The sequence below is a fragment of the Conger conger genome, chromosome 3 (assembly GCF_963514075.1).
Source record: "Conger conger chromosome 3, fConCon1.1, whole genome shotgun sequence".
Lineage (NCBI taxonomy): Eukaryota > Metazoa > Chordata > Actinopteri > Anguilliformes > Congridae > Conger > Conger conger.
Window position 1 is genome coordinate 19,019,837 of NC_083762.1, and position 241,213 is coordinate 19,261,049.

At 42.5% G+C, this 241,213-nt stretch overlaps 15 protein-coding genes and 1 long non-coding RNA gene across 31 annotated transcripts; 10 read left to right on the forward strand and 6 right to left on the reverse strand.

The window, feature by feature from the left end:
- Positions 1 to 3,484: 3,484 nt before the first annotated feature.
- Positions 3,485 to 14,043, forward strand: slc16a13 (solute carrier family 16 member 13). Of its 4 annotated transcripts, XM_061235668.1 has the most exons (7): positions 3,745 to 3,981; positions 4,583 to 4,629; positions 8,746 to 8,970; positions 9,724 to 9,867; positions 10,926 to 11,182; positions 11,413 to 11,950; positions 12,405 to 14,043. In XM_061235668.1, the coding sequence occupies exons 3-7, from the start codon at positions 8,751 to 8,753 to the stop codon at positions 12,734 to 12,736; spliced, it is 1,491 nt and encodes a 496-aa protein (XP_061091652.1). In that variant the 5' UTR covers positions 3,745 to 3,981; positions 4,583 to 4,629; positions 8,746 to 8,750; the 3' UTR covers positions 12,737 to 14,043. The 4 variants fall into 4 exon arrangements, with proteins under 4 accessions (XP_061091653.1, XP_061091652.1, XP_061091651.1 ...); XM_061235669.1 differs by lacking the exons at positions 3,745 to 3,981; positions 4,583 to 4,629 and adding an exon at positions 3,485 to 3,544; XM_061235667.1 differs by lacking the exon at positions 4,583 to 4,629.
- A 3,439-nt stretch (positions 14,044 to 17,482) lies between these two features.
- On the reverse strand, positions 17,483 to 46,297 carry acap1 (ArfGAP with coiled-coil, ankyrin repeat and PH domains 1). 2 transcript variants are annotated; one of them, XM_061234307.1, is made up of 24 exons: positions 46,066 to 46,297; positions 45,576 to 45,629; positions 42,587 to 42,644; positions 39,208 to 39,327; positions 37,168 to 37,221; positions 36,230 to 36,288; positions 35,491 to 35,674; positions 34,448 to 34,492; positions 33,929 to 34,024; positions 31,697 to 31,771; positions 31,442 to 31,554; positions 30,816 to 30,867; positions 30,603 to 30,703; positions 29,791 to 29,902; positions 27,743 to 27,945; positions 26,803 to 26,872; positions 26,186 to 26,280; positions 25,191 to 25,384; positions 23,534 to 23,584; positions 22,917 to 23,089; positions 22,586 to 22,695; positions 22,033 to 22,143; positions 21,338 to 21,399; positions 17,483 to 18,486 (listed from the first exon to the last, which is right to left on the reverse strand). In XM_061234307.1, the coding sequence occupies exons 2-24, from the start codon at positions 45,626 to 45,628 to the stop codon at positions 18,386 to 18,388; spliced, it is 2,292 nt and encodes a 763-aa protein (XP_061090291.1). In that variant the 5' UTR covers position 45,629; positions 46,066 to 46,297; the 3' UTR covers positions 17,483 to 18,385. The 2 variants fall into 2 exon arrangements, with proteins under 2 accessions (XP_061090291.1, XP_061090290.1); XM_061234306.1 differs by having other exon boundaries at positions 45,576 to 46,297.
- Positions 46,298 to 48,179: 1,882 nt separating this feature from the next.
- On the forward strand, positions 48,180 to 59,458 carry agfg2 (ArfGAP with FG repeats 2). Of its 4 annotated transcripts, none has more exons than XM_061236736.1 (14): positions 48,180 to 49,188; positions 50,154 to 50,247; positions 51,782 to 51,897; positions 52,054 to 52,237; positions 52,428 to 52,548; positions 52,625 to 52,729; positions 52,920 to 52,952; positions 55,064 to 55,249; positions 55,523 to 55,595; positions 55,726 to 55,772; positions 56,139 to 56,219; positions 56,309 to 56,425; positions 57,003 to 57,073; positions 57,193 to 59,458. In XM_061236736.1, exons 1-14 carry the CDS (start codon positions 49,022 to 49,024, stop codon positions 57,238 to 57,240), a joined length of 1,443 nt encoding a protein of 480 aa, XP_061092720.1. In that variant the 5' UTR covers positions 48,180 to 49,021; the 3' UTR covers positions 57,241 to 59,458. The 4 variants fall into 4 exon arrangements, with proteins under 4 accessions (XP_061092720.1, XP_061092723.1, XP_061092722.1 ...); XM_061236739.1 differs by having other exon boundaries at positions 48,180 to 49,019; XM_061236738.1 differs by having other exon boundaries at positions 48,182 to 49,188; positions 52,054 to 52,192.
- Positions 59,459 to 60,300: 842 nt separating this feature from the next.
- On the forward strand, positions 60,301 to 94,529 carry si:ch73-335l21.1 (insulin receptor substrate 1-B). The gene is made up of 3 exons (XM_061237116.1): positions 60,301 to 61,034; positions 75,041 to 78,325; positions 91,938 to 94,529. Exons 1-3 carry the CDS (start codon positions 60,686 to 60,688, stop codon positions 91,943 to 91,945), a joined length of 3,642 nt encoding a protein of 1,213 aa, XP_061093100.1. The 5' UTR covers positions 60,301 to 60,685; the 3' UTR covers positions 91,946 to 94,529.
- A 2,470-nt stretch (positions 94,530 to 96,999) lies between these two features.
- si:ch73-335l21.2 (RING finger domain-containing protein) lies at positions 97,000 to 109,221 on the forward strand. Its single transcript, XM_061235716.1, has 2 exons — positions 97,000 to 97,074; positions 108,353 to 109,221. The coding sequence occupies exon 2, from the start codon at positions 108,440 to 108,442 to the stop codon at positions 109,058 to 109,060; it is 621 nt and encodes a 206-aa protein (XP_061091700.1). The 5' UTR covers positions 97,000 to 97,074; positions 108,353 to 108,439; the 3' UTR covers positions 109,061 to 109,221.
- Positions 102,679 to 104,206, reverse strand: LOC133124476 (uncharacterized). The gene is made up of 2 exons (XR_009708322.1): positions 103,648 to 104,206; positions 102,679 to 103,291 (listed from the first exon to the last, which is right to left on the reverse strand). It is a non-coding gene; the product is annotated as an uncharacterized LOC133124476 (long non-coding RNA).
- Positions 109,222 to 111,551: 2,330 nt separating the features above from the next.
- On the forward strand, positions 111,552 to 127,186 carry dvl2 (dishevelled segment polarity protein 2). The gene is made up of 15 exons (XM_061235714.1): positions 111,552 to 112,028; positions 115,645 to 115,714; positions 117,660 to 117,805; positions 118,364 to 118,473; positions 119,323 to 119,452; positions 119,702 to 119,792; positions 120,774 to 120,843; positions 121,210 to 121,349; positions 122,115 to 122,191; positions 122,543 to 122,610; positions 122,926 to 123,060; positions 123,360 to 123,491; positions 123,786 to 123,962; positions 124,285 to 124,503; positions 125,171 to 127,186. Exons 1-15 carry the CDS (start codon positions 111,868 to 111,870, stop codon positions 125,698 to 125,700), a joined length of 2,256 nt encoding a protein of 751 aa, XP_061091698.1. The 5' UTR covers positions 111,552 to 111,867; the 3' UTR covers positions 125,701 to 127,186.
- An 849-nt stretch (positions 127,187 to 128,035) lies between these two features.
- Positions 128,036 to 147,742, forward strand: acadvl (acyl-CoA dehydrogenase very long chain). Its single transcript, XM_061233593.1, has 20 exons — positions 128,036 to 128,454; positions 128,644 to 128,713; positions 130,089 to 130,163; positions 130,645 to 130,717; positions 130,793 to 130,857; positions 131,177 to 131,311; positions 131,754 to 131,898; positions 132,107 to 132,236; positions 132,398 to 132,523; positions 133,075 to 133,273; positions 134,881 to 134,985; positions 135,524 to 135,610; positions 138,245 to 138,307; positions 140,768 to 140,869; positions 141,673 to 141,770; positions 144,237 to 144,309; positions 144,474 to 144,546; positions 144,962 to 145,034; positions 145,598 to 145,673; positions 146,200 to 147,742. Exons 1-20 carry the CDS (start codon positions 128,381 to 128,383, stop codon positions 146,335 to 146,337), a joined length of 1,980 nt encoding a protein of 659 aa, XP_061089577.1. The 5' UTR covers positions 128,036 to 128,380; the 3' UTR covers positions 146,338 to 147,742.
- Positions 147,743 to 151,669: 3,927 nt separating this feature from the next.
- On the reverse strand, positions 151,670 to 154,070 carry zgc:194312 (uncharacterized protein LOC794943 homolog). Its single transcript, XM_061233595.1, has 2 exons — positions 152,765 to 154,070; positions 151,670 to 152,370 (listed from the first exon to the last, which is right to left on the reverse strand). The coding sequence occupies exons 1-2, from the start codon at positions 153,691 to 153,693 to the stop codon at positions 152,310 to 152,312; spliced, it is 990 nt and encodes a 329-aa protein (XP_061089579.1). The 5' UTR covers positions 153,694 to 154,070; the 3' UTR covers positions 151,670 to 152,309.
- Positions 154,071 to 155,763: 1,693 nt separating this feature from the next.
- si:dkey-33c9.6 (active breakpoint cluster region-related protein) lies at positions 155,764 to 172,049 on the forward strand. 5 transcript variants are annotated; one of them, XM_061236786.1, is made up of 24 exons: positions 155,764 to 156,274; positions 156,397 to 156,490; positions 156,909 to 157,048; positions 157,459 to 157,571; positions 158,919 to 159,023; positions 160,045 to 160,254; positions 162,949 to 163,056; positions 163,248 to 163,302; positions 163,391 to 163,443; positions 164,167 to 164,304; positions 164,698 to 164,819; positions 165,003 to 165,159; positions 165,323 to 165,448; positions 165,730 to 165,805; positions 166,377 to 166,472; positions 167,284 to 167,358; positions 168,243 to 168,340; positions 168,589 to 168,699; positions 169,290 to 169,456; positions 169,822 to 169,961; positions 170,192 to 170,326; positions 170,873 to 170,978; positions 171,207 to 171,348; positions 171,618 to 172,049. In XM_061236786.1, the coding sequence occupies exons 3-24, from the start codon at positions 156,997 to 156,999 to the stop codon at positions 171,729 to 171,731; spliced, it is 2,499 nt and encodes an 832-aa protein (XP_061092770.1). In that variant the 5' UTR covers positions 155,764 to 156,274; positions 156,397 to 156,490; positions 156,909 to 156,996; the 3' UTR covers positions 171,732 to 172,049. The 5 variants fall into 5 exon arrangements, with proteins under 5 accessions (XP_061092770.1, XP_061092771.1, XP_061092768.1 ...); XM_061236787.1 differs by having other exon boundaries at positions 156,933 to 157,048; XM_061236784.1 differs by having other exon boundaries at positions 155,764 to 156,490.
- A 3,532-nt stretch (positions 172,050 to 175,581) lies between these two features.
- Positions 175,582 to 191,764, reverse strand: ntn5 (netrin 5). Its single transcript, XM_061235757.1, has 8 exons — positions 191,661 to 191,764; positions 184,364 to 184,700; positions 182,046 to 183,586; positions 180,189 to 180,377; positions 179,479 to 179,628; positions 177,862 to 177,915; positions 177,422 to 177,502; positions 175,582 to 177,101 (listed from the first exon to the last, which is right to left on the reverse strand). The coding sequence occupies exons 3-8, from the start codon at positions 183,574 to 183,576 to the stop codon at positions 176,395 to 176,397; spliced, it is 2,712 nt and encodes a 903-aa protein (XP_061091741.1). The 5' UTR covers positions 183,577 to 183,586; positions 184,364 to 184,700; positions 191,661 to 191,764; the 3' UTR covers positions 175,582 to 176,394.
- A 1,473-nt stretch (positions 191,765 to 193,237) lies between these two features.
- On the reverse strand, positions 193,238 to 197,186 carry LOC133123428 (zona pellucida sperm-binding protein 4-like). The gene is made up of 10 exons (XM_061233891.1): positions 196,916 to 197,186; positions 196,487 to 196,674; positions 196,308 to 196,405; positions 194,751 to 194,878; positions 194,273 to 194,462; positions 194,057 to 194,204; positions 193,890 to 193,965; positions 193,671 to 193,799; positions 193,426 to 193,542; positions 193,238 to 193,359 (listed from the first exon to the last, which is right to left on the reverse strand). Exons 1-10 carry the CDS (start codon positions 197,124 to 197,126, stop codon positions 193,238 to 193,240), a joined length of 1,407 nt encoding a protein of 468 aa, XP_061089875.1. The 5' UTR covers positions 197,127 to 197,186.
- A 6,135-nt stretch (positions 197,187 to 203,321) lies between these two features.
- On the reverse strand, positions 203,322 to 206,879 carry cnpy4 (canopy FGF signaling regulator 4). Its single transcript, XM_061236116.1, has 6 exons — positions 206,699 to 206,879; positions 206,396 to 206,522; positions 206,168 to 206,264; positions 205,887 to 206,009; positions 204,974 to 205,091; positions 203,322 to 204,639 (listed from the first exon to the last, which is right to left on the reverse strand). Exons 1-6 carry the CDS (start codon positions 206,781 to 206,783, stop codon positions 204,530 to 204,532), a joined length of 660 nt encoding a protein of 219 aa, XP_061092100.1. The 5' UTR covers positions 206,784 to 206,879; the 3' UTR covers positions 203,322 to 204,529.
- Positions 206,880 to 207,110: 231 nt separating this feature from the next.
- Positions 207,111 to 214,906, forward strand: taf6 (TAF6 RNA polymerase II, TATA box binding protein (TBP)-associated factor). 3 transcript variants are annotated; one of them, XM_061235347.1, is made up of 15 exons: positions 207,125 to 207,342; positions 208,065 to 208,222; positions 208,396 to 208,482; positions 208,710 to 208,863; positions 209,127 to 209,183; positions 209,355 to 209,474; positions 210,666 to 210,787; positions 211,045 to 211,122; positions 211,488 to 211,589; positions 211,755 to 211,937; positions 212,177 to 212,251; positions 212,337 to 212,462; positions 213,308 to 213,481; positions 213,762 to 213,965; positions 214,236 to 214,906. In XM_061235347.1, the coding sequence occupies exons 2-15, from the start codon at positions 208,067 to 208,069 to the stop codon at positions 214,557 to 214,559; spliced, it is 1,962 nt and encodes a 653-aa protein (XP_061091331.1). In that variant the 5' UTR covers positions 207,125 to 207,342; positions 208,065 to 208,066; the 3' UTR covers positions 214,560 to 214,906. The 3 variants fall into 3 exon arrangements, with proteins under 3 accessions (XP_061091330.1, XP_061091329.1, XP_061091331.1); XM_061235346.1 differs by having other exon boundaries at positions 207,111 to 207,342; positions 213,789 to 214,906; XM_061235345.1 differs by having other exon boundaries at positions 207,122 to 207,342; positions 213,762 to 214,906.
- A 901-nt stretch (positions 214,907 to 215,807) lies between these two features.
- On the forward strand, positions 215,808 to 231,554 carry LOC133123823 (calpain-5-like). 2 transcript variants are annotated; one of them, XM_061234434.1, is made up of 13 exons: positions 215,808 to 216,814; positions 218,899 to 219,064; positions 221,709 to 221,840; positions 221,963 to 222,174; positions 222,399 to 222,591; positions 222,856 to 223,049; positions 223,793 to 223,870; positions 224,989 to 225,442; positions 226,327 to 226,449; positions 226,812 to 227,008; positions 227,511 to 227,629; positions 227,786 to 227,922; positions 228,070 to 231,554. In XM_061234434.1, exons 2-13 carry the CDS (start codon positions 218,900 to 218,902, stop codon positions 228,244 to 228,246), a joined length of 2,181 nt encoding a protein of 726 aa, XP_061090418.1. In that variant the 5' UTR covers positions 215,808 to 216,814; position 218,899; the 3' UTR covers positions 228,247 to 231,554. The 2 variants fall into 2 exon arrangements, 1 of the variants encoding a protein (XP_061090418.1); XR_009708252.1 differs by lacking the exon at positions 227,511 to 227,629 and having other exon boundaries at positions 228,070 to 228,169.
- On the forward strand, positions 228,302 to 234,296 carry LOC133123824 (transmembrane protein 272-like). Of its 2 annotated transcripts, none has more exons than XM_061234436.1 (5): positions 228,302 to 228,436; positions 231,562 to 231,648; positions 231,934 to 231,984; positions 232,074 to 232,280; positions 232,640 to 234,296. In XM_061234436.1, exons 2-5 carry the CDS (start codon positions 231,582 to 231,584, stop codon positions 232,843 to 232,845), a joined length of 531 nt encoding a protein of 176 aa, XP_061090420.1. In that variant the 5' UTR covers positions 228,302 to 228,436; positions 231,562 to 231,581; the 3' UTR covers positions 232,846 to 234,296. The 2 variants fall into 2 exon arrangements, with proteins under 2 accessions (XP_061090420.1, XP_061090419.1); XM_061234435.1 differs by lacking the exon at positions 228,302 to 228,436 and adding an exon at positions 229,184 to 229,279.
- The last annotated feature ends 6,917 nt before the right edge of the window (positions 234,297 to 241,213 follow it).

Consider the following 241,213-nt stretch of genomic DNA (forward strand, 5'->3'; position numbering starts at 1 on the left):
AGATGTGATGAGGTATCGCTGGACAATGATATGAAAGAGGGGAAGCTCTCATTGGCTGTCAGCCTGATGACCTAACACCTGTTTCCTGTGTGATGGGGATGGAGGCAGGGTGGATAGGTTTGACTTAATCTCCTGTTTTTTATCGTTCATTGCCTTCTGGCTAATTTACTTCCCAGGTTTAAAATAAAACATTATCAATGGTGTCTACTGAAATAGCAGTGACAAATATGGAGTGTAGTATTCGTTCAGGCAGGCCATGAGAGTCGAACCGGTTCCAGCTGAATCAGCTGGTGGCTCAGCTGATCAGTGATGTTGGCCTATCGCAGTGCATTAACATATCCCTTACTCATTGGCACTTTTTCCTGCATGCAAGCTACTGCACAGTAGACAGTACTGTCGCTTCACAGCAAGAAGGTCCTGGGTTTGAATCCGACCAGTGCCTTTCTGTATGGAGTTTGCATACTCATGTTCTCACTGTGTCTTACTCTGGTTTCCTCCCACATCCAAAAATATGCAGTTAAATTATTCCATGCAAATAAATCTGTCCTGTGCTGCTGGATCTGTGTGTACCCCACTATTGTTTGCTGCTGCCCCCAACTGTTCTTGTAGGGATGACCAAGACAGAGCCGTATTGCCTTTTAAATTTGTTCATAACGATTATAACTTTAACAACAGTGGTCCTGACTGAAATATGAATGTTTTCCATAATACAGAATGACAGTGACTTCAAAAAAAAAAGAAATTCAAATGATTGGACTAAACTGACTTTTTGGACACATGTCTCTCTTTCATGTGAGAGTGTACATTTTCCTATTTTGAAAGAGTGGATTTAGAAATGAAATACAATGGTATTTCATAAGCACCTTTGTTGTTATTTTGCAAAGGCTTAGGCTCAACCACAGGTAAAAGAAGGTCTTAACAATTAATATTAAAATTGGGGAGTTAAACCATAAATCTGTGATGTATGAGAACTTGATGTACTTTGTCTATTTATTCTTTCTGGTGCATATGGTTAATCAATTATGAATCTAAAGCCCCCTGATTTAACTTGTTCAAGGATGAATATGGTTATACCAGCTGACTTGATCCACACAGTGATAGTGAATAGGCCCAACCAACATACTGAGTACACATTGTATACACATACTGAGAGTTGTGTTGAAGTATAGATTGCATCCAAAAAGAAAACATGAAATAACAGTAATTAATACTAATTAAAACTTATTTTTTAATACACTCCATTCCCTTTTCAGATTATTGTGTAGAAAAACTGTAAAGAACTACCCACAGCTGCTGCAATTCTGATGACAAAGACAACCACAGAAAGGGTTGAGGCAGCACTGTGGAACTGTCGCTCCGTCCAATTATAATACGGTTTCTAATCTAATAATTAAAAGAGTAAATAATTAAGTATAATTAAAAGTAAAGAGCAATTAAAGAATATAATTAGAACAAAAAGAGACAGCAAATTAGCTTGAATTGAATGCTCAACCTCTGTGTTTGCATGTACACCTCTTAACAAGTGATGGCCATTTTGACATTCTGTTCAGTTTTCTTGGATTCCGCTAAAACCACTGAATTTGCAGAGGTTCAATCACTTCATCATCGATTTTCATATTAATGTTGTATTCACATGTAATACCCTAAATATTGGCCTACAATACAGGAATCACAACTACACCCCTGCCAGACCTCTTCGTTCAGCCTCCACAGGCTGCTTGGCACCTCCCCCTCTCCGAACTTCCACCTCACACTCACGACTACTGTCTGTTCTGGCTCCACGGTGGTGGAACGAACTCCCTGTTGAGGTCAGAACTGTAGAATCTCTTCCCACCTTCAAGCGCAAACTGAAGACGCACCTCTTCAAACTGCACCTCTCCCCGTCCCTCCCCACCTCCCTGTAAACCTTAATTGTTGTCTTTCTGTGATTGACTTTTTTGTGTATCAGTATTTTTAGTTGGCTAGGTAAGCAGTGTTTGGCTAGTTAAGGGGTTTGGTCATACTTTTGCGTTTTGTTTGTTTGTTTTTCTGTAAAAAAACTTTAAAAAAAAATCTAATTGTCCCTGGTCCTTATCTTTGTTGTACTGGTAGCAGTTGAAATTGTACTTCCCGCTAGGGTCTTTCAGCGCACTTATCCCTGGTTATGGGTATGCACTTTGTTGTACGTTGCTCTGGATAAGAGCGTCTGCCAAATTTCATTAATGTAATGTAATGTAATGTAATAATAATATTTGCCATACCTTTCTATAGCGTTTCTTAAAACTCAAAGCGCTTTATCAAGTGATGATGGGGAACTCACCTTCAATGTGGAGCACCCATCTGGGCAGCTATTTTTGCACCAGAACACCTGCACTCTGAGGAAATTATTTTTTTGCCAATTAAACTGGAGAATAATTAGGCACATTGTGAAAGCCAGGTTAGGAATTTGGCCAGGACACCAGGGAACCCCCTACTCTATGTGATAAGAGAACTTAAGTCAGAAACTTGGTTTAACATATCATACAAGAAAGCATAGTATCTCCATCACTGCACTGGGGCATTAGGGCTTTTCCACCAGAGGGAAGATCGCCCCCTACTGGCCTACAAACACCATTTCCAGCAGCAACGTATTTTTCCCAGGAGGTCTCCCATCCAAGGACTAACTAAACCTAAACCTAGTTCTGTACTGTGTAGCCTTTTTGAGCTTCTCTCCTTATTCAGTATAGAAATTAGACTTGCCACTAGGTCAAAGCTGCATATAGATCTGATACGGAAGTTGGAACATAACCCCATTTGACCAGTGTAGTACATTTAGAAAATGAAAGCTAAATGAAGAACTTACTGCGATGGGAAATCACATTAGCCTATATTTCAGTCAACCAAACCACTATCAACATTGGCTGAACTATTTGGACTTAACTTTCCATTTAGTTCAGTGGCTAAAGAAAAATGTAAGGAAGCCATTTGCAGTGATGTTCTTGAGTAGCTAATTTCTACCTTTGGTGTTAAGTTTTCATGAACATGTATTGGAGAAATACTCAATACATCCTTGATATCTGTTGTAGTGTGTCATGAACCTACAAAGTCGACCAATTTAAAACCAAAAATGTAACATAATCAAAATGACAGTTTCTTGATTTCTTGGAAAACTTTAAGTCTAATTTACAAAAATCTTGAAACAACAATTTGCTGAAGATTTGAGTAGAGTTTATTTTTAAATACATGTGGAATCTCAGCGTAATATCTCAATGAACATGAACATGGATATTTAGGTAGATTCATAATTCATAATTGAGTTTATAACATTGAGGAAAACCACAGTGATGTACTTAAACTAGCTGTGTGAAAATACCACTAGAAATTACTCAAACACTGAATGGAAATTGTTGCCTTATTCATTTATTTTCTTAAGAGAAGCTGTGAATTATTTTTAGAGTGCACTTCTTGCCAATGTCATTTCTTCTTAAGCTGTTACTTTCACTTCTGCTTCAGAGTAGCCTATTTTGTTTAAGTGGATGTTCGTTCCAAAGAAGCCATTTGGTTCCTTAACAATTACACTACACAGGTAAGATAAATGACAACATCAATAATCAGCTGGGGTGTGACTGCTTCTCCTGAGGCTTGCGTGGGTAATTTGGCTCTTATCCTGAATTCAAAAAAATATGTAAATTAATAAACATAGTCTATGACACCAAGATTGGTATAGTACAAGTATAGGCTGGAACAGTAGGCTAATCATTTCGCTTTGTAGCTTCATTTGAGAAGCGCGTGCCAGCGTCGCAGATGGGGGAACGCGCATTTTAAACGGCCTGGTTGCTTCTTTTTCAGACCCGCCTATAATAATAAAACAGTCTCAAGTGTTATATTTGCGTTTTTTTTTTTTACATTTTCGAGCAACTGTCGGTGTAAAAGCCTTGTCATCCCCCAGCAAGCTAAGAAGCCAGGACATAAATGCATGAAGCATGATATAGCCGGACACGAGGTAGAAAGCCTTTCTGAAAGGTGAGCATGCAAGCAGGCGGAAGGAAATCAACGGACCAAAAATGTACTATCTATGATGCTTTGTCTTACATTGCAATTACACATATAGCTATGGGTAATTAAAATGCATGTTTATGTAACGGACGGATACTACGAGGCAGAGCAGGCATGTACATGTAGCTACTAGCCTAGCTTGACTCAGTAGCCTACGTTTGTGGCTTGTCTGCAGGTGTCATTTGTCAAGCGGCATTCCTTCGGGTAGCCTACGCGTTATTTGTCTTCATGCTGGTAGTGTGTGGAGTATATTCGAAAATAGAAGGATTCCGTTGCTTCGACTGTCGCAGCCTAGATAATCCTGCTCGGGGAGCATCAGTAATGTGCTATTTTGCTAGTAACGTTAGCAAATGAGTCCGGGCAACCGCCTGTGTGTAGCCCACGGTAGCCACACTTCGTTTGTCTCACCATTAGGAATAACATTCTATCCAAATGTAGTCTATGTCGTATTATATTGCTGTATCTAAGAGTTCAAAATATGATTTATGTTGAGGTGTTTGCATTTCCAAATTAATATGTTTAGCCTAATTAACTTGACGCTAATGACTGCATTCTTTTTGTAACCTAGGTCAACTGTGGTGCCTCACTGGTAGAGCCATCTGTTGTAAACATTATGTGAGTTCAGCAGGTCTGACAACTTTAACCCTAACTTTGTTGTCTTCATATTATAATGCACACGGTTCCACAGGGTCAGAAAATACCCATCCTCACCCGCTGTGATAATTACTTCCATATTAAAACAGTCTAAACTGGTTGAACTGTTTTAAGATGTGTCTACACTTCTAGTCGGTCAACCAGCTGTTCATCAGCTGACCAGCCTACCAATTTGACCACCACCTTACTCTGCAGCCAGCTACAAATACATATAAACCACCTTAACCCAGTTTAAAATCCCAGCTGGTTTTAGCTGGTGTCCAGTTTAAAAAAAATAAAAAATGTATTTTTTATGATAAATTTAGAGGGTTTTCACATCCAAACATTTGCTGAAAATTCCATTTTAAACCAGCCTAAATTGGTCAAACTGGTTTAAGCTGTGTTCTGTGGTGTTAAGACAAGCCTGCATAGTCAGCTAGTCCACCAGTTTGACCACCAGTTTGACCATTTTAACCAGCTTCAACCTGCTTACAATCCATCTTTTTCTGTGGAGTGGTCTATCCAAAGAAGGTTCACACCAATTTGACTCCCAATATTTACTTTAATTGTCATTTAAGAGTTAGAAACCAGACTATATTGCATAACAGTTTATTAAGCCTAATTATTAATCTGATTGATTTGGGCTGACCATGCCATACCTTCAAGGGGCATGGCATTATTTCCATGTTCTTTAAAGGGATCGTTCAATCTCTTTTCATATTAGTTCAGTTTTAGTGTGTTTGGCCTTACTGTTTCTGTTTACCATGAAGGATATTTTCTATTTTTGTATTTCAATGAATTTAGGAACCACAGCCAAAGCTGTCACATCTTGCAACATCCATATGCAAAGATTTATTCTCTAAGGCCTGCACCACTGTTCTTGTTTCTGCTTATTATATTTGTACGAAAACAGGACCTTAGTAGGACCTTGTGCATCTTCTTCCTGTGTTCTGCCACAGGCTCTTTCCGTAGCCTATTTGTATGCAGATAAGTAATTCTAGCTGATCTCACTGCAGTCTGTTCTGGCGGACTGGTTATTCTGGTCAAATAGATCTAGCACACTGTTGAATTCTTGGAATGCAACTGCCCTTTTACAGGAAAAGTCACAATGTACCATGGTATTACAGTGCAAGGCACACAGGGAACATGATGGATCATAGAGAAAATCACCAGTGAGAATTTGACAGTCAAACTGGGAGCCAGAAATGCAAATTGGACAAAAAAAGAATAAGACAACAAATGTAGTTTTTGGACCTGAAACCATTTAGTGGTGGTCATTGCATCATATCAGTTACACCATCAAAAAAAGGGGCGTAAGCAGTGATTTGGCTTTTTTTATTCCTGTTTTTCTCGCCTTCATCTTCATATCCAAGTATAAACTGAAATAGGAGGTAAGGTAGTGCTATTTCCTGTTTGTCAGTGTGCTATGGCTAGGTGAAATTAGGAAGAATGCAGCCTTTTGTAAATCTGCCCTCTTCTGAGGTGTCAGATCTGAGGTATGTGTAACCAGGCCCTTATTATAAAACATCTCAGGTAGGAATAATTATCTTGGATCGGTTTGGTATATGGACAGGAGAATTCTGATACACTCAAAGACATATGAGCCCACAACTACTCATTGGTAAAGGCAGTTCCAACAAAGGAGGTAATGCTATAATGCGCTTCGTCAATGGGTTTTTAATATTTCATTATTTTCTCATATTGTTACTTGTCTCCCAATTAGTAATGCAAGCTTCATTAGGAGACCCATCACTGATTTTCCGGCCGTTAGTTAATGCGAGTGCGGACAAGCTTGCATCCAAGGAGTTTTGCTGCCTTTGCTTTTTTGAAGCTCATGTTGGAGGAGTTTCCTTCATTTGCTGCAGATGCAGACAGACCAGAAGAGTGGACAGCTGCTGGTCAGAGTTCAATACCAGACTTTGGGATGAATCGAAACACTGAGAAATAGTACCTTAGCTGCATCAGCTACCTGTGATGATGATAGTTTTGAATGAAAGATGCCATATTACTTGACCTTTGCTTTCAGTAATGTTTGTAAAGGTGTTTCATCATAACTTGTGCAACCTTTGGCAGTTATAATGAAAGGTGAACTTTGGTACATATCAAAATTTGATGAACATATCATATAGGTATGGTATGTTAACTTTCCTCTATTCGCTTTGACAAGAGAATAGAGACTGAATATATCTAAGAATCTGTGAGATAAATGCACACAACTGGGAATGTGCTATAATATGGATTCTGCATGCCAAGACTGATAGCATAGCCTATAATCCACTTAAGCCAATATCCTGTCAGAGTCAGTCTAACCCTAAGACATGCACTAAAAATTGTAATTGAGATTGAACTGGCCGCAGAGTAAGTTGTGTCCGTATATCCGACCATATTCCCTGTCTGGCCATTGTGCATCTGGCCTTGTATTATCCCCCAGCTGAAATAACAGCTTTGAGAAAAATATGTGATTTGTCATGTTTGTGTCCAAAGGTTAAAAACAACCAATAATGTATTATATTTTGCAACTAGTCTTGCTCCTCTTTTAAAAAATCTCTACCTGTTTTAGATGATTTTTTATTAACTATGATGAATTCAGTGAGTATATTAAAGGCTAAAACATGTCATTTGAATCCACTTCCCCAGATATGGATTTAATTCTCTGTAGCCAACATTAAGAAACCAAATATTGTGAGTCAATGTGTGGGCATGACTGATATAAGCCTACCTGCTCCAAATGAGTAAGCACGAATTGATTATAATATTTAGTTCTTATTTTGTTGAATATCCGCAGTGCTATCCAATGTCTTCTTCATTAATGGTTGGAAAACCTTTTGACCATTTTCAATGAAATCATTATTATCTATCACACTGTGAAAGACCATCTTGCTGTATTTATATTCTATATAGTACCAAAATGTATTTAATGCAAAATAGTGCACTATTTATGCATCTTATCATGATACTGTAACCATCTTTGGATCCATGAATATGCTATAACTGTCAGTAGTATTTGAAATGTTATTGACTGGTATGTTCTATTGAATGACAATGCATAGTATCTTACCCAAAAAGTATAACATATTTTGCCTTTAAAATATTAGTTTGAGCATATGAGTTTTGAATAAATCTTAAATATGCATGTTTACTAACCACAATATCTATATAAATATATGTAGAATTAAAGGAAGAAACCAAGAGAAACTTGTTTGAAAAATGTTTCGGTCTCCCCTTCAAATAGCCAGTCAAAGCTGTAATGTTACTCCTGCTGAGCTGTATTGTTTCCCCCTCTGCCTTCATTTTTGTCAGGATTATGTAAATCCTTAACACAGCAGTAGTTCAAATCCCTTTAGAAAGAAACACTGTGCTCAGTACATTTCAGTTCATAATTAACATGCACCAAAACGTACAAAACAAAGTGAGCATGCTGTATTCAGGCTTCCGGATGGCGATATCCAGTTGAAGCAGTCGTCTGCCCCACAGACGAGTAACATAACTGTGCCTCTGCTGGCAATATCAGCACATAACTGGATATCAGCCAGCTGGGTGGATGCCAACCAACAGGGTATTGCCCACCTCATGATGCAGTAGGTAGACCTCTGGTCTAAATGAACAGCACCATCAGTGGACTGCTGTGTTGTCGTAGTTTGAGTGAAGAGATCTAATCCATAACTGGGCTTTCCCAATTATGACAGGTTATTATGAATTTGTTTAAAACAAACACAACAAGCACAGCCCATGCATTGCAAATATATCTGACCAAAAATCTCAATCTTGAAATGTTTGAGGGTATGCAGTAGAAAGAGCTGTTGAGAAGTTGACACAGAATGGAATTTGTTGATATGTCAGCATGATGATGAAACTGCTTTGGTTATATTGTTGTTGGAAGTGTCACAGTGACCTCGAGTTAATGATTACACCGGGGACACTACAGGTGATTCTCTGGCAATTTGCACTTTGCTCAGGGCTGTAACCAATGCTTTAGTGTTCTATTTTATCTGCTCTGATCTCTGTCTCTTAGCATCAGACTCTGATCTCTCTCAGCATCAAGACTGATCTCTCTCTCTCTCCCTCTCTTTCTCTCCATATCTCTGTCTCTCTCTGCAGCGTACATGGCGAAGCCCCAGCCACAGGCCGGAGACCGCCTGGCCTCCCCAGACGGAGGATGGGGTTGGGTGGTGGTGGGGGCTCTGTTCATGGCCTCGGCCCTGGTGTTCGGCCTGCTCAGGAGTCTGGGTGTCTTCTTTGTGGAGTTTGTGCAGTACTTTGATAAGAGCGCCCAGGCCGTGTCCTGGATAACCTCCATCGCAGTGGCCATCCAGCAACTAATCAGTGAGCATGAGGGAGGGAGGGGCCGATGTGGGGTTGGGGGGGGAGGGGCCTAAATATCATCTCTAAAAAGAGATGATATTTTGGTGGCAAGAATGGGGTGACCTGTGTAAGGTTGTAGAGGAGTGAGGGAGTGAGGGGAAAGTTACTTTGCGCCTCCTGGATGGCACATAGACCAGAAAACATATTCCTTGCTGCAGTAGCTGATTATTCCGGTGCTGACTGCATTCCGTGGGGACAAAATTGGCCGCAGGGAGAGTTGCAGTCAGCAGTATTATCCTATTAAAAGAGCAGGGAATATACAGTGCAGTGCCTAAGTATTTGGACAGAAATTTTCGATTTCTGTTGTTTCGGCTCTGTAGCACATTGGATTTTAAACGAAACAGTGAATTTGTGGTTAAAGTTCAGACTTAATTTTAATTTGAGGCTATTTACATCCATATTGGGTGATCCATGTAGAAATGATAGCCCTTGCCTTTATTGTGTTATTCAAATACAGTGTACTGTAGTATGGCGCCAGACAACAAGAATTGTGTCACTGTTCAAATACTTGCACACTTTTTAATTGATTAAAAAAAGTCTTCTTGAGAAAATGATTAAAAATGATTCCTCTTGAGTAAATGTAATACACCTGAAGTAGCAGTAAATGTGTGAACTAGAGAGGCAGGATGAGGATAATGGATGAAAGTGGGGTGACTGAGGTGGATGTGGTGACGTGATTAATGATTGATCTGACTGGGCTGTTTGCATTTCCAGGTCCAGTGGGCACAGCGCTGTGTCATGCGTACGGGGCACGGCCAGTGGTGATGACGGGTGGCTTTCTGTCTGCCTTGGGCCTCATTCTGGCCTCTCAGGCAACCTCCCTCACACATCTTTACCTCACAATGGGCCTCATCACAGGTAACAGGTACACACACACACTCACAAATATTTTTAGATAGCAGACCACCTCGTTGCAGATACTGTAACTCTCTCAGTAGCACTCTAATGTGGTATATACTGCAACTCTTAAACCTGATTGGTCGCACAACCGTTAGGACAAGTGTCATATCACGAAAATGAACATCACACAATGTTTTGCGTTTATACTTCAGCTAAGGTCTGCGATGATGGTTCTGTTGTCTCTATGGTAACAAGAATAGCCTAACCATGACCATGAATTTGGCTGTCCAGTCAACACTGCAACATTACAAAATTCTACAGGTGCATGACACTTTGTGTCGTATGTTAAGGGAAAATGCCCTTTTTAACATTTCACTGGTGAGCATCGTCTGATGAAACGGATCCAGTAAAAAACAACAATAGCTATTCTTCAGTTTAACTTTCATATTTATTTGCAAAGAAATGACAGAAAGTGAGAAAGCTTACCGGCTTTCTGATTTACATCAGACACAGTAAGACTCTTATTCACACTTTTCCAGAAGGGGGGGCTTTACCAAAACAAAAAGACATGAAGCTGGCCACGAACATTTATCAGTATTTTGTCTTCTGAATACCCCTTGTTGACCTTGCTGTAAGACCAGAAAGTGCTAGCTGAGAAGCAGAGACATTAAGGTCAAAAGCTGTCTGTCTGCTGGAGAGAGACAGAGAAAGACTCATAGTAAGCACTTAATTCAGAAAGTGGTCTAATAGTAATAAGGATAAATCACTAAAAGGTTATTTGTAATCATGTGATTGTCTTTATGTTAACACACATTGTCAATTAAGAGTCAATTCAGAAAATGACTCTTACACGTACTACACTTTTTTCCATTAAAAATGTGTAATTTTCATCATACGACATTTGTCGCAAGGGTTGTGCGACAAGTATACAGTAAATCGGGCTTAAGTGTGACTCTAATATGGTATATAACCCCCCCGCTTTCTCAGTACTGATATACGTGATATACAGTATCCTGCATCCCTCCCCCCCTCTCTGTCTGAAGGAAGGGATAGCACAGTTGTTCTCTCTCCCTCAGGTTCGGGCTGGGCTCTGGTCTTCGCCCCCACTGTGGCGTCGGTCATGCAGTACTTCACCCGCCGACGCTCCCTGGCTATGGCGCTGGGCTTCACGGGAGTGGGCCTGTCCTCGTTCGCCTTCTCTCCCTTCTTCCAGCTGCTGGTGAAGCTGTACGCCTGGAGGGGGGCGCTGCTGATCCTGGGGGGCCTCAGCCTCAACCTGATGATCTGTGGGGCCCTCATCCGGCCCCTGCCTGCCCCTAAAGCCTTGGAGCAGGTACCCTTCCTCTTAAGAGGTACTCCACAGGAAAACACCTAAATGTAATGGACTAAATGTTTTCGTACCAAGATGGTAGTTAAATGTTGCTGCTTTTTGTTAATTTTATTAATATTAATAAAGTTCATTTAAAATGTCCACTGAATAAAATAGGCTTTATAGCCAAGGATTTTTAATATTTAAGGCTTTTCTCTCTCTTCCGGTCTCTATTTCACCGTCACACACTCAAGAAGATTGACAAAGAAAAGAAGAAAGCCTCATGTAGCTCCTTCCTCAAGCGACTGTTCATCTACCTCGAGCTCTCGCTGCTGGGCGAGAAGGCCTTCCTGACCTACGGCTTGGCCGTCACCCTGTTCAACTCCGGCTACTTCGTGCCTTACGTCCACCTGGTGGCCCACAGCCGGCACGTGGGCTTCTCCGAGTACCAGGCGGCCTTCATCATTTCGGCCACGGGCGTGACGGACCTGGTGGGGCGTGTGGTGTCGGGCTGGCTGTCGGACCTGCGCCGGCTGCGGCTGCTCCACGTGCTGTGCTTGTGGACCGGGCTGACCGGGGTCTTCATGGTGCTGCTGCCCATGGGCTCTATCCAGGGCTCCTACACGGGTCTGCTGGTGATCAGCCTGGCCTACGGCTTTTGCGCTGGGGCCATGACGCCGCTGGTCTTCTCCGCGGTGCCCGACATCGTCGGGATGCAGCGGATGCTGGGCGCCCTGGGTCTGCTGCAGCTCATTGAGAGCCTTGGGGGGCTGCTGGGACCGCCGCTGTCAGGTGAGACCGCAACGCTTCCTGTCTCTCGTCCCTCTCTTCTCTAAACTCTAAAGCAGCGGTGTCCAACCCTGGTCCCTGAGAGCGACTGGGTCTGCTGGTTTTTGTTTTCACCTTAAAATCAGCTGCCTGTTGAGACCCAGGTTACCAGGTGAGGTGAGTTAAGTGTGTAATCAAGTGATTGATTAATTAAGTACAGAGTAACACTGAACATCAGCAGACCCTGTAGCTCTCCAGGACCAGGGTTGGAGACCACCGCTCTAAAGTCGGTTTATCTTTTTACTCTTCCTCAGCTTGCTTTGACATCCTTCCTTTTCCCCGTGCTGTCTAATCTGCCTCCTTCCCTCTAGCCCTCATTCTCTCTTTGGTCCCACTCACGGTGTTCCCACACATGCTGTCTCTCCCTCCTAGCCCTCTCTCAGCAGGCTTTCATACCCAGTCTCCTCTCTACCTGCAGGGTGGCTGAAGGACCAGACGGGCAGCTACACTGCCTCCTTCCTGGTGGCGGGGGGGTTCATCCTGGCAGGGACCCTGGTGTTGGCAACCTTGCCGAACTTCTGCTCCTGCAGCCCTCCCCCGTCCCCGAAGAACCAGAACCACGGCCAGAACAAAAGCCCCGAGTGTGGGCTGCAGTACAATGCCATCCTCTCTCCATCCCCATCTGAGACACAACCCAGAACAGAACTGTTGACCCCCTCCCAGCCCAGTCTGCAGGACCTTCAGAACTGCCAACCGGATCCACAGCTTTCATCTCTGAGCACGCCCACAGCTGACCCGACGGTGCTGTGAAACTCTTGGCATGGAGAGGCCAATGGCTGTAGTGGTGAGGTTCAGAACCTGTTTCCTTTCTTAGAAACAAATGAGCAAATAAATGTCAACGGGCAGCAGCAAGCCAGCTACCAACAGCAGCCACCCAAATATCTCAGAATCACTATGTGGGTGGTGTTACATGCTGTGATCTTGTTTTTTAAAAATCGCACAGTTTTGAAGACTTTGTAGAGAGACCAGCATTACAACTTTATGAAAAAAAGAGAATGAATTTGAAAGATGAGTTTGTTTGAAAGCTCAGAGAAGTAGAGATAAGGAAAATATTTCACTCTCACCACAGCAATCCAGTAGCCCCCTCCAGTACCCCTTACTGAGAGAAGGCTTGTTTCCTGTAGCCTGATATACATTTGCTTTTAAATATTGATTTGATTGATGGATTATTAGTCCTGAGGAATAATAACGTATAATCAGTGTCATAAAAGGGATGTTATGATATAGCACAAGATCAATTCATTGCTGTAATGCACAACTTTATTTGCACCATATTAGAATATCTTTCTACCATACCATCTCAGGTTCATCAACGCAATGTGTTAAGATATCACATTATTTGTTCCATAATAATATATAAGCTGAATTCTCAAGTATGTGCTTAATATCTGTGTCATCCTGAAATTTGTGTTAAAATTGATCAGCTCCTGATAAAACATCTCAGCATATCACAGGTGAGTGTGATTTATGATTTAGATTTCTAATCAGTGGACCAACAAAAGTTACATTACTATTGTTTATGTTTTTAGTATTCTTGAACAAAATCACATTATTCTTACTGAACAAAGTGCATTCAGGTCTTGCATGTCCATGGCAACTTTGTTAGCATATTTCTTATCAAAATGTTATTGCACTAAATGTTAAGATCATTCACCTCAAATATAAATTATTGTATATTGATAATTGAAGCAACATAGCGCAACAAATGAAAAATAGGATGCAAAGCTGCTTCTACATCCAGTCAAGTAATCAATGTGCAATAATCACATGGTCAGCAGTGGAGGGCAGCCATCACTAACACAGAGGAAGATGTAGAACAGGGGATTACTGTTGTCTCAGAGCTGAGTGCCTTACTTTTAATATCACAGAAATATATGCCAAACATGGTTCTGCCATGCCAAGATACAGTATTAAGTAGCGGAGAGCGTCTTCACGTTATTTTTATGTGTGCTTATGTACATTGATGTACTTTTTTGGTTTTCACTGTTCCTAAGTATGTTTTACCTTGCTAGTTGTTCTCTATTAGCTAAATATTAAAAGTACTTGTATCAAACTGCTAGCGTTGACGTATTTCCAAAGCCCTCTATATTCAGTGCATATATCTAAATGGATTCCTATTGCACAGCAACTGTATAGCCTCACTACACCCTTCCCCCCTACACAGTGTTCAATGCCGGCTATTCATTCAGAGTGCACAGCATAACTAGGAAATGTTCTCAATTTGCAGTTCCAGGATATGTGAGGACTTGTACTTGTGTGAGTGCCTACTTCCCTCCCAACAGGCACCACCCAGTAATGAAATTAATGCATCAACTCTCGTTATCATTGTTACTGGCATATGACCAAGATAAGGTCCCTGGGAAACATTATAACAGTGTTACCTTTGGTTCACACGTTCTACATGTGTAACTTGCTGGCTACTGAAGTTCATGACTTCAGTTGTTTAAATGCCAAAGGCTTTTAATGCATTTGTTTAAATGCCAAAGGTTCAGTTGTTAGATGAAACTTGTTAAAACAATGAAAACAAGTAATTAAATATATTTTGCTTAATGCTTACTCATTGATAAAACATTTTCTGTTATTATTTTTACTTTATAGGTAATGAAAAATCTTTATAGGGATTTCATGGAATTTATGCTATTAACTCAAATTTGAAATGTTTTGAGTATAATGGAATGATAGTAACTCATCACTGATTTGAACTGCTATTTCATAATTACTCCCATAGAGGGTTACTATACTTACTTGATTATCAGCCTGATGGTTGCACACTAATGGGGATTAGTGGGTTGTTCAATGTGCTCAATGAATTCATGGAAATGCTGTTTGTTACTCCCTGACTTTAACGTTTATCATACAACATTTTCCCGTGTGCTCCCATTGACTCCCATTTACTCACAACTTCTCTTCAGCTTTTCTCCATGGATAGTGAAATGAAGAGAACAGCTCAATAGCTTCACAATGTGTTACAGCCTGTTTCTTTCTTGAGTCTAATTAGCTCAAATATGTTCTTAGACTTCATCAATTCATAAGTTCTGGAAATTTTTTATTTTGCTTACTGCCAATGGATGTGAGAGACAACCAAACAGAATAGATCCATTAGAGCACTGCCAGGGAGTAGAAATATATTATGTGCAATACCTATATATGGAAACATAGCTGGTGCCCTAAAGAAGAGGTCATGAGAGGTCAAATGACAGGCTGAAATAGAGATGCACTTCCCCTACACTGTAATGCATATCTTCACATTTTCCAAGCCTTCAAATATCACTTCCACATTTTTGCACAAATTTCCAAATTCTATTTGTATGTAGCAGCTCGCCATAACCAGAAAGACAATGTGATTACCCAGACTGATGTATAGTGTGTCTTTATTTTAATTGTGTCAGGGAACTAATTTCTAGTTCACCATTTGGCCATAGGAAACCTCAAAGGAACCACCCAAAGTGGTCAGCAGATAAGAAACCAAGCTGGAACTAGCGGGTCAGCCATTTGAGGTGTAAATGGGTGTGTATATGTGGGTGAGTGAATAAGTGTGTGTTTGTGGGGGTATGTGGGTATCTTGGGGGTGGCCAAGCAAACCTCATACAGCCATACCTTGTACTATTCAGATTGCAGATACTAAAAGTCACCTACAGGCACTATTTTGGGTCAGCCCATACCATAATAAAGCAGAAGCCAGAGTGTCACTGTCGTGTTCATAACTTGGTTTAATTATTGCCTACTCTAGTGTCTCCACACTCACATATATTTCAGTAATAGCCAAAGCTGCCAGAAATATTTAAATGCCTCAATATGCTCACTGTGAGAGGGGTAATTTCCATGTAACATTAAAAGATGTATTGTAGATTGACCAATATATAAAAAGAAAGCTATCAATACTCCTATGATCTCCCCCTGTCCTGTCCTGTTTCAATTAGATACAAATTGAGCTTTGGCAGTTGGCATCAAAGCCCTGCCGCTAGGTCTGTCGTTCTATATCGTCATATCATTTATTGTGAGATGGACATTTCTTGTTTTGTTTCAGAAAATGTATATTGTTGCCTACCATATTCTTTTCAGTATATATACAGTAATGTCACTGCACTTAAATCTGTGAAAGTGAAACTACACAAAATGTGCCTCTAAGCACAGGAACACGGTTTGGTGTCTTGTGTATTGGTTAAGAATGACGTAAGAGGTAAGGGATCAGTGGGTGCATAACTGAGTAAGCCAAGGTGGAGATTGAGTACACCTTGCATGGTGAGGCCTTGACTGGTGTCCTACAGATTATACACAAGGGGCTTAAGTAAACAATTTGGCTATCAGTAACAGAGACCTGGTTGACCCTGGCCCTTCCTATAGTATGTGAGTGAGCAGGAAATGGGTTTGTTGGTCAGACAGGCAGCCAGGTGCACCACAGCGAGTGGGGAGAACGGAAGGAGTTTGGTTATTACATTATGTCCCTGGAGTTCTGGGGGAAAAAAGGGCACCTTTCTCTTGGTATTTTGGACAAGAGAACCTAATGAGACAGGTCCTTTATTTTTGTGTAAGTGTAAATTGAGACTCACTCTCACTCACTGAGACAGGATGACCTGAAGCTGACCTTTCTTCAAATACTTCCCAGAACAGGGAGCCACCACCCCTCTCTCAAATACTGCACAGTGTTGGTTATTCTTAGTGACATTACATCATTAGTCATTCATAGTGGTGAACTGAACATATACAACAATACAATAGCTTAGCATCATTTAATTTAAAAAAAACTTCTTTCATGTTATCATTATGGGGTGTTGTGTGTAGAATTTTGAGGAAAAAAATGAATTTATTCCATTTTGGAATAAGGCTGTAACATAAAATGTGGGAAAAGTGAAGCGCTGTGAATACTTTCCGGATGCACTGTATATAAAATATATTTTAAAAATTTTAAATATATTTCATACGGTTAATGAAATATATTTTCATAGCTACTTTGAGAAGATCCACTAAGCATTTCCACTTCAAAGCACACAAGAATAATTTCCTTAAACTCTTTCAAAAACATTCAACCTAGCAGCGCATAGCAGGAGAATGTCTGACTGCAAGGCTTGAGGATGTTTACCGCAGGCAACTTTCCAATCCAATATTCATTAATTCATTCATTCATTATCCTAACCCACTTATCCTGAACAGGGTCGCGAGGGGGCTGGAGCCTATCCCAGCATACATTGGGCGAAAGGCAGGAATACACCCTGGACAGGTCGCCAGTCCATCACAGGGCACACACACCATTCACTCACACACTCATAGCTATGGGCAATTTAGACTCTCCAATCAGCCTAACCTGCATGTCTTTGGACTGTGGGAGGAAACCGGAGTACCCGGAGGAAACCCACGCAGACACAGGGAGAACATGCAAACTCTGCACAGAGAGGCCCCGGCCGACGGGGATTCGAACCCAGGACCTCCTTGCTGTGAGGTGGCAGTGCTACCCACTGCACCATCCGTGCCGCCACAATCCAATATTATCTAGCCATATTGTTTTTGCTTAAAAATAACTTTTATTTCTGCAAACATGCAGTGACAACAAAGACAAAAAACAGAAAACCAAAATGAGAAATACCCAGGATGCTGGGTCACATCAGTACATAATACCAGAAATATGCCCCTGAATATTAACATATTCTTCCACATGTTGAACTTGGTACAGCAGACACGTATTGGTGTGGGAAACAGGATTACTGTACGCTCTTATCATCATACTCTATCATCAGACACAAATTTAGCTCAGTAATCACTGAGGCCCAGGTTCATAAATGCTCACCTGTTTCTGCTGACCCTGCTTTCTAAAATGAATGTCCCAAGTCTTTTCTCACCTTCAGCCCAGTTCTCTAATCAGTAGCTTACTGTATAATATTGCTTAAGCGCCTGGTGAACCTAGTGACTGTGGAGGATGGAGCTACATGCATTATCAAATCATTTCCGGAAGAATTACATTAAATTAAATTAAGAAACAAAGCTCACACTGTATAATGTGTAGAAACTGCAGAATTGTTGGAGTCTTAAAAAAGGGCTGGGCCATGTCATTTCAAGGCAAACTGGGTAATTCTCTCCTCACAGTCCTGTCTACAATATAATTGTGTGATGTGAATGGTTTATTTAAATGGGAAATTACACCACTGCGGTTATGAAATTCCTGAGAGGCACATAAAGGAATAATTAACTATTGCACCCAGGTCTTGGAAGTGGTATTTCCAAAGCATCTGAAAAACAAATTCCAGCAGAAACTTGTTCGGTGTTCCCATAATGTTGCAAAGAACATCCTAATTTTCCTGCACCATCGGTCAATCCAGCAAGGAATGTGTGCATGTGTGTGAGCATGTGTGTGTGCGTGTGTGTGTGCATAAGTTAACAACATAGTGTGACAGTGACACCCAGTGGTCATGGGATCTTCATGTCGGTGCTGCGCCGTTTCAGTTTCTCTGGATTGTTGGAGGCCATTTGGGAGAAATCTCGGAAGATATCCTGATATGTTTCATCACCTGAGGAAGACACAACATCCATATTATTATACATCTACAGATGCCGAGTATATTAAGTAATATGAATAGTATGAAATGATATAAAATATTGTAGCAGTACATACTTTTTCCCACATTCCTTTAATTGAATTGAACTCATCTAACTAACCCAGAACATTTCTGTAAGGATTAAGATATTAAAATATGACTGGAGGGGATAACCCATTTTTACCCTTCTATGTTACACCCGTTCCACTGCCCATAACTCCGTTATGTATGTAAATAGTAATGCTGCAAGTATGGTTTCAATTTAAATTACCCTTACAAGACAAAATTTGCTGAGTTGAACCAGAAATGTAGATATATAATCTCCCTGAAATTAAAGCACTCGTTTAAGGAGCAATATAAGGAGCTGTATATAAATGGCTGGTCTAATGCATGCAGATAGATATGCGCATGACATGCACAAACACATACACAAGCTGCATTTGCAAGCTGTTTTTTTATTTCTAGAGGCGTCATTTAAGAACATATAAGAAAACAAATGCAAGTGTTATTTTTTTTTTCGTTATTTTTTTTTGGTGAGTTCGGCAATCACAAAATGTAACTTGCCAAACTTTGTTTGCATACATAAACACTAACACAAACACTTCAGTTCTGTCAGTTGATGCTAAGGTCTGAAGTTCACATAATCCAGGCCAGTGGGTGAAACTATAGGTCGGGCACGGCATTAAACACTGGGACAGTCGGGACACGGTTTCTCGGAGCCAGCAGCTGATTACCTGTTAGGCCAGCGCAGGGAACGGCAGGACACAACAGAGCAAACAGCGGAGACCAGCCCGCCGTCTCATTGGACACAGACACACACAGACAGAGCGATAAAAAGCATTTGCACATTAAGACTGAAGCACCATAAGGTCCTTTTGGATGCAGAGGTAGCAGCCAGAAGCACTCTTTTGGAGGTCACGCATGATCTCAGAGGCCTCACTGGCCTGTGTGACTTTGTGATGCCCAAAGCAGCCCAGGTATAGTGCAAGGTTATTCAGTACTTGAGGACCATGCTTCTTCTTTTTTCAGATTTTTCCCTTTTTTCTCCCAATTTGGGAGCCAATTGTACCAATTCAATTAGAGCTAGTATTAGCTCTAATACCCAAACCCCAAACCCCATCCCTCGGCGGCCCGAAGGAGAACGACATGCCTTCTTCAAGCCATCTCGTCTCATGCCCGTTGCCGTGATTCCGAGGCCCCCGAGGTGCTTTAATGTGCAGTGATCTACTAACCCTGCCAAGTCCCTCCCTCTGGAGCAGCGAGCCAATTATGCTGCTCCACATGAGCCGGCCAAACTTGGCTTTTGGCAGGACCGAGAATCGACCCCGGTCCCCGGTGTGCAACTGCAGCAAACTGCAACCGCAAGTCTTAGCCTGTTGCACCACCGCGGCTCCTCAACCATGCTTCTTTAAGTGTTTTACACACCGCTGAGACATGAGTTAGGAGGGAGTCTGCCAGCAGACACTGTGGCCCTCAGAGGCTGAATAATATTGAGCCCAGGCTGCTAGCATGACATTTCACATTTGCAATTGTGGAAGCACAACTCTCTCCCTGCTTGCCACGATTAATTAATTCCTTATAATGACCAAATCCATTGTTGTGAATAGCATAAAGTCAATATTTGAAGTAAAATACATACATTTGTTAATAATGGAAAGACGGATGCTGTGGCTATACCAGGCCAGTGGGTTTCTGGCTCCAGAGGGACAGAGTTGTGCACCAACGGTCTGCATTTTATGCTAGCAGGTTAAAATGCTTACATTTAGCTCACAGTGCTGAGTAGGCTGAGAGAGCTTCAGACGCTAGCTGAATCATTCCATCAAACAACAACTTTTAACTGCTATGGAATGGCTGGTAAAGCACAGTATGGGTCCCTGTGGCATTAAACATCCTCATCAAACCATGCAATGGAAAGCACTCAAGCCGAAACATTCATTGGTAGCTCTGGTTTAGCTTGCATAAATACACTAGGCCAAACCCACAAGGATTCCACCTTAGAATTTAATTTGTCCATTGTATGTGAAAAATATTACGTAGGACGCACTAAGATGTACCCGTAAATATAGTGTCATCTATTATTTTTGTAAAAACTGCTTATTCAGGAAAATCCACATAAAATTGAGGACACTTTGCACACCAGGTTTTGCAGCCCTGGAGATTTTCACCCTGTCATTGGAATGTAGCCCCTAAGAATAACATCAGGAATGAGAGCTGTGAGCTCTCCTGGTAGGCAGTAGGAAAGGAGCATTCCTTGCTATAGCTATGTTATGATAACAATGATTACAGTATGTCCAAAGTATGTACATGTTTATACATATATCTATATATATATATATACACACACATATATAAGCTGTACAATATCCACAAAGATACAATCTGAACCATGAACATTTTTGATGGACTAAGTTGCTTCTCTGTACTAACACACACTTTCAGTGTTGTATCTGAGCTCTTTACAGTTAAATTTAGAGATCTCATAGGCATTAAAGTGCAGGCTAGCTGTGCGTTCATTACTCATCAAAGTGCAAAGTGGACTCCACTGTGGGAGTGATTACATAAATACTCTCTCCTCACCTGCTTTCTTCTCTTCCATCTTATTCTGTTATTTTCGTATCAAGTCATTTTGTCCTTTCATTTCCACCCCATCCTTCCTTCTTTTCCCCTGCTGTCTACACAGAGTATTTATCCCCTGCCCTCTACTCACTGTTTCCCCCTAGAGCCCATCCGCTCAGATGGTTCTTGAGTGCCTGAAAGCTCTTTTTGGCATGCCCCATCCCACTTCCTCCCCCACCTGTCCCAGAACCCATTTCCCCAGATTGACCTGATTGGCCAAAGGCTCCGTCCATCTCCCGCATTTCCTTGTTCATCTTGGCGATCCGTAGTCTGTGGAGAAAACCGTGAGGCAGGTGTCACGCTCGCATAAGTACTGTGTATTACATCTTTTGTAATCCATAGTTGCCTCCTGCCAGTACAAAGAGGTCTCAAAAGTCTCAAGCTTAAGGTATCACCTCTTTGTGGCACATTAATCGTCATAATGAATCATAAAATAACCATAGGTGAAGCTTAAACATAGGCCATGATGTCGAAGTAAAGTTGTACAGACTGCTCAACTCATTAAGGACAGGCAATTCAAGAAACTGGAAAAAAATATTGTACATTTTTTAAAATATTACGTTTTTCTAATATTGTGTATTTGAAGACAACTGCCTTTTGGTGTCATATTAGATTTTACAATATCTACTAATTGCATTTTTTTTAAACATGCATTCCAGCCTGTTTTGATTGCACCTATGCTGCCGCTTATGAGCTAAATGCCTATTCATTGAGGGGAGATCTCTCAAGTCATGTGTTCAGGAATTTCTACAGTCTCTAATTATGACTGACACAATTTAAGGGTGCCATTTCCTCATTTGTAAACATGCTACATTTCAAATGTAAGTAAGTTCTGGTGCTGACAGGTGCTTGCATTAATCCCATCCTTGATTCTGAGCCTCCTCCCCCCTCCCTAGTTCTCACAATGTGACGATGTCTGCATTGGCGTTCTCCACGGCGATGGTGATGGGGTCTTTCTGTTTGTTATCTTTGGCATTATAGTCCGCACCCCGCTTCAGAAAGAGGCAGACCAGCCTGAGGGACACAGGATCCATGAGACAGAGTGTGTGTATACATGCTAGAATATGCTGTAAACATGTATGTACAGTGCAGTTCATAAGTATTTGGACAGTGGCAGTTTCTGTTCTTTTGGCTCTGCACTCCAGCACATTGGATTTGAAATGAAATAACAAATGTGAGGTGAAAGTGCAGACTTCACCTTTAATTTGAGGGTATTTACATCCATATTGGGTGATCCATGTAGGAATTACCTCCCTTTTTATACACAGAGCCCCCATTTTAGGGGACCAAAAGTAATTCATATTCATATTCTCAGTTTGTATGTATGGGATTGAATGTGTTTGTGTGTGTGTGTGTGTGTGTGTGTGTGTGTGTGTGTATATGTGTGTATATGTGTGTGTGTGTGTGTGTGTGTGTGCACACAGGCGTGTATCCACTGTATGTCATTGTGTCATACCCAGTGTGTCCTAATATCGTAGCATGATGGAGAGGTCCTCTCCCATTACTGTCTGCCTGGTTCACATTGGCACCATTCTGCAGAAGAAACTCACACGCTGCCAAGGAATTCTGGGAAAAGGAAGGACGGCAGAGGGCACAGGTTGGTATTCCTTATCGCATAAGAAAGAGAAGACACGCACACACACACACACACACACACACACACACACCGACACACAGACATACACACACACACACACACACACACACATAGACACCGACACACACACGCACACACTCACAGACACACGCACACATACACACACACACACACACACACACATACTCACAGCAGACACAGCTTGTATGAGAGGGGTGGAGCTCTCCTCGGTGGTGTTGACCCAGTTGACATCAGCGCCGTGGGCCAGGGCATCGGCCATCACAGGGAACTGCTGGAGCGCAGCAGAGCGGTACAGTAGAGCCCCGGGATGAAGACCACTCAGATCCTCCTCTTCCTCTTCATCTGGGAAAGGAGTCACACATTACACACCCGGCATTCTATATGTGTCTCACCAATACTGTAAAACTGCCAATTTCCACTCATGGGCATGTGCCTCTGGACTGGGCTTACAGCTAATACACCAAATCAAATTTATGTGTGTGTCTGTAATACGTGTAAGTAAAGTAAGGAAATAATACCAGCACACTGCTGTAAATGCTCCCTGGTGATATTTATTGAGTGAGCTAGACAGACGTTATTAAAGTGAGCTAGACAGTCTGTGTAGCTCACTTTAATAAATATCTGCAGGGAGCATTTACAACAGTGCGCGGGTATTATTTCCTTACTTTGCGGCCTTTACCTAGCACCTGCGCTAAATACTTTGGATGTGTGCTTGCTTCTATTATACTAGCCAACACGTATGTGTGAGTACTCATGTGTATTTGTATGAAAGCTGTAAACTCTCACCTTGGAGGGCACCTGCATGGTTCTTCTGGCCAATGTCACTCAAGCTCAGCCCTGTGGTAGAGAAGGAAATGACAGTCCTTGTGTAAGTCACATGTTCATGGGTTCACACTCATACACACTGAAAAAACTATAAATGGGGATGAACTAGCTTGGTGTCTTTTCATCATGTTGGTGGACGCAGTCGGAGTGGGACTTCATGTGTGGACCAGAGTCTCTGGTTTTCAACGGTGGCCGTCTCTGTACCTGTTGTGAAATTACTCCCTGTTGTTAATGTAAATGTTTGTAGCCACTTCTTATGTGGAGGACATATCATAATCTCACCATCTCAGGCATTATTTTCTGTCTGATCATATATGTACAGTATAATAGTAACCCTGGATTCTTGCTCTGGCCAGTAGAGGTACACTTATACAGCTGTGAATTTCAACACCTGTATACATGCACAACACTGTAAATGTGTGCATATCTCCTCTGCGTCTACATACATATCCGTCCCAGATCAATGTGTATATGAAGCTGCGGAAAGCTATATTCTGCTCAGGCAGCCTATATGTTATATGAATGGACAGATATTTGATACCATCATTGGCCTGGGTCAAATATGCAATTATTTAAATATAAAATACTTTTCTACACTTTACTGGGCTTGCCTGGTGTATTGTAACCTATGATATGGGGCAGCCTGTAGCCTAGCCTGTAGCCTAGGGGGTATATGAATGGGACTCGAAGGTTGGTGGTTCAATCCCCGGTGTAGCCACGATAAGATCCGCACAGTTTTTTTGGGGCCTTGAGCAAGGCCCTTAATCCCACATTGCTCCAGGGGGGATTGTCCCCTGCTTACTCCCTGTAAGTCACTTTGGATAAAAGCATCAGCTAAATAACATCTAATGTTATGAAATGGAAAACTTTCCATTTCATTTTCCAAACCCTGCCTTCTGGTCCTCCTGATTGGCTCAATTGCACCAGGCGAGATCAAACTAAGTACAGAAATGTATTTGAATCCAAAACAATGACGTATTTGACCCAGCAACAACATTGCTTTGTGCTAACAGTTTCACAGCAGAATGGAAATCCTATTTTAGCATATCTCAATGTGTGATCAACTGCAACTCAACAGCCAATTTCAACACAGCTGCGACACATTCATTGTGTCAGAAGAATAAATAAATGATTCTGAAATATGAATGAGTCACATCTCAAGAAGTTTTAATGTTGAGACAAAAACTGAATAAAAGTATAATTTCAGAAAATATAAATATAAAACAAATTTAGTGTTACAGCCTACATTTTTCATTTAAAGATTTAAAGTTGATTGTGATATTGGCTATGAACCTCAGGATCACTTTCAGAGGTCTGAACTGTTCCCAAGGGAGGAACATTACCTGCTGTACTAAAATCACATTTGTACTGATGGTATGGTTGTGATGCAAATCAGCCTGTTGTCTTATTAGTACCTGTTTGAGGCATGTCTTTGGAAGTGTTTTTCCTCCACAACGTGAAACTTTCCTTTGCCAAGTAACTTGCCAGCATGACAGTGAATCATCCACACCTCGCACTAGACAAATGCAGTCTACTTGGCAGGTTTTGCAAAGGCCTCAGAAATCTGGACTTGCTGCTGACAGCAGAAAATTGGTACGGAGTGGTAACACTGCGTCACCTGTGAGGCGTGGGAGGGTGGCTCGGTTGGGCTTGGGTTTGAGGGCGGGGCGGGAACCCGTTCGCTCCTGGGTGTTGGCCCGGTTCCGTCGGGCACTGGAGCGGCGAAGGGGAGCAGCCCGGCCTGTTTCTGGAAGCTTCTGAATAAACTTTTTCTCCACATACTTTGAGCGAATCCACGACTCTTTATCCTGCCTGAGAGGTGGAGAGGGAGGAAGGGAAAGAGAGAGTGAAATAGCAGGAGAGAGAGAGAGAGAGAATTTACTTTTTAACAATTACTTTCAACTAGAATGAGTAAAGCAAATAACTGCATGAATACATACACATGCAAATATCAATACACTGTGAAAAGCAGCAACTCCAGATGACAAGCCAGTAACACACGGATCATAAACACTGAAGATAACAAACCCTATCTCAAGGCATTAGGCCTACAAGAAAAACCCCAGAACCATGAACCAGAATTTGGATGTCATGTTTCTAGAGGATGGGGCTGCTTACAACACAAACCGTGACATTGTACCTGTGCAACTTCCTCCCTGGGGTGCAGTGGAGAGGGAGAAATAGAGGAAGGTCAAAACAGGAGATAAAGAGATCAGTTCTATGAAATAACTATATCCTGTTGCGTACATATAAAATGAGTACTGTTTGACAGAACAGTAACTGGTCCTGAAGGAGAGATACACACACACACACACACACACACACAGTATGTAGTGGTAGTTGCAAAAGCTGATAGACATTGAAATAGGCAGCAATTTCTACAGAAAAACAGGAGGAGGTGCTAGTGAGTTTTCCCCTCGATATAACTAATCCAGCAGCCTTGGCAGCTGACTGACAGAGTTACCCACATTGTTTCTGTGATGGCAAAGATCCCACAATCCCATTTCTTGCCAACCAGTCATACAGTGTAATTTTACTGAAAGGTTCCGGGAGTTTTGCTGGTAAAGCTCATCTCTGTTGAAGGCAGAAAAGGCAGGCCAGAGAAGGACTCACCTAGGACTGGTTGAGTGTGGCTTCTTGATTGTGATTTCCTCAATGCGTGCCTCATAGATCCTGTTGATTGCAGTGTTCCCCAGCTCACACATTAACTAGAGAGAGAGAAACAGGAGCATATTACACAAATATATGAAATCTATATTTGGTGTATGTGTGCAGAATGATATACAGTGGGTTCATTCTGCATACATACAATACAAGGCTGCCAGTGGTCCAGGAGCACTATTTAAGATCAATAGCATAATGAATTCAACACAGGAAATTTACCAGGAAATTTCGGCTGAAAATCTGGTTGTCTAAGAAGCTGACACTTGGTCATAGACAGATTGTCCAGCAGGACAATGATTCCAAGCATACATCAAAATCCAAACCGAAATCAATATCCATGTTCTGCAACTTTTTAAATTTATTTATTCCATTGCTTTATTATCACTCATCATTAAGAAAGCACACTACTTCACATACGTTGGGCAAAAAAAGCTTACGTATTTACGTCTGAATTATTGAATTTTTTTGCTAAAGTATTTTGTGCATTTTTATCAAGGGGGCCAATAATTCTGGAGCCCATGGTACGTGTGTGTGTGTGTGTGTGTGTGAATGAACACAGGACATACCCTGACCAGCTCAGGCTCCCAGGAGTCAAGAGTGAGAGAGCGCACTTTGGAAAAATGGACACCAAGACTCCTATAAGACAGAGAGAAGGATGGTATAGACAAGGAAGGTACACAGCACAATTCTAAGGTACAATCACACGTTTTAATGTTACTATCCACAGTTTCTGGTGTATACCTCTATGATTGCGCACTTAACTGCATTAAAGCACAGAATATAAGAAATAGTTGTTATTTATACAAAACAAATAACACATTTCACTTTATATACACTCACTGAGCACTTTATTAGGAACACTTGTACACCTACTTATTCATGTGATTATCTAATCGCAATCGTGTGGCAGCAGTGCAAAGCATAAAATCATGCAGATTGGTCAGCAGCTTCAGTTAATGTTCACAACTACCATCAGAATGAAAGATTGTTGGTGCCAGACAGGGTGGTTCGAGTATCTAAGAAACTGTTGATCTCCTGGGATTTTCACACACAACAGTCTCTAGAGAATGATGCAAAAAACAAAAAACATCCAGTGAGCAGCAGCTCTGCAGGCATAAAATAAAATAAGCCGGTCCGCAGAGAATGGCCAGACTGGTCAATGCTGACAGGAAGGTGACAGTAACACAAATAACCACACATTACAACAGTGGTGTGAAAAAGAGCATCTCTGAACACACAACACATCATAACTCTTAGTGGTTAGGCTACAGCAGCAGAATACCTAATAAAGTGCTCACTGAGTGTGTATTATGTGCAAACCTACAGCCCTAATTCAACAGGTAATTGAAGTAATGTAATTATATAAACATGATCTGCGTCTGGAATAAACACCAGCATACACACGCCCTCCTCGGCACTGAGTTTGAGACCACTGCCCAACATGCTGCATACGGTGAGCGGTACATGGCTTAGCGCAGTGTTCAGGTGTGAATATGTGCACTTTACCTGTGGATGCCAGAGCAGACGATGCACAGCGTGATTCCCAGGTTGATGGAGGCCCAGTCAGGCCCGGGCTCCCCACAGTCGCAGCACTGAGAGTTCCCCTGGATCTTCTGCACCTCCTCCAGGGCCTGTCGTCCCGTACTCTCCTGCTCTCCTGACTGCCCCCCACTGCTGTTAGAAACCGAGCTACACCGGTCTCTCCCTCTCTGAAAGACACAATGGAGAGTGAGTAGAGAGAGACCCTATGATCTTTACTAAGCTACTAAGCGCACCTCTTTGATGGTAAAAAATATTTAGTTTCATCAGGGTGTATATTTTAAACCGACAAAAGCTCTGTATCCTGTTGAAAAGCACAGGCAACTATGTAGTACGTACAGCATTGTTTCATGTGACAGCAGTTCTGCCTATGGATAAAAACTGTGATTTTTCTCTCCTAAAGCACGTCTGACTGTACAAAAAAAGGTTTTGAAGTATTGCACCACTTCAGATTCTCAGTTGCAGGAACAGGGACAAAAGCCCAACAGAAACCATGTTTGTGCTATTCATACCCAAATGTAAAAAATTAGCTTTGTTCTCCTATTTAATATTAAACAAAAAATCCTACACAGACACACAACCCCAGGTAAATATCCACAGCTTTGGGGGTTTACAGAACCAAACCACGAAGAAAGCAATTCCAAAGAAAAAATGCAAAACTGAAAAGGCACTAAAATATTCAGAAATGAAATACAGTGGAAAGGAAATGCTTGAGTACCACCTGATCATATTAAGAAACACCATATTTCCTGAACTGCATAACAATCCCGGTAAAGAATAGATCCTGAATAGACAGTATAGGTTCTGTGAACCACTGCTCAGAGAACCCAGAGAAGAGCATACATAAAACATATTGTGCAGGCACTGTGAAACGCAGGCTATGGAAACAGATGTGCTTCCATTTATCCCGCTCAAAATCTACAAAGAAGTACCAAATGACATTCCCCAGTTTGAGAGAGAAGAGCGGGGCTTCAGCCCTGCAGAGAGAGGTTAAGCAGGCCCCAGAACTGCCACCTCCGGGGGGGCAGTAGACCTCCATCACAGACCTGCCTTACTACTGCTCTGGACTGAGAGAAAACAGGAAATAATATAATATTTATTTATGTTGTCATTTACATTCTCTCAGTGGGTAAGAATAAGCGGTTGTACGACTACCCAAGGTGGGTAGAGTGATATTTACACTTCAACTTTACCTCGGAAAATACTTGTGAAATATTCTGCCAACACTTTTTGTCAAACCCATAATGCTCAAATTGTTTACTTTAAAGAGAGGGAGGGAATATGAAACAAATGACCTTGAACAAAAGATTGTGCGTGTGTGTATGTGTGTGCGCATGCGTGTGTGTGTCTGTATGCACGGGTGAATACGAACATGTGCGTGAGAGTGTGTGCGCATGTGTGTGCATGTGTGTGCGTGTGTGTGCGTGTTTATGTGCATGTACAGTGCAGTTTATAAGTATTTGTACAGTTCTATTTCAGTTCCTTTGGCCCTGTACTGAAGCTGAATGTATTTCTATCCATATTGGATGGTCCGTATAGGAATTACACCCATTTCTATACTTCCTTGTTGCGGTCATTCTTCGGAAAAAGCCTATTGTTTGGCCAATATCGCAGACTCCTTGTTCTTATTTCTCAGTGTCATAATGGCTTCCTTGACTGTCATTGGCACAACTCTGGTCCAAATTTCAATAACATACTGCAAAACACAATCAAAAGCCTAGAATCAAGACTAGAGAGCTTTCTTATCCCTGCACTAAGGATGCAATTACAATACACTACACCTGACTAATCATAAACAGCTGAGAAGCCAACTGTCCAATTACTTTAGGTGCATGTAAATACCCTCAAACTAAAGGTCTGCACTTTAACCACATGTTCATTGTTCCTTTTCAAATCCAATGTGCTGGAGTACAGAGTCAAAAGAACAAATTGTACCACTGACAAAGACTTACAGGCTGCACTGTACTGTATGTGCATGTGTGCAGCGCAGATGGTGTGTACGTTAAGGCTCTCACCGGGCTGTGCTGGACCTCTCTGCAGTCCTGGAAAGCAGAGGCGATGCTGTTCTGCACTGCACTGATCCAGCCTTGCTGCTGCCGCTCCGAATCTGCCTGCAGCAGACAGCTCCTGGACACAAACACACAGGGCTGTTACCACACTACAGACAGACAGCACAGTCCAGCACAAACACACAGGGCTGTTACCACACTACAGACAGACAGCACAGTCCAGCACAAACACACAGGGCTGTTACTACACTACAGACAGACATGCAGGCATGTTGGTGCTGCACAGTCCAGCACAAACACACAGGGCTGTCACTACACTACAGACAGACAGACAGCACAGTCCAGCACAAACACACAGGGCTGTTACTACACTACAGACAGACAGGCTGGCATGTTGGTGCTGCACAGTCCAGCACAAACACACAGGGCTGTCACTACACTACAGACAGACAGACAGCACAGTCCAGCACAAACACACAGGGCTGTCACTACACTACAGACAGACAGCACAGTCCAGCACAAACACACAGGGCTGTTAGTACACTACAGACAGACAGGCTGGCATGTTGGTGCTGCACAGTCCAGCACAAACACACAGGGCTGTCACTACACTACAGACAGACAGCACAGTCCAGCACAAACACACAGGGCTGTTAGTACACTACAGACAGACAGGCTGGCATGTTGGTGCTGCACAGTCCAGCACAAACACACAGGGCTGTTACTACACTACAGACAGACAGGCTGGCATGTTGGTGCTGCACAGTCCAGCACAAACACACAGGGCTGTAGCTGCTGCTGGGTGGACAGGGACTCACTTGGACGGAGACACCACCTCAAAGCAGAACCTCCTCTCATTATCTGCGCTGGTCTTCACTGTGCACAGTCGCAGGTCCTCCATCACCACTGTCGGCTGGTCCTGGCAAACAGAAGAAGGGATCAGTGTATGTGTGCATATGTGCATGCATTTGTCCCTGCATACAACAATGTGTGTGTGTGTGTGTGCGCGCGTGTGTGTTATTTATACTCACCTTAAATTTCTTCTGGTACACCAGCTGATTTTTCTGGATACTGAACCAGCGCCTACAACATTGTGAGAGAAAATGTTCATGTTATTAATATGATTCATTCATTCAGAATATTCCCTGTTTCCTTCATTGCACAAATTAATTAAATCCACACAGCTAGGTCCGCAGAGATGCAGAGAGAGAAGGGCAGCAGGGTGTGATGGCAGAGGAGAGGGTTATGGCTGCCAACTATCCATACATTTACACAGTCAGCAAAAAACAGCAATACTTCACCACTGTCCCCATGGTCCCATAAACAGGGAATGTACATCAATTTAACTATGAAGTATGGCATACATTTTCCATTGCATGAATTATTTTGTTGGTCACTTTTTGAGAGCAAGAGAGAAGGAAGAAGGAAGGGAGGGAGGGGGGAGAGGGAGAGAGCGAGAGAGAGAGAGAGAGAGATACAGATTTTCCATGCACACACAATATTAATTTCAGTACACTGTGAAAAGTAGTGACTCAAAATGACCAGCCAATGTTAAACACTCTCCGGCGGGAAGAAAATTGACGCAAACCACTGTTCCTTTAAACGGTGCTGTCATTTCTGTGCTGAGGGGGAGACTGGGAGTGACAGGGTGCAGTACCTGCTCCAGGTTTTGAAGGCATTGCTGGCTCTTTTGTACAGGTATCCCTCCATGGCGATGCCACTGGGAGCATCAGGGCTGAAGTCCATTATGGAGTCATCATAGGATATGTCCTGCAGCCACACATACCACTCAGGTTACAGGGTGTGCCTATCCCTTACACCAAACCAACAGCTTTTCAACAAACTGCAATTTAAAACCACTGTTTCAAATCCCCTTTTCACCAAGCCTTTCTGTGGAGCTGCCATTTTGTACCTTTGTTTTGATGGCAGCATGCCTCTGCTCCATGTCCCTTTTTTCCCGAGCAGAGTTCAGGACCAGTTGAGTATGCTGGAGGAGGGGGTGAGAGGGAGGGGGAGAGGGAGAGGTTAGCAGCCATGACAGTCAAGGACCAGGACAGGACTGAGGCATGTGGGACAGAAAAGGCATGCACAACAATAAGGGGAAAAAATTGTATATTGAGGAAATCCAATTTATTCTCATTGTTGTGCATGCCTGTTTATTATTGTTGTGCATGCCAAAAATCATGGAATTTCCACTATTACCACAAATATTTACTCACTACAAATGAAATATTCCATATAAATTGACTGCATGTACTTTCAGGAGACTTTTACTTTTTTGCTAAATTAGACAAAAAATATTGCCAAAGAGATACGACAGTTTGACTCAAGATTTGCCGATGGGAAAATTTCACTTGCCAAGCAAATATTTTCTACTTGAGAGAAGAAAAATGAAATGGTATTTAAGAAAGTAAACTTGGTAAGAAACAGCAAGAAAACATGACCAGAAGGACAGGACTAGGGTAAGACAGGGTAATAGGTTCAAATGAATAGAGAAGAGAGGTGAGTGGGCACACAAGCAGGACTGTTCAAAAGGGGGTCAAAGGGCATTCTGGCCCAGATCTCTGAAAGGGAAAAGGAAGCAGGAAGTACTGGACTCTCCAAGTTTCCTGTGGTGGACTTAGGACAGAATGCTGTGTTTAACTCTCTCCTCAACTCCCTACACCAGTACACAAATGTGACTTTCTCTCTTCAGGCCATTTCCTGTGAAGGCAGGTGCTGAAGTTGGTATTGCGGTTTGAGACAAAATAAAAGGTGAGACTACTTCCTGTACCAAACTACACTTGCACATTACATGAGTACCATGGCACTGAGTTAGGGGTGAAAGGCCTTCAATAATTACATTTAATCTTTTTGTACTAAAAGATTTCAAAGAGCTGCTGCTACTGATTTCTAGCCAATTAATAAATATATATTTAAATTCATAAATCATTTTAATATATGGCCAGTGCAAGGCAATTTAAAGCTGGTTCACATGTGCTGCTTTACTGCTTTGAACTGTGTTAAAAATGGCTAATGTTAGCTGCCAACTTTGTTATTGTATCATATAATAAATATAAGCTTACTGTACAGTTCATTAAGAGAGCTAATAAAACTGGACTTGGGTCTGGTTGCAATAAACATTTGTTTTGTGTTCACTCATGAAATTGATATTATGATATTATATTGTATTTCATTTATGGGTCAATACTGAATACTTTGAATACAATACAGATGACACATCTTAGACAGGCTGCAATAAGCTTATTCGGCTGGATTCTTACTGCATTTGAAGTAAACTAACTTCCTCAGTCATAACAGAAGCACCAACCCCAAAACTTAAGCGTCAAGCATTAGAATTATATATATTTTTTCAAAACAGCAGCCTCTCAGTGTTGTCCCTCAGAAACCCATTCAACTTCACTCATAGATTATAAGTGCTGCAAAGGGAGTATGATACTGCCCTCCCATTTTCTGCCCGCGCACACACACACAGCTATTACAGACACTTCCGCGATGCTGTCATGTGAAATGTTTCCTGTTATTGCTGCTGTCTTCAGTTTCCTGTCATGTTGCTGATGGGGGGGGGGGGGGGGGGGGGGGGGAGGATGGGCAGTCACCCTGTCCCATTGAGGGGACTTAAACCCCCTCTGCTTAACACTTATTCAAGCTAATAAACAAACTGTCTCTCCATCATTCTGCGTGCTCCTTGCTCCTCCTCAGTCCTTTTCAGAGAACATGAGTTAACTTTGTTTGCTTGATCTCTCCCTTGCCTTCTTCCCTTTCCTTTCAGTCTGTGCAACTCCCTTCTCCTGGCTGCTTCACTTCTTATGCCTTTCCCAAAACCTATGCATGGAGATTGCACCTGGCCGAGGGCACTTAAACAGATCCATTGATGTCACAAGGCTGCACAAAACGAGGAGTTTCTGGAAGTTATCCGACCAGTTCATATTTTTCTGTGAAATGTGGGGTGTGTCGGTCGTGAGAGGTAGTTCTGACACATGTATTTCCAGAAACTTCTGCACACACCCGGTGATTACACGGTGTGTCCTGAGAGGTGGGCGTTTATGCCTGCTCACTTATCCCAAGTGTCTGGACAAGAAGAGCTCTGTGCATGAGATTACGTCCGCTTCCGACATTTTTTCCGACGCACATCCTCGCTCACCTGCTCACTGAGGTTCTTGCGGTAGTCCTCCACCTCTGTGAGAGACTGATGGCCGAGCTGGAAGAACTGAGCCTGGGCTTCGATTAGGGACAGCACCTAATACACAGGCCACATTAATCAAAAGTACAAATACACACAGCTAAACACAAAATTACACACACACAGGCCCAGAAATAAACACCACGGACACATATTCACAGACGCTCTTGGGCACAACAGAAACAGGCATGAACATGCATACAGTTGCACACCCTGAGAAAAACGCCACACGCATATTCTCACAGATGCCGTTAGTCACTGAAGAAACACACACATATACATGGCCAGAGATAAGCACCACAAACACATAATCATTCACAGATGCTCTTAGTCACTACAGAAACACACACACACACACACACACACACACACACACACACACACACATACATCATAATAATATTTATATCCTGAAGCGCTCAGTGCTCCGTCTTCAGCACTTCCCACAGACAGCAACACGGTTATAGAGATATGGCTCACCGCTGCTAGAATGTCCGTCTTCTTCTTCGACTCGGTGACATTGATCTGGGAGAGAGCAGAGGCATGATGAAGGACGGCAAACACAATGTTGACCAATAGCTGTGCACTTTACTGTTTACTGACACCTACAATCATTCACTGTTCCGTTCATTTGCACACAGGCATGTGTATGCGTACATGTGTGTCTGTGTGTGTCTGTGTGTGTACATGTACAGCACTGTGCAAAAGTTTTAGGCAGGTGTGAAAAAATGCTGTAAAATAAGAATGCTTTCAAAAATAGTAATGTTAATTTTTATCAATGAACAAAATGCAATGCGAGTGAACAGAAGAAAAATCTGAAATTTGAAAGCATTCTTACTTAACAGCATTTTCTCACACCTGCCTAAAACTTTTGCACAGTACTGTATGTGTGGGTGTGTGTGTATGTATATATGTGTGTGTGTGTGTGTGTCTGTGTATGTACATCCATGTGTATGTACATGTGTGTGTGTGTGTGGGTAGAGGTACTGTATGTGTGGGTGTGTGTGTATGTATATGTGTGTGTGTGTGTGTGTACATCCGTGTGTATGTACATGTGTGAGTGTGTGAGGGTGTGTGGGTGGAGGTACAGTAAGTGTAGGTGTGTGTGTATGTATATGTGTGTGTGTGTGTGTGTATGTCTGTGTACATCCATGTGTATATACATGTGTGAGTGTGTGTGGGTGGAGGTACTGTATGTGTGGGTGTGTGTGTATGTATACGTGTGTGTGTGTGTCTGTGTTTACACCCGTGTGTATGAACATGTGTGAGTGTGTTTGGGTGGAGGTACTGTATGTATGGGTGTGTGTATGTATACGTGCGTGTGTGTGTGTGTATGTGTGTGTCTGTGTGTACATCCGTGTGTATGTACATGTGTGAATGTGTGTGGGTGTGTGTGTATGTATACGTGCATGTGTGTGTGTGTGGGTGTGTGTGTGTGTGTGTCTGTGTGTACATCCGTGCATATGTGCATATGTGCATGCGTGAATGTGTGTGGGTGGAGGTACTATATGTGTGGTTCACACCTGCAGCACGTAGTCCAGAGCCTCGGACCGGAAGGCTTTGCGAGCAGCCAGCAGGGTGTTGCTGGCCTCCTCCACCTCGTGCAGCTTGGCCCGAGGGGCCTGAGCGTTCCTCCCCAGGGCTGCCTCCAGATTCTCACTGCTGCGCTCAAACTCCTTCCGCACATCCTTAAACCGCCGCACATCTCTGTGTGTGAGAGAGAGGGGGGGCAGAGAGAGAGAGAGGGGGCAGAGAGAGAGAATACACATTCCACTTACAAAAAATCTACACACACCTACATTTAAAATATATATATATATCCCACCGCCCACCCTCCTAACCAACACATACCTACCACCCACCACAGAGAGAGAGAGAGAGAGAGAGAGAGAGAGAGAGAGAGGCAGAGAGAGAGGCAGATGAGAAAGACTGAAATCACCCCTGCTGAAAAAAACTGCTCACGCTAGGTTTTGAAACACACAACAGATTCTACTAATGTGGAAGTTCACTAAATCTTAGCAGATTACCAGCTTAATCAACTCTCTCTTTCTCTTGGAATACACACATAATACCCCCAGACACACTGCTCTGAAACCACCAGTGTGGCAACACGCTCACACAAGAGACAGTTGGAGAACAAGGCCACCCTGCTGTGTTTGTTAGTAGGACCCAACCCTTGGCTCAAGTTTTAGTTTCAGCAGCTGGAAGAAGGATCATTGGTGAACTTGAGAGTAAACAGTTTTCAGAGAGTCGAACACTCACTCTTTAACAAAGCTATGCAGTTTCAACTTCACTGACTTCTGCGTGGTCTCCATCAACTCCTGGGTGAAACAGAAATACAGCAATAAGTGTGTTAGTGTGTTTTCATGCATGTGCAAAAGAGAAAGGGGGAGAGTGAGAATGAGTTTGTATGTTTGTGTTTCTGTGTGTGTGTGAGAGAGAGAAAAATAGAGAAAAAAGAAAGAAAGAGAGAGAGAGAAAGAGATGGGAGGAATGATGTGTTCAGTTTGGTTTGTTTCAGTGAATCTGAAGGTCTGCGTCCACTGGAGGTGACTTGGCAGATGACTCATAGCAGCTCAGGGAGCAGAGTCACTCAGGCAGTCAGGGCTGTGATAAGGCATTTAGCACACATATGGTTATAACTGCCATGCTGGAGGAACAGAGATCTGCCTTGTGTTCAAGAGCGCCACTGGGGCCAACTGCACTTTCATTCTCTCCGTACTACACCAAATATCCAGCTAATACATACTTATAATGAATACTGCAATCAGAAAATCATACTGGAGACACTGAGAGGACATGAAACGTTCGCCTGGAATACACGAGGTACACCATTGTCAAAATACTCTTTTGCATTTATGACATTTTTGGCATTCTATCCAGTATTCACACCTTTGACACGTGTAAAATAGGAAAATATTGAATCAATGGAAGTTATTTTGTATTATGTACTTTCAGCATACATTATTTTACTAACTGCTTGCTCTCTACCTCCATGCAATGCCATTATTTCTGATGAAAGATGAACTTGGCCATGCTGCAGGGCACACCATGCAGAGTTTGGACAGTTTTACTTAAGCTGGAAAAAATCTGATGTGATTGCTGAAGTAAGATTTGTGTATGTTTAGTTTGTGTATGGGAGAAAGAGAGAAGGCTGACAAGTCTGAGAGACAGCGAGGATCAGAGCACTCTCCACTCACCCCCTGAGCATCCACAATAACAGACAGCTTGCTGGAAAATTTCTGTAGACTTTCCTGAGAAGGAAGCACAGCAGGGCAATGGTCACTACCCAACACTTCACTCAAACTATAACAATATCAATAATAACAATAACAATAATAATAATAATAATAATAGTAATATAAATAATAATAATAAAATAATAATTATACAGTGGGCTCAAGAATTATTGGCACCCCTCACCAGCAATGCACAAACAAGGCTTAAAATAATAATATAATTATAGAGAAAGGTAATACACCAGCATGTGCCAAATACTGTACTTTATTAATGTTTCAATGGAAACAACCAAAATCATAACAATCATTTAATAAAAAATAAATTTCAACAAAATCAAGGTTTCAGAATTATTGGCACCCTTCACCTAGTACTTAGTACAACAACCTCTGGCAAGGATAACAGCATGGAGTCTCTTCCTGTAATTTTTGACAAGATTAAGGGATTTTGGACCATTCCTCTTTGCATATCCTTTCAAGATTCACGTTCTTGGGTTTGTGCTTATCAACTGACCTCTTCAACTCAGCCCACAGGTTTTCAATTGGATTGAGGTCTGGTGACTGAGATGGCCATTGCAGAACGTTGATTTTGTTGTCACGGAACCATTTCTGTGTGGATCTTGAGGTGTGTTTTGGGTCATTGTCATGTTGGAAAGTCCACCTACGACCAAGTCCCAGACTTCTGGCAGAGGGAACCATTTTCAGCCAAAATTGCCTGTTACATGCTGGAATTCATTATGCTATCAATCTTAACCAGTGCCCCTGGACCTCTGGAATTAAAACAGCCCCAAACCACTATATTTCATTGTGGGTATGAGGTGCTTCTCCTTGTATGCATCTCTGTTCCTACGCCAAACATACCGATGCTGTATCTGACCAAAACGTTCAATTTTGATCTCATCTGACCAGAGAACCTTGTTCGTCATAATGTAAATGACGTTTGGCAAACTCCAAGCGCTTTCTTCCGTGTCTTGTGGTCAGAAAAGGCTTTCTTCTGTGAACCCTTCCAATGAGGCTGTGGTTTTGGAGGAGGCGTCTGATGGTGCTTTTTGAAACCTGGTGACCCCAAGATGCCACCAAGGCCTGCAATTCTTTCACTGTGATCCTTGGGGATTTTGTTACTTCTCTCACCATTCTCCTCAGTATCCTGGGGGGCAAGATGCAGTTGCGTCCTCTACCCATGAGATTTTCAACAGTTCCACATCTTTTGAACTTTTTTATAATTGCTCTGACAGTGCTCAGTGGTATATTCAATCGTTTGTGAATTTTCTTGTAGCCATTACCACGTTTATGAAGGTCTACGACCATCTGCCTCTTTTGAACTGCCAATTCTTTGTTTTCTTCATGGTGTTGGATGACAAAGGGATATTGCATTTGTGTTACCTCATTTTTATACCCTAGTGAAACAGGAAGTGATGTAATCACTCAATACAGTTCCTTAACACATAGATAAACTTAAATAAGTGGAATTTAATAGCGGGTTTAATTTTGGTAGGTGTTATTTACAATAATCTTTAAGGGTGCCAATAATTGTGAAACATTGATTTGGAGGAAATTGATTTTTAATTAAATCAGTAAATGATTTTTGTTGGTTCCATTGAAACATTAATATAGCACAGTATTTATCACATGTTGGTATTTCGAGTTTGTCTATAAATATATTGTTTAGAATTTTTTTGAGTATTGTTTGTTAATTTTCTGTCAGGGGTGCCAATCATTTTTGAGCCCACTGTATATACATATATATGTATATATATATATATATACACTGTATGTATGTATATATATATATATATATATATATATATATATATAAATAATTATAAATAATTATAATAATTTGTTATTTAGCTGACACTTTTATCCAAAGTGACTTACAGTTGATTAGACTAAGCAGGGGACAATCCCCCTGGAGCAATGCGGGGGTTCCCTGTACAGTGATATTGGCCCAGTACGGTTATACTCCTTATGGTACTGTTCCCAGCACAGGGTAGGTAGCCTTACCGTCAGCATGCTGTCTGCAACACAGTGCTGCCCCAGTTCCTTCAGTCCCGTGATAAAGTTCTTGCTGTTCTGACAATACACTTTCCCAGCCTCCAGCATGGAGTTACACTGCTTCACCAGCTGAATGAAGGTGAAACAAAAATAAATATAAAAACACACACGCTTGCGCGCACACACACACCCACTAAAAGAATGCAAACATGCAAGCACAAACACAAACATGCACACACACAAAAGGGAATACACACATGCGGGCACATACAGTACACACACACAAAATAACCCACATCAGAGCATATGCACACAGTCTACACAAGCAAATAAGACAATAACAAAAGAGCATAATGTGTAAAGTATTAACACTGGACTAGCTACTGAGTAAATGGCAGCACACAAATTCAGATGGGGGGAGCGGGGTAGCAGGCGGTGACGGAGTACAGGAACATGTGTGCATATACTATATACATACAGAGAAATATAAAAGTGATTGAACAGGGAACGTAAATAAGAGGGCCTGCAGATATAATCACTGTCTCCCTGTCCTTGGGACTGGGCAGAGCAGGAGTGCAGAAGAATCGGTGTCAACAGGTGCACAACACATTCTTACAGCAGCAGGAACTAAGCAACTACATGGAACTGGCACTGCTCCAAGCACAGATACTTAATGTCACAAAAAAATAGGTTATCGCCTAGCAGTATATCCATTGCCATTTACTACCATTTTAAAGGCCCATATTGTTATTTTATGAGAAAATAAACCCCAGGGGAACTGACTGGTTTACATACTGTTCTAAACATTTTAACAGCCTGTTCACCCTATGAAAACAATAAGCAGTATTTACTGAGTTTTCCATAAAGCTGCAAATTCATTTCAAGCCACACGTATCCATGAATAAATATGAAGCACAAGTGAAACTGCTGATTATTTTAAGTTTGTGTGCCCTTTTCATGTTCCTCTCACATCTGGTATGAAAAGTGAAATGGTGATTGAGGTCGGGTGCGAACACCAATAGGAAATCAGAATGAAACCCTGCCTGTGTGACTGATAAATATTCAGATTCCTCTTTTTCAGGTAACAATGGGGTCCAGATGCTGCTCCAGTTCCCCTGCATGTGTGACCGTCAAACACCACAACCACCTCTCATTAAAGGCTGGCTTTAGTGGAAGAGGATGTGCAAAGATTCAATAATGTCACTGGCTTTTCCCACAAAATACATAGGGGGAAGCGGAATGAAGAAAATGATACGGTTAACTAAAAGGAACAGTCAAATTTCCATGCAGATTCACCTGGAGGTGTATTATTCATCCACAGTGTTTAGTTACTGAACTCATCAAGCCAATATGCACTCACTGAGCACTTTATTAGGTATTTATTAGACTTATTTTTTAGACTTATTGGTCTTCTACTGCTGTAGCCTATCCACTTAGAGGTTTGACACGTTGTGTGTTCAGAGATGCTCTTCTGCATACCACTGTTGTAATGCATAGTTATATGCGTTACTGTCACCTTCCTTTCAGCTTTGACTAGTCTGGTCCTTTTCCTCTGACACATTTTTGGCCACAGAACTTCTGCTCACTAGATGTTTTTTTGGTTAGGTATGAAGATTACAGATCAGCAGTAATAGATAGAGATACTTAATCTGCCCTGTCTGGCACCAAAATTTATTTCACGGTCAAAGTCACTTTCTTCCCCATTCTAAAATTTGGTCTGAAAAACAGCTCTTGATCACGTCTGCATGCTTTTATGTATTTAATTGCTGCCCCATGATTGACTGATTAAATATTTGAATTGTACAAGCTGGTGTACAGGTCTACCTTGTATATTTCTCACTGAGGGTACATAAAGTACTGGCACAAATTATGGAAATACTGCATTTATAAACAGTTTAATTATTAAAGCAATAATTTGTTCTTAACACAATAATATCTCTTTTTGGCATAATAATAATAATAATAATAATAAATGAAATATGTAATAAATGTACCTTGAGCATAAAACAAAAGTGAATAAATATATAATTGAGCACTCTAATGCATAGAGCAAGCATTTCTTTGTCCAGTGTTTTTTTATTTCATTTCCAATTACACATAGCGAACACATGTCATTACCACTCATGGTCAAACAGATAACTCTTCAGATAACATTTTACAGATAAAAATGGCAAATTGGAAGCATGAATGCACTGGTAAACACAGCAATAGCAAACAACCTGGTAGTAACTGTAATGGATGACCGAAAGGTCAAAAATAGGGCAGCCTGTAGCGTAGTGGTTAAGGTAAATGACAGGGACACACAAGGTTGGTGGTTCTAATCCCAGTGTAGCCACAATAAGATCCAGGGGAGGATTGTCTCCTGTTTAGTCTAATCAACTGTACGTCGCTCTGGATAAGAGCGTCTGCCAAATGCCAATAATGTAATGTAATAATTAAAAGATCAAACAGATCAAGAACACTCCCCAGGACGTAGGCATAGATATAGACTACCATAGAAAGAAGACTGTACCAGCATAACCTCAGAGGGTTCACCGCAAGATGCAAACCACTATGGACATAAATACCCTCAAAGTAAAACTGACCATCTGCACATGAACCTCATATTCATTTTATTTCAAATCCAATGTGCAACACACAGACACCCACTCACACACACGCAAGCATTTAAGAGACATACTGGGAGTAAAATAAACGCAACTCAAAAGTGCTCCAACTATGGAGACTCTGAAACGGGATGGGGCACATTTTCTTCCACGGTTTGGATGCATTAATACACCAAGTTGGAGTGAATCATTATTTAATGATGATCCTCTTCACCTCATGTGAACAAAAAGAATATCCTGCAGAGAGGAGTGTTTGAAAATACCCCCATCCACAGCCCACAAATAATCGCCCAAAGGCAAGAGAAGCAACAACGTTAGCCAACAGAGTCACCGGATATCAACTGTTTACAGGAAATTCTGAAATGACAGACTGCATTTCCCACTGTCATCAACCTCAGGCATATTCTGACTGATTTCTCCTGCAAGGCTAGCATCATTTTCCTCCTGCAGAATCCCAGATTTACAGAACCTCGTGCACACAGACCTGACATACTGGCCACTTTGCGGTGGCCCAACCTTGCATGTCATTTTTTTGGTTCATCACCTGTATATTGTGGTGACATCGCAGCCACTTCTGAACCAGCTAATGAACAAAATTCAGTTCCCTGGACACTTCTCAAGCACTTAATGCTTAACCAAAATTGTTGTTGAAATATTGCATAAGTTGGTGTGAATTTGGTGTGTTTGGTGTGTAAATGAATTCTCATTTCCTTTCATTTTTATTGACATTTAGTGACTCAGCAATTTAATATTGAAGACCGTTGTAAAGCCCCCTCTCTCACCTTCTCTAATCTTGTCTCCAGTTCACCAACATCTCCCTCAACCCCCTCAATGGCAGCCCTAGAAGGAAAAAAACATTAAATACACAACAGAAATACAAAAGTATTACAAATAGCTTCTTCTAAATAACATTGACAATACTGAAACTAAAACAAGTATCGGGTGGTTTTGTATCTTTTGTTTGCTGAAATTAATTCACCCTTTAAAGACCATTGATGCTTTATGAACAGAATGCCGGGGCATCCATTCATTTGTGAAAGACGTATAACAGGACCTTTGGCCACTGATTTTTCATTGAACGAAGTCAGCAGTGTCTGGCTTACCAAAATGCTTCAGAACTACTGGTGAGTTTAACACACAGACCTAATCCCAAGGAGAAAATACTAACTTTGCAGATACTCAGCCTGGTATAGTACAACACTGTGGTGGCCATCTGAGAACAGTGCCTTTCTCTATTATGAGGATTGCCATTATGGTAAAGGTTCAATTAAATGAATAACAGTCGGTGTGTGCACACAAAGATGTCTGTGTGAGTGTGTGGCTTTATGAGTATGTGTGTGTGTGTGTGTGTGTGTGTGTGTGTCTGTGGCCTCTGCCAGTCAGATGGTCTGACGATGGGGTGTCTGAGTCCCCGTCAGTGAGTCAGTCTCTCCTCTCATATCGCATCTGTCTCCCTGTCACATTAACAGTACAGCACATGGCCCTGTGGTTTTCTAGTACCTTCCATAGAGATAGAGAGAGAGAGAAAAAGAGAGAGAGAGAGCAGACAGTAAAGTAAAAATGAATGCAAAAAACATGTACATCAATGGAAAGAAAGAGGGGCCTGTATGAAAGAAAACAGATTTGTGTCTGATTGGTTGGGTTCAATTTAGAGGTGCTTAAATCCTTGTGAAAGGATTGCCCCAGGCTGCAGACAATAATGTTTTCAGAAGAGAAAGCCTATCCTTGGCACAAAAGGGACACACTGTGACTCTTCATGGCCGTCTCACAGTGGAGACCCTGCTCCGCAGACACATATCCTGCATCATCTATCAATTTCAATGCGCCGCTGAGACAGTTAATGCAAGCGAGCAAGAGAAAGAGACCTTGGGTTTCCGCAGTGATCCACCCCCAAACACACTTCCTGTCTCCTGTTTATCACCTCAGTATCTCACGCCTCACTTCCTGTTGCACTCCACCACCTCCCCCTCGCTGCCGGTAACCTGGCAACGGGAAGCCGCAGTCTGAGCAGTGCCCCGCTCTCACTGGCCCCGGCACTCTCCGTCCGCAGCCTCGTCTCCCTTCTCCCTTCTCTCCGTCCTCCCCTCATCTTTTTTCATGTCTCTTGCGGTATTTCTATGTCTTGGAGACTTTGCAATGCCCTCCCACGGCCTACTTCTGCAACCCCTCCCGCTGGTCCCCGTCACACACTAAACCTCACCGCTGCAGCATGCAGCTCTGCCACAACACTCAAACTTTCCAGCGCTGAACATTCCACATATATCCCAGCCAGGAGCAGAGCGCTTCTGAATATTGTCAGACCCTTAGAAACACCATCCCAAAAACACAGCCACACCCAAAACAACTGGTTGCTTTTATTTCAGACTTTCAGGAACCAGTCCATCACCCGTTTCATTTTTGGACAAATGCAACTTTCAAGGATTTCTGTGTATACCCTGCAGCTCTGTACAGTATAAAGGAAAAACCTTTCTGAACACACAGAATAAGGCCAGTCTCACTTTTCCTCCCAAGGCCCACTAAGGCTATATTCAAGGTGACAATGCACCACATTCATGATGTCTAACATCGGTTTTCAAGCCTTCATGTACTACAGTTAGCATGTAATCTCCTTGTATATGAGAAGCATGCACGCCTTCCTGTCACCATGTCCTCTACTGTCGTATGTCACGCAATCTGCACTCTCGCCATTTTGGTATTCCCCTTGTTCTCTGATGCTGACTGAGCCCAGACAGCCATTCTACACACATCTGATTCATGTTAGCGTTTTCCTCAAAGCACAATACATTGCTGATGGGTTGAATCATCTGTGTCTTTTATTTAATTGTGTTGTCTGTAATGAATTACCAGGCCTGCCCTGCCTTGCAACCACATTGAAACTGGAATAACCCCTCACCATGCATGTCGTCTCTCAGCTCAAACTGAATTGCTGCAAGACCTTTATTCTCTCTCTATGAGACAAACACAATTTTGTCTCCCAAAGACAATGGCAAGCATGTAACACACACACACTTTAATACTGGAGAAGCACTGAAATGTTGTGCAACACTTCAATGTGTTGTAAGAACACTGCAGTTGAGCCATGTCTACCACCAAACATCCCAAATGACAGAAAAGGCTTGAAGAGAAGGCTATGTGAGCCTTCTATTTGAGAAAGAAACAAATAGCTCATATACTTTTTGAACACATCAATTGTACCATTAAAAAAAATACAATACTGTCCACAATCTGTGTAGTCAGATGGTATGAGAAATGCATTTGATCTTGAAAATTCGATTTTTGCCAGAATATTTTTCTTCAATGCTCAAACCATTACAGCCTGGGTTAATAATCTGTAGTTTCTGTTCAAGTTAGTGTCTTTGAACATGAAACTTGGAACAGTACGTGCCTCGGAACACAGACTACGTCGCTCAAATAACTATATCTGTGCTATATAGGCCTACACTGCATATTAAGGCTGTGGAATTCTTTGAAGGGTTTGAATTTTTTTATCTAATTACAGCGTTTATGTCGATGACGTTTCAGTTATCTGGAATCGTGAATATCGAAATCTCTAATTTTTGAAGGCCTCCTGCAACTTGTATGCTCGTGGCATTATAATTGGACGGTGACCAAACTTTATCTTGTCCTTTGTAACACAAAAAAAAAAAAAAAAAAAAAGATCTTCTTTTATATTGCCTTGGTTTTGCGTGGAAAGACAAACTATGTGGAGCTGAAAATAGCAGCAGGCAACATATGCAGCAGGCACAATTAGGCTTAGGCTAAATAACTTACCTGAAACGGGGGGAGTCTTTAAGGCATTCCTCAAAATCCAGTTTGACGGTCATTCTTCGGTTGTAAACAAAATAATGATAATGATGGCAATAACATGAAAACACTTGTACGCGCGAGAGCGGTCGTAGCTGCAGGTGTTTTTTTTTAGTTCGATGATAGAAAACGTCTTTCAGCAACAACAAAAAATCACACTAGATATAGGCGAGCCAGCTTCTCATAATCTACTGAACAAATGAACAAAGTGAAAATACTGTATTAATAATTACATAGGTACATCAGGACAGTACTGTAAAATTGCATGTGACAGTATTGTGAAACTGGTTTTATTCTAACTTATTTCGAAGTGAATACATATTCCGATAGCCTACTGTACAGGCGAGGAGAGTGAATTGGTACCTCTACCTTTAATGGCAGAGAACCCCGCATTAATAAGTCTGAGAGTCGTTTACGGCGATTTTAAACACTAAAAGATGGCTTAAGACACTCGTACCAGAAACTTAGCTATAAGTCGATTTTCTTTCCCTCTTTTTGTGCCGCGCGATTCTTCTGCCAAAAATCGAAAAAGCGATGCGCCTCAGAAGTTCAAGTCAAGGAACATAAAAGAAAAGGAAATATGTGTATATCCATGGAAAGTAACTTAATTAAAATAAATCAACGGAAGGCATGGTAGGTGCCACGGAGGAGCGAGGCTGTCATAGAAACGGTTCTCTTCCTTTCTTCCTTCTCGCTTACCCCGTTTTGCCCTCCCTCCCTGCACTATTTCCGGGTGTGCATATATCCTGAAGTATTACAGTGCATTCAGTTTAGTTTAAGGCAGCACATAGTTAGGCTGATATGATATGATGACGGTTGGATGCATTGCGGTGGGGGTGGTGTGTGTGTGTGTTTTTTAAATATACCAATAATGGTATATTTAAAATACATCTGAAACCAGATAGATTCTCAAGTACAGACTTAATTATGCCCATTGTTAGATTTTTTAAGACTTTTTAAGAATTTCAAAATAAAAAATGTACATTTGTTATTTATTCTTTTTTGATAACCAGGGTTTTTCGGGTTTTCTCGTGCAATCAACAATAATGGGCCAATCTTAAATAAGTGATTTGGAAAACTTGATCATGTGGTTTGACAGGTTTAACTCCTTGGCTGCATGTATGCGTGTACTATGATCACAACAGGACCAGACACATCATATTCAGTCAGGAGGCATAACACCATGATCCTAAAACACAAATCAGGTTCTTGATTTCAAAAGGGCAGAGCCGGAAAATTACTGCATAGCACACCCAAGCAGAGCTGTGCGCTCATGACCTAATTAGATCCTTGATAAAAAGCAAGTAGGCCTACTCAGCTAACACTTGTGACATTGATGTAATGGTGTACCAGCAAATACAATGTCGCAATTATTCTACGTGAGAAAGTTTGGCAGATAATAGCAGGGTTATTCATTTTCAGGGTGTGACCTCCTCGGTTGTAGGCTACTGATCTTACACATCAAGTTGCTTACATCGGGATAAACTCCAGTCCCCAAGAAGCACACTGAACAACCATATGAGCTTAATGTACTACATTAACATCCAACATTTAAACGGTTGAATCTTAACCACTTAACCACTGCATAATCACACAGAGACGAAAGATTCGGTTCCAACGCAAATTGCCCTACTGTGGGGATACTAACATCAACTGTAATCAAGAATTTTTTTTGCCAACCTATAACATGCAACAATTAGCCTACAGTTAATTTACCGGCATGAGAGTTTGAGGGCCAAGGAAAGCGGGGCGCAGAAGGAAATGTGAAAGGCGCAGAACAGTCTTGCAGAATAATGCTGTGGTAGCACTTGGGAAGAAATCGCAAATAGCAATTTAGAAATCTGTGCAACGGGAATAGATCCGCCCTGGGATTTATCACCAGGCTACTCTAACCACGGGCGCGCTTACAGCAGTAGACCCAGCCTGCGGTTGTCTGCCTGAGACTATTATTATAGCAGCTGGGCGTTTTTCTCAGTGTCTCGTCACACTCACCCAGACACGCATTTTCCACGGACGCTACTAGCATGTTGTGGGCTAAGGTGCGTACAGCGGACACGTAACCTTTATATTGTCATTCATGTTGTAAAACCCTTGGATTTAAATGTATATCATATGGAGACAGATTCGTAAAAAATTAACGGAATCGGATGATATATGGGACTGCAGTAGGCTACAAATAGGGGGCGGTCAGCTTTCGGCCAATCTGGAAGGCGAGTAGCTCTCCCTTGTGACCAAAATACGCTAATACCATTCTCTGATTCTAGTTATCAGCAGGCCACGTATGGCTGACTGATAACAGCAGTTTCTCTTAGATAACGGGAACTGAACATAACCCGTATAAATCTTTACCAACGGAAAGAGTGTTTTGTCTATTCAAAAATACTTTGACCTTGGTGTAGACTTTTCTGTATCAACATTTATAGGATCCAGCGTGCTGCTCATGCTGTGGTAGCCACTGGTTGGAACGAGCCTGGAATGCAACATGTAGGCTAGCCGAGGCTGCCGATGATGATTTAATTAAATTCCTTAGTCAGACACACGCTGATAACGTTGATTGGCATGATAGCATATAGTCCTAACCATCAAACTGACATGGACGGATTAAATACTATCATTCATAACAACCTACTGCATACGTTAAACAAGATAGATGATAGATAATTTCTCTATAGGCTATACAAGAGTTAATAAACAAAAGGACAACATTTTTCAGCCTGCACGTCATAGCCTAGCCTACTACAATGGGCGTGGGATTCCGCGACAGCTTTCAAAACTTAGCCTACATTAAAAATAAAGCAACATAGTCTACCTGATATGGGCCTATGCGAAATACAATGTTGGTTAGCCTAGGCTGTTTTAACAATGGAACATTTTGCTATTGTAAAAGCAATATTTTCTGTTTAATTTATATTCTACTGCTGTTGCTTTTCATTTGTTTGTGTTGATTTCACTGGGCTGAGTGTTCGTCTTAGCTGATGATCCCGATATTTTGTCACCAATCCAAATCGCCGCGTCTTCCTGGAACAACAGACCAAGACCAACCTAAAGAATACGCAAAAAGGGGGTGTGCGTGTGTCAGTGTGGTGCACGGAAAACAGCAGTGGAAACGGAGTGAGAAGCAGAGATTTTTTACTCGAATACTGCAGCGATGAATACATAAATTATGACATAGTAAAACTGGCATAGGTCGATTGAGCTTCGCTTCAGACCCGAAGTAGCTTACGAACGTGAAATATCGGTTTCAAACCGTAAGAACGCGAGCCGCATAATCGTTTTCATTATGCGGGCGTGAATTACATACACTTGTACGAGGAGAAGGAAGAGAAGGGGAGCGGAGGGTCTGTACGATTGCACTCCACCACCACTACTCGTCTCCACCCGAGTAAAAGGAGGGGGTCGAGAAACAGGCAGGTATGTCGAACCGAAAACACCGGGATAATCAAGAGATATGCGCCCGCAAGGTCCGGGAGCTCGCCCAGTCTGGAGTCAACAAGCACTGCTTCGAGTGCAGTCAGCCCGGGGTGACTTACATCGATATCACCGTGGGCTGCTTCGTCTGCACGTCGTGTTCTGGAATGCTGTGAGTATGGGATGCATACAAGAGAAAAGCCCAGACGTGTGGTATATTCTAGAACACTTAACACTTTAATTATTATTAGGCTATTATTATTATGATTAAGGCTTGTATGCAATTCAATGAGAACATCTGCTAAGGTACTAATATTGCGTAATTCTGGTTATATATACATGTACACATACACCACCAGAATTACGGATAGCCTCTGCTGGACTCTTCTCCTGAAGCATTGAAATCTTGATGTCCTTGTTTGCTTTTTTCATGGCATATAATTACTACTTTATTATTTTCAGGCGTCCTGTTTATCACGTATGTGTTACGTTTCATTTCGTCAAGAGGCCAGGTTTGACATCATTTAGCCCTCTTGTACTTATGCATGTTCCAGCGCGTGGCCCTGGATTAGGCTATTTAAATTTCGCAAGATCTTACTGAATTGCTGGAGTGGGGTCTCTGAACAAGATTAATGTGGTTTCGCAATATTCATGTTTTACTAACTTGAAGTGAAAATGGAAAGGAAAGAGTAGCCTAGTTCACACGAGGCCTATACACGCTATGGTCTGATTCTCTGATTACTTTTATTTTGCTTGATGATATGACCGTTGTTTCACTTGAGTGGTTGCCTGCATTTCTGAATAACCCTATTCCACTTCCCTATCTCTCCCTCACTATATATCAAATTAATCAGTCACTATTGTTTAACATGCTCCACAGTTCTTCTTGGATGTTTTCACAGTTTATTGTTTGATATTAATATGCATTTATTTCTCCTGCATTCATTTGTACTTGTTCTCTCTCTCGCAACCCAACCAATCAGACACTTCATCTATACAAATCTGTTTTCCCTTCATACAGGCCCCTCTCTCTTTCTATTGATGTGCATGTTTCTGTCTGCATTAATTTTGTCTCTCTCTCTCTCTCTCTCTCTCTCTCTCTTTCTGCCTTTCTGTCTTTCTGTCTCTGTCTCTCAGGAGAGGACTCAACCCTCCACACAGAGTCAAGTCAATCTCCATGACAACATTCTCCCAACAGGAAGTGGAGTTTCTGCAAAACCATGGCAATGAGGTGAGTGGCAGTTTGACTCTATGACTTCTTGATGCCCTTTCTCCCAGATTATCTTCTCTTGGGCCCAATATCAGGGCCCACATTTCATCTATTCTAAAATGAAAGATCCATACCATGTGTGTTACATTTTGCTGACACACTAGATAAATAATATTCCCAGACATCTAAAGTACTTTCAGATCCAGGAATGAGAAGCAATGTGGAAAATTCAAGAAAGGGCAGGCATTTACATCATCCATTCTTGGGACATTTACATTTACATTTTAGTCATTTGGCAGACGCTTTTAATCCAAAGCGACTTACAAGTGCATAGGTTCTACCACAAGTCAAAGCATCACATCCAGAACTAGAAAGCCAGCGTGGGATTGGCTGTTGGTTTGAAGGGTGAAATACTGCATCCTATGCATTAGCAGGACTGCTTTTCCTGTGTCTGACAGCAGTCATATATCCTAGACTCTGTCCACCTTAAAAAGAATGTATTTCCCACTCCCTGATCACCAGTCAGACCAGTTGGACAGCAGCCTGGAGCAAGGAATGCAGTTCTATTGCCCGACCTGTCTGAGGAGTGGAGAGCTGCCTCCGGGACCTGTCCGCTTCAGTTTCCTGGGAACATGCAAATGCTATCTGCCTCTGTAGTGACCGTTCTGTCCATTAGTTAATGAACTGTTCATTCACTATACATCTACTTTGTCTTTTGTGAGTACGTCTTTTGCCTTTAACAATAGTGTCCAGTCTTAAGTTTGACTTGTTATCCAATTCATATGCATCTTCAATGAGTCCTGTTAACTAAAAAATCCTGTGCTTGAGTGGTTCAGTTAGATAAAGGCACTTGTCACTAGTTCAGGCTGGGACCTATTGTCATCATTTCATGTCAAGGCTAATTGTTGGCTAATTGTTGACTGTAACTGGGAGTCTGCAGTTGTTGGGCACTATCTGTATCATCCCAGCAGGTATGAATGCTACATTATATCCTTCCATCCATGTGGCAGGCACCCAAACACTAACAGCTTTCATTAGTGGGCAGTGGCATGTAGTACTCTGTGGCCTGTAGGGTATAGAATGACCTGTGGCCAGTGGGCAGGTGTATCTGAGGAGAGCAGAGATGCTTGGGTTTGTGCCAGTGATATAGTGGTAACGGGGGGCACAGTTGAGGATTCTACATTTGGGTGAAACTAATTCAATAGAATACTGATTGCATTGTTATTTTTACGAGACTGTGGATTTTAATATATTGCTTGTATTATATCTGTGTGCTTACAAATGACAATGATGTTGGGTGAAAATCTAATAGTCTGGTAATCAATTTCTGTTTCAAACTATAATATAGTGCATATACCTAAGCATTTTTGATGAGTTATGATGGGGCTATGATGCTGAGAACTTCAGATTATGGTATGATATTCAGGTAGGCAGCTATGGCTGGATTTAGGGGCAAATTGATTAATGAAGCAGGAAAGATTAGACATTTGTGTGTTCGATCTGTGCATGTGTCCGGCCAAATGACAGTGACTCTGTTTGTTTTGTTCATTTTCAGGTAGGGAAGAGGACATGGTTGTGTGCCTTTGATCCTAAGACAGATGGATGTTTTGACGCCAGAGATGCTCAGCGACTAAAGGAATTCCTTCAGGATAAATATGAAAAGAAGAAATGGTAAATTAGAGGGATTCAAATTACCGTATAGCCCTCAACTGATTCTGTGTCTGCTTCCCCACTAACTGCAGCGATGCTTACTGTAGAAAGTATTGCATACATTATGGTTTCGATTTCAATCTACGTACACAAGTTAATGAGATTCTCTCTTTTCAGGCACATTTCTAAGAATAAGAATCGAAGGGAGGTTGAAGGGCCCTGGAGTCCAGGGGCACAGGTTCTGCCATCCGCCCATCCTGCCAATCAAGCAGCGTCCCACCCCCTGCCCCCCTCTGTGCGGCCCACACGGACACTGGTGAGAGGACGACACGGCATCACTGACACTGGGAATGGGACCGAGGTATTCAGGGGATAGGGCGCGGCATCTGGTGAATAGTGAGATTGAATGAAAACATGGACCAGTGGGATGAATAGTGAATAAAAGAAAGACTGGGAATGTAGAATACAATTTGCTCTATATGCATAAAAACATTCAAGCAAATGTTGTAGGACAAAATAGGTTTCATTATCTTTTTTTATGCTTTCCACAGTCTCAGTCTCAACTTTCTTCTTGGGATAGAGCGCCCTCTGTCTCTCCGGCAGACCTTCGTACGGATGTCTTCACTGCCCGTCCATCTCGCTCCCAGAGCTTCAGAGACCCGCCAATCAAAGGTATACATTTTCTTTACCACTTCCTAGGCATCACAAAACTGAACTGTACAGTGAGTAATGCCTTTTACTACTTCAGACTCCATGCTAAGTGGTCTGGAGAGACAGCGGCCAAGCACGGTTTCCCCTGGCATGGGTCCCCAAAGCCATGCCCCCTCTTTCCCTGCTCTGCCCCGCCCCTCAGGTAACCCCCTCCAAATGCACCCCCACTCAACATGTCAATCAAACAGTGGTATGAATACATTGCCCTCACTTATGTATGTAACGTTTCTCTCCTCTTGTCTCCCTTCCTTGCCACCTTGAATCCTCTCGCTCTGCTCTTTCCTCATACCTTTCTCTTCTTTCCCCATTTCTTCTCTTTCTCTCCCCATCAGCCAGTAGCACTTTTAAAAACAGCTTCACCTTAGGTAAGGCACTGACCAAACGAGTGCGTGTGAGCAATAGAGAAATGACTCATTGTATTACGCTATATTAATGAATCAATTGCGTTCAGTGTGCTGCAGCTTTGCAAGGGCTGAGTGAAAGCTGAAGGAAATGAAAGGCAGCACTGGGAATTAGATCATATTCTTTATTTATTTAGTAGTATTGTTTAAAATGTAAGACAAAGTTCCAAGTGCTAAAGTCCTTAGCACATATTTTCTTTAAGAGAGACTTTACAAACAGGATGGGAAACCTGCACACACTGCATGCCCAACAGCTAATGGATGCATGAGATCTGAGCCATATCCTGATACTCAGTCTCATAGCCACTGAGCATAGGGAGACACTTTTATACAGGTATTACTGCATACTGATACACACTTCAAGGACCTTCAAGGACCTCTTTCCACAAGTGTGTTACAGTGTATAATGATACCTGCCAGAAAGTGTCTGCCTACACTCAGTGGTTATGAGACTGAGCATTCAAATAGTCTGGCTTCTTGACATGTGGAGATGTTATCTATTGACTCATCTAATAATATGTCTTCTATGGTACTCTGCATGCCTGACACATAGACTATGTTTAGGCTATGTTACCCTGTGGGTTCGGTAAAGAGCAGGTAGAAGACCACAACTATAAGTGCAAATATAGTCAAACTGTGGGTTGAGTGTGTTTTTGCCCCTTGCTGCGGTGCTGTGCATGCTGTGTGTGTTCTCCTGCTAGCCCTGGCCTCCACTGGGGGATTAAATAGGTTGTTCTGCTCTAGGGGCAATGGGTTGAAAGCCTGAGATGAGAGGGGTCCCTGCTCACGGGGGGCCTGTGGGTAGAACCGTTTTAAAGAGCTACTGCTGCCATTTGGAGTGAATATCAGACAGTGATCAAATACATTTTTATAGATTTCCAGTTCTGATCAAAATACTTTAACATGTTTCTAATAAATAATGCATGGAGAATTAGATTTTTCTATATAAAAAATTGAAATGCGTAGTTTTGGGAATGCATCATTCCATGTGAAATCAGACTCATTTTGCAAGTTATTTCCTTGCATATAGATATTGCCGTATATAGGTCATGAGTAAAAATGGAAAAGGCCATGTAAACTGCAGTGTTGCCTGTATGCACCACAGTGTAGAGTCTACCAGCATCTGGAATTCAGTGAGATAAATGAAAAACACTGCTCCACAGGAAAGGCAGTCAACTTGCACTTAGTTGATAGAATTGAAAGATTTAGGCATCGTTCTAGAATATCCTGCAAATGGTTCATTGGGTTCAGATCAGGTGAATGAAGAGGCCATGCTATATCTTATATTGTTAGTGTCAGATTCCTCAAAATACTGGCCAAAAAACACTTAAGGTGAATCATGTTGTCGTACGGAGCCATACGAGGTAGCACCCGAACCTTTCACTCTTGGAATACTTGTGTTTCCATTTTTCTATTCACTACTTCTATATCGAGGTTGTGCTGGTAACTACATTTTAATGCAGCGCTACATTATTCCACATCCTGCAGGGCGCTGTGTCTGCAGGCATTTGCTTCAACCATGAGCTATACCACCTGATTTCACAACTTACCTTATCTGAACCAGGCAGGTCAGATAATGAGTGAAATCAGGTGGTGTAGTGCACGGTAGGAACAGATACCTGCAGACACTGCGGCCCGCAGGACGTGGAGTTGAGTAGCACTGTTTTAATGCATATGATTGTAAATCACTAAATGTGTTTCTATAAAATCAATATTCATTTGTTTTGTAAAACTGAAATGCTGGTAATATGACGGGACATATAGAAAGCTGTAGTACAGCTGTGGGATTGTGTCAATATCATATATTGACAGCTGTGGGATTGTGTCAATATCATATATTGGCTAATTAAAATATTTTACAGCCATAAAAGAGTTCTGACCTCAGTTATAGAATTCTAAGCCAAAATAGAGATTTGAAAATAGGTCTGATTTCACAGATAATTATTCAAACAACACTATTGCAGTGCTCATGTCTTGTAAATAAATGTCTATATTGCCCTTTGGGAAAAGCACACATTTTGTAAACTGAATTTGTATTATTCAGCCACTGCACTCATTGTTTTTGATTGGCTCAGGTCGATCTGTCTCCTCTGTCGGAGGCCCTGCCCCCTTCAGGGCGTTCCCCAAATCCATGAGTGTAGATTTTGGGGGCCTTGGCCAGCACCCTGAATCCGGTCCTGCCCCACCTGCCCCCCCCTCCCAGGATAGATATGCAGCCCTGTCACAGCTGGACAGCGTTTTCTCAGACTCTTCAGCAGCAGGTAAAGTGCCAGCTGTCTTTTCTCTGTCCGGCATATGAGAGGAATATTGTGCATGTGTTTACTGGACCTACAAGCCAACGAGAAGTCCACACAGTAGTCATGAATTTTGAAAGATGAACACCATAATGGGTCAAGTTACGGTCAGCTGTCACTGAGTTCAACTCATCAAAGTACCTTGTTTTCCTTTTTTTTTGCAAATATGAATTATCAGTCACCTTAAAGCTTTACACACACACATTTGTTTAAAACATATATGCTCTTCTATTCCAACAGCACCCCCTGGTGGTCCACCACAGTATAGTACAGTCTTTGGTAACAGAGTGTCATCAAGCTCCACTCCTACCAGGTAAAGTAGAGCATATGAAAGTTGTTGCCACTTGTAATGGAAAATGCCATGTAAATATAAATTGTTCTTCCATTGCATTTGAAAACAAAGGGCCCCATTCCTTATGTCTTCCTCCTTTTGCTGCTGACAGTTCCCCTGGACTCACAGAACCAGTCTCCAGCCCCCAAAGCTTTCCAAGTAGGACATGTTGTATTATTAATAATTCTATTTATTTTGTCTGTCTGTTTTACAGTATTTTATTCTGTAATTCTTATTGAAATATGTTTTTTCAGTGATAAAACAAATCCAGTGCACATTGTTCCTTGAAAAAGTGACCGCTGTGAAAGTTTGAATTTAAGGTCAAACAATATGGTTTATTAATGACATAAATTGGGTGTTTTAAAATGATTTCTCCTGTAAAATAGTTAAAGCAAGGCTAAGGGATCTAAACATCAAGTACTGCACACAACAGTAGTTGTCTGTTAATCTTCCTGCTTCACCAATAAACAAACAGAAATATGGAGTCAGAAAGAGAAAAACCTGAAATTGTCTCTCTCTCTCCAGAATTCTCCAATCCATTTACCAGCACTGCCAGCCCACAACCATCCCTTTCCCCCAGCAATCCCTTTAACAGCACGACCACAGGCAAGTGCCGTTGTTGTGCTCCGTGTCTGTCTGTGTTTTCATTTCTTGCCAGCTTTGAGAAACCTTGATCCATGTCTCTACATCTCCAGGTGACTCCAATAAGTTTGTCCCTACGTCTGCTGTCTTCCCACAATCAGCTAGCTTTCCAGCTCCCAGCACCCAAAGTGTTTTCCCCGCCCCACCAAACGGCAACCAAGAGGCAAATGGTATGGACCAAACTACTTCGAAAAGCATGATGATGTTCATAAGGTTAAGCCAAAACATCACTCTCATCCACTATCGCTCTTAAGGGATTTGCAAAAACCTCTAGATGTGTATTTCTAAGAAAGTTAATATTTCATATGAAGTGTGAACTTTCCTACAAATACCACCTCAGGTTTGCTGTGGTAATACTGGCATGATGTAATGAAATGTGTCCCACTGTTCTTATATGTCTCTTTAGTTGAAAGGTGAGCAATGGGTATACGTTTTTAAATCTGTTGGCTGGTTGTGCATTTTTTCTCACAGTTGTCTTCTGTATAGACAAGCAGCCTGTCCACAAGGCAACTGAAGTGTTTGCATAGTTTATAATTACCTATGATTACCATGTACCAACATGTGCAGTGCCCTTAATTTACATAGAATGGTCGTACTTCTATGGGGCCTTTCAGATTTGAAACTTACTTCACAGATCAGTGGTTGCAAATTGATGTTCCTGGTGTTTCGAAAGCAATGCCACAATGCGGTATGAACAGTATAAACAGCCTTCACTGTCTTCAGCCAGTATTTTTCTGTTTTTTTCAGGTTTTGCATCCTTCTCTAAAGCAGAATCCAAGCCCAGAGCTGCTGGCCCTGTGTCTGTCAATCCCTTTACTGTGAGTTATGCCCCCAAGCACCCAAAACACAACTCCTGCACAGACAAATATGAATATTCCTAATGCATTAGCTTTGTGAATGTTCCGGAACTGACAGATGTTCTCTCCTGGTCTCTTAGGGGACTGTATATTCCAGCAGAGGGACTTCACGAAACCCTTTCATCTGATACCAAGGCCCACCCACTCACTCCTCGTCCTTCCCAGCCGTGTCATACTGGAGGGGGTGTTCAGCTGTCATTTCAACACTTGTTGAGTGTTTTTACCATCAGGCAGAGGGAAGTCCACATGAGCCTTCTCCCCTGCTCTGTGTATGCAAGTGCACAGGACACTGCACGCCCCTGCTCTATTTTGATAATAGGGCCAATCCAGGGCTGAGTAATTTGTTGTAAGTGCACACGGCTTCTGCAAGGGTCATTCCTAGTACCTGTCACTCAGTGCCTGTGGATGGATACCCAAGATCATGCAGAGTTTGCATTGGCTTTTCATTCACAGTATTAAAGGGGCAATTCACCCAAAAATGAAATTGTTATTTTTATATCTATCCATCCAGATAAGTTTTCTAGTTTTCTAGATACCTGCTACAGCTCACCCTGATAAAACCAACCTCAAGGGAGCCATATTTTTGTGGTGCTCAGTGTGTGCTGAAAATCTACATTTGGAAAGACTCAACAGCAACGCCTCATTATAATGCCAGTTACTCATGGACATCCTCAGAGCTTAATTTCTACACAGTTTCATCAAGAAGGTCTTGTTTTACCGAAGTACACCAACTGTGTATACCCGAGCAAAGTCTCATGCATGCAGACTAGTCTGAAACTAGAATGAAAACGCATAACCGCTTTGAAATACACAAATTGTACACTGAAGAGTAGGCCACTGCACTGATTCGGACACAGCCCAAGGCTCAAAAATGTTCACTTCCAGGTTTTAGCACGACTGTAACGACTGGCCTGCTTTTGTTGAGATCGTGTGGATATACACTGTTGGCTTACTTCAATAGAAGTAGTAAGTTCTAGGTGGAAGCATGCACAAATTAAGTCCTATGGAAGTCTTTGAGTAACCGTGGCATTATATTTGGAAAGAGACGTTGCCGTGGAGTTTGAATGTAAATTATCAACGCGTTGTGCAGCACAAAAATATGGGGCCGCGGAGGTCCGTTGTGTCAGGATGTGCTGCAGTAAATATCTAGAAGATTCATCAAACTTCAGCAAAAATATCTGGATGGATAGATAGTACTCTGGGTAAGTAGAAACATGCCTTCATTTAATTGTTGGGTGTACTGCCCCTTTAAGACTTTAGCTCATGGGGGAAATGGAGTCCCTGGAGGCCCAAATGGGTATGATCCTCCCCAGCTGTTTCACGCATCAACAACAGCACCTTCTCAATGGGACCTCACCTCTGCTTCAGAAAAATACCTGTCAGTAATATATTCAGCTTGCTTTCGAGCCATTTGAGACATTGTATATAAGCAAAGAAATGTGGGACATTGTGCGTGAAGTTAAAGGCAGACAATAGCAACCAAGGAGTATCCCACCAGAGCTAAGCATTTTATATGGAAGCCCCACAACACCTAATGCATGTAGACAGGAGGCTATAAATGATTGGCTTTCCACAAGTACAATAAATACCATATATAAAGAGTATATTTTGTATTTTACTTAAAATGTCATTATTTTTTCCATGCGTGATTACAGTCCCAGGCTGCATGTGCTTGGAGGGCTCTGAGATGTCACTGAATGTAAAGCAAATGAAACAAGTAAAATATACATTTGTATGTTATCTCATATTATGGACCAAATGTTTTCTTGTGGCAGAGTTAAATTAGATTTTTGCAGCAAAAAGAGCCATTGAGAAATTCTTGGTTAAGAACCTTGCCAATATGTGTTATGCATAATTAATGTTCCCATGTGTCTGTGTGCTCGTTAAGTCTTTATATAGCTTTTCTTTATACGTTTACCTGATGTTTGGACATCCAGTGTGTGCATGCTTGTGTGTGTACTCTGTATGTTGACACACATACGTAGGTGATTCTGAAACCAACAGCAATTGATACCATGTTGTGAACTTGGTATACTGAATGCTTGATACAGATTAATCAGACAGCGTCCAATTATGACTGATTTCAGCGATCACCTCTGCTCCTAGTATTCAGAAACTCATTTCCACTTGGAATTAAATATTTCTAAATGGAATTTGCTATGTTATTTCAGTGTCTCCGAAATTTAATTTGGGTACATGTCTTTTACCCAGGTAACAGATTTTTTAAGTTTGTTTCCGGTGAAAAAAAAGCAGTGTTAAAGACATTTACAATTTCACCTTTTATGGTTTTCCAGAATGTTAAGAGGTTATTTAAAGTTTACTGCCATAAATAAAAGAGAACAAGTATGTAATTGTCTTTTGTGGCTCTGTGCTCCATTTTAATCATTTTATTAAGTGTATTCCTTCTCTTTTGGTTCAAAAAATTAAACTGGGTAATACTAAAAGTGCAATGACACAGAATTACCAGCAGATGTCATAAACGGACAATGAACAAAAATGTTTGTGGGGTTGCCACATGAGATTCCACATGTAGGCTAATCGCAGTGCTAAAACGTGTGAAGCCATTCGGGTTTTTAGTGTAGGCAAAATATATATATATATATATATATATATATACATAACAGATGGAATACAATTAAGTTTACATTTGTTCAGAAGCAATTCCTCATAAACATGAGTCTAAAATAAAAGTTAAGTAAAAAGGCATTGTGATGGTTCTTTTTCCCTTTGCCAAACAAATGTAAACTTAATTTTATTCCATCAAAATTCAGACTATGTATGATATATATATATATATATATCATACATAGTCTGCATTTTGTGATGAAGTCGCACACGTTTATAAAAAGGTTTAGATTCAGATATTGAAATTAGATATATGCATTAACAATACTATCATAACTATTTAAATGAATATGTCAACACTAATTGTGTGGGAGATATTTCGAGGTTTTCAGTTTACACAATAGACTATTACACGTGTCAGCATTTTCTCCTCCCTAACAGAGCAACGCAGTAGGTTGGTCCTATTTACTTCGCATGTGATAATTTATGTGGTTTTGAGATGGATTCATCTGGACCCAGTTGCAGCTGAAATACAGAGCATGCATGCACAGTTGAGATAGACATTCGCCGCTCTTCGTTGCTCCCAGACATTCACAAGCGTGACTGACAGGTCTTCTCTTCACAGTAGCGCGAGCACGGGGAAAGGGTGGGGGCAGTAGTGTAGTCTGTACAGTGCCCTACAGTAAAGGGGATTAAAGTACTCAAGCTTCTAAATAGTAGTAGTGGGCAGTTTCGTGCAGACATCGCTTCTTACGCACGTTTGAGTGCGGTAGCGAAGAGACGGAACCGGCTGGATTTAGCAAGACAGCTAGGAAAAACAACATTAAAATACATATTTTTTTCAGGCGCACGCATGCAACCTCTCTCCCTCGAGTGCATCTGTTAAGGAGGGAGGGAGAGGGAATGAGGATGAATAAATAAGACAAATCTGAACACATCGCAACACCAACACCGACTTTAAAACTATCATTAGCTTTAATTAAGAAACCCACAGGAAAGTATCTAGCAATGGAGAACCACGCAGGAGAACAGCAAAGCTACGAAGACGTTCGCAAGAGCGGCTATCTCCGCAAACAAAAATCTATGCACCGGCGATACTTCGTGCTTCGGACGGCCTCGGAACGGGGCCCGGCTCGGCTCGAATACTATGAGAGTGAGAAAAAATTCCGAGGTAAAGCGCCTGTCCCGAAGAAATCAGTGAATCTGGAAACATGTTTTAACATCAACAAACGGGCAGATTCAAAGAACAAGTACATGATAGTACTGTACACTCGAGCGGAGAGCTTTTCCATTGCGGCTGAGAGTGAAGAGGACCAGGACGAATGGTTTCAGGCCATGTTGGACCTTCAATGTAAAAGTAAGTCCGCAAAGCGAGAAAGACTGCTGCTAGAACACCACAGTATCCACTGCTTGGTGTGTCTCTACAGTTAGCTTTAGCTAGCTGATTTCTTAATACTGCAAATTAAATTAGTCAACCTGTCACCATATAAATGTTGCCAAGTTAATCACGTTTATATCACTGGGATGAAACCCAGATTAAACTTCTCTATCTTTTTTCCGTTTTCTAGTTTTGTAGTTAAAGTATGCATAGTTCACTGAAATGACGTGTGAATATTGCTAGCTTGCTTTAGCTACAGTGTTCAGTGCACGCGCTGTTCTGCAGAGCCATTTACTTAGCTAGACAGCCACAGTGTTTTAGTTGCATGATTGTTGCTAAATAATTATGTTGCTATATGATTTCAGTTAACTATAGATGTTGTTCGCTATGTATTTTGTGCCCGTTTAAATAAATCATTGCTGAGTTGGTGGTCCACGTCGTTAAAGGGTTTATTGTTGACTGCAAATTTCTTCTGGTAGTTGAGTATGCTTGCGTGCAGTGTATATTGTGCATAGCGCTATTGACTCACTGGAAAGGGGGAAGAAAATGACTCCGTCTCTTCTCTTCATGTTCAAGTTGCCATATATCCTTGTCCTGACCACCACCCTGAAAATATGATATCTTGTCATATATGCTAAGGACTGTACTCGCAAAAACACTTGGGATATGAATGAGGATCGAACAAGGCGCCAAGAGAGCGAGAACAAATCAATTAAAAAAAGAAAACAAGCATCGTGTCACTGTATCGCATGCATGCTATAATTAAAGTCCTGAGAACACTGCCCTTGTAGAATGAGACCACAATTTATAATACGCCAAAAACCGCGTGGCCTAAGTATGATAATAGTTTATTTGCTTTGCTTGATTCTTTTTTTGCCGAGTTTGCACTATTGGACTAACACGAGCGAACGAGAGCAAAAAAAGCACGAGTCGTTTTCTCAGTGCGAGTGAAATGCTTTGACACCTTGAGTATCTAGTTGACGTTAACCGAATATGCACCGTTAAACAAGCGAGCAAACCTATAGACTAACAAAACGGAACCAGAGTTTTCCCCCTCCATTAGCGAGCGGTTGAGTCAAAGTGGCTATAGTGCTTGGTCAGTTGAATGCTGCTCGAGTCGTCCGCATTTTTACTGTATATTAGCGCATTACATGCATGTGCTGAAAATGACACACGCCAGGAGAAATTCACACTGTCATTGTCTGCTACATCCCCCTATTTAACAAAATGAATATGTCCGTTCAACAAAGTTTCACATGAATCATATTGTCAGTGGTTAATTAGGGGCTTCAGCTATCTTGGAGGGCAGGCTTGTGATGAAACGACATGTGACGCAATCTTGGCAAACAGATCTGAGTTCAAGGTACTTATACCTGACCTGTTGTTACATAAAGAGCTGATTAAAAACTGAACACTAAAATTAGACTCACTGGTGGATATCATACTCTCCGAGTTTATGTAAAGTTGCTTCCTACTTCCATGCCCACTCAACAATGGTAAGAGGAGTCACCAGAAAGAGGATGCACCAGGCTGAACAGGAGTATTTGGCTAAAACATGACTCTTTGGTTTTCTGACTTATTGTTGGTGAGGGTGGCTAAAGGTAAAGGAACAAATGATGGAGTAGTGCTTGAGCGAGGAGGTGGGGGATCATCCAGTTGGTGACCATAAAGCAATCTGCATAGTAAACTAAATAAGCAACTGCCAAGTAATTTGCTGTTTTTACACCTGTCGTTAGCAGTCTGACTGCTATTTAAGTCCAATGTTTATGTTTATTTCTTTTGTTTTTACTGTTATGGTGCTGTGGTGTAGTCCATTACATGGTTAGTGTATGTTTGGCTGCCCTCAGACTGTCTAAGGTCTGCCACCCACTGTCATGACTTGAACATTGTGTTCTGGGTTGGAGACAACTTGATGAGTCAAATCCTTGCAAACTTGCATTTAACTCCAGTGCAATAAACAGAATGGTCAGCTTGCACTCCTGGAAGTAATTTGCTTCAGTTCAGACAGACCCTACTCTTGTGGTGTACACTTTTTTAAAAGACATACATAATATTTATGCTTTTAGCTTATATAAAGCTTAAAGCATAACATAAGTTAGATATTAATCTTTTCTTATGTTTTCCGTGGGGAAAAGTACATTTTATGCCTACTTACCCACTTTAGTTTGTTAACCTCAATCAGAATGGTGCAGGTGTAGATTGCTCACGAAACACAAATAAGCCAACTAAAGAAAAAGGAGTTAAACAACTTCTCTTGGAGAAACAATACCATCTCTGTATTACTGTACTGCATGACATGGAACACATGGGTACTCTGCTTTTCACCATGCCAGATGCTCGTTGCTGCCTATAGTAGACCAGATTGGACTGAGCACATTGCTGCATTCTAGATGAAAATGGCTGCATTCTTCCATCATTTGTCCATTGTCTGTGTTTGAGCAAAATATAGTAGGCTATATCATGCTATATTCTAATATGCAGTCGTGTTGTTCTAAATAGAGATTCCTGTTATGTATATAAAATCCATCCATGTGTGTGCATCCCTTATTTTATGTTGAGCTACTATCAGATATTGGTTACTGTTCTGTGCCTGAGGAGCCCCAAAACAGTGTGGCATGTGCGCTGTTACAGAAAGCCTGACAGTTGGAGTGAGGCAGAGTAGATTATCCAAGGTGGGAGGAGCTGTGGAGGCCAGCTTTAGGAGTTTTCTCCAGTAACCAAAGTTTATGGTGTAATCTGAAGCTCACATGTACAGTTGCAGTTGAAAGTATTCACACTCGTCACACGAGGAGGTGGAGAGTGGGGTAGGGGGAGATGATGCAATGGGAGTGTATATTTTCCCTTTTAATGGTCCTAGTTGATGATACATCTTTGTCCGTTGTGGACCATTGCAGTGCCACTGCAGTGATATTCTGATCATTCTTGGGTCTGAAGAAACTGTTGTGCAACATCAGACAAAAATAGGACTGATATTAACTGATCGATAGGTTTTATTGCGCACATTTGATTTTTTAAAGAGCATGTCAAGGTTGAAGTCTGTGCAAAAGGTCCAGGACTTGGGCACAAACATCAGAATTTAGCACACTATAAAGACCTCACAGCTGAATGGCAGTTTCTTATGAACTTAGGTCCATGTTAGGCATTGTTTACAGATGGAGAAACTGATCTGCATTTAAATTTATTATATTTTGTGACATAACTGTCATTACCTGCTCCTAATCAGCTTGGTTTCTTGCTGGCAATAAATGCAGAGTCTAGTACTTTGCAAATATAGTGCTCAAGATGCAATTCCCACCATATTCCTTTTTGTGAATAATGGTTGTATGTTAACATAATGGGTTATATTGCACCCGAAATGATAGAAGTGAGGAAGAGAACATGGAATTAGCATTGGGGTTAAGGCTATACTTTCTTCATTTGAAGAAAGTTGAACATTCCTATTGACCTGGATGCCACCGTTCCTCTATAGACCTAACAAATGAGAAGTTTGGTTACCAGGAGGTACATCTTACATTTGATGAGCATGTCTAGACTATCTTGGATTCTCCCGTCTACCATTACTAAATTTACTGTCTAACTCAGGGACTCAACTGACTGGCTGGTGTGTATGCAAGATATTGCTGCCACCAGTTACCCTGGCTGAATCAGGTAATTAGCCATATGCACCATGACCAATTCACTTGTAAATTAGACCACAATAAAATGCTACGAGACAAGAGCATTCATCAGCTGCTGTTTATATCATGGAATGTGGCTAAAAATGACAGATCATGAAAATGATTGGGCTAATGAAATAATTAAGAGCAGAAGATGGTCTAAAATCCAGAAACTGAAACGGCCAGCCTTTCCAATCCCTGGTCTAACTGATGGTCTGAAATAACTTCCAAGTGGCATCACAAGCCAGATCAGAAAAATTACAATTTGACACAGAATAGTGAAATATTGTCTCTCAAAATGGAGTGGAGTGAAATCCACTGACTGGCACAGGTATGTGATTCCTCACAGAGCCGTGCTCAAATTTTTGCTTCAAGCTAGCTCATAGCAACTAATATGGATGTTAGCTTGTGAAACTTGGAAACTAAATACATATTCGTTATTAGTAAAAACAAGTTATTCATTCTTCATTATGCTCTGCCAGTTTGACAACCATGTATGACTAGCTGGGCACCCAGACACTTCTTCACACTTCTTATTGGCTTATGCTATTAAAGTAAAGTATAAAGTGTAGCTTGGTTCAATGTAAATTACTACATGTTAACAACACCATATGTTAACAACACCATATGGTAGCACCCCGCTTTAATGCAAGCTGCAGGCTTCAGTGGCGAACACCACGGTTTGTTTCTCTTTGGTAGGGCAGAACTCCACAGTGCATTTTTGTGTTATCTTGCAGTGTGGAACGGCACACTGCATTTTAGTGTTCTGCTGTGGTGTTTGCGTAAAGCTGGCAGTGCACTCCTGATCTTTCTGGTAGCTGGTGTTAAAAGGTTAAACCCCTAAAGTGGTGCTCATCTCCCTAATTAGACAGTAATTATTGTTGCAATGACAGCGACGTATCCCTCGGGAGCACAATGCTATTTTAACACCTAAATCCAATGCAGATCACTAGTCTGGCCAGAGTAGGAGGTCCGGACACAAAATTCTGCCTGTCCCTTTGAACGACTATCTCGGCACTATACGGGAGTACCTGTAACTCCTTAAAGTATAGCTTTGTCGCCTAAAAATATCAGATCATTGTATAACTCAAATGGGCCTCTGTTGAATGCATGTAATTTTGGAGGTTCATTTGGCTGAAAATTGCATTGTTGAAAACCTCCAGCCTGATCCATCTTCCTAAACACAACCTTCTTGCTCTAACCCAATCTAAACCACTATTTTTTTTTTCTTCTAATTAATAAAATTATTTTTCGTATCATTTCCACATTTCAACAGACGCCAAGCAAGGTGTCTGACTACAGCTTGGCATGGGAGCATCAGATTCCCTCCCACTGTTTGTTGACCCATCATTTGTTGTGATGGTAATTCTGGACAAAGAGCTCCACAGGATATATTCAGAATATGGACAGACTGTCACCTCCTATTGAGTCATTAGGAGAGGAAATGTGGCACTGTCACCAGTAGAAGTAAAGCCTAACTTTTTGTGGATGCCTCACCATTGCTCTGTGCATCCCACCTATGGTCTGTCAGTAGATCCATGGTGCTTTACACTACAGTAATCCCAGCTGGCCACCCGTACTGATGATGTTCTGTAATGTAAACTTAACTTCAAGTGTGTCCTTAAAGTGCTCCCACAAAATTAGAGCGCTTTAGGAAAAAAAAGCTGTTTTATCAAGTAAATCACAGGATATTTATCTTCTGACATAGACATGACCCTCTGTCTTGCATTTCCGATACTGTAGTTCTGCCTGTATACCAATGCTTGGGGAAAAATGGACCCAAGATGCAATCTGAAGATGTGGGTCCTGCAGCTGTCTTCTGTGTTGGCTACGGGGATTTAGTGGCACAAGCAGCGAGACTCAATATGTTACTGCATACCATATATATGCATAGTGAACTAATATGCAAAAGAAATGCTGTCAGTTAATTGATGTACCCGGTCCATATGTGGTTATACAGCAGGGCTAGAGGGTATGTGGAGATAGGAAACCTGGACAGACACAACAGGATGACATAACAGACATAAGGCTCGGGAAAGGGAAGATGTGAGCTGGTAGCTATTTCTTATCTTCAGAGCTGGGCTTGTTATTGAATTATTAACGACAATAATCTTTCCGTTTCACCCTCTTCAGGTGTTTTTGTTCTTTACACTGGCTGCATAGAGTAGTATTATAAAATAGAATTGTAGTCTGTCTTTGTTTATAGGATGATGTGCACTACATTACATCACGTGGTGAATTTGAGACTTAAACCATTTCTTAAGATGAGTTGCCGTGATTGTAGTCACTGATGTGGTATGGATCTAAATGCACTGAGCGCAGTTCAGAAGACAAGAATTGATACCTGCATCACAACCTTGAAGTGGTTACAGAAACAACATGGCCCAGCCGTTCAACCAATAACCCTCCATCAAACCCATCCCCCCCACTCCACCCCAACAAAGTAAACAGCTTTGAGGCTGATGTGTGTGCCATGATAACAAAAAGCACATGTGTGAAACGAACCACACCGGAGGTGCTGGTGAACTGTCTCCACAGCAGGGACTGAGGGGCAGAAGGGGTTGGAAGATGGACAGGGACACTTGGTTGTGAAGCTGCCTTTTTTTCCTCCTTAGAATGACGCACACTCATGCACACGCACACATACACACACACACACACACACACACAGCTGTCCTGCATCTCTGTCTGCAGCCCTGTCTCTCCACCACTTTTCATGGGAGAAAGAAAATGGTCAGGAAGTGGGCTTAAATTCAAGTTTAGCCTAATTTCCATTCCTTGTGTCTCAGTGAGCTATCGTTGGTGATCTATGCCTAGTAGGTGCCCAGCAAACTTCGAGTCATTACAGTCTGCTTTTTCTTCCCGATTGTATCGAATTCTCTCCTTGAGCATTTATTCTGTTGATGTGATTCTGCTGCTTGTTCCTATTCATCCCAAACAGAAACAGAAACTCGGCACGCAATCGGATCACTTGGATCAATAGTGCCGTGCCAGTATTTTCTGCGGCGGGCTTCACGAGGCTGCATCTGACAATCTACTGGGTGAACTGTTTTCCTTTACTCTGTAATAATACTGCATCTGAAAGAACACCACAACACTCAAGCAGGGTATACCGTGCCTAGACTGTGTGGCGCGCGAAAGGGCTCTACCAAGGCCATTTTTCACCCTACTGTGCTTTACCCTCTCACACTGCTGTTTGTGACCTACTTTCACGCTGAGACTGAATCATAGTAATCAGTGCGTCACTGTGGGTAATGGTCAGGGTGGCCAATATCCCAGCGGTGAGCACAGTTTCATGTGAGAATTGCAAACAGCCCTTATGGCCCCAATAAAACCCAATTGATAATGGCCACTGGGAAATACTGCCTTGCCAGGGGACAAATGAGGCTCACTCCACGTCTCTACTTCGGAAGGAAGGGCCGCGGGACTTGTTACAGTGGATCTCAGGACAGAAGCACAAGTGAAGGATGAGTGGTTTGGTTTATATTAAGATAAAGTATTAATAAAAGCCTTTTTTAGACAGAAGGGCATATGAAGGGCATATAACAATTATAATTACAATGATACCAGCATGTGCCAATGTTTCAGTCTTGGCATGCTGCAGTGTTTAAATTTGTCCCTTGATGCCAACTCCAGACTTATGTGGACTTTCTTTCATTCAAAACAAGGATGAGTCTGTCCAGAGTAATCTTCAACATTGCCATCATCCTCATCAGCGCCACTCTTATCATTATGTTGTTGTTGAGAAAGGTGGAGTTTAATCAGGTAATGATGTGATTCACGTCATAAAGGCCAGTATGATCTCATGCTGGTGTTTCTGGGTTATCATTGGTCTCCATAACATCCAGTAATTTCCTGCTCAAAAAAAATCCTCCTCTCATGTTGTTAACCTAGGTCCTATTAGGAAATGGATATGATGTGAAGAATCCTTCCACATGTGGAAGTTTTTAGCATATTGTCTTCTGATGTATTGTTTTGGTGCAGACAAATATGTTTGTCATATGTTGCTCATTTGCTCTCCTCAAAGTGTGCTGTAGTTTCCCTATTGACGACAGTTCATAACATGCCATTACCCCTGACAGAATTGCATAATTCCTGTGAGTGGTGAACTCACTTAAAGGCTGGTTGCTTATTATGTTGAAAATTCAGTTGGAGAAAACCGCGAAGTAAAGGAATGGGTGGCTGGTTAAGCCTTAAGTGATTCTCATTGCAGTGACGTCCCCATGGTGTTAGAAATGGATCCTGATTGTGTCTGTGTCTACTGTGCCCTGCAGTCATGAAGGTTGAGCAGAAGTGGATAGTCCAGGGTTTGGAAAGTAAAAGTCCTGCCATGTGTTTCTTCTACCCATGAACTCAGTCAGCTGATTTTGCTAATTAGTTCTACCTCCTGGCTGAAGAATTCATGATAATTAACAAATCCAAGCCATTGGAACAAAGGACAAAGTACTTTCTGAATCTGAATTTTTTGCAAAAGAACCTGAATGATACATAATATAGGGAGGGTTTCATTCATTACGGATTTCCACACCTCATTGAAAAGTGGCTTATTCTGGCTGAATGGTTGTGCACAGTCTGCCAGCACCAGCTGCACATGTGGCTCGTCCTCTGCCAAAATGGCTGCAAGCCTCAGCTGGTAGCCTGCAGAGTGAGAAGAAGGAGTGGCTATCTACAGTACATGTGCCAAGACTAGTGTCTTTGTGCCCCATTCATTTATTTTGATATAATGTAAAACATCAATATAATCATAGTAAGATGGTCAGATAATTCAATGCCTTGGGGATCTGTATTTTACGACACAACCCATCATTTTATTTCAACAGTATCACGGAAAGGTGGTCTGTGTATTTGACTTATTTCCATGTATGCAAGTGCTCTGAATTGAGCTGTTTTCTATATTCTGTTAGTCTGTTTACTCACTTCATTGTGTACACATACAATGGTGTGTGTTCCTTGTAAATGAATGAATCATGTTTTCTTTTCTCCTACCTGCGTTGCTGTGCTCTCTCTTGGAAAAGGTGACAGGGTTTACTCATTCTAATGATCAAAGGGAGGGTTGAAGGGCACTCCATCTCCTCAAAGCTTTAGTAAAGCGTATGACTAATGTATGCTTTCCCCTCCAAATGTATTGGAACAGCAAGGTCAATTCCTTTGTTTTTGCTATACCCTGAAGACAAGTTTCAGAGTTTGAGGTCAAAAGATGTACATTCATTAATTCATTCATTATCCTAACCCGCTTATCCTGAACAGGGTCGCAGGGGGGCTGGAGCCTATCCCAGCATACATCGGGCGAAAGGCAGGAATACACCCTGGACAGGTCGCCAGTCCATCGCAGGGCACACACACCATTCACTCACACACTCATACCTACGGGCAATTTAGACTCTCCAATCAGCGTAACCTGCATGTCTTTGGACTGTGGGAGGAAACCGGAGTAGCCGGAGGAAACCCACGCAAACAAGGGGAGAACATGCAAACTCCACACAGACAACTGTCAACTTATCTTCTCCAGAACAATCTTCATGATCCCAACCAAGAGTGGCCACTCCACTGAGACCGCTCTTATCGCGGTCACCGAGGCACTCCACTCTGCTAAAGCCAAATCCCTCTCCTCTGTCCTTATCTTCTTCGACCTGTCAGCCGCCTTCGATACAGTCAACCATGAGAGTCTGCTCTCAACGCTGACTGGGATGACCTGTCACAGGATCTGCACTCACATGGTTTTCTTCCTACCCCTCTGGTCATTCCAACCAGGTGACTTGGAGTGGCTCAGTCTCTGACCCTCACCCCCTACAAACTGGAGTCCCGCAGGGCTCAGTTCTTGGTTCTCTCTGTATACCATGTCTCTTGGTTCTGTTATCTCTTCCCATAGCTTTTCTTATCATGCTTATTCCGATGACACTCAACCCTTTCTTTTATTCCCCCCCAATACCCAGGTCACCACACAGATCTCTGCGTGGATGACTTCCCACCACCTGAAGCTTAACCTTGGCAAGACTGAGCTTCTCTACATCCCTGCTAAGTCCTCTCCGACAATCGACCTCTCACTGATTGTTGAGGACTTTGTAGTATCCTCCTCCCATATGACCAAGAATCTTGGGTTTACTCTTCATAACCACCTCACCCTCGCTCCACATGTATCCTCCACTGCCAGAACCTGCAGGTTTTTCCTCTACAATATATGCTGTATCTGTCATCTCTTGACAGAGAAAGTCACCCAGCTCCTAGTCCAGGTGCTTGTCATTTCCCGCCTGGATTACTGCAATTCCCTCCTGGCCGGTCTCCAAGCTTGTGCCATCAAGCTACTCCAGCTGGTCCAGAATGCTGCAGCCCGCCTGAGCATCAGTCAGCCCAGGTCGGCTCATGTCACCCTACTCCTCATTGGCCTCCATTGGCTTCCTATTGCTGCATGCATCCACTTCAAGGCCCTAGTGCTGGCATTTCAGACTGCTAAGGGGACTTTGCATACAATCGCTCCCTACTCCCCAGCAAGACCAGCTCCAGCTCTGGTCGCCTTGTGGTTCCCTCACTACAAGCGCCTGCAGTTTGAGCTGCACGTTCATGCTTGTTTTCTGTTCTGGTTCCTCAGTGGTGGAATGACTTGCCTACCATTGTCAGGACAGCAGAATCCCTCCCCATATTTCGACACAGACTAAAAACACACCTTTTCAAACTATACCTTAGTCATCCCTGACCCCCCCCTTTTCTGATATCCCTCTTGTCTAACCCCCAAAAAATAATTGCACTTACAATGACTGTTGTCTTTTTGTTTAGAACATCCCTGTATTTGATTAGTTATAGATTTGATGCTTTAACCTGCTGAGGAACCTGTGCACCTGTAAATCGCTTTGGATTAAAAGCATCTGCCAAATGACTAAAATGGGATTGGCCTTTCTGTCCCAATACTTTTAGAGGGGACTGTCAGTGGAACTCTCCTTTCAGGATTGTCAAAGCTATTATCTTGAAACTGTGTTGTTTTGAGGTTGGGCTGTATCTTAACTGGGAGAGAGGCAGAGGGAGGAATAGAAGATGGAAGGAGAGGGAAAGCCTGAGGTGAACTAGCAAGGTGGTCACTCTTTCAAACTCACTCTTTTCCTTTTGCAAAATTCAAAAGGTGCCAGTGACAATTGAGACTGGCAGCCCCACAGGGCAATGCACCGTTAGTTCTAGCATCGGCCAGGATCAGGCAGGTTTCAGTCAGCTGGTAACCCATGGTGCACTGGCAACCCCCCCCCGGTCGTTTGGCTGCCTGCCAGTCCACCTGTTAAGGTGTACATGAAGCGTCTTCCTTGAGCAAGGCCAACATGCAAACTGCTTTGTGATGACTAGCAGCACTTGGCATCACATGCTTCAGAGAAGAGTGCTTGTGCTCTCCCAGATGTATAACAACACTCCACTTGTGTGTGTGTGTGTGTGTGGGGGGGTATATTTTCGTTGTGGGGTAGAAAATTACAAGCTCGCCTATAGCTGTGATTCCACTGTTCATGACCTTCAGGCAGTGTCTTTTAAAAACCCAATGTGTCTAAGCCATACAGTTCAAGAGATACACTTTAGGAACAGCAGCCTGTGCAACCCTTCAACTTGCAGTTATTCTGGGCCCCCAAAATAATAGCTCACCACTGGATTGGGGGGAAAAAAGAAAAAGGAACACATGCAGGTTTCCTCTATCCTCCCCACAAGTAGATGTTTTGGAAGCTGGAGTGGAAATGTGAGTCAGGCCTGAAACAAGCAGTTTTTTTGTGCGTTCTCCAAGTCATTCATACATATGTTTGTGATTGGCCAGCACAGTGGAGGTGCCGGGAGATGGTGTTAAGACTGGTGGGGAGGTTCTATCACTTCAGTAAAATTCAGAAAGCTGTTGTTCAGTCGGGTCCTTTACTCACAGGAGTATCATTGAAGAGTTAATAGTTGGGTCAGCTGAAACAATTAGGGGCCTTCCAGTGGTTGTACTGGGCGAGTAAAACTAGCTTTACCAGTCTTTAGCCCTTTCACAAGAGGCGTGAGTCACACAAGAATTAGGCCAGAGAACCCAAAGAGTCAATTGTTTTTTTATGATCTGATTGGGATGGGAGGTAATCCAACCAGCTGATTTCATGGTTTGTGGCATAATGCTACCAGCAATGTACTACTGAGGGTGAAACACTTTTCACAGTTTCATGCATTAATTAGCAGCATTAATCAGAGATCTAACTACAATTATTTTGTATTAGTTCAACAATAGGTACAAGTTTATACGAACGCACAATAAATGCCAGTTTCTTTTTTTAAATCTGAGATTGTTATAGCTAAGCTCTCAGTATTGGCAGATCTAGCTTGTTTGCAGAACCAGTTTTGTTTGCTAATAATTTATCACTCCAGAAGTTGGCTAACAGGTAAGCGTAACGGCTACCCCAAGAGTGCGGCTGTTTCACTGAAGCAGATCAATGCCTGTCCACACAGTTGGTCTCCGCTCACAATGTTGCTCCTTGTAAAGTACTCCCTGACCACATTTACAGTTACAGAGGCATACATCTATTTTACAGGCTGAATAAACCATGTGTAAAAAAGTTAAAATTCATGTACAGCCTCAACATGACTGCTCCATTTGACTCTTGACCAACGATGATTAAACTGTGCACAATTCATAAATCACATAAAATGATATTTGCAGTTAAGGAACTTGTGCGGGTGAAGGACTACTGTGCAAGCTTTCACCAGAATAGTATAAAATCAAAAAGAGTGGCAGGCTACTGTACTCTCATACATTATCAATGCATTTTTGTTGTCTGCAGCAAAATACTTTTATGCATATCTCATTCGGTGCATGCAGGTGATAGTTAAGTGAGCAGGCACAGAAATCTATAAAGATAACTAGGGGGTTGATCTGTCCATGTTCTTAATTAACCAGCTGACCTCTAAACTAAAGCAAATCGAATCAAATAAACCACAAGTAGCATATGTGATATAATGTGCTTTAAGCACAGAGATAAAGCACATTAACAGGCCTGACTGAAATACCCATTGGTAGAGTGAATGTTTAGTTGACTAATCAACTTTTTATTCATTTAACACATAATGTACTGTTTTCTGTGTACAGAAATGACAATTACATAAAGTGTATGTTCATGGCAAACGAACTCTTTGGTATGTAGGCCAAGTTCTTGAATTTTGCATTATTTTAACACCAGTTATTTTAACAGCAGACCTATTCTGCAGATGTTTAAAAAAACAAAACTGTTTGTGTTTTTATGCTGAATTGCTTTCCTTAATAAATATACACTCAGTGAGCACTTTGGGTATTTAGACCTATTTTTTAGACTTATTATTCTTCTGTGGCTGTTGCCTATCCACTTAACGTGTGTGTTCAGAGATGGCCTTCTGCATAGCACTGTTGTAATATGTTGTCATATGCGTTACTGTCACCAGTTTTGATCTGGCTCTTCTCCTCTGACCTCTCTCATTAACAACATTGTTTTTCAAACCATTCTCTGCAAACTCTAGAGACTGTTGTATGTGAAAATCCCAGGAGATCAGCAGTTGAGTATCTGTGATACTCAAACCACACTGTCTGACACCAACAATCATTCCACGGTTGAAGTCACTTCACTCACAGATCACATTTCTTCCCAAATTTGGTCTGAAAAACGACTGAACCTCTTGACCACGTTTGCATGCATTTATGCATTTAGTTACTGCCAGATGATTGGCTGATTAAATATTTCCATTAAAAAGCTGAGTTACAGGTCTACCTACTAAAGTGGTCACTGGGTGTATAAATCACTAATGGAGTGATAACATTGATTGATAACTAACTTGTCTGGTAGTTCTCCGACTAGATGGTATGATCTTTGAGAATTGGCCGCCACGGCGAGGGCCGGATACCCAAAGACTCATCACCCACACTGCACTATTCATTGCTGTTCAGTAACTGTCCTCTTGTGCCTGATTTTCCAAGTGCATAAGGGGTTGCGGTGAGTGCTTGAAACAGCTGACTATGACAGTTTATGTAAACTGGTGTCACCATCTTTTGATGTGTCTGGACCCTGAACTGATTTCCATGCTGGTGTGGAAAGGCAATGAGCAGGGTAACGCAAGGGTGTTGAAGCATTTTCACAAGATTACACTTGCTCATGTGGAAAAAAAGAAGAAAAAAAAAGTGCTGATGGTGCTGCTTGCATAACACAAGAGTTCTTTTTTTGACCTTGGTAAATTGTGGTGCTCTAACATTTCTGTATCCATTCAGTACTCAGAGATAGTGTCTTATTGATGATCCCAGCTTAATATTTAGCTATTTGGCTTTGTATTAGTCATGTGTTTTTTTATTAATCACCCCTTTGATCTTCCCTCCCACAGGCAAAACACCCAGTGACAGTGGCAGTGGTGGAGACTATGGGGTGCCCTCTCCTGGCCCTGCTTTCAAAGAGGTGTGGCAGGTCAAAGTGTGGCCCAAGGGTTTGGGCCAAGCAAAAAACCTGGTGGGCATCTACCGGCTGTGCCTGACAGAGAAGACAGTCAACTTTGTCAAGCTCAACTCAGATGCAGCAGCTGTCGTGCTGCAACTCATGAACGTTCGTCGCTGTGGGCACTCTGAGAACTTCTTCTTTGTGGAGGTTGGTCGCTCTGCAGTGACTGGGCCCGGGGAGTTCTGGATGCAGGTGGAGGACTCTGTAGTGGCCCAGAACATGCACGAAACCCTGCTGGAGGCCATGAAGGCCTTGAGTGAGGAGTTCCGCCAGCGTAGCAAGTCCCAGTCCAACGCCACGGCTGGTGGAGGTGCCACAGCCTCCAACCCCATCAGTGTGCCATCACGACGCCACCACCCAAACCCACCACCTAGCCAGGTGGGCTTTACACGTCGACCCCGCACGGAGACCCCTGGGAGTAGCAGCGCAAACAACACCTCCCCTTCCCCCCGCCATAGCTTCCCCAGGGCACGCACAGCCAGTGATGGTGGAAGAGTAGAGGAGGGTGGGGCAACAGCAGGCGGAACTCTGCCAGGCTCCAGTCCTAATGGATCCTGTTCCACTACCCCTATTCTCAGGTCCAATAGTGCTCGTGCACCCACACCTGCCAAGACTCCACTCTCATTGATGCGTTCCACCTCCACCCCTGCCCCCTCTCCTGCCCCCAGCCTGTCCTCTAGTTCTGGCCATGGATCGGAGTTTGGAGGCGTAGCAGGTGGAGGGGGAGGAGCGGCTGGTGCCTATGGGCGTGTGCCTCACCACACCTCAGTTTCGGGCTCACCCAGTGATTATGGATCCTCGGACGAGTACGGCTCTAGCCCTGGGGAGCATTCCCTTCTGACTCCTGATCTGCCAGGGGCTTCTGCTGGCAGCCTGAATTACCACCCACTGGGTGAGGAGGCCTCAAACTACATCATGATGGGCCAACGGGGGACATCTGGAGCCCTGCAGTCACCGACCTCCCATCCGCCCACCCGCAGGGTGCTGCGCCGTTCCTCTAGCCGCGAGTCTGAGGCCGAGCGTAGGCTGCTCAGCAAGCGGGCCTCCCTGCCCCCCATGGCCCTGGATCGGCTCACCCCACACAAGAGAGGGGAGGAGGGTGAAGAGGATGACTATGCCGTCATGTCTCGGAGCGCAAGCCGCGAGTCCTTCACCTCCCGCCGAGATTCTGGCATGGGGCCAGGGGCCAGCGTGTACCTGGATGTGGCTGGGGAGTTTCGAGAGAAAGGGGAAGGTGAAGGAGTAGGGCCAGGGGTTGATACTGGGTACATGTCCATGCTGCCTGGAGTAACTGCTCCCCCTGTCTCGCTCTCCCTGTCCCTCTCCGTGGCAGTCTCCAATTCTGGCTCTAAACCAGCTGACGACTACATGGCTATGACCCCAAACAACAGTGTGTCCCCACCACAGCAAATCCATCCTCCCCCCACTGGCTCCGACGGGTACATGATGATGTCACCCAACAGCAGCTGCTCCCCAGACCAGAGAGGGGTCGGGGGGGCCTGGGTGGGCAGCAGCAGTGCAGACAGCAGGGCCGGCAGCGACTACATGAACATGTCCCCCATAAGCACCCGGTCTGCCAACAGCACTCCCCCGCCCTCTGAGGGCCTCCCCCACTCTGAACAACAGCAACAGCAGCAGCTTCCCCCAAAGATGGTTTACTCCTACTATTCCTTGCCCCGATCTTACAAACACATGTCTCCTGCTTACTTTGAGGATGACGCTGGTCGGGGCAAGAGGCCCACCGGCAGCAGGGGTGGAGATGTGACCAGAGGAGCGGTTGCCCAAGGGGGCCAAGAGCCCCCTGTGGGGCAAGCAGTGGGACGCCACCAGTCCCTGTCCTCATCCTCATACTCCTCCAGCTCAGCCAGCAGCGAGAGCCTTGGGGAGTCTGAGGAGAAGTTGGCCCAGTCTACTGGGCTGTTTGGGCGCTCAAAAAATGGGAGTCTCCAACAGAGACGGGTGTCTGGGGCCCAGCAACAGGGCCAGCAGCAGCCGGGTCGGAGGCCGGTCAGCCTGTTTGTTGATGTATCAAAAGCCAACACCCTTCCCAGAGTTCGAGAGGCTCCTCTACCCCCTGAGCCCAAGAGCCCTGGGGAGTATGTCAGCATTGAGTTCAGGGGAGACCGAGGGGGAAGGGGAGGAGGGATGGGGAAAGGACAGAGTCCTGGGGTGTCACTACCACCTGGACCCCCTAGGTCTCTGCACCGACCGACCTCCTGCCTGGCCGGATTCCTGCCCCTCCCTCGCAGCCCATCTACTCCAGTGACCCCTCCATCTGCGTCTGAGTATGTAAATATGGACTTAGGCCCCTCCCCTTCTCCTTCTCCCCTCTCTTTAACTCCTCTGGGGTTCCCCTCCTTCTCAACCCCAACAACTCCAGTAGGCGCTGCCCCTAAGGCCAGAGATGAGAACAGGACACCGCCACAAAGGGAGGAGGTTGTAGGTGATGGCCACAGGAAGGTCAGTGCAACCGAATCCCCAACCTCATGTGGTGATTACACGGAGATGGCCTTCAGTTTGAGTGGTGCTACCACAGCCAGCTCTGCTACCACTGCTAAGCCCCCTTCTCCCAGCAAACAGGACCAGCCAGGGCCTAAACTGGTCCTGGGACTGGGTTTGGATTTCCCTTTGGCCAAGGCTAGCTCCAACCCCGACCAAGGAGCCAAGGTGATCAGAGCTGACCCTCAGGGCAGACGACGACATTGCTCTGAAACCTTCTTGGCTCCTCCACCACTGCCCCCTTCCTCATCTTCATCCTCCTCTTCTTCCTCGTCCCTCTTCCCAGAGCACACCCAGGCAGTGGCACGCAGGTTTGGATTTGACAGTATGCTCTGGGGTAATGGAACTGCTCCTGATGTCCCCTCACCATGTCTGAACTCTGGGCCGCCCATCACACCCACTGCTCATCTTTCATCCACGGAGCAAGGCCTCAACTACATTGACTTGGACCTTGTTAATAAGGAGAGCCAACATGCAGCTCCAGAAGGATCTGGAGCTGTCCAATCCCTGCCCCCTCGCCTTTACTCCACCGTGTTGAGTGGAGGGGCAGTGGGAGGGGGGTCAGGGAGTGGAGGGGCAAATGGTACCACCTCAAATCTGAATACCTACGCCAGCATTGATTTCTACAAGTCAGAGGAGCTAAGGACACATCAGAATGGTAGCAAGGATGGAACAGGTAAGGGTTTTGTTGGAAAGTTGCTGATATGTTGTCCAGCTTGACTATAATTAACTTAACTATTTGTTGTTATAGTTGTCATAATAATGATCAGAAGTGTAAAGTCCACGGGTCAGACAATAGCCTGCCATGTGTTTCTTCCACCCATGAACTCAGCCAGCTGATTTCTCTAATTTGTTCTACCTGGCTGCAGAATTATGATGATTGGAAAATCCAGGTTATTGGAAAAAAGTACTAGGGGAGGCCTTTTACTTTCTGAACCTAGATTCTCCACCTCTGATAATGATCCATGTATATAGGAAACAAATTATGTTTGTTTTTTCTCTTCCTGTTCCGTCTGCTTGATCTTCTCCACCTCTTTCCCCTTCTCTTTCTGTTTATTCTGATCTGCCACCTGCTTCTGCATGTCATTCATGTAGTGCCCAGCTATTCAATAATGCAACTTATTCACTGCAACTGAACCATGCAAACAGGGTCAATACATGTTTATCTTCATTACCACCTGGCGCCAGATTGTGCAGTAGTTACCGATCTGGTTTATGGCGTTTAAAAAATGTCTATGGAAAGCAGGCACTCTGTAACAGATCTTATCAGTTGCTGCTTTGGCGTGGCCTGAGTCATGGCTAGGACTTACTGTTAACATTATTTACATAAATCATTACCTTCAAATATTTTTTTAAAGATGTAGGGCCTGACTAGCCTTGACATATTTATTTTTCTGCAAGTACATGGAAACCATTTAAGGTGAAAGTGACCAAAAGTTTGCCTTGAGTGTCTTTATTATATTATTTTCAATATCATGAAAAAGGTTGTAGCTGATATGTAGTTACTTTTTAAGTGATACCTCTGTTTAGTTTGCTAGATATTTCCACCTGGATCTTCCCTCGGCTTTCTGCGTTCACTGTGTGCGCAGTGTCATTCTAAGCACGTTGAGAGAAGGCTGATAAAAATAGACTTGGAGTAAATGTGAAGTTGCCGTCAGTGTAATGATGAAAACGGCAGTGAGCGTGACGTGACTCAAATTGATCCTCAGATTTTAGCTGCGTTTGGAAGTAATTAAGTGCTTCATTTATGCTTTTTTTTTTTTCTTTAGCGAATTATGATGGGCAGTAATTGTGGGTATTTTCCCTGGCGCTGCTCCAGCGCTGTCTCTGGGCTGCTGGCTCTGTCTGAACAGAGAAAGCACTGTGAGGCTATGGCTGTAACCGTGCCTGGGCTGGCTGTACACAGCGCCTCTGGTGAAGGAGGGGAGTGTCTGTGGGTGTCTGTTTACTGTGTGTGTGTATGTGCGTGTGCCTTTTAGGAAAGTGTGTGTTTACTTTGCATCAGTTTTAGAGGCTGCTGGTGTATGTGTGCATTTTTGGACATTTATTTATCTGTGCCTCTGTGTTTATATTTTGTGAGGTAGTGTGTGTAGATGGCTGCCTCCTGGGTGAGGCAGCATTTGCATGTTTACCTTTCACAGGCTGCTAATGTATGTGTACGTTTGTGGACATTTATTATTCATTTTCTGTGACTGTTTAAATGTTGCAAAGTAATTATGTGTGTGTGTTTTCTCCTTGTGTTTGTGTTGTGTGCATGGTTTATGGGAAGTCATGGTTTTCTGATGTATGTGGAAGACTAGAGGATTTCCTCTGTCTCCAGATGCAGTGACCCCTCCAGTCAGGCCCCAAATTGCACATCAGTCAAGACACCACTGCCCCGTGTTGACCTGAGAGTGACCCATACACCTCTCAAAGCCAAACACAAAGGCCTGGTTCATTTATACTTACCCTTCCCCCTAAGTGTTCCTGGAAGGGGTGCAACATCACCGATAGTGTAATGCAGGGTGGGGTGCCTCCCCAAGGGGTTTTAATCACTTAGCATTAAATTATTTAAATGACGAGGGCTTAAAAAGTTCATTGGTTCAGGGCCAGCAAACCATTTTTAGTTTTTTGGACATTTGGCATTTCAATGGCCCACCCGAACTTGGAGTGTCCAATTGGCTATTTTGCAACCACATTCATGCCAGCTTAGGAGACTGAAGTTATCCGTGGTTGCAGCAGTGCAGCGCTGCCCGGTGAGCAATGTGGGGTTAAGGGCCTTGCTCAAGGCCCCAACAGCTGTGCAGATCTTATCACCGGGGCTTGTACCACCAACCTTCCTGGTTCCTGTCATGTACCTTAGCAACTGCACTACTACACTACAGGCTGCCTCCTGAGTGCTGTGCGTATTTGTGCTCTTCACCATAACCTCCTCTGTCAGTTTGGGAGTGTGGAGGCGAGCACACACTTCCTTTCACAGACATTAAGTCAGGGGCGGACGCTTCATGTGTCACTCGTGCAAGCAGACTGAGCGTGCCCCATACGCCAGAGGTGTTGTTGGTACACCGTGAGAAATGGACATCCTGCTTACTGCAATCCTTCTCTTTCCCGGGTGACACGACAGCCGATTATACACCACCCAGCAGACGTCCGGATTCCATACTAGATCGTGGGGCCCATGCACACGCTAGAACTGTGCCTTAAAAGGTTGAATCAGAAAGCAGCAACATTTCTGAGCATGTTTTTTTTATTTTTTTTATTACCATGGCTATGCTCCACCCTCCTGCCCTGCTGCTGCCTGCAGTTAGGGAGTGAGTGAGGAATGTGGGGTTCTTCTGATTTCACATCCCCTCCCACCACACACTGCACAGCTAGGAGAAAAATCACTGTAGAAGCACTGCATTGTAGATCCTGCAACCTTAACTAGTTCCCCCCCTTCCCACGTACACACACACACACAGACCACCATCACACTGCCTGATCCATAAGCAGACAGGGCAGTTTATGTAACTGTAACCTGACATTTCCAACACCGGGATTAGAATACAAAGTAGCTACAGACTAAATAAATCAGCCATAATTCTACTTCTCTTAATCACAAGCAAGCCAGACAAAGCTAATTGAGTTCACTACCCCTATCCTCTCTTGGGTTTTGTGTCTAGACAGAGTCAACAGAGTGCACGATATCACATTATTATTATGGTGGCACCCTCTTCTTGTCCCTCTTTGTAAACCAGTAGTGTTGATGTTGGGGGTTCTTCGTGGGCTCATTCCCTGTGTCAATAGCATCGGGCAAATGGGCAGAGGAGAGAAGGTCTGAAGTCTAGATCGTAGTTTCTGCTAGAGTTGGTGTTACCAGTTATTCAATTTTAAGGGGGCAATTACTTTTTCACATAGGTGATATGGGTGTATGATAAGCTTTTTCATGATATACAGTTGTATGCAAAGATTTGGGCACCCCTGATCAACAAGCATTTTAAAATGAATATCTTTCAAAATTATTTAAAAAAAAGAAGGAAAAAGGCCCTGTGCGGAAGTTTTGGAACCCGGTCAGTACTTTGTAACTCCTCTTACGGTATATTGCTCTGCCTCATGAGTCTGTAGCACCCAGTTCCTGTAGCGGAGGTTTCGTTTCCAACCCCCGCCTTCCACTGACCTAAATTAACTGCTCCTCATAATTCTGTAGGTATCGCTGCGTTGAGGAGGGCTGGAAGCCAAGCCGGGCCAGCAGTGGCCATCCCTGCGAGGTGGTCTACGGCTGGGCTATTTGCATTCAACATGTCACACTCCACCGTCACTTTGAAGTTCGGTGCAGGGTAATTTTACACTTCTGCTGTGACACGCTGTGATCTAGCAGCACTACTAGAGTGTGACACTAGGAACAAGGCTAAGGTTTTAACATTTGCTTTTACTGTGACTTGTTTTTACTGAAATACCCAAAGTACTATGTATTTGGAAGGCATTTATCGAACCCTGGCCTGCAACGTGTGCATGACTTCCAGGTTACAAATGGCGGTCCTTGGCTCTATATCATGCCAGGCTATCGACTGCAGTTGGTGTCAGTTTCAAAGGTTGCCATGGGTGTAGATAAGGGTGGAGTGAATGGTGTAATGGGACTGAAGCTTTTTTTGGAGCGTAGATATGGTAGTATGCCTTACATTGACAGGGGTTTTGATGCATTCCTTTGACAGCAGTTTCACTGATGCGGGCAGCGTTTGATTCCGAGCTGGGGCTGAAATGAACAGGCAGGTGGAAAATTCAACAGCGGCTTGATCCCTGCGTGGCTTCGGACAGGGCTCTGAGCCGCGAGAGGGACAGTGCAGTTCTGTTCAGCATGGCGCCCGACTCGACTCGCACCGCTTGGCCGAAGCGCGTTAAAAGTCAGCGCAGACCTACAGATTCCTCTTGGACGTAATTTATGCTGCTGTACTGACATTTCACTCGCATCGCTAAGGATTGTGTGTCTGCGATTCATATCTTCACACATTCTGAAGCCCATCTCTACAGTTGGGTTTATCTTTGGGCTGCAGAGTTGTGCTCTCCGGGTGCAAGAGCAGAGCCCTGAAGAGATCATAAACCTTTGTACCTCCAAAGATGCCAGACCCCGGGTCTATGTAGCACTCAGCATAGTGTGATGTTGTGCTGCAGTATTCTGCGGCAGGCTGCAGCACCACGCACAGTCTAGAGCGGAGTCAGGTTTCGGTTTAGCAAAACAACAGCTCTGGAGCACAAGGGAGCAAATATAGTATGATTCCGGTGACAAAGAAGCACAGAGGTCAGCAGCACATGACAGGAAAACAATATACAGACAGTACTCAGCCTCCAGTCCCAATGTTCTCCACTGGCCTACATGGTCAGGCACCATTGCCTGCTCACCTTGGGTTGAGCCGAGTTCATCTGGTGTCGACTGAGAGTGCCCCTCAGCCCTCTCCAGTGACAATGTGACGCCTGTGTCAGGCGAACACGCCAGCGGTTTGGAGTTCAGTGCTGCTAAGTAAGAGTGCATGCGTGGGCTCTTGCCAAATTTATGTGCTCACGCTTGGTTGTGCTGTCACTTTTGTCATCTAATCTCCCTCCCATTGACTCCGGTGGGAGAGAAAAGGAAATGGGAGGATTTCATAGTGTAAGAGATGAATAGGGGACTTAATCCCTGATTGTAGAAAGAGAGGCAGAAACTGAATGTAGGCACAGGCAGATGTATCGCCCCCGGTCATGTGATTAATATCGCTATTCAGTTTTAACCCAGTTTCGCAAGAATGGATGCTACAGATCCATCTACACGTGTGACCGGTGCTGTATTACTACTGGAGCTAGCTAAGATCGATTACACTTTAATGAGGCGCAATAAGCTGCAATCATTGCTTAATAAGCACTGTCAAGTGACATCATTCAGAACGCACAGTTCTCTGAATGGAGAGGGCTGAGACATGCACGGTTTGCACACACATCCCAGTGCTCGAGCGGGTACAAGGAAACTAATATCGACTTAGAGGGTGAGGTTATTTTGGACTTTGATTTTTCATTTGTTAAAGGAAGTCTGGTTTGCCCTGTTTCCTTAGTGACGCTAATGAACATGTTGTTTTCTCTCTCTGTGCATATGTGTGTTTTTTAGGGATATAGTCCTCACCCACACACTCACTCCCCCTCCCTGCCTCCCTTGTCTCTCCTCCATCTTTCTATCTCGTGCTTTAATCTTGCCCTCTCTCCTCCATTTCCTATTTTACTGGGGTCTTTCCGTCCATCTTAACCACATCGTTCTGATCCATCTTCTCTTTTGTCTTTTGATCAGTTAGTCCTTTCGCAGTCCCTCATACGCACATTTTCCCATTCCGCTCCGCTTTGAGTCACAGCCCCAAAAAGCAGTTTGAAGTGGTGTTTGTGTGGGTGACCTGAGTTAACACACGGGTCGGGTGAGGGAGAAAGACTTGAATGTCCTCATTCCTCCGGAGTATGCAGGCTGCAGATTGTCAGATGAAAAGAGCAGGGCACAGATGGGGGTGTAAATGTGAGTCAGTCAGGGTTCTGCGGTTTTCGCTGTGTGTGGCAAAGGGCCTCTCACACAGCTTCCGTTTCGGGAAACAATACCGAGTCATTCTCGCCAGTCGCAGGCAAATTATAATTTTTTTTTATTTAACATACAGATGCCCCTGTTCCGGCAGCTGGGTTTTGCTGAAGCCTTTGACACAAAGGTCTTTCCTTAAGGTGAAACTGAAATTACTGTGTCACGTCTTAGAGCCGAGCTCATGCCCTCAGGTGTTGACTTGGTTGTACTAACATTTAACTTAATGCAGTGACCACTGTAGTATACATATTTACATTTTGCTCAGACGACTGCTTAATTTTCCAAGTGACCTCAAACAGTTATTTTTTTAGGCTTGCACATTCTGAATCTTTCTACAGCAACCCAGCAGCTGTGCCTCTGCTCACGATATGAACCCTCAATGCCAAAGCTCTCTCTGTTACTGATTTCACACTGCTGTCCACTGGTGATGATGTGGCCGTGTGTGTGAGTGTTTGTGTGTGATGATGTATTGTAAAGTAAAAGCTCAGTGCTGGTTGGGCCAGGGATCTTTTAAAGTTTTAAAAGCCCTTTTCATTTTTCAGCAGTTACAGGTATAGTCTTTACATTCCCAGTGTTGCATGTGGGCTATCATTGGACATGTGACATTTTTTAAATTTTTATTGTATATATATTTTTTATTTATTTATTTGTTTATTTTTTGTGCACTGATATGATCTGGTCTCATATAGTTGGCCTTGGGGAGTTCTTGGTTTTTAAATCTGAGAAATGTCAGGGTGAGGTCTGTCCTATTATCCCCCACAAGGGTTTGCAGCACTGTTTTTCCCCTGGCCTTGCACATTCATTCTGTGAATGCCCCAGCCTCCCCTCGAGCCCCAGCCCCATGCTAGCCCTGAGAAGAGTAATGACTCCTCCACGGAAATAATTCTCTGTGTGTTTTTCCGCCTGAACACTGTGCTGTTCTCTAACTGGGTTTGTCTATAAAGAGCTTATCGCCAGCGGGTGTTCAGAGAGTAAAGCTGATTAAAGTCCAGTAATGATCCATTTCTCACACAGGGTGGTGTGTGTGTGTGTGTGTGTGTTTGTTGGGGGGAGGGGTTGGGGTCAGAGCGGCATGTAGAAGTCAGAGTTCAGCCAAGTTTTAAATTAAGGTGGTGGATGGAGGTGACATGGCTAATCATACAATCATTCAATCATACATAATACACAGGTACTTTTGATGGTACTTCTGAGCCGGTTTCACAGAGACAATTCAGCAAAACTTCCCCCCTCTCGGAAGATAAGTTGTCAATCACCTAATATGAATTGCCTACTGGCTGCTGGGAGAATTGCAGTGCAATTCAGCAAGGTGTGTTATAGTTTTTGTGGATTTCCCATGGTGAAAATATGGAACGGAAAAAATGGGTATGGCACATTTAAATAATTGCTGCGAATGATTAGTGTCACATTCAAAAAGACAAGCAAGCCATTGAACATTAAATCTGTCTCCCTGTAGCTTACACGGCCGTTGCAGACCAGACACCTTATGGACTGGTGGAGCTGCTCTTGGCCAATGAGTCAGGCAATAGCTTAGCAACAGAAAGTCACCCACCCAGGATTTCATTCCTGTAGGTCCCTGCATGGTACTGCGCTGAGAGCGAGGGTTTTGGCTGGATGCGCCACCTGGGAGCCCACACAGCGGTTTCTCTTATTATTTATTGTGTTCTGACTACCTCTTCCTGGCACTTAGGGCCCTTCTGCGCAATGAGCTCTGAAGGAAAGTGATTATATTGAGTGTCCATGTGCTTTAATCGCAAACTCGTTTAATGAATGCCTGGCTCGGTCACAGTCTAAACACCTCGGTTCCCCTCATTATAAAACACCTGAATATTATAAGAGGTTTGTGCAGGAGGAATGTTGTTGACTATTAGCTGTTTATTTCTCAGAAAAGCTATGAAGAACAGGATCAATTGTGTAACACTGGATGAGAGTGGAGTGGTCTGCAATTAACGTCAGTCACACAATGTTCTCTTTGGCGGTGGTAGACGGACAGAGAGGCTAATCTTTGATGCATTAGCGGTTATAAAAGCCTTGACTCATGCTGGGGGGGAGAGGTAGAGCTCCATACTCACTCATTAACAGTTCCAAGTGGAAATTAGGCTTGAAGGAGTTAAGGATGACCTTTATGTCCAGTGGGTTTTGGAACAAGTGTGGCCTTCGGCTATGTTTTACTGTCTCCGAAGATCCTCCGAGATGCAGCCAGGGTTGAGCCTCCATGCTGATGAGAGATCGATAGGGTACTGGGAAGCAAAAAACGCAGCTGCACTGCAGTTCAGTTGGTAAAGATCTCCACGCTGCGATGAACATTTTACAGAGATATTGAGATTATGTTTATATGGTGTTCATTTGCATATGTTTTGCAAATATGAGTTTGGGATTAAAATAGTCTTTTCTAATGCTGCAGCTTTGTATCAAATTAATTGATATGAGAATTTATTTCTATAATTGGTTCACAAAAAAGAAAACGGTTGATCCCGAAGTGATTTGAAAGTGCGAACATGGGAAGTTAAATATATTCAATGAAAATACAGAGCAAGTTAGCTTCTAATTTTGTGTGTCCGGTTGATTTCTTAGATTTTATCGGCAAAATGGGATTAATCGGTGTGTTGAAAAAATAAGAGAGCGATTCTATGAAGTGATTTATCCTTATCCGGTGTGTGTGGTTTTCTTGTCACTGCTGGTGCCACTCGGCTGTAGAGGCAGAGAGATGGGAACATAATCGCTTCCCCAGTTTAAAAACGGCAGCGGCACCCTGACATGCTTTACGACCCGCCTTCAGCTACTTTTATTACCCCTCTGACCAGAAGGTCCGGAGGGTTCCTCCTCCGCTCCTGCCACAGCAACACGAGAGACAGAGCTCTCTCCCCTGCTCACGCTCCGCGTACAGACCCACAGCGCCAGCCGCTGTCACCCCCCCCCCCCCAGGTCTCTGCAGAGACAAAACCCTTTTTAATTACGGGAGAGGGGCGAGAAACGTCAAACTGCGAAACTGCTTGGGAGCCATTAACAGCAGGAGGAGGAAGAGGAGGAGAGCTGGAGGAGAGGAGGACTCTGCGTGCGGAGACAAGAAGAAGGAAGGCCCTGTTCTGCCTCGCAGCCCCAGCTCATAAATAAATATTTGCGGTGTCATGTACGGCGAGCCTGGCTGCCGGCCGTGGCCCCTGCGTAGATTCACAGAAGCGCCCTCCTGTGAATTAAGGGACTAAGGTTACTGACAGTAATGTAAAACTGCTGGAGGTAGTCCTTGCCCATGTTGCGCTCTATTAATAATTGGCTATTTTATCAGCAGATGTGAATGCACACGAGCCGTGTGACGAGGCAGACTGACAGGTGGACACGGGAAGGAGGGCGTACGCACTGGGATTTTTTTTTTTTTTTTTCTGTGCTGTGCTGTATATTTCCAAATGTTTGGTCTGCTTTCAGTTGATTTTTTCAAAATTGCTCAAGTTTGTCTCCCTTTGGCAGTGGCCCACATGAATGATATTTGCCAGTTAAAGTCCCAAAAGTTGCAAAACAGTAGCTGCAAGAGTGGAAATATCTATATATATTTTCTTTGATGTTACAGTGTGGAGAATATAATACTAAATATTGGCAGTTAATGTCATGCGGTTATGCAATATCAGTGTTGTATTAGCACGGGTGCACTTGGGTTCTGTGCTTTCTCCATAGCCAGTCCTGTGCGCTGGAACTGCATGTGGAACATTCTGGAAGTTTGTGTGACTGTTTTGGCAGTGAGTGGCAGAGCGATGCAGGCAGCTGAGTCAGCAGAGGAAAACGAGTTGCGGAGGAGCTGCCGCGAGCCCCTGTGTTTGATTTGGGATCCTTCTTTTAACATTTATCCCCTCACCCTTTGGTCCCCTTGGCTTGGCTGCTTCAGTCTGTGTTGTGGTGCAGAATGTCCTGGGATCCCCGGCCACAAGAGTACGGTCACGTCCAGAATTATTGCCGCCCATTATAAAACCATAGACTGTAGAAAACAAATAACACCGTTATTGTGTTGTCATTTTCACATGTGGAAGATATCACATTTTTCACGTCATCAATTTATTTTCAGAGCTAGGTTTCAAATTATTGATATCCGTGTGATCAGTACTTGGTGTAGCATCCCCTGGAAAGGATAATATGACGCAGTCTTCTCCTGTAATGTTTGATAAGGTTGGAGAACACATTTGGAGGGATTTTGAACGACAAATTCTTACTTTAGGTTTATGCTTATGGACTGCCATCTTTAATTCAGACCACAGATTTTGATGGGATGTAAGTTCAGAGACTGCAATGGCCACTTGCAATACATTCATTTTGTTTTCACAGAACCATTACTGTGTCAATTGTGAGGTATGTTTGGTGTTGTTGTCTTGTTGGTAGGTGCACAGATGGTCGAGTCCCAACCTCCTGCCAGAGGCAGCCAGAAATATGGCAAAAATTTCCTGCTGCTTGGAATTAATTCCAGCATTGATCTTAAAAAAAACCTCTAGACCACTGGCAGCAAAACATAATTGATCCACCACAACATATTTGACTGTAGATGTTAATATTCCAACGGTGTAGATTGACAAAAAAATGCTTTGCCTATATCACCCGTCCCTAGTTATGATTCCAGTGATGTATTGCATCAAGTCCTGATTATTGTATAAGTTGCTTTCGGTAATGGCTTTCTTCACACAACCTTTCCAAAGACCCTGCTGGTGTAGATGTGGTGTTTTATGCTTGGTTTTGAGACTTTTTGGCCCTAAGATGCAACTGAACTATGCGTTTCTGGAACAGGGTTTCTGCTTGTCCTCCACTGTTTGTGGGGATAACATGTACTTGTGAACTTGCCAGGAAGAAGATGCAACTGTTTCAGTTGTTTGAAACTTTTTGATCATTGCTCTGTTTCTGTATGTTTTGTTCCCATTACCTGGTTTGTGTAGGTCAACCATCTCTCTGTTCATTTGACTATCCTTTGGCTTTCCCTGTGGTGATGGATGAGAGGGATTTTTTCCAAATATTAAATATTACCTACAATTGTAAAATACAAGTAGGTAAAATTGCACCCCAAGCCATGCATTTAATAATTAATTTAGTAAAATGTGCTTGCAAGTACCCAAATACTATTTTTGTATGGTTCAAGATACATCTTGGAAATTAAAGAACAAAATGTACATCCACTCTACCTGTATTTCTGAGTGAGGTATTACTATAATTGTGGAGAAGTTTTACTCAATGAAGTGCATATGATTAAAGAATCATTTTGATCTCTCTCACACACCCACATACAGGCAGACAGATGTGCCTTCCCTACCAATTTCACAAACCTGTAGTACTAGCTCCCTCATTCTCTCTCTGTTCCCTGCCCTGCTTTCCCAATTCCCCATTTCTCTGCTGCAGGCAGGCCTATTGCGAAAGCCTCTTGGATCACCGTGTGTGTGTGTGTGTGTGTGTGTGTGTTCGGCACCATGGTGTGAGTGTGTGTCAAGCAGGACTGTGCCAAGACTGCAGTTGCCTCACTCTGGTGTAAATTTTGTACATCTTTTTGCCCCACAGCACATGCTCTTGCACACACTCACATATACCCTCTATGTCACACATACACACACACTTTAAAAAAAAAAAGGAAGAGCATTACATAATTTGCCATATGCCTTCAGACAGCAGAATAAGTTACAGAGAAAAGGCTGAAGGGCTGGATGACTGGCAGACAGTGTTGCACTGCTTGGTGCAACACCAATGGTAAAAATGCACAGTTACACATCGACACAAGCACAGTGGCCATTTTGGCTCTGCTGTGCACACGGAGGTGTTAGAACTGGCTGCCAGATGGAGAAGAAAAAGTCATATTGTGGTGCCAATCCTGCCATTGTGCGCCTAGATGAAGGCATGAAACCAAAATGTTGCATGTCTTTTTGCATATTTCCTTTTTTAAATTTTTCTTACAAAATGGTTTGGTTTTTTTTTGGGTTTTTTTACTCTTAAGATTGTTTCATCCTAACAAACAAAAAATGACAGATTTAATGTAGTGACAGCCAATCACACCCAGATCTTTGCCACGTCTGGGTGTGTGTTCCGAGTGTATCATTCTGTCACTCAGCCTCTGCTCTTTCTCTCCTTCACACTGAATTGTGAATGTCTCTATATCCCATCACACTCTGTGAGTCTGTTAGTGTGTCTATCTGTATGTCTCTCTCTGTGTCTGTGTCTGTGTCTGTCTGTATTTATCTGTATGTGTCTGTGTGGGTCTGTGTGCACTGTGTGTGGAAATGCGTACAGCTTTTTGAGGCTAGATGCAGCCCTGGGTACAGGCTGTGCCAGGGAAGCTAAATATAGCAGTTTGAAAGGGAGGGCAGAAAAGAGAAAATGGAGAGACACTTTTTGACAAGTAGAGGGAGGGTGAGTGAATGGTTTTTTGCCACCTACTTCCTTTTCTGTTTTAGTTATTAAAGGTTAATTTGTGTGCCTATCACACAAAGACTATTGCTGTCCAAGCAGTGGGACAGAAGTGAATTTCCAAAATGTTTCTCCTGTGAAATCCTTTGCACAACCTCAGTAAATCTAAGCCTTTCAGGTGATGTAAGGCTCTGGTGGTCTGTTGCATATTCTACTCTTTCCTGTCGCCTAAATAAGTCTATTTCTTGTTTTGGCGTCTGCACAGGAGGTAGCAAAACAGTGCTGTGTTTGTCTGTAAGTTTGGAAACGTGACAACATGACACTTTTTAATTGCGCTTTTTTGAATTTCACTTATGTCCACTTATCCTGTGTTGCATCGCATCACAATCGGCCAGGAAACAAAGCCTGTTCCAAAACCAAAACACTCTTTGAAAAGGGAACAAAGGAAAAGCTTAATATGGTGGGAGTAATGTTAGAGTCCGCAATATCTCCACCCTTGCATTAAGAAGACTCGTGTGGCTGGCATGAACTCACCCGCTGCATATGGCCTCACATGCCCTCTCTCTTCCCCTCTCTCTCTCTTCTCTCTCTTCCCCTCTCTCTCACTCTTCTCTCTCTTCCCCTCTCTCTCTCTTCTCTCTCTTTCCCTCTCTCTTCCCCTCTCACTCTTCTCTCTTCCCCTCTCTTTCCCTCTCTCACTCTTCTCTCTCTTCCCCTCTCTCTTGTTCTTCTCTCTCTCCCCCTCTCTCTCACTCTCTTTCCCTCTCTCTTTCCCTCTCTCACTCTTCTCTCTCTTCCCTTCTCTCTCTTCTCTCTTCCCCTCTCTCTCACACTCTCTTTCTCTCTCTCTTTCCCTCTCTCTCACTCTTCTTTCCCTCGCTCTTGTTCTTCTCTCGCTTTCTCACTCACTCTTTTCTTTCTCACTGTGTCACTGTCTATCTTCCTCTCTATTGCTCTCTGTCCCTCTTGCCCTCTTTCTCTTGGTCTCTCACTTTCATCCTCTCTGTTGCTTTCTACCTCTTATCTCTTTCTTCTGTCTTTCTCTCTCTCTCTCTCTCTCTCTCTCTCTCTCTCTCAGTGGTCTCGAAGTGTAGCTAACTGTTTTGGGCTTTGTTGTGTATGCACCCATCTTGCACACTTTGTACCCTCATTGCCTTGGCGAGGCGCTCGTGATGAGAGAACAATCCCATACAGCAGCCCTAAATAACAAATACACTGATAAGGGTGAGAACATGGATTTATATATCCTTTGGTAAGGTTGACCCGTTCCCTTCAGGGCCAGAGGCTGACGTCTTTCTCCCGAAATCTCTCTCCATTTTCCCACATTCACGCCATTTTCATTATTGTTTCATGCGTTCCGCTCAGAGCTCTTTTCCCGTCTTTGCAGAATGCTGACGTCTCTCCCCCTGCTTTGGAATGGCGAGGAGGAGAACTTCGAGGAATCTCCGCGTCTTCGTCCAGCCAGCGGTGGAGCTGGAAGACGACGGGCTGGCATCTCGGACCCGGAGGAGCTGGACGGGCCCCAGAAGCACTTTCAGAATGCTGACTTGACTTTTTTTTTCTTTTTTTTTTTGCTTTCAGTCATTTGGTTCCCACAGCCAATGGGAGTGCATGCCAAAAGACTTGATTTAGATTGCACAGCAAGTGGGGGCCCTTTAGCCAATCAGAATAGGCTATCAAGACTGCCAACCAAGAGCCAATAATATCATCAAACAACTAAGACAAACAAAATAAAGAGGAAAGAAGTGTGAATTAATCTGGAATAAAGGATAAATGGATAAATAATAGTGGATAAAGAAAATATATACTGTAATTATGGCATCTAAATATAAATTAATTAACTTTTTTAAAAAGTGCCTCATTTTTGATTGTAGCCATTTTTTAAAAGAAAAATATGTATCACAAGTTGGTATGATAAAAAAGCATATTTGTGTTTTTGTGCTCGTTTTATAGTAAAACTATGGTGAAGACATTAAAAACACAAAAAGTAATGTAAGTAATGACAATGATAATCCAATGGCCTTATTGTGTTATAAGCGTTTAAAGAGTAGCCTCTTTTCACTTTACACTGTGCCTGCTGCTGGCTGACTGCTGTCACTCACTCTGCCCTACACCGTGTAGCTCTCCGCCTTAGACGCTATACAGCATCATACACACCCTTTCAGGTACAGGCTCCGGCTCACACACCAAGGAGTGGTGTATGCCTCTGTAAGGTAATCATAAAAACTGACACACTAGTACGCATTCAAGTATATTGTATGTAGTGCTCTGCATGCAATGACACCTTTATTCTTATACAAATACTCTTTCACAAACACTTGGTCTGGTCCCCACTAGTCTACATTGACCAGAACAATTAGACCTCGGTGATGATGAACCTTTTCATGGTCGGTCATCACAAAGACGCTGACATGGATCACTGAAATAGACCTGATTGGATGGGATTGGCGCGATCGATCTCGTTAAAAGATTAGGACAGGTATAGCTCTCTCAATCCCTGTGTGTGCAAAACCTGTAAGTGTCACCATGGAAGGTCAGCCTGGATCGCCGCTAGGGCCCCTGTCTGTGTATATGATCCTCAGGTGAAATGAACGTACCTCCCCCTACATCCAGGGTAGAACCAAAGTGGTAGCAGTGTCAGGTCTCTTCTTCTCTCTCTTTCACACTGTAGAGAAAGCTCGCTTTACACGCTGTAGCTATGCATCAGCAAAAACACTCAAGTGCCTGTCTGTCAATCCCTTTTTATTCCCTGTTCAGCAGTCTGCAGTATTCGTGCAGAGGAGTTCCTCCTGCTTATATATAGTATTTTTTTGTCTCTCTTTAGCGGATGTACAATTGTGTAGCAGTACTCTTGCCCCCGTGCTGTTGCTTGATAAAGCAGACCCATTCTAGGTCTGGACTTCACTGACTTGCTCACTGTGGGGGGGGAAGCACTTTTTCCCTTTTGAAAAGACATTGTGTTAATGGCAATCGTGCCAAAATACTATGTTGCTTGCACACAGACCTTTACTTGTAAGTTTACACTGCAGATGTGAATTACAGAGTCTCTTTTTCTATAATAAAGTAGTCTGCTATAATGCAGGAAATGTATAGTGTTTTTTTGGGGGGGTTTTCATAAACAGTTAAGGAGACACTCTTTCCCCGTAATCCTCCCTCTGGTTTTCACATGGGACGGGTGTGTTTTAGGACTGCCTCTGAGAAGATTCAACCCTGACTAACTTGAAGGTTAATATTTAGATTTCTAATCGATCAGTATTCCAGTTCTTTTGGTTTGATCTGAACAATGAAAGAATATAGCAGTGGGGAAATACCGATAAGGACGTTGTATGTATATCTGTTTGTTTTTTTTTGTTTCGTTTTTTTGTAAATATTTTGTGTCTATCAATCTGTATTGCCAGAGTCAATTAAGTGAACAGATTGTAATGTGATTGGTTGGTGAGTGCTATTATAAGGTGGCTTTTAACTGCTTATCGTGTACAGTTGGTGATTGGTGGCCCAAATCTCACTTTGTATTTTTTGGTGTAGATGGTTGTAATTGTAACAAGGATGTACTGTACTGCCAACATAACATTTTAAGCAATTATTAGAAGAATTAAATGATCATATTCAGTTGAGAAAAGGGTAGCAAGGAGGGATTCTGTTCATACAAGATGCGCAATAAACCTGCACTATCGCTGATACGCCGTCTGCAATTATGAGGTTGGAGTGTCAACGTTACAGTCGTAAAATCAACCATTTCCATGCTGAAGGAGAAAGAGCAGTGTAATAATATAGCTATTAATAATGATAATGAAGAGAATGATGTTTTGGTAATGGGTATATATGCTCTAAGTTGCTGTATTTTCTTGTATAGAATAGAAGTTATTGGATGGGGAGGCTTTTTTCCTGCTTACGTGGATTGTTGAAAATGCAAGGTTATGATACTTGCCTGTGATGTAGAAAATGTCACTGTTGCTTGAAAAACGAAATGAAGCAAAGAAAAAATGGACAGTTAAATGGTGTGTTTGTGTTTTTATTTCATACGTATCACCTGTGGACGTTACAAGAGTGAAATGGGCCGACAAAGAGGCCAGTCTTATTGCACATTGCGCTCATTACACATTACACATGTGCTCCGGATCACTTTTCTGAAAAGCAAATCTATCAGGAGTTTAGAAAATGCTTAAACTGTAGTTTATAGCAATGTTGAGATTGTGAGCGCAGGCACAAGCACTAAGCTGCTGTGTGGAAAATGGCCCGTCTCGGGAGAGCGAGGTAACTCTGTTTTCGCGGCACACTGCAGGTAGGCACAGATGGCTCGGTAACTGAATCCAGTTCTTGTTTGTATAAATGGGAATGAGGTACATTAACACCTGTGAATCGAGGCCTACACCAGCCCCTATCTGCATGGGAATGAAAGCAACACTAAGCTCTGCACCGTGTCACATTCTGCTGTTGCCCTGAGGGGTGGGAGGATCCTGCAGCTGCTCTCCAGGTTGTAGTGAATGTGAATACCTGGAACACACACACACGTGCACACATAACAATTTGTGACAGGTTCTAGGAAATTGGGTATTTGGGTAGGGGCAGGTTGACTGGGGCGGAGTAAAGAGTCCTTCTTTGCTTGTGCTTTGCATACTGCCATGTAGACATATTGCATTCCTGCTGTCTTGCAATGGCATAGCTGCAATGCTGTTCTGAAAGCTTTGTGCAAAACCATCACAGTTCTGAAGCTCCATGGGATGGTGTAATAGTGCCTGAGCCTCTGTCACACGTGCACTGGTGCCTTGAGCTCAGATAAGCGCAAACATGCAGTCGCCTCCAGCCAAAGGGGACTGGGGCCCTGCTTTTTAAATGGTCACCATGGAGACACACAGCATTTCTACCACGCTCTAAAGCTGGGAGTACAGAACTGTGTTTTTGGGACAGAGCCAAGGTAAAGGACACAAAGAAGAGATGATGATGTCACAGACCTGCAGGCTGGGAGGTCTCTTGCCAACAGAGGTGGGAAAGGAGGAAGAGGAAACATTGACTTTGGAAATAAATTAATAATAAAAAAACTGGCAGTTTAACTTCTATGCCTCAGATCTATAGCTAGAGTGGTCATAGCATCAAGGGCTGCATAGTGAATGTCTATGAACTCGCCACCAAGATCCAATGCACTGGGGTTAGTGCAAACAATTACATAATAACAAACAAATGATGGACAGACACAGATAGTATTCCATGCTGAATAAATGAAAATGGGAATTAAATAAATTGAAGTCCAAGAGAAAAAGACACATGAAGGGGAAGGGAAATAATAATACATTATTATTCAATGCAAGCATGGGAAAATACATGGAGCTGAAAGGCGTGTTTATATTCACAAGTGTATCCATAATACTTTCCCTACCTCCAAATGTTTATTGTGTCTCCAAATCTGACACATACATGCACTATAAGGCATTGGCCATTCACACTTCAGCTTGCTGGCAATCATACAGGAAGTCTTCCATCTTTATTGCTTCCTTTTTAGCACAAGCTGGCAGGAAGCCCATTCTGTGTGTGACACGGAAATAACTCCCCTCTTGTCCCAAAAGCACACAAAGACAGATACACATACACACACACACACACACATACAGTGTGCATCACTTTTTTCTGTATTCTCATCTCACATTTAAAATATGAATTGAAAAAAAGCTAATGAGTTCAAGTGTGTATACTACTCAAACTAAGCTATTTTCTCTTTTTCTTGGCTTTGTATGGATCGAAAGTTGTTGGAATATGAAATAGAAATCCTACAAAGACGTTAGTATTTTTTTGCATAGTTTTAGCCCTGCTGTACCCCCTCCTTCCCCTCCCCTTCTCCAGAGTCGACTGAGAAAAACAAAAAGGCTTTCTCCCTCCCCCTCTCCCCCCTTCAGTGACGTGTTCAGTCTTGTGGCTGGGCCTGGGAGACACAAGTGAAATGTAACATGTTTACTCATTTGTGCATTTATTTTGCTCTGTGCAGTGTATGCCTTGCTGTAATAGAATCAGAGCTTGAGTTAGAAGACAGAAAATGAAGCACTGAAAGACATTTTTGCAGGGTGTAGGGGTATGCTGGGAGGGGGGGCAGGGGCGTGGAGAGGGAGAGCGTGAGGGAGGGACTAGATGACTTAAGGGCCTCTGTAGTTTATTTTTCTTGAGAACTCCTTGAAAGCCACAGACACATGGTACACAATCTCCCTCTTCAGACACTTTGAGGGAAAGAAGTAGGCAATGTGTGAAAAAACGAGAGAGCAAAAGTGGGCTTATAAACAGAGGTAAAAGAGGGCTAGTAATTAGTCTTCAGAGAATAAATAACAGAACACTTGTTACAAAAATAGACTGTTTTTATGTGGAGACATTCAAGAAATTGGGCTGTCCCATTTTCTGTGGGGGGGGGGGAGCTCTACGTGGATACAGTTTACACATGATTGGCATATCCTTGAGCTTTTTCATGTGTTTGGCCTCCTGCAACCCTGGCGTGACAGTTGAGGACAAGTAGAAGACTGGTGTGGCTCCCGAGATGGGAAAAGGTTAGGAGTCATCTTGTATGAATGAGGCATTTTCTGTGTTCTCAATGGGGCAGGGGCTCTAGACACAAGCTTGAATCCTTGTGAAAGACATGCTTGAACTATTTCAGCTGTGAATTAGAACCATTAGATTTGTATTAATGTGCATATTTATAGTTATTTACAATATTTTGACTGAAGCAAGTAATTGCTACAAATACATTGTAAAGTATGGTTACAATGGTTGAAAATGTTCGTTTCTTGTTTTTTTGGAAACTATGTAAATCCGACACACATCTATAAACTTTGGTAAAATAGTGTAACAATATTGTAATTCAAAAATTATTAATTGAATTCAGCTTTTTTTAATTCTTGGAAATATTTCCTTTTCCACGTTTTTTTCCAAATGGTGCTCGATGCAGCTGCATCGAGCAGCTACTCCTGCATCGAGCAGCTACTCTTTTTCCCCCAAACGTTTACCTAACCTGACGCCTCGTGGCGAACAGTTTTATGTGGATTTTGAGCGACATCTAGTGGTAGAACTAACGATATAAAGTTTACTCCGATTCCGATTTCAACATTCGAAATCAGAACACTCCACTATATGTAGCCCTTGTTTTTCGAATGTTGAAATGCATTGTTTTAAATTGTTTTAAACATAATTTTATGACTGTTAGCAGTGGCAGCAAATGAGAATTGTAATAGGTGGGGCTGCTCATATTCAGTGCTGTGAGAACCATTATCTCCAACACTTGGAACAGTGCTGAATCTTCCCAGGAGTGGCTGTCCTGCCAAAATCTCTCCAAGGCCACAGCAACAGCTCATCCAGGAAGTCACAAAGATCCCAGAAGGACATGCAAAGAACTGCAGGCCCCTCTAGCCTCAGTTTAGGTCAGTGCCCATGACTCTATAATAAGACAAAATGTGAGCTTGTCTCACATTTGCAAAAAAAATAAAAATACAACACTTCACAGGATATCATACCAACAGTAAAACACAGTGGTTGTAGTATGATGGGGTGGGGATTATTTGTTATCTCAGGACCTGGACAACATTCCAAAAACACTGGGATACATTCACTCTCACAATTCAGAAATGTAATAAATAGACAATATAAAATAATATCTCTGTTGTTGCATTTGTTACATTGCAATCTTACTGTAAACTAGGTATAATTAATATTTCTGAATAAACAAGTTGACTCAGACATGATGAAGTCAGGATATGGACATTCTCATGGAGACAGCACTTGCTTATTACTGTGGGGTGTACATTCAATAAGAGTACTTTTAGCCACATTCTGTTTGAATCCTGTGAATACTCTTAGCTCAAGAAAATGCTAGAGAAAGTAAAGGTTGCAGATAACCCCAAGACTTTCAACCTGAATGACTGGTCACTGTGAACTATGAACAACATCACCTTAGGCTTCCTGAGACCTGGAATTAACTTTTAAATCCGGTTATTAAGCAATGTTTTCATAGCTGCTTTTGCTATCATAGCAATAACACATCGTATCATAACTTATGCATGGAGTTGATTTTCAACATTTTTGTTTGGTCTCATGTGTCGCATTTGCTCTCCTGAATATTGTTTTACATATTACATTATGTACATACAGGTATAAACACTAGAGACAACAGTAGTTTATCATGTTGATTTTAACTGGTTAACACAAAGCAGACCTTTGTGTAATCTTAGTATTAGTATAAGTTATAATGAACATGATAAACTATTGTTTTCTAATTTGTTTTATTTGTTCTAATGGATCTTGTTTTCCTGATTAAATGATGTGCATCTAAAAACAGCCATAGTTTATCATGTTGATTATAACTGGATGATGCTATGATAAGCAGTTTATCAATTTATGTACAGTACAGACACAGCCCATCCCTGATATTCTTCCATATTTCATTACATTGCAGGCACTTGGCAGATGGTCTTAGTTAAAGTGATAGTGGAGAACATTGGTGTTATTTTCAGGAATACAAAAATGTGATATCATCAAGAAGGGCAGAGGCTCATTTATAATGATCTACTATGAATTGCTTGTATCCTATTCAAATTGCAAAACGGTATACAGAATGGGACATGGGTATGATTGTTTTGTGTTGTGATTTTCTGCCCATTGTTGTGAAGGAATACACATGCTTATTCAAATGGATGTCAAGCTCTGCACATAATTATATAAGACATAATTGCACATATGGTTGGACTGAGGCAATGTGGCAATAATTATATATTTGAGAGGTGGGGGAGACCTATGATGAAGTAACAGTAACTAAGCTGCCATTTTTAGGCTCTCTCATAGTTATATGGATGTGTGTGTGTGTGTGTGTGTGTGTGCATGCGTGCACGTGTATGCACATGTATATTTTTGGACATGGATATTTAGACATTTTTTCCGCTTAGCATCTGCCACTGCTGAATACACAAATAAGTGACTATTGTAAGTCATGACAATAATATAAGCACTGACTCTCGGATGAGGCTATATCAGGTAGTACACTTTTGTGCACCATTCAACCAGTGCCATCAATCAGGATGTCACTGCCAAATGATTTAGTGTAACTGACATGGCTGACACGCCCTTGGGTTTTCCAGTTGCTTAGATACGCACATAATGGCAGCCGAACAACAGTTTACTGAATCACTCAATGTCAGCTTTTCAGCTCCCCAGTGCTCTTCCCTTCTAAAGAAAGGCAATATCCAAAATTCAGTTTATTCAGAGACACATAACATTTTGCATTCTGAGGGCCATTGCCACTTACCTCATAGAAAGTTGTACTTGTAATTGTTTATTTTCCTCTAATTAAGCTCTGTTCATATTCCAATGCATTAATATTGATAGATACATGTCATCAGCCCACATAACGGAATAACATTTGGAAAAAATGTTTAAATTTTACTTAAATACTGCATGTAGGCCTCAAACAAAAATAATCCAAGTAAGACCAAAGTAGACTTAGGAAAGAGAGTTGGAGCACACTTAAAAACAACAGGCAGAGAATATTGTTATTATGATCAGACTTTAATCTATTGAACAGGATAGTGTATTTTAAATACCACATGTAGGCCTATTTTTAACCCAAGAATAGATATGAACCAACAGGGGAGATTACATGCAGGAAGTGTCACAGAACAAAAATTGTCTGTTTCTTCAGTGAACGCCTCACCTTTTTATTGAGTCTTTCACACATTAATTGAAAATATTGAGGATGATGGATAAAATAATGCAATGTCAATGAAAAACTTTTTGTCAGGGAAATTGCACTCGACTACCCTTGCTGCAGTACAGTGATGCATTGCTGCATATAGCATTAGCATAGGTGCCAAAACTTACTTATTAAGTCCCAATATGTTTTATGGCCCCACCCAGAATGAATTAGACAGCTAACAATACAGAACATTTTAGGTCAGATCAATGTGACATGCACACAGGCCAGTGCACAGTTTGGCGTCATTACTGTCTATGTGTGGGGGGGGGATTACACGTGCACATGTGTGACCAATTTCATGCCACTGCTGAATATTACAGACATAAATGGTTTCAACACTTAAGTAGAAACTAAATTTTAAATATGGTTGGCAATTATAATTGTTCAAATCAGTTGTTAAAATGAAATAAGTTAACAACATGCTGTAAACCTGCAACCATTTATCTAACAGATGTGGATACCAGTTTGATTTATGTCATTTTAATGTAATTGAGCACATCCCATAATGAAATTGTACCGCATGAAAATACGTGACTCCCATCAGCACTTTAAAATGTGCATTCGAGACTGGACAGATAGACCCATAACCTTCAGTGATGGGTCTACTGCAGACAAAGGATGAGACCTCTGTTTCTGGCAGGCAGCTCATTCTAAGTGTGATTCTGGCAAACGTCTTGCAGCATACCAGAAATGAGCTCAGAGTGTGCAGACAAGATTACAGTAATACTTGTTTCATTGATTAATACTATAATAACAACAATAATAGAATAATAACCAGGAGAATCACAAAAGTACAGGTGTCAGTCCTGGACATCCACAGAGTTGCTGGTTTCTTGGTCTGTTTCAGCTCCAGTGATTCATTTCAGTTGTTTCATTTATTCGTTTATTTGACATGGTCAATGTACTTAAATGTGCCAGTGTTTGCAAGGGAGGCTCATTTCCATCTGTAGACCTTGAGTTACATGTCTTTGAACTGTAGGAGGAAACCGGAGTGCCCAGAGGAAACCCAGGCGAACACGGCTGGAATATGCAAACTCCACACAGGGAGGATGCCTCTTGACTCTTGCGAGGCATCAGTGCTGACCCACACATCATACACCTCGTTCTCTAGGCCCTAACTGGTTGGTGGTGGAAAGGAAATCACAAATTCTTGCCAACACTGCTGCCCTCACATTTGACACAACTGCAGTCAAGGTTGGGTGGTTCAGAGGGCCTCTGCAGAATCCAGAATGTATTAATCCCATCACATCTGCTACTGCCGTTATTCTAATAAGCTCCTTTTTCTTTAAACAGACAACCAAGGTAATTTTTCTGAAAGTGTTGAGTCTGTTGTTTTCCCTTAGAGCTGCCATTTTGAGCACTAGGAGGCAGAAACATCAAACGTCTCTCTCCAGAAGTGCTGACAAATGGTACTTTTGCAAAAAAAAGGTATTTCATTTAAAAATATTTGTTTGCTAAAAAAACTGCATCACAAATGTGCCGATATTATTGTGTTGGTGAATTAGGATAATATTTCAATGCATTAATACTTGTGAAAAAAATGTGAAAAAGCTAATACTTTCTGAGGTCATGCAAACCGAGTACCATTTCAACTGTTTGGTTAAAGATGGAAGCTCTATCCACTAGAGCTTTCAACTGCCAATTGTGGTAGAATGCAACTCAACATAATTTCTCTGTAAATTATCAATGTGTAATTTTTACACTGACCAGCATTCAGCAGTCACAAGGAATGTATGACCTTTTGTGCTTCATAATTACTTATGACTGCTGTCCTCAACTCAAGACACTTATCTACAGTCTAATCAAATGTACGTCGCTCTGCATAATAGCATCTGCCAAATGCCATTAATGTAATGCATGTGCTAAACTGATGTTAAAAATGGATGCCTTCACAATCAAAGGCACACTTTCATATGTTCTTTGAAAACAAAATCAGAAATATAATGGTCCTCTGTGACCGACCAGGTCTGAGTCACATTGCTTCACCATGTTAGACACATGAAGATAATTACAGTGGCAGTTAAAGCCAAAACTTGACCAAGTAAATTGATCATTGGTCTGTTCTAATCATTGTTTTCATTCCACTTTATTAATAGAATGTTATTTTAAATTTTTTTTCCATTAATTCAGCTTTTATCTGCCAAGGAAGAGGATAATTGCCTGAAAACCCTATTTATAGTTTTATTCCTAATTAGTGGTTCACTGCTATTCCAACACTGCTATTCCCCAGGGACAGCAGACAGTTAATGAACCTTGCCCTGAATAGTTAATATATTATTAAACCGGTGCCTAAATAAAAGTAATTTATCATGGCTGTATTGGAATGGTTTGAGGTTTTAAGACTGGGCATGTGAGGAAGGTTCTAGGGGTTCAGGCCCCTTTTTTTGGCTTGGCTCACAAAAAATTAACACAATTATTAAGAAACAACACTGAGAATTTTTATTACAAAAATCACTTCAAAAAAGAATGCATATCTTTGAAAATAAATAATAATAATAATAATAATAATAATAATAATAATAATAATAACTCAAAACATATAAGATCAAACAGAATTCAAACAACAGTCTAGGCTACTGACACATTTCAATGACAAAAAGAAATGATTTAAAAAGACTTCTTCAAGTTCACATTTTATAAAACATGAAATAATTAACTTAATGTTGTTCTTAGGAGAGCTAGTCTTCTGCTTCAATAATAAGACATTTTTAATTCTCCAAAGAACCGAAGAAGACTAGGCTACCTTCTCATGACTGAGACCAGAAATAGCTACGTCGCTGCTCGCCGAATTCACCGAGCAAATATTAATACTGTCCAAAAGCAAGAATCGGCTGTAGGCTACTCAGTCACCAGCAAGTGCGTTTTTTCAGTCCATTCTTTCCAGCCAGTGACGCCATGTATCCCGCGATTCAACATGTTAAGATCACTTCTCTTGCAAAGCGCAACGTGCGCGCACATTGTTGGGGTTTACATCATGTAGCAGGACATCAAAGCGAGGTCTCTGATATCTCCATCTGTCATGTATTCTGAATGACAAAGAAAGTTACTTAAATGGGTATAAGTTAATTTATAAGCCTTGCATTCAAAGAGAATATCTGACAATGGCAATATCGCTATAAAACTAATAAACTGTAAAGTTATTTGAGAACACGTTGAATTGGAAACACACATTTTACTCAAATAAAACTCTGTAGAGTAGCCTATTATTATGGGCCTAAGCATAGCCGAATGTATAACGACATGTTCAGTTCGCCGCATAATAATTATAGCCTAATTATTATTATGTTATTTCACGTTGGCAGTTTAATCATAAAACATGATTAAATATAGTAACGCTCATTGGTTATCAGAATAACATTTGGATAGGTGGTAGGCTGCTTACCACTTCCGCCACGCCGCGAATCTTGGTTGCTATTCCCGGTAAGTCTTCCACAGAACCGCTTCATAGATCGCCAGAGCTTGCCTTTTCTTGTTCGAGGAGGCGCAGTACTCCCCTGCACTCCCCTGTTTTTTTCAACATCCTCGTTGTCCTCGTCCTCACTCTCGGTATCCTCAGCTGAACCACTATCAAGTACTCGAGCCGCTAAGATGCGCCCTAATACACCTTCGTTTAACCGAAGCGCCAGCCGTACCCCCTCGGAACCGAGGACAGAAGAGGAGCAACGACACAGCGGACAGACAATCGCAACGTCTCCTGGACGAGCGATATTTTGGGGCGTCGAAGGCCGGGACAAAGTTACCAGACACCTTTCGCAAAACGTATGCCCACAGCTGAGTTCCCTGGGAGAACGACGACCTGTATTGTACATTCTATAGCAAATACCGCACTCGAGTTCTGAACACATTTTGCCAGCTTCTGTTCCGAAAACCGACTTCTGTGCTGCTACAGATTCCTGTAGTCGAAATTCTTGTACGCTGATTTATATACTGTAACTACTACGTTCTAGTAGGGGTGGGGCTGGGGAGGGAATTCAGTTCAGGATATGCCCAAAACCCTTGCCTACACACTCACAAACTCGATGTCGTCACCGATATTACTGCTCACAAGCACGTCTCAAACGTTGCTCAATCCTGTTACGCCCAGTCCCGCATTCTGCTATTTTAAGCTATTTTAAACAAGTACATTTGTAACATGGGCCTATTTTGAAAATACGAGTGCCATTTACTTCCACTGTAATGAAAAGGTAATTACTTACATTTCGTTTCTCAAGAAATAATTTGAAAAAAGCATTTGGAATACAAATAGGCATATATTTATACACTACTTTACCTTGATAAATATATTGAGCTAAATTAGGAAATCTTGTTTTTTGAGAACCACTGCCTAGTTATTCTTACTGAAAGGTAATTATACCCTCTTCAACTGATCATAATTTAGTTACAATGCCCAATTAAAATTATTCCCAGGAATTAGATAGGATACCAAAAAGGTAATTGCCTTCATTCAATGATGTTTCATACACTGATCAATTGACCCTCTTCTAGTAAACTTATTATTAATAATTTACCACAAATCCAAAGGTCTCTGGATGTCAACTGAACTTCTTCACTGAAGAACAGTGACAGTCTGACAGCTTAATTTGTTAGGATATCATGCAGTATGGTCAACTCTGTTTATCTTGATTGTTTTCTCACATTTGCCAAAAATAAACTCAGTGGAAATGCTTGTGTCTGACATCAAGCTTCATTCTGTACAACAACTTTAAAAAGCACATTTAACTATCCAATACCAAGATGCCTTTTAAAAAGTTTCTAATTTGCTCCAAATAATGTTGCTTAATCCTCTAATTCTTTAAAAAAAAAATAAGGCTCAAACATTGTCAATTCATTTTTTTATCGCACAACAATAACTGTTTCTTTAAGTAAATACAGTACATTTATATGAAGCTAAATTCTAAATCTTTAAGGTGTTCAAATAAAAAAAACCTTTTTTTAAAACTGTTATTACTAACTCTCCAGCATAGCACACAATGAATCTATTATTATTGATTATATAATGTTGCTAAATATTTATGTTTCAATAACAGAAGCAGATTAATCAGAAATAGTGGGCCTTGCCATGAACATTACATATATTCAGTAGCTAATATGGATTTGTATATTTGGATATAATGAACATTCTCTAAGAAAGAAGGTATAGAAAATGTCAGGATCATGTGTTATGGTTAGAAAACATCATGAGTCTTTGCATGTCTATACCATTACACTACCACCACTATTTCTGACTGTTGGTATTACATTCTAACCCTGTGTTGTCCAAAAAGTTCCAGTTTTGATGAATCTCTCAATAGAACATTATCAGAATTGGGGATCATCCAGGCGTTTTTTGGAAATGTCACAAAATGTGGCCAGAAATTATTGCAGTTTATGTTAGCTCGCCAGAGGAAGCAAGAGATAAAAAGACAGGATCAAATTGACTCTGTTTACGTCACATTGTGAACACTACAGTGACTCACTGCACTGTTGACCCCAGGAATCAATTCATTCTGAACATAGAAAATTCCATGAGATATTGAAGATTTATTCTGACCACATTGACCTTTTCTCATAATACAGCTGCTTTGAGTAGCTTTACAAGGTGTCAATCTACCAACTCTAGCAGAAGGGTATTATGATTCAGCGGAAGTTATTGTAGGATCTTTTAAGTGAGAATTACATGTTTGCCTCACTATTATTAAACATATTCAGTCATGTGTGGATGTGTCAGAGAAGTCCAGGAACAATGGAGATCTATGCAATACATTACATTTTACAGAATGTTGGTGAAGATCGAGCTATGTGAAACATATTAAACCCCGACTCAAACTGATAGACAAGACATTACACCACAAACACTATACTTTAGTTCAGTTAGGAGAATAATGCTAGGAGAATAATTTTGCCTCTATATTTATACTCATTATACTCACAATCCCAGAGGTCAGATAGTTGGTGATCATCATCTTTAACACTGGGGGGAAAGAACAGCATAGGTACATGCATTATGCATTATGCATGACTGAAAGCAAGGTGAGAATGTATGGCTGGGCGGATCCGTGAAACTGGGAATAGCCTCTGTCAGTCTTACTGGTCCTAGCGGGCTTTTTGTTTTGGGGGAGGGGGCTTCTTCATGCTATTCCCCATCCTGGTAACCCACACACAGCCAGAGAAAAAACGTCTGGGTAACCCAGCTCAACTCCCTGGGCATTGGAAGAAGCAGAGAATGGATAGGGGAGAGAGAGTGTAAAAGAGAGAGGGTGAGAGAGAGATTGCCACTTGCAGTAAAAGACTGATGAACGGAGGGTGATACTGATTTAAATTGAGTCAAACATGCAGAGAGAGGAGTCAGTGTCAGTACTGCTTTATACTGATATCTAATGTAAAACAGAAGAAGGATTGTGGGTTAGCATCTAACCAATCCAGCGGAACACTGACATTCAATTTGGCTACAGAGGCTTCTAAAGAGGTAAATACAACTTATTTGATTCCCATTATTTTGGTTATATTAATTGAATCATATCTTGAATACCATTTCAATATAATTAATTCACGAGTGTATGTGCATGTGCATGTGAGTGCGTGCGTCCTGTCTTGTACACCTCCGTGTACACACACACATGCGCGCACACACACACACACACACACACCTGAAGTTAAAACTTAGGTCATAACATTCAAATATTTGAATCCAATAATCAAGGAATTTGCATTTGGCTCACAGGTATTCGTTTTTATTCTATTTTGACGTTTATATTGGTCAGCACATTATGCGTTGTGTATGTGTGTGTGTTAGATATATGTGTATATGCCATTTGTCTCCAATCTGCTCACTGTCCTCAGAGAGTGGAGTCATATTGCCAAGCAACTACCCCAAGTAAGTGTTGCTGTTTCTGTGTCAGTAGTGGCCTGGGACTGGCAGTTCACACAAATAAACACCAGGGTATACTTTACATACACTATATTTGCAGTTGAGTTGACAGAAGTGTGCTCACACATACAATTATTACCTATCAATCTGATCAATATTATTACAGAGTCATTATATTCTACCCTCTACACTACTGTAACTCAACTTAAGTTTCATACCAATTGGTTCATTCCGCAGTTTCAAAAACTGCGTACAAAAAATAATATTATTGCATCCCATTGAATTGTGTTGTTCACTATGTACACAGTGGTGATATATCCCATTTTTGACCTACTTGATTGGTTGTCTTGGGTGGGCTTGAGGTGGAACACATAGAATTTCTGGATCTGGCTGGATCATTACAGGTAGGGACACAAGTTGATCAATACTTGAGAACATATTAAAGGTCCCATATTGTACACCTTTCTAGTGCTTCATTTCGGGTCTTTAAGGCTCAGTGATATCAATTAACCTCTGTTCTGATTGGCTGAGTAGCTCCCACAAACTGAAGTACTTGAATTTGTTCTGGCTCCAAGGTGGGCCATGCAGAAGCAAATAAGCAAATCGTTGTGATGTCATAACTTTACATTAAATGCACATTGTGTGGGTTTTGATACTTTCACAGTGTTTTTCAAATCACCTTCAACTGCTTCATAATCCATATAGCAAGGGAAGGGTCATTTTCCACAACATGGGACCTTAAGCTGAAGCTATTTGTTGTTCAAGACAAACTTTTTGTAAGTTAGTCTTCATAAGAATGTCTGAAAAATGAGTAAAAGTAAATATACATTCTTATAAATAAACGCTGACAGGCAAAGAGGGAGAACAAGGAAATACAAGTACAAACCCAGGGCAATGCAGAGAACCAGAAAAACCATGGGACACTGAAGGACAGGAAACGAGGTTACATCCTCATTGATGGTAGTGCAAACAGTTCAAAGTTCAACAAATGACCGGGAAAGTACCCAGAAATCGGAGCACGTCACATGGTTTCGGAATGCCTATTACTGTTACTGTGTCATATACTGCATTTATGACTTACTTTCAGATTGCAGAGCAACATCCTGTGAAAGAAATGTTTGTGCTGGGGAACATACTATATTGTGAATCTATGTGTTTTAAAATTCAGAGCGGTTACCTGGTCCAGATGCATAATGTAAGAGAGAGGGAAAAGGTTATGACTGTGGTCTCTTTTGCATAGCTCCAGGTCTCTACAACAGAACCACTCTAGTAATACCAGCAGTGCTCGGAGCCCCTCAGTACACCCTGCCCAGCTCTGAGTGTCTCCATGGCAGAGGTTCCAGGCGCAGTGCAGCCACCGCAGCAGGAGCAGCAGACCAGCTCTACGGAGGCAGCTGAAGTGGAATGTCCCATCTGCTACCAGGAATACAACCAGGGAGGGAAGTGCCCCCGTATGCTGGAGTGCCTGCACGTATTCTGCACCGAGTGCCTACAGAGGATCCAACTGTCGCCCATCCAGCCTCCGGATCCCCACAGCCCCCCATCAATCTCCTGCCCACTGTGTCGCCACCCCACCCCCCTGGAGACTGGGGACGCTCAAGCCCTCCCCTGCAACTCTCGCATTTTGGCCCAGCTGCCTCCCCTGGCGTTCCGCATGCCGGTCTCCGTCTCCAGCCGTCTGACCACCATCACCCAGCGCGTGGTGCTGTCCCTGGACTCCCGGGACGCTCGCTTCATCATCCTGCCCACGGTGAGCCTGCGTGTGGAGCAGATGGGGACAGGGGAGGAGCAGCACCCCACCGCTCCCTCTGCTGGTGCTTTGGAGGGGCAGCAGGAGCCGGGCCGGGCCCTAGTGTGTGTTCAGCTGCTGGCCCTCATCTTCTGGATCCTCTTTGTCATGGCCTGTGTGGTGGGAGTCGTCTTTGGGCCAAACTTCTTTCGCAACTAGACCAAGGATCACAAAATGGAAAAGGCATAGTTATACTCAAATATTTCCTCCGGTGAAATTATTATTAGTTTCCTTTTGGACTCAAATCACATAGGAGAGGGTATAGCCACCTGTCTGTATTCCACATTGACCTCAATTACTGTCTGCACTGTTTACAAAAATGACCTGGAAACCCAATACCCAATAAACAGGACTGGTCATTTAATCCAAGTTCAACTTTTCCTTTTTTATTTATAAATAAGTGGAACCTGGACCAGAACACTGTTTATTGGCTGTTACAGGCATTTAAACAAGACTTTATGTGACTTCTCCGGAAGTAATTAAATCTGTCATTATTTATCTTATGTTTGCTTCTGTCTTTTTTCTCATGGTGGATGGTGATCATAACACTGATGACTGAGTTAATAAAAACAGTATGAAAGGAAAATTCAGCCACTCTTAAACCCACATGGAAAGACTGAAACATGGAAACATAAGGCAAGAACTGAGGGTGAACTGAGACTGACGAACCTGTGAAAAGTCAATAGTTTCACAGATTTTTATTGATTTTTTTACAACCTTTTTTTACAATTTCAAAGAAATGGTCTGTGTAGCAATAGGTCATACCAGCTAATTGCTTTCATTTTTGCATATATATTGATATTATGTGTGTTTCATATAGGAATTATAGTCACGCTATGTTTAAGTCACCCCATTTAATCTGTACATTTTTTTAAATCACTGCAACATTAAATATATTTGTAATGAGATTTTAAAATATCTTCTTTTTTCAAAGCAATCATAGGTGGAAGGTATCTCTCTGGAGCAAAACATGTAGGGCTGGCTCTAGTAATATAATTGTGTACTGAGATTGATGTTATTTCATTTCATCTTTCATTTTTATCAACTATGTTTTTCACATACGTGAATTTTAATTCCATGTACTTACCATGTATACCATCTAGTCAGAGCCAAACGGCCACTGCCTATTTGAAGGCACTCACTCTGAACATGTTCTCAGAAGATGAAAGGTCACAGAATAAACTTGCTAAACTTAGGTGTAGGTTACATATATGAACATGAACCATTCAGCTTACACAAACATATATATTAAACTGATGAACATCAGTCTCTGATCCATTTCACATTAATTAAATGATTCACATTCCATGTTTAATGCATGATTTATGTGCATCCTGTGTTTTAAAGAAGAATTTTAACAAGCATGCCTGGCATGTCATGCTTCCTGCATTGCAAAGGCATGCATTTCACAGCTAAACCTAAGGCTTCAGGGTGTACCAGGGAAGGTTACTGTCTATTGGATCAGTAAAGAGGCAAAGGGGTTTGATCTGGGTCCTGTATTGAAACCTCCTTCACCACAGCAGTATCACCAGCTTACAGACCCTGGCCTGAGACATTGCACATATAAGATGGGGTAAGGAATCAATACTGTACATGATTTATGTTCAGGAAAAACTGACAATGTGTTCCCCCATGAGGGTAGTTAGACTAATGAAGTTCATCTTTATGCTGGCCTTGACTCTCCCTCCCTCAACTCAGTGCAAATGGCTGTGTCGTCAATGCTTCTTGTTTCAGCACTACTGTCGGTAACTGTAATGAAGTAAAACCACCAAGTGAAATGAGCTGAAATTGTAACAGAGAATTTGAATTAAAAATCATGGACTGCATTTAGATAGTGCTTTACAATTAATGCCTCTCATTCACCCATTCACACACACACACACACCAATGGAGATGCAGACCAGCTTGTGGGGGTTAGGTGTCATACTCAGGGACACTTCGACACCGGGGGATCGACCCAGCAACCTTCCGGCTGCCAGACGACCACTCTTACCTCCTGAGCTAATGTCGCCCCCTAATAATAATACAAATGTGCTTTATGTTAACTCTGGTAGAATTGTGTTGTGTTAAACATAAGTATTTGTTGAATAACACGAGAAAGAAATATAACACCTGCATACTGTCTTGTGTCTTTTTATTTAAAGTGCAATCAATATCTCACAAAATAAAAGAACACGACACCTTAAACAAAAGAATGCTATGGGGATTATATTTCTTCCTGATATTGTATTAATTCTACCTGACTTTTGTTCCATACAAGGATGAGCATATTTGATATTTGAAGACATATCCTGCATTGCACCATTATAGAAATTAGGCTGAGATTTGGTTTCAAAACTGGCCACAATTCACTTGAATTCCCAGTAACAAGACCATTGTCAAAATACAAGCAGAACTGTACATCGAGCTACATACAGCTGTTTACATCATGGTAAGTACGTGCCAATATATACGATTAAACTGTGCCACAACATCACAGATCCAGACATTGTATTTTTCAAGTAGGCAGTCAGTATCCCGAAGATTTTTTTTCCCCACATATCTTTCGTGAAAATTTCACATCGGTAAGGGGGGGAAGGGGGTACGCTGTCGGAGGACGCAAGGGGCGCCTTCCTGACGTCATACGCCGCGTTGGCTTGCTGTAGAGAAAGTTTTGTTACCCCCTCCTCTTTTCTTAACTTTGTTGTTGTAGGGGGAAAAGTTGTACTTAATTGTGCGAATGTATGCGTGCGAGTAGTTTCTCCCCTCCAAACAGGGAGAAGAAGCAAAACATTTTAGTTGTGACAGTGAGAAGATCAACGGACTCTTAAGTGTAGAATCGTTTTTTAAAACGAACATTGTCTGATTTGAACATACCACAGCTAGCAACACGGCTCGATCGCGTCCACCCCCACCTCCACTCCAGGGTAGCCAGCCACCCCTCTTCTATAGTTTGTTTGGTGGGACAGAAAAAAGGAGCTGGCGAAATGGCGGAAACCAAAATAATATACCACATCGACGAGGAGGAGACGCCGTACTTGGTCAAGATTCCTATTCCCGCTGAAAAAATTACACTACTGGACTTCAAACAGGTTTTGAACAAGCCAAATTATAAATTCTTCTTCAAATCCATGGATCAGGATTTCGGGTGAGTGAGTGACGGCGATTGTGCGAGTCTATGATTCCGTGCGGCTGGCTTCTCTTGCAAATGATGGTGATGAAAACCCAGCAAGCCAGCTAGCTGTGCGACTCAACTTTAATTGTCAGGGTAGCCTGTAAACAGTTAATTTAAGAACGGCAAACAACAATGCAATAGCATAATTTTCCGAATAATTAGCCTATCGATCATTGTTTATCTAGTTACATGCACGTTTTATTACACCCTTTTGATGATAATACCATTCGGTTCTCAAATCATTATTGAATCCAAGAACATCCACGTTCCTGTTATTTGCGGTGTACTTCAGTTGGACTATGTTACTAACTAAAACTACTTGTGTTACTTATGTTACTAAAGCTAGTAACGATGAGAAGGGCCGGAGTGTGATCAGTTTGTTGTAAATATTCTGCATTCACCATGATGTAAATGATAATAAATTGTCTGAATGACACATACGGTTAATTCTATAACTCAGTTTGACCAAAGTTTTTGGGAGCTATTGGGAGTATTTTAATTCAACATATGCTGCACAATTTAACGAAGGGTAGGGCCTAGTCACTTGTAATCGTTTGAGTTTTATTTGTTGGTCATCGAACCGGCTTTCGTATAAAAGCGTCTTTCATATAAAAAATAAAAAATAAATGCTGAAATGACGAACTATAGACTTTACCCCTCTTCTCAGCAACTCATCCTCTCCAACACCTATTCCATCCTTCCCCTTTTGTGAGATCCTCTCTCTTTTTTTTTCTTTTCTTCCTTGGCTTTGGGATGGGTGCCAGAATTTCTTCTCGGCACTTCGTAATCAGCTACCCATACATCGCCTCTTTCTTTTTCCCAATTCCAAAGTCCTTTCTTCAGAGAATACCTTGTTGTACTGTAATTAAGCTTTCTTTGGTAAACTAGTTGCCAGATTAGCAATTTACAAGTTTGACAGCCACTGAATGACTGTAAAGTCCGCATACAGAACGCAAACCCTTACATAAATGAGTGCATTTCAACTGTGGATGTAAGGATTGTAATTATTGCAGTAATACTGCACTATTATCCAATATTTTGGACACGCCTCTTTTTTTGCTGCTCTACAAAGTTAGTCCCATACATGCCACTACAGAATGTTATGGTATATTTTCATCCTCTGGGTTTTGCCCAATGGAGTTTAGTTTGCCTGCTTGTATCCATGTAGCTCAAGTAGTATATCCTAACAATATTTGTTACTGCCAGATTTTGAAGTACCCCCTGCAAAACACTGTCATACTTCTGCTATGTAGTTTTTTTCCATATTGTCCCCAGATTTCTTAGAGATCACTCTGACTGGAGCCCATGCATTTTATCTCTCTCAATTCTGGAATTTGCTAACAGAAAACTGATGGACTATGAAGAAAACTATGATCATACTCAAAGGTGTTTTATTAACCAGAATTATTACTATTTGGCCCAAACAGTTTGGTGCAAACAAAACAACATGTCATTAGAAACTAAAATGTTTTTATAATCAGCCGATATCCATCACTAAAGTATGCAAACGGCAGGGAGGGGGTGTAATTGAAACTGCATAAAACTGTGAAAGTGCTGAATAAGAGTGCTGAATAAAATGCCCTTTTCTACTTTTGAGACCATTTTCTCTGGTTCTGCTAGAGGGTGAGTGTTTTGATTTCCTCTACTTGGAGCCAGCTGTCAGACTGACTGTGTGTGGTGGGGTGGGAGGTGGGGGGTTGAGGTTGGAGAGAGGCCATTTGCTGTCTGGGGCAGAGTCAACAGGAAGGCGATGGGGGTGGGGGTAGGTGGAGGGGGGTTCACTGAAGAAGTGCATGTGAGATAGGTAGAGATATGATGTAGAGATATATCGGCATTGTGTTACTGGGTCTGGGTGCGTGTGTTTGAGATTGTGGGTGTAGCAGCAGTCATCCGTTATCCATGTAGCTGTGTTTGGGCTATAGGGGGTAGAATGTGCTTTCAGGATGGGGAATTTGGGAGTGAGTTAAGGCTAGGTGGCAGAGAGTTTGTGTGGGGGCTGGTCAGAGGTATTTAAGAGGATGTGTGAAATGGTTTGTGAGTATGGCGTGTTTGTTTGAAAGCAGAAATTAAGTGTAGTGCTGTAGAATTGCTCAGCCAGGGGTATAATGGTGTGTTACTCTGGATTGGCACATCATGCATTTGAAGGATGGAGCTCTTTCTCTCTCACACACACACACACGCACACACACACAACCCACAATTGGCTTTGTACATGCTAAACATAACACCATAAAAATACCGTAACCCAAATTCACAAGTTGGGAATCAATGCTGCTGAATGCCAGTTTAGAGTTTTTGAATGTAATCCTGAATTTCAGCAACTCTATTGTCGACTATTTTCAGTGCAGGCTTTATTGAAAAGTTTCAGTCTTACACCATATTACGATTGAGTCATATCAGCTGATAATGCAAAGCATTGAAGAGTGTAGTGTCTGTAAACAGTGGTCTCGGAGTGTCAAAACCTGATTGAAAATATGGCATTACCTTGGAAAACATTATTTTCTCTGCAATGGAAATGTGCATGTTCTTCCCGCGTCTACAAGTTATAATGAGTATGGAAGTCAAGGCGTGTGTTGTCTACAGCATTTAATTGAGGCCAGAGTTTGTCCTGATTTCCAACGCTTGTAGCAGCTGGATATACAAATAAACTCCCCAGACTATCACAGGACCCTCAACAGGACTCTCAGGGATTTGAACACGACAGACAATCAAGAAGAATAATGGCTTGCATTTACAGTATATAGCACTTTTCTCAAACTTGAAGTACTTTACAGTGATGAGGGGGTTACTCTCCTCCCCCACCACCAGTGTTGCACGCGGCAGCCATTTTGCAGCAGAACACTCGCCACACATCGCGGCAGTGGAGTGGGTGACAATTACTTTAGCCAATTACACTGTTGGATTATTAGGTGGCAGGTTGAGAGAGCCAGGTTAGGAATTTTGCCAGGACACTGAGGAATCCCCTAGTTTATATACTGGGTTTCAAGATGCCTCCTATCAAATGAGACTCTCAAAATGTTGCACAGCATTTTTAAAATATGTTCTCTTGAAGGCAACATGATTTCTTTCCTGCAACAGCTGCTTCTCTGCAGTCCTTTGTAAGTGCTCTGTTGGCACATGCATACTGTACCTTTATAATCTTATGTACCTTCATGTATCAAAATAATGTTGAGCATCAAAGGGCACACATTGTATCGTGCTACGTGAAGGTGCATTGGGAAACAATGGGTCATCAAATTGATGTTGCATGAGTTTATGAAGCATTTATAATGGCATACATTTCTTGTGTGCACATCCGTCCTTCTCACATAATCTGCCCCCAAGGCACCATGACTGTTAACAAGAGTAGGCCACTTATGAGCTTTAGCTGTGTTTACACACTTCAATCAATGCAGGTTCCCGAAACCACTGGGATATTTATACTGCCTACTCCATAGCCCTGTATGGAATGTTGCTTTGTTTAGACAGAAGTTAATTTCCTGTTTATATTGTTTGAGGTTGAAAAGGTGTGTGAAGGAGTCCGGCCCTGCAGGATGGCAGGTGAGTTCCAGTGTGTTTCATGATCAATTGTGAATGTGTTTCCCCACAGTGTGGTGAAGGAGGAGATTTCAGATGACAGTGCCAAGCTGCCCTGCTTCAATGGAAGAGTGGTATCATGGGTAAGAATTTTGGAACCGCATTTTGGAATTTGGAGGAACATTACAACATTAAACAAATACTTTCCAGGAACCAAACTTGTAACTAATGTTACTCAGATTTAAATGACCAGTTGAGAAATAAACCAATTTAGTAGTGTTAAAGATGGATAAAGAAGGGGTTTCTGATGTTGCTTTGAATTATGTTTAAGAATGGGAAGAACTGGGACAATCTACTCAACCTCAAATCTGTAAGATGAATGTCACATGAGTACTTACCATTTGCAAAGAGTACAGTGCCATTTCCCATAATTCTATACAGATTCTATAAAGATTCTAACCCATAGCACTATACACCACAATGTTTTTCATAAACTACTTTTGAAGTGTTTTGATTGCTCATTGCCACAGTGTCCATCTTGTTGTTGCAGGGGCCATGCTTATATTAGAACATTTGAGTTTAGTCCAGCTTAGGAACAGTGACTGTAGAGCTACAGAAATTGGAATAGAAGTGCCTGTGTTTGGAGGCATACTGTTTTGGAAATAATTTGATTGTTTTTTTGTGGAATGCAATAGAATCGCCAATCCTTTGAGCGGCATGTGCTTGGATAACGCCTCCATTGACCTTACTGCTCTGAGAAAGTGCAGAGTAATTAGTTGAGAGAACAAATTAGATAATTGCAAGGGAACAGGAGATAAAGCAGAATACTGAATAGTGCTTTTTGATACTCTACACTGAGAATTGTGGATTTGTATCCTCGATTGCCCTCAGCATGAGATTTTGTGGACTTGTGTGGAAGCAGAGCCAACCTCACCAGAGGCTTTTGAATTCTAACTCACTCTTCTCAGCTAGGTAGCACTTTACATTTGATCTTCTGCACATATCCCTAATTAAAAACACGCAAAATGTGTGCAGTTAAAACTTGTGGTTGTTGATGCCATTGATAATCTATCCATTGAATATATACTATTTAGTTTACATTGTTCTGTGGATAATAAATCATGTGATATGATTGTACTGCATGCAAATGAGACTTGTCTACTAGATTCGAATTTGAAAAGCTGGATGTGCTGTATTGCATGCATAAAGCGTGATGTGATGACATTCTTTTTGTTTTCTGGTTTTTGGTGATCAATATTTTTTAGACAAGTTAGAAATATGTAAATCAATGAAACTGCACTCAATGAAGTAATCCTTTATTCTGTACCTAAACGGCACATCAGACTGCAATCACAAAATTGTAATACTGTATGTTAACATGCTCCAAATTAGTTGCAGAATGTGTAAGATGGAAAATAGTTTCTCTGTGAGCGCATATGAAGAAGTGGGTGAAAGACAGGGAAGGGAAAAAAGAGGCTGGGCTAAGGGAAAGTAAAGGGAATGACATTGGATATTACTGCAGAGAGGCGCCCAGGGAAGATACACAATCGCTGCTCGGGCAATTGAGTAAAAAAAAAAAAAAAAAAAAGAAAAGAAAAAAAGAGGAAGGTGCAGTGTTTGTTTTGTTTCCTTAATCCTCGTCTCCTGGCTTTTCACTCAAGTTTGACTGGGAGGTTTTCTTGAGCTGAATTGATTGGTTGTGAACTTGGGACTCCTTTTTTTCAAATTCTTGCAGAAGCCTCTGGTGTATTTAAGATCTTCTACTCATTCAAGGCAACCATTCCAGCGACCAGGTGTCTGGACCTAAAAGCAAATGGACCCTGAGACTCATTAAGAGAGTCTAATTGTTACAGAAAAACGATCATGTTTCCTTTCACTGGGAGCGGTTATTTGTCATGAGCAGGCCTCCTCCTGCAGCACAATGCTGAGACAGTCGAGACGTCTCTGCTTCAGTCTTGTCCCACTCTGGGGATTCACTCGAAGCCAAGTGCCTCTGTGTCTCGTAAACGTTAGACACCATGCAGTGAGTGACCGCCTCCGCTCTTTCCTTCTCCCTGCCATTTTCTTTCTTCCCCTCTCTCTGCCCAGCTGGTATCATCAGACAGCCCCACCACGGAGCCCACGGCCCCTCCAGTGGAGGTGCCGCCTCAGCCTTCGCCCCCTCCTCCACCCCTGCCCCCTCCCCCTGCCGAGAGGACCGGAGGCATCGGGGACTCCAGGCCCCCTTCCTTTCAGTAAGCACCGCCCCTCCTCATGTCCTTCACACGAGTCTGGATTTCTGAAGCTGCGTGGTGTAGCTTGCTCTCGTTATTCTTTTAGACCGAATTTACAGCGTATAACTGTGCCCCTGCTCGCATATCGTCTATCACACTCAAGTGTCACGTTTCCATTGGGGACCTGTGCTTATGTGACGTTCGCCCTGTCAGAAGTACAGTAGCTCGGGTGTCAGTGAATTGTGCTGTGTGACACTGTACTTTTTGGCTGAGGTCGAGGACCTAACATATTCAAGCTTTCTGCTCAGTTGTGTGTTCTTCATTTTGGCATCGAATGGTTAAAGATCATGGGTACCTCAGATGAATGTGAAATAACAGAGAAACTGAACTCAACCGGAATGCATCCCCCAGATGACTGAGGCCGGTTTAAGGTTTGTTTCTTTATGGGCTCCTGAGGGCTTGAGGAATTGTAACTGGCGGAGAAAGCCCTGGCTTGTGTATGGGATCCATAGGCAGTGTAATGGACATTTTAAAGCCCCCCTATTTCTCCCTGTCCCTGTACCCCCCTTCCTCAATCAGCCCAAACGCGGCTGGCAGCGTGGAGACCCTGGATGACCGTACGGAGACAGAGTCGGTGGTTTCCTTTAGGAGGGAGAGGCCACGCCACAGGGACACCCTGGAGCAGCACGGTGAGGAGAACAGGAGTGCTAACGGCTAATGATGACCCACACTGCAGTTAGGCTAGGAGTGTCTGATCTTAACCGTAAAGGGCCGATATGGGTGCAGGTTTAAATAATTTAATTCAAATTATTTTTGGCGTGACACGTAGACACCCTATTCTACTTCTCAAGGTCAATGATTGAAGACCATGATTAGCTGAATGAAAGGTGCATCCCATTACTTTTCACTCCCTACCCCTCCTTTACTTCTCTACTACCCAAGAGGTATGTGGAGCAAACGAGGGGATGGGAACGTACTGAAATAATGGTATCTGCCTTGCTTATTTAGTCATGTTGGTTTAATGTACAAACAAACAAACAAACAAACCTGCTTTCCCATCTTAATTTTCCATATCGGTCTGTAGTTATAGCCACAAAAATAAAACATTTTGTTATTTGGTGTAATCAATCTAGCCATTGGGTAGGACGCTATGCCTGATGTAACACAGTTATGACTAAATATCTTGCATAATTGGCAGAATTCAAGTTCTCTCCCATCTCTGCTGTCTTAAGTTTTGATAGTGCCAGATTTTGTGGGATGGGCTTTTAAACTATGTGGGCATGAGCATGATGAAGTCACCCAGTAATGTGAACGGACTTCCACTGTAGCATACATCAGTGTGCACTTTGACAGGGAATGGAGGAGGACTGAGCTTGAAGCCGTTTCGCGCAATAGTCAGAAGGTATTTTCAAAGTAACAGGACCTTTGATTTCCAGTGATATTGACAGGTCAGGGCATCAGTTGCATTCAAAATATTTAGCTTTTCCCATTGCTTCTCCAACACTCTTCCCTCTCTCTCCACCTTCTCTTCCACCCAGGGCCCAGGATGAACGGACAGAGCCGATTGGAGCGTCACCTGGCAGGATATGAGAGTGCCACCACGGTCATGAGCAGTGAGTTGGACACCACCAGCTTCTGTGACTCGGATGAGGATGACACCATGAGCCAGTGAGTGGCAGAGAGCTGGTTTTTTATTTTTATATTTATTTTATTTTATTTTTTTCTCCATTCACCATAGTGGATACATTTAAAATGGCAATACTGGAATGGACTTTGGGCATTTGAATGTTGGGCACATACGACCATGATTCTCTCTGCAGATCTCGTAACGATATCAGAGCCACAGATGTTCCTCACTGTCCATAAGATTAGCATAGATATTACAATGAATATTAATGTGTGATTTTGTCTCCTTAGTTTTAGCAGTTCCACAGAGCAGAGCACGGCCTCCCGCCTGCTGAAACGCCACCGCAGACGCAGGAAACAGCGCCCTCCCAGGCTCGAGCGGGTACTGCACTCATTCAGGGGCCAGGGTAGCAGTCTGAAGTCTAGAATGCAGTGAAAGTTTGACAATAGTTATAGAGTTTATTCGGTATACCCGTGACACAATGGGAGTTATCTTATGTGGAATTATTGTTGTCTGTTTTGAAATACTGTCGCCCCATCAGGATCAAGACATAATTAGGCTTTTCCCAAATACTCACACGTCACCCCCCTGCTTACTTCCCTCCACTGGCTGCCTGTCATGGCTCGCATCAAATTCAAAACATTGGTGCTAGCCTTCCAAGCAGTTAAGGGGTCTTCCCCAGCTTACCTACAAAAAATCATCAGACCCTACACCCCTGCCAGACCTCTTCGTTCAGCCTCCACAGGCCGTTTGGCACCTCCCCCTCTCCGAACCTCCACCTCACGCTCACGACTACTGTCTGTTCTGGCTCCACGGTGTTTTGGTATTTTTAGTTGGCTAGGTAAGCAGTATTTGGATAGTTAAGTTTAGTCACTTTTGCGTTGTTGTTTGTTTGTTTATTTGTTGATTAAAAAATAAATAAATAATAATAAATAAAAAAAAGGCCCTGGTCCTTATCTTTGTTGTATGGGTAGCAATTGAAATTGTACTTCCCTCTAGGGTCCCCTGGTTATGGGTATGCACTTTGTTGCACGTCGCTCTGGATAAGAGCGTCTGCCAAATGCCAATAATGTAATGTAATGTAATATGTCTAATTAAGCTTAAATCACTTGTGTTTTGGGCTGTTGCTTGTGTATATGCTAGGGACTTTCTTTTGGGTTGTGATTGTCATTGCACATTGCAAATGTTTTGTGTCTGAGAGTAGAACATTTGGGAAGGTACACGGAAGGTTAATGTCATAGTATCATAAGTGTGTTGGGTTTTGTAGGTTTAAGTGACTGCTATGGGTATAGACAAGGTAATGGGGTGCATGTTGAGTTGGTTATGGTGTTTGTGACTGAATTGCTGTTCCGTGCGTTACAGGCATCGTCCTTCAGCAGTGTGACGGACTCCACCATGTCCCTCAACATCATCACTGTCACACTGAACATGGGTGGGTGTACTCCACTCCTGTCTCCGTGTCCCTCAACCACTCTCACCAGCCCACACTAGAACCCTTCTCCTTTACTTTCCCCTCCTGGCCCTCTACTCGGAACTGTACTGTCCTCTCAGGTCTACTTTTGCACTTGTTCTTGTGATTGATTTGCACTTTGTTGTACGTCGCTCTGGATAAGAGCGTCTGCTAAATGCCATGTAATGTAATGTAATGTAATACTGTCATTTAGGTACCCCCTCCCTCTCTCCTGCGGCTTTTTATCCCACTCAATATCTGTTCCTTCCTCTTTCTCTCTCTGTCCACACACCCCTCTGTCCTCAATCTCTCTCTAAACTGTCTTCTTCTGTCTCCTTGTCCTGGCAGAGAAGTACAACTTCCTGGGCATCAGCATCGTGGGTCAGAGCAACGAGAGAGGGGACGGGGGTATCTACATTGGCTCCATAATGAAGGGCGGAGCCGTGGCTGCTGACGGGCGGATTGAACCTGGGGACATGCTGCTGCAGGTGAGTGAGTGAGTGAGTGAGTGAGTGAGTGAGTGAGTGAGTGAGTGAGTGAGTGAGTGAGTGAGTGAGTGAGTGAGTGAGTGAGTGAGTGAGTGAGTGAGTGAGTGAGTGAGTGAGTGAGTGAGTGAGTGAGTGAGTGAGTGAGTGAGTGAGTGAGTGAGTGAGTGAGTGAGTGAGTGAGTGAGTGAGTGAGTGAGTGAGTGAGTGAGTGAGTGAGTGAGTGAGTGAGTGAGTGAGTGAGTGAGTGAAACCAGTTTGTGGACTCATTAATTCATTATTTATGTCTGCCTTTATCAAAGTGAAGGTACATGCACAACTGTTCAGTATTTTTCGAGTGCCTGGAGAGAGACTAGAGTATATTGAACAGTTATGGTTCCAAATTTCCTATTCACACTTGATTGACTGTACTCATTTCCAAGACAGACCACGCTTTAATAACTGGACTCTGTGGGCCCAGATCCATGTGAACTTGCCAAAATGAAATATCAAATAAAGAACAACCTAACTCATAAAATGTTCCACCCTCATTGCCAGCTAAACTTACATGGTAATGGAAAAAACAACCAAGTCATATAAAAAAAGACTGTTCAAGAGTACTAGCTTTGCCTGTTTTGTATCACCTTCCAAATTAGCAAGTAGATATTTGCAAGAAGCACAGGTTATGTATTCACTTCAGAACTGACTTGATCTTCGTTGTACGTTGCTCCGGATAAGAGCGTCTGCTAAATGCTTTATAATGTAATGTAATCTTTATGTCTCTGCAAGGTCAACGATATCAACTTTGAGAACATGAGCAATGATGATGCAGTCAGGGTGCTGAGGGAGATTGTACATAAACCAGGGTAAGTGAGCGACTGTCCGTCTGAAAGGCATGTCTGTCATACTGCAAATTACTTATTGCTGCTTGCATAATCTACTTCATCTGCTGAATTTCAAGTAAATCAATTCTTCTTTTTTTTTTAAGTTAAGTTTGTGCATCTCACTCTCTCTCCCCCTCTCTACTCTTTCTCTCTCCCTCCCTCTCTACTCTTTCTCTCTCTCTCCCTCCCTCTCTACTCTTTCTCTCTCTCTCCCTCCCTCTCTACTCTTTCTCTCTCTATCCCTCCCTCTCTACTCTTTCTCTCTCTCTCCCTCCCTCTCTACTCTTTCTCTCTCTCTCTCTCTCTCTCTCTCTCTCTCTCTCATACACACAGACCCATCATTCTCACAGTGGCTAAGTGCTGGGACCCTTCACCCCAGGGCTACTTCACCCTTCCACGCAGTGAGTCTCTCGCTCGTCCTGTTAGTTTTTTTTTTTCCCCGTGCATCTTTAACACAGCTCCTAATGGGTGGCATTACACACAAAACCTGTAATTGACGTGAGCGAAAATCAGACCATGTAGCCATGTTTAATTGGTTAACTAATGTGTTTAGCTGCAAACTGGGATCAGGGATCATGCCACAGTAATGTAACACTTGTCAGTATTCAAATTAAAATTGGTGTATTTTGATGGTAATCTTTTTCTTTGCACTGTCGACATTCTGTATTACTTTATTTAATGACGTGTCCTTGTCCCTCACTTTATTCTCCTCTCAGATGAGCCCATCCGGCCCATTGACCCAGCGGCCTGGGTCAGCCACTCAGTGGCGCTCACCGGGGCTTACCCCCCTTACCCTGGCAGCTCCTCCCTCAGCACCGTGACCTCCAGCTCCTCCGTCACCGAAACAGAGCGTGGGTGCCCACCGCCCCTCAGCCCCTCTCTTCCTCTCTCTCTCTCTCAATAACCTATTTCACTTCACGTCTCCCTGCGCTCTCTCTCTCTCTCTCTCTCTCTCTCTCCCCCTCTGTCTGCATCTTTACTGCTTTCGTGTCTCCCCCAGGAACATCGGTGTGAGCCTTTGTGTCCTTTTCCTGTATTGGTCTGCCTGTGTTTCTAAATGCATCTGCCATTCACACAGCCTCCAGCCTCTTACGTGTAATATAATGATCTAATATCCTATAATAACCTGACTGTTTCTCACTCTCTCTAGGCTTCGATGACTTCAACCTCTCGCTGCACTCCGACATGGCCTCTGTGGCCAAAGCCATGGCCTCCCCAGAGTCCGGCCTGGAGGTCAGAGACAGGATGTGGCTGAAGATCACCATCCCCAACGCATTCCTGGGTGAGAGAGCAGGGGACAGGGGAGGACCTTCTTACCTGAGAGACCGGTCAGGGGGATGGGAAGGGATTCGTGGATCAGGGGGGAGGGAGGGAGTGAGGGCGATGTGTAGTGTGTGAGGCAGGTGGGAAGGACTGTCAGAACAGGAGTGGGAGAAGAGTGTGACTGACTGGAATCCATCTCCCCCCCACCCTCTTGTGCATGCGTGCGTGCGTGCGTGTATGTGCGTGTGTGTGTGCGTGTGTGCGTGTGTGCGTGTGTGCGTGCGTGCGTGCGTGCGTGTGTGTGCATGTGTAGGCTCGGACGTGGTCGAGTGGCTGTACCACCACATTGAGGGCTTCCAGGACCGGCGAGAGGCTCGCAAATACGCAAGCAACCTGCTAAAGGCTGGCTTCATCCGCCACACCGTCAACAAGATCACCTTCTCTGAGCAGTGCTACTACATTTTTGGCGACTTCAGCGACTGCGAGAACTGTGAGTCTCCAGGCTTCTCTTTCACTGCAGTCTGAGGTCACTGATTGTGTTATGTGGTGAAATTATGACTGTCTGTTCTGATTCATAATTCATTAAGTTCTGACTGCCTTGCTGACGTCGAGCTATATTTACCTCTGAAGCTGTGACTCATCGCTTTTGAAGCGTGTGTTCCCACAGGGAATGTACGGCACAAGCATGAGTCACACACACGCAGTGCTGAAGTGCTCAGCTTATAACAGAATCAACAGTATGCTCTTGTGTAAAGGTTACAAGGGAATTACTGCTGTAGCTGAGGTTTCTTCCTCTCCACTCTGTCTCACAGACATGGCCAACCTCTCCTTGAACGACAACGACGGGTCCAGTGGGGCGTCCGACCAGGACACTCTAGCCCCCCTGCCCCTCCCTGGAGCGACTCCATGGCCCCTGCTGCACTCCTTCCCCTACCAGTACCCCCACCCGTACTCCAGCCAGCCGCCCCCCTACCACGAGCTCTCCAGCTACAGCTACGCCCCTGGGAGCACAGGCAGTCAACACAGTGAAGGTGAGACCGGGGGGGAGGGGCTACAGGCCAGGGTGGACTGTTTATTGGACGAGAGGGGAAAGGTGAACGAGAGGGGGAGCCAGACAGGGTTGGAACTGGGTCTGTATTTTCAGCTAAATTATAATTTCAGAGAATTCCCCCTCCCCCCCACTTCAAAACTACCAAGTTACCAAAATGCACCAAATGCCTTTAAGCGTGGCCAAATGTTGCTTACTATCACTTTTTTGTCATTGATTGGTACACCCCAATACATTACATAAAAATGTGTGTCCCCCATTTTCTCTCCAGTTTGGAATGCCCAATCATGGTTGCGATGCAGGGATCATTGTTGATTTGGGAGAGTGCAGATATGCATGTGCTCTCCTGAAGCATGTCAGCTACAACTTCACCACTTGGGCTTAGATATGAGTTATAGGAAGGTACTTCATGTATAGCTTAAAATGCAGTCTTTTACATTACAGTACATATAGTTATTTAAGTGACGCTTTTATCCAAAGGCACTTTATCCAAAGAAACCCTCCTGGCGTTGTGCGTTGAGGGCTGTTGCTGGCCCCAGTTAGTGCCAGTATGGTCTCCGTTCAGTGCCGGACTGTGGGGTCCAGGTGCCCTAACAGAAGGAGCCCTGTGCGTTCCAGGTTGACGTTTGGCATTGCCGTGTTTCTCTCAGGGAGCCGGAGCAGTGGATCGACCCGCAGCGAGGGGGAGCGGCGGCGAACGGGGAAAGGAGGAGGAGCTAGCAGCGCGGGAGGAGGCGCCCGAGAGGAGAAGTCCCCCGGGGGAGGCGGGGCAGACTCTCGCTCGGGCAGCGGCAGCGAATCGGAGTACTCGACCCGGAGCAGCCTGAGGCGGGACCACGGCTCGGCCACGCCCAGCGAGCACAGTCACATCAGCCAGCGCTCGCACCACCGCGCCCCACCCCCGCACCTCCCCTACCCCCCTGGCATCCCTCTCCCCTACAACCCCATGATGGTCATGATGGTGCCCCAGCACCCCCACCCTGCCTTGGGCCCCCCTCACCCCCAACACCCCGTCGGCCCCGCCCTCCCCTCCCTGCCCCCTTCCAGCACCCCGGGGGGGCCCCCCGGAGCTCCGCCCACTCGTGACCTGGGCTCCGTACCGCCTGAGCTCACCGCCTCACGGCAGTCCTTCCACCTTGCCATGGGCAACCCCAGTGAGTTCTTTGTAGATGTCATGTAGTGAAAGGGCTTGATACTGGAGTGTGTGGGTCTGCGTGTGAGGGATGGGCCGTCCCAGAACCAAGGGCATTGGGTACCTGAGAGCTCCACACCACGTCTGGCCAATGAGGGCTCGGCTTTTAAAGGTACCCAAAAAAAACAGCCACTGTCAAGCATCAGAGGTTTTCTCTGTTTATACTTTGATGAAATGCAGGGTTTTTTTTTTAGTTCCCTTCAAATGATCTGTATATTCTGTGTATCCACTAAGCCACAGGAGGTTTTTCAGATTCCAGTTGAATTATTCATGAGTCTTTCTTTTAAAGATGTGAGGTCTGAGCCAAGTAATGCCCCTCGTCTGTGATTGAAATTGAGGGCTCGGAGGACGTGGTGGCACTGCGGCCGTAGGAATGAGCTACCTGTGGCTCAGTGCTCTGGGTGGGGACAGAGATGGTAGTGAGTGGGTAATGTTGGGCCTGGTAGGTGAAGCAGGAAAACAAAGTCATGCTATTCGTTAGGCGTCTCCCCCCCCTGCTTTCTAATAAATTCCCATGTCTTCAAAAACCTACCCCGTCAACTATTCTTCTACAATTTCCAAAGCAAGTACTTCGCACAGTTGGTGCTTTGGGTCCATTTAGGGTCTCAATATTTCCAAGAAACTGTTGTGTGCTTAATGTGATGTCAACTTCTCCAATGTTTTCATTTCATCTTGAAACTTGTTAGTGAGTCTTAATGACATCCATACAGTCTGTACAGAGGTAAAAGTAGTTACTAAATGATTTGGGTACTGAACAGTAGTTGTCTGTCGATAGATGCAGCTGTAGTAGCAACCTTGTCCTCAAGGGGGAACGCAGTGTCATATTCAGTACAGCAGAGGGGGCTAATTGCTCCTTTTCAGTAAAGCATGACCTGAACAATATTTATCAGTCTGTTATAAACATTTGGCGCCCTGTTATCAAATTGGGACACTGTGTAGTTCCAATCAGAAATGAATCATGAGAAGCAATCGTCTTGCTTCACACAGCTAATGTTTTCTATTTTAAAACTGTAAATATTCCATTCTCCAATATAAAGGTAATGGTACATTGTAGTACATTTTGATGTGAAATGAGCACAAACATTGATAAGCACGCACATTCCTCCCTGTTGATGGTAATGGTCAACATTTGCACCCAGGAGATGAGCTGTGTACTACAGGGAAGAACACTAAATGACTGTGTGGTACGGAAAATGGTACTGAGGGGCCATACCAAAAATGGTTCTGCAGGATGTAAAGAGAAGTTGGAATAATATGAGGTGTTACTTTTCAATAGACATTCAATGGCTGTGAGCCCCACTATCATTTTTTTTTTTTAAAGATACAAGACCCACATGTTTTATTTTAATGTGTATTATATGTAACCAAACCGTATAGGTGCTAAATGAAGAGTCAAACTATGTGAATGTTTTCCCCATTTTTGTCACTTGCCTTTTTCAGCATTTATATACTAAATAAATGTTTATTAGGTACATTTCAACTACTTGTGTTTTTATTACATTCTTGGCCTTGAAATTAATTGCACTGTTTGATTGGTACATGCTATTGGTTTGGGACAATAAACGGACCTTTATTGTGTCCAACATCTATTGACTGAGCTGCAAACGGGGAAAGGGGAAATTGGTTTAATTTGATATGTCTCCCAAATATGTTTTTGTTGCTATGTAAGAAATGCACATTTAGCATTGATCTTTATTTTTTTACTTCCATCTAATTTGATGGCTCTGTCTTTTTGTGCACATCATTGTCGAGACAATGAAAACCTATTCGTTTTAAAATGAAAGCCAGTCTATACTGGTACATTGGTCCTTATCTTTGTTGTGCAGGTAGCATTTGAAATTGTACATTAATGGCATCTGCCAAATGCCATTAATGTAATATAAATAATTTTATGTAAAGAATCCGCTTTTGATGGTTGATATTGTGGGTTTCCCCACAAATAAATAGGTTAATCGGGACTATTACACTGCAACCGAGCGTTGAGTCCCATAACAATAACAGTATTACATGATTAAATCATGTAAATTGTTTGATATATTCGTATGTTTTAGAGTGGCCTTCCAGCAACAATCGTTCTTTGCGATTTTTTTTTGCCCGATGAAAATAATATTTTTACAGATTCGGGGCTTATCAACAGATCGGATCATAGACTGCAGATTGGTGAACCTGTGTTTCTTCACGTCCTTAAAAGAACCATAACACGGTACAATACTATAACGAGATCATGCCTTTGTTTACTTGCCATTGTCAACCTTATATGACGGCGCCTCCCATAAACCGGAACTACGTTCCATAAACCGGAACTACGTTGAAATCTGTGGCTCTGGACCAGCAACCGGAACTCCTTGGACGAATTATGTGAAATGACGCTTTTGCTGGTAACATTTCACATTGCTTACTGCTCAACGTTTCAGTTGTCGACGCGAGTTACACTAGCTAGTTGGTTGTCTCGATTTAAGTATTGTCGGTGATACTTGCAAACGAGCATGCTGAGAAGATATTACTAGACAGGCATTTTCTTCATTTTAAAAGTCGATATTAAATTATTTAAGAACAAAACATTTGACAGGTCACGCCAATACAGCCAAGGAGTTACAACTGGTCCGTGCGAATACATTGGGCTTCATCACACACTCATACAACACCCAGTAACGTTATACATTTAGAAATGCTTCTGCGTAGAGTAAGCCAGAGCACGGCTCTGTGTGGTACTGCTCTCCGTCTTTCCCCCGCAATCTCTGGGTAAGTAATTTAACTTGCAAATGCATTCTATCTGTAGATAGTTTTGTTTAATCTTGCTCCCAAGCTGAAGCTACGTTAACGATAAAATTTACGTTGGCAACATCCGGTCAAATAAACTGGCATTTCAGTGTCAAGTTGGTAATGTTAACTTTGAAAACTTGCTAACTTCATTTATATTTATATTTTTAGGGGTCAACGCCAGGTTGGAGCCATTGTAGCTGTTCATAATGCTCGTTTCTACGCCAGTCAGGCCGCCGAAGTAAGTTGGCTAGCTGTAACATTCCTATTGTGGTTTGACGTTAGCTGGCTAGCCCTAGACAGCGACGCTGTTATTATGTTAAAAGATGCAGGTTCCGCAATATTCTTAGGCAAAGTAAAATTAACGATGATATAAAATTCAAATGTATTACAATACAACTGGTATTTTGACTGCAAATGCTACGTAGTCGTCCAACTCGCTCTTGGTTTTTTTCCTTGGCCTCAGATGTAGGGTAAAGGTAACGGGAGTCACGTGACAGTGAGAATGTTGTGCATAGGCCATATCCTAGGTGGCAGCGGTCAGTCCTTGGGACAGCGAGTGACATACAGGACGGAGAGGATTGCAAAGTTCATCACGGCCTGCCGTGTTCAATAAGGCTATTCTACTGCGGATCAATTAACCAGATACTTGGCGTGTCTAAATGCAATGATTCCTAGCTTTTGACACTTAGGTTTAGCGTTTTACAGTTTTTGATATTGATTCTTACTCGGCCCATTTGTTGGAATGGTTTGCTATTGGTCCTGCAGCCACTAGGACTAGTCAATAACCCCCAGCATTGGGAAGACTCCTTAAAGAAGTTTAATGAATACAGCCGGCCTAATTTTTATTGGTCCGGGTTTTACATTCTTGGTTAGGACATAAACTACCCCCAAGAACAAGATGGGTTAAAACTGCTCTGGACTGTGTTTTTGGTAGACAATGGCGCTGATTTTAATGAGCTACACTAGAAAGATCCTTAGACAGAAGTGTGTGCGTATGTTTGCGAGTGTATGTGTTTATGTGTGTATGCGTGTGTGTTTGGAGACACTGGAAAATTATGACTGAAGGACACAATGACTTTGGCAGTCATTAATGGGCAAGCTCTTCAAATATGGATGTGCTACTTTTAACCTGGGCTGTCAAACGGGCTGTATCAAACTGCACCTAGTGGTAGACCTTTCTTTGACCTTATAGGTGTTTGTCCACTTTCTCCTTAATTTCTCTCACACCCTCTCTACCTGTCTTTCCCTCAGCCATTTCCGTTCCTGTGCATCTCTCCCCAACTAATCTGCCAATCTAACCTCTCTCTCTTTTCTCACCTTATCTGACCCCACACCATCTGTCAATCGCCAGCCTGTGTTGTAGTGGTTAAGGTACATGACCCGCATGGTTGGTGGTTCAATCTCCGGTGTAGCTACGATAAGGTCTGCACAGCTGTTGGGCCCTTGAGCCTTACTCTTAACCCTGCATTGCTCCAGGGGGATTGTCTTCTGCTTAGTCTAATCAGCTGTAAGTTGCTTTGGATAAAAGCGTTCACTAAATAACATGTAATCTAATCAAATGTCTCTTCCTGCTTTCTCTCCTCCATTGCTCTCCACACCCTCTCTCCCCGTAGGCGGTACTGGAGAAGCCGGCGGTTGCCAGTGGCACTGCTACCAAGGCTGCCTCTGAAAAGAAGCCACTCAGTTTGGTATGTTGTTGCTACAGCATTGTTTTCATTGTGCAGGCCCTGGGCAGGTTGCCTGAACTGGAGTGCATTAACCTTGCTGGTCTCTGGCCAGAACTAGACAGTGCTCCTTTAAGCTATTTAGATTTTACATAGTTATTGGCTATAACCAGTATGTTTTTCCCCATTTAATGAATGAGAACAGCTATGAGCTCGCAGGGTGGTTAGCTACCCAGCTAGCTGGCCAACATAGGCTGATTGTTTACACAAGATTAGCTTTGAGCAACAAACTACTTTACTGGAAACTAGCTAATGATGGAGGTAGTTTATTCTTGTTTCAGATGAATATCCTGTTGGCTGGCACACTGCAGTATATATATTTTGCTGTAAATGTTTAACCTTTTGTATGTTGCTGATAAGGCATATCAGTAATTCATAATATCAATACAAGTACTGGACATCTGGATTTTGGAACTGAGCATGTCTGTCTTCCCTTACCTGCCAGGAATCCAAGTCATTTGCTGTGAACATGTTCAAAGGACAGGTCAACACAGCTCAGGTGTTCCCCTTCCCTTCAGGTGAGTCTCCCCTTTAAAGTGCCTGTCATTGTGATGATATTACGGTTACATTGTCTTGGTTTTGCTTTGCTGCAGTGATGAACGAGGAGCAGACTGAGTTCCTCAGAGAGCTGGTTGGGCCCGTCTCAAAGTTCTTTGACGTAAGTGTGTTTCTTCCTGCTTTGGTTGAAGTCATTTTTGAGTTTAAGGCTTTTTCTGTCAGTATGTATATGTGCGTTTCCTCAGTATTGTTCAAGTGATCAGTTTCAGTCATGTGAATAGTAGTTATTTAATATCATGCATTTACATGGATTTGATGTGGAGCTATTTGATGTGCATCATGTTTTTCCTTCCTCCGTTCTCCTTTAACCAATCCCTCATCACCTTGGTTCCTTTTCTCACTGTTCCCCTCCACCCATCACTGTGTGTCCATGTCTCCATGTCCTCTCCCGGATGCTGACTTGTCCCCCTCGTCCATAGGAGGTGAACGACCCAGCGAAGAATGACGCTCTGGAGAAGGTGGAGGACAGCACCATGGAGGGGCTGAAGGAGATGGGGGCCTTTGGCCTGCAGGTGCCGGCTGACCTGGGGGGCTTGGGCCTCACTAACACGCAGGTGAGCGGCCCATGGGTCCGGGGTTACGGTCAGACCTGGGCCAAATACGCAAATGTATTCACTAAACTACCTTTCTACACTTGTGGCTTGCATGGCAGCTAACCGCCATTGGTGTATGAGTAGGTGAATGAGAAGCATTAATTGTACAGCGCTTTGGATAAAGGCGCTATGTAAATGCCAACCATTTACCATTTATTGTGGGGTGTATTGGAACCTATGCCATACTCTCAAAGTGCAAACCCTGCCTTCTGGTCCATTTGGTCCAAGATCCATCAAGCACAGAAAGGTATTTGAAGCCGAAACTATTACGTATTTGACCCAACTCTGTTTGGGGGTATGTCCCTGGGCAAGTTGGGTTATTTTTCCAGGTTGTTAAATGTAAAGTTTTTGAACAACTTTGTGATGAATCCAGTAATGGAGGCCCTCCCACCCCTTCTCTCAGTATGCCAGGTTAGTGGAGATCGTGGGGATGCATGACCTGGGCGTCGGCATCACTCTGGGTGCCCACCAGTCCATTGGCTTCAAGGGCATCCTGCTGTTTGGGAACCCGGCCCAGAAGGAGAAGTACCTGCCCAAGCTGGCCTCCGGTGAGTGCTGGAGAGGATTGCTCATCATTGTGTGTGTGTGTGTGTGTGTGTGTGTGTGTTCGTGTTTGTGTGTGTGTGTGTTTCAGTCTGTGTGTGTGTGTGTGTGTGTGTGTTTCAGACTGTGTGTGTGTTGTGGCGTATGGTTTGTTGTGTGTTTGGGGAAAAACGTGCTGCACTTCTCGGTTTAAGCCCCATCTCCCTGTGACAGGAGAGACGCTTGCAGCCTTCTGTCTGACAGAGCCTGCCAGTGGCTCCGACGCCGCCTCCATCAAGACTGTAGCGGAGCGCTCTCCCTGTGGCCAGTACTTCACCCTCAACGGGGGCAAGATCTGGATCAGGTACGCCCACACATTCCCACCGCCACGCTGAGATGACTCCATTAAACAAGTCTGCTGCGTAGTACACATCAACTTCACTAGGGGGCAGATGAGTACAGGAAACCTTAGCTGTATCTGAAACATTTCTGTTGACGTACGCTTTTCTTCCTCTGTGCTTTCAGTAATGGAGGCCTGGCAGAGATCTTTACTGTGTTTGCGAAGACGCCAATGAAGGACGAGAAGACTGGAGAGATGAAGGACAAGATCACGGCCTTCATCGTGGAGAGGAGCTTTGGTGGAGTCACACAGTGAGTGCAGGGGAGGATGGGGAGAGTGGTAGAGAGAAGATAGATAGATAGATAGATAGATACTTTATTCATCCCGAGGGAAAGTTTAGAAATGGGAGGAGAGAGCGAGGAACGAGGGAGACATGGAGGGAGGGGACTGGTTTTGAGTTCTCAGGCACTTGGATGACTATTGTGTATCAAAATAGTGCATCTCAGATGCCAAACTTCTGTTATCTGTCCATTTCAGATTAGCGTGTATGTTTGTGAGCTGTCATACTCCTAAAACGTCAGCCCGAGAATGTGTACAAGCTTTCATTGGTCAAATTGTCCAGTTTTATATATATATTCACAAATGAATCTGTTTCTGTAGCGACTAGATGCTGTAAGTTGTACAGCACCTAAGTAGTCTTGGTGCCATTGCAGTTACCAGGGTATGGAGGAATAACATGACTGTCTTTCTTCTCCCTACAGATTCTCATGTTTATGTTCTTTCTCCTCTTTCTGTACACATCACTTCTCTCAATTCCCTTTTCATCATCCGCCCATTCCCTCTTGTGCCCCCCCGTTTCCAGTGGCCCCCCGGAGAAGAAAATGGGCATCAAGGCCTCCAACACTGCGGAGGTGTACTTCGACAACGTGCGGGTGCCCCTGGACTGCGTGCTGGGCGAGGTGGGCGGGGGGTTCAAGGTGGCCATGAACATCCTGAACAACGGGCGTTTCGGCATGGCGGCCGCGCTCTCCGGCACCATGAGGGGGGTCATCGCCAAGGCTGTGAGTCCCACCATCCGTCTGCGTGTTCATACGCGGTCCGTTCAGTTCGCTTCTGTCTGTACAGCCCTTTTTACCAACTGTCACAAAGACGCTTTATAGAGTAACAGAAGGGCAGAAAGGAAAAGGCAAACGCCATGCCAGAGCCCCAAAATAGTACAGGAGGAAAAACCCTCAAACAGTGATGGGAAACTCTAAACTGTGGGAGAAACCCGGCTATAGAGGGGGATGCCCATCCTCCTGGCTGGCTATAAAGGCATACAGAAATGAAAGCAATTGAAATGAGTTTAACTGTGTACAGTTAAAGCAGAAAACTAGTTGAGAAAAGTTGGTTTTTGTGGTATAGGCTTTTGGGCTCACACACTTTAAGATGGTTAAGTACAATTCAGTGTGTATCTGGACAGTGGGTTGAGGCAAGTTTAATTTGGCCAAGATTCTTCCTCGTCCCAAGTGGCAACAGGAGCCTTTTCCAGGAGAGTTGCATTTCTGGTCCAGTCTGTTTTTCTCATTTCCTTTGTGTTGAACATACACATACCCACTCACTTTTACTGTTCAATACTGCAAAAACTGAAGAAGAACAAAATTTCACATTTATGTACCCCTTGTCGCCAACTGTCTGAAAATAAAGTTCTCTACGTTTCCAGTTTATTAAAGCAGATTTAAAAAAACAACAAAAAAAAAACATTTGGAACCATGCCAGTTTAAATATGTAATTCCCACACAGTTCTTGAGAGGTTGAGAACCTTTCTGATTGTAAACATGCTCAAAATGACTTTTGACAGGAAAAGGGAATTTTGACCACCACGTGTCCTGAACAGGAGATGCAATTTAAGATCCAGGTCTACATAAACCATTAATAGAGAGCATAAATTAAATTCTCTACAAACTTCAATCAATTTGACCAGTTATCAAATGACATAAAGTGTGAAAATGTGGTCATTTTAAACCATCCTTGCATGAAAGTGAGAGGGGAGCACAAACACCGATTGTGTAGGTGAATGCTTGTGATAACCAGATTTCTGTGGTAATTTCTTGACAGATAATGGTTTATGTTGTGTTTTGCTGAAAAACGGCCGCTCTGCTTGTCCGTTGCTTTTTGTGCTCATGTTGGGCTCCCTCCGTCACTCTGCCTCTCGTGTTATCCTCCGAGCGAAGGGGAACTCCCAGTGGCAGCCGCTTTGAAGACCCACTTCCTGTGCGGGCACTGCTTCTTTCTGTCTTCACAGGCTGCCATACTGTCTCGCTGTGTGCTCCTAACTGCCTCTTACTGTTCAGAGAAAAAGAAAGGCAGGTAGTCACATGGCTCTCTTCAGTTTTCCACTTCTGCAAAAACAAAGTTGCTCTAGCCGACGTGAGTGAGAGGCCCTTCCCTGAATTTGAGCGCCAGTTTAGTTTCAGCCTCTTTCACTGAAAATATGCGGAGCCCAGCCTGTCTTGGGTTTTGTTTGGCTGATCCCTGACTACATGTCCTGATTTTGACATTTCCTGTCCCTCCCTCCCGTTAATGTGTCCGTTCCTGTCCCTCCCTCCCGTTAATGTGTCCCCCCATCCCCCCCATTAATGTGTCCGTTCCTGTCCCTCCCGTTAATGTGTTCGTTCCTGTCCCTCAGGTGGACCACGCTGCCAATAGGACTCAGTTCGGCAACAAGATCCACAACTACGGGGCGATCCAGGAGAAGATGGCCCGCATGGCCATGCTCCACTACGTCACCGAGGTCAGTTCTGTGGGGGTTCCCACGGCCCTGGAAGAGCCTGTGCAAGATGAAGATTTGTTGCTCTTTCCAAGAAAAGCAAATGCAGTTTATGACGCTGTTATGTTCGCCACTGTTGCTAAAGCATAATATCTATTTGATATACAGAAGGACCAGATTGTAATTATTATTTATTTAAATTGCAAAATACCTGTTGTGAAGGTGTGGCGATAACTAGGCTTGTGAACCGCATGCCACAGTTTAAGCCGAACACTGACCTGTATGTCCCATTTGACACCCAAATATGAAGTATGACAATCTCTAGAACATGAATTACTGCAACACGCATGTAGACCCCTGCCCTGGTTTAAAAAAACTAAGAATAAGAATAATAATAATAATGATGAATAAAAAACCATGCTCACCTAAGATGACTCACCTAATTGCTGAAAAAGATTCATGTTAAATTTTCATCTGCAAAATGTATCACCAATGAATGTATTTACGTACCTACCATGAAATCCTTTTTCATTCTTGCACTTGTTCTTGTTTCTGCTGACAGTCTATGGCCTACACGGTGAGTGGAAACATGGATAGTGGAGCCTCAGAGTTTCAGATAGAGGCTGCCATCAGCAAGATCTTTGCCTCCGTAAGTATCCGGTACAGCATGTCGTCAGCTTCTCAGCCCACTGGCATCAAACTCTGCTGAGTGACGCTAAGATATTACATGATCACAACTAGCTTATTGGGACAGGTTCTCACATCCATATCATGGTTGTTACTATGTACAGTATTTATTGTTTTGGTGTAAAATATAAATACAGTACTATGCTTTCCATGAAATGTTATGGAAGTGTTCTCTTTGGGGTCATTTCATGCAAGCTGGTCTTGGGTTATTTTGATTTATTGGAAATCAGTCACTTTTCAAGGTTTTTGAGTTAAAAGTAATTTAATGTCCGATTTCTTACTGCCTTTGGCTCTGTGGACCTGGAAAATATCTCTGTGAGAACGAGGCCTTAACCAGGAAATAAACCCTTAGCTCACGATGGTGCTTCAGTGTACATTTTTAATTCTCAAATGATACATGAAGAGTGTGCTTCTAATGCCTGTAGCTTTTGGAACAAGGTTTGTGAACTTGAAATTTTTGTTTAATGAAAGCTCACTTTTACTGATAGATACTGTTCAATAACATATTACCATTACAAGGCTGGAATAGACTGGGCTATAGCACCTATTTGCTACTTTAAGAATCTACAGAAACAAAATGTATATCTCAATTCTTATAGATCTGAACAGGACCTAAAAGAATATGTTGGCATATTTATGGTCTAGACAAATTATTTTCAAAAATACAACAACAGCATGCGATATGAAACCAAACATGGTTTTTTTTTTTTTTTTTCTTGATTGTTTTCATATTCATTACAAGGAAAACAACATGAGCATGTGATTGCAGGATCTAACCAAAGGTTAATACACTTTTTCTGGTTTAAGGACATTTTTATCTGTTTTGGAGTTTATATGTTGTCTACCATGATTCTAATCTAGAGAAAGAATAAAAGTGTGATTGGGCCTGAGGTTTTTACTGCAAACAAGAACTACTGGTATGGTGACTGCTGATGAATGTTTAAGTCCTGTGTGTTGTACCATTGTGTCATATCCTTTGTTATTAAAGAACAGGGGCTTAATTTTTAAATTCAAAGGTTCACAGCTAGCGGGCCTCCTTGCGCCTTTGTCTTTGGAACGCCAACACACTTTTTTCTTCATTAAAAAAGAAAAGTTACAATTCCATTGTTTTTTATTTCTAATTATCATGCATTATCAATTCAGCCAGTCACAATTTGACCCTCCAAACTACCAATTGTTATCAAATCCAATTGTGATAAAGTGGAAAATGTTCCTTTATGAGATGGATTAGGACAAGATGCAGGTTGTTTCGAAATAGCCGTATAAATGAACATTTTTATTTTAAAAAGCAAATGCCATTTTAGACTGTAGAATTTGGGGAAATCCCTGAAGTTAGCAAAACTAATGCAACTAGCAGTCATTGTTTTTCTCTGAAGCATTTTAAAGTTTAATTTCCTACATCATGTTTTTCTATTGCTAGTTTGAAGTATGGTTAATATTGTGACAAAATGTTTCTACTCGCTGTCTTAACAGTGCTGAGAATGATAGAAATGAACTAGGAGACAGTTCATGTTCCTTCCTCTTTAGAAGCTATGCTCAAGAGCCACAGATGGCCGTTTAAAATGATTGTGTTTCTTCTCTGGCTGTTGAAGTGAAAGGGTTATCAGAAATTTAACTTCACAGCACTTCCACTTTTGTTAGATTCATGGTTTTTGCATTTTTGCAGTTTTAGCTTCTAAAACCTGAATTATCTAAGTTCTTGCAGTGCCTGTCATTTATGAAGGAAACCATTTTTAAGAAATGTAAAAAGACGTTTTCCCTTTGCTGGTAATGCCAGATATCGAAATTGAACGGTTGAAATTGAACTGAAATTAGTTTCGTTAGTCAGAATAGAATCAGAAATGAATGTATTGTTCACCTCACGGTCGTGCCTTGGCTCAGTTTGAGTGAAGCACTGGGGCTGGGCTTGGTTGAGGGGTGCGGGGGAGTTTCCGAATGAGCCGCACTGCTGTGTAGCTTTGAGGAGCTCACCCCAACATGAACGGGATGCCACGTTACAGGAACAGCTCAACTGACACTATTTCCAGGAAATTCAGTCCCCTTTTGGGGCCTGTGATCTTGTGTGTATTCAGTCATCTCAAAAGCAAGATCTGCTCTACACACTGCATCCCTCTGACTGTAGCATATGAAGAACTTGCTATGGATTGCCTTGGGAAGTGGATCAGTTGATTGTATGAGATGACTTTTCATGGAGACATTTTTTGAAACGTATTAATAATGGCAAAGCACAAACCATGAGAAATACTAGCCAGAATGAGTTGCATTCATACGATTGTATGGAAGCATTGGGTTAAAAATTACTAGGATGCTATAAAACTCACAAGTGCGCACCTGAATTATCTATTTTTCTTTCTATGTAAAGGAATTGTCGGGGGAGACTTATAACACAGGGCCACTGCAAGGCTAAAAATGCGGCATAGCATGCCTTTAAAACTGCTGTGAGTAATGTTAGAGAAATGCAGGTCCAATGGCTAGCTTTTAAATGACTACATTCTAATTCTGTTTTCACAGCCAGTTCACAAGATGCATGTTCGTTTGCGGATGTTATTGGTCCAGTCAATGATGTCATCATTAAACTCTGTGGCCTTTCTGATAGGAAGCAGCCTGGACGGTGACAGATGAGTGCATTCAGATCATGGGAGGAATGGGCTTCATGAAGGTGAGTTTGTGTGTGGAGAGTGTGAGAGAGAGTGTGCGTGCGAGAGAGTGTGCGTGCGAGAGAGTGTGCGTGCGAGAGAGAGTGTGCGAGAGAGAGAGTGTGCGAGAGAGAGTGTGCGAGAGAGAGTGTGCGAGAGAGAGTGTGCGAGAGAGAGTGTGCGAGAGAGAGTGTGCGAGAGAGAGAGTGTGCGAGAGAGAGAGTGCGAGAGAGAGAGAGTGCGAGAGAGAGAGAGTGCGAGAGAGAGAGTGCGAGAGAGAGAGTGCGAGAGAGAGAGTGCGAGAGAGAGTGTGCGAGAGAGAGAGTGGGAGAGAGAAAGAGAGTGTGGGAGAGAGAGAGAGAGAGTGTGGGAGAGAGAGAGAGAGAGTGTGCGAGAGAGAGAGTGTGCGAGAGAGAGAGTGTGCGAGAGAGAGAGTGTGCGAGAGAGAGTGTGCGAGAGAGAGTGTGCGAGAGAGAGAGTGTGTGAGAGAGAGAGAGTGTGAGAGAGAGAGTGTGTGAGAGAGAGAGTGTGTGAGAGAGAGAGAGAGAGAGTGTGTGTGTGAGAGAGAGTGTGTGTGTGAGAGAGAGAGTGTGTGTGTGAGAGAGAGTGTGTGTGTGAGAGAGAGAGTGTGTGTGTGAGAGAGAGAGTGTGTGTGTGAGAGAGAGAGTGTGTGTGTGAGAGAGAGAGTGTGTGTGTGAGAGAGAGAGAGTGTGTGTGAGAGAGAGTGTGTGTGTGAGAGAGAGTGTGTGTGTGAGAGAGAGTGAGCCTTAGGCACTACCCCACTAATTTATGGCTGAATAGAAATGAGCGCTGTGCTACCTTCTGTTTGCTTTGTACTTAACTGTTACCATCTTATTTTATTTTGACTGGTCAATAATGATTGTGGAATTCATTTTTTACGAAGACAATGACACAAACTCGGCAACATATCTAAGCCCTGAGTCGCAGACAGGCTTCTTGTTCTGTGCCAAGTCAATGACTGTCTTTGTGTAGAACAGCCCTTATTGCGTATTTTACTAGTTATGGATTTGATGCTTTAACCTGTGGAAGAACCTATGCACTTGTAAATCGCTTTGGATTAAAAGTGTCTGCCAAATGATTAAAATGTAATGTAAATGTAAAGTGACTTGACAGAATTTCCAAATCCTTCCGCTGGGCAGTCGGTTCTGTAAGCAGCGGCTCTTGTGTTTAAAGACTGGGGGAGAAGCCCTAGTAAACTGCCTGCCAGTGGAAACCCTTGTCATATCGAGATGTTTTGAGGGGGCGGCGGAAACGTCGTGTGGGTTAGGCCAAAAAAAGATGCAATGGAAGTGAATGTATGAGATGTGTGTGAACGACACTCTGGGTGGGCGAGCTGGTGTGTGCTGCAGGTATAGACGGCCTATCCCACAGCAGCGTTTGAGGTTCTGCTCCAGTTAGGCACAGTCTGTAAAGTTGATAAACATGAAATGTCAGACCTATTCTTGGTCCTGGTCAGGTCAGGTCAGAGTGATCTGTATTGCCTCTTCCGCCATTAACTCGGTTAGGTGACTGCACCATTGTCGTGGTGCGTGGGCTGCAGAAAATACCGCTGACTGTTTGAACATTGATAATGACATGAAAAATACATGAGGATTTATGCTTGTTCTTTAACTGTGTGCATTTTCTGTAAAAATACATTAGGATCTTTTACATTTACAGTAAAACCCAAATAAATTCAAATGTGTAAGATGCAGGGTTGTTATTGCATGGTTAATGACAAATATAATTTTTCAGTCGGTCTTTCAGTTACTGCAAGCATAAAAAATACAGTTTTCACTCATTATCACTTGCTTTAGAAGGCCTAAGTCTAAATACATATACTCTTCAAATAATTATACTTCCTTGATTCCATTTTGAATATGAAAAAGATATGATTGATGATTAACTTTATATGCACATACTTGCGGATTAGCAGAATTTAAATGTGTATGTGATAGACTAACAGACTAACACTGATTAATGCAAGCAAAATTTGCACGTATTTGCCAAATATACAACCATAACCTTGCTAGAAATCATGGCATTGTGTTGGTTTACTAATACTGTTCCACCACATACTATATATTAGATGCTAGATGCATCATAGAAACTTTGAATAATGTCTTCATCATAACAGTTAACCACCTAACACATCCAGCTATCATTTCCTGGAGAAGTGATCTTTTATGCAGAGGTAAAGAAGCAAAACTGAAATGTCAGGTCTGTTATTAGCACAAGGTGAAGAAGCGGGAGCTAGGACAGCAAAGCAAACCCAAGCCATGCCATGATCACGTTCTATCCCAATTCAGCTTATGGTGGGCCTCTTCATGGCAGGGTTTCACTGTACTTGTTCTGTGCTGGTTTCTGTTACTGGTTTGGACAATGTTGTGGGGATTGCTGGGTGTCAGAACCTCGTGCAGCACAGTGTGTGATGTCTGTTGCCTGCAGCAGTGTCTTGTGCATTGACTGTTTTCTCTGAACAGGACGCAGGAGTGGAGAGGGTCATGAGGGATCTGAGAATATTCCGGATATTCGAGGGGACCAATGACATTCTGCGACTGTTTGTTGCCCTGAATGGCTTCCAGGTATTTGGGACAGGAGGGAAGTTGTGCTAGCATGTGTAACTGGAGAGATGAGAGGATGGTTAACAACACTTCCTGTTGATGTAATGTCTCAACCTCTCAGACCTGTGCATGTTGAGGAGGTCTGGTACAAATTAACTTCCTGTTTTTATAATCTGCCTTCTGAGGGAAATGCATGCTGTATATGTACTAATCTCAGTTGTGGTCTCATTTGACATGTTCAGAGATGCTCTTCTGCATACCACTGTTGTAATGCGTAGTTATTTGCGCTACTGTTACCTTCCTGTCAGCAGTCTAGCCGTTCTCCTCTGACCTCTCTCATTTGCAATGTGTTTTTCACTGGATGTTTTTTCGCACCATTCTCTACAAACTCTAGAGACTTTGATTGTGCACATGTGCTTTGCTGATTTTACAGCTTGTGAGCGTCTGCTAACAATTTCACAGTTTGATACCCTGTTTTACTGTGGTGTATAGTGAAACCGGTCTAACTGTATTTCCTATTTGTTCAATAGAAAACCTATTCGGAGCCATTGGACACATTGCTGTAGTGCAAATATTACCCTATTTATGCATGCGTAATCCAAATATAAAAACTGTGCAAGCTCATTACATTACAGTAGTTATTTAGCTCCTGCTTTTATCCAAAGCATCTTACAGTTGATTAGACTAAGCAGAGGCCTTCAGGTTCCCTGTCATGCACAGTACATTAGCCTTGAGGCTACAGGCTGCCCTGTAGCCCTATTGCTCAATTTGTGTACTTCCTGAGTTTTGGAAGTGAGACGTGAGTATACCTCCTTTGTGCTCAGAATGCCGGGAATCAATTGAAGAGTCTACAGAAAGCCCTGAAGAACCCACTGGGCAATGCTGGCCTGCTGGCAGGAGAGATCAGCAAGAGAGCCAGAAGGTCAGTTACATACACACACACACCGTCTCTCACACCGTCTCACACACACATATACGCACACCATCGCACACACACACACACACACACACACACACACACACACACACACACACACACACACACACACACACACACACACACACACACACACACACACTATCTCCATGTGATTTGGGTGCTAATCTGTGATAAATGTAACTGGCCATTTACACGCTGGTTGAAATCTATACCGTTGGGCTGCCCAACCCTGGCCCTGGAGGTCTACTGTCCTGTAGGTTTTCACTCCAACCCTAACAAAGGCCACCTCATTGAACAGCTAGAGGTCTTGTTGGGCTGCTAATTAGTCAAATCAGGTGTGCTAAATTAGGGTTGACATGAAGACCTACAGGAACAGGGTTGTGCAGCCTTGCTACAGTCAGATCCATAAATATTGGGACATCGACACAATTCTCCTCTTTTTGGCTCTATACACCACCACAATGGATTTGAAATGAAACGAACAAGATATGCTTTAACTGCAGACTTTCAGCTTTAATTTGAGGGTATTTACATCCAAATCAGGTGAACGGTGTAGGAATTACAACAGTTTCTATATGTGCCTCCCACTTTTTAAGGGACCAAAGGTAATGGGACAATTAGCTGCTCAGCTGTTCCATGGCCAGGTGTGTGTCATTCCCTCATTATCTCATTTACAAGGAGCAGATAAAAGTTCATTTCAAGTGTGCTATTTGCATTTGGAATCTGTTGCTGTCAACTCTCAATATGAGATCCAAAGAGCTGTCACTATCAATGAAGCAAGCCATCATTAGGCTGAAAAATCAAAACAAACCCATCAGAGAGATAGCAAAAACATTATGTGTGGCCAAATCAACTGTTTGGAACATTCTTAAAAAGAAAGAACGCACCGGTGAGCTCAGCAACACCAAAAGACCCGGAAGACCACGGAAAAAAGCACCTCTCCCCATCCCTCCCTACCTCCCTGTGAACCTTAATTGTTGTCTTTGTGATTTACGTAGTGTTTCGGTATTTTTAGTTGGCTAGGTAAGCAGTATTTGGATAGTTAAGTTTGGTCACTTTTGCTTTGTTTGTTTATTTGTTGATTTAAAAAAAAAAAAAGAAAAAAAATAATAATAATTGGCCCTGGTCCTTATCTTTGTTGTACGGGTAGCAATTGAAATTGTACTTCCCTCTAGGGTCTTTCAGTGCACTTACCCCTGGTTATGGGTATGCACTTTGTTGTACGTCGCTCTGGATAAGAGCGTCTGCCAAATGCCAATAATATAATGTGAAAAACAACTGTGGTGGATGACAGAAGAATTATTTCCCTGGTGAAGAAAAACCCCTTCACAACAGTTGGCCAGATCAAGAATACTCTCCAGGGGGTAGGTTTATGTGTGTCAAAGTCAACAATCAAGAGAAGACTACACCAGAGTGAATACAAGAGGGTTCACCACAAGATGTAAACCATTGGTGAGCCTCAAAAACAGGAAGACCTGATTAGAGTTGGCCAAACAACATCTAAAAAAGCCTTTACAGTTCTGGAACAACATCCTATGGACAGATGAGACAAAGATGAACTTGTACCAGAATGATGGGAAGAGAAGAGTATGGAGAAGGAAAGGAACTGCTCATGATCCAAAACATACCACCTCATCAGTGAAGCATGGTGGTGGTAGTGTCATGGCATGGGCATGTATGACTGCCAATGGAACTGGTTCCCTTGTATTTATTGATGATGTGACTGCTGACAAAAGCAGCAGGATGAATTCTGAAGTGTTTCAGGCAATATTATCTGCTCATATTCAGCCAAATGCTTCAGAACTCATTGGACGGCGCTTCACAGTGCAGATGGACAATGACCCGAAGCATACTGCGAAAGCAACCAAAGAGTTTTTTAAGGCAAAGAAGTGGAATGTTATGCAATGGCCAAGTCAATCACCAGACCTGAATCCAATTGAACATGCATTTCACTTGGTGAAGACAAAACTGAAGGGAAAATGCCCCAAGAACAAGCAGGAACTGAAGACAGTTGCAGTAGAGGCCTGGCAGAGCATCACCAGGGATGAAACCCAGCGTCTGGTGATGTCTATGTGTTCCAGACTTCTGGCTGTAATTGACTGCAAAGGATTTGCAACCAAGTATTAAAAAGTGAAAGTTTGATTTATGATTGTTAGTTTGTCCCATTACTTTTGGTCCCTTAAAAAGTGGGAGGCACATATACAAACTGTTGTAATTCCTACACCGTTCACCTGATTTGGATGTAAATACCCTCAAATTAAAGTCTGCAGTTAAAGCACATCTTTCAAATCCATTGTGGTGGTGTATAGAGCCAAAAAGATGAGAATTGTGTTGATGTCCCAGTATTTATTTATGGAACTGACTGTATATGGAGAGCTGCAGGAATAGGCAAACACTTTTGAGGTTTTGATGCAGTGTCCATCCCCCCCATGTGCCCTCTCTCCCCAGGAGTGCAGGTCTTGGGACCGGGCTGACTCTGCAAGGGTCTGTCCATCCAGAGCTGTCGGAGTCTGGAGAGCTGGTGAGCATCTGACTAACTTTGAGTAACTGAGAAATGCTTGGAAAAAACTTTTGAGGAGGGGAATGTATGAGATACGAACATGAGAGTGCAGGGATTGTAGTTAATGCGCTGGGCCTAATGTCCTGATGGGGTTCATCTTACTCTCTTTTTTCACAAACGTTTAGGCAGTGAAAGCCATTGAGCAGTTTGGAGCTGTTATCGAGGATATGCTGATTAAACATGGCAAGAGAATCATTGGTAAGAGCACATCAGTGATTTTCCGCCATACTGTGTCTGCTTCCTTTTCAGTCAAACATGGCATTAGCTCACACCATGCTAGAATATCACTGTTTTCTGCGTATATCTGCAAGTGTAGATAGTGCAAAAGATATGGTTGCTGAGTGGCTGTATTTATAATAATATTTTTTTTTTTAAAAAGCTTTTTGGCACTGTTAGATTAGATTTTGTAGAGGGGAAGCACTGATGTCTATCTAGCTTCGGGTATTCATTTTGTAAAGTAGTTGCATTTTAAGTCATTATCTTGTTACATTGCATTAGGCTGATTGTGCATTTGCAGTAATTGTGTTGATGTCTGTGATTCCAGCGTTAGCTGTGTCGGTGTACTGATCATGACGTGGTGTTTTTGAGTTGATGAAGAGTTCCTGTGTTTCAGATGAGCAGTTTGTGTTGAAGAGGGTGGCTGACTGTGCCATTGACCTTTACGCCATGGTGGTGGTCCTCTCCAGGTAACCTCAGCATGGCTTACAGCACTCGTATCTGTGTCACGCATGCGGTGTGGAAGAGGCAGAACAGTCATCGAGCTGCTCCCTCTGTGATTGTTTTTGTTTGTCTATCCCTGTGCAGTAGTCATCAAGCTGCTCCCTCTGTGATTGTTTTTGTTTGTCTATCCCTGTGCAGTAGTCATCAAGCTGCTCCCTCTGTGATTGTTTTTGTTTGTCTATCCCTGTGCAGTAGCCATCGAGCTGCTCCCTCTGTGATTGTTTGTGTTTGTCTATCCCTGTGCAGTAGTCATCGCACTGCTGTATCTGGGCTTGTTTGTGTTTGTCTATCCCTGTGCAGTAGTCATCACACTGCTGTACCTGGGCTTGTTTGTGTTTGTCTATCCCTGTGCAGTAGTCATCACACTGCTGTACCTGGGCTTGTTTGTGTTTGTCTATCCCTGTGCAGTAGTCATCACACTGCTGTACCTGGGCTTGTTTGTGTTTGTCTATCCCTGTGCAGTAGTCATCGCACTGCTGTATCTGGGCTTGTTTGTGTTTGTCTGACCCCATGCCCGTCTCACCCCCAGGGCCTCACGCTCCCTGACTCAGGGGCTCCCCTCTGCCCAGCATGAGAAGATGCTTTGTGAGACCTGGTGTTTGGAGGTGAGTCTGCAGTCGTCTGCAGTCGTCTGCCCATCCGCCATAGTGCTTGCTTTGTCAAGTAAAATTCTTCCAGCTCCCTTCTCACCACATTTTCCCAGTTCTGCTTCTCAAACTTTTTATTCTCTTCATCATTTTTTTTTTTTTGTTCTCCACCTCATGTGCTTAGTAATGTGAGTGAACCGCAGAGCAACCAATGTTAAGCCCTTAAATGCTCTTAATTCAACAGTTTAACTGAGTTTAGCAGAGTCCAAGAGGGATGTTATGTACTGTTAGAGTTTGTTTTACACTAAATATTTAACTGTATGGGCTTAATATGTAATTTTAGAAATATGAATTAATTCCCGGAACAAGATGTGATGACGGTGCCTGATTGCTGAAACGGGTGAAATGGAAATGTAACATGTACTGTTCAGCATGAGGCTCTCATATAGTGTTCAGGCAGTGATGTATGGGGGTTTATTCAGCATGAGGCTCTGTTCAGCATGAGGCTCTCTCAGATGACCTCCTCCTCCTCTCTCTCTGGCAGGCCCATCAGCGGATCATGCAGGACATCAAGGTCCTGAGGGCCAGCAACTCCAAGAGCATGTTCAAGAACCTGAGGGCCATCTCAACGGCAGTGGTGGAGAACGGGGGCATTGTGTCTCCACACCCTCTGGGCTTCTGAGGTCACTAGCACCGCTACGTTGCTGCCCCTCCCCTCTCAGACAGAAAGCTTGTCTACCACAGCGTATCACCAACGACATCACCTCGCGCTCGCTGTCCAGTCAAGTAAAAACAAAGCTTTCATGCACTGTTGCATGACCATTCACTAATTAAAAGGAAAGGTAAATAACGGCTCAGCCCATAAATACAATATTAAGTGGCTATCCCATGGGGTTTTGGCTTTGGTTGAGAACATTTTACATTAAGGGTTTTAATTGGGGCTCAAAACAATAGTAGCAGACATTTTGATCAGTTGAGAAGGTCTAAGGTCTAGACTAGAGAGTTCGATAGAGCTCTCTTTGACCATTACTCTTACTAAATCACTTCATAAATCACTACATTACATTACATTACATTATTGGCATTTGGCAGACGCTACATGCATATTGGATCCTAATGACTGACATTGTCGTGTCCAGGCCAGTGAGGCTAAAGTTAATTTAATTCAATATTTGACCCGTTTTTCTGTACAAAGGAGTGGACCGCAGTTCCTGGTTTTCTGTATCCAAGGTTGTTTTTGAAAATTATTCTCATGCCCTTGTTTATATGTCATTCCTGTGTTGCATTGCATTTAACACACTCCGACAAGGACACAGGGCACCCGATCAAATTTTAGTTTTTTAAAAGGTTTGTATCTTTGCCTTATACAATGATCTGCGTAACTGGTATATGCAGATGGGAGGAACTGGGCTCATGATTTACTGGAGAGGGGACTGCCTGTCAGTTGCATGGATGTGACTGTATTGTAAACGGCATGTATTGCTCTGTTGGAATGACATTCTAACATTTTAACATCATTATCATTGCTAGATAACACAGGGAATTGCTGCCTCAAAACTGTTTCGTCAGGCAGTTGCCTTAAATTATTGCTTTACATTATTGCCGAAACAAAAAAAACAGCAAAGCAGTCTAAGCGTAAAGATAGGAACATCATACTGTCACATTTTATCTAGCTGTAAAATATCTTTTCATTGTCTAATAAAATATTGTTTCATTTACACTTACGGTTTTGTGTCTGGTGCCCAAAAACAAGAGCTTCCCACAACATGTCTCCATGATTTTGATGTAGGCTTGTCTTTCTGTATTTTGGAGGTTATTTATCAATGTTATTGTGTACGACTAGAGGCGGCAGACACAAACCCTACAATTTACCTTTGGCCAGTACCTGCCTTTAATTACTGCAGCTATAGTATTTTCTACGGTAATGTATAAGGGCTTTGAAAGAGGAGATGTCAGACTAGTAAATTAAGCAGATGGTCTGCTAATCAGTTTCCACCAATTCCTCCGGTGTATTATTGTACAATGATGAATTGTTGAACTGTAATATAAATGTGATGAATAAAGCTCCAACTCTTGGCTAATGCAAACTTGGGGGTTTGTGGGATCTGTACCATTGTATGCATGTTTGCCAGTTGAGCCACTGAGGAAGACCCGCCTCTCCACTGCTTGGTTGGATAGCGCATGGGCATGAAATCAGAAGTGAGGAAACGCTATGCCAGTGGTAACCATCCCTGTTCCTGGAGATCTGCTGTCCTGTTCTTTTCAACCCTACTTTGGCACACCTGTCTTCTAATTAGCAGCTCCACAAGATCTCTGTTGTTGAATGAGGTGTGCTTTTTAGGGTTAGATTGAACACTTACGGGATGGTGGATCTTCAGGAACAGGGTATGCCATGATTAACTATATAAGGTGAAGGGTCCCTGGTGCAGCTCCAAAACCAAGGTGTGTGATAAGTAATTCCTGTCATGAACTTAAAAACTGCATTGCCCTTAGGTACTGAAGTTTATCAATGATTTTATGCCCCAGTGAGGTAGTAATAAGAAAGTTATTGAACTGAGATTCTTCAATCTGCTAATTCACAATATGGTCTGGATTGAAGCTTTCCCATACCAATGGAGACTGGCAGGGAATCCCAATGTGGCTGTGAGTTGTGGATGCACCATTGCTTGGGGAGGGAGAATCAACAGAGCGTTCCCTGTGTTTGACTCTATTGTTGTTTGGGGGATTAGATGATTGAACTCTATCAGTAACAAGGAACAAACAAGACATTGGTCATTTTACACTTTATTCATTGAACAAATAGTCAGGAGCCTCAAGAACCATACGCAGCCACAACAGCCTGGCACCTGTGACATGGGCTAACATCCAGTCTCACCAACCGTGCCATTCAAAACATCCAATTCCCCAAACAACTCAAAACAATAGAGTCTCAATACCAACAGGAGAATACACTATTTGACATTGGCAGGGAAATTTGGCACATTTCACTTGGGACCCCGCCCACATAATCAGCTGTGCTGCTCATCCCACAAATGCATGATCCTTACAAATGGGACATCATTGTAAAGGGAAATTAACAGGCTTTCCAATGATAGATACAATGCTACTAATGCAGTGACAACAGAGATATGATCGACCAAACACAAATTTCCAAACATGTTTTGAGGAGTTTACAATTCTGAAGGCTTGTATCCTCTGTCCATGTGAGTTGCAGGTATGAGGTCAGTTCTTTTTTTCACACTATTGAATGATTCTAATTAAGATCTTGCTTTCGTAAAGCAATCAAAAACTTCCTTTTGATTATTATTTTTACTTGAGATGCGAGTGTCTGCTTTGGCTTCCTCTCTTACCAAAAAGTTGAGAGTAGTTACTGGAAGTAGTCTAGATTGCTGCATGCGCGTTAACCCTTCTCTGTGATGGCTTTATCTCGCCTTTCACTGCTGAGACTGCTGGAAGGCATGAAGGTGTGTGGTTTGGAACAGCGAGGCTTAGAATTTCCCTCCTCTGACAAAAAAGAAATCCGATAGAAGTAGCTGACTGCTTCTCCTTTGTCCAGAGATGAAAGCAATGCATGTTATAAAACTCCCTCTCTTTCACAAAGATTATTTTAGTCAACTTTCTCATAACCATAGCTCTACTCCGCTCTGCCCTCACCCCCACATAACACCCACTGCCTTCACCCTCCTGTAATATTGTCCATAATTTGTTTGTCTTTCCTGAAGTAAAGCAGGTAGATGTACTTCACTGTCATATTGGATAAAAACAATTAAGACAATTCAAGGATCTGAGAGATCTGCATATTTAGGGGATTTCCGTGTTTCAGAACTGTAGATTAGATATTTTTTCTGGCTTGGTGGGTTGTGAGTTAGACAGGGATTTTTGCTGTATTGTGGCAGTCATAGATAATCTTGTGATTAGTGCTGGTGGGCTGTGAATCACATAAATCCAGGTATGTGCATAAATATCCCTGTTAATAGAGGGTTTCCGGACATTTTAATGTGCCCATTTGGTCTGATCCCGATCACATTTGGACCTTCAGTCCAGCTACTGGAAGCAGCAGTTTAGCCATCCTCACACCTCCTTCGATCGGTCACAATATTCTGTACATTTTTTTAAATGGTGAATAACTTTTGTTTTGGTTTTTTAAAATAAACTGTAGGTCTGTATGACAAGCAGTTTCTATTTTAGTAGACTTTTTTTGCAGAACAAGGCAGATTACACTTCTGTGTTTCTGTTGCACTTCCGTAACATAGCTGAAGAAAAGCTGATAAAATTTTCATCCAACGCACAGAATTTTGTCTGTAAAAGCAAACTGAACAAGATTCTTTAGTGTTGCTGCTTTTCCAAAGCATGTGTCCTGTCACTGTCAAACTGAGGGCCTGTTGCTTTCATCACATCTGAGTCTGAGTGGAATATGAAATTTAGGATAACTCCCAGTAAATGTAACGCCTTCTGTGGTTCAGAGGCATGTGCTAATGCACAGATAGACCAAGATTTCAACCAAGTTTGTTCCTTATTCATCGATAATTACAACAAAACGTTTAAGAGGATGTGTGCAACAGTACCTTCAAGATTAATCAAAATAGGAAGGAAATTGCACATACACTCAGTGAGCACTTTATTAGGTAGACCTGTATACCAGCTTAATGCAAATATTTAATCAACCAATGTGGCAGCAACTAAATGCATAAAAGCATGCAGACTTGGTCAAGAGGTGCAGCTGTTTTTCAGACCAATGTTTTTCAATGTCAAAATGGGGAAGAAATGTGATCTTGACTGTGGAATGATTGTTGGTGCCAGACAGGGTGGTTTGGGTATCTCAGAAACTGCTGATCTCCTGGGATTTTCACTGGTCTCTAGAGTTTGCAGAGAATGGCGCGCAAAACCAAAAACAGCCAGTGAGCAACACTGCTGCAGGCAAAAATTCCTTGTTAATGAGAGACGTCAGAGGAGAAGGGCCAGAGTGATCAAAGCTGACAGGTGACAGTAACACAATTAACCACACATTGCAACAGTGGTAAGCAGAAGAGTATCTGTGAACATGCAATGCGTCAAACCTCTATGTGGATAGGCTACAGCAGCAGAAGACTTGAGTCTAATAAATAGCAGCTAATGGAAATTTTTATTAATTGCCACACAAATGTCCCCATGCCAAATCATGTGGACAAACAGGATATGAAGATTATTGGCTGTGTACATCCTCCCATATATTTTGTAATGAGAGGAAACTAACTGTGTATGCTAATTATATCCTTTTAGTCCATTTAACCTCTTGACCATAATCCAAATGTCATTTAAGTGTTTAGCAGATGCTCATGTACAGATAAACCTACACTTTTTTTAAACAAATAAATTAGACCGCTGGCTATTGACTGAAGAAATTCAGGTTCAGCACCTCCCAGAAATGTACAAGGGCAGCACCCTTGGAAATTAAACGCCCCACCTTAAAAGGTGTGATTGGTTCCCTCACCATTATACTGCAGTGCAACCCCGCAGTAACACATAGTCCATATTGAAGTGTTAATGTTGCATCATTCAGTGGGGTCAGGTGGTAAGAGCAGTTATCTGGCAGTCGGAGGGTTGCCGGTTCGATCCCCCACCCCGGGCTGTGTCGAAGGGTCCCTGAGAAAGACCCTAACCCCCAAATGCACCTGACGAGCTGGTTGGTGCCTTGCATGGCAGCCAATCGCCATTGGTGTGTATGAATGTGAAAAAGAAGCATCAATTGTGCAGCGCTTTGGATAAAGGCACTATATGAATCCCAACATCATTTATCATTCAACTCTACGACTCTAGCATTACCTACTGTTCTTGACCCTGGAGTCTCAACAGAAACAACAGAGAGCCTTTACTCTCCCAGAACCCTCTGCTGAGTGGCGCAAATGAAGCCTTTTTTGTTTTATGTAAAGAATGTCTAGCTCATCCAGAACACATTCATGATCAACACCCAACAGTCTGAGCACACAAGGATCTTGGGTATAGATGAGGAACAAGGACAAGCTGGATGACTACAATGGATTGAAACTGAGTTTTAATATCCAGTAATACTGTAAAAACATGCATGTGACTGTAAATGATGTGTCCATTATTAATTAAAATACAGCACATTTCTGTCATTGATAGACTCATTATTAATGTCAATTATAAATAAATACACTTTGCTTTATCATTCAACCTATAGCTTATATAATTCACAGGAGCCAGAATTGGCTTTGATCATATCATTTCTGGTTTTCTACTATGAGATTTGTACACACCCCTTGAAATCCACTGTGAAGTGCTTGCATGTTCACTGGCATCCTTGACATTGAATAGCTCCTTGCTATCTGCTGTACAGAGAATGGACTGCACAGATAGTGACCAGGGTCCAAGTGTCCCTTAAGCTCCATTCCATCAAAGTAAAATCATGTGTTCTTCTGCTGTGTGGAGTAGTGCTAGAAAGGAGATCCTGTGACCAGAATCCTGCAGGTTTGAATACTGCCAGTGTCTGTGTACTCGTACTGTGCGTGTTCAGTTTCTTCAGTAAAATTCCAGCTCTATCCATAGGTGAACCTCAGATATGGGTGTCTACTGAGAAGGCTGAGAATCTTTTTGTGTTTTGTTCAGTTTATTTCTCCCTTCCATCATTCCTGCCAGGGGTCTTCTCTTGCCCACTCACACAGATGTCCTTGAAAGCTCTGTTAACATGAGGCTTTGGGAAGTAATTGTTCTCTCCCTGAAACAAGCAGCAGAAATTTATGTCAAACTCATTTTCCCAGTAATATACAGGAGACTTAATGTGGTCTACTTGTACCATTCCCGCTTTCAAGGTATACAAATTATGTGTAAGAAACAGCAGTTGTTTGTCAATGTCTTTTACAGAATTAGAATAACAAGTAATTACTAATGTCATTAAGTTGTTACCTTCAAGCACCAGTTGAGAGACTGGACACACAACAACATATGGGACACATGAGGGTACACAAAAACAAGTTCTAAAATCTGGGCCCTAAAAGCAAGCAGGCCATGTGTTACTTTGAGCTTTTCAGTTCAACGTTTTGAGTTCTACAGTTTACTTCATAGTGTGAAGGCAAGTGTCGTTGTTTTGGCGGTTTCTCTTTGAGTCTTACCGTGTCTGTGGACACAGACTTGGTTGAGTGGCTCGTACTGTCCACTCCAGGACCCTTTTCAAGTGACAGGACAGGCATGGGAAGCGATGGTACAGTTGCTCCAGAAGCTCCTCTTTGCGCAATCCGTAGACGATGGGAGCAATGCACTGAGCAAGGCTGAAGAATACAAAGTTTATCACTGCGAACATGTCTTTGTGGTCACGGAGGAGATAGTTGTGCTTCTGAAGGAGGTGCAGCACAAAGTTCACAAAATTTGGGAGGATGTACACAGCCAGTTGGGCGCCATGCAACGCTATAGTCCTGCACCCGACGCGATTGCGACGAGTCAGCACGCCGAGACGCCTGCCCTCCTGCAAGATTTTGCCATAGCTGAACAAAATGAGGATGGCGCACACAGATATCAAAATTATTTTGTGGATCTCGCCTTTTTTCAACTGCTCTCGGCCGCATGGTTGTTCTCTGACCATAACTGTTCCCCCCTCCATGTTCAGCAACAGAATCAGTGGGGTAACCAGAGCCAAACCCCACGTAAGCATTCCAATGAGCCAGGGACACTTCGTCCAACACATGGAACTGTATTTGAGCGGGAAGCAAATAGCCAAGTAGCGGTCAAGAGCCATGGCAGTGAGGGTGAGGAGAATATTTGAGGCACTGGTTATTAAAAAGGTTATCAGTGCCTGGCAGGCGGCTTCAGGGGTTCTGGCATTCACGTGTATCTGCAGGTAGAAGGCGCAACTGACCCCGAAGTAAACCAGGGCGGAAAACAGTAAGTGGAATAACAGGACAAAGCGTGCCTGGCAGCGAAGCCGTTCATCCCGTAAAATAGTCCAGTTTATTATAAGGTTGAAGAATGCCAAAATTGTGAAGGACAGGGTGGACGCGCACACGCGTATGTAGGTGTAGTCATTCCCCGTTCCGTTGGTCGACATTGTTGCCAGTATTGCTGTTTTCCACTTATTAATATCCGTTTCACATTTAATAATACTGGTCTGTAGTGCGACAAGTTGTGAAACCTCTTGAAGAGAAGCGTAATTTCAAGGCGTCTCGTCTCCTACCCACATCCTCGGGTAAACGGGCACATTTGTTTTGTTTTTCCTGGTCCTTCAGTACATTTCCAAAAAAAAATGGAAACGATTGTTTATGTTGTAGATATCTACCCTCTTCCAGTAATCTTCCTCTCCCGTGTGTCTTGATTTTTCATGTTTTGCCTTGCGCGCGAGTCCATCCGTGTTGTAGGAGTGTTCCTGTAACCAAACAGCCAGCAAGTGGAAAGCCAAACTCTTTCTCTTTCTCTCTCTCTCTCTTTCTCTCGCTCTCTGTATTGTACGTCACGTCATGCGTGCATGCGTGATGATGATTATTTATGTTTAGCAATTAAATTAAACAATTTGAATAATTCTGGACTAATTGACGTTTCATAAATGGAATGAACCTTGAAAATATAGGTGTAAGAAATATAAGTACATTTTTTATCCAATGAAACATTGTTTCAATGTATTGTATTAACACATTGTCCCAGTTAATGTCAAAGTTAATGTTAAGTCAAAGCTCACCACCTCCACATCAAGCAGCAACATTGATTTATCTGGACTGTATTAACCAAGTATTCAGACCCCTTCATTTTTTGCAAATTTTATAATGTTATAGATTTCATTTTATGTATAACGTGCGGTCTACTGTTGGATACATTTAGAATTAACAATTGATGTTTACTTTTATAAAGATGAAAATACGAATATTTATTGGGAATTGCGTAGTTTTATGTTCTTGTTCATTTGTATTATTGATGTGAAACCGCTGGAATAAATGGCCATCTGGTGCCAATCACAGAATACGCATGCAATGAATATCTAGAATATAGGGTTAAACTGCCATCTTGTGGTACAGGGACTGTTTTGTGGAAGCAATTGTAGATGGCTGTATGCCCTCTTCTGAATTGATAGCACCTCTGGTTAATATTATTGGACATTCCAAATTGAGAAATACTACTTTGCGTAGTGGAAGTGGCGGCAAAACCATTGAAACATACCCTCTACTCTGTACCAGCATTGTAGAGGTTGACATGCCCAAAATAAAATAGTTAGTATTCTTGAATCCTGTTTACTACAGGAATACTCTTCTGAAAGGTTTTTCCTCAAAATCAGCAATCAAATCAGACCCAAGAAACCCAGCGACCTGAATAACTGTGTAATCAACTGCTTTAACTGACCAATTGCTGTGCTAAGTGCTGAGTAACAACAAAAGCCAGTTCTCCAGGATCAGGAGTGAGGACCACTAGCTTTTGCAGCATTTAAACTTCCATCCATGTTTATTCCCTTTCTGACTTTCTCCATATTAGATGAGCATATTATTTGTAAATATCTCAATAAGAAATTTGGTTGTATGAATCGTCCAGTGAGCCTCATTCCTGGTCCTGGGGGCCACGGTCTTCTGGTATTTGTTTTCGCCTTGATGTCAGCAACCAATTCAGACCCAATAAATCAGGTGAGGTGACTTGTCTGTGTAATAATCTGCTTGAATTGACAACAAAAACCAGCGCACACTGCAGCCCACCAGGAGCACGAAGGAAGATGACCGGAACAGTTACTTTGTTATTGTGCCATTGAAGTGCCTACGGGGTCCCCTTGAGGATATAGATTGAAATGCAAGTTTACAGGTCGCATGATGGAAACAAACTGGTGGCCCTAATCATGTAACAGCCCTTATTCTGGAGTTAAACGATACGTTTATTTATTTAAACATATCAAAGTACATCAAAGATATAGGCTACTAGACTATATGTATAATGTAGTGCTAACAATGCAAAATGGAACACTGGCCAGTAGATCGATTAAATCTAGAAGTCCTCACTGAGTCAAAGTAAGCAGTTGGTAAGAAAACTACGGAGGATAAACATTTTCTGAGGAGAACGAGTACGTGCAATGTGTTTCCTGTCCCATGTGAATTCTAGTAGTGTGGTCGTTAAACCCGCATGTGGCGCTCGCTGTCAAAATGTAACTGTGTGCTAGGCGGGTAACGCGTTGTTCTGCGGTCTGTTCTTGCAGCACACGGTCTGTTCTTGGCTACTTTTATCGAAAACATTTTGACAGGCTATATTCGCCTAATGCCGGAGTACAGTAGCTACTGAGCGTTGCTTTTACTTTAATGTAAACTTTCAGCGTATCCTACTGTTTTTTTATTTATTAATTTCATTTTTTTATCACTGTCACTCTAAAGAAGCACTCCGGCATAAATCAGGCTTTTTTTTATTGTTTCCGAAACAGGAAGTTTTCAACGGTTGTCCGCCCGCCTTAGCTAATTATTTTGTCACAATCGACTGAGATTAAAATTCTCGTGACAGCCGATCTTCCTGGAGCTGAAGGACCAAATAACCTAGTGTCATGGAATTGTCGTGGAAAGTAGCTGTCTGTGTTTGTATTTGATGTATTTTCAGAGTTCACTGAAAATTTCATTATTAGTTGCCATTCCGTCGGTAGGCAGGACTAAATGGTTTAAAGGCGATAATGCGAGGTAATTACAGTGGCGTAAAATTTATCGGGAATTTACTGAACTATCAACCAACATCTCAGAAGAATGCGTTTCTGTGAAGCACATCACGCCTGGAGCACTTAAAAGGTTTTCTTTCGCCGCAGTCATCCCAGGCTGCGGACCTCGATTGCATTGTTGTAGGCTCCTGCCACGCGGATAAGACGCGGCACGGCAAAGATTCTTGGCATTATTATTCAGGTGAGACAAAACGCATTCAATTTGACAACATAGTCTTGGTAAATTAAAATATACTAGCACTATTTTAACGTTATATAGCCTAGCGCAACTACGAAACGAGTATATAACTGTTTATTATTACAGTTGGCATGTGTCATGAATGGGTCTTAAAACGCATGTTCTTCGATTCACTTTACATTTATAGAATTATAATTCCTAAAAGGAGGAATGAATGTAAGACTGATTTCGTATCTTAGATGATGTATCTTTCTGAAGGGCCTACTCTTTCTTTAGCCTTATTTGTTCTTCTGTTGTTGGCTGCAGAATTTTTCAAAGCAGATAAAACATATCTGATCTTTCAGTGAAAACTGTTTTCTTTCAAAATGCTTGCTGAGTGGATGTAATTAATTGTCTCTGTAATGTATTGGATGCCGCCCAGGACTGATTCAGACAGTCTCCCCAGGTACAGTAGGCCTATCTGAAATTCCAGTACTTCCAGCTAAACTCTGTGGACCTGCCTTAAAATTATGGACGTGTATGAGGAGGCACTGGACTACCTGCGCACATGTGGTATCACTGGTAAGCAGTGAATTTGGCAGATTGCGAACAGTGTGCAGAATTTAGTTCATTATGTGCATTTGTTTGTGGCTTAGCGAGGTGCGACGGAATATGAGTATGCCTGACCTTCTACGACTTGGTTGAATACCCTATTCTAATTGGCTGGGAGGGGTATGCTATTTTAGTGCAGTCAAAGGCTTATTCACTGTTCTAAATTAATGCGCATCAACTTAAATGTTGCGGCTTCGGCTCGGGAAATTTACTTCCTTCGCGTTTGGCATTCGAACCGCATAACACACAGCTCGGTCATTCTGCCGTACATATACGTCCTCTGTCCCCCTGCTTTGTGTATGGATCAAAAGAAGCCAGATCAGATGTACGATTCTTTCTGAGTGGAACTGTGCTTCAATGTTCCTCTATTTGTGATTCAGTAACAGCAGAGATGGAACCTGATCTATTGGATGATGTTTTTGAAGTGGAGACTGAAGTGGACTTTGCACCCAGCCCTCTCCACACTGACAGCATCGACTTCCCTGACACACCTGTGAGTTACCAACTGATACAGCATTTTATTTTGCTGCTTAATGGTTAATTACTAAACTGATTAACTGCTCATCGGTGGATTGCCATGACAATATACACACACTGAGCACTTTATTAGTCCTGTACAACTACTTAAATGCGATTATCTAATCTAATAATCCAGTCTTCTTGTGGAAGCAGTGCAATGCATGTAATCATGCAGATATGTAATCATGCAGATATAAGGAGCTTCAGTTAATGTTCACATCAACCATCAGAATGGGGGAAAAATGTGATCTCAGTGATTTCGACTGTAGCATGATTGTTGTTGCCAGACAGGCTGGTTTGTGTATTTCTTTAACTGCTGATCTCCTGTGATTTTCACACACAACAGTACAGATGGTAGGATCAGATTTTAGTGCCTACAGCATGAATTCATGGACCAGCAGTCCAGGCTGGTGGTGGTGGTGTAATGGTGTGGGGAATGTTTTCTTGGCACACTTTCGGCCCGTTAATACCAATCAATCATGGCTTGAATGCCACCACATATTTTTTCAACAACAGTATTGTTGCTCACCATGTGCATCCTTTTATGGCCACAATGTGCCTATCTTCTAATGGCTACTTCCAGCATGATAATGAACCATGGCACAAAGCAAAAGTAATCTCAAACTGGTTTCATGAGCATGACAATGAGTTCAGTGTTCTTCGGTGGCATTCCCAGTCACCGGATCTGAATCCAATAGAACACCTTTTGGATGTGGTAGAACAGGAGATTTGCAACATGAATTTGCAGTTGACAAATTTGGATAAATTGTTTGAGGCGATTATGTCAACATGCAACAGAATCTTAAAAGGATGTTTTCAACATCTTGTGGAATCCATGCCATGAAGAATTGAGGCTGTTTTGATAGCAAAGGGAGGCCCTACCCAGTAATAGTTTAGTGTTCTTAATCAAGTGCTCAGTGAGTGTAGCTGCACAATAATTTACCACTCATACAGCGTCTTCTAGTCTGAACTATGCTACTTGCCAGTGAGTTTCCGTAAATAATAATAATTTATTATTTAGCTGACACTTCTATCCCCCAAAAAATTATTCAATTGATTAGACTGAGCAGCGGACAATCCCCCCTGGAGCAATGGGGTTAAGGGCATTGTTGTATGGATGTCCTAGTCATGTGCCTTAATCAGTAGGCTACAGGCTTCCCCAAATAATAAACAAATCATTTACTGGTAGAGTTAAATGAGTTGTCAGATTGGCACTGATCACGCAGTGTGATGGAGATAATGAATCATATATTATTACATGCATATGAAAAACTTTTGGAAAGCTGTTTTTGTCATTTGACTGGCCACACTTGTGTTTCAGACGGACTGCGGCCCTGAGATGATGCTGGAGAGGAGGCTGGTAGTCCTCACGAGTATCTTGACCAGTGAAGAGCTGTATCTGAGTGAGCTGGAGACACTACTGACAGTAAGGGGAGGATATCCATGCTAACACCCTCATCCCACCCCCACACACACACACACGTATACAAACACACAGGCACGCATGCAACCACATACAAACACATATACATACGCACAGGCACACACTGACAGACAGACACAAATGTCAAATTCACAAGAAGGTTTGGAAGATCTGAACATTAACAGCTGTTGCAGCCCTGATAGGTCTTGATCCTCGAGTTTGAAGCCATGCCACATACAGTATATGTGAATATCAGAAAAGGACCCCTTCTGCCATGGTCACATGTTCACAAGTACAGTACAGTAGGGTTTTATCGGATTAAGCATTCTCAACCATATCCTTATTTTTCACTCAGATTCTAAACATTTGTACTTGAATTGAAGAAACATTTAACAGCACATTCTGATATTCATGTCACACCAAACATGTTTGTTCTTCTTCCCCACTTAACCTTATTAGGTCAAATGCCTGCAATTCACTTGACGCTTAACAAAACACTTCCCCATCTGTGCATGCTCGTGCAACAGACAGATTCTAAATGAGTGTGGATGTTGAGTAAGGATATGGATTGAAACCTCTTGGCTTCTTTTCCTAATGCTTTCTTGCCTGATACGTGGTTCAGCACATAATCTCACCACCTGTCTTCTAGATAAGGAAACGTAATGTTGCCACAGATTGGGCTCAGATGCAGTAGTAATTCAGGCTCTGTGTACAAGTAATGTTTCTCAGATGCTTTGGCGCGTAATGACCTGGCGCTTCTGAAAATAAATTAGAGAAGTACCGTGCAGTTTCATCAGTGTGACATTGCCGGTGGGTGTGTCATCTTTCATGTATGGAGGAGAACCAGTCGGGCCCTGTGTGCGTCTCTGTGTGTGTGTTTTCACGCGCGTGTGCACGTGCCTTTATGTCCGCAGCAAGACACGTTTTCTTGTCTTCCTGTCTCAACTGATTCAAATTCTCCCTGTGTTTCTTCACCCCTCCCTCTACCTCTTTCTCTTTCTTTTAATTTCTCCCAACTCTTCAGCCCATGAAGGCACTGAAGGCTACAGCCGGCACCTCCCAGCCAGTGCTGTCCACCCAGCAGGTGCGCACGGTGTTCTTCCAGGTGCCGGAACTGCGGGACCTGCATAAGGAGTTCTACACCACGCTGAGGGCCAGGCTGGAGCCGGCACAGGGGCAGGAGACACAGGGGGGCACACAGCCACCCCCGGTGGGGGACCTCTTCCTGAGAATGGTGGGTTCCTACCACTGCCACCGTGCTGTCACTCAAACAACGCTGGCCTGTTGCCTGGTCCCTTTCACTGACTGACTGGCTGGTGCAGAGAGGTGTCAGTGAATTTCCAAAGTGAGCTGTGTTAAGTGTAGCTTTGGACTGAATTGAATTGAATTGAAGCTTTAGCTCAGTTAGCATTTCTTCAGCAACATAATACAGGCTACACAAAATACCATCGTTGTTGCACACGACAGACTGTTCCAGGTAGCAAAGACATGTGAACAGAAAAGAGGCTATGAACTTTAGTTTAAATGTCTGTGAACTTCTGTATTGTGGACAACAGGGCTGCTGAGTGAAACAAAATTATATTATTTTACCATAGACCATTTCCCACGCCCCCCCCCCCCCCTTCCTCCAGGTGCTGGGTCAATCTGTCTGGTTATTTTTAGCTCTACATGCAAAATAAATGCTCCATTTATTCTGCAAATGGAGCATTGTGGCTTTGATAGTTGATTCATTAAGCTGGGAAATACATTGCTGCCCTCACACACCTGTTACTTCTCTTGCTTAACCAAAGAGCAATGGGTTCAGAGATGTGTGCAATCATCTAGAGAGCTGTCTACACACTGTATCTTTTATTCTACCAGTATGTGCATATGTGGGAACAGCTACTCGTATAGTTTTTCATGTTTGTAGACTGTAAGTGTGTTTTAAGGCTAGTGACACACTCTTTCTTCTGCAAATATTTTTGCAGCTGGAGAGCATTTACAAAAGGAAAACACCTTTTACTTTATGCTTTGTCCAAATGCTGCTGCTTGGTGCGAGACAGTACAGTCCCCTCCAAAAGTATTGGAGCATTAAGGCCAATTCCTTTGTTTTTGCAATACACTGAATACATTTGCGGTTGATGAAGAGATGAGGAGTTTAGAATTTCATCTTTTATTTCCTGGTATTTACACCTAGATGTGTTAAACTACTAAATGAAAGTAAATAACACTTAATATTTGATAGCATATCCCTTGCTTGCAATAACTGCATCAAGCCTGCGACCCATTGACATCACCAAACCATTGCATTCTTCTTTTGTGATGCTTTTCCAGGCTTCTACTGCAGCCTCTTTCAGTTGTTTGTTTCAGGGGGGTTTTCCCTTCAATCTCCTCTTCAAATGCATGCTCAATTGGGTTAAGGTCTGGTGATCGGAGCGACATTGGCTTAGGAGGTAAGAGCAGTCGTCTAGCAGTCAGAGGGTTGCTAGTTCAATCCTACCCTGGGTTTGTCGAAGTGTCCCTGAGTAAGACACCTTACCCCCAATTGACAAAGTAGGCAAGACGCCTAACCCCCAATTAACGAGTTGGTTGGTGCCTTGCATGGCAGCCAATCGCCATCGGTGTGTGAGTGCGTGTGTGAATGGGTGAATGAGAAGCATCAATTGTACAGCGCTTTGCATAAAGGTTATTATTAGGTGCTAGATGATTTTGATTAACTTGACCTGTCTAAAACCTTCCACTTTTTATCCCTAATGAAGTCCTGTGTGTTGGCAACGTGTTTTGGGTCATTGTTTTGCTGCATGATGAAGTTAGTTAAATGGTAAATGGTTGGAATTTATTTAGCGCCTTTATCCTAAGTGCTGTACAATTGATGCTTCTCATTCACCCATTCATACACACACACACACACACACACACACACACACACACACACACACACACACACACACACACACCAATGGCGATTGGCTGCCATGCAAGGCACCAACCAGCTCGTCAGGAGCATTTGGGGGTTAGGTGTCTTGCTCAAGGACACTTCGACACAGCCTGGGCGGGGGATCGAACCAGCAACCCTCCTACTGCCAGACAACTGCTCTTACCACCTGAGCCAATGTGGCCCCCTATTAGTTGGTTTGTGGCATTTCTCTGTAAGTTGGCAGACAGAATGTTTTTGTAGACTTCATCCTGCTGCTACCATCATGATAAAGACGAGTGAATTTGTGATTACTGAGCCCACATCAGAAGCAGCCATGCAAGCCCAAGCTTGTAAGTTTTGGATCATGAGCAGATCCCTTCTTTTTCCATCACTTTGTTGAGGTTAACCAGTCCATAAAACTTTGTTCCAGAACTTTTGTGGCTCATATCTATACTTCTTTGCAAATTGTAATCTTGCCTTCAGATTCTTACTAGTGATAAGTGGTTTGCTTCTTGTGGAATAGCTATATATTGCTGCTTTCTAAGTCTTCTTCGAATGGTTTTTGAGATACCTTCACTTCTGCCCTGTGGAAATTGTTTGTGATGTCACTGATTGGTTTCCTTTGTCAACCTGTTCGATGTCTGTTGCTGAGAATGCCAGCAGTTTCTGTCTTTTTCAGGACATTCCAAGTTGTTGTACAAGCTATCCCCAATGGCTCTGATCGATTTCCCCTCTTTTGTAAGCTTCAAAATGGCTTTATTTTCTCCCAAAGATCTCTGGTCTTGATTTTTGTTTATTGTTTCTAACACAAATGCAGTCTTCACAGGCAGAATCCAAGGCTAAAACCAAGAGTAGACACTATTTATTGTTTAACCAAAACAAAAAAAAGATGAAATTCGGATCTGTCGTCTCATGTACATCTTTTAACCTTGCTGTTCCAATACATTTGGAAGGGACTGTATTTCTCAGTTAAGATTGACTCAAGAGTCTGTTTTTGTCTGATTGGCGGTGATGTGATCATGTGGTAACCAGGTCAGTCAGTTGGGAGTGTACCGTGGCTTCATTGATAACTACGAGAGTGCCGTGGAGATTGTGAGGAAGTGCACCCAGACAGACCAGCGCTTCAGGACACTGGCAGAGGTAAGGCAGCAATGCTGCTCGCCTCCTTCTCCCAAATGCTCACTCAGACTCATGTACAAAAATATCCCAAAGGACTCCAAATACACCAGTGAAGAATGGGATACCATGTACTTTTGGATTCTGTAGGATTCTGCCTTTCTCTCACTCTTCCCCCTGACTTTGACTCATTCTTCTTTGCGTTATTTCTGAAGAGTATGATGTCTTGTAAAGGGTCAGACAACTCCAAGACAACATACACGTTTGAAGGTAAGAGAAACTTGACGTCTGTCTTTCAGTTACAGCAGTATCTATTATCATTATCCATAAGACGCATCTATTCTGTCTTGTACTCTAGCTCTCCTATATAAGCCTTTGGACCGTGTGACAAAGACGACCCTGGTGTTGCATGTAAGATTCACTCCTGTCAGACACCACCACAAACAAAAAGACCCTTTCCCATTACTACTTCACTGTAATCATTTTCTCACTTAGAGTGCCATGCAAAAGTATTTGCCCCTTTCTGATTTCCTCTATTATTGCATATATTTCACACTGAATGGTTATGAAACTATTATTTAATTTATTTAATTAAAAAATGAAAAGTTAAACAGCCATATCACCCATGTGAAACAATAATTGACCCCTTAAAGTAAATAACTGGTTCCACCACCTTTAGCAGCAATGACTGCAACCAAATGCTTCCTTTAATTTGATATCAATCTTTCACATGGAATTTTAGCCCACTCTTCTTTGCAGAACTGTATGACTGTAATTCAAACACAATGAACTGCTCATTTCAGGTCCTGCCACAGAATCACACAGGTTTTGTGTTTTGTGGTTACTCAACTTCCCTTTGTGTATTATTACACTTTGTCTAAAGAAGCCATTTCCTGTAGTGTGACAAATGGTTAATAGAGGAAATCATGAAAAATACTTTTACACAGCACTCATTAATAACACACTCTGTTATCACTCACTCCATCAGTTAATTCAGTTATATACCCTGCTGAAGTTTACACCAGGGTATTCATAACTAATTTGCTCATTCACTGACTAGCACATACCTGCGTGTTCCTTCACTCACAGAGTATGTTGATGTCACATTCAGACTGTATTATTGCTCTCCCACAGGACCTGCTGAAGCACACGCCCCTGAACCACCAGGACCACGCCGTGCTGCAGGAGGCACTTCGCATCTCCAGCAGCTTCCTGTCGGGAGTCAACGAGGAGTCCCAGTGCAAGAGGGCTGTGACTCTCAGCACGGGCATGGTGAGACTAGATACTGGCCCATACACACAGGCTTGCACACACACGCACACATGCACACACACAAACGCACACAAACACAGACAGGTACGCCTGCAATGCACACACACACACACACACACACACACACAAACTCACGGGCACACACAAACAAACACGCACACATACATACCCTTAAGCAGTTTGCATGTACCCATACATAAATCACTCACCCTCACAAACGCATATTGCTCACATACTGAGATACATAGTGTATACACCATATATACACCATCATGCACACGGAAACACAGGAAGCATCTCATCCCCTCCCTGCCCTAAAGCAGCCATTTGTGTGCGACTGTGCTCTTTGGCTAAAAGCGCCTGCCATGTGTCTGAACTGTGGTGGCTCTGCAGAGACGGCAGCTAATACGAGATGGGTTCGTGGTGGACATATGCGAGGGGGGGCAGAGCATGCGACATCTCTTCCTGTACACGGACCTGCTGCTGTGCGCCAAGCTGAAGGGTGGCTCAGCTGGGTGAGTTTCACACCCCTCTCTCACCTCAGACTGCTGAAATGCTAGATTCCCTACACCTGCAACCAGTGTGGCTCTTACAGCAGATAGTAACTGCTAATTATTATAAACTATTCATTATGAATGGCTTTTATAATTGTCATTGCAGTTGCTATTTTATGGGTACTGTGCACTTCTTTCACACAGGAAGCAGGCTTATTACAGGTTCAGCTGGTACCTGCCGCTGGCCGGACTGCGGGTGCACTGGGCTCAGGAGCAGGAGCTGTCAGCAGACTTGCAGTTCCGGGTCAGCACCATGAGGGACAAAATGTTCCAGCTGAGACATGAGCTCAGACAGCAGGGGGTGAGTGTGTGCGTGTGTGTGTACGCGTGTGTGGTTGGGCGTGTGTGTGTGCATGTGCTTGCTCATACTGTATGTGCATGCATATGTGTGTGTGTGTGTTTGTAGGACTCGCGCATGTTTGGTGATGAGCACATGTGTATTTGTCTCCCTCGGGGTGGGTCAGAGTTGCAGCAAAGCCCAGTGGTCCCGTACCCTGGAGCGCAGCCGCAGGAAGCTGCAGCAGGTTGAACTGTGGCTGTTGACCCACTCACCTCTCCTCTCCCTGGAGCTGCACAGCCCAAACGGCAAGGTGAGCCCCGGCACAGCTCCTGAGCTGGAGCACGACATATTCACCGATTCAGCCTGTCCCAGCACATTGAGTCTGCACTTAAATCTGCTGAAGACACTGATTCAGAGAGCACCACATCCAACACTCGCTGGCCCAACAACTACACTGACTGAACTCAAGAGCGCATAATAGTCATCTGGAGGTTCTTTGATGAGATGTGCTTCAGTGAGTCAGAAAGCGGCTCTAATGTGGCCCGTGGGCTGAGTCTTGGGTCACGCTTCCCTTTCGTCTGTATTCTGCAGAGCCACACTCTCGGGTTTTCTTCAATGTATGAGCTGGAGGGCTGGAGAGAGGCCATTGAAAAACTGAAAGGAGAGAGTGAGTACTGATGAAGATCCCAGTGAACATTTGTATGGTGAAATGGCAGTGAAAAGTCTGTGAAACATTTGCTACATTTGTAATGCTGACAAGGATGTTTCCTGGCTATATCTGTGTCAAACCTGAGCTATATTTGGGTTAACCAAGTCCGTGTATGTCAAGCTGCCGCTTGACCTAGATCCCCCACCCCATCGAGTATAGTTCTAGAGTCTGACTTTTGCTTCCCGGGAAGTTGGAGGGAATTATGAATGTTGAGAGAATGGATGGTCGTAGGATGCAGGATGTAGAGGTGATGTGTAGCGTACAGGGTTGGGCTGTAGCTTGCAGAGAAGGTGAAAAAACAAAGCCTAAAGCAGTATAATGAGGGAAAAGTCAAGCCCATCTCCAACACCTTCTCGGACCCTGCCCTGACCCTAACTTTCTGAAAAAGACCCATGATGTAAATTTTAATACATTATCTATTTTGACATCATTTAATCACATTATGATATTTTTTAAATGGATTTTCTATTATTAATAGTAAGATTTATGCATGTGTGTGGGTGTGTCTGTGTGTGTGTGCTTCTGTTAGACTTAGAAACTGTCCCCCCAGACTTGCTGACCCTCACCAGCTCCTGTGCCAAACTAAGAATGACCCAGCATCCACATCTTCAAAGCCTTGTGCCTGGTGAGATTCCTGTGTTGTGTTCTTCAACCCAGAATATTTCTACTGTCATTTCAAGCTGAACACCTGCATTCACCTGAACTATTTGTGAAAAAACAAATTAAGGTAAAGCAATTCCACATGCCAGAAATGCATGCCTGTTCATTCAGTGGCCTAGATACAGTGAGCAGAATTAAAAATATATGTGAGCACTTTATTAGATATTTCTTATTTTTTCGACTTATTAAGTCTTCTGCTGCTGTAGCCTATCCACATGGAGGTTTGACGTGTTGTATGTTCAGAGATGCTCTTTTGCATACCAATGTTGTAATGAATGGTTATTCTCGTTACTGTCTCTTTCCTGTCAAGTCGATTCAGTAGCTCAGTAGATGTTATTGTAGAGACTGTTCACAGGAGTTCAGCAGTTTCTGCGATACAGAAACTACCCTGTCTGGCACCAACAATTATTCAGCGGTCAAAGTCACTTAGATCACATTTCTTCTCCATTCTGACATTTGATCTGAAAAACAGTTGAATCTCTTGACCACATATGCATGCTTGTATGCATTTAGTTGCTGCCACTTAATTGGCTGATTAAATATTTGCTGGTGTACAGATCTACCTAATAAAGTGATCTCTGTATTTACATATGTTCAAACCGGGGTTAATCTTTCATAAAATGGTCAGAGTCAGTTTGAATAATTTCATTTATGAATGAAGACTAAGTCTAAGACTAAGTATAACAGTTAGTGAGTGCTGAACAAATGCTCTCTCATGGTGATATTTACTTTGTCCCTCTCACTTTCTTCCCCCAACTTCCTTTTCTGTATCTCAGCCTCTGCGGACCAAGCTCTCTGTGGCACCCTTAGCGTTGCTGTTCACTCTGCTTGTGGACTTGAGCAACCTGCAAGTGAGCGCATGCCTCTCACACCTTCATCAACACACCCATCTCATGGGCTCACAACCTTTCTATATCACCCTCAGAGCTGTCTCCACTCCTCCATCTCTCCCACATACCCCCTCTTTCACATGCTGTCACAAACACAGTCATAAATTGCACCAGCTGTGAATAAGTAAGAAATAAGCCTTGTTGTAATGTTCACTAGGTTAGGTCTACTAGGTTGCAATTTACACACTACTAAAATAAAACACGTTGCAGCACACAGCATAGTTGGAATGTCACCCTATGTATAAATTAGATCATTACACAAACCATTGACCAGGAATATTGGCATATTTAATAACGATTCAATGACATTTTAATATATTGTACAGTTGGCACCTCATATTTGCCAATGTTACGAGTATAACTCTGGTCAAAATATTACCATAAACCCCTTAGTTTGTTTGAAAAAGACACAAGGTTCTCCAGTCATAGCATATGGGGAAATTGAGACGTGCGGTGCACAGGAGGTCATATTGGTTGCTGTGGTTATGGGTTATGTCCATTCCATATCATAGAATCAATCATCACTTAACATTACTTTGCGAAGAGCTTACATTCTACTAACTAGGTTTTGTGCAAAGGACACATGGTGCAACCAATTTAATAGCTGCCTGAACTAACTAGTAGCTACTAAGCCTGTGGTGTGATTCCAACTTAAGGGAGAACTTATGGAAAGCTGGTGCTACCCTACTCAGGTCTCCACTACAGTGTCTCCATCACAGACCAACTCTGACCTCTCTACCCCAGAACCCATCCACCAGGCAGTCATGTGTTCACCCCAGGCTCGTCCTTTATGTGACCTCAGAACTGTGTCCTGTGTCTGTCTGCCTGTCCCATGTGTCTTTCAGGTCTGTACATATGCTTGGAAGTGGACGGATACAGGTTTTACGACAACAGGGCCCAGACCCATCCGTCTCTCAGCAGCCCGACACCGCAGTGGGATGAGGTGACGCTTTTGGTCATTACATTGCACTGACATGTGGCCTGTTACTCTCACACTCTACCCTCCTACAGTCCCAGGCTAGTTTGCTGCTTTGTTCATGTATGACTGTTCATGTATGACTGTACATCCTCATTTATGTATTTGTGTAGAAATAAGCTGTGTGTGTGTGTAGTTTGTATGTCTTTGTGTCTGTGTGTGTATGGTATATACATGCTGCAGGTCCTTTGCAATTTGTGTGTGTTTTGTTTCAGGAGCTTTCCTTAGAGGTGGACGATGCACAGTGTCTCAGGGTGCTGTGTGTAATGCAAGAGTGTGAGAAGAGTAGACAGGTGGACAGGATCCAGGGCAGAAGCTCCATACAGGTGAGAGAAGAGAGCTTTACTGCTGTTCCATGCAGGTAGGATTGGTGGTTACCAGGGAGGGAAGATGGAAGAGGTAGGATGGGTGGAGGAGGAATGAGCAGGGAATGCCATTGATTGGCTTTTCCAACATGCCTGATGTGACATGGAATAATTATCTGATCTCTGAATTCTCTGCTCACTAGTGATTACACAGATTCAAAATTCTACCTGACAGATCTCCAGAATGTCAATGAGCAAAAAATTCCAATATTATTCATAAGCAGTCCTCCTTTATACCAAGTAAGTGAATATGTCCTTATGGTCAAAGTTTGACAAAATCTTGTCCTGGAATAAAGGCGACATAGGTCTCCAATTTTTCATGTCTTTAAGGTGTTAACCAGACAAAGGTAAAACAAATACATATTTGACCCAGGTCCGCGCCCAATGGATGAAATCCGCTGGCATTGCTCAATCGATTAATTACGTATGTGCCCCGCTGAATGCTGGCCATAATCAGAACTAGCAAAGTCTAGATTCTTCATTCATAGTGCAGAGATGAGACCACAGAGGAGTCTGGTGTGTTTGAATCTGTGTGTTTGTGTGTGTCATAGCTGGATCCCACCACGATGCTGATGAAATGGAGGAAGTACATGGTATCTATGAACCAGATAGAGGTACATCTGTCCCTCAAGTATTCGCCCCATCCCCTGGTGCCCCCCAGCCAGGTCCCTGTCCAGCAACAGCCGGTCTTTAATATTCCCATTGGAGTTTTAGCACAGTGAGTCTGCTTGCCAACACTGGACCTACAAATGTTTCTCAGACCTGTTTACGACAGGATCCTGTCTAACATTCTGAGATGCATACATTAAATCTTATTCATGTGTTTACTTATGAAAACATCTTACACAAATAAAATGTCATACTGTAGATTGTAGGAAGTGTAAAGTTAAACAGTTCCTCTGATTAAATTTGAAATGTCAGGAACAAAAAGCAGAACTGTGTGGTTTCAATTAAAAATGGAATGAAATGCATGAGAAATAGAGGGGGAGAAATAGGGAGCGAAAGAAGGTTAATTTTAGACTCTGAAGGCAGAAGTGGCTGTGTGAGAGCGAAAGCGCGTGTTCCTGTGTGTCGCTCTGTTAGGCAGGAGGGGGTGCTGGTACCCCACATCGTGCGCTCCTGTATAAAGGACGTGGAGCTCAGGGGCCTGGAGGAGGTGGGCATCTACAGGATTTCTGGGGCTGCCAGCGACATCCAATCTTTGAAGAGCAGCTTTGACACGAGTAAGCTGTGTGTGTGTGTGTGTGTGTGTGTGTGTGGGGCTGTGTGTGTGTGCGTGTGTGTGTGTGTGTGTGTGGGGCTGTGTGTGTGTGTGTGTGTGTGTGTACACGTGTGTGTGTATGTACACGTGTACACTGAATAGTCTTTAATGTCTCTGTTTAATCTGTTTTGTAATACTACCTGGGTGCAGTTTTTAGGTGCTCATACAGTAAACCGTATGCCGTTCTTGCAGATTTGCGCGAGGCTATGTCCCGGCTGCGGTCCATGGATGTGAACGCCGTGTCTGGAGTGCTCAAGCTGTTTTTTCGGGAACTTCCAGAACCCCTTATCCCGAGAGAGCAGTTCCAGAGCCTGTCTGATGCCCTGGGTAACCCCACACAGAGACTATCTATACTGCAGCTGAGCTCCACCTTGATTGACTAAACAACTTACATTTTACATCTAGTGAAATGTTACCCAGGGGCCATACACGTATACACCGACTTGTTAATGGAAATATTTAATCAGCCAATCATTTGGCAGCAACTAAATGCATAAAAGCATGCAGACGTGGTCAAGAGGTTCGTTCAGCTGTTGTTCAGATGAAATGTCAAAATGGGGAAGAAATGTGATCTAAGTTACTTTCACCGTACCTGGTTATGCACTGTTGCGCTGGATAAGAGCATCTGCTATACATGCCTAGAATGGAATGTAATGTAAAATGAGAGCAGCTTTCTAAAACGTCTAGACTATTCCAGTCAGTAAAGGATGCCAATTAGCATGATGTATTTTTATGTCACTTTCAAAGTTACAATCATTTAAACAAAAACAAGTTCCAGACTACCTCCACCCACAGTACTGTTGCATTCATATATCCGGGAGTCTACTGCTTTCTCTCATAGTGGTCTGAGAATCTGTGCAACTGTGTTGACAGCTATTCCTGACCTGAGCTCCAAGATGCAGTCCATGTGTAGCATACTGCAGGCCTGCCCTGATGTTAACCGCAACACCTTCCTCTTCCTCCTGCACCACCTCAGACGGTCAGTTCCTCTTCCTCAACTGATCAGTACTCTCGTCTTTTTATCCACCTCCCGAAGGTATCAGAAATATCTATCACATATCATTAAGTTGCACTGTATGACCAATCGACAAATTTCAGACCCACCTATTCAAAATGCGAATCACTCACCAAAGCAATTTTATTATTTTTCTTTCTCTTCCTTGTTTTTCTGTTCCCCACTACCTGTTTCTTTGCCTTTTACTGTCAGGGTGTCAGAAAAACAGGAGATCAACAAAATGACACTGATGAATCTGGCAACAGTCTTTGGCCCCAGCTTAGTCCGCCCTCCAGAGGTTGTTCTTGGACAGTGCGGCCCACAAGTCGACATCTCTCAGGAAGTTGTGGTTCAGGTGAGTCTGTGTGCCAATCCCAGCTTTTTACAGCCAAATGAAAGGGACCAAATCAAAGCAATCTGTATTAAGGAACCAACAAAAGACAATCGGGCACTGGTGTATCAACCAAATCACTGACCACACCCTAGAGAATCTGACGTTCCAGCAGTGTTTCACCACAGCAAGCTTGTTACTACACTAAAACAGAAATTGAATGTATTTGTTTCCCTTTCTGTGTGTGTGTGTGTGTGTGTGTGTTACGTGGCTGTGTGCATGTGTTTGTGCAGGTCCAAGTGCTGTACTTCTACCTTCAGTGCAGCAGTCTCCCAGCCCCTATAACCGCAGTGCCCCTGGACACAGAAGAGGAAGAGGAGATCACTACAGGAGGGTCTTTGCATTAGTTGAAGTGTTCTGTTAAGACACAGAGTTTATTTATTGTGTTCCCCTCAAAGAGACTTCCCCTCATTTACATAAATGTCCAGAAAGCCTTTTTAAAATCCTACAGTGAATTGATTTGATCTGCAAGGAAGAACCTGTGTGAGGGACATTTCATTATTAGTCCACATATTTAATTTAAAAAATTAAAGTGAATATTTTTGAAATCTTCTCAGGCAGACAATGACTTATAAGATGTGTGTTTCTGTGTATCGATATCTAATCATTAGAGCAATGCAGTGTGTTGTTGATAGCATCACCGAATAAAAGATGCTTATAACGCTGCTAGTGTGTGGTTTCTTTGTGTAGGGAGTAGGATGTTTGAAATAGGCATTTTGCCATTTGGCCTCCACAGAGTAAAAAGTTCAGTGTTAAATCAACTCTTACAAAGTTCAGTCCCAATTGGACTCATATACTTAGAGTTGAATACACACTGAAGACATGTGGGAAAGCAACTAGTAGCCATATAAATGAAATAAATGTGTGTGAATTAAGGGGGACTGTATCAGAGACTGCGGATAAAATTACATTTCAGGCACCAAGACCAGGATTCCAGTACAGTTGACTTTGTTTTTAACCCAAACAATATTCCAGCATAGGTTATCCTAACACGCTTTCAGTTGGCTTCCAAATGTTTGCAGTCTTAGGGATCTGCAAATCCATAATCCCTAAAGAAAAGTAACCTTAAATTCGTAATACAGCATTAATGCGTGTAACTAGTTTGACGGAATGTGAGACTGAGATTTGGCGTGAAAATAACAGAAAGCTAGAGAAAGTGGAAGGACTGACTCTCCAAACCGAACAGATGTTCATTTGCACGGTTGTGATGGGGGGGGGGGGGGGGGGGTGTGACTGAAAACCAATCAGTTACGGTTCAAGTTCAACAAGACGGGCTCACAAAAACATGCACTGGCACATCAAAGTGGGCCCCACTGAACACTCCCACAGCTGGGTGAAAGGGTATACCCTCGCTCCCGCAACACCTGGGCGAGCGAGGTTTGAGTTTCCGTCCGTCCATCCGTCTTTTGATCAGTAATCCCCGTCCTGGCCCACTCTCCTTCTCACCGCACATTCTGCCGGCCCGCCCAAAGCCCACTGGTGTCGCGTGTGAAATTATAGCATCCAGACAATGTCCAGAAACAAAGGGATGTCAGACGACATTGCTGCACAGTAAATCACCTGTCTTTGATAACTACAAAATTGGGTTCTTGTTGCAGAGTGCAGACGCAATGCTCAAAGTAGCATGGTGAAGACTGAGTGTTGTGGGGCTCCACTAGAAAGGGAGAGCTGTAAAACAAGCCCCATTAGTGTACAGATGTTGGACAGATAGGTTTTCAAGACTGGGGTCTATATCCAGGAACTGAACCAGGGAGGATGGACACAAAATGATGAATCGTTGTTCCCTACCTCTGCCTATTGTGAAAAGTGAACTACATTGTTTCCTTGTTCTTAGAAAATAGTTTTCAGGTGTGGATTTTGTTGTAAATTGTAGCGAATCAGTAGCTTGATTTGTGACTGGCATTCTCAGTGAAATGGTGCCCACATTTTCCCTAAAGGTGGGCTACTTTAACTGACTTTGTGTCTTTTCCTCAATCTTCCAGAGTGTTCTTTGATATTTTCCTTAGGGGCACTTGAGAATTGTAACATTTTGTACAGTATATATATGTACGTACGTGTATATATACTTCTACAGTCGGTTATTCCTGCCTATGACCATATGTATCGAAAGGAAAAAATATTTTGCAATGTTTTTGTACAGTATATCCTACAATACATATGCAATTTGGAATCGGGGCGGTTTGGAACAGTTTGTAATTTTTTAAATATAAAATCACATTAATACATTTTCAGATACAATACATTGCAGTTTTTTGCATTCTGTACATAAATACTCAAACATGCACGCATGTTTACACACACCATTGATAAAGATCCTGATTTTGCCCCTACTACGAACATCTATCTGTATGGCAAGAAATGGTTAACAGACCACCTCCTTAATTACTGTTTTGCTATGGCCATCTGTCTCCAGACTTAAACCAACTGAAAATGTGTGCTTTGAAGAGGGCAGTCCAAGTGCAGACAAAATATCTTAAAATACAGAACACAACTAATTTCATCAAAACAAAAAGAGGGTGCACAGACTACAGGCGTGCCAGTCACCTATCTTTTTGGAAAATAAAATATGTGTTAGAAAGCTTTCATTAATACAAAGCATTCTTCATTTTATAAGCATACAATATAGCTCATTACCTACCAAGGGTGGTCAAGGGCCCTGTATGTATATTGCTCTGGCATATGAATGGTTGCAATGTCTAAAGGGAATGCATAGACCATCCACATCCAGACCCGTTTGCAGAGAAGCAGATGTAGCGACAGGTGCTGCTGACAGTGCGCGTAAGAGAGCACACTTGGTTAAGGGTAATCAGCAGGGAGCAGAGTTGCTGTGAATGTGAAGCATTTGCATGGAAGACATGCAGGTGGGAAGAATCAACAAGACTGACCTCTGAGCTAGGTTAACCTCTGCCAGGTGTGTGAGCCAGTGTGTGAAAAGAGAACAGTGTTTTCTTTCTCTGGATGCAGACGTGTGTGAGAGTGAATGTGTGTTTGTACGCTGTGGAGCTTGTTGAACCCTGGCTCTGTGTGGCCTCTCATCTCGTAAAAATTCTTCCAGCAAGGAATTAAGTATGGTATGGCCCTGCGGAAGGTGTTTACACTAACCCTGTCCATGTCAATCCCCCTTCTAGCTACTGTCTGTGTGTGTGTGCTACTGTGCATCTCTCATTTGATATCTTACATTTGATACGTTATGTGCACATACACTCGGTTAGTTGTGAGTTGTGTAGTTTCTGTGATTATTTGCATGTGTTAACATAAATAATACAACTGTTGTTATCCTGTTTTATAGTGTACATGCTACATGTATGCAATTGCTGGATGGATATGCAGGAGTGCGTCTAACAGATTTAAAATCAAACAAGCTGAAAACAAATGTTTTACAAAGGTTAAATGTCAGGAGTGGGAGATACTTTCAACATCCCGGCAGATGCATCACTTTCTCCTTTGCCATCTCACAGAAACTCAATCAATCACAACCAGAATATTTTCCTATTTATTTTCAATGAAGGACTTTGAACCACACAGGCAAAAACAGTTTCATATCTGACTAAATGATTTTTATGCCTGCTTTCCTCTTCAGATTCACATCACCTTCTGTGTCTCCACAGAATAAAATACTCCATGTATATGGATTGGTATGGACCAGGTTATTGGAGCACTTACTGGGCCATTTATGTGTGTGTGCGTGAGTGCGTGTGTGTGCGTGCGTGTGTCTGTGTGTGTGCTGTGGATTTTGTCTGTGTGGGTCCAGCTCTATTTAGATGCATCAGTCTGGCTGACTCACCTACACAACCCAGGAAACACTTATAACCACAAGGGTAACAAGAAAACGTCTTCTTTGGGTGATTTTAAAGGGTAAAAAACACACTGCAAGGGCCATCTACTTCAAATGTCTCAGTAATCTTTGAGTTTAACCTGCAAGTATCTGTGCTTTATTTCTTTAACCATTCAGAGACACTACCACACAAAAGCTGACAGTGTTCATGAACTATCAGTGCTCTCCAAGTATGAGCATCTTCATTATCTAAGCACTCAATGCGATTAGGGATTACCATATTCCACGAGTACTAGAAAACCAGATTCTAGTATTCAATGGGGTCATTATATTTGCGATTTAAAAAAAGTACACTTGTGACTTCATAATAATTAGGTATATCAAATTGGCGTTAGTTCCATTTTAACTTATACAGTATTAATCGCTCAACTACATATTTTTGATACAATGATAAATACTTATATGAAATTAAATAACAAAATATAGATTTTATAGTAATAGAGATGAAGTTCTTGCTTGCTGACCTCATCACATTTTGATAAATTCTAAAATGGCGGAAGAGCTGTGGCAGGATCACTCCTGCGTGTATCCTTCCATCCCAATACTGCGATCACAGGGGGATCAGTAGCACATTTTCAAAGGCTCCCTCCTTCCTAAAAAGGTTTTAGTATGTGGAATATGAAGCTGAAAATCTCTGAACCAGACCCGGATATCCAACCCCCTTTTGATGTTGTCCCAAGTGTCTGTAATTAAGACAGAATAAGGCTGATAAACTATCCAGTGAGATTTCGTTTGCTATGATATCTGTGAACAAAGCCATTCTATTTCTCCTGAACAGGATCCCACTAACATCCTGTGGCCCCAGGCCTCTAGTTCAGGGTATAAGCAGCATTAGTGAAGGCAGGGAATGAGTACTATGTCCTTGACTGTCCTTATTCTGGTGCTGCGAGGTCAGGAATAGATGCACAGTCCTAAAGGTCACCCTTTCTTCTCGCTGCTCACCTGCCACGGGACACGTCTGTTACAACTGCGCTTTGTTCCGATGGCTGGGGGTGACAAGTCAGAAATAACCCCCGGAGCATTTTAAGACGTGCAGCGCTGCTTCACCTGTCTCCCTGGGGCAGGGGGCACGCCCACACGAGTCATCAGTCACCCCTGCCTCACATAGAGTCACAATGGGGGGTGAGGTCACTCAGCCACACTGCCGTGACATTGAGACCCCCTACGCTGCGCTGTCAGTGTGGGGGCTGGGGCGGCTGTGTGGGGGTGGGTGCGGCGGGGGAATGCTTCCCTCCGTGTGCGGGTCTGTAGCGGGGCGGCTGTGTGGGAGGTCTGAGAGGCGGGCCCGGGGAAGGCAGACCGTCACTGGGGGGCTGCAGGTTCTCCTCCTCCTGCACTGGAGGGTGTGTGTGATGCGTGTGTCGGTGTAGAGGGCTTCCGGCCTCCTCTGTGGGATGCGGTTTCTGCAGGGTGTGCGTGTGAAGTGGCTGCCCAGTCTCTGTGGGTGGCAGTGGCTGTGGACGTGGGGGTGGGGGCTCTAGGTGTGGAGGGGTGAACTCCTGGTGGGGGTACCAGTGGGAGGGGGAGCGAGTGGAGTTTCTCTGGGGGTCAGCGGGGCACCGGCCCCTCCTGTCCTGCCCCCGGAACCCCCTCAGCTTGGGGCTCCAGTGCTCCCTCCACGGCAGAGCCAGCGAGGAGCGGTCCGCCACCAGCCTGCTGTCCTCTGGGCCCCAGCTCTGCCCGTCCTCTCCTCCAATCAGCAGGAAGGTGCGCCCCACCTGCAGGGCGGGGCAGCCGCAGCCAAGGTCCCGGTCAGGCACCCACAGGGCCTGCTGCCCCCGCCGCACCCGGGACTCCCCGACGCGGAACACGGTCTGGACCCACACCGAGAACTGCCACCAGGGCCCCGAACGCTCCATTCCCCTCACCTGCACCTTCAGCACTGACAGACGAGACGGCACCGCGATGCTTTACTGCCCCCATAGGGCCATACATGTCAACCTCTTTCACAAAGCACAGCACAACCATGTCAATGGAGATCCATCCTAATAGTCTTAAACAGTATATGATTTACTGTACAATCTTTCCAGTGTTCTGCACATAATATACACCACGTACGCAATACATCTTTACCAAATACTTAGCTGGCAATGAGAGTGAGAGAGAATATGGAGGATTCATAGATGGTAAATGCAGATATTTTAAATCCTTGTTCTGGACTTCTGTGTCCAACAACACTCCTGGTGTGAGACTGTCACTCACCGTAGTCCTTCAAACAGTACGTTTCCAGGTTCATTTTCACTTTAACCTGGGACGGCTGGCAGTAGGAACTGCACTCCTCAGCTTAGAGAGGCAGATGAAAAGAGAGAGTAGTATAATAAGATTAAAATGGACAGCTGCACATGCCGAACACTCTAATTACAATATGGTCTGTCGCTGTTGTCACAGTGTCCTGTGGCTGCCCTCATGCTACTGACAGTTCCCACAAGGGGGCGACATATCCAAATCAGAGTGGACTAGACCACAGACAGAGAGCATTGGGATTTTGAAAGAGATGGATGCGACGCAGTACACACACAATCATATGTCTATAGTGTTTTTCCCTACATCTTCCAGATTTTTTTATTTTTTTTATTTTTTTTTCCAGTTAAAACTAATATAGACCAAGTGGACAATAAAGTTTAAATCAAAAAGCCACTCACCTATGCTGTACTGTGGCTGGTAAACAGGGGTTGTAGGGACTACCTCCTGGATTCCTATGTGGAAAACAAACACACAAACACAAAAACACACAACCCTGTGTATATGATAGCAAACACATGCACACATACTCAATAAGAAAGAGGAAATAAGTGCACATTAAATAAAGAGAGAATCCGTACTCCATACTCATGGTTTAACCCACTTCATACGGGGCCAATTACTATCTACTCAAAGCCGCAGTGGGGATGTGACAGTTGATCCCGTCCTGCTCCCAGCGGAAGCTCTCTGCTGCCCACAGAGCTGGAGCTTTGGCCCCGGGTGTCAGGGTATGCGTGTGTCGAATGAGAGAGAATGCGACTATGTGCGCTATGTGTCCACGAGGCATGCCTGTGTACAGGCCCGGTGTGTCTGTCTGGGCCTGTTTGTGCATGTGTGTGGTCCTCAGGGACAGGTCGGCCACCCAACGGCGCGCTGGCGGGGCGCGGTGCGGCGGGGACGTCTGTCTAACGTTACGCCCAGCGGATCCACCAGCGAACACGCCGCTGCCAGGACGTCTGTCTAACGTTACCCGGCCCCTGAGATCCACCGCCGCGCACACTGACCCTGGCCATGAAAGGCCTGGAGTCGGAGGCCACCCATATATTACCCAGGCATTTCCAGGGCCCAGCGCCTCTTCTCCCGCTCTGACACAACTGGGACAGTGACACCCAATCCTCCCGCACAGCTGACTGTGAGAGCACAGCTCCGATTGGGAGGGGGGGGGGGGGCACACGGGAGTGAGGATCCCCTCTGTACACTACTCACATTCTTACTGTACCCACATGGGCGTGCACTCAGGCGCTACAGGACAGCAATTGTGCACAAAAAATAACTGATAAATAATTTAAGGTAGGATATTAATGACTCTGATGAGCTGATGTTTGAAAAATAACTGTCTTTCAAAATTTTTAATGATATAAATGTTTGGAGCTACGCACAGGACTAGAGGATTTCGTTTCAAGTTTTGTTTGAAGATCCAGCCCGCCTTTACTAAGTCTATTAATAGGTAGAGAGATGAGTATGAAAACAAACAAGGTTTTCTTTCAGTGAGTCTTTTCGCTTGAAGAATTATGTGTCTGCCGCACTGACGGATGGGTTGATTACACCAACAGGTGCACCGCCACGTCGTGTCACCCGATTGGAGCTTAAGGAGTGTCGCCGCCCGACTCGTTTCCAGCTCGCCGTGATTAAAGCGAGGGACACACATGGATTAACGCTTACAGCTGGGGAGGCAGGTCGGGACGGCAGGAATAAATGCTGAAATCTGCCAGGCCTGATTTTAGATCTGGGACACCCACCGCTGGTCCCAGAGGGCTGCAGTAGAGCAGGTTTGCCGCTAAGACTCTCAAGACCGGCATAAGTCACTAAATCACTGCATAGATTAAAGCAGGACCACAAGCCCTCTAGGAATTTATATATTTGACATGGAATTAATAAGCAGTGTTTTCAAAACATGAAAATAATGTATTTGATGTACTGTTAACAGTGAACTACACGTTTCACAGACTGACATGCTAGTAATTAGGATGGTGGCCCTTTTAACAGCGGGGGAAAAAGCACAGCCTTCTCAGACTTACGGAGGCAGGGCCTGATTGGGGACCGCCCCTGCTGATACCCAGGGGCACAGCGGTTGCACCTCACCCCCGTCACCCCGTCCCGACACAGACACTGCCCTGACGTCTGGTTACACCACCTTCCCACAGCCCCCATGGGGTGACACTGACAGGCTGAGAGATGAAGGGTTTGAAGAAGTGAGAAAAAGATGGGTAGGGGGAAAGGGGGGGGGGCATGGAAGACAGAGAGGAAGAAGTAAGCACTTCTGTTTATACCACAGACAGTCGCTTAATAAAGCTCTGGCACTCCTACACTAACCTCAGTGAAATCGGTACAAATGTTTACCTCTCTAGGTCATAGCAGTCTTACCCTCAGGGAAGATACAGACCAGAAATAAACATTGCTCAATACCTCAGAACATACCATAACAAGTCTGAGGTCACTTCCACTGCAGACAATAGTGCCACTGTGTATCCAGGGGTGTCATAGTGGGGGGAATGGTGTACAATAAGTTTGCTTTGGTTTACAATTTTAAGGGGGCCCACAAAGGCTATATTTGCACAGGGCCCAGAATTTCATGCTACACCCCTGTCTGTATCTATATATTTATAATAGCACCACTTATGTGCAGTGCCTGGCAGGTAGACAGAATACAAAAAAAAGAAGAAGAATACGAAGACATCAAATATACAAACGCAGGCAGACACACACATTCACACAGACACACACTGACGTCGGCAGGCCTTGCGGTGGGTCATCGGCTTGCTGTGATCCCGGGTGTAGCCATTTTGACAGTACTGACAGTGACGCCCGGCGGTGTGGTGCCTACACTTCAGACACACCCCTCCACTGCGTCGCCCCGATTGCTGAAACACCTCCATACTGAACCTGCACTTCGAAGAGTGGCCACTACACTCACAGGCTGCAAGGGGAGCAAAGGGTAGAGCGAGATAAAAAAGCAGCATACTTTTTTTTTTTTTATTCTAGCCATTTGCTAAACTTAATACATCTACATAAACACTATATGTCTATCTATATCTGTCAGGATCAGGGATCAGGATGCAACATTAACATTCATTTTACATGCTAGCCTATACCTTCTGATATATACAGTGCAGTCCATAAGTATTTGATCAGTGTCATATTATTTGTTGTTTTGGCTCTGTACTCCAGTTCATTGAATTTGAAATTAAACAATGAATATGAGGATAAAGACTCTCCCTCCTATTTTATGGGACCAAAAGTATTTGGACAGTTGGCTTCTCAGCTATTTCTGATCAGTTAGGCGTATTCAATTGCTTACATAGTGCAGGTATAAGAATCAAGTCTGGAAAGTATCTAGACTTGATTCTAGGCTTTTCTTTGGAGACTGTCATTGGCATTTGTCAACATGAAGACCAGAGTTGTGCCAGTGACAGTGAAGGAAGCCATTAGGGGCTGAAAACTAAGAAGAAAAAACAGTCAGAGACATATGCCAAACAATAGCCTAACCGAAACAAACTGCTTGGAACATCGTTAAGATGGAAGCAAGTTTATGTTTGAGATCATTGCCTTGCTGTGGGATGAATCACCGCCCAATGAATTTGGAAGATAAGATGCTTCTGCACACTTCAGAACGAATTCTGCTGCTGCTGTCAGCAGTTATATTATCAATGAAGGCCAGTGGCCCAGCACCTGTGGCAGCCATACATGCCCAAACTATAACACCCCCAAGGCAGTTCCTTTTAGCCTCCACACTTTGCTCTTGCCATCATTCTGATACAAGTCAATCTTGGCCTCATCTGTCCACAAGACCTTTATCCAGAACTCTGCAGGCTTGTTTAGGTACTACTTAGCAATCTGTATCCTGTCCATCCTGTTTTTGCAGCTAGCTGATGGCTTACATTTTGCATTGTAGCCTCTGTACATGTTGATCTGTTTGTGAGGACTTCTGTAGTGACTGACACATCCACGCCTGCCTCCTTCAGATCTGTCAGTCAGGTGCGGGTTTTTATTTATTATGGCGAGAATTCTTCAGTCATCAACTGTAGAGGTATTCCTTGGCCTACCAGCTCCTTTGCAATTACTAAGCTCACCAGTGCTCTCTTTTTTCTTAATGATATTATAATCAGTTTATTTTGGCCTATATGTATGTCTGACTGTTTTTTTTCTTCTTATTTCTAAGCCTCATAATGGCTTCCTTGACTGTCATTGGAACAACTCTGGTCCTCGTGTCGACAAAAGCCAATAACAAAGTCGATCAGAGGCCTAGAATCAAGACTAGATTTTGAGAGCTTTCTTATATCTTCACTAAGGAAGCGATTGAACACACCTGACAAATCAGGAACTACTCAGAAACAAACTGTCCAATTACATTTGGTCCCCTGTAATTCCGACATGGATCACTCAATATGGATGCAAAAATCCTCAAAGGCGACATTGTGAACTTTAACCTATATATTTAACCATACCCATAGTTTCATTTCAAATCCAATGTGCAGAGCACAGATGAAAAATAACAAAATATACATTGTCCAAATACTTATGGACTGCACTGTATGTAGACATGCAAGGGACACAAAGAGAAAAAACCAGGCCAGGTTGGTCTCACGGATGCAGGGGTGCGGCTGGGTGGGTGTGGCGCGCTGCCAGGGTCGGTCGCAGTAGAAGGGCTGGCACACGTCACAGTCAGGGCCGGCGGTGTGGTGCTCACACTGGCATACAGCTCGCCCCTGGGCATCGCGCCGGCACCGGGAGGCATGCCCGTTACACTTACACCGCCCACCCACCTGCAGGTCTGAGAGCGAGAGGGGAGGGCTGGAGAACGGAGCGGAGAGAGAGGAGAAGGAGGAGAGGGAGGACGGAGGTCTCGGGGGTTGCTGAAGGCTCCTACTTCTCTGTCTCGACTGAGCCACCACACTCAGGCTGTTGTTCCTCCTTTTCCTCAATTCGCGGTCTCTGGAGCTCCTCACACCTCCCCCAACACTCCAGTCACAGACTCCGCCCACACACGTCCTCCTTTGGTATCCTCTCTTCCTGCCACGGTGCTTGCCTTCACCCCTCCGCTTTCCAGAGGAGGCTACACCCCTCTCCTGGGACGACTCCTCCTTCCTGGTGACATTGTTCCCATCTTCTGCTTGACCTGTCCTTTGTTTGTTACTCCTCTTCCAGGTTCTGTGCATGCTTTCCCTTCTATGCACCCCTTCCCCTCTCCTGTTTTCTCCTGTCTTTTTTACATGCGCGTCCTTTTCCCTAAATGATTTCCCCCTTGTCCTTATCTCAACTCCTTTCCTGCCATAGCCTGGTTCTACCAAGCCTGTCGTCGGTCTCCCCCAAGTCCGTTGGTCTCCTGCCCTGTCTGTGTGGATACTTCCTTCACCCGTAGACCCAGCCCTCCATCTCAAAGCGGTGCCCTCGCCCCTGCCCAACTCTTCCTGCAGCTGTTTGCTTTGGTGCCGGTGAAACACCACTTTGATGTCCGTGGCAGTCACCCAATCCTGAAGCACGGGGCTGTAGTCAAAGTCAGCGGAGGAGGGGCGGCCATCCAGAGTGGAGAAAGCGAGCACCAGCCCCCCTCTGTGCCTCTGCAGAGGCCGGGGATCTGAGCAGAGTGGTTCGGTTTCCTGGTGGCGAGACGGGGCTGAGGTGCGGGAGGGATGCCCAAACTTTACCGGGCAGTCTGCAGAGTAGAACTGCAGGGGGCGCCAGCTGCGCCCGTGATCCATGGACTTGAGGATGGAGATAGAGAGAGAGTCTGGCAGCTCCCCCTGCTGGCAGAACTGCAGGCTGATGTAGGTGACCTCAAAACGGCGGCCCAGGGGCACCGTTAAGGTCCAGTCTCCCCCAGTCCCCTCCCCGACCCAGCAGGTCAGGTTGTGGGGATTGTGGAGGTCTGTGAGAGCGCTGGCATTTTTCTCAATCCCACCCCAGGAATCACCGGCATGAACTGGAACACCATACGCAGCATTGATGAATTCTGACAGGCAGTGCCTGGGACGCCCGTCCAAGTGATAACAGGGGTCCTGAGAAGAAGTCCAGCGCAGAGGGGAGTGAGAAAGGGAAGAAGAAAGGAGCAAAGAAAGGATGAGGTATAAGAGGGAGAGTACAGGGACAGGGGGAAGGGAGCGGGGCAAGGACATCATGTCACCGAACCTGTATGGAGAAAAAGGAACCTTTTCAGAGGATGTGAAGGCCATTCCCTACTCCAAATGACAAATTGCAAAGTGATGAAAATTATAAGGAGCTACTTAATGGCAGTTTAAAGCCCATGTACAAGTGTAAGAGTGTAGTTTTTCTTTACCAGCCTATAACTATAACGGAAACTTAGGAGCTTACACAATAAGATCCACAATTTTTATATTTCCTCTTTACAACTGTAATATAACAAACACTAAGCCACCCACAACTCAGCTCCACCCACCAAACTTTTTACCACAACCGTCCTTCCTCAGGCTGCTTAAAAACATATTCATCTTTACGTTACAGGCTCATAAATAGCAAGCATCTGTAGGTAAGTGCACAAATGCAGAGGGGTAACAAAGGATGACAAAAACCATGCATAACAGCTGGCCCTAACACAAGCTGGGCCACATCCATCAAATTTATGGTTCCCTCCTCATATTATTCCACAGCCGTATGTAGTACACTGGAACGAGTCAGAGAAAGAGAGAGTGTGTGAGAGACAGAGAAAACTTGGGGGAGGGGAAGGAATGAAAGATTAAAGTCAGAGGCAGAAGGAGGGAGAGATTTATGGAGACAAAAGGCAAAATGTATAACCTTTATTCAGTTAGTAATGCAAAAAAGTGAAATGTGTCCAGTTTTTTTTTTTTCATTTTAATATTTTATAAACAAGGGCGGGCGTACATGTATTACACGCAGGAGATCACTTTTAAAGTGATACTCCATGAAAGACGTAGCATGTTTGCTTACCTCGAACATAGGCACTATTGGAGGGATTTTTTGTGACACTTGATTTTTCGGGAAAGATCTTGCGTATTTCCTCTTTGGTTCCACTGCCAAAATCATCACTGCAGATGACCAGTTATGGAGCCGGAGCCCGGAAAAGTTCCCAAATATCTTTCCTTTTAATGTTGAATCCTAGGCGGTCCACTTCTCTTCCTAGAATAATCCTTGTTAATCGATCCATCTGCTGATAATCCGCATAACCTTTTCTGTGATTACATAAATCAGATCTGACGGCTCTTCTTTTTTGCTAGGTTTCCATAACTTTTCCACGTATCCTTCCAGTGATCCAACTGTCTAGTACCTGTAGCAATGTATGGAATTCCCCATTAAAATTAGGCTTGTGCATTATTATTCATTTTTAATATTTTAGTGGAGTATCTCTTTAAAAATAATGAATTTACTACAACCAATAATAAAATGACCAACAGCACCTACAACTTGGGGGGTATTGAGAGCAGACTGCAATAAAGCAAGCAGAAATCATATAATGCTCCTCAAAACAAACAAGTTATAGACATGTGCACGGTAAAACTCTTAACACCCGCTCCAGCATACTCGCTTCATGTATCTCTCTCACTTGCTCCCTCTCCCTCCCTTCCTATCTCACTCTGTATACTTCACTCACTCTCCCCCTCTCTTTCTTCTCTCGTTCTATCTGTCACCTGCCCCCTTCTTTCTGGGAATGTTCCTAACTGCCGAAGATTGATGGTGTCCTAACGAGCGTTTGACACTGACAGCACAGTCAGCAGGGATGTATAAACCAACCCTGTTGGAGAGGAGGGTGTTGGAAGGGTTGCAGGGATAGTCACTGTGCTCAATTAGACCAGCGCCTGAAACATGAGGCTCTCCTCAGGGCCTTTGGGGCTGGGGGTTGGGGGCTATCTCCATAACCCCCCCCCCCACCATGGAGGCTACAGCCTGGCCAGGCAGACTTGTTTTGGTGTCACTAGTGGAAACACCACGAATCACGGCTGAAGTGATGAAGGGCAGGACGGGCCCTATCCCGACAGCCCGCATTCCCGCAGTCTGGTGCAGTTCCCCGTCAATTCAGACACGTCGTGACATGCCCCAGGGGAACCCGATTCACCTCGCTAAAAAACGATGCTCATTAATTGATTGACTGATTAATTGAATATAGAATTTCAAAGGGGGTCGGTTTACAGGTCCCCTTTCAGACGAACGCAGGGGGTAGTGATATTCAGGGCTGACAGCCCCCAGGAGGGATTAGAAATTCTCTGCCCATGATTTGCACTTGTCTCAGTTCCCACTACTCCAATTGCATATTACAGGACTAATTAAACATAGCCTATTACAGTCTCCTGATGGATTGATGCTTTTCATAGAGATTAGTGTCATAACCTTCCCGCGGGCAAAATACAAGCTCATTTGCCACCGAGTTTGTCATTTCCGGATCTTGAATGCACTTGGCGGATATGGTTTCAAGGTTTTATCCAAATCTTTGATCTGGTTTCTATAAATGGGCATTGTATGTATGTGTGCGTGCATATATGCGATTGTGTGCAGGAGGGGGAAATGGTTGCCCCCTACTAAATTACATTCGATTTGTTTCTGAGGAGGAAACATCATGGCAAACCTACATTACTAAAACTAAACCACTAAAAATATATAAATGTGGTGTTCAGAGGATGCACACTTGTTTCCCAAGGAAACGTGTTAAACCTTTAATAGTTCATTTTTGTGTATGTGCACATTCTACGCTGGGTCCATGTTATTTTTCTCAGACCAGGTTGATTGCAGCAGAGCCTTTGCAGACTGCCATTTTGTTCACAACCGAGACCACAATTGCATCATTTTGGCCCCAGTTGTCATTACTTCTTGATGTACGAACCAGCCTCTAGCCTGAATTGCTGCAGAAAACAACAAGCTTTATAAAAGGATACTGACTGCATTGACTGCAGTGTTTGAGTGCCAATATTTAGTTTTTGCCCTAGTACCCTTCCCCACCAATGTATAACAACTAGTCTAGTACAGCAGTATGTCAAACACAGAGAGGAAAAGAATATAGAAAAGGTAAAAATATAAAATGTTATTGTTCCACAATATAAAAACATACACATACACACAGCCGATGGTAGGCACTAAGTCAAAGAAACAATTAAACATTACCAGTTTGTCTCAATAAGCTGGATACAGTTGATAAAATTTTTTTACATAATGTGAAATAATGGAAAATATGAAACCTGCACACAATGATACGGCTCCCACCATTATTATCACCACCGTTATCACCATATACTCCTTCAGGTAAAATAGGATTCGCGTTTAGAGCGGACAAAGATGCAAAACAGAAAACATTGCCAAAATACACTCAGTGACCACTTCATTAGGTAGACTCATTAATGCAAATATCTAAATCAGCCAATCATATGGCAGCAACTCAATGAGTAAAAACATACAGACTAAACATCAGAATGGGGGTGAAATGTCATCTTGTCACTTTGACCATATTGTTTTGCTGCCAGACAGGGTGATTTGACTATGTCAGAAACTGTGGATCTCACAGACAACAGTCTCTAGAGTTTACAGAAAATGGTGCAAGAGGAAAATAAATAAAAAATCATCCAGTGATCGGCGTTTCCGTGGATGAAAAAGCCTGGTTAATGAGAAAGGTCAGAGGAGAATGGCCAGACTGGTTTGAGCTGAAAGGAAGGAGACAGTAACTCAAATAACTACGCGTCACAACAGTGGTATGCAGAACAGCATCTCTGAATACACAACATGTCAAACCTTGGATGGTGGATGGGCTACAGCAGCAGAAGATAAGTCCAAAAAATAAGTCCAAAAAATAACTAATAAATACCTATTAAGTGGTCAGTGACTGAGCGCAAGTCTGAGTGTATGAAATGGCAATACTGAGCGCATAGCCTCTATGTATTAATTGTTCCACAATATGATTAAATAAATGACCTCCTTAGTGAGATACATGGATAATGTTTCAGTTCTCCGTCGGAAGGGCCACCTGCCTTGAGTGCAGTGGGATTGGCCAAAAAATATGATAGTGCGAATTGGGAGAAAAGTCATTTTAAAATATTTAAAATGGTCATGAGCTAGAAGCTCCAGGTGGGCATCCTGCTTTGAGGAGGAGTGGATGCTACATTAGCAGCGGGTTCGGTACCTGCCAGCTTGCTCCGTTCCACCCAGTGGTCTAAATCCCAGTGTTTGGCCAATCTTAAAGAGCAGATGAGCAGGATTTGGCTTGTCTTACACATTTTAACATTCCTCGTCATGGCAACACACAGCTTTACTTTTGCAACAGGCCGAGCATGGATGTGATAGATGGCCGGGACCTCAAGCAAATGAACAACATGCTTACCGACAATGTAACTACTATGAGATGTTCTTTAAAAATCTGTTTACTATATTATTATTCATACTGGCCGTCCTAATTATTAAAAATGAATTGCGCACACGGAATACACTGTTGCGTAATTACTAGGTCCACAGATTTGTCGATACACACCGATGGCTTATTTAAAAAATATTGAGGATATTGTAAATGTCAATCTTGATTACATAAAAGCGTACGCCAACATTAACATTCCCGTTAAGTGTGGAACTGTCTCAACATCCTGGACCGCATTGGAAATAAATATGTCCAATACTTTAAAGCGTTATCGTCAGGAAAGACACTGTACATTTTAAAGTTCTATTTTAACATCTTTCCTCAATAAACGAAATATTTCTACTTCAATAAGTGCATCACACGTTGAAGTTTCCTGGACCCTAGGTGTAATAATCTAATTTTAGTGGGTCGTCAGGGAGGTACACTGACAGGCCTTAGAAAATGGATTATCACTGGTCGTATCTTTAGCAAAGGGCCCTGTCTTTTAGGTTCACACCTCTCCAACAGCCGCGCCACGTCATGGGAATCTTGCAGTCGGGACATGAGAAATAAATAGTGATTCCGGGTAGTTACAAAATGCAAAAGGCCTACCTTAACAGATCAAAAGTACGAGTGATGGATTTTTGTTTTAGATGTATGCATTTATTTTAGCAAATGCCAAAGCACATGTCAGTAACCGAAGTGAACCTTGCTACAACCTCTCGTGCACATTGACAGTCGGCTATGTTTCCCATGCAGACAAATGCAAACATTAAATAAACGCGTTTAAAAAAACAAGCAACTCCAGTTATATTCGTAAATCAAACTGGTTTCAAACAAATTAATTCGCTGTTCTATAAGCCTGAAATTGGCTGAATAATAAACAAATTAGCTAAATACGCCTACGCGTTATTTTAGCACCTTATGATATTGTCTAAAGGTTATTAAAATAAATAAATTCAAATAAATAAAAAATACAATTATGTGTCATGTGATTATATTTACGGACAAATATATTTTCTACCAAAACAATATCTTTATCATCCCTTCATGATTCATTTTTTGCATCACGCAAAGTAATACAATGTGTATCTATCAAACTAAGGACACATAACCAAAAACATCATGAAAGTCTGTCCTAGCCTCCACATTGAGTAAGAAGCGTTTTATCAAATATATTGTATACACACAACACACACGCGCGCGCGCGCCGTATATCCATACGCAAATATATACCCTACATAATACTTAAATGGGCAGTTTAGCATATATTTCACAGAACATGCACAAAAAATTTAAAATAACCGTCAATTGGACATGTGTTTGTGGTGGATTGTGAGATGGAGATTTTAGTAATGAACAGAAAGTTACTATGCGACACCACCCGAGAGCGGTAACTTAGGCCTCTGCACAATTCTATAAACTACATTGACAGCCAACATATACTTCCTTTATTGGAAATCAATTATGAAATTATATAACATTGTATGACTTTCCTTTGGAAAATAAAATGCAATTATGAAAAACGTCTGAATTAAGTAACACTTAATGAACAAAATATAGTTTCAAGTAGTAGACACGTGTAAAAACAGGAGGTTATAGTCAGAGAAAAATTACTGAAACTCTGAAAGTACTGAAAGTTAAAGCCCATGTATATTTTGTAAATGTTATTTAAACTGCCTGTACTCTTATGATTACATTGCATTACATGAACAGGCGATATGCAACGATTATTAATTTGGGATTAAAAACGGTATGTGGAAGATATTACTGTGTGCAGCAACATTGGTCTCCAATGTTTGATAAACTACACTTTTATAAATCTGCCACTGCAGCCTATGGAAGTGGTGGCCAAGGTTGATTTAACGCATTCACCACAACCCAGCAATAGGCCGATAACAAACTTGAAAGGTATGATCAGTAGCCTACTATACACCAGACTGATTTGAAAAGTAATGTTTGTGAACGGATTTAATTATAAATATAAATTAGTGCCTTACCCATATTCCGTAGTCTAATCCTTAAATAAAACCTATGGTTTTAGAACAGAAATGGCCTAATTTAAGAATCAATAGCCCTAAAGTTAAACACACACACTGTGCAAATTTAATTGAATTACTTGACACTGCAATTACAATGCTCCTGGGGGTAGTGAGGAAGTAGAGCTTGTACTTGTAATTAACCTTTGGCTTTGTTAAATCGGCAAATTAACAGATAATTTATAGTGCTTTAGAAGCAGTGTTTTGGTTAATGAAATACTTATTTGCCTCACATATAGTAATGTGTTGCCAAGAGTAAACTACAAACGTAATTATATTCACTCCATATACGTAGGCCATTCCTTTAGTTACACGGAAAATGTTTTAATCTATGAGGGGAAAACACTTCCAGAAACCAGTCAATGCATTTGCGCATCCAATAAGTTCTCTATGACTATATTAATTAAAAACAATATCGGTGAAACACAAGACGAGGGAAAAATCAATTACATAAGCAAGATAATAGCACATATGGCATATAAGAACCCACATAATTGATATGACCCAACTAGTCGTTCAAAAGAAACCACGGATTCCCCAAAGTATGTTTTATGTGCATTATAGAACAGTCCACAGACTAACAACCTAAATTAAAAATTTTGTAATAGTTCAGTATAAAAGAAAATTAACACCCAGTGCATATTTCATATTCAACTCTAACCACGCAACCTGCAAAAGGTTTCTTTAAAAAAACAAAAGGACTGTTATAATCAAAAATGACAATTATATGCTTAGAGAAATAGGGTATATTTTACAAGCTTTTTCAAAAAATGTTAAATGTACTGTGGATTGTAAATGGTCCAAATTAGGCTTATTGGCAAATTTCGTTAAAGTCAGTGTTTTTTTGTTTTTTTTTCAATATATATTAGGTTACCTTTAAACAAAGAAACAATTTATCTATAGGAATTCTTACCATTTTAAATAAGCTGCTGGACTAAATGGCAAACCCCGAGAAAAATATAATTGTATAATGTTGTAATAATGTTGTATGCTATTAGATAGTGTACTCTGTCCGTGTTGTTGTTTGAACGAAATAAGCACCGCAGCCTACTGAATACACTTGATCAGAAATGACAAAGATATAGACCAACCAGATTGTTATACGCACCATAGCAAAAGTAGGAAAAAGTACACATTTTCGTAGTAAGCGAATACAGAATTCAGTAAAACTTTTTTTTTTTTTTTTAAACCTTGTCTCATGAATTAACAGTGTGGACAGTTGGTTTGCCAAACTATACTTTAATGGCATACTGAACTGTATATATATATATATATATATATATATATATATATATATATATATATATATATATATATATATAATTTTATGTAGTGCGTTAAATGTACATTGAGATTTACAACGGTATTCTGTTAATGAGGACGCCCAATTTTGGAACAAGTTCCTTCATTAAGGCCTGAGCTGTTTTGGAATCAAGCTGAAACAAAACAAACAGCAAAACACCTTAAACTACATAAATAATATTTTATACTACAGATAAGAATATATTTCAGTGTGGTCAAGTTATTTTAACTGCAATGTCAGAAAGGTAGAGATGAATGTTCCGCACAAATTGAAACATGAATACGATAAATCAAGTTCTGAGTTTGAGCTGTTTTGAGTTCAAAGTATCAAAATCTATTTTGCACCCACGGTGTGTATTCGTCTACCCAGTACTTAACTCCGGAGTAAATACATAACGCTTGTAGCGCGAACTTTGGCACCATCACCGGGTCTAACTAATCAACTTGTCAATGCCTGGTCCTTAGATTCTAAATTTAAAACGCTATCTCTCCATTTTTTTCTTGCGTACCATGAACACAGACATGAGAAGCTAGAGCGAAAGAGAAAAACAAAGAGATAATTTAGTTTTGCACTAACCATGTGCGTCTCAATGCGTGATCACCATTTGTCCACGTCTCGTGCGTTCTTGGGGAGTAACAAGTGGACGGTCATCAAGTCGCACTGTACGCACTGGAGAACTGATCCTTCTCGGCTCTGCCGCCGCGGCAGGGGGCGTCCAGTTCTGACGTCAGGAGGCTCACATCTGCACCGAGACCTTAGTGGAAATCCCGCTGTTTGAATTTCGTTATGTAGCCTACTGGCGGGCAATTTGAAGACCGATGAGTACAGTACTTTGAGCTGTACCATGGGTTGAACTAGGTAGTTGATCATTTTCCGCGGAAAGCGCACTGCATAAAGAAATACCCTCGTTGTGACGACAGTAATGGCTTTGAGGATCATTCCCAAGAGCGCCAGAGACAAAATAGATGAACTACAGCTGATCCAGATGGAAATCGTGAAACAGGAGGGAAAATGAGTTTAAGTTCAAGGAAACGGAACAAGTGATTTGAGGAAAGAGAATGCGAAAACGTTCCCAGAGAAGCCTATAAAGCTGATTGATGACTTCCCTTGAGGAGCCTAGTGTTCCCCAGGTGTGTGCGTAAATGCTCAGTCCAGCTCCAAGGATAATCGCAGAGCACTTGGACCGGTTATGAAAAGACTCTTGGAAGACAGACAAGTGTAACAAAATGAACTGGGAAGGATATGACACGTGTGCATCACACTTGACGTTTTGCCAAACATTCTAGCATGTGAAACAGCGTTATATACAGCTTTTGGGTGGGTTGAGGGAAGTTTCATTGCAACTCAATGATTTAATATTGTCAAGGGGATACGATAACGCAAAACAGTTATATTTTACTTATAATGTTGCACAAAACACTTACACATGCGATGCAAATTATTCGTTGAATAAAATTGCATTGTTAAAACCATCCTAATATTTTATACGAATAAACATAATAGAAGAGCAAGTGCCGCAGCGGAGAGCAATTGCGTTGTGGATTAAGGTTAAAAATGCGCGTGTGAAAGGGAGACAAAAATTAGTGCACAGTACAACTTTCAGGTCACAGGCATTGTCGACCAGCGCAGGTAACGCAAGACTTTAGGTAAAATAGCCGACAGATCCTGAAAGCTTTGTAACGTTTGTTGTATTGAAATTAAAAATAAATCAAAGTAAACAAAAACAACATATACTTGCTCACAAGTTTGCAAGCCCTTGATTTGATGTCTGAAAGGCACCATTTCCCAAATAAGATGGTCACATTGTTATTGGAAAGGTTTATAAACTTGGGAATGGGGCTTGGAGGCTAAATAAGTTCAGTCCGTACAAGCGGATTAATTAAAACAGTTGGTTAAGTCAAGTGCCTGGAACAAAGGCCTGCAGATGCTGCAGCCCCTTTGGGAGCAGAGTCGAGCCATGAGGAAGAGCTTACAGCATTTTCAATTCAGCGCCAAGCAAAACAGCAAGGAAATCACTAGAACTAAATTGCCCTAATCAAGGATGCAGCAGAATGAATACCAGTATACTGTAGGCTTACGTGTACTGGACCAGAACAAAGACAATTAAGCCACAGATTAGTAAGAATCTGCTGTTTTATTTCAAGTCATGAGCCTTACAAATTACAGTCATTTTTTAACAAAGCTCTTGATCGCCACACAGAAACCATGATAGCACAGGCAATGATTACAGTCAATACAGCCAGTGCTAGCAAGTTATAGTTGAAAGACTGGTGATCTGTGGACACAGGAGGAAAGTATCAGCATGAAGAAAAGTACAGTATTTCACAACAGTTAGTCTCACCTGCACTGTGAGATTCCCTGAAGTCTGGCACTGTAAGGTTTGGGTCAGTAAGCTTCATTTTGCTAATGGAAACCTCTGCCTTTTCCATAGAGTCCTGCACTATGGTATCACCTTTTCCTTAAAAAACACCAACAAGAAACATACTCTTAAAATATATTTTTGCCACACAACAGAGGCAAGTATGTGCAGTTAAGCAATACATGAAATGGAGGTGGAGAGTAAAAACAGTTTCCTAGATTACTAACCTTCATTATTAGAACTGTTCTGAGTCTGGTTTGAAGTTGAGAATTCTGTGCCAGTGAGGGTCACTTCCCGACTGGAAACAACCACAGTTTGCATGGAGGGGGCCTTCTGTGCTTCAGAAACATGTCTTCCTTGAATTTACAATAGAGACAGATCACATCAGTGACACACTCCAAAAGTCTAAAGGTGTAACTGCATTTAAATGTTAAACTGCCACCAACTTTGCCTGTTGCACCTCTCTTCAATGCTTTTCAAAGCAGAATAGCGGCAAACTGCAGCACTACAGTGGATGAACACCTGACAACAGGACAGAGATAGTTCAAACTGAGCTTTTAGCACACTTAAAGCAGAATGTACAATCAAAATACAATCCAAATAATATGCATACTCTCTCTTTGAGGTGAATCAGGTGGCCAGCATCCACAAATGCTAACATGTGGACAATGAACCGTTTGTAGTGGGTTTGGTATGGGAGTCCAGAGGAACCGTCGACAGGCACCAATGTCGTCATAAGATTATCGTCTTTGTATGGACACCTGCAGGAAGAAACCTGGAGTGAGTATGGACACCCTAAACTGTAAAGTAAGCATATTCTGGTAGTTACCCATTAACCAGAAGGGTCCACTGCAGTGCACTGTCAGGGCTGGGGGTGGAAGTTGCCCAGCAGTCTCCCAGTGACAGTGCAATGTTGGGATCTGTCCTCTCCAAAACACGTACTTCCACAAACACTGGCTGCCGCAGGATTTTGGTAACAAGGTAGTCCATCTCACCATAGTAGGAGTCATACTCAGAATCTAGAAATATAAAGGAATATTTCCAACAAATTATCAGGTTTGAAACCTGGGTCAAATATCGAATTGTTTTGAATTATTGTTTTGAATAAGTTTCTCTGCTTTACTACGCTTGTCTGGTATTGGAACCTATGAAATACTCTCAAAGTGCAAACCCCAACATATGGTCCTCTTGGATGACTCAATTGCACCAGCCAAGATCAATCAAGCACAGAAAAGTATTTGAATCCAAAATAATTATGCATTTGCCCCAGGGTTCACCTCATTCCATTCATTTTTCATTTCCATTACCTCTTGCCAACCTGAGTTCTACACGAAGAGGTCCAGGAGCCATTACAGGGAGAGGTGGGGCAACTGTGCCAACTTCAGCCACCAGTGGAACAATGTCACTGCCCAAACACCAGCACTGAAAGAGAAGTCTAGGTGGAGAGATTGCAGAGTGGTAACTTTGTTGTTGTGAGAAACGTGTGTTCAACCAATGGCCAATGCTCAATTTCCAATTCAACCAACATGTCCAAAAACTGGTTAGCCATATCAGATAGACAGGATTTGTTGAGTTTACATGGTTCATGTTTACTGGCCAGAGTGTACGATTATGAGTGTCATAATTGAAACATTTACACATCAATGACCCCTGCTGGTCAAAGGGGTGCTCATACTGTAAGTTTTCTGATAAGCCGCACATGATATGACTTCCTCTGACCCATATCTTTTTGAGCCTGGCTTGTAAGCGATGTGATAAAAAGTGATAGCTGACATCACATACTGTGGAGCAGAGCACAAGCTTGGCTGTGCTCTCCCAAATTTTTGCAAATGAGTTTGCAATGAGTAATGCAGTATGAACATCATTAGACCTCTAAATGGTATAACGTTAAACGACACATTTCTTTAAATTTTAAAGAAAGATTTCTTTTTATTGACATATTTTTACAGTTTTAAAATAATAAAAAGGAAAAAGGCCCTGCGCAAACATTTGGGAACCCTGTCAGTTAGTACTTTGTAACTCCTCCTCGGGCAACAATAAGAGATTGTAAACACTTCCTGTAGCCAGCTAAGAGTCTTTCAAGTCTCATTATTTGGAATTTTCCCCCATTCTTCCTGGCAGAACACCTCTAGCTCAGAAATATTATTCCACCTCCCTGCATATATGGAATGTTTCAGCTCTCGCTACAGATTTTCAATATTATTCTGAATCTTTCCTGGAGTTATTTCATCGTTGACTTTGAGGAATGCTTTGGATCATTGTCTTGCTGGAATGCCCAACCTCTCTTCAACATCAATGTCTGGACTGACCATTGAACATTAGCCTCTAGAATTTGATATTTGGAGGAATCCATTCTTCCTTCCACTCACACAATATTTCCTGTGCCCACAGCTGCCACACAACCCCAAAGCATAATGGATCCACCTCCATGCTTCACAGTTGGCAAGGTGTTCTCTATAAAGGCTTCACCCTTTTTTCTCCAAACATACCTTCTTTGGCCAAAAAGTTACATTTTGGTTTTGTCAGTCCAAAGCACATTGTTCCAAAAGGCTTCAAGCTTCTCTTTTGCATACTTCAGACACTTAAATGGTTCCCAAACTTTTGCAATTTTCCTCTTTAGTAAAAGTAAAAAATAAAAAGCAATGTTGCTTTAAAATTTGCAGAAAGGTCTCATGTGTAACTCTATACCATTTAGAGTTCAGGTTTGCTTTTGATCACATACAGATTTATCGTAACAGACATTTAAACCCAAATTTTTGCACCCCACTATATTAATGCACCTGCTTAATATAGTTAAACTGAGTGTGGTGCAGCAAATTGCATCACTATAATGATTAAATAAGTAGGAGAAAAATGACTCTCACTTGTAGGCACTGTCCCTGGTGATTGAGCCAGAAGGTCCAGGCACCATGTCATACGTGGAGGACATCACATTTTCATACACTACATAGCCCTCTTCAGCCTATGCAAGAAAATAACACATTGGAGAACTAGCAGTCCACTGTACAGGTAGATGTAATCCAGACCCATGGCCCCCACCCACCTTCAGTCTAGTGCCACAGGCAGTGACTGGGAACTGGAATATGGCAAAGGCAGGAGTGGTGCTGACGGGGCTGCAGGGTGAATCACTGCCCCCCAGCAGACTGACAGAGGAAAGGGCAAGCTGAGGTATGGTGACATCTCTGGTCACCACAACCACAAATTCACCATCCCTGGTGCACTGGACAGTCACTAACAAGAGAGAAATGCTTCGTAATCAACATAGCTGCCATTTTATGCAAGTATAATGTGAGACTTGTAAAAGTAGAGAAGCTCAATGTCAGTTAACCACTCTAAGAATGGAGCATTCGTCATCTCATCACCTCAGGCTTATTTTTCAACATGGTATACATTACATGGTACAATTTAAGATGAAGGATTTTTCCACAGCAGCATTTAATATTTACATTCTGTTGCAATCCAATACACTTGCCTGTATTCCCATAATAGCACTGCTGTTCTTCAAAGCAACAGCTCTTAGCTTCACAATCAGCTCGGGTGACGTCAGAGTTACCGCACTGTAACTTTTCGTTTTGACTAATGTCGCATTGATCAGCCAGAGACAAGGAAACCCCAAACACAAATATCAAGCGGACAACGTAAAATAAAGACTGTAGACTTATGCAGTGGTTCCCATGCTCCATGATCAAACTCGGCAAAGCTTTCTCCCCCAAATCCAGACTAGTCGTTGTCAAGGCAAGTTTCCTCTGATCTAATTGCCTCAGCTGAGTAACCAGAAGTTAAATAATTCCTCACGTGGACTGGAGTGCATGGGTTTGTCCATACCGCAGTCTCTCAGCAGAAGAAACTGAAATGTAATTTGAACAAATTCATTGTAAACCAATATTGTATTGGTTTGATTTTCGGAGAGCATAGAGGCTATACGGATTTAAGACGCGAATAGGCTATAGCCTACGTAAACGTTTTTGGTGCCAGCATAAGAAATTTATAATCCCGCGTTAATTAAAATTTTCTCGATCCAGCTTCGTAAAATTCCCGATATAAAATTATATGATGGGCTGCTGATGGTATAGCTACTTTATTGTAAAGTATGTATCTATGACATACGAGAGCATATGCAGTGTCGAAGAGTTCCAGCCCTCCGCAAATTCAGTGTTAATGACAAACATGTTATTTTTGAGTAGTTGAAAGAAGGCATAGGCCTACATATAAAAGTGTCATAGCATTTGCTAATTTAGTATTGTTTAGTATATGTTATATGTTCATGATGACCTAATAATGATTGTATAATCTGAGGTATAGAGCTTAGAGGTGACATTTTCCATAAACACAACATTCTAAATGGACCCCTGTTTTTGGTAAAATCACAAAATTCCTTATCTTCAGAAGAAAATTATCAAGAGACTTTAAATCAAGGCTTCCTAACCCCCTTCAGGTGGCAGAGCTCCCTGTGTGTGCAGGTTTTAATTCCAAAGGAAGTTGTAATTACCCAAGTGAAATGAGCTGTTAACTCAGCTGGAGTTTGACAAATGTACAAATGTTTACAAAAGAAACCAGATTTATGCAATTGACTAGAACAGCAGAAAAAGAGAACCACCAACTGCAGTAATTGTGCAAAAACAACCCTACATTAATCAAGTTGTGTGTTAAGGTGACATGCTGCACAGATGCAGAACTTTAAATCTGGATGGCTCATTCACTATACTATAGGCTACAATCCAATCATTTCCCCAAGATATTCCAATACATAAATAACACTCTAAAGTACAATCACATGGCATTATGGACACAAATGAAACAGTGATTTTTCTATTTTCTGACCTACGTATTCTTCCATTTTTTCCTTTTGTTTGAAAAATGATTAGGATATGATGGGAGAAAAAATAAGGAATAACACAAAAAGAGTCGGTGACTGTACCACAATTAGCTATTGGTCCCTAGGTGCAAGTGGACCATTATTTAATGCCTACAAAAACAAACTACAAGCATTATGATCTTCCCAGGTAGCATGCCCATCTAAAGTACTACTCCATACTCCAGCGATGGGCCCCACAGTCCAGAATCAATTTCTGACAATAACAGTGATTCCAAGTTGACCACAGTCACCAAAGGAGGTGTGTCAGTAGTTGGCCCCATATCTCACTTTCTTTCATATTCACTGATTTTTTCACTGATGAATTTCTACTGCTCAAGGAGGTTTTGAAAAGAAAAGTTGGTGAATCATGAATGGTGAATCAGTGATCATGATTATCAACTTCCATGGTGGACAATCTAACATGTTTACAGGACATTCAAAACTTAGTTTTTTTTATTGTTTTGGTGATTTTTACATTTTTGAATAACCCCCACAAACATCACGTTTTGAAGGAGGAACTATGAAGGAGTATTTTCTTTCTCTAATTTCTTACCTTTTTTTTTTTTTACCTTCAACTGCTGTGAATTGGACTTGAGTGGGTGATACACACGGAGGCCACATAATTGTATTAAATGCATGCTATTAATCAAGTGGATGTTACCCTGCGCTTCCCTTCCTGGTTATGCTTCTCTTGTTTGTTTGTCTTTTGTTGCAGGCTTGAAAATTATGTAATTGTATGGGCACCACTGAATATATTAAACTGGCTTTCAATAGATATTTACATTTTAAAATAATACTGAAATACTTTAAAATACTATTTATTTTGTGAGATTTTTGTTTCAAATAATTTAAAATGATTTTGTGGGATCAATATTGTATATATTGATATATATATTATTTTTTGTGTGTGTTAGTACAAAAGAACACAAATATTCATTTTCCAAAAGATTTAATTTTAGAGACATTTTCGGATTTAATTTAAAAAAGTAACATATTATTGAAGCAATTGACAACTTTTTACATAAAAACTTGGTCAAGGCTGTCTGAGATCAGAAGCAAGGAGCCAACCAAAGTCTGCAGAAGAACTGTGGCATGTTCTCCAACATGCTTGGAACAACCTCCCAGCTGATTGTCTTATAGAACGGCAGGACAGCATTGGCTATGTCAGAGAACTGATGCAGTTTAAAAGCCGAAGGGTGTTCACAAAAAATATTGATTTAATTCAGTTTTTAACTATTCTGCCAAATTACTCAAATGTAATGTAAAATGTGTAGCATGTTTATTTAGGACCTTTCATTGAATTATGTTTGAAAGAATCTTATCTGTACAGAATGTTATACAGGTGCCTAAGACTTTTACACAGTACTGTATATATAGTATTAAACAAAAAACCTCTCTGATTGATCCCCTCGATAACCTTAGCAGGTCCACCCCTTCATCAGAAACTGTAGCTCTTTTTGACTCTTGCCCCCCAGTGGTGGAAGAAGTTGTGTACAGCAATCACACCAAGAAACACAAGCCCCTTTTCATACTGCATCCTGAGTCCAACAAACTAGACACTGTAGCAGTAAGATCCACAATGCTGGTGCTCTTCACGATGTTATAGAGCTTTTACAATTAACTTTCATTTTGTGCCCCTGTACGTATGACACTTTTACAATAATATTTTACAGACCAAGCATATTGCATTGTTTCAGGTGTGCAATAGTCCATCCATTTATATAAAGTGCTGTGAAAAAGTATTTGCCCCCTTCCTGATTTCCTCTATTATTGCATATAACACTGAATATTTTCAGATGTTTAGACAAAATGCAATAACACACAATGGGGAAAAGTTATCAAACATTCATCACCAATGTGAAAAAGTAATTGCCACTTAGATACTCAATCGACCAATTAACCAAGTTTAATTTATCATTAGATTCAGATCATTAGCTTCCAATATAAACGTAGCAAATCTACACAGGCTACTACTTGAGAACTGAGAAGGGGAGGAGTACTAGTACAATATAAAAACAGATATTTATGTTCCTAATTGTGAATTCTATACGTTAATAAGCTCATATATAGGCCTACAGCACCCGGAAACACAAAAGCACTTCACAAGCTACTTTAGCTTAGGAGATATCTTAATTATGGTTTGAACCTCCAAATGTACCCATACCAACCATTGTGATATTCATTAACAAACATGGAATATGTTTGCAGTTAATATGAACAGGAGATAATGTTATACTATTTAATTAATAGCTTACATTCTGTTACCATAATTTTGCATTTTTGAAGAGCGTCCATCTAATGCACCACTTCCACAGCCAAGCAAATGTGTTGAAGCCAGTAGTAGCAGTTGCACGCATTGTAGTATTACTAATGGCGCGTAATTTGCACTGACCATTTAATTGTTTTTTGAGTTCTATCCATTCTTCGTCCTCCCACATCTTCAATAGAAGGGTAAAGGGGAGTTAGAAGACCTCGATGCGTCGAGTACTGGACAATTAACCACTAGAGGTCACGGTTTTACTACCATTTGAAAAACCCCGACATCTCCTGATTAACGGACCAGGCAACTGGAATTTCCGGATCCAATATTCGTCCTGGAAACCATTTATTTCCGATGAGACTCGTCGAAATAATCCCAATTTAGTACCTGTCAATGTAGTTCAGTTGTAGTTTGATTTCGCGATTGACTTTTGCCTTGATCGAATGCGTCCTTAAGAGTACTTGTAAAATAAAGAATATCGTGTTAAATTCTATATGAAAATCTGAATGTAACCCAAATCATGTTTGGGTTTATGTTAATTTAATAAGAGACATATGAAATTTCAAAACATGAAATTGCTTTAGGATCCTGAAACTTAAAAAAATTACTGTGGTTTTGTTGAAAGTCTATGTCTATTGCTTTGGGTGTTTCTGTTATTTTATTTATTTATTAACGTTTATTTATACAGGGTAAGTTGACTGAGCACATATGCTCTTTTGCAGCAACGCCCTGGTAACAATGGTTATATTTTTTCGTACTTTTTCTAGGTTGAAATAGTCCTCTGCGTGCACACACATCCCAAATCTCATTGGGCAATAGACACATGTACAGACAGATGGTTCCGCTATCTGAGCCTCTTGGCACAGACAGACTTGCAGTCTGTCCAAGGCTCTCAAATTCTTTTGACTCTTTAGAGGCAGACTGCGGGAGCTTACTGCACCTTACTGTGTGAGCTGTTTGTAGATATTAAGTCTCAGAAACATGCCTCCAGTCTGGTATGAAAGCAATCTCAACCTGACTTTTCTTAGCACTGTACAGCTCTCCCTGCAGCCATGCCAATCCACTGCAGTTCACTCTCATAAATCTGACATTTTAATGGGTCTTGCACTGTTCAAAGCACAATTTGTAACCAATTACTCATCCCACATTTCCAGAGCTCACAACCAACAACCGTAGTTCAGCCTAGGTCACTAACTCACTATGCTCACTCCGACCTGACCCTTGCAGCTATCACATTACATGAACCCCACCTGCTTCAGATCTTGCTCACTGGCCCTCATGAAGTGAGAACCTCTCAGTTTTGGAATACCCCTCCTTTAGAAATAAGATACAGTACCGCCTAACATTCACTCATTCACTAGCAGCTTCAAAACCTGGCACAAAAGCAATCAGGTCTGTCAGTATAACCAGGTACCTGTGCTTACTTGACAGCTGCCTTGTTTCTATGCTAGTGTTATCGGTTTAACTTTATGCTGTGTGCGACTATCTTGTTTAACATTGTGCTCTGCTTGCCCTTCGTGATGGTCCAGCTTATTGAAGAGTGATGTATTCTTGTGACCTTTTATGTTTGTGCTTAATATGATTGTCTTGCTCTGATGACCCATTTAATGGATTTTCCCATCTCGCCCAGGGACTACAGTTGAAAAATTGCCAGCTGGCTAATACTGGCACATTTTCAGTAATGTTGATTAATGTGCTCTGTCCCTGGAAAATAAACTTGTAAATAAAACATGTCCAAAGCTCAGTGTCTGATCAGCTGCCTCAGTTCTCCCATCACGGTCAATCACTGAAAGCCATTGATCCACAGCTGTCCGTGACCCCCATAGCACAAGTGACTCATCTCTGACCTCTGAGTACCAGAGCTCTTACATGTACTGGTTTCCCCACATCTTTCACACTTGGGCAGACAGCTGGCCCTGTACTTACCCCATTCACCTTAAGCTACTGGCTATACAGTGCTGAAGATGGAATGGCACAAATTATTTTAGGTGAAACTACATTTTAGCCAGAACCACAAGGAGAGTCACACATTTCTTGATGAGTAGGACTTGACACCCTGTGTGGCCAGGAAGGAAGCTTAATCAGGAATAAAAAACACACCAAGTAGTGGGTACTAATGAAAGTGTTGCCTGATGACCAGGAGGGGGAGCATGTGATTGTGCTATTTATTTGTAGCAAGTCATTTTAGTCATTTTTTAAATCTTACATAAATTGTAGTAGGGGCAAATACTTTTTCACAGCACTTTATATAAATGGATGGACTATTGCACACCTGAAACAATGCAATATGCTTGGTCTGTAAAATATTATTGTAAAAGTGTCATACGTACAGGGGCACAAAATGAAAGTTAATTGTAAAAGCTCTATAACATCGTGAAGAGCACCAGCATTGTGGATCTTACTGCTACAGTGTCTAGTTTGTTGGACTCAGGATGCAGTATGAAAAGGGGCTTGTGTTTCTTGGTGTGATTGCTGTACACAACTTCTTCCACCACTGGGGGGCAAGAGTCAAAAAGAGCTACAGTTTCTGATGAAGGGGTGGACCTGCTAAGGTTATCGAGGGGATCAATCAGAGAGGTTTCGTATGATTTAGTTATCTGCAACTAGGCGTGTAGTACTTTAACAATATTCAACCTCCCCCTGTACAATTCACCACACCAGGAATAAAGGCCAAAATATTTTCCTTGACCAGTCTGAGAACAGGAAGCTATGAGCTCAGTTACAGCCTGTAGGTGTGTGTTTATTTGAACACATAAAACTGGAAAGTTATCACAATTTTAATTACAAACATCCATACATACATCCTACACTTCAGCAGAACTTGAATAGGAAAATACCACCTACACAGCAACATACATTTACCGAGTTACACTTAATACTAAATTACCTAATTACGCTTGATACAAAGGATACTAATAAATGCTACTACCGCAATAATACACCAACTTTTTAGGATACAGAAAATATTGTAGTGACCAGTACCATATTGCAATACATTGCATTGCTTTTTATACTAGTGAAGCATTTCCTTACACATTACATAGAGACTGAAAAATAAAAACATAGGACTAAACAGGTAATGTGGATATACTGTAACAGACTCCTCCCCTGCTGAGAAATCCAGTCACACTGTAATACATTTGCCAGCAAAGTAATTGTACACATACACTGGTGAGTCTGAACTGGCATGAAATATAGTGTTGACTGCAACATGTTAGCAGCTGTGGTCTTCCTAATATGCACTGTATGTTTTTGCAAAAGATACTGATTAATACTGACTGACTGGAAGACCACAAGGCACTAGATAGCAGATAACAGATGGTTCTAGTTAGCGGAGGAGAAAATTGCTTGAGGTACTGAAACGCTGCACAGAACTCACCCTATGTTGCAGGAAAACCCTGGCCACCAGATATGCAGCTCAGAAGAAATTAACACTTCTTATCTATGCAACAGGCTAAGCAGTCCCATACTATTTATATATGTTAATATAACATATCCGTACAAGATCATGAAATTGAAACTGACTGTAGTGCCAAGTGGAATTTTACAACAACCTGCTCAAACCATGATTACAGCATAGAACGCAGGAACATTTCAATCTGGAGCAGTGACTGGTACTTCATTGTTGTCCATGGCCCTCACTCTAAATGCAGCACAATGCACAAAACCCAGCAAACTGCTGCATGCACAACACTGCAGTCTATTTACTGCCAACATGCTGACAATTGCATGGGACGCAGTGTTGGTCACAGGGTTTGAACCCCCAGGCTAGCAACGGTTATCTTATTACACAGGCATCAGTACCTGTTGGGTTCCTGGTATTTTGAAAGGTTCATACAGCCAGGAAGATGGAGAATAAAGGAATCCCAGGGACGGGAGTGGAGTGGGTTTCTGTGAACACCAGACTGGAAGGATTTGGGTCGCAAAAACTTATCAAATCCTGTCAGTCAGTCTGTCTGTTAAGACTTCATTCATAGTTCTCCAGCATCATGAGTTCTCTCTTCACTCTCTCCATCACTTGCTGCCTTTTCTTCAGATCCCTTTAGCCCCATGTCTCCCTTCCACACCTCTGCCAGACACTCTGAAACAGAAACTTAAGGTTAGACGTGCAATTTCTTGTGTGACCTGTTGCTTCTTAATTTAAACATGCATGTATTAGGGTTTCATTGTTATTTTTGTGCCAACAAAGAATGAGAAGAAGTTTTTTATTGTCAGTTAAACACAATAGAAATGTTCTTTAGCTCTCAAAAATGTCATATATACATAAAAATGACATGTCACATATACATAGACTAACAAAAAATACATGAATATGACATTAAGCATACATTATAGAGTATTTTCCTGCTGGCATTCTGTTACTTTAAATATCATCATGCTCATAGTTTTTCAGTACACATGGATGTGCATCGCACCCTGCTCTGAGTCCTTCAGTACATGCATTTCACAGAGGAATCTCTCCAGTCTTTCCCCTTGATTGTGGAAGTACCAGTCCTCCACAACCTCCTCATACTGCTCCAGCATGGTCTCACACTGAAACAGTAGAACAAAGTATTAGCACATTTTCCACACAATTGTACCACCTCAGACTTATTCACACATAAGCACACTCAAACAAAAATACAATGACCAAAGCCCTCCAACCATCACTTTATGAAATGCACGTGAAGTAGACAAAGGTCAACTGCCAATCAATCCAGATTCAGGGGCCACACTACCAGTGAGCAGTAAATATGTACGCAAGACTGCATTACTGTTAATACACAAAGGAATTTGTTTTGCAAATTTAAAAAATACAAAATTCAGATTTGCTTAATGAGTAGTTTGCATCCTTCTTTGGCTTTGATGACACACAGAACATGCTGACTGAAGGTTGATATGATGTTGAGGCACCTGTGGAATAATATTGGAGCACTCTAGGTAGAATTTTGCTTGCTCAGATTTGTTTAACGTTTGGGCCAGGATATAGCCTAGTGACCTATTGGTTAGGGTGCTTGACTTGGGCCTGTAAGATTGGTGGTTCAAGCCCTAGTATAGCCACAATAAGATCAGCACAGCCTTTGAGCAAGGCCCTTTACCCCAAATTGTTCCAGGGGGGATTGGCTCCTGCTTAGTCTAATCAACTGTAAGTCGCTAAATAATTGTAATGTATCAGGGAACAATTTCAATGGAAATTTCAAAAAAGCTTAAAGTTTCATGGTCTGACACTTAATCCCAGTCACCTGCTAAAATCATGCCTGGAATATGCAGGTAGCTGGGCAAAAACACTGGTGATTTTGCCAAATATAAATTGTTTTGGGTCCCACTTTGGTGTCTAAACGATGTTACCTGCTTCTTCATGTCAGCAACCTCCACAGAAGGTTCATCCCACAGCTCATAGGGAAGGCCAAGATCCACTTTCACCCCTTTATGCACCAAGTTCTTCAGAGTCTCCATGGTCTGACTTGTTCCCTGTGAGGGGAATGCCAGACAGAGAATGAGATAAAGGGTAGGACAGAGGAGGAAAAAATATATATATATCAGGTGAAATATTTTGAGTGAACTGATGGAGCAAACACATGCAGAGAGATTGGTATGGTAAATTAAAGAGAAGGGACGATGGCACAGACCTTAGCATATCTGAGACTACCAGGTCTCTCTGCATGAATGCTGTACTGCAGAATTCCTTCACATATGTTATCTAAAGCCTCCGTTAGACGTGTTTCCCTGCGAACAAGGTGAAATGGACACAGCAGTGAGGCCCTTTGGAGGACAAAGCCACTTATTCGAATACCTCAATTATTTCCACTCATCTTCTAGCGCTGCTGTCTTTTTATAGCCTTTTGTCCACCACTTACGACGTGTTGTATTTGATTTTACGTCTGCGTTTCCCTGTATCCAGTACTTCTCCCAGTTCCAGAACCTCCTTGGATCGTCCACTCTTGTCCAGGGCCACCTGAAGCTCCACGGTTAGGAACTTACACACTGTTGAGCCAGGCAAACAAGGACCATCATATTATATTATGCTAGGACACACATTCCTTAATTATGGTTACAGCGTAATTAACACTAGAGGAATAAACGTGTACATTCCAGACAAGATTCATAATGCAATTTATAAATAATGAATTGTCACGATATTATTAACGGTAAACTCCCACCTTCACATTTATTCGGCAGTCTCTCGTCCTTGTCCGCTAGGGCGACACTAGAGGCCCACAAGATGGTCAGTATTAAAACTTCCATATTTTTTAAAGTTCTACTTGTTTCACTTTCCGCCGTCTGAGCCCCAAAAGGCACTACCTACAGCCACATCGGCATATTTGACTTTCTCACCCAGAATGGTGCATGCGCAGAGTGGTAAGTGATGGCGACAAGGCTAGGCATAACCAACAGACTCAGGAAAACATCCATTGAGTCCATGAAGCTATATAAAAATAGCACAGCTTGTATAAACGAATAACAACTGTTAAATTAATACAAAAAAGCAAACTATAAAATAATATCGTGACCATTCGTAAAATGTTATACTTTCGTTCAGAATATATCTGTTTGAAGATAATTATTGAACGACGACTCCCTGTTTCAGGACCCAGGTCCTCTCCAAATCAGAAACAAGATGGCGGAATTTCAGAAAAAAGGGTCGGAGCTCGAAGATTTTCAACAATAATGCAGAATTTATTATCAGTTTAGCGTTACTTAATATAAAAATAAGTAAATAGTGGCATTGCATTTATATATTTCTGTCACAGTTGATTTATTTATTCAGAAAAGTTCATTGGTAATTATTAGTTTTATTTTTAAGGTAAGATTCCGCATTTTTTGGCATTAGCTAGATGGCTAAGTTACCTAGCTAGCAAAATGTATTGCATACGGCTAGATACTAGTTTATTTCTTAATCGCAGCTAGTCCATTAAGTTAAATTCCTTGCCATGCCACCATATTTTTCAAAAATAAAGTTATGCAATAACCAAGAAGCCCACCGTTCAGCTTGTGTAAAGTTAGCTAACTAAACTATCTAAGTTAGGTAGCTAGCCCAATAACATTAGCTTACTATAATAAGTTGCAGGGCGATAGCTAGTTGTTTCGGTCAGTGAGTTAGTGTAAGGTTTGTACACATGGTTTACTTTGCTGATTTTACACGTTACAAGATTGTAACGTTGGACTTCCACTGAACAACTTCCAGTGTCGTGACATCCACACTCACTGTCCCCACGAAGCGCTCCTACGCATCACGTCTCAGAGGCACTGAGTTTTCCCTAGCTATCTATCGGAATCGAGCGCCGACTGCGACTTAGAACCTATTCGCGTCATATCACAGACACCAGACAAATACTTATTCATGCAACTGGTCTTGATGCGGCTTGAAGTCGTTAAATAAGTTAGAACATAAGCATAAGGCTCTGAACGTGTATTGTTTTCATGAATGTAATGAAAACAATAAACGGTTAGGTACCTGTGGTTAGGTAAGCATGCAGTGGCTAGCCCTGTCACTTTCAGCACAGCTGCTGACTTCTTCTCTCTTAGCCATGGCAGAGGAGCGGAGGCCCAAGCAGTGCAGTCTGGTCGTGCCCACAGAGTCCATTAAAGCCATGTCAGAGTCTGTGGGGGTGGGACAATTGCAGGAGGAGAGCTGTGTGGCCTTGAGTGAGGAGGTCAGCTATCGCATCAAAGAGATCGCCCAGGTAAGAGGGCAAGGAATGCTTGGCTTGGTGTGTGTGAGAATACATGTTTATTTACATATACTTGTGTGCACGTGTTGGCTAGGATCACACTGTGAAACTGCCATTGCATGGATTATGGATTTAAATATGCATATCAGTTATCCGTGTCTCAAATGTGTACTCACCACGGCCAGGATGCACTGAAATTCATGCACCATGGGAAGAGGCGGAAGTTGACAACTAACGACATTGACCATGCCCTAAAACTGAAGAACGTGGAGGTGAGGGAACACTGTGGTGGGGGTAATATCATCCCCTTGGGTTTTTACACCAGTGAATATTCAGAACATTTGCCTACCTGCATGATCAGTCATAATTGAATGCTCAGAGTTGGTTCAATAACTGATTTTGGCCGAACTGATAAGGACCAAGTGGAAAGATTGGAGACTATGGTGCTAATATTTGTGACAGAAACTGATGTTGTGTGCCTGTGTGTCTTGTTGTGCAGCCACTGTATGGGTTCCAGGCACAGGAGTTTATCCCATTCCGCTTTGCTAGTGGAGGGGGCAGAGAACTGCACTTCTATGAGGAAAAGGAGGTGGATCTGAGTGACATCATAAACACGCCCCTCCCCCGAGTCCCACTGGACGTCTCACTCAAGGGTAGCCCACAGAATTTTAATATTGCCGTTATAAGTATGAGTCATTCTGGGTTTTACAGTGTACGTGCAGTTACTAGTCAATGTAGTTGTAATTATAGTACTATTAGGAATGTGTTTCATAGTTATTATGACCAGTCATGGCTGGTATGACATGTCATGGTTACCTAATGGTAATTGCTAGTATAGTACTGGCTGTCCTTTACATTTCAGTTCTGTATTTATAATTTGTGTCTTAGATCATGTATCACCTCCTTTGTCTTTCAGCTCATTGGTTAAGTATTGAAGGTGTCCAACCTTCCATACCAGAGAACCCTCCCCCAGGTGAGATAATCTACTGTCTGCTGTCTGTGTCTGTCCATTTGTATTCTCCTCTTCATAACCCATCATACCTCCTTTGAATTCACGTTTTTTTTTTTGGTTGATCAGGGAGATATTGGAGGTTCTTTGTAGAAAAGCTTTGTTTGTTTCATTTCATTTTCTCTGTCCTCTCAGCTCCGAAAGAGCAACAAAAATTAGAGTCCACAGAGCCCCTTAAAGCTGTCAAACCTGGACAGGAAGAGGAGAGGTCTATCCAGGGCAAAGGTCAAGGGGCAACTGCAGCAGAAAACAAAGGTCAGTGTGTGTTGCCTGTTTAGGCCTTTATTAAGTAAATGCATCCAAATGAGTTCACGTTTCCGAAGACTGTACACCCTAACAAAGCAGTTTCATCATCTTGATATTTTGCAGGGAGTATTTTTTTCAAAGTTGATTGTTTCAGTCTTAAAATTGAAAAATGTGTACATAAAGCAACAATGTTAAAAAAATAAAGAAATCTTGGAAATCTCTATTAAATGCTCTTACAGTGCTGTACAGCATACGGTCTATGGGACAGGGGTCATTCCTCAACCAACTTGCGCAATGCGGCATCTCCAATTTTCCTGATTTCTGTTTGTTAGTTGGTATTAAGAAGAAAGTAAGATTCAGGAAATTTGAGCTGAATCGGACAAATGGATAGAGCCCTTTGAAAATGAGGCCTCCGATGCCCCAAAATGATTATATTATATGGTATTTCAAACTGCCATAGAATCTAAACAAAGAATAACCCCCAGCAATATTTTATCACAATTATTGCCTATATTAAAGTTTGACATATTCAAAAGGTAGCCTGACCAAACTGGCTAACACCCTTAAACATAAGTGATACATTTTTAAGCTTTGTATCTCCACTATCATGCAATTGTTTTGTTTTATATTTGGCTGCGTAAAGCAAGGGGCACTTGTGCATAACTCAGGGAACCCTCTACTATTGGAGATATGCCCACCTGAAAGTGGAGTAGTCATTTAGGTCAGAGGTTTAAAATGCAAGAAGGTTTCTGATTCCAGATTTGTAATCTGCACCAGAAATATAATTTCAAGGAATTTAGACTATCCCAACCAGAGATAGGGCCTTTTGAAAAGTGGAGATAAGGCGATTGGGCCATTTTTGGACGTTGGACACCTCATTTTAAAAGGGCTCTAATTTGAAAATCATTTGTCCAAATTTTCAGTATTTTCAAAATTGGAGATGGTGCATGGAGCAAGTCAGTCGAGTTGGCATGGAATAACCCCTTTCCCATAGTCCGTATGCTGTAAAGCACTTTAGGAGCAATGAAAACCACCATATGGTATATGCAATCAATCATAGTCACATTGTAACTATTATGAAAAGTGTCCAAACAGAGATCAACACCATGACCCCTACCCCAACATGAGGTAAGTACAGCAGACACTGTCCACTAATCACAGTGTCTCTGACCTCCTGTTTTCTGTATTGGCCCCTCTCAGGGAAAGAGAAGTGTGTGATGCGGATGAAGCCACGCAGCACTCACGAGCTGTCCGTGGAGCAGCAGTTGTACTACAAGGAGATCACAGAGGCGTGTGTCGGGTCTTGTGAGGCCAAGCGAGCGGTGAGTAACAGACTGTGTGTGTGTGTGCGTGCATGTGCGTGTGTGTGTGTGTGTGTGTGTGTGTGTGTGTGTGTGTGCGCGTGCATGCGTGTGTGCATGGGGTGTTTATGCATTTCATTTGCATACATGGATATGTTTGTTCTGGTGAGATGTGTACTCATGCACAAATGTCAATACTGACATTTGACAGTCAGTTCACAGATCACCTCTTAATTCCTAAGTGGCCTTACGCAGAACACTGTGCGTCTGTTCCTCAGGAGGCTCTACAGAGCATAGCCACGGATCCTGGGCTGTATCAGATGTTACCGCGCTTCAGCACCTTCATCTCAGAAGGGGTAAGCGTCACTGTCATTAAAGCCATCTTGCAGAAATGTAGCAAATGCAACAATACTGCAGAATGTATGTATGTTAGCATATTCCTTCATGGAATATTAAAAGAAGATTTTAAAAGTGAGTGGGTAGAAGGTGTGCTGTTCTTTGTCTTATAAGTGTGACTTGACATTAACCACTGAGCGTTTTCACTGAATTCTATCTGCATTTGGTGGGTGATGCCATCCTGGCATGGTCCAATGCAGACTATAACTATGCTACTGACTAAAAGACTGTTTAATTCCAATGTATGTTAAAGTGGTGATTTAAAGATGCAACCCACAAAGGCTCGTATTAAGCTTCAGTTCTCTCCCCTTTCCTCCTGCCTCAGGTGCGTGTGAACGTTGTGCAGAATAACTTGGCCCTGCTGATTTATCTTATGCGAATGGTTAAGGCTCTCATGGATAACCCCACACTCTATCTGGAGAAATATGTGAGTTTCATCATTCATCCATCATTTCTGTGTTTCTTTGCTGCTCTGTGGAGATGAATGTGAACATTGCTCTTACCAATGCACACACTAACAGCATGTACATTGTAATCAGAGTTTTCTATATTTTAACCTCTCTTATTGTTCTCCCTCTGCTCCGCTCTGCAGCTGCATGAGTTGATCCCTGCTGTGGTGACTTGTATAGTGAGTAAGCAGCTGTGTCTGAGGCCGGATGTGGACAATCACTGGGCCCTCCGAGACTTCGCCGCACGTCTGATGGCCCAGAGCTGCAAGACCTTCAGCACCACCAACAATAACATCCAGTCCCGCATCACCAAGACCTTCACCATGGTACTGTGTGTGTGTTTGTGTGTGCGCTTGTGTCTGCACTCGTGTGTGTGTGTGTGTGTGTGTGTGTGTGCACGCGCTTGTATGTGTGTGTGTGTGAGCATGCACGTGCATCTGTGTGCTCAGTGCTCCCAACACATTTTCCAGTGCGTTGTTGCCCTGAAGCACGATGCGCCACAGTAGCACTGTGTCCGTTTCCAGTTCCTTACTGTCCAGTCACTGAGGTTACTCTTCTCTGTCAGAGCTGGCTGGATGACCGGACAAACTGGACGACGCGGTACGGCTGCATCGCTGGACTGGCCGAGCTTGGGGCTGATGTGAGTGTCTCTTTCTCCCCGGCCTGCTGCTCTGTGTATGGCCATTCCTCTCCCCGTCATCTACCTCTGTGTGCTTCTTCTGCAGGTGATAAAGACGCTGATCCTGCCACGGCTGACCATCGAAGGGGCTCGCATCAAAGCAGTCTCTGAGGGGCCGGTTGTGTCCAACATCGACAAGATCGGGGCTGACCATGTGCAGAGCCTGCTACTGGTGTGTGTGTGTTTGTGTGTATTAGACCCTGCAGGTCTGTTTAGGCTGTGGTAGGTCATATTTAGAAGCAGCAAACGTCAGAATGTATATGGTGTCAGAACTTGCCAAAAGATCAAGCTTGTTGCTGAAATGATATGCTTTATTATTGCCCATTCTCAAATCTGTGCAGTACAGCTGTTCATACTGTGCCGTGAATGTTTCATATGCCAGTCTGTCCTTCAGAAACCTACAGAGGCATGTCAGCACATCTCAGTGTGCAGGTGTCAGAAGTGTCTGCTGAAAGCTGGTGAATGTTGTTCTCCATAAGTGTAGATTGAGCCCTATAGCTCAGACCTGAGCTCTGTCATTATGACCAAGAGCAAGTCAACATAATTAACCTTATTCCACCGGCCGTAGTGTTTCTTTGGACCAGTTAGGGTTAGTCTTTGGTTACTTCTCAACGAGTCCTTCTCTGCCACCGGTAAACTACCGGCAGGCTAAGAGTTGCATCCCTCCTCAATGTTCCATGACTTATGACCTGTTTGATGGCACATATGGAGCCAGTTCCACAGACACAGATTAAGCCCTAGTCCCTAGACTATTTTTAATGGAGATTCTCCGTACAAAAGTCAATTTAATCCAGGACTAAACTTAATCTGTGTCTGTGAAACTGGCCAATGAGGTGTTACAGTGATGAAGTCTTTTTATAGGAACCTGGAATTTTCTCCTGCCATGGGTTCCCACTGCAGATTTGCAATGCGTTTTTTCCCGTAGGGATTTAATTTTCTGTCGAGAATAAGGTCTGCGGTTAACTTGAGTCTGAGAGAATTTCAGGTTTTCGTCATCCGTCTGTCCCCGCCCTGCAGAAGCACTGCGCCAGCGTCATCGCCAAGACGCGGCCTCTGCCCGACAACGCGGAGCAGTACCGGGCCGACTACGGCTACCTGGGGCCCATGCTGTGCTCCCACGTGGTGAAGGCCCGCGCACAGGCCGCCCTGCAGGCCCAGCAGGTCAACAGAACCACTCTCACCATCACACAGGTAACAGCCCTGTCAGTCACACAGTGTTTCACAGCCGTTTGTCATCTCGCATTGCACAAACATCAAACATAAAGGGTATTTAAAAACCTTAGGTTGCTGACATAAGGCAGTGACATTCAGAACCCTAACATTCTGTACTGTTGATTATGAATTGTAAATGTATCCCCAATGTATCCTTTACAGTAAAAAGGATGGCTTCCTCAGACCTCTCATGTAAATTGTTTACACACTGTAGACTGTGCTGATTCAATCCGTCAATCAGGTTTGATTTCTGTCCCAGCCTCGCCCCACCCTCACTCTCTCTCAGGGGGGCTCGGGGGGGTCTGTGTCCCGCACTCCCAGCATCATCAAGGTGCCCAGCTCCCTTACCCTCCCAATGCAGACCCTCGTATCGGCACGACCTGGGACCCCCACGCAACCCTCGCCCCCGGCAACCAAGTACATTGTCATGGCAACCAGTGCCGGTGCGGCCTCCACGCAGCAGGTACCACTTTACCTTACTGACTTATTTTCCCTTGAAGGAGCTGCAACTGCTGACTCCTCAATTACAGGTGAAACTGTATTCTGTACTCCTCTTGTGTTTAGGAGGCATTCAAGCGAACCCTTAAAATCCTGTCAATGTTTTTTGTTTCCTGTCTGTGTCCTACCTCCCTTATGCCTGATATGGTTGTTGTTGTTGTGGCCCTCCGTGTCTCCTCTCTCTTCTCTTGTCTTTCTGTCTCTCCCCTGTCTCACCTTGTCCTCCTCCCCGCAGGTGATAACCCTCAGCTCCTCCCGCTCCAGCTCCCCGATCACCAGCACAGCCCCCAGCTCTGCCTCCACCCTGCAGCCTGTGGTGAAGGTGGAGCACGGGGGCGTGGGTGCTGGGGGGGGAGCCGGGGGAGTGGGGGGGTCCCGCACGCTCCAGAAATACATTGTTGTGTCTCTGCCGTCCGCCACGACCGCCGAGGGCAAGGGCTCCGGCCTGCCCCCCCCGTCACCCCTGACCTCTGTCCCACCTTCCACCACCTCGCTGGAGTCTGGAGTCAAGCTGGAGTGCTCCGAGTCCCCGGGGGCTAGCACGCACTCCCCCCACTGAGAGAACGGAGAAGCGCAGAGAGAGCTGGAGGAAGTGGACTGGGGATATGGGCTTGGAGAAGCAGAGGATTCTGGGGGAAAATAGTATTTCAGTGGTGTAGCTGGAGGACACCGCTATCTAGACAGGTGCACCATGGGAGAAGAAGGAGGTGCAGACCATTGATGTTGGAGAGTGTTGGTCTCGCTTCCTCCTTTACTCCTTGTCCTACGTCTGACCTCAGCACAAACACACACACACACACACACACATGCACGCACGCAGAGTGCGGCTCTCTCTGATCATGTCCAAGCATTTACATTGTTCATGTTTCTTTTTATATGCCATAATAAAACTGATTTTGTAATTTTTTTTTGTTGTTGTTAGTTTTCACTGTCAGTATCTGTAAATGCAGCAGTATTGGGTCTAGAGAGAGAGTGATACAGAGTTATAGTAGCCCAAGATGGTATTCAGGAGAGAATAACAAAAATTGTGCTGTATAAGCAGTGATTTCATGTGGAATTATTCTAAGCTGATGACAACAAGATATTAATAAGAATGTTTCCTCACGATCAAGCTTACAGTATTGTCATATTTTCTATTTGAATAAATCTGTTTCAGCACATAATTTTATGCAGTTATATAGATGCTAACGTTTGCAGGTCTCCAGAAATGCCTAAAATATCCTTCATTGCACACAAAAACTGCTTGGGCCAGTTGAAAACATGGGCTGAAACTGAAATTCTCAAAAACCCCAGAAAGAGAATCAAATTACCTGGAGTGTATTGTTCATCCTGAGAACTTTATCTTGTTTAAGAGCGGTTTCATTTATGAAAAATACAACTTCTGACATGTAGGACAGGTGCTTCTTGAAAGGTAAAGTGCAGTGGTTTCAGAGATTTCTACTGAGAATAGAGATTAGGAGTGGAAATTTGAACACGTCCACATTAGTCATTGGAATGTAGATATAATCCTGTCAGTTTAACCCTACGGATACAGACTAATGGAATGTGAGCTCAGTGCCCTCACAAATACTAGTCTTAATGCTAGCCATATGTAATATGTATGCAATAGAAAAGCTTGTGAGATGTGCTTTTGCCTGAAATGTCAGGGTGGGGGGAAATGAAGGAGTTAACAGTTTTTTCTCTAGAGGATTCAGGTGTCAGCGACACGCGCTAAATGACAACAGATATGCAGAGAGTGAGGTAGAGAAGGGAGGGGGGGCTTATATGTCTCATGGGAAAGGGGGAAGGAGGAGCGCTGACAGAAGGAGAGGCATCACGGAAGCGGCACAAGTTGGGTCGCGTGTGGAGGAAAGGGGCTGAAAAGAGAGAGAACGGGCCAAAACACAGCAGCACTGAGGGAAACGCAGAAGCCAGAGAACCAGGGAAGCCTTCCTCACACACATGCACACACTCCAGAGAGCAGTGGTAGAAACATAGTGCTTTTCTGTGTGTGTGTGTGTGTGTGTTTGTGCATGGGTAGCAGGTAGTTTTATGTTACTTAAGTATGGCTTCACTTGACCACAGTCTGTCTCTCACAGTCTGTGAGAAGTAACAGCTACGGTTATTTGTGTGAGTCTGTGATCGTACATGAGTGCTCATGCAAGCTACATGCTAGTATGTTTCAGGGGGCATGCGGCAGTGAATCGAAACCAGCTTGTTTGTGTCTTTAATTGACTGTTATGTCACTATGTGGAGATAGTCCTTTGTCTGTTGGGAGGATGAGGTTACACCAGCTCACAGATAAAGAACTCTCCTGATATTACTCTGCACATACTATCACATGACACTGCACATTGTCGCACAGACACAGACACAGACACGCAATACCACTTGCTGTTACACGCACACACACACACTGTCACACAATGCCTCACTGTAACTTTGAGACACATGCTATCACACCTGACGATATACATTGAAATTTAAGCTCACAGGGATGGGTACAAAGACACTTGCAATGACTAACACAAACATACATGCTATGCAGGCATGTAGACATGTGTAGTACCGACTTTTATTCAAAAACAGGAATGAACATTATTGCTTTTGCTTATGCAATACATTGGAAAACATTGCCCCGAAGGCCATAACATGTCAAGTGCAAAGCTCCATTTAAAGGCCTCAACTAGGCATATGAGATGAATGAATGGCCTTGATCAAGGACGCGGAGGAGACTGTTTTAATGACCTGGAGGAACCTTGCTGTGAATTCATCTGAGTTCCTGGAATTCTCTGCCACATAGAGCAAGGCTGTCTCACAAGTTGTCACAAAGAGGTAGGTGGCTATCTTACTTGAGATCTGCAGTTGTTAACTCGTTTCTAAAGGGAATATCCTTCTGTGGTTTGTGGTGTAACAAGGATAGGATGGTGTACACAATTCTTTCCAGATTCAGACAAAATATAAAATAACGGTGGATCATTTTTTGCTAATTAACTAAATATTTCACTGAATATTTTACTTCATATTTACATTGCAGTTGTAATTTACTGTGTATGTTCTCATATATAGTATATCTTGTATATCATGCTGTACACCTACTACATAAGTATATTGTATATCTGTAATTTAAACACGACCATGAAAGTAACAATATCACTGTTTTGTAGTATGGTGTACACATGTGTGGTACAAATATCTCACTTAGGTTTTTCATAACAATATCTTTATTTTGATGTCAAATTAGAGCTTGAGAAATAAATAGGGCAGTTTTAATTAATAATACCGCATAAAGTGTGAGAGGCTAGGGCTCCATTCTAAGTGATTCCTGTATTGTAGGGAGCAAGGAAATGGAACATAAAAATGCTTTTCTTTCATGCTATTTGCATTTTATGGCTCGAAGTAGCAGTGTTTGATGCTTGATGAATTTTGTTAGAACATTTATGAATAATTAAATCTATCCAATATTTATACCTATGTATATAGGTCTCACTTGAAAAAGAGATTCCTATCTCAATGTGACCACCTATTAAAATAAAGGATTAATAAAATATGAACATATTATGTACTATAGCAATATACTGTAAATACAAAATATATTTGCATTGAATCCATACTAATATGTGTAACTAGCTATTTTTTCAATTTATTTACATTTTTATATGATTTACATTATTGCTTATTTTGTGTGTAGGTCTTGAATATGCAATCTAATGGAATTATTTTCAAATTGACAAATGCTTAGCGTTCCTCACCAGAAATGTTTTCCACATTATTTGTTCAGACTATCCTTGAATATATGCACCTGAATGTAAATATGTACTATCCAGGTTAACAGAAAAAGATAGCTTATCTCAGCTTTAAGTAATTATTAAATGTTTTAGATATTTAATTAGATTTTTGCAATGCCATACATTCAGTCTTTAACATGGAAGATGAAAACACTGTTTTCTGTATTTCAGTCTAAATGTAGCATGGGTGGATGAAAATTACACTGTAATTCCAATCTGGGAGATTTCAGCTTTCTGACAGATAAACGACAGAGGATTGTATTAACCTCTGGCTTGTGTATACACACTTGAACATGTTGTACATACGCACCGCAAGCACACAGAAATACGGCTGCAGAAAAACAGTAGTACTTACTAATGGACGACTGATACTCAGTGCATGGGCATACTCTTCTGGCACATTCAGTGACACAGAATCACCCTGGGTCACACACTCTGACGCATTCACTTGACCAGCAATGGGCCCCCTGCCCACACTAGATCTAATGGCGAAATCTCTCTCTCCTCTGTCACACTCTCTTGCTCCTTGTATTTATCCCCGCACCTTTTCCTAATCTCTACCTCTTACCCTGCTGCCAGCACTAATGTATGCCATTAACATTGGCTGAGTCTGGACATCCTGCAGTTAGTTAACCCTTTAAAATCTGGGGTTGATCTTCTCACTTTATGCTGTGTACCAGGCTGCTTTCCAACTTTAAAATGTTTCTGCAAAAACAAAAGCAACAAAGAAAACAGAAATAACTCAAATAACAAAAAAACACACAGTAAAATAGATATTGGTTTTAGTGGTTGCTGTTGTGAGAAAGTTAATGTGCCCTAAACATCCATATATGCTTATAGTAAATATATGAAATTTTGGCAGATGGACTTAAAATCAAGTTTTTTTCCCCTGGTAGTGATGTCTTTGTCATTTTACACTGGAAGGAAAAATGTTGAATTATTTGGTTCTCTCCATGGTGTGATGTGCTGGTAACGGCAGCAGGGGTACTGTGACATTTTCATGTCAATGAGAGAATCACACAGTACAAGAAGAATGGAGCGAGGGGTAGTTTTGTGTATGCAGTTTAGCTCTGCTGTGATATTTTTTCTCTTTGGCCTGCATTTCCATCTCGCTCTCCCTGCGATTCCCAGAATGCCGGAGCGAGTCTGTCTGTTCCAGGGACAGCGTTACTACCAGCTGAAGCGTGCCTGCCTACGTCGGGGTGTTCTCTTTCAGGATCCCCACTTCCCCGCCTCTTCCCAGTCCCTCTTCTACCGTCGCTGTCCCCCACCTGGCCTCACCTGGAAGAGACCTAGGGTGAGACATCATGAGAGACAGGGGAATATTTAATCTCTAACACGTTCCAATAAGGTTACATGAATCGGTCAGAATCTGTACAGTTTTGTTTATGTATTTTTAAATCATTACTTCAACATTACACCATCGTATTGGAATGAAAATACAGCTTGTTAATGGATAATAATTATAGGTTTATCCTATGGTTATTCAAGATTAGTTAGTAGTTAACAGATACATTCATGCTTAATTAATGCATTTGTACATACATTAATTCATGTACCTTATTGTAAAGTGTGACCCTTAGTTCAGTCTATAGAAGATAGTCAAGCTAACACATACAGTACACAGTGAGAGAATGTATTCTCAGTTATAATCTTTAAGTGTGTATGTTAATTTAGGAAAGAAGCAAAAAAATCACTTGTATTTAATTAAAATAATATAACTGAAAAGGCAAAAAAGACATTAAATCTATTGCATTATGCTCTTACACCCACATGTGCACACACTGGCATACATGCACACAGGCCCACTAGAACGCAAGTCTAACAGGTTTAAACTTGGAAGACTTCTTCATGGGTTCATGACCTTTCCCAATGCAATTCCTTTCTCCCTTTGGTGCAACAGTCTAATTCAAGATATCTACTCAGCAAGCTTATAAAAGATGTTCATTACTGGCCTTTCTAATTAAGGACAGGCGTCTTTTCTGTGTAACCAAATCCTGAGGAAAGTGTGTATGTCGCGTGTGTGGATTTGGGAGGGGGCATTAGCAGGGTATCGGTGTGTTTGCCTGAGATATATAAAAACAACACTGATTGCTATAGCACATGTTTGACCTGGGCGAGGCAAATATAGTGGTTTGATGTATCTGTGGGCATTTACTATTCATAAGAAGCCAGTTAAATATACAAGGCATGCACAGTGTGCACTCACCAGGGTGGATGAATGCAGGCTTATGCAGGGTCATTAAAGAAGGTTCTGTAGGTTGTTTCTTTTTTACATTACTGGCTGTTTATTGTGACAGTGTTAATGATGTGTTGTCCAGTAGGGTATGTGTACCTATAAATGGTTTGCTTACCATGTCACATCTTACTGGTTATACCTATTATACTGCTTTTGTCTCCTGTCAAGTTCAACTCCACACTGGGCTGAAATATAAGGGGACTTCCACTGGTTAAAAAGATTGTTGCCCTAAAACCAGTGCAAAAGTGTGATTGCTGATCTGAATGAATGTCTATCTACAGTATGTGTGTGGGGGAAGAGAAAGCATTAGAGGTGGAAGTGTGAACTCGTAGCACTGTAACCTGAGACCGAGAGATGGAAAGAGAGGGCAATCAAGGGTCAGAGCACAGATCAACAGCTCTGTGAAAACAACATGGCGCTGCCACATGCTCTCAAATACAATTTAAAATATACAGTGACCTCCACAATGTTTGGGACAACGACCCGTCATTTATTTATTTGCTTCTGAACTCCAGAATTTGAGATTTGTAATAAAAAAAATCACATGTGGTTAAAGTGCACATTGTCAGATTGTAATAAATGGCATACATATACACTCAGTAAGCACTTTATTGGGTATTTTTTTCTGCTGCTGTAGCCCATCCACTTGTTGTGAGTTTGGAGATGCTCTTCAGCATATGACTTGTAATGCGTGGTTATTTGTGTTGCTGTTGCCTTCCTGTCAGCTTGAACCAGTCTGCCTATTCTACTCTGACCTCTGCCCACAGAACACATAAACTGCATGTTTTTTGTTTTTTTTGCACCATTCTCTGTCAACTCTAGAACTCTAGTTTCTAGTCATTCAATTCAATTCAATTCAATTTTATTTGTATAGCGCTTTTTACAAAGGGCCTTTGTCGCAAAGAAGCTTTACAGAGAAACCGAGCCCCAAGAGTACACCTAGGGCAACAGTGTCAAGGAAAAACTCCCTGGAAACAGGAAGAAACCTTGAGCAGAACCTGACTCAGTATGGGAACCCATCTGCCACTGGTTGACACCGGTTTGTAGAAAGAAAAACCAGATTAAATAAAAGTACATACATTTCCAATTATAAACTTGAAGCAGAGATGAGGTCATAATCCCAGGAAATTTTCTAAGATACTCAAACCACATTGTCTGAATCACTGAAATCACATTTTTCCCCATTCTGATGGTTGATGTGAACATTAAGTGAAGCTCTTGACCCGTATCTGCATGATTGTATGCATTGCACTGCTGCCACATGATTGGCTGATTAGATAATTACATTAATAAGTAGGTGTTCCTAATAAAGTGCTCAATGAGTGTACATTTTGGTTTCACCATGTAGAAATTACAGCAGTGTTTATACATAGTCCCCCCATTTCAGGACACCATAATGGTTTGGACACAGCAATGTTATGTAAATGAAAGTAGTCATGTTTAGTATTTTGTTGCATATCCTTTGCATGCCATGACTTCCTGATGTCTGTGACCTATTAACATCATCAGTCTGGATGGGTCTTTGTCCCAAACATTATGGATGGTACTGTAAATTATAGATCATTCAACCAAATCAATCACATAACAAAATATACATATACAATCATTCAAAATGGTATGTTTACCTACAACCAGCTTCTCTCACACACACACATTCTCTCTCCACCCTACTTTCTCTCTCTCCCCCCTCTCTCTCTCTCAGGAATTCTGTAAAGACCCTAGGCTCTTTGTTGATGGCATCAGCTCTAGAGACCTACACCAGGGCAGTCTAGGCAATTGCTGGATGGTGGCTGCTACATCATGCCTAGCTACTGAACCCTCGCTCTGGAAGAAGGTAAAATGTAATTTTACCCTGTTTTTCTAAAAAATCACTAATTGAAATTTTACTATTAATTATAGATTAATAACAAACAACCATCTACAACATCAGCTGAATTGCATTACCTTCCCACCCAGGTGATTCCGGATCACACGGAGCAGGAGTGGAACCCCAAACGTTTAGACCTGTATGCCGGCATATTCCACTTCCGCTTCTGGCGCTTGGGCTGCTGGACAGATGTGGTCATCGACGACCGCCTTCCAGTAGGCCAGGACGGAGCGCTGCTCTTCTGCCGTTCTGGCTCCCCTCGCGAGTTCTGGAGTGCCCTGCTGGAGAAGGCGTATGCAAAGTGAGCGGGCTTCTGCAACCCCTGCTGCTTTACTCCACAACTCGAGAATTAAGTGTAAAATTAAGTGCTGTTGAGAGATTGGATGAATTTTACATGAAAGTTACATACTGACATTCAATGCTGATCCTTCATTTTTGTCATTGGTGAACGTGGAATCCACTCATTCACTCCTGCTTACTGTACTCCACCTTCCTATTCTCACCCTTCCTCCTGATTCCCCCCAGACTCAATGGCTGTTATGAGGCCCTGGAGGGGGGCAATACTGCTGAGGCATTGGTGGATTTCACTGGGGGTGTGTCCGAGCCCATCAGCCTGGACAGGGAGGTTCTGACCCACCATTCTGACCGGAGGAGAGCACTGTTCCAGACTCTGGCCCGTGCACACACCCGCCAAGCTCTCATCACCTGCTACATTCGGGTCAGAACCGCACAAGGGCGTGGGGGTATGGTGTGCGGGGAGGGAGGTAGTGCTACTGGTTGTTGGTTAGTTGTAGTCTGTACTCAGCTAAAATACTGAATAAAAAATATTGCTCAGTCCCGCTGTTTCTTATTTTATATTAGGTTACAGAGCGGTTCCAATTCCACTTCATATAAGTACATATCAGTAGTTCACTCCTCAACATCACTGACTTTGGAAAACTCATCTGCTCTACCTCTCTGTTCTGCACTTCATCCTTCCCAGCCCGCAGAGGGGGAAATGGTGGAGTCTGTGCTGGACTGCGGTCTTGTACGGGGTCACGCGTACGGCATCACGGCGGTGCGGAAGATGCGTCTCGGGGAGCAGTTCCTTGGTGTGTGTGGGACGTCACGAGTCCACATGGTGCGTATGCGGAATCCCTGGGGTACGGCCGACTGGACAGGAGCATGGAGCCAGGGGTGAGCTGGGCAAGCATCGGTACTGTGTATGCGTGTCTGTGTTTGTGTGTGTGGAGATCCACAATCTATTCTATTCTCATCTCAACTAGCTCATTGAATAGGAAGTCAAATTACTCCTGGGTTTGGGTTTTACTTTATTGTGTGATGTCCATTAAATTATACAAACATTCTGACTTTCTTGATCACTTTATTAGGTAGACCTGTAGACCAACTTGTTAATGCAAATATTTAATCAGCCTATCATGTGGCAGCAACTAAATGCATAAAAGCATGCAGACATGGTCAAGAGGTTCAGCTGTTTTTCAGACCGAATGTCAGAATGCTGAACAAATGTGATCTAAGTGACTTTGACCATGGAATGATTGTTGGTCCCAGACAGGGTGGTTTGAAAAAGATAAAAAAACATCCAGTGAGCAGCAGTTCTGTGGGCAGAAACACGTTGTTAATGAGAGAGGTCAGAGAAGAAGGGCCAGACTGGTTGAAGCTGCCAGGAACGACACAGTAACGCAAATAACCATGCATTACAACAGTGGTATGCCGAAGAGCATCTGAACACACAACGAGTCAAACCTCTAAGTGGATAGGCTACAGCAGCAGAAAACCTAATACGTCTTAAAAATAAGTCTAATAGACACCTAATAAAGTGCTGACTGAGTGTATACTTATTAATAATGTAATATTCCCATTCTGTCTCCTTAGGTGTATTATAGTAACTTGCTTCATCTGTATGCTGTAAATCACAGGTCACATCAATGGCAGCAGGTGGGTCGCAGTGAGAGGGAGAAGATGGGCCTCACAGTAAGAGATGTAGGAGAGTTCTGGTAAATAAGCTGTCTATCAATCAATCAGACACTCTCTAACTGCTCCAGTGTGCACTGAACATTTGCTTTAAATAACAGCTGAGTACTACTGAGAGTACATTTTAATAAATGCGTACATATCTGATGTTATCTGACATATCTTTGTGTGTTTGTGCATGCACATATACATGTGTCCTTAAGTATTTGGACAGTGGTAAAATTTCTGTTATTTTGGCTCCGTACTCTTGGATTCGAAATGAAGCAATGACTTAAAATGCAGACTGTCACCTTTCATTCGAGGGTATTTACATCTATGTTGGCTGATCATTCCATACCTTTTTATCCATAGCCATCCTGTTTTAGGGGACCAAACATTTCTGATTTATCAGGTGTATTCAATCACTTCCTGAGTGCAGGTATAAGCAAGCTGTTGGTATCTAGTCTTGATTCTAGGAGTTTGTCTTTGGTGTCCATTATTGGTGTTTGTCAACATGCAAACTAGTGCCAATGAAAGTCAAGAAAGTCACTGACCCTGAGACATTAGAAATGAACAGTCATGGACCCTATAACAAACAATAGGCTTACTGAAACACTGTTTCAACCATCATTAAGAAGAAAGAGAGCACTGCTATATGTTTTGGATTCTTGTGGAATGAAGCACTATCCAATGAGTTTGGAGGCATTTAATTGAACTTGAACAGATAAGATGCCTCTGTAAAATTAATTATTCTGCTGCTATAAGCAGCTACATTATCAATAAACACAAGTGAGCCAGCACCTGTGGCAGCAATACATACACAAACTATAACACCCCCACCATGTTTCACAGATGATGGGAGCTTTGGTTCTGGGGCAGTTCCTTTTAGCCTACACACTTTGCTTTCGCCATCGCTTTGATAGAAAGTCAATCTTGGTATCACCTGTCCACAAGACCTTTTTCCAGAACCGACTAATCAGAAACAGCTGAAACTAAACTAACTGTCCAACTAGTTTTTGTCCCCTAAATTGGGAGGGACTATGTAAAAAAAAGAGATGTAATTCCTCCAGGGATCTCCCAATATGGATGTTCCACAGTCCAAATAATTTCGGACCTCATTTTATGTGCTTGTGTGTGTGTGTGTGTTATGTGCTTGGGTCAGGATGGAGTTTGAGGACTTCTGCTGTTACTTCACGGACGTGATGGTGTGCCGGTTGGCAGAGAAGGCTCTGCTGTGGCCCACCTCCCACTGGAAAGAGGTGCGCTGTCCTGGGGAGTGGGCACCGGGACCTGGGAGACCTCCAGGGAGCATCCCCCTACTCAAGGGGCCAAGCAAACATGAGGACCAGAGGGGTTTGTCCAGAGAAGGAGAGAGGGGCCCAAAGGGTGACAGAAAAGAAGATCAACTGGGGAAGCGACAGAGGGATGGGACAACATGGGGACAGAGAAACAAGGCTGGAGGAGGGAAAGGAGGAGAGAAGATCACTAGGAAGGAAAGGCAAGAGAGCAACTTCAGAGATGGATTAAGGGGCATAATGTGGGACGGACAAGTGGACAAGAATAGCAGGTGTGGGGGCTGCATCAACCACCGAGACACCTTCCTGTACAACCCCCAGGTAAGACATTAAAAATACTTTGGCATGGTACTTAAATACACAACGCTGACTGATGCACATATCTTACAAAATGATTGACACTCAAGACTGGTCCCACTGGCAGACACACTGTTCTTGCTGCTATGTATGGTATTAATACCCTTGGTATTCTCATTTTGTGTTCCTAAATCTCAACACAGAGTGAAAATAGATGTGAGACAGCTATTTTGAGGCTGTTTATTTGGGAAACATCACGCTATTTCGTTTAGTAAGCAGTTAAAGTTGTTGCCACAGCAGGGGTGCCCCCAACGGGCTAATTTACTTGACCTTCCTCCAAATAAGTACTGTACCTTGGGATGACCTTGGTAGTAGAGGCAATAGCTCCATATAATTGGGCTTCCCAGTTTAAAAAACATATAGGAGAAATTTGACTTTCTCTCTTTGGTCAATGGATAAATTATGTTCAATACATTTTTCATTGATGACACCTGTAAAGTTCAGTTATTTTATTTGGACAGGGATATATTCAGAAATGGAATGGCCAAAACACACCCCACTGTTGAAAATACTGCCCTATATTTCCCTATATTTCCACAATACTTCCCTATATTTCCCAAATATGCTGCATGCAATGCAATATGAATGTTATATGTAGCACAATAAGTCAATTTTATGATGGCAAAAAACCTAGAAGAAGTTTGTTAGCGTATGTCTGCTGTGTTTGTCCCTGGTTACTAGAAATGTATGAACACAATTTATATATTGCCATGTCTCATTGAGGCCATAATGAAGATTTAATGTTAGTCTGAGGTAAAAGTGAGGTACAATAAAGACATAAGGTGATGCTACATTGCACACCAAATCTCTTTGTTTTAGTGTGAATGTGATCAAAGCCTCTCTCTCAGTTTATGTTTGAGGTGCAGGGACAGGGGGATGAGGTGCTGATCTGCCTGCAGCAGGAGGACCGGAGAATACGAAGGAGAGAAGGAGGAGGGGATAATCTGCCTATCGGTTTCGAAGTGCTGAGGGTAAGTCAGAGACACTGGGGCTTCATGTACAATACAGGGGCCAAGCCCAGGTCCTGTATCTCTGGTGCTGGAGGCACACAGTGTTTTCTGGTTTCAAGCTTTTCCTTAAGAGTCTGATCAACTCCATCAGCAACACCATTTTGTTCTCCCCCACCAGCAGTGTACGTGAATAGTGAATGAGTGATATGAGCCAGTGAGTTGCTTAAAAGTAAATGAGCAAGGCTGAATCAGGCAGTTAATGATGAGAGAATGAACCAATAGCACTGTCTGCATTATGAGGTGAGTCAAAGAGGCAGTGAGTTTGACAAGAGGGGAGTATACAGCTGGAATCACTGTGATAACTAAACCCACTCTTCTCTCAGGTGGAGGTGAACCGGATGACCCGAGTGCATTGTGTGGGGGAACAGGCTGCCAGCTCTGTGTACATGGACTCCCGCAGTGTGGCTCTGAGGGTGACCCTGGGCCCTGGCCGCTACACCCTGTTACCTACCACCTTCCAGCCAGGATCCACTGGGAGGTTCCTGCTGAGGCTCTTCTCCCACTCCCATGTCCACTTGAGGTGAGAAAATCACTCTCCACTCGTAAAGACGGTACAGGGATTTCAGTATCTTCTCTAAGGTAAAATAGAACATAGATAACTTCTTAAAAACTTTACTAACTTAAAGCTAAGCTAGCTAGTTAATGATGTGAATGCTAGGGACTGGTCGAGTGGGCTTGTGTTCCTGGATAAGCCCTGTTCAAGCCAAACCCAGCACAGTGGAAAGTTCAAGCTAGGTTTGGCCCACAGTGGAAAGGGGGAAAATATTTTCTGCACTGACCCACCCACATTTAACACACATAAACATATATATGCACACATGTTCACTCTACTTTTCTGTTTCCTCATTGTAATACCTCTATTTCTCTCATTATTACTCTTCTCACCTTTTTCTTCTGCCTTTGATTTCTTTCTCTGTCCTGCTCCCTTCTCTTTGTCTCCCAGTCTCACCCTCTCTGTTACCACCTCTCTGCACCCATTCCACCCCTCTTCATAGACACACCTTTATGTTGTTCTCTCTCAGGGAGCTAAAGGAGGACTTACCCTCTCCCTCAATCTGGCAGTGCTGTGTACCCCAGCCATGTATGGTTACCACAGTGCACCTGCGCCGAGCTTCTGGCCTGGGTCAGCCCAAACAGACAGGTAATACTCACTAGGAGGACACAAGCCAACCTGAACATTTGCTGGGAAGCTCTAAAATCTGAACATTTGAAACCCTACTCTCATCCCTCTTTCTCTATCATGCATTGTGTTTTTCCCCTCTGTATATTTACTGCATTGTCTGCCTTTGTCTTGCAGCCCCAGATGTGTATGCTGTCATACGATGTGAGAATGACACTATAAGGACACATGTATTCAAGCAGGACAGTAATCCTGAGTTCAACACTAAAGCCATATTCTACAGGCGGCAACCAGACACTCACATTTCCATTGAGGTTAGTCCCACCCCAAAAGCATTGTACTGGGGGAAGGGGCAGCATGGAGACCATAACAACTCTGTCCTACTCTCTCTCTCTCTCTCTCTCTCTCTCTCTCTCTCTCTCTCTCTCTCTCTCTCTCTCTCTCTGTGTGGTGCACTGTAGCTGTGGTGCCATGGCTGGCTATGGGACACTATGCTGGGCGGAGCACGACTACAGACAGGGGATGTTGAGAGGGGACGTACGCGGGTGATTGATCTGCAAGGTGGCCAATCTCGCTCAGCATCTCGGGGATGCATCTATGTGGAGACCTCTTCTAGTCAGTGTCTAACTGATCTGTAACTGGCGGCTGTGGGCTGTTACAGCTGCCACGTCCTGGACATCTTTTCTCAGTGAAGCCTTATTTGCTGATGTGACAATGCAGGGACAATGCACTGTTGGACATTCCTGGCAGGACAATGCAGCCCTGTGGATATGGGTAATGCAGCTAGCATATTTTTTTAGCCTGGGACAAAATGGCAGATATCAGACAGTAAGTATAACAGATGAAAAACATGGTTTTCAATAGATAAAACTTAATTTCAGCTGAGTGGCACCTACGTCATACAGGGATGTTCAATATTATCGCCTGTTGACGTAGACCTACCTATTGAACACTGCTCTTAGACAGTAGGCCTGCCTATCCCATACACACTGCCTCATCAATAAAACACCTGCCTGGTTCAGCAAGGTGAAGCCAAGTCCGAAATGCTGTTCTTTATTTACATCTCCCTCTGCTGGTCAGACATTGAGAAACAGCACATTATCACAGATTGTTGCCTTATTTACTTTCGCATTCTGCCTGGGTTAAACGGATCATTTACTCTCTGGCTTATTGTTTCAATGTTTACAATTGGCTCGGGCTTTGTATGTGAATAAGCATATTTTAGAGGTTTTTTGACGACCTACCGACTTTACAGTGGCAACATATGGCATTCGCGCCTTCGTGGTCTAAAACATCAAACTGGAAAGCAACTTGCATGCTACAGCAGGTGTTATCCGTACTTTTTTGTTGTATGTTTTCTGTTTTCAAATTTATTTCCATAATCTTTGCCATACAACAATAATATCAGTCGTATGGCCGATAGATTGGCGTTGCGAGTTGCGTGCATAATGCCATGGAATATCCTGGTGTCTAAGAACACCAAAAACAAGTCGCGCCAAGGTTATCTCCATCAGTAGCCTAGGCTAAGCGCTCGGAGAAAGTTTAGAATATGCTCGTGTCTCCGCCTGCACCTTTAGCTATAGCATATGCAGCTGCTCCTGGATTTACTTAAAGTAAATTACTTTGGGTTTATTGTACATCCATTTTTCCGAGCAAGTGCTTCCACAACCGGTAAGATTCGTTATTCGTTATTCGTATATTGACATTCCTCTGGGATATTCAAATATTTAAATTCTTCCGTTTAACAGTTTTCTTTGGGTCAGTTAGTTATTATTGTAACTTGTAGACAGACGTTATAGTACTACCCACAAAGCGAACATCCAAATCAATTACGCTACACAGACCATTATGGTTTAAACATTATTTCCTAACAAATAAATATATGAAAAAATATGCCTATAATAGCCCGCATTTGACTAGCTATCCGTTTTCAGTATGATTTAATATCTAAACGCGATGGCTCTTCCAAGTTACCACGTTTGTAATTGACCATAATCCTATGATTTAAGTTACGTACAATATTATTTTCTTCCACCAGAGACCTATTAATTCTTCAACCTTTGCATTCAATCAAGAGTAGGCTACGTAGACATCTTCAGTCCTCATTTGACTATTTTCGACAATCAGTACAAATTGCCGTACATGTAGGCCTACCCTCATATTTTAAAAAGGGAAACTTGAATTAAAAAGACTCGAATTCAGACATTGCAAGTGCTGAATATGGATAATATGCATAATTGGCAGTTACCCAGTTATGGATTCAGTTAGCCAGGTCGACCGTTTCTTTCACTACCCAGCGACCCCCGGTGGACAGTCAGGCATAATGTTCTGGGTATAAACCATACAGTTCAATGGTAAACGGTATAAACTCTGGGCTGTGGTGTAACAAGAAGCAGCTGCTTGGCATCACGTTTTTGAAGAGAGCATGTACCTACTGTCTGTGCTCTTCCTAATAGCAGAGTTGGAGTTGAATTGTGATTGGGCGTCCCAAATTGGCAGAAAATTATAAGATACAAAAAATATTTTTATGAAGTAAACCATTCATATTCTGTGGATGGGTTGTATATTGAAACTCCATTCACTCAAAACCTAAACCCAATTAAATATGTTTGACAATATGAAGTTCAATGTGGATGTGATACAATGTGTGTATGTCATCCATGGGGATTTTATGTTTTCAGAGCAGTGTGAACATAATTAAATGTAGTCTTGTGAACACATGTTGCCCTGACACACAATTTTACCATTCTGATTAGGCAATGATGAAGATCCAAATAAGACTGTAATATTCCTGGCCAAGGACTGTTGTCTACCTTATGCATTGCAGCCTTAGACATTATGAATGATGAATCTTGGACCAAAGGGATGCAAAATGCACTGATATTTTGTGTTTGTTCCCCGTCTTTACAATAAACAGTGAAGTACAATCACATTTGCTAACATGGACAGAATACCTTAACAGCAAAGTATGCCGGAACTGATCACCTGTATTAATATTGCTTACAATACTAATATTTTAGAGTAAATATAAGTGTTTGTCATATACATTATACTTATTTGTTCCTGTTATTTGTCATATAAGTTATTGGAGTTTATTATGTGGTTACGAAAACTGAAAAACAATTAACATCGTAAACTTGTTTAGGTGTTTCCATGTTTCAAAACTGGATACAAACATATTCTTGTAAATATGTGTTTTAAACATATTGTTTAAGCTACATGATTCAAAAGCCATCCATTGCAGGGCTTTCTATTGCATTGCCATATATGGTGCTGAAGTGAAATGTCTATTGCATTGCTGTGCTGCCACCCACCCTACCCTCTTCTGGTTCTGACCACTGGCAGTAATCTTCTGTTGAAAGCCTGCCATTGTAATGAGGTCTGTTAAACTGGCAGCATGCAAAATAGGGTCATCACTAGGTTGCTTCCCTGCTATCAAGAGTTTTCTGTAACTGTAGCAGCGGCTTATCAGTTCTTTAATACTGTGACCTTTTCGGCTTTATGTATTTATGAATTTTACTACTCTTGCACAGATGGTATGGTCATTAAGTTTGATTCCGTTGGCACATATTCTCATGCACTTTCTCATATATCCCATATGTTAGTTATTGATAATAGCTTATAAACTTCATGTACACAGTACTTAGATGCTGTGTTACCTTCACCCGGACAGCAGGCATTTGCGTTATTCATCATTCATACATATTGCAAATAGAAAGAATTGTTGCAGATAATAATGTCAACCTAAATGGAGTAAATGTGTAGAACAGGGGTGAGGTGGTGGTGGTGGAAGGTGAAGAAGTCAATTGTTCTCATTTTTCAATGTGTGTTACATGAGATTGAGTGTGAGAGCAGGAAATGTAGTATTCTCCCACAAAAGAAACCACTGGCAACATGAACCACCACTCGTGCCACAAGCCTCATTTTAAAAAGGCTTTCTGTATCCCTTGCAGATCTGTTCATACCAGTCACCATGGATAGCAGGAGATACCTGCTGCAGAACATGCAAAATCCTCCACAAGTCAGCACACCTGTACTAGGTACATGCACTTTAGCAGTACTCATGTGTACACCAGTAATACTAAACTAATATTTTTGATGGGACAGATAGCAATAAGGGACTGAGACCAGAAGCCATAAAAGCACACTGCATTTAATCTATTCAAGGGTATTTTTGCTCGTTAAAATCATAAAAGGATTTTAAGAATACGTATATATAAAGGACCATGCTTATCCAATAAGGTGGATATTGCCAACAATATTTAAAGGGCAAATTGAAAACTGATTCTGACTTTACCATCTCCATCTTTTTGCTCACACTATAGCGTTCTCCAAACTTTTAATGTGTGCTTTACCCATCGCACAGATCGCCATAGGCAAGTACCAACTTTAAAATAAGTATTTTGTGATTGGATTAAACAAAAATATGCCGTGACCTTTAACCTTTCACACCCTGCACACACAGGAGCTGTGTTCCTGAGGGACTGCCCCCAGCAGCACTACATCCCCATCTACCTACTGGTGTTGGGGACATTTGCGCTGTTGCTCGGGGTCCTGTCCTGTCTGCCTTGTGCTCGGGAGCCTGAGGACGGGGGTAACAGCACCCTCAGCACCATTTGTAATGTCTGGAACTCTATGGTATCCTTCTTCCTCTTCTGCTGGTTCATAGCCGGTGAGACTCAGCATCAGGGGAGTGGAGGAGGTGAAGGGAAGGCAAGGGGAATAGAGAAAGGAAAGCTTGGAGATTCTGGAGAAGAGGGAGGCGGGTATGGATGATACTGGGAAGGACCCAGAGAATGAAGAGACAGTGGTTATATTGGCTGCTTCTTGCAGATCGAGAGTAGAGTAGGGACCTCATAGAATCACTTGCCGCTGATGGCTTTCCAAGACAGAACTGCGTAGAACAAATGAAATAATTACCATACAGGACATAGTTTTCATATCAGTACTTTTTCATATCAATGAAATTCTTTACTTTATCTTACCTTTGGCACAAGTCCTAAAATGCATGTCTGCTTTGCTTCTCTGCAGGAAATGTATGGATCTACTCCATCTATCCCGCCAACTATAATCAGACCCAACCCAACATGCCATACTGTAATAGGACATTGTACCTGTTTGCATTCTGGACTACCACAGTGGTTTACATGTTGTTTGCATTGTGTTGCTGTGTGCTAATATGCATGTGTCTGTGTAAGAAGGCTGGGCCCCACATGCAACACAGCAGAGATGCCTGAGACAGGGTGGGAGCCTCTATCCCTGAGCCCAAATTGTGTTGGCTGTCTCTCTGTGGAACACTCCCAAAGGAAAGGACCTTGCTCCTTGTACACCATCTAGTTCTTCATCCTCTCTGGACCATCCCCTTTATTATTTTCATCCACCAATATTTCTTATTGTCATTAAACTATATGTCCACTTTATTTAACCTGATTCTTCTGTCACATTGCCAGAGTTTTCTCCTATAATTCTCTGTACAAAATATTATTTAACCTCAGAAGCCAACATTTTTTATTTATAAACATTTTAGTCAAATTGTAAATTTACCGTTGTTTGAGACATACCTGAAGCAAGACCATAGTGTGCTTGAATGAGCCAGTGGTGAAGAATGAAAACAAAGCTTCATCTGTTGTCCTTGCGTTATTGTAGCCCGTAACATGGAACTGATAATGAACACATAATTTTCTAGAACAGTGGGTTCTGTCACCAACATACTGTATGGTACACAGATTAAGAGGAATAAATACATTGCAGTTATTTAATAGTGACAGTTCTACCTATTTCCCATTGTTTGAAATTACTTCAAGCTGGAATGTAATTTTACAGTTTTTTTCAAATGTTTATACACTAACACCAAGACATGAAACACAATAACCAAAACCTTACACGTAGGTATCAAACCCCTAAACCATTTCTGCAGAAATATAAGCACATTCTGTTTCCGCTCAGATCACAATTCTATATCACACCTTTTGTCAAACTTTACACAATTTTCTACTTCTTACAAATGTAATTTCTTGTACTCACATGGAAAGCACTACCATTCAAAATTCTAAACAAAAATTACCAATTGGCCACATTACTTTCTCACCAGTTTGAGCAGTCCAGTCGTGACAGTTTCAATTAGCAATCACAACTTACACATGAACAAAAGCGTGAAATACAGATGCCAGTACTGCAGTGAGAGGTAGAGTAAGAGGTGGAGAAGGAGGATGAGAATTAGGAGTTTTCTAACACCATGCCCACCTTGGCCCCGACAGTACTGCCCATCTGATCACCTTTTAGACACCCTCCACAACATCCTGATTCCACCAGCACAGATGGATGGGCCAGAGCAGCCCATGTATGTTATCATCTGGGACAAAGTTAGTTTCCACCAGGCTGCTCTGGTCCATAACTGGTCCTTTGCCCACCCCAGGGGGGTGGAAAGTAAAAAAATTGTTCTTTGCTAATGCATTTAGTTCCTACACAATTATACACAATGATCCGAGGAAGACACTTTTTAACCACAACTTTTGACTCATCAAAACCTCTGACGAGTCATCAGAAAATTTCAGTCTGTTGAAACTTCCTTTTTGAGACAATTCCGGGTTTTTCCTCTTTATTGGTATTGAAGTCTGAAAGAACAAAATGTAATTTTCATTCTCCTGAACTTGACATTTCGCTGAACTGTCTGACATTTCTTACACTCTCGGTAAGAAGCTCTCTTTGTGTATTGGTACTTATTACTGACAAAAAATGGCAGGCGCTACTCCAGCTCGTTCTGTAAAATGAACTTAATTGTTAGTTCAACCTTTTCCAGTCATGATGGCTAACTTCGTATCAAGGAAGCAGCCAGTAGGTATTATGTGTCAGTGATAGACACAAAGATTAATTCAACTAATATTTAATCTACTTCACTCAGATGTGTTTTCTTTCAACGGGATATTGAGGAACATGCTTGTTCAATCAGTATGGGGACGGGGTGAAATTTTCTTTTGTGCAATAACAGAACTAAAAGCACTGACGAAGCAGCTTGCCCAAAAGAATGTATGATGTAAGTCTTGTGTAAATTAGGGTTTTCTCTTGGTTGCCCTTATTCGGTTGCTATTGGCAGTTTTTGTAGCATTTGGACGTCTGAATTCTACACTGCAGGACAGGTAGAATAACACTCTTAATCTTATCCTTTTTATGGTCAGTAGCCTCCTACATGTTGATTTTAACTCAGCAGGAATATGTCCACAGCTGAACATTTTGTCTTTACTGTGTTCGCTGTAATAGCTGGTTGTAATTGTATTTATTCTAAATGGTTTATAGGCCTCTGTTTGACATGAGTCGCACTTTAGACTTTATTATCATATCAATGAAAGATACTGATCTTTAGGTGGGTAATCATAACATTGTACTGCCTCTTTTAATAAATTAAACCTTTCTTCATTAAGGAAGTAAAAAAACAAAACAGGAACATCCTGCAAGGAAAATAAAATAAAATAAAATAGGGCGACATGGCTCAGGCAGTAAGTGCAGTCGTCTGGCAGTCGGCGGGTTGCCAGTTTGATCCCCCGCCCGGGCTGTGTCGAAGCAACAACATGGCAGAAAAATAGGATAGATTTATGTTGTCTAGGCATTCTGCTAATATATTTGTCTTTATTACTTTTGGCACACTGAAGAAGGGCATCTTGCTGGAAACGGTCCTGCCAATAAATAATAATAAATAATATTTTACATGGTAGTGCGATCCTTTACTTCACTGACTTTACACTGTTTGTTGGACCAGCACCCAGATATATTTCATACTTTGAGTTGAGGTTGTTTATTTCTGTAACATTCTGCTAGTATTTAAAGGCCCATCTACATCATAACATTGTGTTCATTGGTAATATGGCAATTATGTCACCAACAATACATGAAGCTACAATGAGCTATACTTAGTGAAGTATTTCTAATGTATTCCTATGCTTTATTTTTCCTCATCCTGCTGTTTCTATTTTCAGTCACTGTGTTCCTCTACTGGCTTGAAGGTGTGATTAAAGATGGATCTTGAATTGGCTGGTCTAAGTAAGTGTGTGTGTGTGTGTGTGTGTGTGTGTGTGTGTGTGTGTTTGAGATGTATGAGAGTATGGTTACTGACACAGTTAACCCTATCCAGTTTGCCTCATTGTGGTTGAGTCGTTGACATTTAAAATTATTGTTGCGTTCATATTTACATCGTAAAAAACTGCAAGGCAATAAAACCACAAAACAGCAATGCCAGATTGTTAAAAAGACTCTCCGCTAGCAAGAACAGCAGTTTAGGTTCTTACCAGCCTCTTATTTTATAAATTCTTGATACCATTTCTCCAGGTCAAAAAATCATAGTCCAAATGCCATTTTGAACTACCTCTTATTGTTGTATAAATGCATTGCTATGTCATTTCAGTACCTGTAAAACATGGCACACTTCAAGGTATAATGTGTCATATGCAGGCGAAGGACAGATTTGGACTTGGACTATAGTTAAACCTGTAATTGTAATTGCTAACGGGGCTCTGGTTAACCTAAATTTGAAATGAAATGCAATTTTAAATGTGATGCAAATTGGTTAAAAAGCGACAGGGTGAGTAATTATTTTTGGACACTTTGGGCATGCTTTATAAAAACATACACCCATATATATGAATATATCACATGTGATGGATAATTTTTGGTATCTTTTGTATCAACAAATCAGTTTTAACAGAAAAATATTTCTGAACGTTTTCTGATCATTTATGGGTCTGGAAGATATGCAGATGTTTTGTATTTGGAGAGATTTGTGGACAATTGAGGACATCTGGGTGCAGAATTAGAATGCCTATCGATATCTTTACCATATTTTGTACACAAGTTCAGATCAAGTTTGTGCATAAATATAAGTAGTTCTGGGTTGGTCTTTAACTTAGAAATCAAGATTGTCAGTGTTAAACTTTAAAGGCATTTAAAAAAAAAATTTTTTTTACATTTTATTTTAGTGTATCTTTTGTGTACACTGTATGTACTGACATACATTTCTCAAATTTCTGACTTCTTTAATTGAAGTCTTCAACCATGTGTGTGCAGTAAATAGTTTTTGAGATATTGACACTACTAGTAGGACTAAATATGTGGAAATTTCCCTCTAGGGGGCGGCAAAGTGGAGAGGGTTAATTGTCAGTCACTGCTTAGGACATGTTCAATCCAGGACAATTTACAAAATAAATGTGTTATTTCTTTCTGTTTTGTCTTTCCAGTTATAATTCTACTTCTTTCTTATGTAATGCCCATTGTGCTTGGCATTGTTGGTGAGTTCATATATTTATTTATAACTTATATGTAAATAAGTCTTAATAGTCTTCCCAGAAAAACTCATTTCTATGTCTGCCTTAAAGGCATAGTTCACATTCTAGAGTTTCAAACATCTTCTTTTTTTTCAATTAACCCAGATTGGCTTACATCAGTCTTTAATTTGATCAGTTAAATAATTTTGTTACCTCTTTTTAATCATGGTGTGAATATCAGACTTTTATTCTTCATGGCATGTATAGGTATTTCTGACATGAAGTACAGGTAAATAATCCCCCTAAACATGAAAAGCACATATTAAGAAAATGTAAAAGCTTGTTAAAATTCTGGAACAAAAAACCAGCACACACAGGGCAGCGGTTGTGAACCACTGTTTTACAGTGATTTAAACATTCATTTTATTCATGATTATAAACAAAATTGTATTCATGATGTGAATCATCTGCATTTTGATATCAGGGTAGTACTCCTTTCCTTCCTTCTCAGTTCATAAGTGGCACAAGCTCTTCACTTCTAATGATTAGAGAGGCATGGTTTAGGCGGTCTACTCTAGCCAAAGGGTAGCTGCAGTGCCAAGAAAAAGTATTTGCCCTCTTCTTGATTTCCTCTATAATTGTATATTTTTCACACTGAATGGTTTCAGATCTTTAGAGAAAAAAGGGCAAAGGGGGCCTGAGTAAAGGCAAGGCACATTCTCTGAATGATTGTTTCATTAAAGATTGATTTAATGAAAGAATTTATGAAGCATACATGTCACCCCTGTGAAAAAGTAATTGCCCCTTTACATTTAATAGGTGGTTTCTCCAATTGTAAATACTTCCTATAATTTGATATCAGTCTTTCAATTGCTGTGGATTAATTCGACCCCTGTCTTCTGCTTTAATCAAGACAAATTGGGTTTTTTTTTTTACATTAACTGCTCTTTTCAGGTTCTACCACAGTATCTCTATTCGTATTAATCAGGATAAGACTAGACCACGCCTTTCATGTTGATTATTTTCAGTCAATTAGATGTGGACTTGCTTTTGTGTTTACGATTATTGTCTTGTTATGTAATCCGATTACATTTCCGCTTCAGCTCATGGTCAAATGACCAGACATTCTCCTTGAGAATATTCTGGTACAGAGCAGAATTCATGGTTCCTTCAATAATGACAAATTGTCCAGGCCCCAAGGCAGCAACGCCTCCACATAGCATCACACTAACATCACCATGTTTGTCTTTTGGTAAGATGTTCTTACTGTGAAATGCTATATTTGCTTTACCCCAGATATAATGGGGCCCATATTGTTCAGTAAGTTCCACTTTTGACTCATCTGTCAGGACATTATCCCAAAAGGATTGGGGATCATCTGGGTCCTTTATTTGCAATAGGGAGATGAGCATTGATATTTCTCTTGGTTAGCAATTATTTCCTACATTATTATTTTCCTGCATTATTTGATTTTATGCATTGCATTGCTGCCACATGATTGGCTGATTAGATAATCATATGAAAATGTAGGTGTTCCTAATAAAGTGCTCAGTGAGTGTATTTCTACAACTTTGATTTTGTCATCCCAAACCTATGAATTTGTCGGAATTAAAGCAGTTATGCAAAGAAAGGTGTGCTAAAATACCTCCACAGCAAAATGAAAGACGAATATCAAATGAATTACTTTTCCACAGGGGTGTTTTTGCTGCTTGTTATTTCTTTCATTAAATAAATTAAATATTAATTTTAAAAAATGTTTCAGGATTTGAAACCATTCTGTATATAAAAATATAACATAAGAGGAAATCAAATACTATTTCACGGCACTGTAGCTACTGCCCTGCCTATTCCTGCATGTGAAACGCTATACAAGCTACTTCCTAAATTAAATTCAAGCTACGATTGACTCTGACTATGAAACAGAAGAAGAGTTTCAGCTACGTTTCCAAACTTTATTTGCTGCTTTATTAAAGCATTTCTCTCACTCGTAGTACTACTGACATAGGAAGCCATGATACATCTTTCCATGAGTGCAGCAGTGTCAGGGAGCAGCATACAACAGAACATTACAAAAATGTATTTATAAAAGTGATAATACACACATTTACAAACTCTGGAGGTCAAACGTTGCTGTACATGCTGGATTGGAGTTACTTCCATTTTCATGCTTAAAAATGCAAATCTGTCGATGCCCCTACACCAGCCAATGTGAAGACAGCAGACCTCTAAAACTGAAATGATATTTTTGCTCCAGAAAGTAATCTATCCTTATAAGGGCAAGACTTGCAACTTAACTAAGCATTTGGCTTCACAATATGAGATATAATAATCTTATACCCCATGTGGATTCATGTTTTCATACCATCAGAAATGAGGATTTCCAGCAATTAACATTTGTTAGAGGCGGCACGGATGGTGCAGTGGGTAGCACTGCCGCCTCACAGCAAGGAGGTCCTGGGTTCGCCCCGTCGGCCGGGGCCTCTCTGTGTGGAGTTTGCATGTTCTCCCCCTGTCTGCGTGGGTTTCCTCCGGGTACTCCGGTTTCCTCCCACAGTCCAAAGACATGCAGGTTAGGCTGATTGGAGAGTCTAAATTGCCCATAGGTATGAGTGTATGAGTGTGTGAGTGTGTGAGTGTGTGAGTGAATGGTATGTATGGATGGACTGGCGACCTGTCCAGGGTGTATTCCTGCCTTTCGCCCAATGTATGCTGAGATAGGCTCCAGCCCCCCTGTTCAGGATAAGCGGGTTAGGATAATGAATGAATTAATGAACATTTGTTAGAACTAGGGGGCTGTGTACTCTGTGTATGACATATCTATAAACTGTGTGCCTCATATTTTACCTACACTCTAAACCCCAGGAGCTCTCCACCTTGATGACTGTCCCCAGCAGCCCTATATCCCTATCTATCTGGGTGTTGGTGGACTGCTCATTTTGGCTGCCCGACTACCCTACCTAAAATGTTGCGAGCGGAGGGCAGATGAGCAACCTGCACTTCGTTCCATTAGCAATGTCTGCAAAGTTCTGCTCTTCCTAATCCTGTTCTGCTGGTTTCTTGCAGGTGAGATAATAATGCCACAGTACAGTATTTGTGTGATAATAACATTTATGTTTGATTTGAGACACAATTAAATGTTCAGCATTCAGTGTTTAGAACTCTATTGGACCCAATATACTGTACATTTACATTGTCTATATTCATATGAAATATTGTCAGTAGTTGTTTATTACAAACGTAGCTGGATGTTCAATCATACAAACCAATAACATTCATTTTGATTTGATCTATTTATAGGTAGTGTGTGGGTCTATTCCATATATCCTCCAAACTACGACTCCTCTGGTGTGTACTGTGCAAAAACACTCTACCTGTTTTCATTCTGGCTCACAAACCTATGTTACATCGGCATCGCCGTGGGCTTGGTTTTTGGACTCTACACCTACCTGAAGAGTGATGGTGATCTGAGAATCTGCTCCTTTTTCAGATCCAGCTCTTATACTCCCGTATCTTAGCTATCCAATGAATTATGGTCTTGCAACATTGCTGTGACTTTGGGACAAGTTGCTGCTACATTACAGTATGAAAATGTTAGAAATGTGTTATTCTACAGCTACAGTCAAACTGATATAGACTGCCTCAATTGCTTGATAATCCATGTACAATGATATTTGTTACACTCAGAAGCTTATGTCCACGCAGGGACACAGGACATAGGCATTGTTTAGACTTGCAGTAGATGAAAGAAATGAAATGAAAGAAGTCACCTTCCAAAAGAAGCCAGTGAGTTGTTTCCCTTCTCATTTCTACATGTATAGTAATATAGGATGTGGCCCTGTGACTTGGATACCAATGAAATGTCCTTTGTAGAGCTGGTTACTGAATTAAAAAGTTCAATTGATTGTATGTAGAGGTTAAGAGGTGGGGGTGAGGGGGTAGAGGTACCATTTGTGGAATGTATTACAGCATAAATAGTATTCATGTTTTGACCAGTACATTCTAAATAAAAATGTTTGCCTATTGGGATGCACATGAATCATTTTTCTCATTGTGTGCTATAGCAAGCACATGCTTTTCAGTGCTCCCAAATCCATGTGCTCTTACTGCCTGAGCCATGTGGGCAACGTGGCTAAGGCAGTAAGAGCAGTCGTCTGGCAGTCGGAGGGTTGCCGGTTCGATCCCCTGTCCGGGCTGTGTCAAAGTGTCCCTGAGCAAGACACCTAACCCCCAAAATGCTCCTGACGAGCTGGTCGGTGCCTTGCATGGCAGCCAATCGCCGTCAGTGTGTGAGTGTGTGTATGAATGGGTGAATGAGAAGCATCAATTGTACAGTGCTTTGGATAAAGACGCTATA

Coding starts and splice junctions, on each gene's coding strand:
- slc16a13 (XM_061235669.1), top strand. CDS start 8,751: ATGGCGAAGCCCCAGCCACAGGCCGGAGACCGCCTGGCCTCCCCAGAC. Junction 9,868..10,925: donor CACAATGGGCCTCATCACAG/GTAACAGGTACA, acceptor TCTCTCCCTCAG/GTTCGGGCTGGGCTCTGGTC. Junction 11,951..12,404: donor GCTGGGACCGCCGCTGTCAG/GTGAGACCGCAA, acceptor CTCTACCTGCAG/GGTGGCTGAAGGACCAGACG.
- acap1 (XM_061234307.1), bottom strand. CDS start 45,628: ATGACCGTCAAACTGGATTTTGAGGAATGCCTTAAAGACTCCCCCCGT. Junction 34,025..34,447: donor AGACGGACATTCTAGCAGCG/GTGAGCCATATC, acceptor CCTGTGTATTAG/GTGCTGTCCCTAATCGAAGC. Junction 25,385..26,185: donor CCACACTCAACCAGTCCTAG/GTGAGTCCTTCT, acceptor TCCACCTCTCAG/GCAGGATAAAGAGTCGTGGA.
- agfg2 (XM_061236736.1), top strand. CDS start 49,022: ATGTCGAACCGAAAACACCGGGATAATCAAGAGATATGCGCCCGCAAG. Junction 52,238..52,427: donor ACACTGGGAATGGGACCGAG/GTATTCAGGGGA, acceptor TGCTTTCCACAG/TCTCAGTCTCAACTTTCTTC. Junction 57,074..57,192: donor TGTCTGTCAATCCCTTTACT/GTGAGTTATGCC, acceptor CTGGTCTCTTAG/GGGACTGTATATTCCAGCAG.
- si:ch73-335l21.1 (XM_061237116.1), top strand. CDS start 60,686: ATGGAGAACCACGCAGGAGAACAGCAAAGCTACGAAGACGTTCGCAAG. Junction 61,035..75,040: donor GTTGGACCTTCAATGTAAAA/GTAAGTCCGCAA, acceptor TCCCTCCCACAG/GCAAAACACCCAGTGACAGT.
- si:ch73-335l21.2 (XM_061235716.1), top strand. CDS start 108,440: ATGGCAGAGGTTCCAGGCGCAGTGCAGCCACCGCAGCAGGAGCAGCAG.
- dvl2 (XM_061235714.1), top strand. CDS start 111,868: ATGGCGGAAACCAAAATAATATACCACATCGACGAGGAGGAGACGCCG. Junction 122,192..122,542: donor GAGATTGTACATAAACCAGG/GTAAGTGAGCGA, acceptor TCATACACACAG/ACCCATCATTCTCACAGTGG. Junction 123,963..124,284: donor CTTCAGCGACTGCGAGAACT/GTGAGTCTCCAG, acceptor TCTGTCTCACAG/ACATGGCCAACCTCTCCTTG.
- acadvl (XM_061233593.1), top strand. CDS start 128,381: ATGCTTCTGCGTAGAGTAAGCCAGAGCACGGCTCTGTGTGGTACTGCT. Junction 134,986..135,523: donor TGCTCCACTACGTCACCGAG/GTCAGTTCTGTG, acceptor TTCTGCTGACAG/TCTATGGCCTACACGGTGAG. Junction 138,308..140,767: donor GAGGAATGGGCTTCATGAAG/GTGAGTTTGTGT, acceptor TTCTCTGAACAG/GACGCAGGAGTGGAGAGGGT.
- zgc:194312 (XM_061233595.1), bottom strand. CDS start 153,693: ATGTCGACCAACGGAACGGGGAATGACTACACCTACATACGCGTGTGC. Junction 152,371..152,764: donor AGTCTGTGTCCACAGACACG/GTAAGACTCAAA, acceptor TGCTTGTTTCAG/GGAGAGAACAATTACTTCCC.
- si:dkey-33c9.6 (XM_061236784.1), top strand. CDS start 156,997: ATGGACGTGTATGAGGAGGCACTGGACTACCTGCGCACATGTGGTATC. Junction 157,572..158,918: donor TCGACTTCCCTGACACACCT/GTGAGTTACCAA, acceptor CTTGTGTTTCAG/ACGGACTGCGGCCCTGAGAT. Junction 168,341..168,588: donor CGACACCGCAGTGGGATGAG/GTGACGCTTTTG, acceptor GTTTTGTTTCAG/GAGCTTTCCTTAGAGGTGGA.
- ntn5 (XM_061235757.1), bottom strand. CDS start 183,576: ATGATGTCCTTGCCCCGCTCCCTTCCCCCTGTCCCTGTACTCTCCCTC. Junction 179,629..180,188: donor CCACCGCAAGGCCTGCCGAC/GTCAGTGTGTGT, acceptor TTCATCTCTCAG/CCTGTCAGTGTCACCCCATG. Junction 177,102..177,421: donor GTACTGTTTGAAGGACTACG/GTGAGTGACAGT, acceptor CTCGTCTGTCAG/TGCTGAAGGTGCAGGTGAGG.
- LOC133123428 (XM_061233891.1), bottom strand. CDS start 197,126: ATGGAGCATGGGAACCACTGCATAAGTCTACAGTCTTTATTTTACGTT. Junction 194,463..194,750: donor AGAACTCAGGTTGGCAAGAG/GTAATGGAAATG, acceptor TTATATTTCTAG/ATTCTGAGTATGACTCCTAC. Junction 193,543..193,670: donor GAACAGTTCTAATAATGAAG/GTTAGTAATCTA, acceptor GTGTTTTTTAAG/GAAAAGGTGATACCATAGTG.
- cnpy4 (XM_061236116.1), bottom strand. CDS start 206,783: ATGGAAGTTTTAATACTGACCATCTTGTGGGCCTCTAGTGTCGCCCTA. Junction 206,010..206,167: donor GTAGTCTCAGATATGCTAAG/GTCTGTGCCATC, acceptor TTCCCCTCACAG/GGAACAAGTCAGACCATGGA. Junction 204,640..204,973: donor ACTGAAGGACTCAGAGCAGG/GTGCGATGCACA, acceptor TTTCTGTTTCAG/AGTGTCTGGCAGAGGTGTGG.
- taf6 (XM_061235345.1), top strand. CDS start 208,067: ATGGCAGAGGAGCGGAGGCCCAAGCAGTGCAGTCTGGTCGTGCCCACA. Junction 208,483..208,709: donor TAAAACTGAAGAACGTGGAG/GTGAGGGAACAC, acceptor CTTGTTGTGCAG/CCACTGTATGGGTTCCAGGC. Junction 213,482..213,761: donor CCACTCTCACCATCACACAG/GTAACAGCCCTG, acceptor TTTCTGTCCCAG/CCTCGCCCCACCCTCACTCT.
- LOC133123823 (XM_061234434.1), top strand. CDS start 218,900: ATGCCGGAGCGAGTCTGTCTGTTCCAGGGACAGCGTTACTACCAGCTG. Junction 227,009..227,510: donor CACTCCCATGTCCACTTGAG/GTGAGAAAATCA, acceptor GTTCTCTCTCAG/GGAGCTAAAGGAGGACTTAC. Junction 227,923..228,069: donor ACACTCACATTTCCATTGAG/GTTAGTCCCACC, acceptor GGTGCACTGTAG/CTGTGGTGCCATGGCTGGCT.
- LOC133123824 (XM_061234435.1), top strand. CDS start 229,195: ATGCAGCTGCTCCTGGATTTACTTAAAGTAAATTACTTTGGGTTTATT. Junction 229,280..231,561: donor AGCAAGTGCTTCCACAACCG/GTAAGATTCGTT, acceptor TATCCCTTGCAG/ATCTGTTCATACCAGTCACC. Junction 231,649..231,933: donor AGTCAGCACACCTGTACTAG/GTACATGCACTT, acceptor CTCACACTATAG/CGTTCTCCAAACTTTTAATG.